Raw genomic sequence first — 288,358 nt, forward strand, 5'->3', positions numbered from 1 at the left:
TCCCCAGGAGGAGACCTGTTCTATCCAGTCTGGCATCTGTATTCTCATGGCTCATGACTGTCCACTTGTGGTAAGATCATTGGTGGGGCTTCTTCTCCTAAGTTACCCCTGAGTACAATGGTGTTTATAGAAACTTCAACTTCCTCTGGCTGTCCCTGTCCTAACGTTTTAAATGATTCCATTGTTACCGATCAAAAGCAACATGCCTCCTGTCAGAGAGATGGACTAGCCTAAAAGCTCCCTAATTAGCTTTGAAAAGCAGAGAATTGAGGGTCAGAGGTGTTGGACCACATTCTTTCAAGGCTTATAAATGGGAGCCAAGTAGGGTCATTTTACTATAGAAGACATCTCTTTTTGAAGTTACAGTTTTAGCTTTAGCATTTTCAAAATCATTTACCAGAAATGATTTTGTTGGACAATTAGTCCCCGAGTCACAGATTTATTTCCATCCTAGGATAATAGTGGAACAGGTACTCGGTTATCTTTAGCTCCGAGTGATCCCCACAGTCTTAATAATGGGCCAGCTTTCTCTCAGTAGCTTCAGGTCCTGTGAGGAAAGCTGCTTCTTCATGGAGAGCTTGGGACTCAGGTGCCCAGCTCTGTCATTTCCCAGCGCAGGCTCTCTCTAGGATGTGGTTGTGCTGGCGAGGACAGTGCGGAGGCATGGTTTGAAACTCGTCCTTGGAGAGAAGCTGCTTGTCAGGTCCAGCTGCCTTTCTATATTGTAACATGACCATTATGGACACGGTAGTCACCGGGTAAGCTAAGCTGCACACGCTGCTTATTAAACCTGGGGATTTGAGCAGAGAGAGGGCTTTAGAAGAGGACTAGGATATCATTAATTTTATGTGCCATGTTCATATAGTGGCATGTAATAAGACGTAGAAAAGAGAATAGAGGTGACACTTCTACCTCACTTTATTTTGGTTGGGAATAATTGATATATTATCATTTTCTTTTTTTCCCTAGGTAAATGACAGATAGTTCATTTGTAGCCCATAAGAGTGTCTATGATTTTGTCTTATATTACTATGAAACTCACTGTTTCTATATGCGTACATTAATTATAAAGATGTAAAACCCACTAAACACTTCCTAGTTTTACAAGCAGTTCCCACCATTTTTATATATGGTGAAATACTATTTAGCTTCCAGGAGAAAAGTCTGCTGTTAATCACTTTGTTCTGTCCTGTGTTGGTAACAATGTATCTTATATTTTCAGGAAGACTACAGCAACTTCCATATGACTTCATTTAACATTTTGTCGGTTGGCCCTAATTAACTTTGCCTATAATGGTTTTATGTCAACTACATATATAAAATGAGGATGTCTCACAAAAGATGATCATTCAGCCTACTAATACATTTCTTCATACCCAAGCCTACCTTAGGTCGCCCATCAAGTGTCCCAGATGCTTCTCTACAGTGTAGAGTCTATGTAACTGTCTTTTGCTACTTTGTGGCTCTGCTTCCTTCTACCCTTCTCTACCCTTCTTCCTCTCTTTCAAGCCCCTAACACTAGATAAGAGAGAATAAAGGAGAGAGAGAGGAAAGGAAAGCAATCCCCGAATAAAGTCAGGGGTCAGAAAGGGAGTGATGTTGCTGTTGGACTACTTCCTGATGATTAGCGAGTGGTGTCGAGTTCCGTGGGGCAAGTTTGAGCTTCGCCATCAGGATATCTTTCTTCTTAAACTGTGACCAACAGCAACTGACAACCCACCCGGCCTCTTGGGGCTCTAGCATTTATACACCCTCTGGGAAGTCCCCTGATCTCCAAACATCACACAATCACAGAAACTATCTGCAGCTGTCAAAAGCACGCCCCTGCTAGAGCACGAGGCAGTTCATAGTCAGCTACTTTGGATGATCAGAAGCAGCCCTCTATCCCACACCTGGGATTAAAATGAAAATATAATATTTCTATGTTTTTCTTAAGAAGCCCAAATCCCCAAATTTTCACTACAGTTCTAAAAGGCAGTTGTAGTTAGTGTTGACTAAGGCCAGTGACTTTTGGAAGTGGCTTCAGGAGAAGGGAAGGACAGCATAGACTGTCCCCTGAAGAACTCTCTGACTTGACTGACTTAAAAGAACTGTTTGGAAACAGGGCTGGGGTGAAGCCGTTAATATTTCTGTATTGGCCAGCTAGTGGTGGCGGGTCCTTGGAGAAGGAACCTGATGTGACTACAGGAAAGGATGTTGGCATGGTTACCTGCTCTCTACTTTCCCAGAAGCCGGGCAAGAAACCTTTTCTAAAACCAAGGGGATCAGGACAGGCCCTCCCACTGCCTTTCATATCCTAGTGACATTTTCAAGCTTTGAAGCTCATAGTTCTTTTATTCAAACAGGGTATTTTCAGATTTATTCATTCAAGATCGCTTGGCTGCCTGGCAAGTCACTCTCTCTGCTGGTGCTCAGAGCAGGCTTACCCAGCACTGCCAAAGACCAAGCATAAGACACTTGCTCTCCTGACTTTGGCAGATTTACAGGGCCCTGGCCTGCACATGGCGTACTTCATCTTCACAATCTGTAAGGATACTGAGTTACCTTACATTTGGCAAATTTCAAGGGAGCCTAAGTTCAGTTCTTAATTAACATACTGTGCCGAGAACACTCTACCAAAGGGTCATTGGTCTACTTGGTTCAAGGGCTGTGAATGGAAGGCCTTGGGTGGCTTGGAGTTTGAGCGAGCATCACTGTATCTTGGAAGATGTCAAAGAAAATATTTTCCCTACTCTGCTTAGTCTACTAAAAGTCAGGCAATTTGTATTTGTGTATGTATAATTCTTTAAAGACAACCCTGTATAACACAGACGTGAGAAACTTGCCCCAGGCCCTGTTTCTCCAGCTGATATCTAGTACATCCTTAACTCATTTACTCCTCTCCACTGAGAATAAACATCACATTTCTTGAAGCATCACTTTTCTTATATACATACTTAAGTATATGCATTGTATTTATAAAAATATTATATTCTATAAATTAGATATGTGTAAAATTTATGATAAATTTTTATTCTCACATGGAAACACAATGAATAAAGTTTGAAGTGGGAAAAAATAGTTCTCTCATAAACATCTGCTATGAGTGTGCAATGGTTTATTATTGCTTTCAATGATTAAGTAAATGTTGACATTTTTTATTTGTTTAATTTCCATTATTGTAACTATTAATGGTGTAGCCACAAATCTGAAATCCTCACCAGGGCGTTCTAAGTCCACAGAGTCTGAGAGCCGCTGGGAAGAGACAAAGCAGCAGTTGTTCTGTATCTAAATTCATCCAGCCTGACCGATGGCAGGCACTTAGAGTGTCTCATTTCAGGTTCATTTTCATTTTTCTCTGCGTTACACAGTGTTTACATGAGACAGAGCATGGGTAAGAACGCTTCTGTCTATAAGGAGGCAACTGGAAGACTTAGGAAATCTCACCACATCTCTTTTAGGCTTCTGAAATAAAAAAAACCAATACTTAATAATAACATATTTTAAGCCTAGGCAAAGTAGAATATTTTGAATATATCAGTGTTTTGTATTCACTTTTTTTACACCATTTAAAATAATTTTGGGTGTGTGTGTGTTTTTTTTTTAAATGCTGGTGATGCATTTTCTGTCCAAACCTTAGGAGAAATGATTCCATTTCTACGATTTGTTTGGCTACTTAGATAGGAGTGGTTTTTAGTATTTTTAAAAGGGAGACGATTATGCCGAAACTACTAAATCTTCTGTTCAAGCTAAGTTTAAAAACAAGAAACACTGCTTCTGAGGGAGAGGAAGAAATGTTTGCTGTCAAGTGTCACTGCTGCTTGGCAGAGTGTGAGATACCACAGATGTCCTAGGTCCGTGCGGACTTCTGTTATTAGCCCTGCACTGATTAAAAACTTGAACTGCAGAAACAGTGATGAACGTTTTCATATCTCACCTAGACTGCCGACCTCTTATCCTTTTCATGAGTCTGAGACTCAGGGGCATCAGGAAAATCTTAGGAGTGAAGTTAGCTTTGAAGAAGGGAAAGGCTTGAGGGGTAGTAGTTTACAGCCATTCAGTGCTACTTGTGACACTGTGAAGTGGTTCCCGGTCATTACAGGTTTAGGTGCTAACCCTCAAATAGATAAGGCAGAAGATCTCCACTCTTGGCCACACGGTTGGTCTCTTCACTGGTTTGCTATTATGACTGAGTACCTAGGCAGTTTTGAGATTTAGATTATATTAACCGTGTATCAAATACTAGTTTGTTTTCCTTAACCTTTTTTAAACAAACTTTATCTTGATATTAACTTAGACTTACAGAAAAGTTGCAAAGATGATATGCAGCGTTCCCATATTCTCGAGCACCCCCATCACGAGCATTGTCCTCTGATTTCCCCGTGGCTCCTTAGCACTTATGATCTCAGCTGAAAGAGTTGGAAGAGACACATCGTTTAGCATAGGCAAGGGGGTTCTTTACAGAGTGAAGCAGGGCACCCTGAAGGGTAAGGGTAGGCAGTGGCCTAGGCACCAGTGTAAATGAAACACTCTCATGGAGTAAGAGTGGACAGCAGTCATAGGAACCATTGTGAAGAAAAAGACACTTATGGGGTAGAAATGGACAGCGACCCCAGAGAACATTGTGCAACTTACAATTTTAGGTAAGCTTTATACTATTTCCCTCCTTCCCTCCCTCCCTTCTCCCCTTCCTCCCTCCCTCTCTCTCTCTTTTATATCTTAACACTTTCTAAAGTTTGTTTGTTCATTCATTCATTCATTCATTCATTCATTCATTCATTCACTTTACATCCTGATTGAAGTTTCAGTACCAACCGCAAACCCCTCCTCCCATTACCTCCTCTCCCCTTCTTCTCAGAGATGGAGAAGTCCCCCAGGCATCAACCTCCTAGCATATCAAGTTGCAGCAGGACTAAGTACATCCTTTCCCACTGTGGCCAGACAAGGCAGCCCAGCTAGGGGAAGGAATTCAAAAACAGGCAGCAGAGTTAGAGACAGGTCCTACTGTAATTGTTAGGTGACCCACATGAAGACCAAGCTGCACATCTGCTACAAATGTGTGAGGGGCCTAGGTCCAGCCCATGCATGCTTTTTGGCTGGTGCTTTAGTTTCTGTGAGCCCCCATCAGTCCAGGTTAGTTGACTCTGTAGGTCTTCTTGTGATGTCCTTGACCCCTCCAGCTCCCTCAATCCTTTCCCCAACTCTTCCACAAGACTCCCCTGAGCTCTGCCTAATGCTTGACTGTGGGCCTCTGCATCTGTTTCCATCAACTGCTGGATGAAGCTTCTTAGAATACAGTTATGTTAAGCTCCTGTCTGCTTGCATAGCTGAGTATCATTAATACTGTCAAGGGTTGGCCTTCTCCCATGGGTCTCAAGTTGGGGCACTCATTGGTTGGCCATTCCCTCAATCTCTACTCCATCTTTACCCCTGCACATCTTGTAGGCTTAGCAAATATTGGATCAAAGGTTTTGTGGGCAGGTTGGTGTCCCCCTCCCTCCACTAGAAGTGCCACCTGGCTATAAGAGGTGTCCACTTCAGTCTCTATATCCCCAGCTGCTAGGAGTCTCAGCTACAGTCACCCCTGTAGACTCCCAGAAAGCCTCTCCAGTCCCAGGTCTCCAGTGCGTCCCAGAGACGCCTTCCCCAGTTTCTCTTCTGTCTCCCAGCCCTCTCCCCCCAGATACACTGGGTTCCCACCCTTATTCCCCTCCCCCCTCCCTCTCCCACCCAGACCTCTCCCTGTATCTAACTCTAATGTCTATTTTATTTTCCCTTCTGAGTAAGATTCAAGCATCCTCCTTAGGTCCTTCCTTGTTACTTAGCTTCTTTGGGTCTGTGGATTGTAGCATGGTTATCCTGTATTTCACAGCTAATATCCACTTACATAAGAGAGCATGTCATACATGTCTTTCTGAGTCTGTGTGACTTCATTCAGGATAATATTTTCTAGTTCTATCCATTTGCCTGCAAATTTAATGAAATAATTGTTTTTAATAGCTGAGTAGCACTTCATGTGTAAATATACCATATTTTCTTTATTGTTCGGTTGAGGACATCTAGGTTGTTTCCAGTTTCTGGCTATTACAAATAAAGTTTCTATGAACATAGTTGAGCGAGTGTCCACATGGTATGGTAGAGCATCTTTGGGTGCATGCCCAGGAATGGTATAGCTGGGTTTTGAGGGAGAACTATTCCCAATTTTCTGAGAAACATCCGGATTGATTTCCAAAGTGGCTGTTCAAGTTTGCACTCCCACTAGCAATGGAGGAGTGTTCCTTTTGCTCCACATCCTGGCCAGCATGTGCTGTCACTTGAGTTTTTGATCTTAGCCATTCTGACAGGTATAAGAAAATCAGAGTAATTTTGACTTGCATTTCCCTAATGACTAAGAACATTGAACATTTATTTCTTTATGTGCTTATTGCCATTAGAGACTCCTCTGTTGAGAATTCACTATTGAGCTCCATACCCCATTTTAAAATTGGGTTACTTTGTTTGTGGGTGGCTAATTTCTTGAGTTCTTTATATAATTTCTATACTAGTCCTCTATCATATGTAGAGTTGGTGAAGATCTTTTCCTATCCTGTAGGTTGCCATTTTGTCTTATTGTGTTCTTGGTCTTACAGAAGTTTCTCACTTGAATGAGGCCGCATTATTAACTGTTGATCTTAGAGCCTGAGTTATGGGTATTCTGTTCAGGAAATTATCTCCTATGCCAGTTGTGTTCAAGACAGTTCCCCCTCTTTCTCATCTGTTATACTTAGTGGATCCAATTGTATGTTGATATCTTTGATCCACTTGGACTTGAGTTTTGTGCAGGGTTATAAATATGAATCTATTTGCATTCTTCTACATGCAGACATCCAGTTAGACCAGCATCATTTGTTGAAGATGCTTTCTTTTTTTCCACTGTATGGTTTTGGCTTCTTTGTTGAATCAAGTGTTCTAGGTATGTGGGTTTATTTTCAGGTCTTCAGTTCTCTGTTCCATTGACCAACCTGTGTGTTTTTATGATAATACCATGCAGTTGTTATTACTATTGCTCTATAGTACACCTTAAGATCAGGAATGGAAATACCTCCAGGAGTTCTTTTATTGTATAGGAATACTTTAGCTATCTTCTTTTTATTTTCCATATGAAGTTGATAATTGCTCTTTCAAAGTCTGAAAGAATTATGTTGGAATTTTGATGGGAATTACACTGAATCTGTAGATTGCTTTTGGTAAGATGGTCATTTTTAATATTACCAACTCATAAGCATGGGAGAGTTTTCCCTCTTCTGATATCTTCCTTAATATCTTTCTTCAAAGGCTTGTAATTACTGGCATCCAGGTCTTTCACTTGCCTAATTAAAGTTACACCAAGATATTTTATATTATTTGTGGCTATGGTAAAGGATGTTTATTTCCATAATGTCTTTATGAGCCCCATTTATCATTTGTATAAAGGGGGGATACTGATTTTTTTCAGTTAAGTTTATATCCAGCCACTTTGCCAAATGTGTTTATCAGCTATAGGTATTCTCTGGTAGAATTTTTGGGGTACTTATGTATGCTGTCATATGATCTCTGAATAGCAATAGTTGGATTTCTTCTTTTCCAATTTTATCCCCCTTGGTCTCCTTTGTTGTCTTACTGCTCTGGCTAGAAGTTCACATACTATACTGAATAGATAGAAGTTCATGTACTATACTGAATAGATAGAAGTTCATGTACTATACTGAATAGATAGAAGTTCACGTACTATACTGAATAGATAGAAGTTCACGTACTATACTGAATAGATAGAAGTTCACGTACTATACTGAATAGATAGGGAGGTAGTGGGAAGCCTTTTCTTGTCCCTGATTTTGTGGGATTGCTTTACACTTCTCTCCATTTAATTTGATGTTGGCCATTGCGGGCTGTGTATTGCCTTTATCATCTTTAATTATGGACTTTGTGTCCCTGATCTCTCCCAGAATTTTAACGTGAAATGGTGTTTGATTTAGTCAAAGATTTTTATTCAGCATCTAATAAGATGGTCATGTGGTATTTTTTAAGTTTGTTTATACAGTGGATTATAGTGATGGATTTTTCTTTTATTAAACCATGCCTGCACAACTCTGGGACGATGATGGTGGATGATGTCTTTGATGTATTCTTGGATTTGGTGAGTATTTTATTTTTGCATCAAAGTTTATAAGGGCAATTGGTTTCTTTCTTTGTTGAGTCTTTGTGTGGTTTAGGTGTCAGGGTGACTGTGGCCTGATAGAATGATTTTGGCAATGTTTCTTCTGTTTTTATTTGGTGGAATAGTTTGAGGAGTATTGGTATTTGCTCTTCTTTGAAAGTCTGGTAGAGTTCTGCACTAAAACCATCTGGTCCTGGGCTTTTTTTTTGGTTGGGAGACTTTTAATGACTGCTTCTATTTCCGTAGGGTTATAGAACAATTTCAATTGTTTACCTTATCTTGATTTAACCCTGAAAAGTATTATCTATCAAGAAAATCTTCCATTTCACCTAGAATTTCCAATTTTGTGGTGTACAGGATTTTGAAGTCAGATCTAATGATTCTTTGGATTTCCTCAGTATCTATTGTTATGTCCTCCTTTTTTATTTCTGATTTTGTTAGTTTGGGTACTCTACCTCTGCTTTTAGTTTGGCTAAGGGCTTGTCCATCTGGATGATTTTCTCAAAACACCAGCTCTTGGTTTGATTCCTTGTATTGTTCTTCTTCTTTCTAATTGATTGATTTCAGCCCTGAGTTTGATTATTTCCTGCTGTCTAGTCCTCTTGGGTGTGCTTGCTCCTTTTTTGTTCTTGAGCCCTCAGGTGTACTTTTGAGTTGCTAGGATGAGATTTCTCTAGTTTTGTTATGAGGGCAGTCAGTGTTTTCAACTTTCCTCTTAGCACTGCTTCATTGTGTCCCGTAAGTTTGGTTATGTAGTGTCTTCATTTTCGTGCAATTCTAGAAAGTCTGTAAGTTCTTTCTTTCTTTCTTCCCTGACACAGTGGTCATTCAATAGAGGGTTGTTCAGTTTGTAGGCCTTCTATTGTTTCTGTTGTTGTTGAATTCAAGCTTTAATCCATGGTGAGCTGACAGGATGCAAGTGTTTATTTCAGTCTTCTTATATCTGTTGAAGTTTGCTTTGTGACCCATGATATGGTCAGGTTTGGAGAAGGTTACCTGGGGTGCTTATATTCTTTTGTGTTTGGATGAAATGTTCTATAGATATCTGTTAGGTCTATTTGATTAGTAACATCTGTTAGTTTCATTATTCTCTGTTTGGTTTCTGTCTTGATGACCTGCCTGTTGGTGAGAGTGGGGTGTTGAAGTCTCCCTTTATTAATGGGTGTGGCTCAACACGTGATGTAAGTTTTAGTAATGTTTCTTTTAAGAATGTAAATGCCCTTGCATTTGGGCCTAGACGTTCAGAATTGAGATGTCATCTTGGTGGATTTTTTCCTTTCAGGAGTATGAAGTGTCCTTCTCTGTCTCTTTTGATTAATTTTAGTTGAAAGCCTTAATTTGGTTTAGAGATTTATTCGTTTTCTTCTTACAGGCCTCTATCATCTCTCATAAGATTGAATTTTAGGCCGTGTTCTTGTGCTTTCACTATGTTAGGACGTCCAGGGCTCAGCGGAGTAGAATAGCCAGGGTCTGGCGGTGCCGTAGTGGCCCGGCTCTTCTTGTGTTCTTATGATGGCCTTTAGCTATCTGGTTGTCCCTGGGGTTGGCAGGACTCCTTGGGGAGGCAGGGAGAGCTGTAGGCCTGACGATGGAGCTCAGGGAGCAAGATGCTTCTCACCTCTGCTTGATTGTGCCCTAGGTGGACCTGAGTGTTCCTGAGGTCCTGCAGACCTCCTTGGGAAGGCAGGCAGACCCATGGGCCAGACGATGGAGGTCAGGGGACAGCCCATGGCTCACTTCTGCTGGCTGTACTATAACAATTTCTAAAAGAGACAGCTTTCTTGAGGAGGTTTTTGCAGTAAGGTGATTTATAGGCCCTCATACTAACTCATAAAGAGAAGGGATCCTGGTGCTGAGTCTTTGTTCTTATCAGAAAGCTCCTAAATAGTCATTTTTTTCATCTTTGGGGCATTTTAGAATGTTGTATTTTCACTTAAGGACAAAGATATAACTCATTATTCTTCTGACTAAAAAGCATATGACAGCAGATTAAAATAAATTTACAAAACAATATATAAATAATATATATACATATACTTATATGTATACATAGGCATATATACATGTATATATGTACATATATACATGTATATATATGTATGTATATATATATATATATATATAGAGAGAGAGAGAGAGACATATATAAATATATACGTACATACACATATGCAGGTTTCCAGGATCTGCCTATCTGCCTTTCTAGCACTGAGATTCCAAACACACTCCACAGTACTCAGCTGTTGTTTTTGTTGTTGTTTTCATGGATGCTGAATGTTGAGGGTCAAACTCAGGTCCTCATGTCTGCAGCAAGTGCTTTACTAACCGAGCCATCTCTCCACCTTCAGAATATTTTCTTGAGAGTATAATTACCACATCCCCTCCCCATCCTTCCTCCTTCCAGTCCTTCCCGTATACCCCTTCCTACTCTTCTCCAAATGCGTGGCCTCTTCTTTCCCTAATTGCTATTGCATGGAGATATGTATGCACATGTGTGTTCCTAGCTATAACCTGTTCATTCTCTACAGGGCTACCTCTGTTTGGCAGTGAACACCCACTTGGTGTGCTCTTTCATCAGAGAGGCCACCTCTCCCATTCCCAGCTTCCCTCAGTTGCCTGTAGTCCTTTGTGCAGGGTTGAGGCTTCATGACTTTCCCCCCTCTATCCAGTTTGCATGTTCACATGCGTCACCCTGATTCAGCTCATGCTAGGGCAGACATGAGGGTGAGGCTTTATAGGTAGAGCTTCTGACATCACTACTAGGGGATGAAATCTCACAGTAGCTTTCTGACCCTTTTTTGGCTCTTGAAATCTTCATCTTTTTTTCCCCAAAATGTTCCCTGATCTTTAGGTATGGGAGGGGTTTGTAGATGTGTCCTTCGTCACTGGGCTCCACAACTCTACCTTTTGATTGGTGTGGTTTTCTGTTGCGGTCCCCATCTGTAGCAAAGGACAGTTTCCCCAATGAATGGTGAAGACTCAGTACATTTACCTGTGTATATAGAGACAAATGGTTATAGATTGTTGTTAGGTATTATGCTCTTAAATTAGTGGCTGTAGATCCCCCCCCCCCCAATAACCATACTTCATTAGCACTGGGCAGTTAGCTTGGTCTCTGGTACCAATCACAAGTTTTCTCTTGTTGAGCCAGGCTGAAGTCTGATCAGAGAGCTGTTGGTTACTGTCAAGACATGTGTGCCACTAGTGTGACCTTAGTGTTCCCTTTCCATGGTGGTCATTGGTGTGGATCATAGCTCGGTAGGACTTTTGGTCGCCTCATTTCTTTTGAAGCTTTCCTGGCACTGTCTGGCACCATGAAAACTATTTCTCAGGAAGGGGCATTGAGGTCATTGAGTAATACACTAAACATTCTGGAGGAAAAGTTGTAATACCTCTCTCTTCTATGACATTATTTTCAGTTTGTAAAACTAGAGTATTATCAGGAATACAGGATCACCCAATCTGGTAAAGGAGGAATCCATCCTCATGAACTTCAAGCCTGCTAATTTCTAACAGTTAGCTAATACATAACAGTGGCTAATATCTAACCTAATATCTATCTAATATTTCTCACTCTTAGCATTAGCATGGATTACTTCTTGGTTTCCTTAACACCAGAAACAAACCTTTCAAGAATCTACTGTTACTTTGTTTCTCATAGGAAGGAACTTGAGCCCCAGGGTAGGAAATAATTGTCCTGTTCATTCAACAAATATCTGAGTGCATAATGTGACACTCGATTTAGAGTAGCCATGGCAATAGATTGTTAAAGTGAGAGACCTGCCTTGTTGTTAAAGTGATACACCTGCTGTGTGGAGTTGTAATAGACAGAAACTGGATGGGCTCTATGGGGAGTTTACATTATGTTGAAATAGGATTTTTGTCACCGACAGCTCTATGGGTTACATTTTCAGTGTGGAGTATCCTCTGTAACTCCTGTCAAGAAGCCAAAGGCATTAAATAACTACCCCACCACTTGAAGAAACTGCTACTATGCCCGAGTTAGTGCCATGAGATGGAGAAGTACCTTCTGTGAAAAATTAGCCACAGAGAAACAAAAGAATAACCAGAGCACTTACAAGCAGAGGAAGCTGAAGAAAGAATGGGAAAGTGAGCTCCGAGTACCAGGGATCCCTGCTGTTCTCTATTTTCACTGTGGCAAAGCAAACCAGGCCCCCATGGACTCTAATACTGAAGAATGAATTATAGTCTTGAATAGTAATGCGGTACTGCTAATGATTTCATCAGTGACCATAGAGTCTCTCTCTCTCTCTCTCTCTCTCTCTCTCTCTCTCTCTCTCTCTTTCTCTCTCTCTGTGTGTGTGTGTGTACACATGAATTTGTCATGTAACTATTGGTTTAAGTATAAATTGTAGGTTTTAAAAGAATAGTTTATTCATCACGAATTCAACAGTTATTCATGCACTTATATTTGTATGTATGTATGTATGTATGTATGTATGTATGTATGTATGTATGCAAGCTTACTGGGTGAATATATGGGCACATTACAGCATTAGCTTTTCAGCTAGTCCCCTGCTATTAGCCTAGTTGTGGTTTTCTTTTTTTTTTTCCTTTTTCTTTTTTTCCGGAGCTGGGGACCGAACCCAGGGCCTTGCGCTTCCTAGGCAAGCGCTCTACCACTGAGCTAAATCCCCAACCCCTTAGTTGTGGTTTTCTATTCGTCTTTAGAACCATCTTCAAATTAATACATCAAAACCGGAAGTTTTTACTTTTCTTCCTAGTTTTTCCATTTTTCTTTTAGCTTGTTTTGTCCATTCTCAATGCATAGTTTTTAATCACCATGTAGATGCAGTCAGACTTCTGTGTGTGTGTGTGTGTGTGTGTGTGTGTGTGTGTGCGCGCATGCGTGTGCGCATGTGTGCCTCACAAATCTAATTTTGTTTTTAAGACTAAGGATGGAACCCTGGGTCTTGAACATGCTAGTCAAGTACTCTATCACCAAGCGATGTCCCTAGTTCTGGTCTTGGACTGTAATTCTGATATATTTAATTACGTGTTTTATAGAAATTATGGTTTCCCGTAAGTTCACAATTATCTTTTGTTAAAGTCCTATAACTTTTAAGGCTAAAGAATATAGTGATGAGTGTTTCCTAGGCTTATAAGTATTTACTTCCAGACTAATGTAAAAGCTTTGATACAGAAGTCAGTGTAGCTTCAGAAGAAATGCTTTACCTGTCCTACTTCCTCACCCTCAATATCCTGATGTGTTTGCATACCTCCCTGCTGCCTTCCTACCTGACTCGTATTGTGTTAGTACGTCACTGGCTTTCCCAAAGTTTGTTCTGCTGGCTTTAGAGTTATCTGATGTTGCTCTGTGGGATCTTTGGGATATTCAAGAATCATTGTTCACCTGGGTGCAGTGGTGTTGCTTGTAATTCCCAAACTAAGAGGCCGAGGGGAGTTGCAGGAAGGTCATGAGTTCAGGACCTCTCTAGGCTACATAGTGAGATTGCCCATAAATAAATGAATAGATAGATAGATAGATAGATAGATAGATAGATAGATAGATAGATAGATAGATAGAATCATTATTCAGCCCATCATTTAGTATATGAAATGGATGCTCATTCAGGGAAGACAAATGAATTATCTCTTTGTTCTAATACAATAATTCATTTCATTTTCTTCCTATTACTGTGTATACCAAGTTATAAACAATCAGACAGCTAGAAGACACCCTCAAAGAATGTCTCTTCTACCTATGGTTATGTCTTTGTCACTGACAGTAAGTAGCAACTTAGAATTGGTTTTGTGCACCCCTACATGAAATGGAGAATTGATAATTCCCTGTGAGTCAGGATTGTTGCCTGGATCACTTGGGACATCAGTCTGTTCTATATCTCCTACTATGGGGTCATGGCCCTTGTGCAAGTGACAGAATTTGCATCCCTGTTAAGCTTGACTTACAAGAAATACCCCCTTTCTTTTTTCTACAGAGGAAGAAATAAAGGTCTCTCACTGAGATTTCCCATTGTCTTTTATGCTGAACGTCTCTTACTGAGCCTAGCTTGCCAATTTCTGTCTGATAATTTTGTCTTTAGAAATCCCTAAAGCTAATAATTCTGTCGCCATCTTCCTTAAGTGCACATGTGCCTTTCAAATATTTGGTTGGAAGCAGAAGATTGTCCCTGTCTTGCTCATCTGGGTAAAACTCATTTACTGTTTTTCCTTTTAAACTGTTAGCTCAAGTGACCTTACACACAAGTCCCAGCTGTGCATTAGCATTGCTTGGGGATGTGTTTGTATCTTTTGTCTAAAAATACCCAGCCGGTAGGATTCATGATCCATGAAAGCTAATTGAAACAATTTCTCTTCAAGTTTTGGCAAGCGAAGCATGCATTATAAGCATTAATATCTATAAATTGAATTGTTAATGAATCTAGACACTAATAATGAATGCAATTTTGCAAGCTTAACTAGAAACACTAAAATTATCAGGATCTGGAGCAGAATTTTCAATCATTTTTGCTTATTAAATAGCAAAGCTATGCTTTTAATAAGCTAATCATTTTTATTTGCCCCCATAGGAGTAGCTCAGTTGATTAGAAACAGGTTTCTAAGTGCAAAGTGATGTTGTTTTTCTCTTACTGCTTTAAGCACCAAAGCACTGAAATTTTAAGATGGCTATTTATCTCACAACCAGTGTCTTTGAAGCACGTCTGTGCATGCCTACTCTCCCTGAAACTTCTACTCATTCCACTTCTCCTCCCTGTAGTGGCTGTCTCATTCATATGTATTCTGTTTACGTCTTTTTAAAACAGTCGTTATCACCATTGGTTTAAGTAAGTGGTCTCATTTCACATGCAGGCCTTCTAGAAGATTGTACATTATCAGAGTGAAAAACAAAATGTGTCTCATGATTACCTTTCTGATTCCTATTAATTTTAGACTCAGTGACTCCTTTGGTGTCTATTTCAATTAGAATACTATCCCCTTGCAAAAACATGGTGGAGTTCCAGTTATAAAGCTCGTAACATCCAGAAAGATACAGTGCCATGATCATTACTCTACTCTATCTTACCATAGCACTGTTGTGTAAAAATACTTTCTTTATAGCTGTAGTTTTGTAAATAGATGTACCAAAATATGTTACTCTGAAAGGGGTCTCATTCCAGGCTTGGCCTGTCCTCTGCTCTTCTGGTCTTCCCCTTCCAAGTGCTGCAATACAGGGTCTCCCACCACACCCAGCTTGAAAAGAACATTTTTAGCGCAAATGTTTTCTACTCGTTATGCCTGTCTTAGGAAGATGACACCTTAAAGATAAAATGAAGAATGATTAAGTCAGACACAAATGTAAGAACAGTTCTTATTGTGGGATTAATTCTTGACCATCCTCTTAAAATACTTACTTCTTTCAGTTAAAGTACTATTGAAGGCTTCACAATCTATTCGATAACTCAGTATGAAATTACAATATTGAGAGGAGAGGAGAGGAAAGGAGAGGAGAGGAGAGGAGAGAAGAGAGAAGAGAGAAGAGAGAAGAGAGAAGAGAAGAGAAGAGAAGAGAAGAGAAGAGAAGAGAAGAGAAGAGAAGAGAAGGAAGAGAAGAGAAGAGAAGGAAGAGATCTGGCATTAAGGTCTTATAGCTTAAGAAGCAGAAACCTCTTTAGCTCTTTAGCCCTGTACTTTTGATAGCATCTTTCTGTGACCTACACAAAACAAGAAATCAGCGAAACATTCACACTGCTTCTTAAACAAGCCCTATCAGAACTGGGCAGTGATGAGATCCCTCTCTGTCCCTCACCACTCACCCCTTCTGCTCTGCAAATGACAAGACTTACTGTTTTTGTTTTGTTTTGTTTTTTCTTTGTTTTTTTTAATCCTTCCAGGGTTTTTTTTTAAGTACATGTAAAACTAATTCAAATATGTATTTTCTGCCCCTCTCTGTTTGAGGACAAATGATGTATTTAGCTGATCTTAGTCACCTCAACGAAGCCAAACGAACAGGGTTGTTCTGACAGGGAGGCAGAGCAGTAGCCTGTTTTGTCTATGTTGTGGTCTGACTGGAGTCCAGGAAAATCTATATAGCGGTAAAACTGTCCATTGTATTTGGCAACTGAGAAAGACTTAGGTATGCTGCAGAAGAGACCTTCGTGACTTCTGTGTGGTACCAAACTACGTAGAAAAGCAGATCAATAGGTGTACAAAGTAGCCACCAGATATCCCTCCATGCTCTATATAACAAATCTGTTCAATGTCACACCAGTCAGAACGAAAAACTCAGGTGACAGCAAATGCTGGTGAGGTTGTGGAGAAAGAGGAACACTCCTCCATTGCTAGTGGGATTGCAAGCTGGTACAACCACTCTGGAAATCAGTCTGGCAGTTCCTCAGAAAACTTGGCATAATATTACCTGAGGACCCAGCTATACCTCTCCTGGGCATACACCCGACAGATGCTCCAACATATAACAAAGGCACTGCTCCACTATGTTCAAAGCAGCCTTATTTATAATAGCCAAAAGCCGGAAACAACCCAGATGTTCCTCAACAGAGGAATGGATACAGAAAAGGTGGTACATCTACACTATGTAATACTACTCAGCCATTAAAAATAATGACTTCAAGAAATTCTTAGGCAAATGGATGGAACTAGAAAATATCATCTTGAGTGAGGTAGCACAATCAGAAAAACACACACAAAATATGCACTCACTGATAAGTGAATTTTAGGCTAAAAGCTCAGAATACCCATGATACAACTTATAGATCATATGAAGGTCAAGAAAAAGGAAGGCCGAAGTGTAGGTGCCACAGTCCTTCTTAGAAGGGGAATAAAATAATCATGGGAACTTGACGGTGGGAGGGACTTGGGCAGAAGACAGGAGAGGGAGAGGAAAAAGGGGGTCATTGCATGATTAGGTGTGGGAGGAGATGAGTGAGATGCACAGAGGGTCAGGAAATTGGACAGAGATGTGTAGCAGTGGGGGATGGGGTACTGGGGGTAGCCACTAGTAAGTCCCAGATGCCAGAAAAGCAAGAGACTCCCAGGACCCAATGAGGTTGACATTAGCTAAAATACCTAACAAAGGGGAGAGAAAACCTGTAGAGACCATATCCAGAGGTTAGACAAGGCCCCCGGTTGAAGGATGGGGTCACCTACCCTTCGCAAAATTTTAACCCAGAATTGCTCCTGTCAAAAGGAAATACAGGGACAAAGAGTGCAGGAAAGACTGAAGGAAAGGCCATCCAGAAACCACCTGGGGATCCATCCCATATGCAGCCACCAAATCCAGTCATTATTTCTGAAGTGCTTGCTGACAGGAGCCTAATACAAATGTCTCCTGTGAGACTCTATAAGAGCCTTCGCCGATACAGATGTGGATGCTTGTAGCCAACCATAGGACTAAGCACAGGAACCCCCAATGGAGGAGTTAGGGGAAGGGATGAAGGGGGCGGAGGGGTTTGCAACCCTATAGGGAGAACAACAATATCAACCAACCAGACATTCCTCGACTCCTCCCAGAGCTCCCAGGGACTAAACCACCAACCAAAGAATACACATAGAGGGACCCATGGCTCCAGCTGCATATGTAGTAGAGCATGGCCTTCTCTGGCATCAGTGGGAGGGGAAGCCCTGGGTCCTGTGAAAGCTTGAGGCCCCAGAGTAGGGAAATGATAGGGCGGTGGGGCAGGAGTGGGTGGGGAAGCACCCTCATGGAGGCAGGGGAAAAGGGGTGGAATGGGGGTTTTTGGAGGGGAAACCAGGAAGGGGATAACATTTGAAATGTAGAATAACAAAATAACCAAAAAAAAAAACACTAAGGTGTTATGTTGCCTCTCCACCATTACCTCTGGCCCAGCCTGGCCCCATGCTGCACTCCTGTGGTCTTCCAGAATCCCCTTCACTCATCTGCCTTCTCCCTTTCTTACTGGCTAGAGTCCATGTAACACACAGGGACTTTAATTAACCATTTTCCTATCTGAAACTCCAGAAGCTTCCAACCAAAATTAGATTAAAACCCAGACACTATACTGAAGCCCATGGTAGTCAGGTGTCTGCTTCAAAGTCTGCTATTCCCAGCTCTTTCTGCTCCTCAACAGAAAGTTTGTTTGCATCACTGTCCTTGTATATTCAGTTCTCCTTTAGAATTGTAATGGCCTAGGTGTGCTTAGTCAGGGGTCTTTAGGGTCACAGAACTTAAGGAATGTCTTGCTATATCAAGAGGGTTTATTGGAATGGCTTACAGGCTGCAGTCCAGCTAACCCAACAGTGGGCAGCTGTGGATGGGAAGTCTGAGAGTCTAGTATTTGCTCAGTCCCACAAGGCTGGGGGTTTCAGCTGGTCTTCTGTTTAAGCTGGAGTTCTGAAGAAGTAGGGTCCAACAGATGTGCTGGCAAGTAAGTGCAAGCAGGGGAAGAAGAAGGCTTTCCTTCTTCCATTGTCCCCGCTGTCTACATGTTAACAGGTTTCAATTTCCTTCACAAAAATGTTACTTAACAAGCTGCTTAAAACCCAGTGACTCATTACTATTCCATAGCTGCACTCAGGATTCTAGAATTCAGGTTAGATTTAGCTCCAGGTGCTGTGGCTCACAGGATACCTCCCTTTCCCTTCCCTATTCCTTTAGTTCTTTTTCCTTTGGAGATTCATCGTCAGCTATCTCTGTAGTGATCCTCCTGCCATAGCTGCCCAATTTCTAGAACCACAGGTGTGTGATGTCATGCCAGGCTGCTGCTTTCGTTGTCAGTTTAAATTTTGTTTTTAATTTTCCATTCCTTTATTATCAGATGAGTACTGAATCACACTATGGCTAAAAGAATAATAATAATAAAAAGGCATTTTAAAGCATTAATCACTTGTGACAATGCCCTAGAGATCAGAGTAAGTCACACAATAAGTCTAGGGATGATGGGATACAAGTTCTGGACAACATGAAAAGCCAATGCTGCTAATATATTCATTGTAATCTTTAAAGAAGGTATCAAGTCAATTGAGTAAAGTCGGAGGGAGGAGGCAATTAACTGTAGATAGCTGAGGAAGGAGTCCAGTGAGACAGGACACGGAGATTCTAGACGAAATATACCTGGCATGTTGCAGAAACAGTGGAATAAGAGAGATCAGAAAAGTCATGGAGGATGTAGGGAAAGGGACTTGTGGGGAATTGTAAAGACGTTTACTTGTCTTAGAATGAGCCACAAGACCCCATATGAGTGTCTTGAGCAGAAACACCAAGAGACCAGAGCCGAGCCTATGGCAACCCTTTGTCCATTGGTTGAATAAATACATGCTCTATTTGTTCTGACCTGCAGACTTCCCAAAATAGTCAATAGATCAATAGGTCAAGATAACCGAAGCTTCATAAGTGATGACTAAGATAATAAAACGAAGATGAATTACAAGGCTAGAGACTGACATGGATGGAGATAGAGTTAGGGGGATCCTTTTAACCGAAAAGAAGGCCCAATGTGTTTGAAATGAAGCGAGTTATGCAGAGTTCAAGACTGAGTTCACTCACCATCCTTTAGAGATCAGAGCAGGTACCTACAGGGCTTATAACGTGGTAGGGAGATGATTTCAGACTAAAGCAATCCATTGCAAATTGCAAAGCATTGTAAGGCCTATGTCTTCATGTTGAACATTTAAATAATACAGAAATTAAAAGACTGTCATTAAGCTGACTAACCTCCAGTCATGAACCGAGCAAATCAGACAAAACTTCGTCGTGCTCTCCTGCTACCCTTGTTACACGAGACTGAACGGCATCACTAATCAGCTCATGAACCACAGGCGTCATAGCTCATCCTGACCAAAGGTCTTCATAGTCATGTCTGAAATGTTTTCTCCTGTCTGTCTTCTGCTAGATAGCATTATTTTCTTTGGTTAGCATTGGAAAGGAAGAGCTTACTAAGGACAGGGAAATAATTTTGCAAAGAATCTTGTCATTATATTTGCATATCCAAAGTAGGCTGCTATGACAAACTTTTTGAACAATATGAAGATTAAAGTTCTTAGTGTCTTTTTAAGATAGTCTAACATTTCACTAATTCTCTGAGGACGTCTTGCAGTGTGTTTTGCTTGCACTCACCCTACTCCTCCCTTCTTTTAAGATTTTTAACAAATCTTCAGCTCATCTGAAAGTCACAACTGCCTTTCCCCGGGCCCTGCATTTTTCTTCTCTTGTTAATGTATTAAAATTGACAGTTGATTAGAAAGGCAAAAATATGACTCAGATCTCTGAGATGTCATTATTGTTCTTTGATCAAGTTATTGACTCTAATTGTAGTTTGAAAGACACCTGTGATTCGTATGCAAACCCACACAGTCTCGGTTCAGAGTCTGAGCTCTTATCCACACACTGAACTGGTTTATCAGAGAAGCTTCAAGCACAAGTCATTGCCACGCTTCTTATATTCACCCAATTACATCATATTATATTTGTATTATAATTAATCAGTAAATGTTCATATTTATTACCGTAGCATGTTAATATCTTTGATACTCGTGGCTTTGTTCACTCTTTCTTGGATTTGATTTTCTTCCTGTTAATGCCTATCCTTATTATTGCTTTCAGTAAAGGCTCTGAGATTCTGTTTTTATGTCTGGAAATAGCTTTTCCCTCCTTATGCAATAAGAATTGTAAATCTAAAAGTTTTTTTTTTCTCTCCGTGTATTTTGGTCAATTTTTTCTGTTATTGAAGAAAAAAAAAAAACCTTTGTGCTCAGTTTTACTCTCTTATACAGATAATGAATTTCCTAGAAAATTTGTTAGTTTGCTTTGTTTTGGGATGGAGCTCTCTATACATTCTAGGAATTGAACTCACGATGTAGGTCTGGCTGGCCTTTAACTTACAATAGTCCTCTTGCCTCATCCTCCAGAAAATTAGAACACAGGTGTGGCCACCACACAGAGCTGAAAGGTATTATTTTTTAATGATTATTTATTTCATCATGCCTTGGATCTAAAATCTCAAAGTATTCCAGAAAGACCTTTATGATTTGACTATTTGTGTGTTTTTTTTTTTAATTTTAATGGTAAATTTTGAGTCATTATCTGCCCAGGTATCACATCCGTGCATCTGTATATATCTTCAGTTTCCCTATTGTCTTCAGGGTTTTCTATTCCTGGCCATCTCTGCTCCTGTCCACTGTGTCTAGCAACTTGTATTTTTGTCTTTGTCTGTTTGCTGCAGTGCCCTGCACCTTTGAACATTTCTTTAACCTTACTTGTAATTTGCTAGTTCTACTACAGAATTACTATTTACAGAACTATTGTCCTGTGTAAATGGAGCTTAGAACATGCATCCCCCAAACCACCCCTTAATATGACACCATGGCATCTCAAAACAACGGATCAGAGACTTCTCCCTGATGATTTGGTCACTACCTCCAGTAGGCAGAATGTGGGGGTAGTTTATCTCTGTCTTTTTGCGGGGGCAATGATTCTGGATCTTGGGAAGGTTTCATCCTTTGGTGCCCTCTTTGGGGACTCTCTTTTATCTAATGGTTAAGTTACAGAAGGATGATTGGTTTGGGTTCTGGTTTTGGGTTATTTGTGCCTTTAGTTAAGAAAAGGCCAATAATTTAGTTCCGTCAGGGGTATTTACTGTCTCCTACTTAAAATCTGATTACAAGACATTTGAAAGGCCGTGTTTTAAGTCTGAAGTGTTCTGTAGTCAGGACTCAGCTCACTACAGAATGGAAGCTGATATTTAACGTGTGTGTGTGTGTGTGTGTGTGTGTGTGTGTGTGTGTGTGTGTGTGTGTGTGTGTAGGGCTTTCCCATTCTTCTACAGGAGCCCATTTCTCTCATTGGAACCTCCACTAGACAGAAATCCCACTTGCAATGTATGCTAACAATATGCCCTAGCAATTGTGACTATGTCCTTCTCGTGAGGCTTCATTGGTCTCCTCTGGGAACTAAGACCCCTGAAAGGCTCCCTCTGACCTTGTTTTTCCTTCCTCCTCTGCTCTTCCCTGTTAACCAGCACAGATATTCCACCCACCGAGCTCCCTTCAGCCCCTTCAGTCCCTTCAGTCCCTTCAGTCTTGGTGTGGCCTCTTGTAATGCAGTTATGTTTGTTTAGATCACGGCAACACATGCAGCTGTCATGTTGTTTCTGCTGCTATAGAACAAGTCCGTTAGGTAAATTAGAATCTGCTGCATTTTTTATTGGTAAAACAATGCCACTAAGAAGATTTTGTATACGCGAGCCTGGATGTACACAATCTATGCTATATTGTGTGGACTACGTTCATGTGGCAGTAGACTTAGGGCATCAAAGAATTCGTGAGCATCTTCACCTTTCCTAGGAAGACCAGATTTGCTGTCCAGTGTAGGTAGAATGCTTTCACTTTCTCTCGCAATATACTTGAATTCCTTTTATTGGACATTCTGATAATACATGTTGGTACTTAAAAATAGCTGTCAATATTGTCTATCTGAAGGGGTATCTTTGACACACAGTTTCTGTGTAGGTTGATGAACATTATTTTTTTTTATCTCCTCCGAAGAGCTTTTCTCCTCTGCCAATTTGTCTGTGTTATTGTTATCAGTTGTGTTGCTTTGTGTGTTTTACTGAAATATCCTGCAGCGGAATAATTTTCTGTGAGAGAGTGTATGTATATATGCATGTGTGTATACATGGGTATATACATTTTTTTAGTATATAATTTATCTTAATTTTTAACATTATGCTTTTATAGATATAGTTCTCCATTTGCATATGAAGCAGCTTAGCAGCCTTCCACTATCCCTGCCTCATGATTCATCTTTGGTTTTGTTTTACTTTTCTTTCCTTTTTTAAAAGATAAGCTCTCCCAGTGTGGATCCGTCTAGTCTTACGGTCTTGAACTCTGTGTAGCTCAGGCTGGCCTCTTGGCTTTGCCTCCAGAGTCTAGGATCATAGGCACGTGCTACCCCACCAGGCTCCATCTTTTTTGTTTTTCATAAAAGGAACACTGCTTTGCTATGATATTATACGGTTTATGTTATAAATCATCATGTAGAATGTCTATAGTTTGTCTATCATATTTAGGACTGAGTCTTCCTGGCAGTGAATTCTCCATATGTGGTATGATAATGTTTAGTGTTTTCTCTTGTTGTAGGTTCTTAAGTTGCTTCCTCAAGTTTTTAAGAGTGTGTGTGTGTGTGTGTGTGTGTGTGTGTGTGTGTGTGTGTGAGCACATGTGCAGTCATTGTTGAAGCTGAAGGTTATTGTTTGCTCCAGGGATGCCACCATGTTTGGCTCTTTAAACAAGACATTATGGTTTCCGGGATTGAAACTCGGGTTCTTATGATTGCAGGGCATGCACTTCAGTAGCTGAGCCAACCCCCAGCACTGCTTCAACTCCTCTTTATAATCCTTGGTATCTGAAAGAGGATTTGGGGTTGTACATTAGACTCATACACACACACACACACACACACACACACACACACACACACACACATCTACTGAGGGGCATCGTTTGTACCAATAAAAAATGCAGCAGATTCTAATTTACCTAATGGGATTGATACATATCCTATAGCAGTGGAAATTAAAATCAGGGAACAGTGCATTCACTGCCATGACAGCCCCAGCACATTACAAGAGAGAGCATTAAGACCTCCATCTTCTCTTCAATAATTGCTGGTATTTGCAGGAGGATTTGGGGCAGGACACATTCCCCAGGGTTAGTCCTTCATGAGCGTACTGGCTGTTCTTCTTCTAGCAAAGCCACACCTCCTAAACAGATGCAGCCACCATGAGGACCTAAGCGCTCAGTTTCCTGAGAGTGTGGCTTCTTATTCAATCCACGTTGTCAAGTTCGAGAGAGGCGCTTGTCATTACATTTTTTAAAATATATAAATGCGAGGGAGAATTACTCTACCTAAAATGTGGAAGCATTCTGTCCTTAGATGTGCATCATACCTTTCCATTCATTTATATTGTTCTTAATGCATTTTAATAAAAGCTTATTTTTCATGGTATTTTTACATTTACTGCATATTCTTTAAAGTAAGAGAGGCTGGGTATGTGGTTCAATGGGGGAGCACTCATCAAGGGTGTGCAATCCCTGGGTTCAACGTCCTAGAGTATTAAAAAGAGAAGAAAAAGGAAGGAAGCTGCTTTGGGTTTTGGCTGACGTTTTATCATTGGTTTCCTATTGTCTTCTATGTGACTACAGCGGGAGTGCAGTGTGAGCTCATCTGTTAAAGTGAGTTGGAACCCAGTGAAGATCTGAGATGCAGTGTAGGAACCGGTACGTGTTCTCTCTCTACTCCGGAGGGCGTGACTTCTGCTCCTGTGTAACTTGCATGAAGTCTAACTGGTTCCGTTCTGCCTATCCATCTGTCTTTCTCATGGTTCTGCCTCATGTCTTCGTCCCTGGCCTGCCAAACTGCAGCTTTGTACCCATTGACTCGCATCTTTTCCTCAGTCCTCATCACCTGTAACCACACTGAGCCGCTCTGTTTCTATGCATTTGAAGTCTGCATATATTTTAGAAGCCACTCAAAAAATGAGATCATATAGTCATAGAATAGTTTTTATTCTGTTTCTGGTTCATTTCATTGGTTAGCTGTCCTAATAGGCTCATCTGTACGATGAATGTGGTATAATTTCTGCAACGAAACCCATTACTTTGTACAATTAACATATGCTGGGATTATTGTTTTAAAGATATGAAGTTGAGAGTGCATAGGGAGGTGGGGGATAGATCTGGGAGAAGTCGGGGGGAGGCGAATATGCAAAGTATCTTGCATGAAATTCTCAAATAATTAAATAAGCATTTAAAAATTCAAATATTTAATAAGGAAACTGTAACACCTCACTGTTCAAGGATAATTGATGTCTTACAATTTCTTTGTTCATCCATCCATTGACACATACTTCATTTGTTTCCATGTCTTAGCCGTTCTGAAGAGCGGAAGTGCTTTTGTAGAATGGTAGTTTATTCGCTTTGGATGTTTTTCAAGTAATGCACCATCACGTCATGTAGGGCTTTGCATCTCTGCTGCTCTCACCTTCATTGTACTTTGGCTTCAGTTTTAGCATAGCCGTCTAATGTTTAAGGAAAGGCAGCCGTGAAAGCAAGAGTGCTCTATATTTCCTCATATTTATCATGTCCAGTTCACTTCCCTCCTCCTGTAGATTTGAATCATCATCTGCTGACAAATTCTCTACATTTCTGTTTGTTGGAATTAAGAAATTCTTAGAAAAATATCTGATCACAGTGCAGATTTTAGACGACACCACAGAAGCCTTCGGATTGGCTTCTGGCTAACTTTTGGGTTAGCATGCAAGGCATGTGGTTTTGTCATGGCATCTTCATGCAAGGTTCCAGATTTATTGGAAAGTGCTTCCCTTGCCCCTCTCTTCTGCTAGTCAAATGATTGATTTGTAAAGTGTAAGATCATTAGCATTCTGTGTTGGTCATTAGCATTCTGTTTGTGAATCAGGTAACCTCCCCAGGTCACTTCACTCACTGCCAATCTCCTCTCACAGTGCTAGGGTCAGGGAACACCAGTTTACATCAGCATTGATGGAAGTGACCTGTGAAAGTCTCCAGTTTCAGGAACTACAGGATTCTGATATGCTCTCTGTTACTTCATTTTGCCTTAGCCCTTTTAAAGAAGAACCTGATGGGGATGCACACAGACTTGTGTATGCTGCCTCAATCTAATTTTGATGTTAAGGTGTGTTTCCTGGATGCAGCAGGGAAATGGAGACTGTATCTATTCTGTTAGTCTCTGTCTTTTTATTGTGACACTGAAACGACTAATGCTGGGAGATACCCATGAGAAGCGTTTGTTGATTCCTCTTATTTTGTTTTGTGGTGCGTGTATCTGTGTGCATTTCAATTCTTTGTAATTGCTGGCCAGAATTCTTTTTTATTCCTTGTGTTTTCTTGGGTGTGGTCAACCTGTTTAGGTTGGAGACTTGCTTCTATATCTTCTGTAGGGTATAAATAAATATTGCTTAAATTTGTTTTTTTATCTTGGAATGCCTTACTTTTCATCTATTGGGATTGAATGTTTTGCTGGGTATAGTAGTCTGTGCTGGCTTTTAGAATCTCCACTGAAGAGCCAAGTCTTATTCTAATCGGTCTCTCTTAATATATTTCTTGGTCTTTTTCCCTTGCGGGTTTTAATATTTTTTATTTGTTCTGTGCTTTCATTGTTTTGGTTATTGTGTGCTAAGAGGACACTCTTTTTTGATCTATTTCAGTGTTTTGGATGCTTCTTGTACCTTGATAGGCATCCCTGTCTTTAGGTTAGGGAATTCTCATCTATAATTTGTTAAAAATATTTTCTGTGCCTTCGACCTGGGTTTCTTTTTCTTTCTCTATTTTTATTATCCTTAGATTTGGTCTTTTCACAGTAGTCTAGATTTCCTGGATTTTTTTTTTTTTTTGCTGTAGCCATCTTGCTGTGCTCAGGGCCCTCTGTGGTAGGAGTGCTGGGCTTTCTAATGGAGACATATTGTCCCAGATGTTAGTGTGTTTTTACAGTGACATTTAGGCATCTATGTTTGGGAAAATTCTAATTCTTGGTGCTGATATCCTCTTTTCTCGTTGGGTAGGTGGGTGTTTTGTTCCTTGGCTTCTGTTGCCTTCTCTGGTTCATAGTAGATAACAGTAGTTGTGTGTTGCCTGGTAGAGAATTCTCCTGGGATCCAGATAGGTGTGGCCACTGGGGAGTTCCAGGTAGAATGTGTTTCTCAGTATTGGGAGACACTAGGGAATGGGGATGGGCTGGGAGGACTGGAGGGGTCCACAGGAGGGAGAAGAGCAGGGGTTGTTCCTGTAAGATCTTCTTAGTCTCCTGGGAGTGGGAACACAGAGTGAGGAGAGGCCAAAGCACGTGGTCTCCGATAGAACTGGGATGAGATTTGGGGACTGGACTTGAGGAATGGAGGGAGAGGTGAAGGTCTCCAGGTAGCCTACTTGCTCCCTTGGCCAGTGTGGCTTGTGGGTTCCAAGGGAGTGCCTGATGGAGTTGGAGGCTGGGGTAAGGCAATGATCGATGATTGGGAAGAAGGAAACTTAGAGGGGAAGATCGGTGTGATTCACAGGAGCAGGGCATGGGGTGGAGGCTGTAGCAGGTGTTTTGCTGCAAGTCTGGAGATGAGACTAGAGGACTGGATTTTGAGGAGCTTAGGGAGAGGTGAAGATCCAAAGTTAGCCTACTTGCTTCCCTAGCTGGGAATATCTGTATTTTTCAAATGAAATGATGGAAATATATAAGTTCATAAGTAAAGATGCAATCATTTTAGTTAAAGCCATCTTCTGCAAACTTGAGTTATTTATCTCTTGTTTCAAGATGTCATATCTGTGTTTATAGTATGTAATAAGATCAGTGATAATAACACCAGGCTCTAGTTCACCATTTAAAATCCTGGAATAGAACATACATTAGATCATGTGACTCAATCTTAGCTCTGTCCCTAGGCATGAAGAATTGACTGCTGATAGAGTGTAGCTACCAATGCTTTCCATCTCTCTCATGCCCAGCATCTTGGGTTTGATGTTTGAATATCTGGTGAACACTTCAGAAGAAAGCTTGTAAATAATATTCATTGAACCTTACAAATGAATACAGCCGAAGTCCTCCAGTCTTGTCCAGAAGACCTAGATTATTCTCTTCTGCTGTCTGGTTCTTAAGGAAGAGGGCAGTATTTCGAATGACTGCCTGCCTAATTGGTCTTTCTCTGCTCTTATAAGTGCTGGCTGCCTTCCTAAGGACTTATACATGAAATAGTGAACAGGTTTATACGCTAGTCTCGATAGCTAACAAAGTAAAATATCAAAGTCTTAGCTTCACAATTAACTAAAAGCCAAAGCATTCATTTCACTGACTCAGTTCACAGGGTGCTTAAGAGGCTTGGGAAACAGTAGCTTATGACTAGGCTCTGGGATTAATAGTCAACCTAGCAGTCTGTACCACAGATTGGTCCACTGAGAAAGAATATCCCTCCAGCCTTTCGATGCCCTTATTTCCACCTGAGAGACCAGCAGATCCTGAGGCCTACCTGGTAAGCTGGACTCTTCAAGATGGTGAATTTCTAGTTCAGTGAGAGACTCTCTCTCAAGACAGTAAGACAGAGAGCAATAGACAAAGGCATTTAAATTCACCCTGTGGCCTCACATACATGTGCAGCCACACACACAGGGGCATGTACTACAAACACGTCTCTCTCTCTCTCTCTCTCTCTCTCTCTCTCTCTCTGTCTCTCTGTGTGTGTGTATGTGTGTGTGAACACATGCACACTCACACTCTCTTGACGAATGATATCAGAAATTGAGCTCATACATGCCTCTCCTCTTCTTTCCCCTCTCCCCCTCTCCATCCCCCTCTGTTTCTCTCATTTCTCTCACACATATACTATAAAACATTATTAAAATTTACATTCAGACTAGATTGAATAAAAGCTTCCTCTTCCCATTGATAATTGTATGACACTGAAAAACAAGTTTTCTTATATACCACAAAAGGTTGTTCTGAGGGTTTCTATTTTTGTCCTGCCTCCTATCCATATCTTCCCTAGTCAGGAACAAGTACTTTCAACCTTAATACTAACTCTTAGAGGACTTAAAAAATATTGAACTCTTGGAATATGTGCTTGCTTGTTTGTCCATTTGTTTTGTTTGTTTGTTTGGTTGGTTGGTTGGTTGATTGGTTGATTTTTGTTTTTGTTTTTTTTTCTGATTTCGCTGATGATGCTTCCCAGTGTGTCCTGTAAACCTGTAGAATATGTGTCCTGTGGGAGACACATTGCATCGGCTGGTTTGGATTCGGAGAATCTGCATATAATTACTGCTAGCCCTTCTTGTGTGGAACACTGCTTTGTGTCCTCCTTGTCTATTTCTGATGTTGGAGGCACGAGATCCTCAGTGTTGTCTGGGTTCCTAAGTTCAGCACTTCTCTGTTCTCTGCTGGAAGGAATCTCCTATGATATTTCTTTCAATGGTAAGACAGTTATTTTTTATCTTTTACCAATCTCAAAGTTGCTCCTTTATGTTAAATAGAAGTGCATAGGGGATAGTCTGTCTGCTTGTTTATTTTGAGACAGTCTCCTGTAGCACAGACCTGCCTTGAATTCTGTATGTAAACTGAAGATCATCTTGAGCTCTGATCCTCTTGTTCTCACTTCCGTGAGTTAGCATTCCAAGAGCAACCGCTACCCTCAGCATTGTGGTTAGTCTTTTGCTGTTGTCCCAGGCTTTGGTGTAGAGGCCCTACATGTTAACATAGTCATAGTCTCTTGACACTGCCTTGCTACCCAGGATGGCTTCCCCTAAACTATATTATTTTCTTGTTTCTTCCCATAACCTCTGATTCTTCAGCTCGTTCGTTTTACTTCCTACTGCATTTATTGAATTGAGACTCCAATTGTTTTTGCCATTTATGCTCTCAGAAGATGGGAAATGGTTCCAGTTTGTGGTCCGCGAATACCTTGTCTTCTCTGTCAAATTAATGCCATTTGACTAATCTTCAAGTATTCCACAATATTTGATCACACTGTGAAGCCTGAGATTGTACTGAAAAATAAAATTTCTAATTGGGCGTGGCTCAGCTTTAGCACTCCTTTAATCCAAACAATGAAGGTAAAATTAGTTTGTAGAAGGAAGTACCCATGTTTAAAAGTGATGTCAAATTGAGAGGCAAAGTGAGGAATCAGAGAAAGACTTAACAGACTAGGACATGCCCAACTCTCATGAGGACAGAGTGGCTACTTAAGGGAGGAGCTCCTAGAGAAAGGAGACAGTTTTACTGGGACAGTTGTACAGAGACAGGTTGAAGAAGACACAGGTGAAGACAGAATGAGCGGGAGAATGAAAAGGAGCTAGAAAAAAACAGGACAGATTGTCAATGTTAGTTTGGGACCAAGCAGAGGAAAGTCAGAGGCTGAAAGAGAAGTCAGATTGAGTCAGCTTGGGGAGGAGTTTGATCCAGAATAGTTGAGTTGAACCAGCCAACAGCGTTCAGAACAAGAAAGGGTGAGGTTTTTCAGTAGTAAGTTGCAAAGGTGGAAACATTCTAGGCCCAGATTAGATTTTAAGGAGGCTAGAAGCTTCTAGGATTAGGCCTAGGTTAGCAGACAGAGGCAATAAGCCTCCAAGGTGACAATTCCTACAGGTGAATAAAAGTTACTTTTACATCCAAGAGATAAATTGGTTCTGGTTCCGTTTTTTAGCACCAGTTTTATGGTCCCATTGATTCCTTCTCCTGTTACTTACAGCAAAGCATTTAAACTGTTGACCTAGACTACAGTTACTATCACCGGGGATATTGTTAGACGTTGGAAGCTGTAGGCCATGCTTACTGAATCTTAATGTCTTGATGTGGACTCTGACCATGGGCATTTCAATAAGTCTACCATGTTATTCTGATGCCCACCAAAGTTTGAGAACTGTGTCCTAGAATGTGTGAAACTTCTTTCTCAACCTTTCCCTCCTACACTGTCCGTGTTAACCCTTTGTTGATTATATGAGTCTCATTAACATTTTTGATTGCTGGCTCCCTTCTCTCTCTCTCTCTCTCTCTCTCTCTCGTATGTGTGTGTTTGGTCATTTTTGGTTCACAGATGGGCATGTGTAGGATTATAAACGCTACAATGATTGATATTAATGTGTAGAAATGGGCGAGTCTATTCTGTTAGGCTTTTAGAATAGTCAGTCCAGTCAGAAAGAACTAAGGTTAGATTTTTTAAAATTTGGCTCCCTTGGGTTTTTCTAGCATTGTCTTGTGTTGAAGGTTAGTGCTGGTTTGCCTGAATGCTTAGTCCATTCATCTGCTTGTTTGTCAATGCTAATATTCTACTCACGCCCAGAGCCTTTCCTGCGTGTCTACACTATAGAGATAACAAAGAATTTCTCTCCACCTCATTCCAATGGCTGATTCATTTGCTGCTTGCTAGTCTGGCAAAGTGTAGAAAGAAGAGTTCAGGGCCCTGGCTCCATTCCTTAGGCGTGTCCTTCTGTCCTAAGATGTGGGGGCATTGGGATGCCCCTGACATCAGAGGACAGTTTGAGGCCTTCTCTGGGTGGCTGATAGCTTCGGTTCTGTGCTTCTGGGTATTTCTGCAGCATGACCACTTGCCTCTTCTAGGCCTGGGTCACAGCAGGAAGCTTTCTCTTTATTTACTCAATAAATATTCACCTGTACACATTTTCTTCAGTCCTTGTCTGTCGGGGTGGATATTTTCAGAACTTTCATTTGGCCTGGGTTGTTTGTTTGCAACAACTTTAACCAGAATCTTCTTGCTCATTTCTTTATGTTCTGTTAGTGTTGAATCCAGGTAAGTCAGTGCTCACACCCTTGTCTTCTTAAAGACATTAGCCTGTCCTTAAATTTCAAGTTAGTTTCCTTTCTTGTATCTTCAGATGTAACAAAGGCAAAGGGGGTAATAATTTACATATCATTTATATTTTTGTTAGTTTGGTAGTAATGCTGCTTTTGACTTTTTCTCTTTTTTATGACCTGGACTCAGGTTGCAGTCTGACCTTAAATTCGTTGTATAGTTGAAGATGACCTTGAACTTTTGATCCACCTATCTCCATGGGGATTACAGGTGTGTACCACCATGTCTGATCACACAAACACACACACACACACACACACACACACACACACACACACACACACACAGAGCCAGCCCTCTACCACATGAGTTACCTCTCTAGCCTTATTTCATAGATCTTTTTATGGTTACTCTTTATGGGGGTAAAGGAATCAGTCTTTGACCATTAGGTAATTGTTGGCTATAAACCATCTCCAAGTTTTTTGTTTGATAAGTAAGGATGTTCATTAGACATTTCATCATTGGTACAAAACACCCGACACAACTCAGCAGGAGGAATTATTTATTTTGGCTGTGTGCATGGTCTGACTTTATTAGTTCTAGATAAACCTGGATGAAGCAAAATATCATGCAGTGGGAATATGTGACAGAAGCTACTTACCTCATGGTGGATGGCAAACAGTAGGTGGAGAGACCCTGGTTATGGTCGTCAAATGTCCATATCCAGTGAGCTACATTCTCTAGCTAAGTTCTAGCACCTCCTAAACTGTGTACCAATGGTTTAAAACCTGAGCTTGAAGGGACATTTCATTTTCATTTTCAAACGATAGCATTCTGCTCTTAGCCCAGAAAAGTTTACGGCCATCTCACAATGCAAACTGTACATAGACTGTCTCCTAGAGTCCTCCAAATATTGACAGTTTCAATGTTGTTCAGAAGTCCAAGTCCAAGGTCTTTTGTGAGACTCGATGCAAATGCTTAGCTGGGAGACCCTGTGAAATGAAAAGATAGTTATATACTTCTGAGATAAAATGACCATGAAATAAATATTCCAATTGGAAATGAGAAAAGCAGAAGAGTAGCAAAAAGGAATCTAATGAAAGCAAGACTGAGGCAGAGGGGTGATCTCTGAATGCTTAGCTCCATGATTTGCATGTTTGTGTGCAACCCCAACTGTCCGGCCTTGCCATTTGAAGCCTGCATGGGCTCTTTTGGGCAATGGCTTCACTCATTGTAATTTCTCATTCTTGGTGTCTTCTCTGTCCAAGCATCTCCATTTCAGCTCCTGCCATGTCCTCAGCTTTACACACTGCCCTCAGCACCCCGCCCAGCAGGGGCTCCAAGTCTACCTACTGCCTCTCCTTTCAGGATTTCTTTTAAAATCTTGGTGAAAAGTGCTTACATTTTGTGTCCACAAGACCAGCATCATACAGACAGAAAAACTCTGCCATCAGCTAGAGCAATTGACAGACCATGGGCCAAGGACACTGAATGCTGGGCAGTTGAGTACAGTGAAAGAAATCCTAGTTAGTCTGTGTAGAAAGGGTGCTCTAGAGGCTCTCTTTTCTCAGGAGAATGTCTGCTAAATTTATCTGCTCTTTCATATCCTTGAGTCTGCCCTGGGAGATATCTGGACAGTTCAAGAAAGACGCACACAGCATCCTTCCTATTGCTTCAATGCATAGTGCTTGGCTGATGTTAATGGTGCTAACCTTTCCAGAGACCATGCCTCCCTTAGCTCCAGCCTTACAGACTTCTGAGATCACCTGAAGGTTTGTCAGGGCTTCCTACTTTGCATTATTTTTCTTCTGTATACACCATAAATCTGACTAATAGCAGCCCTTCATAACTGTGCATGGTCCGAATACTGGAGTGCCTTAAAGAATTCCTCTTCTGGATTAACTAACCCATCATGTTTAAAGTCCCGTAGACTCAGGCACAGTGGAAGTGGGAACAACTCATTACTGGTTTTAGATCTTACAACAATGAGATCTACTCTAACTCCCATGAGTCTTTGTTCCCTCCTGAAACCTCATCAGCACAGGCTGCTGTCCACTCTCTGGTCTTCTAACCCATTAAGTTTTGCTTACAGTAGTTGAGTCTTTCTCTCGCCCACTTCTCCACACTGTGCCTAAACTTTCCCACAGCCTAGCTATAACAGCTCAGTGATCCCACTCCTCTGATACTAGTCTGTGTTGGGTCTTTCAACACCAAGACTTGGGGAAACTGTTTATTTCAAATGGAAATTTCAGAGGTTTCAGTCCACAGTCTTTGACTGAATCGATCCCAGGCTTTCGATTTGAGGGATTAATTATTGATGGCAGCATCAGCACATGGCAGAGATTCGTCCTTTCCTCAGAGTTGACAAGAAGCAATGAGAGACAGGGGTGGTGGTGGTGGGGAGACAACAGGCTTACATAAGAGATACTGTTCAAAGGCATGTACCACGGCACTACTTTTATTCACGTCTGTCTTCTAAAGTTTCTTTTTCTTTTTTTATTAACTTGAGTATTTCTTATATACATTTCAAGTGTTATTCCCTTTCCCGGTTTCCGGGCAAACATCCCCCTCCCCCCTCCCCTTCCTTATGGGTGTTCCCCTCCCAACCCTCCCCCCATTGCCGCCCTCCCCCCATAGTCTAGTTCACTGGGGGTTCAGTCTTAGCAGGACCCAGGGCTTCCCCTTCCACTGGTGCTCTTACTAGGATATTCATTGCTACCTATGGGGTCAGAGTCCAGGGTCAGTCCATGTATAGTCTTTAGGTAGTGGCTTAGTCCCTGGAAGCTCTGGTTGCTTGACATTGTTGTACTTTTGGGGTCTCGAGCCCCTTCAAGCTCTTCCAGTTCTTTCTCTGATTCCTTCAACGGGGGACCTATTCTCAGTTCAGTGGTTTGCTGCTGGCATTCGCCTCTGTATTTGCTGTATTCTGGCTGTGTCTCTCAGGAGCGATCTACATCCGGCTCCTGTCGGTCTGTACTTCTTTGCTTCATCCATCTTGTCTAATTGGGTGGCTCTATATGTATGGGCCACATGTGGGGCAGGCTCTGAATGGGTGTTCCTTCAGTCTCTGTTTTAATCTTTGCCTCTCCCTTCCCTGCCAAGGGTATTCTTTTTCCTCATTTAAAGAAGGAGTGAAGCATTCACATTTTGATCATCCGTCTTGAGTTTCGTTTGTTCTAGGGATCTAGGGTAATTCAAGCATTTGGGCTAATAGCCACTTGTCAATGAGTGCATACCATGTATATCTTTCTGTGATTGGGTTAGCTCACTCAGGATGATATTTTCCAGTTCCAACCATTTGCCTATGAATTTCATAAACTCGTTGTTTTTGATAGCTGAGTAATATTCCATTGTGTAGATGTACCACATTTTCTGTATCCATTCCTCTGTTGAAGGGCATCTGGGTTCTTTCCAGTTTCTGGCTATTATAAATAAGGCTGCGATGAACATAGTGGAGCACGTGTCTCTTTTGTATGTTGAGGAATCTTTTGGGTATATGCCCAAGAGAGGTATAGCTGGATCCTCAGGCAGTTCAATGTCCAATTTTCTGAGGAACCTCCAGACTGATTTCCAGAATGGTTGTACCAGTCTGCAATCCCACCAACAATGGAGGAGTGTTCCTCTTTCTCCACATCCTCGCCAGCATCTGCTGTCACCTGAGTTTTTGATCTTAGCCATTCTCACTGGTGTGAGGTGAAATCTCAGGGTTGTTTTGATTTGCATTTCCCTTATGACTAAAGATGTTGAACATTTCTTTAGGTGTTTCTCAGCCATTCGGCATTCCTCAGCTGTGAATTCTTTGTTTAGCTCTGAACCCCATTTTTAATAGGGTTATTTGTTTCCCTGCGGTCTAACTTCTTGAGTTCTTTGTATATTTTGGATATAAGGCCTCTATCTGTTGTAGGATTGGTAAAGATCTTTTCCCAATCTGTTGGTTGCCGTTTTGTCCTAACCACAGTGTCTTTTGCCTTACAGAAGCTTTGCAGTTTTATGAGATCCCATTTGTTGATTCTTGATCTCAGAGCATAAGCCATTGGTGTTTTGTTCAGGAAATTTTTTCCAGTGCCCATGTGTTCCAGATGCTTCCCTAGTTTTTCTTCTATTAGTTTGAGTGTGTCTGGTTTGATGTGGAGGTCCTTGATCCACTTGGACTTAAGCTTTGTACAGGGTGATAAGGATGGATCGATCTGCATTCTTCTACATGTTGCCCTCCAGTTGAACCAGCACCATTTGCTGAAAATGCTATCTTTCTGGAGCCAAGGGCCCGCTGCTGCTCGCGGGCCGCTCCGCAGGCATGGCTGGACTCCGGTCGCCTCAAACGCCGCGAGCTAATTCCTCACAGTGCAGCAAGGTAGGTCGGCCTGTCTTCTAAAGTTTCTACCACCTCCTAAAGCTATGGGCCCCAGCCAGGGACCAAGTAACTGAAGCATAAACCTGTGGAAGACATTTTATATTTAAACTACAAGAGTGCGTCTCCTTCATTTTCAGTTTTCTGGGCTTTTCATCATGAAAATGTCTTATTTTGATTTTTTTTTCTGTTGTCATTAGTATGATCATGTAGATTTTCTTCTTTAGAGTATTAATTTGGTAGATAACATTACATGGATTTTCAAATATCAAACCAGCTTTGCAGTCTTCCAATAACTGCTACCTTGTCGTATATGCTTCTACATGTGTATAAATACACATATGTACATATACATACAGAATTGAATATGACATGCTAATATCTTGTCAAAGACTTTTAAGTTACTGTTTATGAGATGCCCATATATAAATTTATTATAACTGATTAGTTTTTATAACCTTGGGCTAATGGGCCAGTTGTATTACCTAATATAGCTGTCATCAGGTCACCTAGACCTAGTATAGAATTTATGCTTTGTACCCTGCTCAACAGAGATAGTCTTCCTCATCAGATAGGTCAGAGCTATTTCCCAAGTGTGCATCTGATTGGAAGAGGTGTACAAAACCTTAGAATGTTCAAAATTAGTTTTGAGGTATAATATATATAATATATTGTCTTTCTATTTGGAGCAGATACCCTAGCATATCCTGTGTGACCCTGAAATCTTCATCATGATGTCAGGACTTTGTGTTTATGGGCATTTTATCTTATGTCTTAGAGCAATTTCTCTTATGAAGACTTCTCATTTTATTTAATTAGATTTGGTGAATATAATCAATCCATCAACAGAATGGGCCCGTGTGACGTTATGTGCAATGTACAGTCAGTTCAGCTCTCTGTGACTGTCTTGTGACATAGACCATAATTGACACAGTATGATGAGCACGGCTGTGACTACCATCGCTGTAGCTGTAGCCATTGCAGTCACAGCATGTTTCACAATGGACTGTAGGTCTTCTTGTGGGATTGTATTGAAACACATTGTGTTGGTCACTCAGGGTCATAATAGCTATGATAAACTGTGTGATACCCGCTGTAGCTGTAGCCATTGCAGTCACAGCATGTTTCACAATGGGCTGTAGGTCTTCTTGTGGGATTGTATTGAAACACATTGTGTTGGTCACTCAGGGTCATAATAGCTATGATAAACTGTGTGACACCAAGTCCTCATTGCAGTGTTCCTACATCACAGGAAAGCAATGGTCCGAAAAGATAGAAATTTTACAATTATCTCATTAGCTTGAATTCCTTAACAAAAATCAAATGAAAACAAAACTGCCCTAAAGTAAGTTTGAGAAACCGCTCTTAAATAATCAAGGAAATTAATTTATTGGTAGCAATTTTGTTGCAGTAGATGAAAGAATGTATACTAAGAAAATTAACAACTTAAAGATTATTAGCTTGTCAATTAGGAACATTAAAGAAATCGAGAACAATATAGCAAATTTTAAAATAAGGTTAACTAGAAAAGAAGGAAAAATTATTTCCTTATGTCTTGAGTAGTTTCTCTAAAATATCCATAGGCTCGTTTAAGAAACAGAAGAAAACATTAGTATAACATGAACTGGGACCCATTAAGATGTGGGTTGATGACTAGTGAAATGTGTGGAGCAGAGAAAGCCTTTTCTGGACAAACCTGTGAGAGTCAGCGGTGAAGACTTCCTGGGAGACTTATTAGCAGATGCTTGGTGGAAAATATTTGGGTCTATTATGTGTTTGAATCCAGGACCGTAAACTATTAACTCAATCATTCTTAGGGACTTAAATATCATCAGCCTGTGTGTGTGTGTGTGTGTGTGTGTGTGTGTGTGTGTGTGTGTGTGTGTGTAAGGGGGAGGGACAGACAGACACAGAGAGACAGAGACTGAACCTAAGTATCCCAAATTTCTTTTTACACACAACAGTTTGGTGAATTTGCAGTTGTAAAATTGTGCTTGTGAACTTTTGAGCATAGTATTAAAGTATAAACTTTTCCAATGAGAAGAGCTCACTCAACCACCTTGATTAAGAGAATGGCTTTGAAAATATGTTTAATGCATGGACAGACCCATGGCTCCAGCTGCATATGTAGCAGAGGATGACCTTGTTGGGCACCAATGGGAGGAGAAGCCCTTGATCCTGCCAAGGCTGGACACCTCCCCTCAGTGTAGGGGAATGTCAGGGCAGGGAGGTGGGAAGGGGTAGGTGGTTGGGGAGGAGGAACACCCTCATAGAAGAAGGGGGCGGGGATGGGATAGGGGTTTATGGATAGGAAACCAGAAAAGGGGATACCATTTGAAATGTAAATAAAAAAATATCCAATAAAAAAGGAAGTAGGATACTGAGGTATAATATTATTCAATATGTGTCAATGAAAATTTTAGGGTACTAAAGGATATGTATAGAAAAGTTGAATGAAATATCTTTGTTGTATTATTTGAAACATAAAAACACTATTGTTAGGATATTTGATACATAAAACAAATAATAAAATTTTTAAGAAGTTATGGGTTTGATTAAAAAAAGTGTTTAGTAAAATGGCCATTTTTACTATATTAATCCTGCCAATCCATGAGCATGGGAGATCTTTCCATCTTCTAAGGTCTTCTTCAATTTCTTTCCTCAGTGTCTTGAAGTTCTTATTGTACAGATCTTTTACTTGCTTGGTTAAAGTCACACCGAGGTACTTTATATTATTTGGGTCTATTATGAAGGGTGTCGTTTCCCTAATTTCTTTCTCGGCTTGTTTCTCTTTTGTATAGAGGAAGGCAACTGATTTATTTGACTGAAGGAACACCCATTCAGAGCCTGCCCCACATGTGGCCCATACATATAGAGCCACCCAATTAGATAAGATGGATGAAGCAAAGAAGTGCAGACCGACAGGAGCCGGATGTAGATCGCTCCTGAGAGACACAGCCAGAATACAGAAAATACAGAGGCGAATGCCAGCAGCAAACCACTGAACTGAGAATAGGACCCCCGTTGAAGGAATCAGAGAAAGAACTGGAAGAGCTTGAAGGGGCTCGAGACCCCAAAAGTACAACAATGTCAAGCAACCAGAGCTTCCAGGGACTAAGCCACTACCTAAAGACTATACATGGACTGACCCTGGACTCTGACCCCATAGGTAGCAATGAATATCCTAGTAAGAGCACCAGTGGAAGGGGAAGCCCTGGGTCCTGCTAAGACTGAACCCCCAGTGAACTAGACTATGGGGGGAGGGTGGCAATGGGGGGAGGGTTGGGAGGGGAACACCCATAAGGAAGGGGAGGGGGGAGGGGGATGTTTGCCCGGAAACCGGGAAAGGGAATAACACTTGAAATGTATATAAGAAATACTCAAGTTAATAAAAAAAAAGTGTTTAATGAAGAACACACTATTTAATTAGTTCAATATTAAACCACACTTATGCATGATATGCTAAGTCATTCCAGTATGGCAGTACTTGAACAATACAACTTTTTATACATACTTAACAAGAACTGGACTAGCCGCTGCTACACCGCTGTACTGGTTCTAGGGAAGTTTTTAGACCTTGATTCAAGTACAAAGAAATATTCCATATTTTAAAAGCCATTAACTGTATAATTGAAGAGCTTCTACCTAACTTTCATTTGGAACTGATTAATGGGCAATGTAATGAAGTGCTAAACTGCAATTATCATAAAAATAATTTGCTATAATTCTATAAATGCCTTCCAATTGTTGAATATCAATTAATACCATATGCTCCCGACTAACATCATCAGTATTTGGTAGTTCCTATTTAAAAGAAAATTTCAAAGAGTAAATATGTAAATCTCACCACAGATCAACCTTAACTGGTGTACCTTAAAATTAAATTTAATAATTGACAACACTAACATTGTACCTCCTATTTAAACAAGATGTCATTTCTACAATTTTTCTGTTATTAAGAGGCTTCCGTTTATAAAAGAAACATGTTAAATTACTTTAATGTGCTTTGAATTTCATCAACGAAGAGTTGCAGAAGCTTGCATCTGTTTCGTCAGGTGCTATTGTAATATCCGTCCCTGAAGTTCTCTTCATGCAGACTCTAAGCAGAGAATCCTTTTACAGTTCCTGCTGTGTACTGGTTTTCTGTCCCACCTCACCATCAGCCTTCTACTGGTTCTCTTGGGTCACTACCTACTAAAATGAATGCACTATCTAGGGCTAGAAGTGTAACTTAGCATGCACAAAGCCCTAGTTTTATTCTCCAGTACTGCCTAAGATAGCCATGGTGTAATCCTAGAAGTGGGAAGGATCAGAAGCTCAAAGCCATCCTTAACTACAAAAGGAGTTCTAGGCCAGTCTTGGAACTCGTGAGACTCTTTATTTAAAATGTACAAAAGCAGGTATACATTAATGAAACTTAAATAAGAAAGCAATTTTCAGGTCAGTATACATATCATGTATCAGAAGGCATGTTAAATTTATTAATAAACGCACTCATCTGTTACGATGCTCTTTGGGGCTACAGCTTTGGTTACATTACTGCAATTTTCTAGCTTCTGCCATAACTACTCCATTTGTGTGAGAATCTGACAAATGATGTGATATGTCTACCATCTTGTATTCATTAGTATTCCAAAGAAGCAGAACCAATAAGCCGTTTTTATAGATGGAAAGAGACTTATTTTAAGGAACTGTCTAATGCTTCTGTGGAGGTTTGACCTGTGAGAAGTCTGATGGGGATGCCTAGCAGGCTAGAGACAAAGCAAAGTATTGAAGTTTGAGGCCAGAAACAATCTACTGTAGAATCAGAAGAGTACATGAGAGTGAATGTGGCTGATGGAACCAACAACAATCTGATGGATTCTTTCTTGCTTGGGGAAAATTGAGGAGACAGCTCTTCTATTATATGAAGCCTGTCTACATTACCGAGGTTCCAAGGACCAGCCTTAGCTTGGTCAGGGGTCTTGAGGAAGGGGTGTTTGGAAGTATCAAACAAATGACTCAGAGTCAGTGATGGATGCAAGCTGATAGACAGTTCTGTGTTCTGCCTGAGATACCTCTCTCTCTCTCTCTCTCTCTCTCTCTCTCTCTCTCTCTCTCCAGATAACTTTCTGCTTGAGATAACTCTCTTGCAGACCAAAGCCAAGTCTTATAATTTTCATAAGCTACTTCCTTAGAAATTGCAAATAAGTTCAGTCATTTACCCCAAGTTCCCTTTTGATTATCCCAGAAAGCAGCATTTCTGTTTTCAGAACCTCTTGACTCTAAAGACAGAGTCACACGATAGAAGAGTGCTGCTGCTTGCTAGAGCTGGAACATGGCCCCATTGTTCTCTTTCATTATCAACAGCTTTCTGTTTTCCAACTCTTTTGCTGCCTAAGCTTGGCTATCCTGGAACTTAGTCTGTAGACTGACCTTGAATTTAGAGATCTGCATGGCTCTGTCTTCTGAATGCTGGGTTAAAGGCATGTACAATTTAAGCCCTAAGCCCCTCTTCACCTAGAGCCTACTCTGTCCCAGGCTGGTCTTGAACTCATAAATCTGCTTTCCTGGGATTAAAGGTATGTGCCACCATGCTTGGGCCTAAGCTTTTCATGGCCACTATTCCTCAAGATCTGGATCAAAACACTGTATCTTCTAGCCTCAAGATCTGGATAACAAATGTGCCCTCCACTTCTGGATTGTAGTTCATTCCAGATTAAAAGTCCAAACTATTACTTGTTCAATTGCAAACACAAAGTTGGGATATTGCCTTGAGAATGATTGCCACTTCCTAAATCTCTTTATTTCCTTCCTTAATATCTTTCTGACAAAGCTGGCACATTAGTATAGCTACTTCTGTTCATTCAGGTTCATGAAGCCCCCCACATAGTTCATATTGCACCCTTATATTTTGCACAGTTGAGAAATCTTGTAAAGAATTGGTCTCACATTGATTTATGTGTTCTTGAACTCATGTTTTCAGAGTTCTTTCCAACAGCCTTAAGGGTTGTCCTGAAGGTCTCAGTGTCATGGAGATATAGTCTCACTTCCCAGAATTGTGCTGTTTCTGATTATCATGGAGTCATTAACCTTAGCAGGGAGACCATTCCTTGAAAGAGGAACATGAAATAAAATATATTTTTCTATTTACATTATTACACAAACAAACCTTAGGCCTACAGTAACTTTCAGCATTCGAGAAGTCCCATGTCATACTGGCTCTGCTGCAGGACTGGGAACAGTATCACACCATCTCTTCTGTGGCCATGCCAGACCTGGCACAGAGGGGAAATAAGGGTTAGTAAGAGTCCACAAATTTCAATTGAAATCTCATCTAAAACCACTATCAGAACTATCTAACACTGACCAAAAGCATTATGGTTAAGAAAAGCTGACAAATAAAATTAACCTTCTGTACTCCATTCTTTAACTTCTTAAAAGATCACTCTGAGCTTTGTGTATGCCCTGTAGCTTTACAACACTTTAACTCCTCACTTGCCAGTGGATAAAGTACAGATTATTTATGAATCTTGGTTGTATATGATAACTTCTGTTCCATAGGTCAGGGAACCAATGTGAGAGGTCTTCTAACTGCTAACATACCTGGTTTTATTTCTTTAATAGAAGCAGGGGAGCTATGCCTAGGTTCCTTTGCCTTCTGTTATATGAAGCACTTACATGTGACAACTAAGACATTTTATATGAAATATTTTTATTTATTTGGCTATGAAAATGATTCAAAGATAAGTTTCCTTGAGTTTTACATTTAAAAATCTATTTATCTGGGTATAGTGGCATGCACCTTTAACTCCAGCTCTCAGGAGGTAGAGGCAGGTGGATCTCGGTGAGTTTGAGGACAGCCTGGTCTACAAAGTAAGTCCAGGACAGCCGGGGCTATTTTACAGAGAAACCCTGTCTTGAAAAACATAAAAAGAAAACAAGAACAAATGCATATATCCAAGTACCTGAGTAAGTGTACCACATGTGTACAAGAGTTCTCAGAGGTCAGAATCTGGGTTTATTTCCTGAAACTGGAGTTACAGATGGTTTGAGCTGCCTTACGGGTGCTGGGAACCAAACTTGGATCCTCTGCTAGAGCTTTGAGTGCTCTTAACTGCTAAGTCATCTCTTCATCACCTCATACATTGTTTTGAATTGGTAATTAGTTATCCTAATCCCATCATTCCTCTCTCCATGTTCTCATTAGTTCACATAGCAACCATCCTATTCCATAATATTTCTGTTGGTTTTCATTTGTCTCCTGTCTGAAGCTACGGCACATGCCAAAGAGTGTTTCTTTCTTTCTGTCTTTCTGTCTGCCTGCCTGTCTGTCTTTCTTTCTTTCTTTCTTTCTTTCTTTCTTTCTTTCTTTCTTTCTTTCCTTCCTTCCTTCCTTCTCTCTCTCTCTCTCTCTCTCTCTCTCTCTCTCTCTCTCTCTCTCTCTCTCTCTCTCTGTCTTTTTCAATGTGTGTTCCCTTTTAGTTCCCAAATGAAATCCATAACAGTTGTACCAGAGACCACTGACTTGGGACCATCATTGCCACCTGGCAAGTGATCTATTCTAGACTCTTCCTCCCTTACTGTCTATTACTGTCACAACTCTCAAGTTCAGCCCCTTCAGATCAGTTCAAAATGGGGATTGTTTTTGTGCAATGATTTATTGAGGAAATGCTCACAGAAGACAGGGAAGCAGAAAGGGGTAGGGGAAGGAGCTAAGCCAAGATGTAATTTCGAAGTCCGGAGTCAGATTCATCAAATGAGATGCTCTGAGAGTGAATGATACCCCAGTAATTCTCCTCTTCATATGGAATGACTTGTCTTTTATAACTGCTTGCCATTAAAATGTCATTGGGCACCCACAAGTTGCTCGACTTTTGAATCTCAGGTATTAGAAGGCAGAGAGACTCTCACTGAGAAACTAAATTGGCATTTGCCAATTTCAGTCACGTTTATTGGACTTTTATGTATCACTCAGCTAGGCTCTATTTATCTAGGTCCCTAATTATTAGTCATTCTGGTTGTTTCTGGTTTTTTCTGCTACAAACCATGTGGAGATGACTCTCTCTCTCTCTAAATAATGGACACAAGTACTTTTAAAGCAGTGATAAGATAGTTGGTAAAATGCACACGAGTCCCAGTTTTGTCCATGTTTTATTTTATAGTAGCCACATTCGATGGTGAAAACCAAGATAAGCTTTGACTTAAAAATCGAAATGTGTTAGGCTGCTGCATGCATGTGGAAATGAGAAGTAGAAAATAAATTGAAATAACAACAGCAAAGGAGCTATGCAAGTAGGTATAGATATGATAACCTAAAAATAGAGGGGCTAGTTAAATTTTTGAGGAAATAAATGTAGATTTTGTATTTAGGTGCCCATGTATTTAACCTTTTAACAAATAAAATGAAATATGAGAATTGGCTGAAAAACTAGGTTAAGGGCTCCTTTTATTGACCTAGTGCAATCAGATGTATTTTCCATAATTAGACCATTAATAAGCTCTTAAAATATGTATCTAGCTACAGACGAGGAAAAAGGCAGCTCAGGTTCCTGCTCCACAAGACACATGGTGAGGCTCTGGACTTGAGAGAAGAAACTCTGGTATGTAAGGCTAACACTGGGGATTTAGGTGAGGAGCTTCTGAAGAAAAGAATTTCCAGATCATCAGAAACAGATGGCAAGATGTTCATGCAGAAAGGCAGAAAACACACAGGAAAAAATAATTAACTCACATGAAATGGAAACTAATAAGCAAAAACATCCAAGATATTCGATTTTTAAAGAACTGCTGCTTAGCTGTAGGATTACATGGATAAGTTATAATTTATAAAACTCATACCAACAGGCGCCCCAGTGGGAAAGAGGAAATTTTTTCTTCTTATAAAATGCATGTTATCTTTCCCTTTTATATTTAGTGCGTCTATATTTGTATGTATGTGTGTGGGTACATGCCATGTACATGTAGATACACAGAAACAAGCTGCGGGAATCAATTCTCTCTTTTGCGATATGAATTCTAGGGAGCAAAGTCAGATCATCATGCCTGGTGGTAAGCACATTTACCCATTAAGCCATCTCTCTGGCCCCCAAATATTATATATATATATATATATATATATATATATATTGTTTATATGAACCACTGATCTTGATTCAGCTTACTGATTTCAAATAGTTGAAATGAAAATAGTTTTTCTTGTTTTTTTTTTTTAATTGGAGAAGGGTATCACTGTAAATTGCAATACAAAATTAAAATGGCTCACTGCATAGTAAAATTTGTCCTGATGATTCTTTGACAGTTTTACATCATGGTGTGGTAGAGCAATTATTGAGGGACAGAGGACTGTAATTAAAACCTCTTTCTGTACAACAATAAAGGCAGCTTTACAAATTTTACACTAATATTCAAGAAAGAAATAGCAACTCTGAACTTTACGATTCTACAATTTGCAAGTAAAGGAACGCATTATTTGGCAGACGTGCCATAGTCTTAAGAAAACACGAGGACTACAAACATTAAGCAAGATTGGAATAAAAAAAACCAAACTGTAGAGAAACTTCATTAATGATTTATAAGAGAGGATACACATCATGCTAATTAAATTTACAGACGACGGTAAATTGGATGGTGTTGACAAAACCAGAGAGGGCACATGAAAGAGTCCTAAAGTGGTTAGAAATATGGGCAGGAAATGAAATGGGATTCAACCTGGAAAAATGCAGCTAGTAAGTACATCTGGAGAAAATAAATAGAAACACAGTCATTCAGCTGGCAGCGGATACGGTGCTTGGCAAGTCACGCTGCCAAGGTACTTTATTTGAGATGATAGTGTCAGCAAATTATGTATGGTCTCGTAACACGGTCCTCAGTGAAATCAGTCAATGAGATTTTAGTGTGTACATCTAAGAGGTCCGCACCACGTGGCTGGAAGCTAAGTTATTTTACTAGCACTGCCAAGATCACAATGAGAATACCAGTTTGTGGCGGACATGTGATTCAATTAAGCAAATTACTAATGCTCAAACTAGAAAATAAATGTAGGACAAACCTCAGATTTTAACTTGCAGCAAAAGATTAAAGGGAAACATATTGTTCCCTTCACATTCTGTCCAGTTACAGCATTTCACAAATATTTGAGAGACGTGAACATCATGGAAGTCAAGTCACTTTAAAGGTAGAGTAAGAGGCTTTATGTTTAAGTACTGGGATGAAATTAAGTAACGGAAATTTTAAGACTGAATCCGGGAAATGTTTTCTGACAGTGAAATCTATTAGTCTCTGGAATGGAGTCCCCAGAGAGCTGTGGGACAGTTCCATTCTCTAGTCCTTGGACTGGATCAAGGCTTGAAGGCTTAGACACACACACACACACACACACACACACACACACACACAAAGAAAAAAAGCAAAAAAGACAAAAGAAGAACCAATTTGAACATTTTGTATCAGCAGAGGCGTGCATGCACGCACACTGACACCATGCCATTTTATTGTCTTATCTTTTTTTTTTTTTTTTATTAACTTGAGTATTTCTTATATACATTTCGAGTGTTATTCCCTTTCCCGGTTTCCGGGCAAACATCCCCCTCCCCCCTCCCCTTCCTTATGGGTGTTCCCCTCCCAACCCTCCCCCCATTGCCGCCCTCCCCCCATAGACTAGTTCACTGGGGGTTCAGTCTTAGCAGGACCCAGGGCTTCCCCTTCCACTGGTGCTCTTACTAGGATATTCATTGCTACCTATGAGGTCAGAGTCCACGGTCAGTCCATGTATAGTCTTTAGGTAGTGGCTTAGTCCCTGGAAGCTCTGGTTCCTTGGCATTGTTGTTCATAAGGGGTCTCGAGCCCCTTCAAGCTCTTCCAGTTCTTTCTCTGATTCCTTCAACGGGGGACCTATTCTCAGTTCAGTGGTTTGCTGCTGGCATTCGCCTCTGTGTTTGCTGTATTCTGGCTGTGTCTCTCAGGAGCGATCTACATCCGGCTCCTGTCGGTCTGCACTTTGCTTCATCCATCTTGTTTAATTGGGTGGCTGTATATGTATGGGCCAAATGTGGGGCAGGCTCTGAATGGGTGTTCCTTCAGTCTCTGTTTTAATCTTTGCGTCTCCCTTCCCTGCCAAGGATATTCTTTTTCCTCATTTAAAGAAGGAGTGAAGCATTCACATTTTGATCATCCGTCTTGAGTTTCGTTTGTTCTAGGGATCTAGGGTAATTCAAGCATTTGGGCTAATAGCCACTTATCAATGAGTGCATACCATGTATGTCTTTCTGTGAGTGGGTTAGTTCACTCAGGATGATATTTTCCAGTTCCAACCATTTGCCTACGAATTTCATAAACTCGTTGTTTTTGATAGCTGAGTAGTATTCCATTGTGTAGATGTACCACATTTTCTGTATCCATTCCTCTGTTGAAGGGCATCTGGGTTCTTTCCAGTTTCTGGCTATTATAAATAAGGCTGCGATGAACATAGTGGAGCACGTGTCTCTTTTATATGTTGAGGCATCTTTTGGGTATATGCCCAAGAGAGGTATGGCTGGATCCTCAGGCAGTTCAATGTCCAATTTTCTGAGGAACCTCCAGACTGATTTCCAGAATGGTTTTACCAGTCTGCAATCCCACCAACAATGGAGGAGTGTTCCTCTTTCTCCACAACCTCGCCAGCATCTGCTGTCACCTGAGTTTTTGATCTTAGCCAATCGCACTGGTGTGAGGTGAAATCTCAGGGTTGTTTTGATTTGCATTTCCCTTATGACTAAAGATGTTGAACATTTCTTTAGGTGTTTCTCAGCCATTCGGCATTCCTCAGCTGTGAATTCTTTGTTTAGCTCTGAACCCCATTTTTTAATAGGGTTATTTGTTTCCCTGCGGTCTAACTTCTTGAGTTCTTTGTATATTTTGGATATAAGGCCTCTATCTGTTGTAGGGTTGGTAAAGATCTTTTCCCAATCTGTTGGTTGCCGTTTTGTCCTAACCACAGTGTCCTTTGCCTTACAGAAGCTTTGCAGTTTTATGAGATCCCATTTGTCAATTCTTGATCTTAGAGCATAAGCCATTGGTGTTTTGTTCAGGAAATTTTTTCCAGTGCCCATGTGTTCCAGATGCTTCCCTAGTTTTTCTTCTATTAGTTTGAGTGTGTCTGGTTTGATGTGGAGGTCCTTGATCCACTTCGACTTAAGCTTTGTACAGGGTGATAAGCATGGATCGATCTGCATTCTTCTACATGTTGCCCTCCAGTTGAACCAGCACCATTTGCTGAAAATGCTATCTTTTTTCCATTGGATGGTTTTGGCTCCTTTGTCAAAAATCAAGTGACCATAGGTGTGTGGGTTCATTTCTGGGTCTTCAATTCTATTCCATTGGTCTATCTGTCTGTCTCTGTACCAATACCATGCAGTTTTTATCACTATTGCTCTGTAATACTGCTTGAGTTCAGGGATAGTGATTCCCCCTGAAGTCCTTTTATTGTTGAGGATAGCTTTAGCTATCCTGGGTTTTTTGTTATTCCAGATGAATTTGCAAATTGTTCTGTCTAACTCTTTGAAGAATTGGATTGGTATTTTGATGGGGATTGCATTGAATCTGTAGATTGCTTTTGGTAAAATGGCCATTTTTACTATATTAATCCTGCCAATCCATGAGCATGGGAGATCTTTCCATCTTCTGAGGTCTTCTTCAATTTCTTTCTTCAGTGTCTTGAAGTTCTTATTGTACAGATCTTTTACTTGCTTGGTTAAAGTCACACCGAGGTACTTTATATTATTTGGGTCTATTATGAAGGGTGTCGTTTCCCTAATTTCTTTCTCGGCTTGTTTCTCTTTTGTATAGAGGAAGGCAACTGATTTATTTGAGTTAATTTTATACCCAGCCACTTTGCTGAAGTTGTTTATCAGCTTTAGTAGTTCTCTGGTGGAACTTTTGGGATCACTTAAATATACTATCATATCATCTGCAAATAGTGATATTTTGACCTCTTCTTTTCCGATCTGTATCCCTTTGATCTCCTTTTGTTGTCTGATTGCTCTGGCTAGAACTTCAAGAACTATATTGAATAAGTAGGGAGAGAGTGGGCAGCCTTGTCTAGTCCCTGATTTTAGTGGGATTGCTTCAAGTTTCTCTCCATTTAGTTTAATGTTAGCAACTGGTTTGCTGTATATGGCTTTTACTATGTTTAGGTATGGGCCTTGAATTCCTATTCTTTCCAGGACTTTTATCATGAAGGGGTGTTGAATTTTGTCAAATGCTTTCTCAGCATCTAATGAAATGATCATGTGGTTCTGTTCTTTCAGTTTGTTTATATAATGGATCACGTTGATGGTTTTCCGTATATTAAACCATCCCTGCATGCCTGAGATGAAGCCTACTTGATCATGGTGGATGATTGTTTTGGTGTGCTCTTGAATTCGGTTTGCCAGAATTTTGTTGAGTATTTTTGCGTCGATATTCATAAGGGAAATTGGTCTGAAGTTCTCTTTCTTTGTTGTGTCTTTGTGTGGTTTAGGTATAAGAGTAATTGTAGATTCGTAGAAGGAATTCGGTAGGGCTCCATCTGTTTCAATTTTGTGGAATAGTTTGGATAATATTGGTATGAGGTCTTCTATGAAGGTTTGATAGAATTCTGCACTAAACCCATCTGGACCTGGGCTCTTTTTGGTTGGGAGACCTTTAATGACTGCTTCTATTTCCTTAGGAGTTATGGGGTTGTTTAACTGGTTTATCTGTTCCTGATTTAACTTTGATACCTGGTATCTGTCTAGGAAATTGTCCATTTCCTGAAGATTTTCAAATTTTGTTGAATATAGGTTTTTATAGTAAGATCTGATGATTTTTTGAATTTCCTCTGAATCTGTAGTTATGTCTCCCTTTTCATTTCTGATTTTGTTAATTTGGACGCACTCTCTGTGTCCTCTCGTTAGTCTGGCTAAGGGTTTATCTATCTTGTTGATTTTCTCAAAGAACCAACTTTTGGTCCTGTTGATTCTTTCTATGGTCCTTTTTGTTTCTACTTGGTTGATTTCAGCTCTGAGTTTGATTATTTCCTGCCTTCTACTCCTCCTGGGTGTATTTGCTTCTTTTTGTTCTAGAGCTTTTAGGTGTGCTGTCAAGCTGCTGACATATGCTCTTTCCTGTTTCTTTCTGCAGGCACTCAGCGCTATGAGTTTTCCTCTTAGCACAGCTTTCATTGTGTCCCATAAGTTTGAGTATGTTGTATCTTCATTTTCATTAAATTCTAAAAAGTTTTTAATTTCTTTCTTTATTTCTTCCTTGACCAGGTTATCATTGAGTAGAGCATTGTTCAATTTCCACGTATATGTGGGCATTCTTCCCTTATTGTTATTGAAGACCAGTTTTAGGCCGTGGTGGTCCGATAGCACGCATGGGATTATTTCTATCTTTCTGTACCTGTTGAGGCCCGTTTTTTGACCGATTATATGGTCAATTTTGGAGAAAGTACCATGAGGAGCTGAGAAGAAGGTATATCCTTTTGCTTTAGGATAGAATGTTCTATAAATATCCGTTAAGTCCATTTGGCTCATGACTTCTCTTAGTCTGTCGACATCACTGTTTAATTTCTGTTTCCATGATCTGTCCACTGATGAGAGTGGGGTGTTGAAATCTCCCACTATTATTGTGTGAGGTGCAATGTGTGTTTTGAGCTTTAGTAAGGTTTCTTTTACGTATGTAGGTGCCCTTGTATTTGGGGCATAGATATTTAGGATTGAGAGTTCATCTTGGTGGATTTTTCCTTTGATGAATATGAAGTGTCCTTCCTTATCTTTTTTGATGACTTTTAGTTGGAAATTGATTTTATTTGATATTAGAATGGCTACTCCAGCTTGCTTCTTCTGACCATTTGCTTGGAAAGTTGTTTTCCAGCCTTTCACTCTGAGGTAGTGTCTGTCTTTGTCTCTGAGGTGTGTTTCCTGTAGGCAGCAGAATGCAGGGTCCTCGTTGCGTATCCAGTTTGTTAATCTATGTCTTTTTATTGGGGAGTTGAGGCCATTGATATTGAGAGATATTAAGGAATAGTGATTATTGTTTCCCTTTATATTCATATTTGGATGTGAGGTTATGTTTGTGTGCTTTCATTCTCTTTGTTTTGTTGCCAAGACGATTAGTTTCTTGCTTCTTCTAGGGTATAGCTTGCCTCCTTATGTTGGGCTTTACCATTTATTATCCTTTGTAGTGCTGGATTTGTAGAAAGATATTGTGTAAATTTGGTTTTGTCATGGAATATCTTGGTTTCTCCATCAATGTTAATTGAGAGTTTTGCTGGATACAGTAACCTGGGCTGGCATTTGTGTTCTCTTAGGGTCTGTATGACATCAGTCCAGGATCTTCTGGCCTTCATAGTTTCTGGCGAGAAGTCTGGTGTGATTCTGATAGGTCTCCCTTTATATGTTACTTGACCTTTTTCCCTTACTGCTTTTAATATTCTTTCTTTATTTTGTGCGTTTGGTGTTTTGACAATTATGTGACGGGAGGTGTTTCTTTTCTGGTCCAATCTATTTGGAGTTCTGTAGGCTTCTTGTATGCCTATGGGTATCTCTTTTTTTAGGTTAGGGAAGTTTTCTTCTATGATTTTGTTGAAGATATTTACTGGTCCTTTGAGCTGGGAGTCTTCACTCTCTTCTATACCTATTATCCTTAGGTTTGATCTTCTCATTGAGTCCTGGATTTCCTGTATGTTTTGGACCAGTAGCTTTTTCCGCTTTACATTATCTTTGACAGTTGAGTCAATGATTTCTATGGAATCTTCTGCTCCTGAGATTCTCTCTTCCATCTCTTGTATTCTGTTGGTGAAGCTTGTATCTACAGCTCCTTGTCTCTTCTTTTGGTTTTCTATATCCAGGGTTGTTTCCATGTGTTCTTTCTTGATTGCTTCTATTTCCATTTTTAATTCCTTCATCTGTTTGATTGTGTTTTCCTGGAATTCTTTCAGGGATTTTTGCCATTCCTCTCTGTAGGCTTCTACTTGTTTATTAATGATTTCCTGTGTTTCCCTAAGTGTGTTCATGTCTTTCTTGAAGTCCTCCAGCATCATGATCAAATATGATTTTGAAACTAGATCTTGCTTTTCTGGTGTGTTTGGATATTCCATGTTTGTTTTGGCGGGAGAATTGGGCTCCGAGGATGGCATGCAGTCTTGGTTTCTGTTGCTTGGGTTCCTGCGCTTGCCTCTCGCCATCAGATTATCTCTAGTGTTACTTTGTTCTGCTATTTCTGACAGTGGCTAGACTGACCTATAAGCCTGTGTGTCAGGAGTGCTGTAGACCTGTTTTCCTCTCTTTCAGTCAGTTATGGGGACAGTGTGTTCTGCTTTCGGGCGTGTAGTTTTTCCTCTCTGCAGGTCTTCAGCTGTTCCTGTGGGCCTGTGTCTTGAGTTCACCAGGCAGCTTTCTTGCAGCAGAAAATTTGGTCTTACCTGTGGTCCCGAGGCTCAGGTTCGCTCGTGGGGTGCTGCCCAGGGGCTCTCTGCAGTGGCAGCAACCAGGAAGACCTGTGCCGCCCCTTCCGGGAGCTTCAGTGCACCAGGGTTCCAGATGGTCTTTGGCTTTTTCCTCTGGCGTCCGAGATGTGTGTGCAGGGAGCAGTCTCTTCTGGTTTCCCAGGCTTGTCTGCCTCTCTGAAGGTTTAGCTCTCCCTCCCACGGGATTTGGGTGCAGAGAACTGTTTATCTGGTCTGTTTCTTTCAGGTTCCGGCGGTGTCTCAGGCGCAGAAGTCCTGCCGCTCCTGGGCCCTCCCCCACGGGAGCCCAGAGGCCTTATACAGTTTCCTCTTGGGCCAGGGATGTGGGCAGGGGTGAGCAGTGTTGGTGGTCTCTTCCGCTCTGCAGCCTCAGGAGTGCCCACCTGACCAGGCGGTTGGGTCTCTCTCTCACCGGGTCTGGGAGCAGAGAGCTGCTGCGGGCCGGGATCCGCGGGTCTTATTGTCTTATCTTTAGACATCCCCGGTGGGCGTGGTGGCCTACCATTAAGGATCCTTAGATGTCCCCGATGGGCGTGGCCTATCATTAAGGAACCTTAGACGTCCCCGATGGGCGTGGCCTATCATTAAGGAACCGCCTATCTTTTTCTTTTTCTTTTCTTTTTTTTTTTATTAACTTGAGTATTTCTTATATACATTTCGAGTGTTATTCCCTTTCCCGGTATCCGGGCAAACATCCCCCTCCCCCCTCGGTAGATCGCCTATCTTTTTCTTAATGAATACTTTTGAAAAAATCTAATTCATATTTTCCAGCTCGTAGACTTCAATTTCCTGGATTATTATTTCTTTCTTCCAAGTCATAGGAAAGCTCGAAACGGAAACAGCCCCCCTTCCCCCGTTAAGATATGACCTTAAATATGCCAGACCTCTAGAACGGACCAGATCTCATGAGGTCTCGGAGCTCTGAATTCCCACTTCCATTGTTACATTAGAAACATATTGTCGTTGCATTTTTGCAGCCACAACTATGGAATGAATGAAAATTCCTTCACTTCCTTGTCTGGGTTGGTCCACAGAGAGACCCTCACCAGATGGTGTGCTAGGGGTTGCTACTTACATTTAGCATAGCTATAGAGTAAGGTTTACAAAAACATAAAGCATGGAGTTCATCCAACATAGAACAAAGAATACTTTTATACAAAAAAATTAATTTTAATACAAAGTATGATTTGTCTAAATAAAAACAAACACATTAAAACATATATTAGGTTTTACGCAGGAAGTAAATGTATTTATTCAATATGTACATGTATTATATGTATTAAATATATATATACACACATACATTCAAGTTAATAAAAAAAAGATGGGAAGGTTGGTGGAGGGGTAACGGGGAAGGAGGATATCATTTGAAATGTGAACGAATTAAAGAAAGAAAGAAAGAAAGAAAGAAAGAAAGAAAGAAAGAAAGAAAGAAGAGAAAATAACAGAAATAGCCCATGAAAACTATTCAAATGCAATAAATAGAAAATCTAGGAAAAATAAACTTGACCAAAGAAAGGGCTGTCAGGAACCAGAGGTTATCTCTCTGTCGCTTTATTTCTGAAGCTGGTGAGAGTATGCGTCAGTTAACGCATAGAGAGGCCAAGTTAAAGAGATCGCAGTCTAGGGTGAGAGTTGGGCAGTTGAAATGAGGGAGTGGGGAAATTGTTTTACTTTAGTTGAAAAATAAGATTCCTCTTTTGTGTCACAAAGAAATCACACACGAAAACCATTTTTCCCACTGTACTCCTGAATATGTTAAGGATATTTGATGGCTTTTTGAGACAGGCCTTGGTAGGCAGCCTATACTGACATTGGACCTATGACTCTCCTTCCTTTACCTCCAGAATCGATGGTTCATGGGTATTAGCTGACATGCCCAGGTAAAACTACTTGGAGGCTGGGCACAGTGACATACTCCTATAGTCTTAGAGACTCAGGTCTCTAAGGTAAGAGGAGACTTTGTTGTAGGAATTTACGACCCTCTGAATAACACAGTAGAACCCTATATCCTTAAATACTTGCTTGTTTTGTGCTTTTGCAACACAAGCATTCAGATACCTGCTGAGAGCGGAGGAGGGGGTTGGATCCCTGAGAACTGGAATTGTAGACAGTTGTAAGCCACCATGAAGGAGCTGAAAACCAAGCCCAGGTCCTATGGAAGAACAGTAAATGTTCTTAACTGTTGAGCCACCTCTCCAGCCCACAAATGTACATTTTGAATGAAATAAATGATCAGGTTTATATCCCATGTAATAACAGCTTATCACTTTTAAGTGTTAGTGAGTCATTCAAGAAGCATGTGTGGTTATGTAACTACCTGGGAGTTAACACTACCCACTTTCAATGCAAACGAGTACTTATCAGGCCTGTGTTTCATGGAAAAGTTAAGAGATGCACACATGTATACAGTTTCCTCCACCCTGACCAAGATAGACACCCTGCTCTGTCCCCCTCAGCTGGACGCATCTCACGTTTTCCATATTTTCTTCATTAGTGTAGTGGTAGGCTGCTGTTCAAAGGCTCAGTGTCAGTGAGGGACAGAGCGACCTAGTCCCAGCTCATACAGAACCTGTCTTGTAAACGCACCAATGAATGTAGCTGCTTTTCTCAGCAGGGGCTGGGTTGGAGTGTTAGCACAGTTAGCTCATTGGGAGAACTGGTATCTGCATAATTTTTACTCACTAAGCTCTTTGGATTGCCCTGTTAGCATCTGTAGGCTACATGATTTCCTCCACAGCCAGAGGTGGCTGCTTCCAAGTAAGCAGAGGATTGGAAAACCCTCATGTAATCCAGATATGCCCATGGCCCAGGTCAACTCTACAGCTGACTGGATCAAGGACAGAGATGGAAAATGATCCCCAGAAACCCTCGGTGTTGACTTATGTATCAGCAGTGTTTTAGAGAGAGAGTCGTTGACGAGTGGGAATAATGTGGGAAATGAAAAATAAGTTCCATCCAGAGCACGGTACTAGAGGGGAGGGGAGCCGTCCGCAGAAGTGGGGTGCAGAGCACAGACAGGCGGCTCCCCTTTTTCTTACTCACTGAGAGGAGTTCTTTTGGCCTCACAGAATCAAGGTGCCACCTTGCAAATTCATAGATGTTTATATTGTTAACCTGATCCCAGCAGGTGAACTTAACTTCACATAGACTAGAGGTGAGAGCTTGGCCTTAGAATACTTTTACTCTTAGAAATAATTCGTGCTAAATGTAATTACAGATGCAGGATTCGAATGGACTCACAGTGTGAATGTTCTTGTATTTGGTGACGAAAATTCTGAGTTACCATCAGGAGACAGCCTGCTAGCAGCGAGCGCTTCGACTTGTAGTGCTTGCTTTTATTTTCTTGGATTTTTCTCCACTCCTTAATAGAGTATCCCCTGAAAACGTGTCACGCTTCCTTAACGAGGGAAGCTGATCCAGCGCGCTTCGCGCCAACCGGATAGCCCTGGATCGTGTGTTCTCGGTTGCTCCCAGGAAGCCTTTTCTTCTGTGTATCCCTAAAATTATCTCAGGGATAATTTTATTATACTTTACTGTAGAGTGAAGTCTGTATGCAGGTGAGGGCAGGCACAAGATGAGGCAAGGCCTGTGATTGGGCAGTGAAAAAGTAAGGCAGTGACAGAGTTTTGGAGAGGGGGAAAGAGGAGAAGTGAAGAAGAACCGAGATGGAGGAGGAGAAGGACGACCCAGATCGGTGTGGCCTTAAAGGGACACAGGCAGCTATGACTATTTCAAAAGGGATGGATTTTTATAGGACAGTTTGTCTTATCTAGGTGGGCAGTTTATATATCAATATTAACTGGTTCAGAGTTTATTGTGTGGACATTTTGTGGGGTAAGAATTTACTGATATACATCTGACTGATAAATTACAAGCTTATTGAGTTTTGATTTTAGTTGGTTACTGGGAGTTCTAACTATAACCACAGTGGGTGGATGCTGGGACTGTGAACAGAGTTCACAGCAGAGAGTTGAGGGTGACTGCAGGACCCAGAGAGTAGCAGTGACAGCTTGGGATGGAAATTGGAAACTTAGCAAGTCCGGTTGAGACTTTTGCTGATTGAGATGAAAATACCCTGCAAATGTCCTGTGGCTACCAGAGCCAGCAATCGTGTGGGATAGTGTCCTTTTTGTTTTAATACCTACCGCAAGATTTTGCCATTAAATATATTGAGATATTTTGTTAAAGAAAAAAAAGGGGGGGGCAGGGAATGTCACTCAGTTGATGGAGTACTTGCCTAGCGCTCACCAAAACCCTGGGTATGGCAGACACCCCTGCATTCTCAGCTTGGCAACAGATCAGACTGGCAAGGTTATCCCTGGCTACACAGCAAGTTCACCCTGGGTTTTATGAGACGTTGGGAGAAAGGGAGGGAGGGAGGGAGGGAGGGAGGGAGGGAGGGAGGGAGGGAAGGAGGGAGGAAGAGAGGGAACGAGGGGAGGTTATCTGAAAATAGTGGTAGATACACTCAGGCTAGTGAGTTGGGGATCATCTGAAGTTCAAGACAAGCCTGAGCTATATAGTGTAGGAACCTGTCTCAAACAATACGATAAAGAAAAATTGTGTGTGTGCATATGCGCGCGTGTGTGTGTGTGTGTGTGTGTGTGTGTGTGTAGATGCATATCTTAGCCATTTTATTTTCTACATTAAGGATCCTTTATAGCCATAAAAGTATAACTACACTTTAAAAAACTGTGTTATTGAAATATAATTTGCCTATCATGCAGTCCACCCACTTGAAAGATGCATGTTTTATTATTTTCACATGGCTTTGCATGCATAATCAGTTTTCCTGACTCTAGAACACACTTGATACTTGACACACACCTGCTCTTTCTACTCCTCCCAGCCCTCGAAAGCCTAGGCAGCTACCGATGTGCTTGTCTATATTAGTTTACTTAAGATGTTTCATATTAACAGAATTCCATGTGAGCTGAAGAGATGCTTTAGTAGTTAAATGTGCTCGCTGCCCCTGCAGAGGACACAGGTCTGGTTCCCTGCACCCATGTGACAGCACACAACCACCTATAACACAGTTTCAGAGGTTCCAGTAGCCTCCTCTGGCTGCCTCTGGCCCTAGACATACAAGGGATACACATACATATATGCAGGCAAGATTCCCATAGACAGAAATAAGTATAAATAAATAGAATTACATGATAAGATGTTCTGGCCTCTTAGCATAATGTTTTTGAGATTCATCTATATGCCCTGAATCAGTACTTTTTATATTTTGTAACATTCCCTTGGGTGTATACATTTCATTTCTTTTTATGACTTCACTTGACTATATTGAATTTTTTAGCAACACATTATGCACAAGTCTAGATGATCACCCATATACCAAGGAAAATATTTGCTTCATTCCAGTGTGATTACTGAGAACGTGGAAATATGCCAGTCATTTGAAGATGAAAAATAGCTGTCTTAAGAAAGAGGATGATAACAGAAAAGTATCTGAAAATACTATGCACATAATGTTCAAGAAGTATCAGGAACAGTTATTTCTTAGTAAATATATACATCAGAAGACAATTTAATTGTCCTTCAAGACCAACATCTAAAGTGTAGCCACCAACACTTTAGGTACTTATACCTGATTGTGACTCGTGGCCGTCCTTTTGAACAGCACAGAAAGCAGTTCCAGCATGGCAGAAAGGACTATTGGCCGTCGTTATGTGCCGCATATGAACACAGAACAAGAAATGGAGTGCCAAGGAGTGATTTAGATGGTAAGACATGGGAAATTGGGATCTCTTCATCCTGCAGTAATGGAAGCTCAGAAGATGTGTCTTGTCTTGTCTCGTGGGGCTACTATAGATTGAATAAAGAGTCTCACTCCCCATGAGCTATGTCCCCAGCCCTAAAAGATGCTTCTGGTGTTAGACTTTAGAATGGGGAATACACAGGGAAAGCATCCGTTTACAGCAGTAGAGAATTCACATACATAACCCCACAGTTCAGGGCATCTGAGTATACATTTTGTATAGGACAGAGAAGAGTGAAAACAAAGTATTAAAGTTGAAGACATACCTTATAAGTTTTTTCTTTATATAAAGCATCTTACGTTTCATTGCTTCAACATTGAAAGTCCTGACTTTGAGAAGGGGAAACATGTATTGAGAAGTTTGATAGAATAGTTACAGTGGATAGAAACTGGAAGAAACATTCAGAGTGTGTTACTGCAGGCCAGGATGAAGTTGTCTTCATGGTCAGACACAAATATGCTAATGGTGGGAACCGAAAAGAAAGCTTAAAACTTGTAGAAGTGTCAGACCGTTTAATATTACAACATTTGCCCAGTCCACACACTTGAGAACTACGCAAGTGAAGTACAAAAAAGAAATCACAAAGCATCTTGTAATGTTTTGAGTAATTTTGGGTAATTTAATCTTTGGCTGCAAGAGTCACAGGTTGGGCACGCTCAGAAGAGCCACATGACTAGAATGGGAGACTCTGTGATTCAATGAGAGTTGGATGATCATGAAAGGAGGGATCTGAGAAAAGGCTGAGTCTAGAGCCTGTAAGAATACAGCAGCAATGGGACCAGGTCAGTGTGAAATGCCAGGTGCCATTGTTAGAGAAAGAAAAATAATGAACACTGGGAAGAAGTTACTCTGTTTCAAAGAGAAATGACAACATTCTCCAAAGGGGCAGCTTAACTTTAAGAAAGGGAGTGTCTTTCTCGAATGTCTACCCGGTACCAAGTAGTGTGTGGGCACCTAGTGTGTTTATCCTTCTTAGTATTCATACATTTCTGTGAAAGGTAAGTTCATATTGATTATCCGTGTTGCGTACACAAGGAAAATCAAAGTTCACAGTGCTCAGTGAGAGGAAAGCCACCGTCCACTAAGCGCCTGCCTCTTGCCTCATTACTGGCACAGTCCCAACTGTGGAAAACTTCTTGAAACCTGTTGATTATAACTCTGTAACCAGATTGCTTCCTTTCTTTGAACTGGACAGTGCTGTGTCCTCCTTCCCAGGCCCCCCACCACTGCCAGGCTGTGTGTTTGCTATGCAAAAAAACCACTCTGTCCTGTTACCCCTGTCTTCTGATGGCTGGATATGCTAAGTTCCCCCAGTATCTCTTCACATAATCTGGGTTTTGCGTCATTCAACACCCAGTCTCTGAATTGGATTCAATTAAATTCAGCCTGGACTCCGAATTGTGATGCCCAGGATAGACTTGGGTGTTCGGATGTAGTTTGATCACTATGGGATTTAAATGGTACATCTTTCTGTTAGTAGAAATTTAGAATCTGTGTTCAATTATTCATCCATTTATCTATTATGTATTTCCAATTCTTCATACAGTAGGTAATCTGTAGTTACTGAGAACTGAACAAGTAATAGTAATTGATCTTAGGAGTTAATTTAAAGGACTTTGCATGTATATTTCTAACCGTAAATATGTATTTATGTGAAATATTTTACACACAGAAAACCTTTGTATCAAGTACAGATTTGGATCCAGAAATGTTACTTAGTATCATTCTCTGAGGAAAACAGAAGGATGCTGGGTTTTTAATGATGCAGGAATGCAAGCAAGGAAACTAAAGAATTCAAAGGGGCAACTAAAGAATTCAAAGAGGCAAATATTTAAGTATCTAAAATTCAACAAGGCAAGAACTGTTTAAGAAAAAATTAAACAGCGGTGGTATTCTCCATTATCTTTTAGATTAATGAAAATACAATTAATCTTTCAAGAAATTAAAGTTGTTACATGAAAAGAAGAGAAGTAGGTGAAGAATCCAGGAAGCAGATGTGGTGTTTCCTAGGGTAACTTGAGGGTCAGGAAACATGCCTTTGTTGGTTATAGAAAGCAGTAATTAATAACCAGAACAATTCCTTCAAAGTAGCATGAGGAGAAGAAGCTGCTCCTACTGAAATATTAAAACTTAAGAGTGTATTGATTTAGCGAGTGTGGAGAGAATACTTGACTATGCAGGTTGATGGAATAGAAAATATAAAAGCAGGTTCAAAACTAGAAGAAAAAAGAATATTTATTAAACGTGAGGCTGGAAACTAGTAGTCGTGGGAAAAGTAGATATTCAATAATAAATTATATGTATTCATGAGTTAGTCATCTATATACAAAAATGTTGCATTCTTTCTTGTCCATTTGTTTGTTTTTAGTATTTTGAGATAGGGTCTCAACATGTTGCCTAGGATGACCTGGACTCACTGAGTAGCCCTGGCTTTGTTCAAACTCATAATTCTCTTGCCTCATAACCCTGAGTTCTTGAATTACAGTCTTGTACTAATACAACAAGCCAGACTGCTGTGTTCCCTGTCTTATAATGTACAACCAAAAATTCAAATGAAGCAAAAATAATCTAATCCTGGAAAATAAAAAACAAGAAACTACTAGATGAAACTCTGAAAGGCTTTGTTTGTTTGTTTGCTTCTAAATCAAGACAGAATGTCACTATGAAACATGTTGGGAGCTGGAACTTGTTGTGTAAATTCTCTATCCTGCTGCCTGGCCCTTTGATTTCATGAGTGATAAGAATACACCACTCATGCCCAGCTGAGATGATGATGATGATGATGATGATGATGATGATGATGATGATGATTGCTGCTACTCTGTGAGTAGAGTGTTTCCTTTAAGAATTCAAAACTAAAATGTCATAATAAATAAAACTATAACTGCTGTGGTCAAAATTCTATATTCTATAAGAAAACCATCTATGGAACTACAAAAGCAGCTGACATAACAGATGCATGAAAATCTAGCATATAAACTGCATGAAACATAAAAATCTAGATAAAATGATAAACATTTTATAGGTGATTTTTCAGCAATTGAATCTAAAGATATTGATATGGTTTGAATGCAAAAGAATTTAAAAGTATAATTTTAAAAATGACCAATGAACTCAAAGACAATTATGAATAACCTATGAATGAATTAAAAATGTCACTTTGAGATTTGGGCAAGAAGTTCAAGAACCTGAGTGAGTAACTGAACAACTTAGAATGAAAAAGTCAGCAAAAAGAGAATATGGAGAAAAGACAACTATACAAATAGAAAGTCCAATATATCCCATTAAAACCAAACAGCATTCATTGACTAGACCAGGCAGAATAAAGAGTATCGGAGATTGAGGATTGTTGAGGATCAATGGAATTCAGCAACAGTAGAATATGAAGTAGAGAAGTAGTCTTGACCATAGCATTTTAAGATCCGTGGAATGTGGAGCATACCTACTTTTTCATTTAGAAGAAGAAACTGAAAACAGACCAAAGGCATAGAAAGATACTGCAATGAAAAATTGATTCAGTGAAGCTAAGCCATTCAACTCCCCATCGAATGAAGTAAGTGAATGTTTAATTATAAGAAGCATTTAGAATCCCGGGGCCATGGAAACCAGGCAAGAAATGATCCCAAAAGCTACGAAAGAGAAATGCTAAGTCACTAACAAAGAAAAACCTATCAAAATAAAAGCAGGCATGCCCATAAAAAAATCCTAATAGGAGAGCATATAGTGGTATACATCAGGCTCCCAAAAGAGATGATAAAATGACCATGTTGGCAATATTACCATTTAAATCAAGGAGCAATGAAGGCTTTGAATGATAGGCATTAAATAAAGCAATTCACAACAAGCCAGCATTGGAGAAGATATTTAAGAAGTACTATACACAGAAGAAAAGAGATATATATCAATCATTACAATGATGAAATCATTTCAATATTAAAATAAATAAATGAGAGCATTAACTCCGTGAACCTCTAAGATTTACAAGGCAAAAATTTGGCAGTAACCTGCTGGTTTCTGCCAGCACCCAGAACTGAATTGAACCAGTCACAAAACTACCTGCACCCAAATCCCTGGGGGAGAGAGCTGGACAATCCTGAGAACTCAGAGAAGACAAGTACTTTCTGCCAACATTCCTGACCCAAGATGAAACCACCTAGTGCCATCTGTGTCCAGGAACACTCAGGGGTAGATCCCTTTGGGTTTCTGCCTGCACCTAGAGCTGAAAGCCAGTTGTAAGGAGCACCTACACATCTGAGAGAAAGGGTAAGACGAACTCTGCTGTGCCAAGCAACCTGCCTGGAGGCTTCAGGTCACACAAACCCAGTAGCAGCTCTCTGTTCCCAGATCTGGCTGAAAGAAAACAGGTCTACAGGATGCTGCAACACAGGCCTACAGGAGGGTCAAGTGAGTGTCAGAGACAGCAAGACAAGCTAACACCATAGACAACCTGATGGCAAGAGGCAAGCACTAGAACCTAAGTCACAGAAACCAAGACTACTTGGCATCATCAGAGCCCAGTTCTCCCACCAAAGCAAATATTGAATATCCAAACACACCGGAAAAGCAAGATTTGGATTTAAAAATCACATCTTATGATGATGATAGAGGACTTTAAGATGGACATAAATAACTCCCTTAAAGAAATACAGGACAACAGAAGTAAACAAGTAGAGGCCCTTAAAGAGGAAACACAAAAATCCCTTAAAGAATTACAGGAAAACAACAAAACAGGTAAATGAATTGAACAAAACCATTCAGGATTTAAAAATGGAAATAGAAAAAATAAAGAAAGCACAAAGGGAGACAACCCTGGAGATAGAACCTAGGAAAGAGATCAGGAGACATAGATGCAAGCATCACCAACAGAATACATAAAACAGAAGAGAGAATCTCAGGGGCAGAAGATACCATAGAAAACATTGACACAGGCATCAAAGATGATGTAAAACCCAAAAGTTCCTAGCCCAAAATGTCCAGGAAATCCAGGAAACAATGAGAAGTTCAAATCTAAGGATAATAGGTATAGAAGGAAGTCAAGACTCCCAACTTAAAGGGACAGTAAATATCTTCAACAAAATTATAGAAGAAAACTTCCCTAACCTAAAGAAAGAGATGTCCATAAACATACAAGAAGCCTACAGAACTCCAAATAGATTGAACCAGAAAAGAAATTCCTCCCATCACATAATAGTCAAAACACTAAACACACAAAACAAAGAAAGAATATTAGAAGTGGTAAGGGAAAAAGGTCAAGTAACATATAAAGGCAGACCTCTCAGACTTACATCAGACTTCGCACGAGAGACTCTGAAAGCCAGAAGATCCTGGACAGATGTCATACAGACCCTAAGAGAACACAAATGCCAGCTCAGGCTACTATATCCAGCAAAACTCTCAATTAACATCGATGGAGAAAATGAGATATTCCATGACAAAACCAAATTTACACAATATCTTTCTACAAACCTAGCCCTACAAAGGATAATACATGGAAAACTCCAACACAAAGAGGGAAACTATGCTCTAGAAAAAGCAAGAAAGTAATCTCCTTGCAATGAAACCAAAAGAAGACCGACACACAAACATAATTCCACCTCTTATAACAAAAATAACAGGAGTCAGCAATCACTGGTCCTTAATATCTCGTAACATCAGTGGACTCAACTCCCCAATAAAAAGACGTAGACTAACAGACTGGCTATGTAAAGAGGACCTAGCGTTTTGCTGCATACAGGAAACACGCCTCAGAGACAAAGACAGACACTACCTCAGAATAAAAGGCTGGAAAATAACTTTCCAAGCAAATGGTCCCAAGAAACAAGCTGGAGTAGCCATTCTAATATTGAATAAATTTGACTTTCAACCAAAAGTTATCAAAAAAGATAAGGAAGGACACTTCATATTCATCAAAGGAAAAATCCACCAAGATGAACTCTCAATCCTGAATATCTATGCTCCAAAAACAAGGGCACCTACATTAATAAAAGAAACCTTCCTAAATCTCATAGCATACATTGTATGTAACACAATAATAGCAGGAGACTTCAACACCCCACTCTCAGCAATGGATAGAACATGGAAACAGAAAGTAAACAGAGACAATGCTCTGCTCAATGATAACTTGGTCAAAGAAATAAAGAAAAAAATTAAAGACTTTTTAGAATATAATAAAAATGAAGGCACAACATACCCAAACTTGTGGGACACAATGAAAGCAGTGCTAAGAGGAAAACTCATAGCTTTGAGTGACTCCAAGAAGAAACAGGAGAGAGCATACATTATCAGCTTGACTGCACACCTAAAAGCTCTAGAACAAAAGGAAGCAAATATAACTAAGAGGAGTAGAAGGCAGGAAATAACCAAACGCAGGGCTGAAATCAACCAAGTAGAAACAAAAAGGACTATACAAAGAATCAACAAAACCCGGAACTGGTTCTTTGAGAAATTCAACAAGATAGATAAACCCTTAGCCAGACTAGCCAGAGGGCACAGAGAGTGTATCCAAATTAACAAAATCAGAAATGAAAAGGGAGACATAACAACAGAATCTGAGGAAACTTAAAAAATCATCATATCCAAAGCCCATATTCAACAAAACTGAAATATCTGGAGGAAATGGACAATTTTCTAGACAAATACAAGGTACCAAAGTTAAATCAGGATCAAATAAACCATCTAAACAATCCCATAACTCCTAAAGAAGTAGAAGCAGTTATTAAAAGTCTCCCAACCAAAAAGAGGCCAGGATAAGATGGGTTTAGTGCAGAATTCTATCAGACCTTCATAGAATACCTGATACCAATACTGTCCAAACTATTCCATAAAATAGAAGCAGACAGAGCGCTACCCAATTCCTTCTATGAAGCCACAATTACAGTTATACCTAAACCACACAAAGACCCAACAACGAAAGAGAACTTCAGACCAATTTCCCTTATGAATATCGACACAAAAATATTCAATAAAATTCTTGCAAACTGAATCCAAGAACATTTCAAAATGATCATTCATTTTGATCAAGTAGGATTCATCCCAGGGATGCAGGGATGGTTCAATATACGGAAATCCACCAACACAATCCACTATATAAACAAAGTCAAAGGAAAAAAACCACATCATCATCTCATTAGATTCTGAGAAAGCATTTGACAAAATTCAACATCCCTTCATGATAAAAGTCCTGGAAAGATCAGGAATTCAAGGCCCATACCTGAACATGGTAAAAGCAATATACAGCAAACCAGTAGCCAACATCAAACTAAATGGAGAGAAACTTGAAGTAATCCCACTAAAATCAGGGACTAGCCAAGGCTGCCCACTCTCTTCTTACTTATTCAATATATTACTCAAAGCCACAGTCAGAGCAATCACACAACAAAAGGAGGTCAAAGGGATACAAATTGGAAAGGAAGAAGTCAAAATATCACTATTAGCAGATGATATGATAGTATGTTTAAGTGACCCCAAAAATTCCACCGGAGAACTACTAAGCCTGATAAACAACTTCAGCAAAGTGGCTGGGTATAAAATTAACTGAAACTAATCAGTAGCCTTCTTCTACTCCAAGGACAAACAGGCCGAGAAAAAAATTAGGGAAATGACACCCTTCACAATAGTCCCAAATAACATAAAATACCTCAGTGTGACTCTAACCAAGAAAATGAAAGATCTTTATGACAAGAACTTCAGATCTCTGAAGAAAGAAATTGAAGAAGATTTCAGAAGATGGAAAGATCTCCCATGCGCATGGATTGGCAGCATTAATATAGTAAAAAATGGCCATTTTGCCAAAAGCAATCTACAGATTCAATGCAATCCCCATCAAAATTCCAACACAATTCTTCATAGAGTTAGGAAGAGCAATTTGCAAATTCAGTTATAATAACAAAAAACTCAGGATAGCAAAAACTATCCTCAATAATAAAAGAACTTCTGGGAGCACCATCCCTGACCTCAAGCAGTATTACAGAGAAATAGTGATAAAAACTGTATGGTATTGGTACAGAGACAGGCAGTTAGATCAGTGGAACAGAATCAAAGACCCAAAAATGAACCCACATACCTATGGTCACTTGATCTTTGACAAAGGATCTAAAACCATCCAGTGGAAAAAAGATAGCATTTTCAACAAATGGTGCTGGTTCAACTGGAGGTCAGCATGTAGAAGAATGCAAATCAATCCATTCTTATCACCCTGTACAAAGCTCAAGTCCAAGTGGATCAAGGACCTCCACATCAAACCAGATACACTCAAACTAACAGAAGAAAAAATGGGGGAAAACCTTGAACACATGGGCACGCAGGAAATTTTCCTGAACAAAACACCAATGGCTTATGCTCTAAGATCAAGAATTGATAAATGGGACCTCATAAAACTGAAAAGCTTCTGTAAGGCAAAGGACACTGTCATTAGGATAAAACAACAACCAACAGATTGGGAAAAGATCTTTACCAATCCTACATCTGATAGAGGGCTAATATCCAAAATATACAAAGAATTCAAGAAGTTAGACTCCAGAGAGCCAAATAACCCTATTAAAAATGGGGTACAGAGCTAAATGAAGAATTCTTAGCGAAGTGATATTGAATGGCTGAGAAGCACCTAAAGAAATGCTCAACATCCTTAGTCATCAGGGAAATGCAAATCAAAACAACCCTGAGATTCCACTTCACACCAATCAAAATGACTAAGATAAAACTCAGGTGACAACAGATGCTAACAAGAATGTGGGGAAAGAGGAACATTCCTCCATTTTTGGTGGGATTGCAAACTGGTATAACTACTCTGTAAATCAGTTGGAGGTTCCTCAGAAAAGTGGACATTGCACTACCTGAGGACCCAGCTATACCACTCCTGGGCATATATACCCAAAAGATGCTCCAACATACAACAAAGACACGTGCTCCACTATGTTCATAGCAGTCTTATTTATAATAGCCAGAAGCTGGAAAGAACACAGATGCCCTTCAACAGAGTAATGGATACAGAACATGTGGTACATGTTGATATCATCCTGAATGAGGTAACCCAATCACAGAAAAACACACATAGTATGCACTCACTGATAAATGGCTATTAATCCAAAAGTTCGAATTAACCAAGATACAATCCACATGAAACTCAAGAAGGACAACCAAGGTGTGGATGCTTCATTCCTTCTTAAAAGGGGGAACAAAAATATTCATAAGAGGGACTATGGAGGCAAAGTTTGGAGCAGAGACGGAAGGAACAGCCATTCAGAGCCTGCCCCACATGAGTATACAGCCCATAAATATACAGTCACCAAAACTAAATAAGATTGATGAAGCTAAGAAGTGCATGCTGTCAGGAGCCTGATATAGCTGTCTCCAGAGAAGCATAGCCAGAGCATGTCAAATACAGAGGTGAATGCTAGCAGCAAACCATTAAACTAAGAATGGGATTCCTGTTGGAGGAATTAAAGAAAAGTTTGAAGGAACTGAATGGCCTTGCAACCCCATAAGAACAACAATGCCAACCAGCCAGCACTCATAGGTACTGAACGACTTTCCAGACTATACATGGACTGACCCAGGGCTCCAGCTGCACATGTAGCAGAGGATAGCCTTGTTGGGCGCCAATGGAAGTGGAAGCCCTTGGTCCTGCCAAGGCTGGACCCTCCAGTGTAGGGGAATGTGGGAGTAGGTGCGAAGGGGGGTGGATGGGGAGGGGAAACATTTTATAGAAGAAGGGGAAGGGGACAGGATAGGGGCTTATGTCCAGGAAACTGGGAAAGGGAATAATATCGGAAATGTAAATTTTAAAAAATCCAATAAAAAAATAGAAGGTAAAAATTTAATTACCTTCTAATAAAAATTCTAAAAAGTCTAACTATGCTATTTAAAAGTTGAGCTGTATGGATTGAAAACAACATCCAACTGTTTGCTGTCTTCAAGAAACACACTCAGTGCCAGAGATGTAGAAACATAATGAAAGGACACAAAACGATGTTTCAATAAACAACCTCCAAGCAGGCAGTGACAGCAGTACTAATATCTGAGCAACAAAATAATCAGAAGTGAAGGGATTCACCACATATCAGAGAAAGAAACAATCTATCAAGACAATATAATTATTGTAAATGTTCACATATCACATGTTGGCAAACCCCGCCTCATAAAATAAACTGTACTAGGCATAAAGAGACAAGTAAGTCTGGAATAGTGGGTGACTTTAATAGATCACTGCCTTCAATAGATAGATATGGCAAAGGCAAAAAAATCAACACATTTCATAGTTAAGCTGCATCATAGCTGAGACAGACATAATGGACATCTCTATAATAGTTCATCCAATATTTGTAGAATATACATTCTCTTCCACAAACTGGTCTTCAAAACACATTATATTTTAGGCTATAAAGCAAGTCCTAACAAATAAAAGTAATGATTTATTATAACTTACCAAACTACAATAGAGTAAAACTAACATATATACATTCATACATACATACATGCATACATAAGCTATATCAATACACAGAGACTGAACACACACTTTGGAACAGTCAGTGATTCATGGAAGAAATCAAGAAGAAACTCAAGTAAAAAGTAGATGAAAATTAAAAGACTCCAGAAACCTTTCAACACAACAGAGGTGGTTCTGTAGTTTATAGCTTTGAGTGCCTACCTTAAAAAACAGCTAAAAAGATCTGCAACCCAGTGATGCACTTTAAATTAATATCCAAGCCCCAATTTAGTAGATGTTGGCATATATTTTTCTCAACTTACTTTACAAGGGTTCAATGTCCCCTCTAACCACCCCCCACCAGAGGTAGTGGAAATGCAAGGTTATTAGGATATGGGGGAAATGGACCTGATTAGAAATAGTTCTTTGGGGCAATTCCAATCTTCTCATTTCAGTCCACTAGCAAACACTAAACATGAATCAGCACTTTGCAGACACCACACATGAACTATCATCTGCAGTTCAATCCAGAAGAAACTGCCATGCTGACTGGTCTGTCTGCAGAAGTGGCAAGAAGCCTCAGGAGACATTCTTTAGGGCATTTCCCTCTACAATGTCTCCACAAGTGCAGCTCAAAAATGCAATGTAAGGTGAACCAATTCATGCCTGTGGTCAGCCAAGACCAACAAGCCAGAGCAATGCTAACCAATGTTTGAGCTCCCACTGTGTGGGGGTCATGTTTATATTCTTTCTAAACACCATGGATCCATTCACGTGTTTGCTACAGCAAAACATCCTTTCACCTGTCTACTTCAGCAAAACATCATTTGACATAGCTGACTTTCCAAAGAAACCGGAAGTTTCCACTTCAAGTAGATGTAAAGAAGTAATAAAGATCATGGTGGAAATGAATGTCTCGGAAACTGTAAAACAATGGAATGAATACTACCAAGTGTTAAAGGTAAACAAGACCGGAAAACCTTAGGTGAAGTAACCAAAGGGGAGAAGGAGAGACATCTAAATTAATGAAATTAGACATAAAATGGAGATATGACAGTTACCTCCGAAATGTGATAGAGCACTAGAAGGTTTTTTGAAAATCAAAAAAAAAAAAAAAAAAAAAAAACCTTGGAGAAAATGGATAAATTTCTAAATACACATGTCCTAACAAAATTTAACTAGAAGGATATAAACAACCTAAAATCTGCAATAGAAATGATATTAAAGCAACAATAAATCATTGTTTATCATAGAAAATACCAGGACCGGCAAGATTCAATGCTGCTAGGTCTTTGAAGATCCTGAAACTATAAAAAGAAAATCTAGAAATGCCTATCAATTTATTCTATAATGCCATTATTAATCTTCTATAAAATTTTTTCTATTATGCCATTCATTATTAATCTTACATAAGGTTCATTCTATAATGCCATCATTAATCTTACATAAGAAACAATATAAATTTCCCTGATGAAAATAAGCCAGAAAAGTACCTTAATAAAACACTAACTTATTTCAACAACACATTATGACAGTGATGTGCCTGGTACATGACTTTAATGCCAGCATTCAAGTTACTGAGGCAGGAGAGTCATTACAAGTTGAAGGCCAGCCTGGTCTTCATCGTGAGTTCTAGGCTAGTCAGAGCTGCATAATCAGGTTTATTCTAGGTGTGGAAGGACAGGTCAAATTAATCCATGAGAGTAAAGAGTAAAGTACATAAATCGAATAAAAAAAAGTGGCATGATTATTGTGGTATCAGTAACTGCAGGAAATGTCTTTGAGAGAATTCAGTATCTATTCATGATATACCCCAAAGAAACCAATAATAGAAGGAATAACATAATTAAAGTCATATGCCAACATTGTACTAAATACCGAAGAAAAGAAAGCATTTCCTTTAAAATTAGGAATGTGATAATGATTTTTTTTCACCACTATTAACCAATATAATGCTTGAACTCTTAGCTAGAAAAATAAAGCTAGAGAAATAAAACTGGGTTCAAACAAGAAGGAAGAAGTCAAATATATCACAGATGTTGTTATGATCATCTTAGTACTCGATCCTGCAGATTCCGCAAGGAAATTCTTAGATCTAGTAAACTGAAAGTACTAGGTTAACATTAAAAACAACCTAGTTTTTCAGTATATCACGATGTACCTGCTGAACAAGTAATCCTTTACAATCGCCTGAATGAAAGAAATTCTAACAAGAAATCTAACCAAGGATTGAGAGACTTCTTCACTGAAAGCTGTGAGCACGAGGGAAGATGCTAGAAAATTAAAGACTTCTCATGTTGATGGATCAACAAATTAGTAATATTTTTCAAGGTATCTGTCTTACTAAAAGCAATCTACAAACTCAACATAATCCCTACCAAAATTTTATTGACATTTTTCACAAAATTAGGAAAAATAATCCTACAATTCTTTTAGAAGTGTGCATGTGAGTGAGTGTGCACTCGCATGCACAGGCATGCACTCACATGCACACACATAAAGAAACAGTGTTGCAGGTACTAGAACATTGATTTTGAGTTATGCTACAGAGTCATCAGAACAAAAAACAGACTGGCATTGATACAAGAACAAAAATATAAATCAATGGGGTAGAACATAGCACCAAGATTGTTGGCAAAAAAAATACTAAATACAGCCTGTGTTGCCTTCCTGCAGTTTTGTTGTTTCTGGTTTCACATTTACATCTCTGATCCATTAGTTTTTGTGCGAGGTAACAGTTATGGATCAAATTTCATTCTTCTACTCACTGACATCCAGTTTTCCCAGCATTATTTGTTGAAGATGCTTTTTCTCTTTCTTTAGCTTATGTTTTTGACATCTTCATCAAATATTAAGTAAGAGCAGTGGTCCACAAACCTTGGCAGTAACCAACAGTTCTCGAATTGGATTTAAGTCATACTCAACAAGAGAGAAACTATGCTAGGTACTAGAAACCTAAGTACCCAGAGCTTGTGAAGACAAGGATCTTGTAGAAGAACCTACAATCACCATTTTACCAAACCAGCACAATCAGACAAGCAATGTGTGTAACGATTCTGGATGGAACGATTAATTTTTTCGAAGGAATAAAAGATATAAATTTACACATCAGATGGACATATTTTGACAGTGCTGTTAGTATGAATAGAAAGTAACTCCTTTACATTGCTATGTGGGAGCTAAAATTGGGAAACCCCCAAGAAAGCAATTTGTTTGTAGTAATATTCTCTTTACATATGTGCATGTTCTCCCCTACCCCGTATATACATGCATGGTTTTGTATATATGTTGAGATTGGAAGTCAACTTTGGGTTTCACTCATGAGAAAGCATACATTTTACCTCTTGAAACAGTCTCTAACTTGACTTGTAACTCCCCGATTAGTGTAGGTTTGGTGGCCAGTGAGCCTGTGGGACTCTCCTCTATCTGTCCCCAGGGTTGGGATTACAAGCACAAGCTACCATGTCTGGCTTTATTCTGTCTTCAGAGTACTTAACTCAGGCCTTCATACTTGTATGTCAAGCATTGTACCAATTGCAATATATCACTAGCCCCTGTCGTTTGATTTTCTGCCCCCCACAAAGATTCTGTTTTTATTAATATATCCCAAAGATAGACCATCCATATGCAAAGTTGTCTATGCAAGAATAGTTCTGGCAACATTGCTGAAAATATAGAAAGAGTGTAAATGAGGACTATTTAAAGAAACCGTAATATAATTCTATGCATAATTCATGAGTAGAAAGTTTTGTCATTATAACACAGAAGTCATGGAAATTCCAGTATCTGATTTTCCTCAACATGTTAATATTTTCCATCAACTAACAGTGATTTCAAGTGCTTCTTATTCTGTGATCTCCCTCTGAAGATGATTACATTTTTTCAACACTGCTGGGAGTCTCCCACCATATTTAGTTAACATCTGTTCCACATGCTGGAAGGTGAGAATTTATTTACCGCAGTTAGCTCCCACAGAACAATGATCTGTGGCTTGATACCAATCAAATGGTAGAAGCATGCAGGAGAAAGACAAGCAGGCCGTGGAAGGTGGCCTCGTGGGCAACGTGCTTGCTATGAGAGAATGAGATCCTGAGCCTGAGTCCCTAGCAAGATAGGGTGGCACATGTCTCTCACCTCCGAGCTGAGGGCAGGGAGGTCAGTGGATCCTAGGGGCTTCTGGCCAGCCAGTCTAGTCAAAGTGGCCAACTCAAAGTTTAACAAGACAGACTCTTTCAAAAAAATATGATACATAATGATCCAGGAAGACAGCACTAGCCTTCCTTCATGCACAAGCGAAGAAACTGACACATATACCATACACCAGCACACAGCACACACCCTAAACAAACAAACCACAACTGCAACAGCAAGAGAGAGGAACGAATGGGTGACTGGTAGAGGGCGACCGTTCCCAACCTACCTAAGCCCTCAACTCAAGCAGAAACAGGAGGGTGAATGTGAGCAGAGGCAGGGGGATAGCATTCACTTCTGTGAGCTTCAGGAGAAGACGGAGTCTGCTCTTACCTCTAAGGCTCAACTTCAAAACCAAGAGCCACAGGGGAAGGGCAGCCACCCCCAAAGTTAGAAGCTCCATTTTTCTCAACAGTCTGATTTTAGAGAAACTGAGAATTATTTTTAGTTCTGTCCTCACAAAATATCTGCATTTATAGATTTCCTGGCTAATTAAAACAGATAGCTTCTTAGTTCATACAGAAATGTCTATATTGTTTAGCTGTAAAAACAAAACAGATTTTAAACTGGTCATCTCTGTATAAACTATTAGCTTTGGTAAAACAAACTCATTTGGTAAAACAAACAAGTGCACCATGGAGTAAAACAGTGTCAAAATATGTAAGGTGTGGTTATTCTCCAGAGCTCTACGTGGTCTTCCACAATGCTGAGTTTGTGCTAAGTCAGAAACAGGCTTTCTAAACTCACGTGGATCATTAGTGTGTGTGTGTGTGTGTGTGTGTGTGTGTGTGTGTGTGTGTGTGTGTGAGAGAGAGAGAGTGTGTGTGTGTGTGTGTGTGAGAGAGAGAGATGTTTATACGTATGTGTGTCTAGTAGCTTCTGCATAAGTAAATGCTGAGAAGTTACTCATTACTATTAGCTAATTAGAGAAAACCACAGTGATGTTTCATTCCTATTATATACGATGGTTAAAAAAAATCTAAGTATTGACCAGGGTATAGACTAATTAGAGACCTCATACATCACTATTGGGAATGTAAAATGGTATAGACACTTTGGAAAGCAGTTTGGAAAATGATCATTTGTCTCTCTCTCTCTCTCTCTCTCTCTCTCTCTCTCTCTCTCTCTCTCTCTCTCTTTTTTTTAAACAGGCACTCATAGAAAAGCTGAGGCTGGCCCCAAGCTTGCTATGTAGCTGAGGCTGACCTTGAAGTCCTGAGTATCCCACTTCTGTGGTGTGTGCCACAATGCCCAGGGGATGGAAATATATATATATATATGTATATGTATATGTATATGTATATGTATATGTATATGTATATGTATATGTATATGTATGTGTATGTGTATGTGTATGTGTATGTGTATGTGTATGTGTATGTGTATGTGTATGTGTATGTATATGTATATGTATATGTATATGTATATGTATATGTATATGTATACACACAAATATATACACACTCATATATATACATACATACACACACACACATACACACACACACACATATGTATACATATATTCTTCTGAGTCCAAGCGTCACAAACAGGCACAGCAGCATTCCCAATAGAAGTTTTCAAAGTGGCGAAAAGGGAGGTAGAGCATGAAACAAGCCTAAGTGGATATTGGGATGCTTCTCGGCATTCGCCTAGAACTGGCAGAACCAGTTATTATTTCAGGGTTGACTCTGGGTAGTGGACAATGTAATGAGAACCACTGGAGGCAGTCCAAAGGGAAACCTCGTTTCTGCCAACAATAACACTTGAGAAGATTTGAACTTTTTTCCCAGATTGTGCACTTAAGGGAATGTCTTCTTGTCCTATGAATGATTGGCCTCTTTGCTATGCTTTTAAGAAGACTTATTACCTTTATTTATTTACTTATTTTTCAGGAGCTGTGACACAAGCCACAGTGTGCATATAGAGGTCAAAAGACAACTTGTAGGAGTCCTTCTCCCCCTATGAGGGCCCTAGAGATTGCAGAGCTTGGTGACAAGAGTCTTTGCCGGTCAAACGTCTTACTGTTCCCACTTCCACTACTGTTTTTACACACGCACGCACACACACACACACACACACACATACACACACACCCACACACACAGAGAGAGAAAGAGAGAGAGAGAGAGATGAGAGAGATGAAATAATATCTGAAAAGGCCTCAGTTTAAGGCTAATTTCCAATCTATTTAGTCTCGGTAGTTCTGGATTACTAACTTCTACTACTCACAAGCTCAGCAAGAGCAACGTTCTGTCTCCCACAGACATATAACCACACGTATCCCAGATGACGTAAATATATTGTTGAATGACTAATCCATGTAAAGACACAAACAAGATAAGCCCTGGAAAGTCAAAACATACATCACCATTTGATCAATTATATATAAAACTCAAGAACCTAAATATTTAGTGAAACAGCTCAAAAGGCGTATGAATGGGCCTTTTAGTTGTTTAGTAGAAGTTGGGCTGCAGTAAGGCATGAAGCCTGTGCTCCCATGCATGGCAGACAGATAGATCTGCCACTGAGCTGTAATCTGAGGCCTTCCTCCTCTATCCCCCACCTCTGTGTGGGGTGTGTGTGTGTGTGTGTGTGTGTGTGTGTGTGTGTGTGTGTGTGTGTGTGTGTGTGAGAGAGAGAGAGAGAGAGAGAGAGAGAGAGAGAGAGAGAGAGAGAGAGAGATTTATACGTATTGTGTCTGTGTGTGCACCTGCAGAGGTCAGAAGAGGAAGTCAGGTTTCTTCATGTGTCAGTTTCCACCTTAAATTTTGGCAGACTTTCTCACCAGACCTAGAGCTCAGTGACTTAGGAAGACTAGCTGCCCGGTAACCTCTTGCAGTATGTGTCCCCCACACTGCCACCCCCATATGTCTTAGGCATATACAGCTGTGCCTGGCCTTTACTTGGATGCTAGGATCAGAACTCAGCTCTCTTCCCACTGATCGGTCTTCCCAGCCCCGCACAACACTTTAAACACAGGGGAAAGAATGAAAGATGAAGGAAAAGAAAGTCACACTTTAAGAAAATCAGTTGGTAAACAATTTTCAGTAAGTATTGAAAAAAATTACAAGAAACTTCAGAAGTTTTATGACTAAGAATTATTTTAGCTAGAATAACAAAGTATCTTAGTTACCTTTTAAATATTTTCTAAATTAACGAGCTCATTGCATGTGATTCTATTCAAGACAAGGAGCCTTTTTTGCTGAAAGCATTTAATAGCTTTCTGTCGTCCTTTTTCAGGCTCTCCCGATTAATTTTCACCTCAGACTGTAAACATTAACTGTTAAGGCTCTTTTTTTTTCCTGGAGATATTAAAGCCATGCGCTTATTTTAAATCTTACTATTAAAATGAGAATAGATTTTCCCCCTTCATTTTCAACAACTACAAAATCATAGTTGTTTTGCCATTTTCATAGGCGCCACCAGTGCTACTTGCCAAGTCCTTCCATTGTTGTTCTTAGGTGAAATCCTCGAGAATTCTCTTACTTAATACTTCTAGTAAAGTATTTTATCTTTTTAAAAAGTGAAAAAACAAAACACTCAAAGTTTCATCAACTGATCATTGACCAATAGTCAAGTAAGATGCAACCAAAGAGTAAATTAGTATCTTCCCATAAAAGGACTGGAATAGTAGTATTACTGCGAGTTAGACAGGTTCAGAGGGCAGGATGCCGAAGAAAGAAAGAAAGATCACCACCAGGGGCACACATGCCATGGGATCCGTTCATAGGAAAGGGTCAGAAGAGGCAAAACAATAAGAACTTAAAATGTTTCCTGCTACGGCTCATGTTTTTCCCCACCAGCCCTACTGATTGTTGATTTACTAGTTTGTTTATATAACTCTCTCTCTTTAAACCCCAGCACATTCTGATTCCTGATAATGTGTGCTCATAGTATATAAATTTTATTTAAATCATTTGAGCAAACCCTTTCATATCCTGAAACGTAATATGGTGAGCTTTTCTTGTCTCTGTTAATAAGCATAACACCAAGCTGGAAACTATTGGGCTCTCTGTCACTTTCTAGTTCTTTAACTAATCTCCCACGCTGCTGACAAACCCAGAGGGCCTGAAACTTTCAAGCAGCCACTTGGACTCATTCAGAGTCTGCCTACCACGTGAGACCTGTTTGTCTCCCCTGGTAAGAGTGTGTGTGTGGGGGGACTGGAGTAAATAAATGCTCATTGAAGACGTGGGGTCTTCGATCGTCTTTGGCTCGCCATATTTCTTTAAGGAGCGGGCTAGTGATGCGTAATCTGGATCGCTTCCAATACCCAGGTGATGCTTTACATTTTCTGAAAAGTCAAACCATAGAGCGGTAATAGTTGTGGATTTCTATGCTTCCCTGTAATCTAAAAAAAAAAAATCTCATTTTGTGTTTCACTTTCTGCCCACGGCTCTGCTCTTAAAAACTGTAAGACGTCACTCATTAAAAGGTTAGGAAAGAAGCTACCAATTTCTGTGGCTTGCTGGTATAATCGCATCTCTTTCTCTTTTGTAATGCTTTCCTTAAAGCATCCGGCTTTGTGGCAAGAGGCTGTGGCATCGTAAATATTAAACCTGTGTCGTTTGTATCCGTGATAAGAGGGATAGCTGTGAGGGGTCAGAGGGCAGACCTGCCACGTGCTCACCCCCATATACACTACCCATGTGAAAAGGGAAACTGGGAGGATTTCTCTTAGAAACATCAAGTGTTAAAGTTCATAAGGTTAGAGATGATTTTATTCTGACTCAAAACTCATAGGTAATTTTTTAAAATGTTTTTAATTACAGTTGTCATTGCTATGGTTTCTAATGAGTGAACAGTAGAGAGAGAACCCCTGAATGCTCCCCTTGCCCTTGGATAAACGTTATGTTCTTGAAACAGCGACCTTATTTGGTGACAGTAGTGGGAAGGTCAGAAAGCATCTGACTTTCAAAGTGTTTCAGTTCATGCATAGTAAGTTTCACTTTTTTAAATTTTATAGCATCCTGAAGTGAATCCTTCTGCTTTTAGTAGGGATATAATGCTAGCGTGAGTAATATTTGCCCTCAATGTGTTGACTTAAAAGCAGAAACGTAATAGCCAGGAGTGGTGGCACACTCCTTTGATCCCACCACTCAGGAGGTAGAGGTTAGGAGGATCTCTTTGATATTGAGACCAGCCTGGTCTACAGAGCTAGTTCTAGGACAGAGAAACCCTGTCTCAAAACAACAGCAACAACCACAAAGTAGAAATGCCCTTTTTTGGAGACTTTGCTGTTCCATTTCTGTATTAAAATATGTTTCGAACATCTCAAAGCAAGGAGACTACTACGAACAATATGCATGTGCTATTGCATAGGTTAACACATTACCAGTTTGGCACAACTACTGCGTATTTTAAATAATAATGGTGATAAACATAACTTTCTTTTTATTGGATATTTTTATTTACATTGCAAACGTTATCCCCTTTCCCCCACCCAACCACCCACCCCTTCCCGCCTCCCCACCCTGACGTTCCCCTACATTAGGGAGGTCCAGCCTTGCCAGGACCAAAGGCTCCTCCTCCCTTTGGTGCCACAAAAGATCATCCTCTACTACATATGCAGTTGGAGCCCAGGGTCAGTCCATGCATAGTCTTTGGGTAGTGGTTTAGTCCCTGGAAGCTCTGGTTGGTTGGCATTGTTGTTCGTATGGGGTCTCAAGCCCCTTCAGCTCTTTCAATCCTTTCTCTTAATTCCTTCAATGTGGGTCCCATTCTCAGTTCAATAGTTGGCTGCAAGCATTTGCCTCTGTATTTGTCAAGCTCTGGTAGAGCCTGTCGGGAGACAGCTATATCAGGCTCCTGTCAGCATGTACTTCTTGGCATCCATAATATCATTTGGGTTTGGTGGCTGTGTGTATATGGACTGGATCCCCAGGTGGGGCAGACTCTGAATAGCCATTCCTTCAGTCTCTGCTCCATATCCCCTCCTATGAATATTTTTGTTCCCCCTTTTAAGAAGCAGTGAAGCATCCGTACTTTGGTCGTCCTCTTCTTGAGCTTCATAAAGTCTGTGAATTGTAATTTGAGCTTTCGGGCTAATATCCACTTACTGTGTGTGGGGTTTTGTGTGTGTGTGTGTGTGTGTGTGTGTGTGTGTGTGTGTGTGTGTGTGTGTGTGATTGGGTTACCTCACTCAGGATGATATTTTCTAGTTCTAGCCATTTGCCTATGAATTTCATGAAGTTATAGTTTTTGATAGCTGAGTAATACTCCATTGTGTAGATGTACCACATTTTCTGTATCCATTCCTCTGTTGAAGGGCATCTGGGTTCTTTCCAGCTTCTGGCTATTATGAATAAGGCTGCAATGAACATAGTGGAGCATGTGTCTTTGTTGTATGTTAGAGTATCATTTGGGTATATGCCCAAGAGAGGTATAGCTGTCCAATTTTCTGAGGAACCTCTGGACTGATTTCCAGAATGGTTGTACCAGTCTGCAATCCCACCAACAATGGAGGAGTGTTCCTCTTTCTCCACATCCTCCCCAGCATCTGTTGTCACCGGAGTTTTTGATCTTAGCCATTCTGACTGGTGTGAGGTTGAATCTCAGGGTTGTTTTGATTTGCATTTCCCTGTTGACTAAGGATGTTGAACATTTCTTTAGGTACTTCTCAGCTATTCGAAATTCCTCAGCTGAGGATTCTTTGTTTATCTATGTACCCCATTTTTAATAGGGTTATTTGATTCTCTGGAGTCTACCTTCTTGAGTTCTTTGTATATATTGGATATTAGCCCTCTATCGGATGTAGGATTGGTAAAGATCTTTTCCCAATCTGTTGGTTGCCGTTTTGTCCTAACCACAGTGTCCTTTGTCTTACAGAAGCTTTGCAGTTTTATGAGGTCCTATTTGTTTATTCTTGCTCTTAGAGCATAAGCCATTGGTGTTCTGTTCAGGAAATTTTCCCCAGTGCCCTTGTGTTTGAGGCTCTTCCCCACTTTTTCTTCTATTACTTTGAGAGATACATAACTTTCATGTCATCATATTCTATTACCTCTCTTACTGTAACACTTTGGCTTTTGATTCCCTAGACCGCATGTATCCAAGCAGTACATATGAGTGGTAAGTCATATAATACCATGTATGTGGTCCTGTAGTTTATTTTTTCCTCAACTTGCTTATGGGATTTTTTTTTTGGTTTGTTTTTGTTTGTTTTGTTTTGTTTTAGTACTTGGGATGGCACCTACACATGCTAGGCAAGCACTCCACTTTTGAGCTGTTTCTCTGGCTCTCCGCATTCTTTCTATTGATGTGTCCCGTGGTATTTCATTTATAAGATGCTCTAACTTACTTACACACTTAGTTCTTCATAGACGGATTGTTTCAATTCCTCCACTATTAAAAGTAATAGCACAGTGTGCATTCTTGTGCCTGTCTCTTTGTGCACATGTGTGAGTTTTGTCTGGTTAAATACCTGTGAGTGGAACTGCCCAGCCTGTGCCTGGATCAGCTATGCTAAATGTTGCCAAATTGATCTTTGAAGCGTCTGTGGCTGTTTACGTACCAATCCCTAGCCATTTTAAGCTTTATGGAGAAATAATTCATAGGCCATAAATATACATCACTTGTAATGATATTTGGTAGGGTTTAGCATATTTATAGAAGTCTACAGCAGTTACCTAAATATGACCTTACAACAGTTCAATTACATCACACACCCCAAGCAAAAACATCAGACCTCCTGGGGTGTACTCAAGAAAAATACAAACATCTACAAAGATAATATTATTCACACTAGGCAGAAAGTAGCAGTGACTAAAACGTCCATCAAATGACGAGTGGATAAACACCATGTAGTGACTTCATTCATCAAGAGAACCGAGAAAGGGAGGAAGTACTAGCTGGAGATGCAGTGTGTATGAAACGCAAAGCATCATGGTAAGTGAAACCAGACAGATACGAAAGACTAAATATAATAACGCGTATACAGAGTTCAGGATGGGCAAAGGCATGGAGACAGGAAGCAGAATCATTGTCAGATTTGATGAGAAATAAAGGAAAAAACCTGGAGCCATGACCTCCGTTACACGGTGGCTTTCACGCAGTAGTTTGTTTATTGGTTTTATGGTTTATTTGGTCTTGTATTTCATTTTTTGAGGTTTTCAAAGAATGTAGGTGCCAGTCCGCTGTCTTCCACAGAGTTTGCTAAGAATTTTGCCCCAGTCTTGAAGTGGCCTCTTTGCTCTGTTCCTTTCCTGTGCAGAAGACGTGTAGTCTCCTAGATTGTTTTTGCCACATTGGGTGGGCAGACAGTTACTTCTTTTCTTTGTGTTTTGCCTTTATTTTCATTTAGCAAAGATTTACCTGGTTCTGTAGGTGTCCCTTCCTTTCAGCTTGTTTTACTAAATCCCAAGCAGATATAAAGGAGCCCTGCCATGGTCTGAACACCATTTTAATGACTGCTGGGCATCTTTTCACGTGGTTTAATCCTTTCCTTTTTTTCTCTTCTTTTTAAAATTTTTTTATTACTTTTTTAGAGATGGATGTTAAAACAGGGTCTTACTATGTAGATAGCCCCGACTAACCTGGATGATGCTAGGTAGACCAGCCTGGCCTTGAATTCACAGGGATCCACCCACCTCTCCCGAGTACTAGAATTAAAAGTATCTGTTACCATGCTCAGCTTATTTCTGTATTTTCTTTGGGAAAAAAAGAATCTATATTCTTTAGCAATTTTAAAATTGGACTTTAGTCTTCTTTTTCTTACTGGGCTGCATGTGTCCTTTTCCCACCATGAATACAAGTTTCATACTAGATACATCACCTGGGGACAGTTCACCTCTCCGTTATCATGGTATCTTCTCGATATTCTCCAAAGAACAAAAGGTTGTTTTGGTTATGGTTTTGGTTTCATTTCAGCCTAGCATGGTAATGCTCGTTTACATCTAATCCCAGCATGGAGAGGCCACGCCAGGAGGATGCCAAATGAAGTATGGCTTATGGTACAGAATGAGGCTCTGTCTCAGTCTAAGAAGAGATGGCGTCTAGGACATCCATCTTTTCCATCATAGCTCAGCATGTCCAAGGAGTCATACCTGAGGCAGAGCCGAGAGTATCCCTCCTCTGGTTTTCCCTTTGCTTTTAGCCCTTACTTTAAATCTTTGCTCTGTTGCCGTGGAATTGCACATACATTGGGAGGGGAGACTGCTTCGTTGTTTTGCATTGGGATATGTCTTTTTTCACAGTTCCTTTTTTTAAAAAAAAAACCTCTTCAGCCTTGCTGAAAGTCAGCTGAGAAGTATAAGAGTGTATTTTAAAATCTTAATTCTCTTTCCATTTACTGAGGAGTTTAACATTTTTAATTTCCTCTGTCCAACAATATTCTCTTAATTTTTAGTTATAAATTTGCACTTCTGTTGTTATATTTATTCACAGGTGGTTTTTCTATATTGATGCTATCATAAATGGAATTATTCCCTTAATTTACTTTTAAATTATATTGATATATTGGTAGGATAGAGAGAAGCGGGTGAATCCAGATGTTGGTATCTTAGTCTGAACTCCTGATGAACTCATTTAACAGATTTAATAGCTTTTTAAATCTCTTCCTCAGGTTTGTGTGTAGAAGACACAGAACAAGCTCTATCCATGCTATCCATGAGTCTTTAACTTCAGTGACTGTGAGTTTTAATTTTTCTCATATCTGCCTGTTCTTATTCTGTTCTGCCCCTTTATGATTTCTTTGTACCAGAAATGATTTCATCACTTTTGACTTCAGAGATCTTAAAGGTACTTCCCTTAATGTCGTTGCCAGATGGTTTCAGTAAAACTAGTTTTGTGTGGAATGCATTAGCTTTCTGACAGTTGGCTTGTTGCTTGTTTTGAATACCTTTGTTAGTCTCCCATTCATGTGGCTCATTCCTTGCCGTGGTAGTCTTTCCGTGGTCTGTGTCTGGCTTCCTTCAGGAAAACTTCAGGTCTAGCATTTGGGTATTCAGTTCAGAGTAATATCAAGACCTTGGCAAATTCAAGCTTGGCCACATTCTTTAAGTAAGGAGCCCACGCCAGGTCCCAACATCAATTGCAGTGTTACCCCACCACTCCATTTCGATGAGATCCATTTAATCTCCTTTTTAATTTATTTATTCTTTTATGTTATGAATACATTGTAGTTGTTTTCAGACACACCAGAAGAGGGCATCAGATCCCATTGCAGATGGTTGTAAGCCACCATTTGGGTGCTGGGAATTGAACTCATGACCTTTGCAAGGCTCGTCAGTGTTCTTAACCGCTGAGCCATTTCTCCAGCCTTCTATTTAATCTTTCTCACTACACCTAACTGCTGGTTTCCTCTAGAGTTCAGCATGTAGCAGCTTAGTCCTGCACGATGTGTATTTCTGGTTCTGAAGTATTTATGCCTGTAATGTCAGTCACTTTTCTCCAGACTGTAAAAACATATCTGATAAAAGCAGCTCAAGGCAGGACGGGTATATTCTGGCTCAGGGTTTCAGAGTACAGGATATCCTGATGCACACAGAATGGCAGCAGGAGCGTGAGGCAGCTGGTCACACTGCATTCACAGCCAGGAAGCAGAGAGAACTGAGTGCTGGTGCTCAGATTACTTTTCTCTTTTTACGCAGTCCAGGATGTGAGCCCCTGGGTTAGTACTGCCCACATTTGCAAGTGATTCTCAGTTAAAGTTCTCTGGGGCCACTCTTACGGACACACTCCTAAGTGTGTCTCCTAGGTGGCTCTAAATCCACAGGGAGCAGCAACATCACTGATGTCTGCCTGATTTGAAAAGCCTCTGCTTTCATTTTGAAAATGCTTTCCTATTTTCATTGTTAACAATCTTTCTATTTTCTTAACCAATTTGAGAAACTAGTATAGTCTTAACAGTGTTTAAGCAGTGAATAATAAGAAGAAGAGACTAAATGGTCTTGATATTTCTTCAGAGCTCCGGTCGTTGCTTATTGTAGTGCAAGTCTTCAGAGCGTATTTCAAGATCATTCCCTGATGCGGCGGAATCGTCCCTGGTAAACTCTATGGTTTGTTGACATTTCTTTACCACGTTTTCATTTCCTTACTCTAATTCTATAAGGTTACTTTCACAGGCTTATATTTATGAGCAGACAGCTTGGAGAACTTCTTATTTAGTTAGTTATTTTTTAAACTTAAAATATAGTTACATCATCCCCCTTGTCTTTCCTTGCTTCCAACCACTCCCTGTATCCCTCTTGCTCTCTCTCAAGTACATGGTCTTTACTGTTCCTTTAACTGTTACATTTCTTTAACTGTTGTGATATGCATATATGTCTATACATCTCTAAATATACAAATGCCATCTTCTCAGTCTCCATAGTGTTGCCTGTATGTACATGTGATTTCAGGGATGACCACTTAGTATTAGATCACTGATCTGTAGTTTCTCCCCTAAAGAAGGCTGTTTCTCCATTTCTCATCATCCCTTAGTTAACTATAGTTCTTTGACTATGGTGGAGGCCCACTGAGATGTCTCCCTCCATGGTAGCATGTCCTGTAGATCTTTGGCTATGGTGGAGGCCCACTGAGTTGTCTCCCTCCATGGTGGCAGGTCCTGTAGATCTTTGACTATGGTGGAGGCCCACTGAGATGTCTCCCTCCGTGGTGGCACGTCTATTGCTGTCGCCCTGTTTGGAGCTTCTGTAGGTATTGTGCTGATGAGATCCCTGGATCTGTCTTCTCTGACATTCCCAGTAGTAAGATCTTACCACCATCTGACTCCTAAGTCATCTTTTCTCTCCTCTTTCACGGGCCATCCTGACCAGGCACTGTGTTGCAGACGGATCAGTTGGGACTGGGTTGCACATGCTCCCTTGTTCTCTGCATTTTGTTTAGTTGTGACTGTCCTGCAGTTGTGTCTGACTATTGCAAGGAAATGGTTCTATGATGAGAGACGAGACTGATATGTGGACAAAAGGATAAATATTTAGGATGGAGTTATTGACTGTGCTGGTTTAATAGAGTGGTGGGTTCTCGGGTCTCCCTCCAGATCAATGACTTCACTAGCCTCGGGTTGTTGACTAGGTTTCCAGGCATGGTTTTCTTCTTGTTGAGACAGCCTTAAGTCCAGTCAAACAGCTTTTAGTTATCACCGAGTTTGAGTGTTACTCCAGAGGCAAATAGCAGGGTAGGACAATTAGTTGCTTAGAAACTTGCACAGTGCCTTCTGGTACCATGAAAGCTAGTCCTCGGGGATAAATTGGACAAGTTTTTAAAAAAGTAAAATGTGCTATTATAATTGTATGTTCTGAAGGGAAATATATTTTGTTCCTCAAACACTGGAATAAGCCTAGTTCTAGAAAATTAAGTGTTGACATTAATTGATGGTTTGACATCTTCTTAACACTTTGAAAGTAGGATTTCCATAATAGACATCTGAAAACAACAGTTCTTCTCCAGTAAGCATTTCCTTTTTGGATGGTTAGACCCAAGAGAAAAATAAGAAGTAGAAGTTTTCAACCCATTATAAAAACTTGAACTTACGGATAAATGAGTAATCATGGCTGGGGGAGAGTACCAAAGAGATTTGAATCTGTCGGAAATCAAGGATGAAGATAGCAGAGAGCAGGATTAAGGTGTGCATGGAGTGCTCCAGTAGGTGACCCTAAGAACCTGGGTGCTCATCTGGGAGGACCCCCTGCCGCAGCCGGATTCTGGCAGTGCTGCATTAAGGAGGAAAGAAGAAAGTAGTTAGTTCTCAGTGCCCTGCAACCATCTAATGACACACACCGCCATGGCCTTCTTGTAATTGTAGGAGATGCTTTATTGGAAATCTCAAGTTCGAACGACTCAGACTCTGTCTGTCTCCTGTCCCTCTAGGGCCAGCTCAGCCCTTCATCCTGTCAGAGTGCATAAAACAGAACAGCTTACAATCTGCTATGAGGGGGTCTTAGGGATGAAGCATTTTAATGTCCGTAAAGAGGAGACAGGATCTTCATGTTTAAAGACTCCCATGAAACGTTTCAAATCACATGGATGTGTCTTGGTGCCCTTTGCCAAAATTAATAGATTTCGGCCGTGAGTTAGAAGGTATCATCCAATAACATTTACTGTTTCTATCTTATTATAGCTCATCTACTCTTAAACTGAGAATATATTAAGTCAGAAAGGCTACTAATTTTAGACTCTTGTAGGTTAACACATGGGGCAATTTAGATGTATAGTGATATTCTAGAAATAAATATCACCCGCAATGATCTAGAGACTACACCAGGTTGATCGTACATGGCTGTTTTTACTTGCTTGCTTGTTTTTAATTTTGACTATTTATCAGTCTGAGGTTGACCCGCCTTTCTGGTTTCAAATAGCTCATTCCAAGAGCCTGATAAAGAACGGCACCGAGGGACTATGGTGTAATAAAACACCGAGTGAACTACTTTGAATTCCTCTCATGTTCTGAGAACAAGGATGTCTTAAGCTTTGATAGAACGGTGCAATTTTATATTTTCCGTTTGACTACTTTAAAAGGTTCATTGTCTTTTAATTAAACTACGGGGGGCTGGGGGAGAGAGCGGAGATTAAAAGCTGCAGTGCTGTAAACGGGGTGGCTTTTAGCGACTAGTATCTGAGTGAAGCCACCACCCAAAGCGAGATGAACTGCAGCAACAAGTTCTGTTTCTGGAAGCTTCTCCTTGTCTGACTGTGGCAGTAACTTGGAGTTAATTTGCGCGGTTTCTCAGCAAAAGACTGGGTTCTATACTGTTTGACTCTTCCTAGCATCCCTTCCCAGCTGGTCTTTTGGTCCGGCGCTGGACTTACTCGGAATTCCTGCCACAGGTGAAGGCGGAGTAAACAGGTTAGGTGGGAATCTTGAACCTGGCTCAGGGCTCGCCACGTGCTGTTTACTCTCCACAGAAAGACTACATGGAGCAGCCGCCGCCTCCATTCTCCCACTTCCTGCCTTCACCCACAAATGGAGGCCCACTCTCCTCCAGGCAAGTCGCACCGATAGGTTGGCCGAATGTTTGACTTTCCCTGGGAATTTTATTGCCTGGCACATTGTCTTGTTTTCCTTTGTCTGCATGAACACTTTTTTTTTCTTTGTGTCTGTTTTTCTCCCTTTGCTTTCTACTCCCCACTTGTCCCCAAATCCTGTAAGCCAATGAGGCTGTGGTGACACCTTCTGGGCAGTGCCGGGAGTGAATTACAGCCATGAGTAAAGCTTCAGGATGGTGTGAGCTCACCCAAGATGCGGTGAATAAGAGGACGTGTGGTTTGCTTCATCAGAGGACTTGGTACTGCATTCTACTTTACCTTGGGGTTTTCTGGCACTGCTGAATACCAATGCCACTTCTTGCAAATGAGCAGAGATTCACAGTTAGTGAAATAAAGAACCGAGCGCCTCTCTGCTTACTTTAATCATGGTGCTTCTGAGTCAGGCTTGAAATGAACGGCAACAAAATAAAGGGGAACAATTCTGTGTCCTAGAATAGCAACATCGACACTGCTGCAGTGCGTTTGCAAGGATATGCGTGTGCATGCGTGTGGTGAGACACGGTAGTATCCTGTTCCATGCCTCCAGCAGCAAGAAGGTGTCCCATAAACAGTGTCGGTGAAGGCAGTGTCATGTCTCGGCCGCACGACGATGCCGGGTCTGTGCACCCATGTCGCACAGCAGGTCTCACAGACAGGTTTACAGATGTACGCTGTGTAGCCTCGATTGGACTCTTGCTCTTTTCTGAACAGACGCCATCATCCCCACCTCTACTTCAATGCTGATTTAATTCTTCTATTTAAATTTTTAAATGATTTCTTTTTTTTTTCACACAGCATGGAAATGATACAAGTTTACAGATACCAATTTCTTCTTCCTTCTTTATTTCTTTCCTTTTCCCTTTTCTTATTTTTTTCTATCACTATTGACTTACACTTGAACCCTGAAGAGACTCAAAGGTACAGCTAGGAAAACCACATGGCTGTTCTAGCAAAGTTGATTTTACCATCTCATCAGGAGAACATTAAAAGAGTCTGTTGAATAATCTCTACCCTTTTCATAATCCTCTGCCATCGTCACTGACTGAATAGCAACTATAGAGGTACCAGACAACAGAGGTGCCACGGGCCGCCATTGCAGCTGTACAACTGCCCGTCTTTGCAGTAACTGCTCACCTTAGGACGCCGTCACGTGGGAGAGCACAGAACAGCAAGTCTGGCTGTATGGATGACTGGAGCAGTTGCGTTTGCAACCTTTAAAGGGTCACCACACGCCTCAGCTTCGCTTTCTACACCGTTCTTCAGCGAAGCCTTGCTTACCGGGTGTACAACATAAGCACATGTGTGGTACAGAACCCGATATTTTTTACGACTACTAAATAATGAAATCAAAACATAGCCCCATTACTTTCTAATTTTGATTTGCAAACAGATGGTAGTCCGCTAGAAAGAAAAAAAAAAGAGTGAACAATAATGAAAATGGGGAAAGGCCTTCCTGAAATGAAAAGAGAGCTGAAAATACCAAGGGCGTGAATAAGTAACAAAGTGACGTGCAGTAACTGCGGGGATGATGGTTTTATTTGAAGTAGTGGGAGGAAGGTAGAGCTAGAAGGAGGCAAAAACACAATTTGGTCTAAAATTGAATTTCTCTGATAAGGCATTTCAGAAGCGGCTTGTCTTATTCACTCAGCGGCAAAATAATCATATGCGCTTTAATAATCTTTATTTTACAGGAGTGTGTTGCCAGGGTAACCGAGTATAAGCAGGAGAACAGCACCTTGCAGATCACAAAGGCAAATCTGTGGAAAATTTCTCTCCGTTTCTCTTTCCCTTACCACGGTAATAAAGACTCTTATTTTTTTTTCCTGTACTATTTAATAATCGCCCATAAACATCCTCTTTCCTCCCCCATTTCTATATCTGCTAAAACATGGGCAGTGGCAGAAATCTAGAACTGCCGAGCTCAGTGGGCTAAGCAAGAAACAGATGTGATATCTTTAGCATTTTTATACAATTATTTCTATTACTGTTTTACCCCATCTTCATTCCCTCCCTCTGACCTTATTCTTCTTTCCTTCTCTCTGTAACCAGCCTGATGGTAACATACCAAGGAAAGGGGGCTCGAGGAGGGAGTCTGTATTCAGCTACATTAATCAAAATTTATTAGCCAAGCTTGCCTGCATGGAGATTTGAAGGAAGGAAGGATTGCAACTGAAGAGGATAAATTGAATTATAGCAAATGGAGTGACAAGCATTCAGGCCTAAAGCTACGAAAATAATCATTTCTTCATACTTGTGAACATAGAGGGTGGGTTAGGGGGAGAAGGAGATAAGCAGATAGAGGCAGAGAGAAGGAGAGACAGAGGCAGAGAGACAGCGAGACACAGAGACACAGAGATACATACTCATGAACATAGAGAGTGGGTAAGGGGGGAAGAGATGAATAGAGACAGAGAGAAGGAGAGAGAGACAGAAACAAAGACAGAGAGGAGAAAGGGAGAGACAGAGAGAGAGAGAGAGAGAGAGAGAGAGAGAGAGAGAGAGAGAAGAATACTTTTAGGGTCTTTCAGATTTCCATGGGCCCTGCTTCTAGGAAATCAGCAGATTTGAACAAAGTGAGAGGTCCGATGCTTTTCCAGAAGACACGATCAAAACTGGCAGTGAGAATGTACCTACTGGTCATTTGATTAGGTTCAACCCATGACAAATCTGTGCTTTTCAGTGATTACCCATCATTTTAGCCAGGGCTCTAGCCTTCAAGGGTAAATTTCATGGGGTAGAGGTGCTTCTTGAAATGAGATAGAAAAATATTCCAAATAGTCCATGTTCACATGACTGTTGAAGGTTTGACTGTGGTAAAGAATTTCATGTTAAGGACATGTTAATACCACTGGTAACAGGATTTTTAAAAATGAATTCAACCTATTTGTTGTGGCGGAGGCCTTAAGACAAAGGACGTCAAGGTGAGATATGAAGACACACGCTGGTGTAAGAGAAAACACACCAAACCAAACCATAAAGGACTGAGAGAGTGGACCATAAAGGAAGGGCAGTTTTAAGGAGCTTTTGCTTTGCTTACTCTCCTGTCACCTCTGTAAAGGGAAGGAAGGAGGTGCATTTCCCGCCACCTGAATACAAGCTTTAAGGAGATCGCCCGAACCGTTTAATAGATGACCCATGAGTTAGGACCAACTCTCAAATGCCTGAGTGTAAGCCTAATTGATCAGCCTGGTTGAGGTGAGATGCCCAAGAGCGAGTGGCTTCCTTCTCAGAGTTAGTTGGAACAAGTGTTGCACTGTATCCATCTGGAATCAGAAGATGGGCCGTGGGAATAAGAAATACGATACAAAGTTGTCTTAGCCCCATGGGCCTCCGGGAGTGTTCCTGGGATAGTCACATCAAGTGAGCCAGGCTCTCAAGTACTACAACACACAGAGAGAGATGGTACTGCCAATTAAATGAAAAGTCTGAAACCCAGAGTCAGGAACATTCTACAAAAGCCAGCCCCTTGCAGCAGGGATCTGGGAAGGGAAAGTCCCTGTAACTTTGGAACTCGAAGTCATTCAACTGACGTCACACATAGATTTTAATAGACAGAAAGGGTGGTTAGAGATGAGCTGCACACATCAACAAAGAAATGGAATTTCTCACATTGGGCACCTTTCTTTTGATCCCTTATTTATTTTCCCTGTCCATTCTGCTCATCCCAACCATACATGAGTTCACATGAAGGTACTCTAAAGCCACACAAAAATTGTATTGCTTGGGAAGGTTTGAACACGTTTCTTTTTCAACGCCGTGATGTTACCGCCCCGGCTCCCCCAACCTCTCCAATCTGCCTACTGATCTCCCTGCTTTAGGACATGGTAACTTTGTTTTCTTTCCTCAGACTTCAAGCTCGTGTATTTAAGTCAAGAGGCCTTAATCAGAAACTCGATCACATATTGCAAAACGCATGAAAGCTAATGGTAGTATTTGTAAAATGTTCAAATTAACTTCTTAATGCAGTTAAAAAATACAACGAGGCATTGTATGATAATGCTATGTTTCTGAAGGCTAAAATGCCAGTCTTTCGTGACTTTTAAATATATAAAAAGAGCCTCTTAAACGTCTTTCAAATCTATATTATTATCATTTTTGCTTTTTTTTTCTGGGAATACTCTGAAGTTTGGCAGGGCCAGCCTGGGCTGTAGTTATTCTCCCACTTTATAAAAATGTCTCTACCAGGTTTGGCTCCCTTAGACTGTTCACAAAGTATAATAAGGGAGAAAGGGTAAAGAGTGAGATGCTAGCCTAGAGGATGACACATACCTGTATCCCACAACAAGCAAGGGGATTCCATGTTCAAAATCAACCTGGTTTTCAGTGGAATCCCAGGCCAGCCAGGACTAATTTCAAGGTCTGGGGGTGTGGGGGCAGGGGAGGAAGATCTCAAAGGAAAAAAGAAATGCTATGATAGTAGCCACAATATAAAAACAATAGAACCTACCGGAAATTTTATGGAAGAGAAGCAGCCGTGAATGTGGGTGTCCTGTGCATGACCAGAAATGATGATATGAATGTTACCCTGTGTAAATTTACTCTCACCTAATACTCCACGATTCAATAAGCCAGGAGTGGTGGAGTACATCTTTAATCTCAGCACTTGAGAGGCAGAGGCACAGGTAGGTGGGTCTCGGTGAGTTCAAGGCCAGCCTGGTCTACAAAGGGAGTTCCAGACCAGCTAGAGCCACCCAGTTCCACCCTGTCACTAAAAACCAAGCCAAGCTAAACAAACAGAAACCTCAATAAGATACCAGGACACTTTCTACAGAAAACTACTCTTTTCCTTGGCCTTAACTTAGATTATATATTATAATTCACATTCAAAAGCCAAAATACCTTCTAAAGTAACACATATAGAAAGAAGAGCTAGAATTGATTTTATGCATGTATACTAACACTCTTTATTAGTGGAAGAAGATTCTGTCTGTAGTTTACAAATTGACTCATGTTGCAGTCTATGGAAGTGGCCCATGATATTTTTTTTATTCTGAAATTCAGGTTTTATACAAGAGCAGAATTATACTTACTACAAAGGTTAGTCGGTAGAGACATTAATAAAAGTTGTATTGAAACCTGTAACCATGGACGCCAACTCTTCATCGGGGATTTGTAGCTAGGTTTGTGTTTTTTGGCAGCGCAATGCATAAAGAAATAATGCCCGTTTTGTTCAGGTCTTGGCTCTGCCACTTGGCTCTTCTGGGTATCTTCCTTATCTATAAACAGTAATAGTGTTTCTTGTTTAAAGGTTGAAGTGATTGTAAAGATCAAGGGGAAATAAATCCATCGATGTAGACACACGCACATCTCCATGTTGCTGTAAAATTATAAAAAAAAAAAAATGAAACTGTCTTTTACCCCCACTAGGTCTGGCACCACAGTGCCCCAAGATATCTGGCAGACATCTTCATCTCAGTCAGCAAAGCGTCTCACCCGCTTTGCTCCATCCCATAACACACTGCCGATGGCCTCTCTCTGAGCCTGGCAACAGTCTCTCTACCCATCCAGTTCCCAGAAATATACATCTCAGTTCCGTGGCGGCCCAGTGTCCCAGCCGCCACACACTCTCTTAAACTTAATTCGCCACAAGAAAGAGCACACAACACAATAACCTCTGATCCAATTGATAATATACAATTGCCCACCTAAACATACAAAGCCCTATACAATCCATCCCTTAAGACTATTCATAACAACCTGTAAATACACAGTGGAATCTTAATGGCAGCCTCCATGTTCTTGCTACGGCTTCTCCCTCCTTGGTCTCAGTCTCCTCTTCCCTCAAACTTTTCTCCCTCCCATCCTTCCTTCTCGTCCAATGACAGGCCTCGTTCTCTCTTGTACCTGCCTCCACCTGCGTAATGACGTCATCCCACATCTCCACCATTATGGCATTCCCTTGTAAAGAGGGCTATATAAAATATGAAAGTACATTGATATGTAGCTATCTATAAAGCATGCCACATTACATTACAAAGAGTCTTTCATAGTTTTCATATAGTTTTCAAATTACAAAGGTATCCAGTGCTGCTTGCTGAGTCTTATCTGTTGAACGAAAGTGTAATGTATTTTCAGGCAACAGGAAGACTCGTTTGGGTCTAAACAACTAAAGACAATTGATGGACCTGAGGGCAAAGTGAGAATTTTAGTCGTTCTCGTTCGTTCGATACACAGTTATTAGGTCATGGGAAAGAGTGGTCTTACTCAGAAGAAAGCTGAGAGAACTAACAGGAACCTTATGAACATTCCACTCACATCGTTTACTTTGCATTTCTGCCTCTCGGAGATAGATATTATTATCTCAGTGGTAAATAAAGCAAAATGCCTAAACAAGGGGCGCTCATTCTGTTCACCTCTGTTAAAATAAAGAGTGTATAGCGTCCGTGCGAGAACAGTGTGTTCCCCACAGACAGAATATGCAAATTCTTTTTTTTTTTTATTATTAACTTGAGTATTTCTTATATACATTTCGAGTGTTATTCCCTTTCCCAGTTTCCGGGCAAACATCCCCCTCCCCCCTCCCCTTTCTTAACGGTGTTCCCCTCCCCACCCTCCCCCCATTGTCCCCCTCACCCCAACAGTCTAGTTCACTGGGGGTTCAGTCTTAGCAGGACCCAGGGCTTCCCCTTCCACTGGTGCTCTTACTAGGATATTCATTGCTACCTATGAGGTCAGAGTCCAGGGTCAGTCCATGTATAGTCTTTAGGTAGTGGTTTAGTCCCTGGAAGCTCTGGTTGCTTGGCATTGTTGTACATATGGGGTCTCGAGCCCCTTCAAGCTCTTCCAGTTCTTTCTCTGATTCCTTCAGCGGGGGTCCTATTCTCAGTTCAGTGGTTTGCTGCTGGTATTCGCCTCTGTATTTGCTGTAGAATATGCAAATTCTTAAAAGGCGAGCTAGGCTCCAGGGCTAAGCTTTGTTTACTTACTCCGCAGTGGAAATAAATTTCCAGTGTAATATTATTGATCCTCGATCTCCCTGTTCCCACATCTTCCTCTCTCTTTCCCGCACAACTGGGTCATAAGCAATTGAACACATTTGAATATTTTGGTATTAGAAAAGGCAGTTTCCACACTAACGTCCACCTTGACTATGGTATAAACGTAGCCAAGTAGCCCAAGTCAGAAATATTTTCTGCCTAAACAGAAGAGATTTTCTGAATCAAAAGTAAATGTTGGTGAATCAATTCTCGTAATTTTTAAGAACAAGTGAGGTGAAGCTAGAAAGCCAAGGGCCTTTTACATGTTATTCTTGCTCATAAACTTCTTTCCACAAAACATGTCACGTGCTTTCTTCCTTTGGAGAACGCTCGTTTAACATTACTTCCCCTGTAGAGCCTCTGCTTACCCAGCCACATGTAGGGCTCCTGAGGAAGGCAGACTAAGAGCCTTCTCTTGGTCTGCCATTGTGATAACATAGAAGACATTTTTTTTCAAACAGTAAGATAAATATGTTTTCAGTTTGTGACTTAGGAAAATATTTCCGTGTTTCGTCTGAGTGAGTGAAAGAAGTCCCCTTCTTGAATGTCTTTACCTTGAATTGACAACGTTCAGCCTCTATTTTGCACTCAGAGTCTATATAATGGGTCGAGATAAATAAAAATTCTGTTTTCCTGTTAATATGCTTATGTTCGATGATATGAACCATCTGTTTATTTTAAAAACTGAGTTATTAGTAGGACTAACAAGAAATCTGGATTTCAGCTTTGGCTTCCTGATTCTCCATATGCTAGAGATACACTTGTAACAATCAGAAAGGTGCGTGGCTACTGTGTTTGGAATGTTTGCTGACTTGTACAGGACCTTGAGTAATTCCAGGGTGGATTTGGCATGACCCACTTCACTGGGATTCCTATTAGTGACTCCATTGAAGCGTTAAATAAGTCCTCTCGAATTTTTTCTGTAGGTAATCTTAACTGAACTATATTATGAAAATAGAAGTACCTCTCTAAGGAGAGGTGTGTGTGTGTGTGTGTGTGTGTGTGTGTGTGTGTGTGTGTGAGAGAGAGAGAGAGAGAGAGAGAGAGAGAGAGAGAGAGGGAAGGAGGGAGAGGGAAAGAACGTTCCTCTCATCATTCTAAAGAGCACACACAGATGTGTTGGGCTTCCTTTTGTCGCCAAGAATGTTATTTAAAGCTGCAATTGACATTTTCCTCCATCATGCAAGGATTTATGACAAAGCCTTTTCATTCCAAGGCATGTATATAAGACTCAAATATAATCACGAGACTTAAAATAAATGATCCCTTTTCTTACACTAAAACAGAGTAACAACACATCTTTATCCACCACCAAGTACCATGGTGAGAGCAACTTTATCCAACTGTGATAAATCTTGTCAGTAATGAAATAGATTATCCCTAAATATTAAGTATATTTACGTCTAAAATATCAGATAGTGATATCGACTGCTAATATAAGAGGCTGACTAATGTCCTCCCATGAAACTAACGACAACTGTGAGTCTGTGTTCATTACCAGCCACTAAACTCAAGGATGCTCTGTACATGTTAGAACTAAGAAAGGGTATGAAGCACAGAACGACTGTGCAGAGGAAATGGAGTCTTTCGAGCGTTATAGCCAAGCTTGACTGCCTTCCATCTCCTCCGTCCCACCGCCTCCCCCACTACCTCTGCAGCTTCCCATTTCTAGGGAAGGAGTGGGTATCTGGACGGCTTTCATTTTCTAATCAGGAAGCATTGTCTCCTAAACAAGGAGCAAGGTGATAACCCAGGTGCCCCAATTCCATCATGTGTGGGTCTGAGCCTTGCTGCCTGTTGAGGGTCTGCTCTCTCCTTTCACAATCCTGTTAGCCGAGAAGGAAGGCAACCAGCTAACATACATCCAAGGTACACCAGATGTACCTTCCTTTTCACTAGGAATGGTAGACATTGTTTTTATTTAAAGAAATCTGGTCATTTCCAACAGCTAAAATTAGATGATTTACGTCTCCCAATCATACTTCTGCAGATTATCCCTCCTTTTGAAATGGAAACTGTTCTAACCCTATAACCTCAACATCACTGCAAGTAAAACTCTTTCTAATTATGTGACTGTGTGGTGGGCTCATTAGCATTGCTAATCAGCTGACTGTGGAGGGCTCCTGTCTTCAGGTTTAATGTTCAGACATTCTCATTGACATAATTGCAGCTCTTTATAAGGACTTAGATGCTACTGTATTTAAAATAAAAAAATATGAATTTTTCAGTACATACCACCAAAATTTCGAGGGGAAAACATACATAATTTTACTAACAAGTCTTCATATAACTTTATGTCACTAAATTGAGTTTCCACACAGCACTATTTGTCTAAAATGTTCGTGGTACCTAATACTATATGACTCTAGAGCTTTACCTACAAAATGAGAAAAGGCTTCCTCTTTGGTTTTGCTTTATTTTCATTTCTTCTGTGACTGAAAGGCAGCCATTTCCAGGGGAAGGTTTTTTAAAATCTGTGGAAAAGAATAGCTGATGATTTCTGAAAATCACCTTCAAAAGCCCTGTGTGAGATCACCATGATTGCCACAAATGAATATTTATTAAATGTCCACTGGGCTCTTGACATTATACTGGTTTTTTTTTTTTCAGGATTTTGCTGAAGGCAGACAATAAAAAGAGAGAAGCTTCATAGGAGTATAATTGTATATACACATGAATAAGAAAATTATTGCATAAATGGATTATATAGTGCAGTAAACACATGGACGTTCCTAATGCATGTGAACATGGTAGAAAAATTATATATGAAGTGATGGATATCTGAAGCACTTTCCGTATTTTCTTATACTTATGTAAATCTTCAGGTTAATAGGTTATCAAAAAGGAAGCAAACTGTAACAGCAGCAGCAACTGACTAGGAAGAACCTTATAGGTGGATGCCATTCCACACTTAGTAGAACATGCAATAGAGCTTGATGTAGATCTACTCAAAGAACAAAGGAGTGTAACGAGGAGATGAGTCAAAAGAAGACCTTTGGAAATCCTTTGGCAGTAAAAGGACAGAGCAGAGATGTCATGGTGAAGATGTGTGATGGATAAACAAAGAACAAAGAGAAAGATCTGGATGCAGTGCATAGTCTAGGAGTCAGTGTGAGAGGATCATGCTCGTCTAAATGAAGTACATAAAATATGAACCCCACAGATTTATAATGAATGGCCTGTGGAATGAAAGCTTGAGAAGATTGGAGGGAGGAAGGAAAAGAAGTGTAATGTATTCAACCAGTCGCTCATCACATCCATTAAACATTTTGTTCTGACAGGTGCGCTAGGGGCTATGCAAAGAATAAAAGTTTTGCAAGAAAATGCGTGGGTAGAGGACTTAGTGTTAACTTGAAAAGTCTCCCACTGTTCAACATATAGAAACCCAGGCCAACTGAAATGTTACTGTTTCAGGTGTATACCCATGCTTCTGAGAAACTAGGGGAAAATTTCAATACCTAAAAGAATGGAAAGGTATTTTCGAGTAGAGTGGTAGTATGGTGGTCAAGTGGACTAGCTTGGGAAGGAAGGCAAAGGAGAGGTGTTCTGGCCCCGTGGGCATAAACTGAATCTCCAGCTAAGACTGAGACTCAAGATTTGGAGCCTCCATGATCAGAAGAATTGCAACTGAATCCGTAACATTAAGCAGCAGCTCATGGAGGGTCACGTAATGACGAGGATTTTTAGAGTCTGCTCTTTAGCAATCACAAACTGAAGGGATGATTTGATTTTTTGTTTGTTTGTTTTGTTTTGTTTTCCTCAGCCTGGGCTCTGTGACTAAATAGGAAGAGAGACAGCTTCCTCCAAGAATTTCTAATCATCGTAGGCATGCCATTTTTAGAGATTTGAGGTTTATAGGTGAGCTCCTCCCTGGCGTATCTCCTGGCAGATAACAAGAAGGGAGTCACAGAGAGAGCACTAGTGTTCCTCACGTTCAGAACTAAGCTGGAAACTGTTGTAAAGCATGTGCCCTTACCTCAGGCTACACCACACCCCTTCAGAAAATACACCACTTAGCATGGCTCTAGTTTCTACAAGTCAGAAAACAGTGAAGGAAAGAGCTAAAGCGGGCACGAGGTAGCACGCCCTAGTGTACACCAGGAGCCTCTGATAAAGACAACTAAAGGCAACACAAGCAGGAAAGTATGAAAATGCTTCCTAAACATTAAAAGTTAGAGAATAGCTTACGCTAAAAAAAATAGAGCAGCAGTGAGCAAATGAACATCTGGAATATAGAGCTAAGGAACTTATCCAGAAGGCAGTACCGAATTCTAGAGAAATAGAGTATGCAACTGGGTGTGACGCCTGTGAGAGAGGCTCCAGAAGGAAACCATGGATGAAGGAGATCGTTTAAGGATAAGTGCCTTACAAGCAACCAGAGCTTCCAGGGACTAAGCCACTACCCAAAGACTATACATGGACTGACCCTGGACTCTGACCTCATAGGTAGCAATGAATATCCTAGTAAGAGCACCAGTGGAAGGGGAAGCCCTTGGTCCTGCTAAGACTGAACCCCCAGTGAACTAGACTGTTGGGGGGAGGGCGGCAATGGGGGGAGGATGGGGAGGGGAACACCAATAAAGAAGGGGAGGGGGGAGGGGTATGTTTGCCCGGAAACCGAGAAAGGGAATAACACTCGAAATGTATATAAGAAATGCTTAAGTTAATTAAAAAAAAAATGATAAGTGCCTCAGAGTTCCCTGACAGTTCTTCTTGGCCTGGCTTGGCTTGGGTGGCCATCTTGTTTTATTCTTCTCCTTTGCGTCCATGTGTGTCTTTGTTGGCCCTCTGCACCCATTCTTCTGTGTGGATGCCCTTGAACATGTGCATGCCTGCATGTGGAAGCGAGAGGTTGACATCCAGTTCCACAGTTAGGCCTCTTACTGAACCCAGAGCCAATCGACTTAGGTGGCCAATACCCAGGGGTCTGCCTGCCTCAATGCTAACCTCACCCCAAGAATGTCAAACACATTCCACCATGCCCGACTTTATACGTGCATGCTGAGTATCTAAGCATCGGTGTTTATTTTTACCTTGACACACTAAGCCATCTTCCGAGCCCCCCAAAATTTGTAAATACCTAAAATTTTAGAGTAAATTATTTTTAATTTTAACAGTCCCTGGCTGATACGTGCTTCTGCCTAACCTATTACTCAAGAACGGAGCTGTTGTGAAGACATTTTCATAACAAATTTATTTATAGTCTGTGAGAGAATAACTGGAAAATATACTCCAAATGCCAGAAATAAAAACATTATGCTAAGGTGGGGAAAACCAGCAGCAGAACGCCACGTGAAGGCTCCGTGCAGCAGCCTCTGAATGACAGAATCCCAGTAAACACAAGTGACTGCCGGGAAGTGAGGATGGTGAAGGGAGGGAAAGGAAAGCTGGGCTGAGTGTTACTCAACACTGTTAGAAGGAATTGGTCATGATGAGACATTTTGTGTCTTAATTGCAGTGGAGTTTCTGATAAACTCCATGGAATGTGTGATCAAACGGTATGTATTCAGAAAGCCCAATGGGATTTCTCAGAGGATTGTTTTAAATTTGATAAACTAAATTTTACATCAACTGAAAGGAAGAGGGGAGTATAAGCTAAAGCCACCAGCGGCACCAGTCCTCGTTTTAACTCGGAAGACAAAAGCATTTCTAAGCATATGTAATAAGAGGCTATAAAAATGAAGGAAAGCTTGGCGGAACTGTAGGGAGAGAAAAACAAATCAGCCACCTTATTTGGAATTTATTTAGCATATCTTGGTGAGTTTTGGGGAAGGAGGGGAAGTATGCTGGGGAGGCGGGGGGGGGAGCGAGAGATGGAGATGACTGAGAGACAATGGCTATGTATATGAAAATTTCTAAAAATGAAAAAAAAAAGGTAGCAAAAAAATCCCAAGAAACTAAAAAGGACTGTTGGTCTATCAGAAGAAGGAGTACTGTGAGCGGGATGTCTGTGTTCCCGTGCCTAGGGATGAAGCAAAGATAATTCAAGAAATAGAGAGTACTTCCTCTATTTCCAAAGTTTGACCTTTCCATAAAATATAGATGGAAAACAGTAAAAATTATATCAAGAATGGATTAATTAAATGATATGTAAATGTTATATGTTATGTAATATATATTATGAATATACACATACATAATACTCTAATTTTACCAGGTTAAAAAATATTAGTTTAAGAAAATATCCAAATTTTACTTATAAGGGGTATGTGCTTCTAATTACTAGCATGCAGAGAGATTTAGAAATTAAAAGAGTTTGAGGCAAATGCTAATAATAAGATTAATATATGTTGATATTAAATCTAATATTGTTGAAGACAAAAGCTTTATTAAAGAAATGCAAGACTGCTTTATAAAATGGAAATTTCTAAAAGTTATACACAAGAAAATATGCATGTACTTGTTAACAATGATGAGACATTCTGTGTTAACAAAGCCAAAAACTAACAATGCAAAAATTGACAGCATTTGGTGAGTAAATGACAAATCTGCTCTCCTAATAAGGAAATTAAACCCTCACCTAAAGAACTGTTCAAGAAACAGATCATTAGACAAGTGAAAGGATTTGAACAACACACTTTTTACCATGTGATCTTACAGATAGATGTGGCATGGTGAATCCCATGGTTAATGGATGTGCTTTTCAAATAAATGGATAGTATTTACAAGAACACGGTATGTGCCAGGTCACAAAGAGGATCTCAACAAATGTTGTGAAAGGGGCATTTTCATACTAACTTCCAACCATAATACAGTAAAATCAGCAATCAAAACAAAAGATGACCCCAGACATCTTTAGGCATGGGAATTTTCAAAATACTCTTCTAAATTCACAAGATAGGAATAAAATTATAATAGAGTTTGAAAATAATACTTAAAATAGAACAAAGTTAATATATAATTCCAAAGCTTGTGAAGTGAAGAAGCTATTGTGGGGTTTAGAGGAAATTCTACAGCTAAATGTCAGGAGGGGGAAAAAAACTAAAGAAAATCAAAACAAATAAAGGACACAAAGTGTCGGATTAAAGTGTCGATTAGGCTACTCTTTAAACCATTAACGCAATTGACAAACATGAAACAAAAGTGGTAGAAAGAAATCCACAAACAGTTATGATAAAGGAGAAGGGGGGCAATTAGTAATGACTTGACAATAGAATATAATTCACCTAGCTCAGCGTTCCCAGGAACCCGTTGTCTGAGTGTGAATTATGTTTACAAAAGCACCATTGCTATGTCATCAGTGACATTTTTGAGTAAATTACATTCAGCTTGAAGACTAGAAATTATAGTGTAAACTTCCCAAAGAGCAATGACCAGAAGCTACGCACGCAGAGTTAGCCCAGGATGTATCAGTGGCTTCTGCACACCTCCAGGGGGATTCTGTTCCCTCACATCTGAGATTAGCCCGTAGCAGTTAAGATCAGATGACCTCCATCAAATGACTTTTGATACTCAGGAGAAATGCCTGCACTTGCTATGTCAGTGTGTGTCCTGACCTTTATTACTACGTATGCCTGTAATAGTTACATGGATGTAAGTCTTGAGATGAAAAGCATCCTTAGTGGGCATAATGACTTTATGCCAATAAGTTGAAGATCTCAGCTGTGAAAAATAAAAGTTTGCCTAGAAAAATAAAAGTTCTTCAAACGTATTCAAGAGTAACTAGGAAACCAAGCCAACCGGGGCTACTTAAGAGCTTGTCTCAAACAAGCAAACACACACATCCACAAAAACACAAGCCGAACCACAACTCTACTCATGTGCCTGTACATTTTAAATTAATTTATTTCATTGGAAGACAAAATTGTTTTTGCTACTTGTCTTCTTGCTATAACAAAACAAAATAAAAAATCAAACAATGATAAAGAAGAAAGGGTTTATTTTGCCTCACACTTCCAAAGGGTGCTGTCAGTCATGGTGCGGAAGGTACAGCCACAGGCGCTGGAGGTGGGTGGTCCCATTGTGTTTCAAGTTGGAGGTAGAGAGCCCTGGTGCTCAGGATCAGCGCATTTTCTCCTCATTCAGTCCAGGACCCCAGCCCAGGGAATGGCCCCACCAACATCAAATGGGTCTTTCTACTACAATGAACCTAGTCTAGAGAATTCTCACTGACATGCCCAGAGACTCACTGGTTTGGAGGTTCTGGATCTAGTCAGGTTGACAACATTAGCCATCACAGCGTAAATACTAAAAATATAGTCAGAGACTGAGACGTCATTTCAGTGCCACATATTGAGGGCACAAATGTTCATACTCTACAATGGAGTGAACACATTGTTAGCCATTATACTCATGAAATCCTTATAGATGTGTGCAGAGACACGTGGGCGAGTTAGGTGTGTTGAAGGAATTCGTGATCGGAAACATATACTCATGAAAAAGAGAATTGACAAATATCTTGAAAACAGTACCAGAGGATATCAGAGAGTTGGTTAATAAGTGAACTACGTTTCACATCAACATGACCATATCATAAGCAATGAAGAGCAAAGCAAACAAAATATATTGACAAAATATAGCAATAGGGAAGTGTGGAGTCGTTAATGTTAAATTATGAATGCATTATGTGATGACATATAAATATATCTGTCATGTGTAGATTAGCGGCTCCTTGTGCTGGGGGAAGGGGTCAGGTTGCAGAAGATGATTACATTTCCACAATGTCTTTAGTGTTTAAGGCTAGTTAACTTTTTTGAATCACAGACTATTTTATTTAAGGAAAAGTACATAAGGTATTATATCACTTTTAAAGTGCTTACATTCCAGTAAGGGACCCATGATAACCAATCATTGTAATAGATATACAACCTATTCACTGTAGGAGTAGAGAGAAAGTACTGTACAATTTCAGGCAGGGGCAGGACACGTTCTCTGCCATGGAGGTAGTTATTTTTTTTTCTGAATGACTACAGTGTTCTTTCTCCCTCGTCCTGTCCTTAGTGAAATCCCCATGGCATATCTTTAAAGAGCTACAGTTAGGAAGGCTCATAGTGAGCCTTAAGGCAGACCAAGTAGGTTGACTTGAGCAATGGATTTGCGAAGCAAATATGAGAGAGAATATACAGGAAACAGGTTGTAATAGGTCTGAAGTATCAGGTGTAGCAGATTCACTGTAGTCTTAAGGTTGCTCTCTCCCTATTTTTTTTTTTGATTGAAAACATTTATATTATGACTGGGGATTGTCACAAAAGGTCATAATGCCTTTGACAACCATTGTTCAAGGAAAACGGAGAGCAGCTGTCTGAGTGTAAGTGTGCGACTGTGTGTCCTGTGTGTCAGAAGTGATGATGTGTACAGATAGTCCCAGCAACTTGAGCTGGAGGCAAGAGGATTGTGAGTACAAGACAAGACCAAGCAGCAGAGATCCTGTCTCAAAAAGAAGAGTGTACATATAAATTAGCTTTTCAAATCAAATATGAAAATATATCTGAAAAGATTGCTGATATAAGAGGACCCAGGGTAAAACCACACATTAGGCTAGTCATAAAAATCTTAGCTCAGTGGTAGAGCGCTTGCCTGGCAAGCGCAAGGCCCTGGGTTCAGTCCCCAGCTCCAAAAAAAAAAAAAATCTTAGCTATACCACGCACTTAAAAGAGAATTATGGAGGGGAAACTTTTGGATTCAGAAAGCCAGGATTGCCAAGAAGTGGAAACTCCAACAAAGTAGGAAATATTGCATCTGGGACTCATCTTGAAGTACCTGGATTCTCACAATGCATTGTGAAGGGATGGATTGTGAACCAGATTTGAAGCTAATGTTGGAATTTATTTTATGACAATTTACAAATAATCACTGACAAGATCAAAATGATTCCTAAGGTGCTAGAAATATGATACTCTTGTAACTCAGAGCAAGCAATCTGTAAATTAGTGGCATCATGGAAATCAGCAGTCACACCAGAAGTACAGAGACACCCATGCTTACTAGCTAAGAACACCTAAAGAGTGAGAGGGCCCAGGGTAAAACCGCACAGGAGATGAGACAGACATGGTTCTAGAGAAGCCCAGAGTTCTCTGTCTTGCTCCACAGGTAGCAGAAGGGGACTTTCTTTTGTAGACAGCCAGGAGGAGACTCTCTACTTCTACACTGTGCAGAACTTGAACTTACATATGAGACCTCAAAGCCCAACTACACAATGACAGACTTCCTCAGCAAGGCCACACCTACTCCAAGGACATGCCTACGAGTACCACTCCCTAAAGGTCAAGCATTTAAACACATGAATCTGTGGGTGGCCAAACCTATTCAACACCGCATTCCACTCCCTACCCCCCGCCATGGACTTGTAGCCATAAGATAATTTGCAAATGATCGTTTCACTTAACTGCTTATGAATAAATATATTTCCCTTTGATACTGGAGCAGAGGACTGAAATTATAGCCACATCGTTCCAGTTTTGGCCTGTGTCCCTCACATCAAATGTCTCTTTGTATCTCTAATGAGGACACTTGTATCCTGATTTATGGCACACTTAGATAACCCAGCACAATCTTTTAATCTCAAGGCTCTTGACTATGTATGCAAAGAACTATTTTTCTAATAAAGTAGCATCCATAGGTTCTAGAAAATAGGACTTGAAAGTATGTCTTTGGGGGCTACTATTTAACTACACTACTGTAAATTCTTCCATGTTTAAAAATCTGTATTTTGTTGCAGTAAATGCTCTGGTTGAATTTCATGTTTTCATGAAATGCTTTCTTTCTTTGTAAAGATAATATTAGTCTTCTCTCTCTCTCTTTCTCTCTCTCTCTCTCTCTCTCATTCTTTTTAAAGAAAATGTTGGTCTTCCTTTTCAAAATGATACTTTACTGGTGATATGTGGTCAGTCCAGTTTCTGTGTGTCCCAAGTAGAATTTGGGGGATTTTTCACGTTAAGAATTATGATAGGTGTCTAGTGATGTCTTGCTGTGGTTTTAGCATGCATTTCCCAAGGAGCTTTGAATGAGAGGCCAACCATCTTGTGTGCCTATCCGCTGTCTGAGTATCTTCTTTGGCACAATGTATGCATCTGTAGTTCACGTTCAACCTCACTGTTGCCCGTCAGTTATGCAAAGTCCACACAGTAGCTCTGTATCAGTCTCGCTTACATTTTCAGTTCCTTGGCCTGGTTACTGTCAAATTGAAAACTTTTATTTTTGAAATGACCTAGGATAACATTTTTCCCTTTTCATATGTGATATCCTCAAGTCTAAGGACGCTTTGCCTAGCCCTACCTCTGGAAGGGGACACATTTAGCCCCGATGTTTATAACTTGTTACTAACTTTTGTATAAGGTCTGACATGTAGATCATGCTTCCTCATTTTTGCATTTGGATGTCTAATTTGTCCAGCATCCTCTGCTGAGAAGCCATCGTTTCTTCAAGTGCCGAGTCAGATCTTAGAAGGAGCACACTGAGCCTGTGACAGTGTAGCATTAGCTGTACCTGTAACAGACGCTCCTGATCAAGTTGAGGAAGCTGTCCTTTGTTCCCGTGAGGCCTTTGTCACGGGTGCTTAGTGACCTTCTGATGCTTTCTTTGTATCGTTGATAAGATCAGAGGACCCAGCTCTTTAATAATAGTGAAAATACTGATCAATCTGATCGATTTTCTGATGTTTAATAAACTTTGCATCTCTGCAGCAAGTCCGACTCTGTTCTCTGCATAGACTCCTTCTATGCTGTTGACTGACATTTGCTAATTTGTCATTTGCTTTACCTCTGCTTTTAAACGGAACCTTGGCCTGTAATTTTCTTCCCTCCCTTTATTGTGTCATCTTCTTCCTTTAAATTGTTGTTGTTGGGTTTACTGACAACATGCTGCTGGGTTCAGAGAGAACCAAGAAGTGTGTCTTCTTCTGCATTCTGAAATAATGGGGGTTGATATCAATTTCATTTAAACTTTGGGTAAAATTCTCCAATAAAATAGTCTAGCCTGGTGATTCCTTCTGTGGTAGTTTTCAATCATGGATCCAATTGCTTTTCTGTGTCCAGAGCTAGTCGCATGACCTGTGTCCTACTGAGTGAGTGATACTTTGGGATTTTGATTGTAAGAACTGGTCTTTTTGTCTAAGTCATCAGACTTGCACGTGGAGGGTTATTTGTAACCCTTTTCCATTGTTCTTTTGATTTATACATGGATAAAGCAATATTTCTGTTTCATTACTGACATCATTAATTGCTACAGATGTGTCAATTTATTAATGTTCTCTAAAAAAGGAAGGAAGGAAGGAAGGAAGGAAGAAAGAAAGAAAGAAAGAAAGAAAGAAAGAAAGAAAGAAAGAGAATGAAGGAAGGAAGTTCTTTGCTAGAGAGTTGGTGTTGGCCTCCAGTCCCACCTGCTAAAGGGCTGAGGTAGGAGAACCCCAAGTTCAAGACCAGCTTAGGCAATGTAGGGAGACACCATGTCCAGAAAACAAACCAGGTTTTCATCGAACTGTTTTCTGTCAACTCTTTCACTATTTTCAACTTCAACAAATCCTGTCCCTCTCTAGCCTTTCTCCGAGTCTGCTTGCCTCCGATTTGTTTGCTCTTCTCTTTCAAAGTTCCCGAACGTCCAACTTAGATTACTGACTCAAGTCCTTCTTTCTAATGCACACAATTAGCGCTATAAATCGATTATCTGCCAGGTATCGCCATGGAAGAAAATGAAGGTTCGAAAAGTTCCAGTTATGACAATAAAGACTGTCAATCAATAGGAATAAATCAATAGGGGGAAATACATAATCTTTACAGAGTAAATGATGAGCCTTAGTGAAAGCTGGGAAAGATCTGGATAAATAGACAGGAGAGCTTTGTTCACAGGAAGACCCAGGATCATGAAGGCTGTGCTGTCCCTAAAACCAGCTCTAACTCTGTGGTGAGTGAGAGTCAAGTACCATGGATTTTACAACTTGGGCTGGGGAAATGGCTCCACAGATGAGGGCACTTGTCACCAAGCCTGGGCACCAGACACTGGTCCTCAGGGCTCACCGTATAGAAGAGAACCAACTCCTGCAGGTTTTCTTCTGACCTCTACATGCCAGCCATGGCACATGTGTACACACACACACACACACACACACACACACACACACACACACCTACCTCATAAATAAATGTTTAAATAATAAAGATTTATTGCAGATACCATTTCACTCTCATCCACTAACACAAATTGATTGGAAAATATCAACCCAGACACAAGAAAATAACCTAACCTCAAAATCAGGAAACGCAAAAGCAATGCAAGGACTTCTCACAAAGATCAGATTTAACTGTGACACCCTACTCCTTAGAAGTTTATCTGACAGATTTTTAAAAAGTGCTGTGCCTTTCCATGCCAACAGGATGAACCAATAGAGAAAATTTTAAGTCAGGAATTATCATACTTAATTAAACCCTTCTAGATGATTTTCTCACCAGAAGGTGAGTTTTTCAGGAGACATAAGTACTGTAGACACAGATAAGGCGAAGGGCTCCAAGAAGGCCTAGGTTCCAACAGATTTGCTCTTTTACAATGTGTGAGCAGAATAAGTTTGTTTCTGGGAAAAGACTAATTTATTTGGAAGGGGGAAGCTATTAAAAGAACCCAAAGGAAGGTTTTTTGTTTGTTTGTTTTTTGTTTCTTTTTTCTTTTTTCTTTTTTTCGGAGCTGGGACCAAACCCAGGGCCTTGTGCTTGCTAGGCAAGCGCTCTACCACTGAGCCAAATCCCCAACCCCAAAAGAATGTTTAAGGAAGGATAGGGGCAAGGACACCAGGAGACTGAAGTAGTGTGTAAAGGAGGGAAGAAATAGAAGGGAGAGAAAGGAAAGGGTAGGTGTGAAGAGAGTTTAAACCAGGTAGGGCTGAGTATCCACTCTGACTTTGAATGAGATAGGATGCTTCTAAATGGTTTTGATCAGAAGAGGGATCTAATCTTACTAATGTTTTAAAAGAACCACTTTGACTGCAGAGAAGCAATATGCCACTAGCCATGCCTTCCTTACAATCTGGAGACTGTAAAAGAAAAATAAGAACTATGGACTGATTATTCATATGATTTTTTTTATGATGTTGATGTGTTGGTTCTCACAGAACACAGTTAAATACGATCGCACCTCCAGTTTTACCAACGAAGAAAAGTAAAACAAGAAAAGCAAAGGAAACTAACTGCCCAAGGTCACATAGGCATGTATCTGAGAGATCCTGAGTTCAAATCCAAGCAGCGTAACTTTTGTACATCTATTCATGTTCTGCTGCCTCCTGCACTGCGAGTGATATTTTGAAAGCTGTGTGGAAGGCAATCTGAGTGTGTGCATCTTTAAAGTATGAAACTATATTAGGTGCAGAAAACCACTGCTGAACCACTGCAAAGAACAGAGTTGCATTGGAAATAAGTTATATGAGTCACTTTAGCGGTAATGATACAACCCATGGTCGATTGTTGACTTTAGAAGCAAAAGTGACTGGGAAAAGATGTCTGAAGAGATTGTTTGTTTGTTTGTTTGTTTTTGTTTTTTAAATCAAAGGAACCTTAAATGTTCAAAGACACAAAAGAGTTAACAGCCACATGCCAGCATGTAGGCTGGGTGAGACATGATTGTTCCCAGGTAAAATTAGATGTAAATATAGTCAGGCATCAGAAAGAATTTCAAAGAGTTTGTTTGGTTTTGAGTTTTGTTGTTATTTTTTGTTTTGTTTTGTTTTTGTTTTCGCTGCCTGCTGACCTGTCTCAATGTCTACCTGAGTCCCTCTTAGCCAGTTTGCTGAACTGGGTTTCACATATCAGTTCCAATGGGAAGGAAGGCCTTTCTGCTTATGATTTGAGACCCCTCCTTCTCTGTTCAGCCTTTACAGTGAGTCCCCCAATTTGGAATTTCCAGGTCACATTTTCTGACTTCCATTCCTCCCAAGAAGCAGTAGCCAGGAGAGACACAGTGATGAACATTAGTGGCAGAGCGTGTGGTTTCAAAAATCAATAAGCCACGGGATGCTTCGGATTCTTAAACAGTTTTTGAAAGTGTGAGGACAGTCGGTGGAATCCACAGAAGAGTGATTATCTGAAACTGGCACTCAGAAGGCAAGGCCTCGGCTAGTAATTAGAGCCCCTTGTTCTCTGAGGACCTCCTTTTCACATGCATCTTGAAAAAAATACCCATAACCTTGACTGGATCTTATTGTTTCACAAAATGAATGCTTTTCCAAACAATGTTGCAGCTTTGTAAAGAAACAAATATTGTCTCTTATGTAAATTATAATTGCAACAATGCTAAACAGCCTTGTGTACAGGTTAAGGGAAGCCTCCAGGCTTAGGTTTGAAGACTTTAAACCAGTTCTCCTATCTCCAGCCTCTCGTGATGACATAAAGTATCACAACCTCCAGAACTGTTTAGGGTGTGTAGTTTGAATTTTTATTAAAGTTCTTTCTTGCCCCTGGCTTGTTTTCCCCCCAGTTCATTTTAATATCTTCCATATTTCATTGCATAACTCCAAGTGATACACATTTATGGAGTGTCAGCCCTTTAACTGACCTTTAATTGAACAGATATGGCCTGTATTCCGTGAACTCTAGATTGACTAAACCAAAGAGAAACCTGGGGAATCCTGACAGTGTGCATGCCCCCTGTATGTATTACTTCCATTCAGTTTTTATCTACGCACAGCTGACGGAGGTAGCCAAGATAGACACTTAGAATAGAAGCCAGCATTCACAAACAAAACTGGGCACCGGAGAGCTTCTCCTTTGTCTTAGGAACGAGGTACGGAACATAAGACACACAGAAAGCATGAAACAGCAAACTGAGCCAAAGACACCAGCTTTAGGGTGTTGAGGAGAGCAGAATTGGAGAGACTGTAAATAAAATAATGAGAAAAAAAACCTGGAAGTATAGCTGGGTGTACCTTCCCTACGTTTGAAATGAGCAGCCCTCTAGCTTCCTACACACACTAATGCTGAGTACTGGAGGGAGACCCCAAAGGGCCTTCGTTTTACCAACTGTCTTAGTTTTCACAGCTGGGAGGGGTCATTATCATATTCCCTCCATTTTCGAGAGAAGCAACTGAGGCCCAGAGAATTGAAATCAGCTAACCACATTGATTTGCGTGTACTTGTGACCAATCTCAGATTCGGTGCAGAGCCGGAACACCGTGCCTCCTGTCACTAGGATAAAGCAGGTCTTAACATAGCAGTCCCCTGTTTCAGTGTCCTATAGAACATTCCAAAGCGTTTCGCATCCGTCTTTTGAAATGTTAGTGTCTATTCTCTTCATTGGAGGCCTTTCCAGGCCATGCCCACTCGAGGAGATGAGAGAACGTCTTAGCAGAGTACACGAAGGTGAACCACGTGGACGGAACGCAGGCCCGCAGGTGTGCTCGGCAAGCATCTTTACCCACTACGCCATCTTGCTCACTCCCTGTACTCATCTCAGAGGACTCCTTAAAGGAGAAGATATGACATGATATGGGACTATCAGCCATGCAACATTAGCATTCTAAGTGGGGATCCATATGGGATTCACCAAGACAAAAGAATAAAATCTCATTTCACACATTCAAATAAATTTCCTAATTACTGTACTTTACAGTTTTAAAGATAAAAACTGGAGAAACTGTTTTCAAAATTTATCTCTTTACAAAGTTTGGGAAAAGCCGAGATGAAAATCGAAAGTGGTATGCAGGCAAAATTAATAATTCCAACTATGGAGTTATTTTACTATAGAGAAAATGTAAGAATGTAACATTTTGAGGATTGCCTGCAACAGATTTAAATGCTAGCAATGGTTGTCTTTGTGGGACTGAGTTATTTTCTACCTTCTGCTTTTCTTTATTTCCAACTTTCCCCTGCTCACTTGTTTCCCCCATTACAATAGAAGTCATTTTTAAAGCTTCACGAACTTGAATGAAAGAATTTAATTAAAGATGAATCCCAAAGTTGATTTATAATTTTTAAAAGGGAGTGCTTATCTTACTGGATTATAAATCCATCCAGGGCAGAGAATATATCTTCTGCTTCTTTATCATCTCCTAAAATACTTATTCCTGCAGATGGTAGTAAGCTAATATGCTGTTACTAACAAAAGCCCTTAGTGTAGACGGTTAAATCCAACGTCCTGAAAGTGAAGTTAAACAGAAAATTTAGAAGAATTTTCCAAAGGCTGTGTAGAGAAGGGCATGCTGGGAAATAGTGAGCCATGAAACTTCTGGAAGGGGAATGTAGGAAATGCCGGTCTCAGAGCTCTCCTCCATTATTACTGCACTGCAGCTGTCTGTGGAGAGCAAGTCCAGAGCTTCCCACAGGGCTTTCAAGAAGTATAAACAAGACGATTAAACCAAACCGGGACACTGTCAGAGCAAAAAGCTGCAAACTAGTCTTTCTCATAATCATTCTATTTTTAAAAAATCAAAACAAAGTTTCGGTAAATCAAGTCTATTAATATATAGAAATTCTCACAAATGATGATTGGGTGTGACATTCTAGAAATGCCTGAGTGGCTCAACATTCCCAAGTCAATGTAATGTATCATGTCAGCCAAAGGAGAGACAGGAATCACATGATCGTCTTGCTGGATTTTTTTCCCTCCAAATTTTCAATAAACCTTAATACAAATTCCTAATAAAAACCAGGGATAGAAAGGAATTTTTGCTTGATTAAGAGTATCTGCCCAATTATGTAGCCGAATTAAAAGCAAGCTTAGGGTGAATAGTCTTCTCCAGGGATGAGCCTTCTAACTGATTATCCAATACCCAGTGGTTACCCCAAAATCATATACATATGCACAACACTAAGTGAACCCAATATATTATATGCACACACATACACAAACACACACACACACACACACACACACACACAGATACTCAAACACATTCACACACACGCATACTCACATACAGAGGCACAGAGACACAGAAATATTCATGAACATACATACACACAGACACATGCATGCACATGCGTGCTCACATCACACAGACACATACACACATCACACACACATGCATGCACATGCACACGCACATCACACACACATGCATGCATATCACACAGACACATGCATGCACACGCACACACACATCACACAGACGCATGCATGTGCACACACACATCACACAGACACATACACACATCACACAGACACATGCAGACACAGACACACCCCTCCACACACACACACACACATCACACAGACACATGCATGCACATGCACACACACATCACACAGACACATGCATGCATGTGCACACACACATCACACAGATACATGCAGGCTCAGACACACTCACCCTCTACACATACACATACACACAGACGCATGCATAAACACACGTGGGGTTTGGGGTTGAACTTTGTACCCACAGATCAGAGCAGTGCTCAAGCATCATCGGAGAAGTTACTTCCTGAAGTACATGGTAACCAAAGCAGAAAGCCATTACTGGTCAGCATGCAAAGAACAAGACACTGAAATGCTGAGTCCTGAGTGAGATATCTGCATCACACCAATCCCTGAAGACTCAGAGATCTCTGTGGAAGAAGGTCAGAAGGCCTGTAAGAATCAACCGTGTTGAACAGCTTCAGGCCATGGCATTTTCTGCACACAACCAGATAGACGCACACAGGAACTCTCCAAGACTGTGACAGCCCGCACAAACCTTGCACAAGCTCAAGCCAAACAGAATCCCAGCATGCAGGAGGATGTCTGCTCTTAGTACACCCAGGGAAGATGCAAATCACCTGGACTACCAAAAACAACTAGAGCTGACCAGAGCTGCAGCTCGGGTTACTGTACACTGCTGATGGGAGTGTGAATCGATTCTGTGGAGCTCATAGAAAACGGTTTGGTAGTAAATACAAAGAGTTATATATGTGTGTGTGTGTATAAACATATATATATATATATATGTTTACAAAAGACACATTCTAGAATGTTTATGCCCTATTTCTTTTAACAACCCAAATGTCTTTTGACAGTGGATGGGTAATAAATTGTGTGCAGTCGCACAGTGGAATACTTGAAGGCGTGAGTGGACACTTTCTCTGGAAATGGCCAGACTGCCAATGTGCTAGTCTTTGTGATCTGACTTTCTGTCCCAGCTGTTCATTTCCTGCTGTTATAGCATGCAAGCAGCCCTGGGCAGTATTTAGAGAGCAGCTTGGCATTGCTACCCTCCCCCACACATTCTATTTCCAACCATTCAAGTTTGATTTTTTTAAAGTAATTTTCACATGTAGCAAAATATTATTTTGATGTTTATTTTTAAAAAAACGATTTTAAAACAGAAATATCTTACTCCGCTCACAGGACGTACAAAAACAAAGGACCAGACTTGATGCTTTGGCCATAGTTTGCTGATCCTTGCTCTGTGTGTGTGAAAATGAATAAATCATAACTGGATACATCAACATGCATTAGTCTTACATAACTTTGAATAGAAGAAGATAGACACACAGTGTGCATATTGGATTATCCCATTTCTGTGAAGGTCAGAGGATTAGTCTATGATGTCGGAACAGGAAGATACAGAGCCACCCTTATAGAGTCGGAAATGATGGAGGAGTACGGGGCTTCTGGGACACGGATGAACACTGGCTCTGGATGCTGTCTATGCAAATGTTTGTACCTAGTGAAAACCAATAGCATACATTTATTGCTTCACCTTTCAGTGTGTTATCTGAATAAATCTCTATTAAAGGGGTTGGGGATTTAGCTCAGTGGTAGAGCGCTTGCCTAGGAAGCACAAGGCCCTGGGTTCGGTCCCCAGCTCCGAAAAAAAAAAAAAAGAACCAAAATCTCTATTAAAATAGAGGTATTGCTTATGTAGAGTGGAAGAGAAATGGGAAGGGGCAGTAGGAAAACACGATTATTTTTAACTTTTAAAAAGGGAGACAGAAAAAAAAAGAAAAGAAAAGTTCTAAAACTTTGGGGGTTGGGGATTTAGCTCAGTGGTAGAGCGCTTGCCTAGCAAGCACAAGGCCCTGGGTTTGGTCCCCAGCTCCGGAAAAAAAAAAAGGGGGGGGGAGACAGAAAAAAGAGAGTTGAAAAAAAATCAATGGTAGATAATTCTGAAAGATTACTAAAAACATTTTAGATAATTTTGTCCAAATATAATGGGGCTAAAAAGATGGCTCAGTGGTTAAGAGCACTGGCTGCTCGACCTAGGTTTGATACCCAGCGTCCACATGGTGGCTCACAACTGTATGCAGTTGTAGTTGCAGGGGCTCCTCTGCCTCTTCTGGACTCCATGGGCACTGGACACACAATGGACATGGACATACATGCTGGCAAAACACTCATACATTAAAAAAAAACCTTAAAAACAAAAGATAAACAGACCCCCAAAACCAAGATAGTCTCTGAAGACTGACTATAGTACTTTCATGGAGTGACTAGAATTTTTAACTCTTTTAATAACCTACAAGTTAATTCCTCTGTCTCTTAAAAATAATGAGGTAGGTGGGCCTTGCTGCTGAGGAAGTGCCCGGGTTAGTGGTTGCCTCGCTAAGACCTGGCATCTTCTAGCATCTCCATGCCACATGCAGGCAGCCTTGAGAAAATCGGTCTTTTTGCTGTTAGCTATGAGTATGCACCTCTGTTTTCACCTCTAAACCCAAAGATTCCAAAAACATTTTGTTAAAAAGCTCGTACTCACGTGTGTTGTGAGTTAAGGTCCTAGGGGCTGGTACTCATGTTACTGTGGTACCCATAGGGTGTGGGTGCGAGCTTACTATGATTTCTGCTTCTGCAACCAAGGGTGCTCTATGAAATTTCACAGTGACTTTTAAATGGAAAAAATATATAGAAGGTCAAACAAGCTATCTCAGAGCTAGAACCTGATGGGAATTTTCTCTTCGATGAATGTCATTAAGGATTAGAATAAGAGAAATGTAATCTTCATGAACGCTGACATATTTGCAAAATACAACACAGTTGTTTCTGATTGCTTTTCGTAATTCACTCTTACTGTGGCGATCCTGGGGACTCTTTTAACCGGTACCCTTTGTTTGAAACCTCCCCTGTACATACATGTCTCACCATCTGGAATTACCATTTCCTTTCATTCCCCAGCACGTAAGGACCGTTCCGAGCTGATTTCTAGAATTTTTTTGATACTAAACGCAAGTATTACCACAGCTGCGCTAGCTTTGATACCTGGTGTTATTTATGGGTTTTCATAAAGGGGAGGGGTGAAAAGGAAAAATATTCTACTGTCTGGCCTCTCTCTACCTTCTCCTTCTCTACCCCCACACCCCTCCACAGCGGAGTTTAATTTTAAATGATAAATGTGGAAATTAGAGACCATCGAGAAAATCCAATTTGGTGAGGAGTTTTAAAAATCCCATAATAAACGCGGAGTGAAATGTATGATTTAATGCAGGGCGCCAATGGCTGCTATTATGGGCTATTAGCAAATCGGAGCTGAGAGTGAATCTTTATCACTTGGTGAGTGCGGGCTGCTCCTGCCTTTCCCTCTGCTACTGATTTGTAGCCGCTTGTCATAATGACACCGGGAAGCAATGAATGGAAGATGTCCTTTTGATAGGATTCAGGGGGGTCCTGGAAGGGGGGTAGAAAATTCAGCAAGTTTTCTATCTCTTCTGCCTGATTAGATTTTTTTCTTCTTTTAAGAGCTTTCACATTCCAATAAAAATGCTAAATCAGCTCTGTGCCAGAATTGTTAGGGTGTAAATAGCTGGTCACAGTTAACGAAGGAAAAGATACAATGCCACCCACCCAGGCTGGGTGGACAGATCTCAATAGAAATGGAGTCGCACGTGTACGCAGGCGTTCCCAGAAGACTGAAGTATGAAGAAATGTGAGGGCAGGATGCAGGAGCGCAGTCCCTACCTAAAAGTGCTCCTGCGTTGCATACGGTATGCGTGCACGTGTATCCGGGAGCTTCCGGACACCACACCGTGGAAGGCAATCTAACTTCCCATCCATGTGTCCATCTGGTGAAAAGGATCCTTCCCGCTTTTGTTCGTGTGTCTCTGGATAAAGGGCGTGTAGAGGAGGTTCACTCATGTCGATGATAAAGTAAATGAAATCCCACAAACTGATTACTTATAGCCGATGTTTGCTGAAAATGCCCAGCAGTGGGAAAGCGTACTGCGTGGAGACAAAGGCACTCAGGAGGTAATCCCATTGGGAACGGAGAAGATTTCTGTAAGGAAAGTGTACATTAAAATCTTGCAGAATGAACTGTCTTTGGTTATTCAGGAACAGTTGGTTGCAGTCTCAACGTGTACACCTATCTTCTTCCGTGTTTCAGGGCAAGCAGTAGTTCTCCTCCATGGTTCTCTATTCTGAGAAAATATGCAAAGTGTCCTCGTCTTTGCATGCAAAAATGCACGCATGTAGAGCACTTGATGTCACAGCTACAGATGCAGTCGTTGCAGGCATGGAGAGAGGAATAGAGTCAGTGGACAAGGAACACTGTTTTGTTCTCTCAAGTGATAAACCTGCCTTCTCAGTGTGCCTCCTTCCTCCGGCAACTGCGAAGGAGACTCAACAAAAAGAGCACAGTATTGTGAGGAAAGCAGACTACCACTGTTTAAGACTTGCTCAAGGCATGTGATGGAAGGGTCTCTTTACCAGCTAAGGAAGACTGGGGAAAATACAAAAATACTGTCAGAAGAAATCAGCTGGAGAAACAGATATCACCAGCGTCTTTATAACAAATTTAAGCTCCTTCCTCTGCTGCGGCGGTTCTCAAACTTGCTAATGCTCCCGCCTTTGAATACAGCTCTTCATCATATAGCCAAACCCCAATCATAAAATTAACTTCATCGCTACTTCATAACTGTAAATTTGCTCATTATGGTTTTTAATGTAAAGATTGGCTGTGCAGGATACGATATGATATCTGTGGAAGAGTTGCGTAACCTCCCCCTCCCCCCAGGAGGCCATGTCCCACAGGCTGAGAATCGCCGCTGTACTGAAATATACTATGAAAATGCCCACAGGCTGTTTGATAGAATTTAGCATCACGGAACCAAATAACACCCTTCTTAAAAACCCTCAAACCTAACTGGACCTAGTGATGCAGACCTGTCCTCATGCTCTTCTGAGGGCGAGGGCAGAAGGCTCACAAGTTCAAGATCTGTTCCAGAGTTGGCTGGAAGGCCAGCCTAGCCAACTTCCTAAGACCCCATGTCAATTTAAACAGTAAACAGAAGTGTGTGGGAAATGGCGCCAGGGTAGAACCCTGGACCTGGTGTACTCCAGAGCTGTCTCATCCCTAGCATTGCAAGAGGAACTATAAGAAGGGAATAGGGGGGGGTTTTAAATGTCAGGGGACTTGTCACATATTACATCAAAAAGAGCTGTGCTGGGTGCTAGGTGTTAATTGGGGAGGGGAGAGAGAACGGAGACTGTTAACATGTGTTGTAAAGAACCTGCAGGCCCTTAGTCATGGCCACCTGGAAGGACCCTAGGAAAACACGCACACTTCCGGACTTCAAGCACATTACCCTTCAACAGAAAGCGTCACGGGTTCTACAGACAACTGCCACAGTTCCTACATCCCTGCCCCCCATTCAAGGACTGCGTCTAAACTGTGATTAATTAGAATGTTGCCATTTATTATGTACCCTTTATTAAAAACTAATTAGAGGCAGAAAGAGGCCTTTCTCCATTTTTCAGTGGGGGATTTGCTTTATCCCATGGAATAAGTGATTATTGTTTGGTCTATACGTGGCTGTTTCATACCACAATGAATTACCTGTATTGAAGTAATAATACCATATGTTTGCATCGCCTTTGTTCTAATGTAAAAGCATAATTAATCATTCCAGGAGTACAATGAGGCAGTAGTTTCCATATCGTATATATATTAAGTGATTTCCACTGTTATTCAACCAGAAGTAGCTTTGTTGGTTCATTATACAGCATGATATGTCTCCTTTTAAAGTGGCTGGATGAAATTTTTCCCACTGTTGAAAAGTTTACCTGCTTAGAGCTTGTCAAATAAGATACATAAGTCCAACAACATCCAGACAGGCAGTGGAAGGAAAGCAAAAGAATTTTGCATACAAATATAGTGAGGAACTCAAGACAAAGATGAGTCCTTGTTTCATGCAAACAAAAACAGAAATGCAAGGAGAATTAGATGATAGAAGAAGGATTCAAAATACCTAAGCAGAGAAGAGTGAGTACAGCGATAAACGTGTGTAGCGGAAACCACCGAGGTGACTGGACATGCAAACGCCAAGTCGAATTTAACCCTCCACTGTGTACATCATGTGCTCCTTAAGCTTTTGTGGGGGAGCAGAAGGGCTACCTTTCCAGAAGTGGCCACAGTACCATTATACGACTATAGGCTTTGCACACCATCACATGAACTCTTCCGCTATGGACACACTGTCCTTATGCAACCAAGAAGCAGAATCATGGGAGCCAGAGTCGGTCTTGCGTTGGGGAGACTCAGAGACAGAGGGGTTTGCTCTCTGTGATATTGTCCGCTGGTTACCAGGATTCCAAGAACTGTTCTTGTGCCAGTTTCTCCATCTATAATCCTGGGTTTACTGGAGCCCTATCTGAATTTATAAACCAAGGTTTTGATAGCACATGTAACTAGAAAAGCTGTGCTTCACCGCTCAACAGCACCCAAGTCTAGAAGCTTTAGAACGCACGCCACCCTTTATTTATAAACTTTGTGTTCTGGATTGATGTTTTTGAATGTGCTCTTTTGAATCACCTGTTTCTCTTGGATTGTGCACATTAGGCTACCATACCCTTCTTCCTCCAAAAAATACAAACAAGGCAGGAACAAATCTAATAAATGAATAAGTTCTAATCCTTCCTCCATCATTACCATGGTCTTACTATCAATGTATGTTTCAGACATTCTGTATTTACCCATGATTTGGGACAAAGTGTTTAATTGATGACTTCAGTTGTTAAATTAAATGATATTATTGTATGAACAATCCATACATAATATATAGCATAGTTATACATTCATTAGCAGGCTTATTCAACTTTTTGAGAATTTAGATTTTCTAGTCTGGTTCTTACTTTGCAGTTCATTGTATGTAAGCTCTTCCAACAAGGTACACACCTCAAATTCAGCACCCTAGAGGTGGAAGCTGGCAGATCTCTGTGAGTTCAAAACCAGCCTGGTCTACATGAAGAGTTGCAGGCCAACTAGGGTGGGGGTGGCATGGGCAGCAACGCGTTATTCTAACTTTGAGAGCATGTGAATATAATCCAAGATACTTGGAAGGCCAAGAAAAAAGGATGATTGAAGCCAGACAGTTGTCGGCTAGTCTGGGCCACATTGTAATCCCCCATCTCTCAAAACTAAAACCCATGGAAAAGACACTTATTCTCAAGATGAAGTGGACATTGACAGAGATACCGTTCTCGTAGTTGAGATTCTTCAGTGTCTATTAGACGGTGAGGACACTGGTTCCCTTCACTCCTTTAAACATCCCTGTGCTGAAGTCTACAGTGTCTAAGGAGCATATCACCCTCACTCAGTACTGTCTGTCAAGAAACCTGTTTTCTTCCTTCCTAGAGTCTGAAGGCACACTCACCAATAATTGTCAACCTACACATCTTTTTAAATATTTGGATTCTGACACCCTAAGTGATAAGTGGCCAGAGACTGAGAAATCAAGAAAGGCACATCACTGTTGACTTTTCTTTTGAGGCTGTGTAACAAGGGCTGACAACCAAGCTAGCAATCCTCCTGTAGCCGGCCAGTACTGGATTACTACTGAGCACCAATGCACTCAGGTTGTACTCTTTCCTCAAAAATAAAGTCATGTTTTCCCAATTACTGTGGAATATATTGATACTTTATACAAATTCTTTTCTCTACAACCCAGTCTCTGAATAACAGATACAGTTTTAAATTATCTTTAAAAAGAAAAAAAAAAAACTCTTCCAGCTAATATGCTGTCGTTTTGCTTAGCTGGCATTTTCAACTGCTAGTCATCCTAAACTTTGGAACGATTATTACTTTAGAATCTTAAATAGTGCTTATCCTTCTCTGTGGGCGACTCTGCCAAAGACAGCCTGAGGGTCGGTATAAGCAGAACAACCCACAGAGAAAAGGATGAGTCTGTGCCCACACACGGACAGCCAGGACCAGAGGGAGTTCTGTTTGCAGATTGCAGGGCAGGGTGTTTTCCAACACAAAACCTGCCTTTGAGATGGAGATACAGTCTGAGGAACCACAGGGAAAGTTAAGTGTCCTGTGCCCTTTGATAAGCTCTACTCTTCTACAAAGGGACGGGGGGGGGGGGGGGGGGGGGGGGGGGGGGAGACAACGGGAAAATGTGAATGTCCACAGTACCATGTCTCTCAAAACAGTCTCCGAGTCTCCACAAAGCATGCATTTCCCGGAGACTGTGGCTTCTTTCTTCCATGCCTTGCTCCTGTTCATGTTGGTTAAGGACGACATCTATTGCTCCACTCTGTTTTGAGGTAAATAGTCAAGGATTGTGTTCCCCCTGTTTACTTTTAAACTAATATTCTGTTTGACACACAAAACTGACAAGGCTGCCCACCCTCTCCCTATTTATTCAATATAGTTCTTGAAGTTCTAGCCAGAGCAATCAGACAACAAAAGGAGGTCAAGGGGATACAGATCGGAAAAGAAGAAGTCAAAATATCACTATTTGCAGATGATATGATAGTATATTTAAGTGATCCAAAAAGTTCCACCAGAGAACTACTAAACCTGATAAAAACCTTCAGCAAAGTGGCTGGGTATAAAATTAACTCAAATAAATCGGTAGCCTTCTTCTAGTCAAAGGATAAACAGGCTGAGAAAGAAATTAGGGAAGCAACATCCTTCATAATAGTCCCAAATAATATAAAATACCTCGGTGTGACTTTAACCAAGCAAGTGAAAGATCTGTATGATAAGAACTTCAAGCCTCTGAAGAAAGAAATTGAAGAAGATCTCAGAAGATGAAAAGATCTCCCATGCTCATGGATTGGCAGGATTAATATAGTAAAAATGGCCATTTTACCAAAAGCGATCTACAGATTCAATGCAATCCCCATCAAAATACCAATCCAATTCTTCAAAGAGTTAGACAGAACAATTTGCAAATTCGTCTGGAATTACAAAAAAAACAGTAAAAGGACTTCTGGGGGAATCACTATCCCTGAACTCAAGCAGTATTACAGAGCAATAGTGGTAAAAAAAAAAAAACTGCATGGTATTGGTACAGAGACAGACAGATAGACCAGTGGAATAGAATTGAAGACCCAGAAATGAACCCACATACCTATGGTCACTTGATTTTTGACAAAGGAGCCAAAATCATCCAATGGAAAAAAGACAGCATTTTCAGCAAATGGTGCTGGTTCAACTGGAGGTCAGCATGTAGAAGAATGCAGATCGATCCATGCTTATCACCCTGTACAAAACTTAAGTCCAAGTAGATCAAGGACCTCCACATCAAACCAGATACACTCAAACTAATAGAAGAAAAAGTGGGCACACATGGGCACTGGAGAAAATTTCCTGAACAAAACACCAATGGCTTATGCTCTAAGATCAAGAATCAACAAATGGGATCTCATAAAACTACAAAGCTTCTATCAGGCAAAGGACACTGTTGTTAGGACAAAACAGCAACCAACAGATTGGGAAAAGATCTTTACCAATCTTACAACTGATAGAGAGTTCATATCCAAAATATACAAAGAACTCACTAAGTTTGATGGCAGGGAGACAAATAACCCGATTAAAAATGGGGTTCAGAGCTAAACAAAGAATTCACAGCTGAAGAATGTTGTATGGCTGAGAAGCACCTAAAGAAATGTTCAACATCTTTTGTCATAAGGGAAATGCAAATCAAAACAACCCTGAGATTCAACCTCACACCAGTCAGAATGGCTAAAATCAAAAACTCCAGTGACAGCAGATGCTGGCGAGGATTTGGAGAAAGAGGAACACTCTTCCATTGTTGGTGGGATTGCAGACTGGTACAACCATTCTTGAAATCAGTCTGGAGATTCCTCAGAAAATTGGACATTGCACTACCTGAGGACTATACCTCTCTTGGGTATATACCCAAAAGATGCCCCAACATATAACAAAGATACATGCTCCACTATGTTTATAGCAGCCTTATTTATAATAGCCAGAAGCTGGAAAGAACCCAGATGCCCTTCAACAGAGGAATGGATACAGAAAATGTGGTACATCTACACAGTGGAATACTACTCTGCTATCAAAAATAATGACTTTATGAAATTCATAGGCAAATGGATGGAACTGGAAAATATCATCCTGAGTGAGGTAACCCAATCACTGAAAAACACACATGGTATGCACTCATTGATAAGTGGATATTAGCTCAAATGCTCGACTTACCCTAGATGCACAGAACACACAAGAAGGGTGACCAAAATGCGAATGTGAATGCGAATGCGAATGCTTCTTTAAAAGGGGAACAAGAATACCCTTGGCAGGGAATAGGGAGGCAAAGTTTAGAACTGAGGCTGAAGGAACACGCATTGAGAGCCTGCCCCACATGTGGCCCATACATATACAGCCACCAAACTAAATAAGATGGATGAAGCAAAGAAGTGCAGGCTGACAGGAACCAGATGTAGATCTCTCCTGAGAGACACAGCCAGAATATAGCAAATATATAGGCAAATTCCAGTAGCAAGCCACTGAACTGAGAACGGGACTCCCATTGAAGGAATCAGAGAAAGGACTGAAAGAGCTTGAAGGAGCTCGAGACCCCATATGAACAACAATGCCAACCAACCAGAGCTTCCAGGGACTAAGTCACTACCCAAAGAATATACATGGACTGACCCTCGGCTCCAACTGCATAGGTAGCAATGAATAGCCTAGTAAGGGCACCAGTGGAAGGGGAAGCCCTTGGTCCTGACAAGACTGAACCCCTAGTGAATGGGATTGTTGTGGGGAGGGCGGTAATGGGAGGAGGATGGGGAGGGGATCACCCATATAGAAGGGGAGTGGGAGAGGTTAGGGGGATGTTTGCCTGGAAACCGGGAAAGGTAATAACAATTGTAATGTAAATAAGATATACCCAATTTAATAATGATGGAGAAAAAAACTGCAATCGCTTTTGATGTTTCATTTTTAAAAAGCATATATTCCCGGTCATTTCATTAACTTGAAAAAGTTTAAATTAAATAAACATTTTGTCCTCTCCAATAAACATTTTCCCCTTTTTTGCCACTCTAGGTGAATTTTTTTTTCAATCCAGGTCATGGTAAGCTTCTTTGCATTCTGTTCCGTTCTCCATGCCCTTCACTTTACCTTAGTCCCAAGGGGGACATGGTCTCCAATTCATATATTTACAATCTTTTGCCACTTTTTCTCCTGTTTTCTCTTTCATTTTCATTTCCATTTCTTAGCAGACTATGATAAAAGGCTGTAGAAACACATACTCTAAAGATCGCTCATTTTTTTCTAACATACCGAATCTGTATAGACAACCGACAACTGGCATTGAAATGCCCGCGTACCCACAGATCATCAACCTGAAACACTTAGAGCTGAGAAGCAAGGTACAGCAATTTAGAGTACAGGCTTCCAAGTTAGAGCAACTTGCCTTCCCATTGACTATGCTAAGGTGAATAGTTCTGTAAGCCTCAGCTTTTCAACTCATAGAACAAGATGACTAATGATACATGTTAACTCAGAATAGAGATACAACATTGCCATATGTGTATCCACAGTAAACACTAGATAGTGATAAAATGTTAACTCAGCATAGAGATGCAACATTTCCATATTGTATCCACAGTAAACACAGAAGCCTGGGTGCTGTTCCTCATCATTTGGATGTGGTCAAGATTTTTGATTATTAATAGTAATCTACTTAAAATTGAGTATTTTATTTTTGTTATGTTGTGAGTAACAACTAAACAGTAAAATCAGAAGTAGCAGCGCTTTGACCCTGAAGAACTTTGGGAGTAAGATGAGACTTGGGAGGACTTAGGAAGACATTAGCTAGAAACAGTCTGCCCCTTTCAGCTTGCCTTTCACTGCCATGATTGGAAACAGTTTCTCCTTAAATTGGGCAACATAGGCATTTCTCTTCCTCTGAACTGCTGGTAATCAGGAGGTATACCTCTGTTTGGAAAGAAAGTTGATTTTTTGGGTTCTCTTGTCAGTTTGTATATCTATATCTGACCATTCCTGTTTCTCGCCACTCCTTCAGTTAAAACTGGATACACTTCCTCTCATTACTGCTCTCGTTTTTGAAGCTTACACTCTCATAAAGCCAGTGTGTTTGCTTTGTTTGACTCCACTGTCACAACTCACCACGCAGTAATTATATGCATACAGAACAAGCATAAAGGGAAAAGTATGACCATGAGGTTTCTTAATTAGATAACCATGCCCAATGCCATGCTCTCTCCATACGCTACTGGAAATGTGTGGCATTGTCTTGGGCTCACATTGCCATCAAAACACGTTAGCTGCTGTCCACAGCTAGCCTTAGGTTCAAACTCTTCATCTTTTCAAAGGCTTAGTGTCTTCATAAATAACACGAACCCAGTGACAGAACCTATCCATGGAGTGATTACCATAGTGAATTAAGGGGAAGCTGCCATTGTCATCTGTGGTCAGAAGGCTCCTGAGAATTTGGCAAACTGTGGGCTTGGTTCCAAAAGGCCTTGATATTACACCTTTCTTTCAACCCAGAGCTTCTTGGCCATTAGACAAATGCTATGTCACTGACCTATAACATTAACCCTTAAATTTTTTTATTGAAAATGGATTTTTTTATAAACTATATTCTTCTTATGACTTTAACTCCTCCAAAATCCTCCTCATTTGTTCCACATGCTTTATTTCTTTCTTCCAGTAGAATACAAAGAGATATCTTAACAGTAATAATAAGACAAAACTAAAGGACAAACTAATCAGTATAGAACAAAACAGACCAACAAAAACGGGAAAACACTGTGAACAGATACAATCTAAGGTAGACAAGGGTTATTTTGTCATGGGAGCTATGACCCATCATGGCAGGAAGGCAGGGCCACATGTGACAGTGGGAGAGTGTCTCAGCTACTTGTTTACAATTAGCAGGACCAAGCTAGAGGCCTCAAGACTTCCCCAAGCAGCCAAGTTCTCCATCTAGGCCCTACCTCTGAACAGTTCCATAACCTTCCCCAAGTGGTACAGAGATCTGGGAACCTAGTGTTTGAACACCTGAGCCTGTAGGAGAAAGTTTTACACCTGAGTCCTAACAGTTATTTGGGTGGGAGTGGGAGGAAAGGTTATTCGGTATAGGAGAAAATGCTTGTCTACAGATGACGTTTATTTGGGGTATGGCTGGAGTGATAAGGGGAAGTATGTTATGTAATGAGTGAGGTTGGAGCATTGAAGTCCAGATCACACGTGCTAGAGGTGGCAGAGATTCCTCTTAGGAGAAATAGGACGCCTTAAAGTGTTTCGTGAGCAGGAGGCAAGGTATCACACTTCTAAACTATCACCTTGGTTTTGGTGTGGAAAAAAATCAGATGAAAGAATGCATGCCGGGAAAATAAAAGACCCCTGCTCTTTGGGGCTGGTAAAAGATGACAGTGATTTGGACTATGAGGTTAGAATGGCCACATACAGAAGTGATTGGGTGTGTAAGGAACCTAGTAACGTATCTGAAGAGCAAAATTGGTAGGACTTGATAAAGTGAGGATGGGAGGGAGATTGCCAATATTGACTCTTGATAGCAACTGTCCTTCTAATTCTAGATCTAGGACTCCCTGAAGCATGTCTTGTGTGGCCGGCCAGTCTAGTAGGGACATCTTCCTTTACAGTTGACTTCCATGTGAGAAACTTTGTTCCTCATCCGTTTCTGCAGGAAAGTTTCACCCAACGTCATATTCTTGACTAGAAGTATGGTTTGTAGGTTGTTGGTTTTTGGATGTTCGTTTGGTTTTGTGTTTTGTTTTGTTTCAGCACTTGGGAAGCATTGTATCGCCTCATTCCCTCCTGGCCCTTCTGCTCTCTGCTGAGAAATAAGTTGTTAGTCTATGGCAGTTCCTTTATAGGGTTTGCGTGCCCCATTCTTAGTTTGAAAAGTATGCTTTTCACTTTTGACAGTTTGAGATAGTGTGTCCCATATCGTGTTGGGTTGAGTCTGTTTGGAGGCTGTCTTAGTTAGGGTTTTACTATTGTGAACAGACACCAGGGCCAAGGCAACTCGTATAAGGACATTTAATTGGGGCTGGCTTTCAGGTTCAGAGGTTCAGTCCATTATCAAGGTGGGAGCATGGCAGCATGCAAACAGGCATGGTGGAGGAGGAGCAGGGAGTTCTACATCTTCTAACAGAATACTCACTGCCAGGCAGCTAGGACAAGGGTCTTAAAGCCCATGCCCACAGTGTCACACCTACTCAAACAAGGCCACAACATCTAAATAGTGCCAGTCCCTAGGCCAAGCACATACAAACCATCACAGAGTGCTGTAAACTTTCTGGATCTTCCAAGGGTTGCTGAGTTTTCTCCCTCATCAGTTAAGCTGCTCTTCTGTGTCCTGTCCTATCTCTCCACCATAACTCCTTCCTGTGAAACAAACATTTGCTCACTTACTCCTGTCCTCAACGTTTCAAAGGCTTTCTTCTTGGCTCTTTGTAAATCAAACTGCTTCTGTAGTGCTTTCCCATACTGTGGGTAAAATGGCAAAGAATTCTCTCAAGATTAGACCTGGTGATACACAATTATAATCTCAACTCTTAGGAAGCTGACACAGGAGGATCACTGTGAGTTCAGGGATAACCTGGGCTACACAGCCCTGACCCTCCCCCCTCCAAAAAAAAAAACAGAAGAAGAAGTTCTGTCAGCTTTTTTTAAAAAAATCATTTTCCCTTACATAACATTCTAGGTCAGTGGCTTTTTTTGGTACATTAAATAGGTCAAATATTGTATTCCACCCTATGTCATTTTGGATAAATAGTCCACTGTGATTTTGATTTTAGCTTTCTCTGTAATAATTTTATTCTCTTCTGTCTTATTCATGTTTCTCAGCTGTCCAAATATGTTGTCCTTATGAGCATGTTTATATACTTTGTCCTACCTTGAGTTCTGCTTTGTTTGAATGAGAATGGTCCCCATAGGTTCGTATGTTTGAATACTTGATCCCTAATTGGTGGAATTGCTTGGGAAGGATTAGGAGGTGTGGCCTTGCTAGAGAAGGTGTGTTGCTCAGGGTAGGCTTTGAGGTTCCCAAGTATGTATGCCATTCCCAGTATTCTCTCTCTGCCTCCCGCCTACAGATCAAGATCTGAGCTCTCAGGGGTTCCTAGCACCACACCTTTGATCTGCCATCATGGATCTAGCACTCTGATACCATAAGTCTAATTAAATACTTTCTTTATAAGTTATGTTGGTCATGGTGTTTTCTCACAGGAACAGAAAAGCAACTGAGACATGTTCCCTTCAGTCTGTGCTTCTTGGTCTTATTTGTGTAAAGCACCTTTCTACCTTGGTACTTGTTCCTCCTTCTTTTCTCCTCCTTGGACTAGGGCAGTTATGCATGAATTAGCCTGCTGGAGGCTGTGTCAAAGTGTGCGATGTCCTGTCAGGTTTGCACGCCCACTCTGGTTGCCCTCCGCTTTCCACTCCACAGAGTTTCTAATGCCTTATCTTGTGGTTCACGGATGGCTTTTGCCTCATGTGTGTGCTGCCTCTTGATAAGCTCTGTTGATTTCTACATTTGTGGAACATTTTTCCTAGCATACCCAAGGAATTCTGAACATCTCCATCACCTCTTAATCTAGTTCGGTTAGAGGATTTCCTCCCCAAAAAGCTTTCCCCTGGAATTTAAATGTTTTGCAGTTTATTGACTTACAGACATTGCATGTAGTGCGGTAGAGAGTAATAAATCATCTGACGTCACTTCTACCTGCCTCAAAGGACTGAACTCTCCACTGTGTGTGATACAGGAAGAGTCTCTTTGTTTCTACCTCTTCTCTAGAAACAACCCCCCCTCCCCCGCCGCCGCCCAATCATAAGGGAGAGTTTCTTGCCCTGCTACAAGATTTTTATCAGGTCCTAAGAAAAGGACCTGAGAAATAACTGATTTCAAACCTCCAGAGACCTGGGGTAGGGGAGGCTGCCTGGAATCAGTATGGAGGGCCTTAGCCAAGATCCTAACAGTGGTAACATGGAACCAGAAGAGTCCACCTCCTGTAGCCAGGCAGGACCCCCAGTGGAAAATAGGGACAGCAACCTACCCACAAAACTTTTGACCCAAAATTTGTCCTGTCTAAAAGAATTGCAGAGATGGACCAAAGATATAAGGAAAGGCTAACTAATATCCAGCCCAACTCGAAACCCATCCCATGGGCAAGCATCAATCCCTGACATTATCAATGGCATTCTATTATGCTTACAGACAGGAGGCTAGCATAACTGTCCTCTGAGAGGCTCTACCCAGCAGCAAACCATGCATAGCCAAACATTAGACAACAGTCTGGAACACTTACAGAAGAACTGGGGAAAGGAACAAAGGCCCTAAAGTAGATGAGAACCCCACAGGAAAACAACAGAGTCAACCAACCTGGACTGACTGCGAGTTCTCAGAGACCAAGCTATCAACCAAAGAACATTTGCGGGCTGGAACGTGTCCCACCTCACACACCCATCCCCGCCAGCATATATGTGCAGACACTCAGCTCAGTCTTCATGGCTGCCCTGTCTGGCCTCAGTGGGACAGGATGTACCTAATCTGGCAGAGACTTGATGTGCCAGGGTAGAGGTATACCAGGGCCATGGGGGTTCCTACCCTCTCATAGGAGAAGGGAAGGGGAATGAGGGGAGGAACTCAGTGAGAGAGAGGCTGGGAGAGGGAAAGCATTTAAGAGGTAAGTAATTAGTTAACTAATTAAAATATTAAAAACAATAGTAGCTTTTGTGTTCTGCTGTACTTCCCTTTGTACGGTAAGCACATCGTGGAAGCCTGTGACAGAGAACTTACTAGCAAGTGTAGAAACTATTTGTATCAGACACTCCAAGATTGCAGTGTTGTACTAACATATGCTCTGCCGTTAAGAGTTTGGTAAAATTGTACTTGTTTTGCTTTGACATAATCTAGCACAGGTTCTATTTTCTTCTCTCTGACGAGCCAGAAACAATTGTACATCCCTTAGCTCCAAGGGAGTTTATCACTCTGAAATTAGCTTTCCCTTAAACCCAACTTTCTGCATGTTCAAAAAAGTTGTGATTCCTCAGACTGGCTTTTCCTTTTACATCGTTAGGGTGGAGCAATATATCTTTGGTTGCATTTACCTTTTCTCTTAAGCATAACAGGTCTTCATGCTGCCTACTCCTTCCAGAGATTTTCCTTTCCTGGCTTTTTTTTCCCTTCTCAGCTTTCTTGTATAGTTCTTTTCATACCTGAGTATCCTTAAACTGCTCATCTGGTAAACTTCCACCTATGGGGGTCTTGGTTACTGGGGATAAAGGGAGGAGAAAAAGAAGAAAATAGAAGTCAGATACATTAATGTTTGTCTTTAAAATTACTTGATGATACAGTGAAGGAATGGGACAATTAACTATGATATGGTTGGAGCTTTTTCTAAGAAAAACCTGTCAAAGGTAAGTATTTCTCAAGGTGTTGCTTAGCACAGAAAAAATGTATAAGATTTTGTACTGAAATTTTGTGATATTCTAAAGAGCTTTAAGGGGAAACCATAGGGTAACTATGACTTCATAGAAGGAATTAGGTAGTGTTCCTTCTGTTTCTATTTTGTGAAATAGTTCGAAGAGTATTGGTATTAGGTCTTCTTTGAAGGTCTGATAGAATTGTGCACTAAACCCATCTGGTTCTGGGCCTCTTTTGGTTGGGAGACTTTCAATAACTGCTCTATTTCTTTAGTGGTTATGGGACTGTTTGGGTAGTTTATCTGATCCTGATTTAACTTTGGAACCTGGTATCTGTGTAGAAAATCACCCATTTCATCCATATTTTCCAGTGTTGTTGAGTATAGGCTTTTGTAGTAGGATCTGATTTTTTGTTTAATTTCTTCCGTTTCTCTTGTTACATCTCCCTTTTCATTTCTAATTTTCTCAATTTGGATACTGTCTCTGTGGCCTCTGGTCAGTCTGGCTAAGGGTTTATCTATCTTGCTGGTTTTCTCAAAGAACCAGCTCCTGGTTTTGTTGATTCTTTGTATAGTTCTCTTTGTTTCAACTTGGTTGATTTCAACCCTGAGTTTGATTATTTCCTGCCGTCTACCCCTCTAGGGTATATTTGCTTCTTTTTGTTCTAGAGCTTAAAGATATGCTGTTAAGCTGCTAGTGTATGCTCTCTCCAGTTTCTTTTGAAGGAACTCAGAGCTAACGATTAACCTTTTGAGTGTAGAGTCACATTTTTTATTTTTTATTTTTTTGCCTTTTTGCATGTCTTGTTTGTCTGGGGTAATTTTTTTCTATTGGATGCTGGACAATATGAGCTTTAAGTTGTTGATTCTAGATGTTCTTGTCTTCCCTCTTTAGGGATGTATATAAAATAGGAAAACTTTCTTCTGGGTCTGTTTGGTTTTGAGGTATGAGTACCCGCCTTGTCAATCTAGAATAATCTTTACTCACAAATTTATGTAGAGTTATTTACAGCCAAGCTTGGCACCTGTCGGGGTTCTACTGAATGTTCTAAACATAATGCACACTCCTTTTCATGTTATGTTGCTTAGACACAGACTGTATTCTAGCCTGGTGTGCTCGATATATTGCTCATTTTACAATTCCATGGGTGCTTTTACTCTACTCTGTGTAATTTCACCCTGTATATATGTAGGTTAGTGTTTTTCCAAAGACTTAGGGCTAATACAAGCTTAAAGAAATGATACAACTTTGTAGTAACACCAGGACTATGTTTTTAAGGCTGTTAAGATGTTATTTTTCTGGCCATTTTACCAAAAGCAATCTACAGATTCAATGCAATCCCCATCAAAATACCAATCCAATTCTTCAAAGAGTTAGACAGAACAATTTGCAAATTCATCTGGAATAACAAAAAACCCAGGATAGCTAAAGCTATCCTCAACAATGAAAGGACTTCAGGGGGAATCACTATCCCTGAACTCAAGCAGTATTACAGAGCAATAGTGATAAAAACTGCATGGTATTGGTACAGAGACAGACAGATAGACCAATGGAATAGAATTGAAGACCCCGAAATGAATGCACACACCTATGGTCACTTGATTTTTGACAAAGGAGCCAAAACCATCCAATGGAAAAAAGATAGCATTTTCAGCAAATGGTGCTGGTTCAACTGGAGGTCAACATGTAGAAGAATGCAGATCGATCCATGCTTATCACCCTGTACAAAGCTTAAGTCCAAGTGGATCAAGGACCTCCACATCAAAGCAGACACACTCAAACTAATAGAAGAAAAACTAGGGAAGCATCTGGAACACATGGGCACTGGAAAAAATTTCCTGAACAAAACACCAATGGCTTACGCTCTAAGATCAAGAATTGACAAATGGGATCTCATAAAACTGCAAAGCTTCTGTAAGGCAAAGGACACTGTGGTTAGGACAAAACGGCAACCAACAGATTGGGAAAAGATCTTTACCAATCCTACAACAGATAGAGGCCTTATATCCAAAATATACAAAGAACTCAAGAAGTTAGACCACAGGGAAACAAATAACCCTATTAAAAAATGGGGCTCAGAGCTAAACAAAGAATTCACAGCTGAGGAATGCCGAATGGCGGAGAAACACCTAAAGAAATGTTCAACATCTTTAGTCATAAGGGAAATGCAAATCAAAACAACCCTGAGATTTCACCTCACACCAGTGAGAATGGCTAAGATCAAAAACTCAGGGGACAACAGATGCTGGCGAGGATGTGGAGAAAGAGGAACACTCCTCCATTGTTGGTGGGATTGCAAACTGGTACAACCATTCTGGAAATCAGTCTGGAGGATCCTCAGAAAATTGGACATTGAACTGCCTGAGGATCCAGCTATACCTCTCTTGGGCATATACCCAAAAGATGCCCCAACATATAAAAAAGACACGTGCTCCACTATGTTCATTGCAGCCTTATTTATAATAGCCAGAAGCTGGAAAGAACCCAGATGCCCTTCAACAGAGGAATGGATACAGAAAATGTGGTACATCTACACAATGGAATATTACTCAACTATCAAAAACAACGACTTTATGAAATTCGTAGGCAAATGGCTGGAACTGGAAAATATCATCCTGAGTGAGCTAACCCAAACACAGAAAGACATACATGGTATGCACTCACTGATAAGTGGCTATTAGCCCAAATGCTTGAATTACCCTAAATGCCTAGAACAAATGAAACTCAAGACAGATGATCAAAATGTGAATGGTTCACTCCTTCTTTAAAAGGGGAACAAGAATACCCTTGGCAGGGAAGAGAGAGGCAAAGATTAAAACAGAGACTGAAGGAACACCCATTCAGAGTCTGCCCCACATGTGGCCCATGCATATACAGCCATCCAATTAGACAAGATGGATGAAGCAAAGAAGTGCAGACCGACAGGAGCCGGATGTAGATCGCTCCTGAGAGACACAGCCAGAATACAGCAAATACAGAGGCGAATACCAGCAGCAAACCACTGAACTGAGAATAGGACCCCCGTTGAAGGAATCAGAGAAAGAACTGGAAGAGCTTGAAGGGGCTCGAGACCCCATATGTACAACAATGCCAAGCAACCAGAGCTTCCAGGGACTAAGCCACTACCTAAAGACTATACATGGACTGACCCTGGACTCTAACCTCATAGGTAGCAATGAATATCCTAGTAAGAGCACCAGTGGAAGGGGAAGCCCTGGGTCCTGCTAAGACTGAACCCCCAGTGAACTAGACTGTTGGGGGGAGGGGGACAATGGGGGGAGGGTGGGGAGGGGAACACCAATAAGAAAGGGGAGGGGGGAGGGGGATGTTTGCCCGGAAACTGGGAAAGGGAATAACACTCGAAATGTATATAAGAAATACTCAAGTTAATAATAAAAAAAAAAGATGTTATTTTTCTTGCTACGTTCATTCTTTTAGAAGTGTGTACAGTATAGTTTTCTTTTTTTAACTTTTTGTTTTTTTAGATGATTTATTTATTTTTATTTAATGTGCATCTAGTGTTTTGCCCACATGTATGTCTGTGTGAGTGTCAGGTCCCAGTATTGGGAGTTACACAGTTATGAGCTGCCATTTGGGTACTGGGAATTGAACCCATGTCCTCTGGAAAAGCAATAAGTTCTCTTATCCGCTAAACCATCTCCTCAGACCCCAGTATAGTTTTCTAGAAGCTCTGTAGCATATGAGATCACAACAAAACTGAGTCCCTAAACAAAGAAAATAGAGATATTTTCTATTATGTTAGAAAATGTAGGAATTGCCCAAAGAAGTAAAATAACACTACTAGTCTTATCAATATTACTATTTTATATAATGTGCTTATTTTTGCACACTATATGGCAGTTTCCCCTTGTGCTCAGAGCTGAAAGAAAGCCAGTCTCCAAGAGTGTTGACACACCTGAGAGCAGAGGTAAGACCACCACTTCTGCTTCCAGGAACCCACATGGAGCCCTCAGGACAAAGGAACTCAGGAGCAGTCTGAGAGAGGATTTCCGGTCCCACAGCTGACCTGGTCCTGGAGCTGACCCAGTCCCATAGTTCTCAGTACCCATATCCAGTGGGGGAGAGAGCTGGATTCTCAGAAGTGGAGATAATCCTGAAAGCACAGGTGAGACCACCACTTCTGCTCTAGAACCCTCTGGACATAGGAACCGAGGAGCAGTCTGGCACAAGATCCTTCCAGTTTCTGCCTGGGCCTGAAGCTGACCCTGTAAAACAGCTCTCTGTACCCAGGTCCTGCTGGGAGCAAGCTGGTTTCCAGGAGTGCTAAGACACAGGCTTACAGTACAGTCAAGCCATTGTAAGAGACAGCAAGACCATCTAACACCAAAGATAACCAGATGGCGAGAGGCAAGCGCTGGAACCTAAGCAACAGAAACCAAGAGTACTTGGCATCATCAGAGCCCAGTTCTCCCACCAAAGCAAATACTGGATATCCAAATACATCGGGAAAGCAGGATTTGGATTTAACATCACATCTCATGATGATGATAGAGGACATAAATAACTCCCTTAAAGAAATACAGGACAAGGGGTTGGGGATTTAGCTCAGTGGTAGAGCCCTTGCCTAGCAAGCGCAAGGCCCTAGGTTCGGTCCCCAGATCTGAAAAAAAGAAAAGAAAAAAAAAAAAGAAATACAGGACAACACAGGTAAACAAGTAGAAGCCCTTAAAGAATAAACACAAGAACACCTTAAATAATTACAGGAAAACACAACCAAACAGGGGAAAGATTAAACAAAACCATCCAGGATCTAAAATAGAAATAGAAACAATAAAGAAATCACAAAGGGAAACAACCCTGGAGATAGAAAACCTAGGAAAGAGATCAGGAGTCATAGACACAAGCATCACCAACAGAATACAAAAGATAGGAGAGAGAATCTCAGAGGCAGAAGATAACATAGAAAACATTGACACAACCATCAAAGAAAATATAAAATGCAAAAAGCTCCTAACCCATAACATCCAGGAAATCCAAGACACAATGAGAAGATCAAACCTAAGGATTATAAGTATAAAAGAGAGGGAAGATTCCCAACATAAAGGGCCAGTAAATATCTTCAACAAAATTATAGAAGAAAACCTCCATAACCTAAAGAAAGATATGCCCATAAACATACAGAAAGCCTACAGAACTTCAAATAGATTGGACCAGAAGAAAAATACTTCCCGTCTCATAATAGTCAAAACACCAAATACACAAAACAAAGAATGAATATTAAAAGCAATAAGGGGGAAAGGCCAAGTAATGTGTAAAGGCAGACCTATCAGAATTACACCAGACTTATCACCAGAGACTCTGAAAGCCAGAAGATCCTGGGCAAATGTCATACAGACCCTAAGAGAACACAAATGGCAGCCCAGGTTACTGTATCCAGCAAAACTCTCAATTAACATCGATGGAGAAACCAAGATACTTATGACAAACCAAATTTACAGAATATCTTTCCACAAATCCAGCCCTACAAAGGATAATAGATGGAAAACTCTAACACAGGAGGGAAACTACACCCTAGAAAAAGAAAGTAATCCTCTTGCAACAAACCCAAAAGAAGAGAGACACACAAACATAATTCTATCTCTAACAACAAAAATAACAGTAAACAACAATCACTATTCTTTAATATCTCTTAACATCAGTGGACTCAATTCCCCAATAAAAAAACATAGACTGACAGACTGGATATGTAAAAAGGACCCAGGATTTTGCTGCATACAGGAAACACACCTCAGTGACAAAGACAGACACTACCTCAGAGTAAAAGACTGGAAAACAACTTTCCAAGCAAATGGTCCCAAGAAACAAGCTGGAGTAGCCTTTCTAATACCGAATAAAATTGATTTTCAATCAAAAGTTATCAAAAAAGATAAGGAAGGACACTTCATATTCATCAAAGGAATAGTTCAGCGAGATGAACTCTCAATCGAGAATATCTATGCTCCAAATGCAAGGATACCTACATTCATAAAAGAAACCTTCCTAAATCTCAAATCACACATTGCACCTCACACAATAATAGTGGGAGATTTCAACACCCTACTCTCAGCAATAGACAGAACATTGAAACAAAAACTAAACAGAGACACAGTGAAACTAACAGAGGTTATGAACCAAATGGATTTAACAGATATCTTTAGAATATTTCATCCTCAAACAAAAGAATATACCTTCTCAGCACCTCATAGTACCTTCTACAAAATTGACCATATAATTGGTCACAAAACAGGCTTCAACAGATACAAGTAGATTAAAATAATCCCATGCATCCTATCAGATCACTCAGACTGAGGCTAGTCTTCAGTAACAAAAACAGAAATCCCACATATACATGGAAGTTGAACAGTGTTCTATTCAATGACAACTTGGTCATGGAAGAAATAAAAAAGTAAAGACTTTTTAGAATTCATTGAAAATGAAGGCACAACATACCCAAACTTATGGGACACAATGAAAGCAGTGATAAGAGGAAAACTCATAGCTCTGAGTACCTCCAAAAAGAAACTGGTGAGAGCATACATTAGCAGCTTGACAGTACACCGAAAGGCTCTAGAACACAAAGAAGCAAATACACCCAAGAGGAGTAGACAGCAGGAAATAATCAAACTTAGGGTTGAAATCAACCAAGTACAAACACAAAGAACTATACAAAGAATCAACAAAATCAGGAGCTGGTTCTTTGAGAAAATCAACAATATAGATCAACCCTTAGCCAGACTAACCAGAGGGCACAGAGACAGTATCCAAATTAACAAAATCAGAAATGAAAAGGGAGACATAACAACAGAATCTGAGGAAATTAAAAAAAAATCATCATCTCCCACTACAAAAGCCTACCCTCAACAAATCTGGAAATCAGGATGAAATGGACAATTTTCTAGACAGATATCAGGTACCAAAGTTAAATCAGGATCAGATAAACTATCTAAACAATCCCATAACTCCTAATGAAATAGAAGCAATTATTAAAAGTTCCCAACCGGGTTGGTGTTTTAGCTCAGTGGGAGAATACTTGCCTAGCAAGCGCAAGGCCCTGGGTTCAGTCCCCAGCTCCGGAAAAAAAAAAAGAAAGAAAGAAAGAAAAAAAAAGAAAGAAAAAAAAAGAAAGAAAAAAATTCCCAACCAAAAAAAGCCCAGGAAGGTAGGTTTAGTGCAGAATTCTATCAGACCTTCATAGAAGACCTAATACCAATACTGTCCAAACTAATCCATAAAATAGAAACAGAAGGAATACTACTCAATTCCTTTTATGAAGCCACAATTACGCTTTTACCTAAACCACACAAAGACCCAACAAAGAAAGAGAACTTCAGACCAATTTCCCTTATGAATATTCATGCAAAAATGCTCAATAAAATTCTCACAAACCAAATCCAGGCACACATCAAAACAACCATCCATCATGATCAAGTAGGCTTTATTCCAGGGATGCAGGGATGGTTTAATATATGGAAATCTATAGACATAATCCACTATATTAACAAACTCAAAGTAAAAAACCATATGATCATCTCATTAGATGCTGAGAAAGCATTTAACAAAATTCAACACCCCTTCATAATAAAAGTCCTGGAAAGATCAGGAATTCAAGGCCCATACCTAGACATAGTAAAAGCAATATACAGCAAACCAGTAGCAAACATCAAACTAAATGGAGAGAAACTTGAAGCAATTCCACTAAAATCAGGGATTAGACCACACGGAGCTCAAGAAGAAGGAAGTCCAAAGTGTGGATGCTTCAGTTCTTCTTAAAAGGGGGAGCAAAAATATTCATAGGAGGAGAGACTGACGGATTGGCCATTCAGAGCCTACTCCACCTCAGAATCTAGCCTATATACACATACAGCTGTCAAACCCAGACAATATTGCTGATGCCAAGAAGTGCACGCTGACAGGAGTTTGTTATAGCTGTCTCCTGAAAGGCTCTGCCAGAACATGACAAATACAAAGAGGTGGATGCTTGCAGCCAATCATAGAACTGAGAACCGGGTTCCCATTGGAGGAGTTAGAAAAAGGATTGAGGGCTGGAGAGATGGCTCAGCGGTTAAGAGCACTGGCTGCTCTTCCAGAGGTCCTGAGTTCAATTCCCAGCGACTACATAGTGGCTCACAACCATCTGTAATGGGATTCCATGCCCCTCTTCTGGTATGTCTGAAGACAGCTACAATGTATCCTATACCAGAAAAAGGATTGAAGGAGCTGAAGAGGTTTGCAACAATACCAACCAGAGCTCCCAGGGACTAAACCACTATCCAAAGAGTACACATGGACAGACCCATGGCTCCAGCTGCATATGTAGCAGGGGATGGCCATATTGGGCACCAATGGTAGGAGAAGCCCTTGTTCCTGCCAAGGCTGGACCCCCCCCCCAGTGTAGGGGGAATGTCAGGGCAGGGAGGTGCAAAGGGATGGGTGGATGGGTGTGGAACACCCTCATAGAAGAAGGGGGAGGGGGAGATGGGATAGGGGTCTTATGGATGGGAAACTGGGAAAGTGGATAACATTTGAAATGTAAATAAAGAACTCCCAGTTTTAATTTATAATATTGATAGCTGAACTCTGTCTTAATACTATCTCCTTGGAGTTCTCAGTTTTTAAGAATGTAAATAATAATGCCAGAAAGTTAGGGAATTACCACTTGGAAATCCCTAGCCCGCTTTGTGGATTTCTTCCTCATTGACCTCCCTGTGAGCTTGTCCCTGCCTCTGCCACTGTGTTAAATCACTACGGTCTGCTTGGTTCTCCCTGCCTTGGTGTGATCTGGACAGGGCCTCTGCATAGAGATAGGTGGTATTGGGACAGCCTTGTTGATTTACTTCTGGTAAGGACCATAAGCCCTGTGCCCTTGTCACAATCTAGATATTTGGTATATTTTGTCCATTTCTTCCCAAAACAAAAATAAAACAAGTAAACAAACAAAGAAAAAACTCAGCTTTCTGTACAGTGACTTTCTGGATCACTAAGAAAGATAATTAACAGAATATAAACATAAGGTAAAACCTGATACCAGTCCCTCTATTGGTTCTTCAGATGTTTGTGGAATTCCTTCCAATGAAGCCTCTAATCTAATTCTCCGAGAAACACATGGGAACTATAATTTTCTCCCATCTTACTAGAAAACAAACTGAAATTTTAGAAAGGTAGCCTACATTTAAACCTGACTCTAAACCCAGTAGTGTTACTTCTGAGATTTAAAGTTGAAACCAGGGCATTATCTCTTGAACAGTGTTTCCCAAGAGCATACTCTATTCCAGGCCCAGCTCTGAGTATCGGACTATACGGCAATAAACAAAATGGCCAAAGTCTCTACCGGGTGGGCATTATCCAAAACAGTAAGGAGTAATTACTGAAGTAAGTCATAGTCCGGCTAGCAAAGTATTCTGGACAAAAAGAAATCAGCAAGAGTTAAAAACACTTCCAAAGTGGGGATATTATCAGGAAAAGCAACACTGGAAGGGTTAAGGAAATGAAGTACAATTAGGCTGTCTAGTGGGACAACAGAAAGAAAGTAGGGCATAAAAACACTCCAGCTCCTAGGGAGGTTGTGCATGGAAAGCCCAAGAAGGCCAGCATGTAGGAGTTGAGCATGCAAAAGAGAGAACAGTGGAAAGGGAGATAGGAGGCCTGATCAGGGTCACTCAGAGTGTGGGAGACTGACGAAGTTAAATAGTAGCATTTTTATGAGATGAATGCTAAATAGATACATTATGTGTGTGTAGATGATTTAGATAGACACATAGATACATACATAGATGATATAGATAGACAAATAGATACATGCATGGATGGATGATGTAGATAGACACATAGATACATGGATGGATGGATGATGGATGGATGGATAGATGGATGGATGGACAGACAGATGGATAGATGGGGAAAGAAATAGATGCACACACAGTGAGTAGTCTGGGGCAGATAAAATGGGGAGACTAGTTAGACAACTACTGCAAGAACATGGAAAACCCTCACAGTAGCATAAGAGAAACTGAAGAATGTCTGGGTTTCTTCTCAGAAAAAGAAAACACTTCTAGTTACGTCATGTATTTTGAGCATCATTTGTACTAAATTTCTTAAATTATACTCTCCTCATCATCTATCACCTGTGAGTAATTCAGATAATGTTTGAAATACCCTAGGTAACACTTATTTTCCTGTTTGTTAATATTTTATAGATTAAATGTATTTGAAAAATGAACAGTCACATCTGAAACGCTCTCTTCCACCATCTTCTATGAGCAGTTATTCACGTGCTGGTATTCATGTCATACATAAGCCATTTTGGCTGATGCACTCACCCCACGGAACCCGTTGTTCATCGTCTGCAAACACTGCCTGAGGATCCGTATCTTTTTCTGAAGATTAACTCTGTGGAGCACAGCTTGTCTCATCTTACCGTGTATACATGGGAATTATGTGCCTTAAAGCAGTAACTCTCTCTAAGCCCCTATGGGGAGTGAGACACCCCATCCCAGCCCTGCTCAGCACTGCTGGTCATTCTTCAGAAACAATTGCTCTCTCCTGATATCTAATTTTTCCTAGGGACAAACAGCCTTTCCTTAAAGGGCAAAATGGAGAAAACAAATGGAAAAAAAAGGAAAAAAACCATGGCCTTCAGTTAGCCCTGGACTTTTGGCTTTTCCAGTTGTTAACAACTGGTTTTGAGAGTTTATAATAACAGCTCCTAGAATTACAGTTCGGTCTGCGCTTTTCTTCTTCGCAGAAGTGAATTCGTCTTTGTCGTATTGGGTTGAAAATTCTGAGGACGCAGCAATTGGTACTGTCTTCATTAACTGTCTTTCATGACTGCTCTTTGCAAAGAGCTGGTTTTCAGTCCTGACACTGATTAGTTTATCTGAGGGAACTTCACAAAGATGAGCATCTGTTGTAGCTATGGTTTGGAAGTGTGAAATACAGAAACCAGGTCCTCATCAGGCCTTCAGAATGATACAAAACAGCAAGAACATTTGGCTGTTTCTCAATAATTTAACTTAGTTATTCTGTTGGCAAAGGTCTAGGCACTGTTGGTTTGCTGTTAGGTCAGTAAGCACCCATGATCTCAGATTTTGACTTGTTTAATGGTGCTCCATTTTTTCCCAGATGCATTTTAATAAAAGTCAATAATGGACTTAATATTGCTTGCATTCTTCTCTGAAAGTTAAGGAAGACTGCAAGATAACATTTTAATGACATATGGGAGTTCCACAGAAAATACCCAATTATTCTAACATTATTGTCTTCTTTTCTACCAATCAAAGCACATCCTACCTTCCCTATGATACATCTGAATCTAGCATCCATCCATTTGTCCTGATTTTTTTAAAGCTTACTTCTTTTTTTATTTGTGAAATAATAATTTCTGCAATGTCGTTATATCAAATAATCTTGTTTTATTGTATTTAATCATATTCAGCCCATTTTGCCACCCTCAAGCTCTGAGAAAGACCCCACCTCTGTGATTAAATAAGTCAGTTTACCCATGAAAACTCTCCATCAATCTTGCCTTTTTAGACTGATGTGGCCCTGGTCATTTCAATTGTCGTCTCTGTATGCTGCCATCCCAAATTTTAGTGGCCTTTAATAGATTAATACTTTTAAGGTTCTAGGTCAGATCTGCTCATAAATTTTAACCATCATAGTCCATCCAATAAGTTTCTTTCTAAGTTCATTCTTACACAGCATGTTTTCTCCCTTGGTGCCAGGATTTTGATATTTAATTATAATTGTGGCTGTTGTGTTCTTCAGGAAACAGCAGTCCTCGAGAAGAAAATAACCTCCATTAACTTCATAAAACCTTGCCTCTGTTTTGTTTTTATTCCAGTTACCATCTTTCTTCACTTTGCTGCATTCACTTTGTCTCTGTTAGTGGTAGAAGTTGGTAGAGAAAGAAGCTAACACCAGGTTAAAGTACAAGCTTCACTAGGACGAAGGGAGCCAACATGGGAGCCATGATGGGCTTTGGAGGGAGAGCATTGGAAAGGGACAGAACATTACAGTAGATACAGGAGCTGGGGCTTAAAGGGAAGACAACGCTTCTGTTAGGACCCTTGACTGAAGCTTCCCTGAAGGGAATAGCTCAAATTAAGAGGAAGAGGGAGATAGCCACCATGGGCAGGCGATAGAGAAGGACTGTGAGAACTCCCACATACAACAGAAAATATCCGATTTTATAACCTTGCAAGGGATGGCAGGAGTTCCACACCTCAGGACTCATCTCAAAGTAGCTTATATAACAAAGAGCATGGGAGAGCCAGGTAGGACCATAAAACCACAGAACAGCATATTAATGAGAGGCAGGATGGAGGGAGGGAAGGAAGACAGACAGACAGACAGACAGACAGACAGAGGCCGTGGGATCTGGCATTTTATAATTACCAATGCCTTAAAGGGTCAGGCCCAGGATCTAACAGTCACTTCAGCTAAGAAAGTTTAGCTTTGAACTTTCCTTTTTCTCCCTTATCTAATCATTTCAACTAAGTGGGCAGATGAAGCAGACTCCTGGTATTCACCAACCCAAGACAACAACAAGGACAAATTACAGAACACTAAGAAGGGACGTGGCAGCTCTTGCTCTTCCTCTCTCTTCTCTGCTCTCTCACCCCCTTCCCTTCTCTCCCCGTCTCAGCGCCCCTTCCCTCCATGTATTCATGGCCTGCCTTGACTTACCCCCTTTCTACTCTTCTCTCATTAAACCTTTCCCTGTGGGGGAAAAAGGGAGGGGAGGTAGCAGCAAAGTAGACTAGGCCGTATCCATCCATAATCACTTTGGGTCAAGAAATTTACTGAATGGGTGGGAAAAAAATCTAACTATAGGCTACCAACAATCAACTTCCCATCCACATGGGCTTGTAACTGACCCTCCCCAGGCCTGCTGTGGAAAGCAGGACTTTTCTTCCCCAAGGTGAGGCAAAGAAACTCTAAGTTGCCCTTGTCCTTTATATTGCAGTTCGCCCTGAAGAAGAGCTGTGACCAAGCCTTGTATGGTCAACTGTCCTCATTCCTAAGGGGCATACCCCGTGGAAGTAATGCTACACAGCAGAGACCCTCCGGTCTGATCAGTGACATCATCTCCATATGAAACCTCAAGGCCCTGCATTGGGAAAGCTCCCAGACAGCTGAACTCGGGAAAGTTCCTGCAGGGCGGGGCACCTGAAGAGCCCACGCAAACTCTACACCCGGTCCATGTAAGTACGAGCTTCCCTGAATTCTCGGGGGTCCCTCAAGCAAATTAGTCAAAGCCAAAGGGCTTATGAGAACCATGATTTATAGCCAGTCAGAAACACTGATGCACCAGCCGAGGGCTTATGGTTAGCATCTGCGGTGGGAGGGGCTGAGCCTTCCATCTGTGGCATGGCGTCCTCTTTCCAGGCCAATAGGATTAGAACTGAACTGAGTCAGAGGACACTTCGCCAGGCCGTTGCTTGCTACCACTGGTGCTTTCTGAAGGGGAAGGGGAGAGGTACCCACACCTTCTGAGGTCACAGAAGTCTTCTGTGTGGTTGTGGTTGTGGTGGGGAAGCAGGGGGAGGGAAGAGGAAGCAGGAAAAGGCAGTCGGTTTTGTTTATATGATATGTAGGTGGAAGGTGTGCACGCTGGGTGTTTATATGACATGTAGGTGGAAGGTGTGCACACTGGGTGTTTATATGACATGTAGGTGGAAGGTGTGCACACTGGGTGTGTTTATGTGACATGTAGGTGGAAGGTGTGCACACTGGGTGTGTTTATATGATATGTAGGTGGAAGGTGTGCACACTGGGTGTTTATGTGACATGTAGGTGGAAGGTGTGCACGCTGGGTGTTTATATGACATGTAGGTGGAAGGTGTGCACGCTGGGTGTTTATATGATATGTAGGTGGAAGGTGTGCACGCTGGGTGTTTATATGACATGTAGGTGGAAGGTGTGCACACTGGGTGTGTTTATATGATACGTAGGTGGAAGGTGTGCACACTGGGTGTGTTTATATGATATGTAGGTGGAAGGTGTGCACACTGGGTGTTTATATGATATGTAGGTGGAAGGTGTGCACACTGGGTGTGTTTATATGATATGTAGGTGGAAGGTGTGCACACTGGGTGTTTATGTGACATGTAGGTGGAAGGTGTGCACACTGGGTGTGTTTATATGATATGTAGGTGGAAGGTGTGCACACTGGGTGTTTATGTGACATGTAGGTGGAAGGTGTGCACACTGGGTGTTTATATGATATGTAGATGGAAGGTGTGCACACTGGGTATTTATATGATATGTAGGTGGAAGGTGTGCACGCTGGGTGTTTATATGATATGTAGGTGGAAGGTGTGCACACTGGGTGTGTTTATATGATATGTAGGTGGAAGGTGTGCACACTGGGTGTTTATATGACATGTAGGTGGAAGGTGTGCACACTGGGTGTTTATATGATATGTAGGTGGAAGGTGTGCACACTGGGTGTGTTTATATGATATGTAGGTGGAAGGTGTGCACACTGGGTGTTTATATGATATGTAGGTGGAAGGTGTGCACACTGGGTGTTTATATGATATGTAGGTGGAAGGTGTGCACACTGGGTGTGTTTATATGATATGTAGGTGGAAAGTGTGCACACTGGGTGTTTATGTGACATGTAGGTGGAAGGTGTGCACACTGGGTGTTTATATGATATGTAGGTGGAAGGTGTGCACACTGGGTGTTTATATGATATGTAGGTGGAAGGTGTGCACACTGGGTGTGTTTATATGATATGTAGGTGGAAAGTGTGCACACTGGGTGTTTATGTGACATGTAGGTGGAAGGTGTGCACACTGGGTGTTTATATGACATGTAGATGGAAGGTGTGCACACTGGGTGTGTTTATATGATATGTAGGTGGAAGGTGTGCACACTGGGTGTGTTTATATGATATGTAGGTGGAAGGTGTGCACACTGGGTGTTTATATGATATGTAGGTGGAAGGTGTGCACACTGGGTGTTTATATGACATGTAGGTGGAAGGTGTGCACGCTGGGTGTTTATGTGACATGTAGGTGGAAGGTGTGCACACTGGGTGTTTATATGACATGTAGATGGAAGGTGTGCACACTGGGTATTTATATGACATGTAGGTGGAAGGTGTGCACACTGGGTGTTTATATGATATGTAGGTGGAAGGTGTGCACACTGGGTGTTTATATGATATGTAGGTGGAAGGTGTGCACACTGGGTGTTTATATGATATGTAGGTGGAAGGTGTGCACACTGGGTGTTTATATGATATGTAGGTGGAAGGTGTGCACACTGGGTGTTTATATGATATGTAGGTGGAAGGTGTGCACACTGGGTGTGTTTATATGACATGTAGGTGGAAGGTGTGCACACTGGGTGTTTATATGATATGTAGGTGGAAGGTGTGCACACTGGGTGTGTTTATATGATATGTAGGTGGAAGGTGTGCACACTGGGTGTTTATATGATATGTAGGTGGAAGGTGTGCACACTGGGTGTGTTTATATGATATGTAGGTGGAAGGTGTGCACACTGGGTGTTTATGTGACATGTAGGTAGAAGGTGTGCACACTGGGTGTTTATATGACATGTAGGTGGAAGGTGTGCACGCTGGGTGTTTATGTGACATGTAGGTGGAAGGTGTGCACACTGGGTGTTTATATGATATGTAGGTGGAAGGTGTGCACACTGGGTGTGTTTATATGATATGTAGGTGGAAGGTGTGCACACTGGGTGTTTATATGATATGTAGGTGGAAGGTGTGCACGCTGGGTGTTTATGTGACATGTAGGTGGAAGGTGTGCACACTGGGTGTTTATATGACATGTAGGTGGAAGGTGTGCACACTGGGTGTTTATATGATATGTAGGTGGAAGGTGTGCACGCTGGGTGTTTATATGATATGTAGGTGGAAGGTGTGCACGCTGGATGTTTATATGATATGTAGGTGGAAGGTGTGCACGCTGGATGTTTATATGACATGTAGGTGTACACTGTGAACTATAAAAACACTGAGGAGAGCCATTGTGCTAGAACAAATTAGTGGAAGCATGGGCCATGGGCGCAGTCTGGAAAAACTAAAACTATTACAGTTTGGATCTTGAATTTCCCACAGAGGCCTGTGTGTCAAAGGCTTGGATTTCAGCGTGTTACTGGGATGTGGCTGAAGCTTCAAGAAGTGAGGCCTTATGGGAGAAAGACCCTTGAAAGGAATTCTACGGACACTGGTTCCTTTTCTGTTGTTTTGCTGTTTGGCTCATGGCATGAGCAGTTTTACTCTGCCACATATTCCCACCATGACGTGCTGATTAGTACAGGCCCAAAGCAACAGAGCCAATAGATATTAGATTGGCACATTAAAAACAAGGAGCCTGAATATAATTCTCCACAACTCATTCATCTTGGACATGTCATTATTGCAGAAAATATGTACACACTACTCACAGGCAATCTGAAAGTTGGATGCAACCCCTATAAAAATTTAACAGCATTTTCTCACATCGCTAGAACAGTCAACCCCCAAATTCATATGGAAGGCCTGTATAGTAAAAATCAACCTTGGACAAAAAGAGTAGAACTAAATTTAAAAGTTGTATACTCACTGAGTCCAAATTATATCACGAAACGTATCTAAGTGGAATCGAATGGAGAACCCAGGAGTAAAGCTGTAACTGGCTCGACAGCTCATTTTCAGCAGGGGTGCATGGTCTGGAAAGGATGGCGCTTCAGTTTCTAGCACAGCAGCACAGAATATACACATGCAAAAGCCAAACATGAGTGCTCCTACCACACACGAAACTCAGCATGAATTACAAACTTAAACACAAGACACGAAACCATGGCACTCCAAGGAAATTTGTATAAAACTCATTGTCTTTCGTTGGTTGCAACTTAAGGAACTTATATACTTGAAAGGGAGGGAGAGAGAGAGGAAGAGAAAAAGAGAGGGAGGGAGGGAGAGAGGGAGGGAGGGAGGGAGGGAGGGAGGGAGAGAGGGAGAGAGGGGCAAGAGAGCTGCCTTGGAAAATCAACTAACTAATCAACTAATCAACCAAGTAACTAAATAAACATTTCCTTGAAGAAAATATACAAAAGCTGCTAGACATGTATTCATATTTGAAGTTAATAATCTTCAGATGGCTGCTAACCAAAATGTAATGAAATAGCGTCTCGCACCTTTGAGGAAGACTGTAATTTGAAAGATAGAGGCACGTGTTTGGCAGGGATGTGGGAGAGGGGAGCTGTGTCGGTGTGAATTGTGGCTGGTCTTATGGACAATAATACCAAAAGTTTAAAGGCAGTGCACCATGTGGTGATCTAAATTTAGGGCGTATGTGGAAAGGTTGTGGAAGAGATGTTTGTACTTCCGTTTTCATTTAACTCTAGCCCCAGTAGCCAAGACATGGAAACAATCTAATTATTCCTCAAAGGGATAAAGATATTGCGATATATCCATACACTGGGATATTAATCAGTTTTGAAATTTTTCCCACTTATGGCAACATGAACAGACACAGAGTTCTTGAGGCTAAATGACACAACCCAGATACAGAAAGATAAACACCATGTTGTCTGACATGTATCCTCTAAGAAAACATAACCCAACTCATAGGAGTAGAAACTAGAACGGTAGCCGCCATAGGAGGGAGAAGTGGGATATTTAAAGGTGCAGGGCGTCGGTTACATTGAGTAAAGAAGCCTGAGTGATTTACCATTCTACACAGTCCTATAGCTCACGGCATCAGCTACTTATAATGAGCCATACAAGGTTTCTTACTATAGACATACGACATACAACAAAGCAAAGGAAACTTTGGAGCATAAATATGTTTGTGGTCTCCACAATGGAGTATTTCTCAGGTGTGCACGTGAACTCACTGAGAGCTGTCTATTAGAATAATTATTGCAGATTCAAATACAAAATAGTATTGCAAAGCTGCAGCGCCTGGAGTTTTTCTAGACAAGCCAGTGTGTGAACAATTGTATAGGCACCAAGGGTTTGATCCAGTGTTCTTGGTGTGAGGAACCCAAATGGCTGAATGTGAAGCCATGGAAAAGAAAGAGTCTACACTACATGTACAGAACATGCAGAAGCTCATGACTTTCACAAAGCAGAGGAACTCTCTGGCACTTAAAATTATAAAGAGCGGGGTTGGGGATTTAGCTCAGTGGTAGAGCGCTTGCCTAGGAAGCACAAGGCCCTCGGTTCGGTCCCCAGCTCCAAAAAAAAGAACCAAAAAAAAAATTATAAAGAGCTTTAGATCCCCAACAGTCATGCTCACAAAGGCAAGAACAACCCTCTTCCTGTGTATTCATCCATGGAAAAAAGACCCTATCGTTAGTCCCCTCAAGAGAAGGCCAGCGTTTCTCTAGCAGCGTCCTGTTTGCTCCAGCTGTTGGACAACCCGAGAGGCAGGCTGTGTCCCGTGTTTCAGAGACGGTCCACACATGTGTCTTCCTTAAAGCCCTTTTCCCCATAAAACTCTCATCCAAGCATGGCTGAATTGCAGTCTTGTTTGAGAAAGAGCATCTGTCTCTACTTGGGTTCCGAGCATTCCACCCCAGGTTCTCACGCCTCAGTGTTGACCACTATTTCCTGGGTGATCTCCCCGCTCCTTGCGCTCACTAACGTTAACATGAGATATTTTATGGATAGTAGGAAAGAATTCTACTTTTAAAGGGGGTTGAGGAAAGGTGATACTGTGGAAAGAATGGGGCTTTAATTCGTAAGAGACGCAGATTTTAGCTTCCCTTCCGTTATTAACTGGCCATGTGACCTTGCATGGGTCACGTTGCCCCTTTAAATATCAAACGATTCTTCTTTAAAGTCAAAGAATTAGGCTCGGCTATCTGATCTCTCTGTCAGTTCTGCGAAGAAGGGAGAAGTTGCTCTGTTTCATGTATTAAATGGGCATCTAGATTAATATTTATTAGCTTGGAAAGGGCTGTCCATAAAGCCTTTGCAGTTTGCTGAGCCTTGCAGCCCTTTCTCCCTTTTGCACGGACTCACAGGATCAAAGAATCGCTTTGGGTTCACGGAAGGCTTTTGGCACATAGATCAGCACAAAAATGGTGTGCCAACTGCGCCCTGTTCTGCGAGACCGGAAATACACAGCGAACGTGGGGATTTTATGAAGCTTCTGCACTGGCCGCTGCTGATCAATCACTGACACGCTCATTGTTTTAGAATGTACTTCTCGGCAATCTGTTTGCGGCGCATCGCCTGCCTTCCTTTACAATGCATAAATATTTAATTCTCTAATAAACTGCTTCTGTGTAATATAAAATGATGGACGCTCTACTCCCCCTCTTTAATACTGCTACTATTTGCAAAAACAATTCTTATTTCTTTCTAAGCAGCGGCGTGCTTCATTATCGTCTGACTCTTCTTTTCTTAAGCAGCAGTGTATTCTGGGATGTAGAGGAAGTGCCAGGCGGAAACACAGACCCTGCCTCTAGGGAGCGCAGTTTAACTCTTCCCTTTGTCCACACCCTTTCCAAGCGGCAAGCCAATGGGTAAAGGAGATAGACTTTGGAATTAGGTGAGACAACAGTTACCTCTCTAGCGACCAGCATCAAAAGCCGTTCAAATCTCTACCCAAAGTGAGTATTTACAAGAGTAAGCACGATCCCCTCCATGTTCTGACGCTCTTTTTCATGTATAAATGACAGCCAGGAACAATGTCCCAACACCACAGTGTTCCTCTCTCTTTTATAGCTCTACACTGTAATATTGAACATTAGCCGATTTGCTTTCTGTGGCACGGTTTTCAATATTTAAAAACTCAAGTTTCAAAACCAGGTCAGTTGGGCATTTACTGGGTACAGTTTGTATGCCCTGAAGAGTTGTCAGGATTTCACAAGGGACTTTGCGAGGATGTTTCAATGTAGTTTGTGGAGCCACAAATCATGAACTGCTCTAGAGGAGGGCAGGAAGGCTGGAGTGGGAAGGCCAGAACAAACAGCTTTCCAGTGTCAGATGTATTTGGAAGGAAAGCATTTTTATAATCTTGATTCATATGCTGCGTGTATCTTGAACTGGCTCTCACTTCATGCTTTTAGCCTGCCTTTTCTCAACTGTTATGTTAGCAAACCAGATCTCGCCATTTACACAGACATCAGCATACAATAGGCCCTCAAAATACCATCAACGCCCTGCCCATGCGTCCACTGTAAAGAACATTGAGACAAAATAAAAATGGCTGGACACGATCTGCAAAGACGCCTTCTGTCGTATGTAAGTAGGCATGCAACAGTGGCGGCACGCCGCTTTAAGCAATACACACTTTAAATGTGAGGCCTCCTGTCTAACTGACGTCATATTTCTATGAGGAGTCTCATCAGTATCTTTCCTCGTAAGTTGCACTCTTGGTCTTAACTGAGCTGATTTTCTTGTATCAGTCTCACGGTCCTTGTACCCTGCCCACTCGTATATGACACCACTGCTTAATTCACAAATGGTTCCAATCTTTCCTTCATCCCCCAGTCATATCATAGATCTTCTTCCACTGTGTTCTTCCTAAAGCATGATTTCCGGAGACACCACAGAACAGCTTTCTACACTGAGCACAGGAACTGGAAAAGGAGTTGAGTGGTAAGCCCAGGTATTCCTGGCTGCTGCGTTTCCTGTGGTTACACTGCCTAGCTTACCTCTGAAGCCAACTTCTTGCTCTCTTCCTAACTTAATCTGTAACATTGGGCCAGCCTTCATCTCTTACTTAATTCTTATTTTTTATACTGAATTTTGCTAAGATGTCGTTAATGAAAATAGCAGATAACTTTACTAATAAGAACTTTATTATATTGTTACTGAGTTCATACTAATTCTGAATATTGCCTTGAGATTCTTAACTTTTTCCTCTCTTAATCTAGCACTGAGGGGCCAGAATTTCTAATTGAAGAGGAAGAAAATGAAGCATATACAAGTTAAGTTGCTTGTCTTATCTCCAAAGTCACCATATAAATGATACCGGAACTCCAACCAAACTCCTACTATTCCACAGTCTATAGTTGGCCATGTTGGATAGAGGGAGGGAGGGAGGGAAGGAGAGAGGGAGGGAGGGATGGAGGGAGGGAAGGGAGGGAGGGAGGGATGCCGGAGTCGGGCAGAAAGGAGAGAACTTCATGTTAAAATTATAAAATGATAGTCATTATTTCTTTGTTCATTTAAAAAGTAGCACTGTTACAGCCTACAGGATGGGAAAAGATTCTTAGCAACTACACATGCAATAGAGGGCTAATATCCAAAATATATAAAGAACTCAAAAACTGAATATCAAGAAAACAAATAACTCAGTTGAAAATGGGACACAGATCTACACAAAGAATTCTCAAAAGAGGAAACACAAATGGCTGGCAAACACTTAAAGGTTCGACATCCTTAGTCATCAGGGAAACGCAAAGCAAAGCTATTCTGAGATCTCATCTTACACCCATCAGAATGTCTGAGATCAATAAAGGCCATGGAGAATATGGAGTAATTGCTGGTTGCAGTGCAAATTTGTACAGCCACTGTGGAGATCAGTGAGTTGGTTCCTTAGGAAATGGGAATAGATCTACCTCGAGACCTGGCTATACCACCCTTGGGCATATACCCAGAGGACACTTCAGCCTATCACAGAGACACTTGCTCAATCATGATCATCTATTCATAATAGCCAGAACTTAGAAACAACCTCCATGTCCCTCAACAGAAAAATACATTTTAAAAAAACGGTACATTTACACAATGGAGTATTACTTAGCTATCTAAATAGAGGAAATCGTGGAAACCACAAGTAAATGGGTGGAACTAGAAAAAAAATCATCCTGAGTGAGGAAACTCAGTCCCAGAAAGACAAATATGGTGTGTATTTACTTACATGTATACATCAGCTACTACCTCAATGATAAGCTACTATCCATAGAGTCACAGAGATCAGATATAATATGAGGGACAGGTGTGTCCCCAGGAAGAGGAAGTAGACTAGATAATTATGGATGGGCAAGGTGGAGAACTGGGAAGGAGAGACAAGAGGGGAACATAGGAGGGAATACGGGGAGAGATAGCTAAAACTGAGGGCCATTGGAGGGGCAATATGGAAACCTAGTAGCTGTAGAAGCTTCCTAGAATGCATACAGATATAAAGGTGATCTAAATGAAATCACAAATAGTGAGAGAGACAGACCCCCAACTAGAAATCTCTTGTCACCAAAAGAAGTGTCCAGTACTGGGACTGGATTACATCTAACTTAGTTGTTGGCTAAAGATGAACCACGGGAACCCCCAAACAACCCAGGCTATTGTGAAGGCTCCAGGCTGCTCTCCGCAAACTGAAAGCAAGGTCCTATTGCTGAAGACCTATACAACTTACTAAGCACAGGGAAGTCAGGCTGCTGCCTACAGAGAGACTTCACCACTACAGGCCTTTGTTTTGACACAGGAGGATTTCTCTGCATGCCACCAAATGAGAAATGTGAACACCAACAGCAGAGCTCCAAAGCCCTTGATCTACAATGGTGACCTACGTTCGAGAGAGGCTAGGGCAATGGGGACACAAAGCTATGGGAATAACCGACCAATACCTGATTTGACTTAAAGGCCACTCCATGAGATGGAGTTCATACCCTAAACTGCTTTGGTGACCACAAACCTGCCTAGATAGTCCAGGGTGCTAGGGTAAAACCAAACACTACTGTTCTTTAAAAAAAAAAAAAAACAAAGTAAGTAACTATAAAACGACTCCTGATGCCATTCTGCTGTACTCAGAGATCTGTCCCTGGCTCAGCCATCGTCAGAGAAGCTTCCTCATGCAGCAGATGGGAAACAAACACAGACAACCACAGGCAGACACTGCAGAGAGTGAGCGACCTCTCTTGGATTAGAGTACATAAACTTAAGTTTTAATTGAATGATACTAAGTAACCACTCCTTGTAGAACAATGAAAGGGAAATTATTTCAAATAGTTCGTGCTTTCCAAACTTAATAACATAAATTTGATTATTTTCTCGATTTCTCCCTAGAATAAAATCTCCTACCCACACCCCTGGTCAGGGCTAAGGTTCTAAGAACATTTTTGTCATATTCTTGTGTGTTTTCATCCTGTGGGTCTGCTCCCCATCAGACTAGCAGTTGATTCTTTAAGTCTCCGGGTTTTCAGAGTATAACCTATTCATATTGTATAACCTATTCATATTGTATAACCTATTCATATTGGCATAATCGACTATAGTCAACAGTCCATATGCACATCCCCCTGGTTAGAAAAATGATCTCCTAAGGAGCACACATGGATTTTCTACATCAAAAATGTATCAGACGTAACAAATGATAACCCCACAGTTCAAATTTATTGATAAATAAAAATAAAAAGAGCCACCCGAAAACATGCATATAACAACAGTAGCCGTGTTCCTGCGGGAAAACAACTTGATGTTGGTTCATGGTCTTGGGACGCCTGTCTCGGAAAAATATCTGTGCAAATGCTTTGTACAGTGGGAGTCTTAGGCGAATATAAATTGTAACTATAATTGTGGTAAGGAATTTGAAGCACCTTTATTGTGACCCTGCTAATTGTTACGGAGTTTAAATCCTGCATACGAGTATGTCGTGCCAATTTAAAAATTACTATTTTAAATGCACAAAGGTATTGTTATCCTAGGTAAGGCTTGTAACAAGGCAGAGCATTGATTTGTAATATGACTCATTCCCTAATTGTGGTTCAAGTCTTTATTTTTTATCATTAGACCTTTTCAAAGGAATGCATTCTTAAATAATGCTGACTGATACCTCTAATTGCGTGAAACATTTTTTTTTAAAGTCATCACGGAAAAAACTCCTAAGTTATTTTCGAGACTTGAAACCATCATTATTAGAGCTATACAGCACAGAATCTCTGTGTCATTGTTAATTTAAAGCCTGGAGTATTTTCCCTTTACACTGATGAAAATGGACAACCAGACAGTTCATTAGAAAAAAATGTGTCCATCTGCAAATCATTTCCCCTATTCATGCAGTCACAAAACACACTAATTTTACAGTATTCAAGTTTGGAAGCTCTTGGGGACATCTATGTTACCTAATATTCTTCATTTCCTCTTATTTATTGTCAAATAAGGTAACATCTGATTCCATTAAAATATTATTTTCTGTCTTCTTTACAGAGAACAATGGAAACTTTGAGATATTCTTTGGCAGTCAATTCTTAACACAGAATATTCTTCAGATTATGGATTCCTTACATATTCTTTAAGCCTAAGCCTATGAACCCTTTGTTTTAACTTTCTGGAAATCATTGCTTCATACAAAGTTTGAAATGTAGCATGCATGTGTCTGTCTGTAGACAGAAGCACACATAAGCATTGTGACAGTTAATTTGAAAAAATGTTTTCTTTTATCCCAAAGTTGGCTATTGATTGCTTTCTCTTCTATAGATTATATGCTTGACTGGGAAATAACATTCATTAGTGACTATGTAATAGCAATAAGGGGCAGAATTCATATAAATAAATATTGGAAAGCAACTGAGTAACCATTAAAATAAGGGTCATAAGAAGTTGCTTTAAATAGACAGTCAATAATTTGCTAGGCCAAAGAAATGATACAGTCAGCTTCTAGGACTCTGAGTTCTACATGCATGGATTTAAACAACGAAAGTTAAAAATATGGAGAAATTTGTGACTTCACTAAGCATGTACAGGATTATGTCTTGTCATTCCTTATTCAATATAGTTTAACATGACCAACCTATAGTCAATATTATATTAAAGAGGAAAAACTTACAGCAATTCCTATAGAATTGATATGATAAAGATATTCTGTTGCCACACTGTTTTAGTACAGTATTTGAAGTCTTAGCCAGAGCAATAAGCCAAGAAAATGTAATAAAAGAAGTACACATAGGTTAAGCATAAAGTAAAATTATTCTTATTTCCAGATAATATGATCCTATACTTAAATACCCAGATTCTACTACCAAACCTTAGATCTGGTTACACATTTAATAAAGTAGCAAATCACAAAAGCAACATAAATGCAGTAGTTTTCCAACATACCAAACATAAATAAGTTTGAAAAAGAATTAACTTAAAAAAATGCAAAGCAGGAGGCAGGGCCTAAGTAGGTAAAAGACTTTGACAATGAAGACTTTAAAATACAAAATCCGAGAGGAGTCTACAAGATAGACAAACCTCCCGTACTCATGGGTCAGAAAAGGAAAAGATTGTGGAAAACGATTGCCAAAAAAAAAAAAAATAGCATAGACTTTGTGCCGTTCCCATTAAAATTCAAACATTCTCTCAGAACTAGAAAAAAATAATTCTAAAATTTATATAAAGTCACAAAATATCCTAAATAGCCAAAATAATCCTAAGCAATAAGTAAATAAAAAGTGACACTTAAGGTATTATGAGACACAGTTTCACATTATACCAGAGACTCATAGTAACAAATCAGCACGATACTAGCATGAAGTGAACGTATGTACCAAGGGAATGTGGCGGAGGACCTAGTGCTAGACTTGCATAGCGCAGCTGTCTAATTTTTTGAAAAGTGTGCTGAAAACATATATTGGAGAAACAGACATCTTTTTTATCAAGTGATTCTGGGAAAACTGCATGGAGACTCTGGCAACTAGACTCCAGTCACTCACCCTGTATACAAATCAAAATATTTCGAAGACTTTAAAGAGATCCCGGAAACTTCCAAACTACTGGAGAAAAGTACAGGGAAAACATTTCAAGACACAAGCATAGTGACTATCTTTTCTAATACCATAAGGTGCTGGGCAGGGTGCTCTAAGGAGGAAGAGGCTATCAGTGATCTTACCCAACTTGGGCCCTGCATGCTATAACAACATGCCGGCAAGTTGTGCTCATGAATTTATAGTTCAATAGAGTCGGGAGTAACTGACTGTATTCTGACTGGGTTTAAAGCCTCCCCCACAGGACAGACTTCATTCCTAAAACTATAGCCAAAACCCCAAGGCTAAGGAGGTTATGGGCCAAAAAACGAACCTGCTTTTATTGTTTTGCTAAATGGTAATATTGCCAAACTGCCTTCTAAATATTTATGATTATACCCATTAAGTTAGGACTATTCTTATTTATTTATTTATTTATTTATTTATTTATTTATTTATTTACTTAGTGTATATGAGTACACTGTAGCTGTCTTCAGACACACCAGAAGAGGGCATCGGACCCCATTACAGATGGTTGTGAGCCACCATGTGGTTGCTGGGAATTGAACTCAGGACCTCTGGAAGAGCAGTCAGTGCTCTTTTTTTTTTTTTTTTTGGTTTTTTTTTTTTTTTCGGAGCTGGGGACCGAACCCAGGGCCTTGCGCTTCCTAGGCAAGCGCTCTAAGTTAGGACTATTCTTAATCTTCGTCAGTGGAACTTCCGTTTGCAGTGGGCGGCAGTTAGTGAAGAGAGTCATAACTGGTCAAAGAGCCAAGAAATAAAAATTGACTCATTCCTGAATGGGATATCTATATTAACCTCCCACCCAGGGCTCAGGAAATACCACAAAAGATGGGGAAGAGAATAAGAGAGAGAGGATGGGAAGGAGTGCCACGAGAAGCTGTCTTCTGCAGCCAGCATAGCACTACACTCGGGGACTCATCAAGCTAGTCCACTTTCCACCCTGGATGGAGGAGGTGTCACAAGACCCCGCACTACCTAAAGAGCTAATGCCAGTTGGTGACTGCTAGGCAAAGGAGAACCAGTTTTCTCTGGAAGTGTAATGCATTGTAGGCTGTCCATGCTTTAATGGAAGCCCCACATCCCTGTCATGTTGGCAGTACTAAAGGACTCCATGAGTTATACTAACAACAAAGGACAAGAAGGTGGGAGGGGAGACATGTTGAGAGGGGTCAGGGAAGGGTGAGTGAGAATGGATACAATCAAGATACACTATGTACAATACACCAGTGGGAAACTGCCAAAAGAATAAATAAAAGTATCCAACACTTACAGACATAGGCAAGGACTTCAAAAAACAAGATTCCGGTAGTTCAAGAAATAGTTACAAGTATTGTCAACTAAGCCTATAGAAATTAAGACTTCTGCACACCAATGGGGGAGCGGATAGCAACAGAATGGAGAGACGGCCTACAGAATGGCAGAACAGCATTACCTGTTACTCATCTGATAGGAAGGTAACACTACAAATACATACAGAGCTAAAAGAATTAAACACCATAGCGGGGAAATACTCAGAACACAGTTCTCAAAAAAAGTGCAATAAATACAAGGAAAATTTTCAGCATGTGTAGCAAAGGGAGAATGAAAACCAAAGGTTACCGAGGTCCCATTTCACTCACGGCATGATGGGCTTTATCAAGAAAGTGAGTAACACCCAAACACTGGTACAGATGAGCGTGTCAAAGCAACACCAGCCTCTATACCACTGACAGAACTGTAAATTCATCCAACCACTTTGTAAATCAATAAGGGAATTCCAAAGAAGCAAAAGGTAAAACTAGAGCTACTGTATGATCCAAATTTAGCACTCCAGAGTACATGCCCAGAGTAATCAAAGTCAGCATGTAATTAAAATGCAGCACTCCCATAACTATCATTGTTCTGGATAATGAAGGTGTGGAATCAACTAAAGTGCATTACAGCAGATGAACTTTAAAATGCAGCATGTACACACATACACATGCGTGCATGCACATGCGTGCACACATATGCACATGCATACACAAAGCATCATTTACCACGAAGAAGAATAAAATCACTTTATCTGTAGGAACAATGATGGTATTAGACATCATCACTCTAAACAAAATCAGCCGGACACAGAGAGACAAGCATCACATGTTTTTGATAGTGTGTTGAATGCAAAGATAAAAAGATGTGAAAGTAGACATAGGAAGAAGGGCAGGGAGTGGAGCAGGATATTGTTACTATAGTATAGGCACAACAATGTCATAATTAATCTCATCATTTTATTCAATTAACATGCTTTGAAAGGGATGAAGGAAAGGAGGGAGGGATAGAGGGATGGAGTGAAAGAAGAATGGGGTCAGGGAGGGATGGAGGAAGGAAAATGATGCAAGACAGGAAGCCAGAAGGTGGGAAGCCGGCTGGCGGCTAACCATATGCTTGAGTTACTAGATAAGGTCTTTTAAATGGCACCAGAATGACATTTTGAAAAACACAAGAATATATCTTCAAGATGAGAGAGAATATGGTTATGAAAAGTTAGATGGATATTCTAGAATCGAAAACTACAGTAACATAAACAGAATCACTGGAAATAGATAAAGAAAGGATCACTGAACTATTCACAGAGCAATAAAAATAAACCAAGCCAAAGCATGAGTAATGGAAGGATGCATAACAAAAAAGCCCAAGTACACATTGCAAAGTGCCCAACACGTGTGTATTTGGAATCTTACGAGTAAAAATGAGACTTCTGTAGAGTCCATATTCACACTGATAATGATAAACAATCATACAGTGGAGGAAAGATATTTATCTGCAAAAATTCCATGTGCAATAAACGAACCAAAGCACAACTGGTTACATCAATAAAACTACCGAAGATAAACTACCAAAGATAAACAATGAAGAGAAAAGTCTTAAGTGAAGGGTAAGAACCCAAAGGCAACAATGTGACCGACAGCCTACTTCTACAAAGCAACAATGTGTCTGAAAGACAATGGAAAACCGTCTTTTAACGGGCTGAAGGAGAATAGTTACCACTGTAGAACTCAGTACTCTTGGAAAACATCCTTCAGAACTGAAGATGGGACAGCTGTATAGACAAACAGAAGGTTGGGCAACTTACCAAAATATATATCTGACTTAAATACAATTATGAGTTGTTAGGTAGAAAAGGCAATCTTGGAAAGAAACATGAGTATAGAGCAAGAAGCAAAACACACTTGTGTTGGCGAGACTCAGTTAATGTTGGTGGCATGATGGAAAACCATTGTCTCTTACGAAGTTAAAAAAATAGGAGACATAAAATGCTTGTCAGTAATAACACAAAAAGTGAGAAAAGGGGAACAGGACACTGCCTAAGGGTCTATTGTTTTCTGGTATGTTGTGGAAGTTCAAGTTGACAACTGGCTGCAATAAATGATGCATGCTACATATAGGGTGACATTTAATATGTTACAGTCACACTGGGAAAAAAATTTAAAAATTCACATTCTCCTTCCCTCTTTCTATTTGGTATTGAGGATCAAAACTAATACCTCCCCTAGTACTACATAAACTGGTCCTGGTGGCACACTCCTCTAATCCCAACCATGCTGAGAGTTCAAGGCCAACCTCTCCATTATGAGACTCTATATTGTTTCCTTTTTTAAACAAACAGAATCTGACATATGCTAGATGATCCTAATGTCAATGTACCACACCCCTAGACTTTGAAAAAGAAATATTGATCCTAAGTAATGCAAAAACCCATGAAAAGACATAGATATGGTAGAGTAAATAGAAGAAATGGTAAGCTAATTTGTATTAAATACAATTGGACACAGTGTACCAATCAAAATATGTAATTGTCTGACTGGATACAAGATCCATTTAGGACAAAGTATAACTAAATGAAATAGAAAAAAAGCCCAGCTATACCAGAATATAAAACAGCTATATTAACCTTTAAAAATAGACTTTAAGACAAGAAATAATAACAGATAGTATAATTAACACTGTTAATCCAAGAAAGGAAATAATCATTTGCAATTTATGGGCATTTTTTAAAAATAGCATTAAAATACATAAAACAAAATTGAAAACTAAAAAAAAATAAACATCATACACAAGTGCACGTTGTATTGAGAGCCTTAAGCAAACCTTTCAGTAGCCAAAAAAAAAAAAAAAATCACTAACATAGGTGAGCTGGACAACATAGATGCTGATTGTCAACTGTCTATAACCCAGCAATCACAGGATAAAGTCTTCCCACTAGGGATTTACCATGACACGAGTGTCAAGATTAATGAAAGGATTGAAATTGTCCAGGGAATATTGTGACCACAAAGATCCGGAAAGTTATTTTTAAACACCAGAAATGAATGAATAGGCAAAGGAGTCAACCAACTCCTACACACTAATCCCTGAGTCCACACAGGTTCCATGTCAGGAACACATCACAAACATACACCACACACACACACACACACACACACACACACACATACACACACACTACCACCACTACCACCACCCACCACCACCACCAAACACACAAATACATCTAAAAACTATTTTTTAAATATATGAGACACAAATAAAGCAGATATTGGAGAGAAGTGGATAGCTTTTTACATCTATGCTAGAAAAGAACCATAACTAATATTGCTATCTAATACTGTACCTTGTAAACATAGGAAAAGGAGAGGAGTAATAGAAGTCCAAAGAAAATCATTAGCAAAAGTTGACTCTATGAAAAAACTAGTGTGATTGTATTTTTTTAAAATAAATAGATTAATAATGAAAAGGAGAAAACAAATCATGAATATAGCAAATGAAAGAATAACATCTCTGAAGTTTTCATGGATTAAAAAAATTGGATAACATGACATTATGATAAACTTTATCCCAATTGACTTGATGACTAAGATAAAATAACCAATTGGGGTGGGAGTCCATAGCTCATCAAAATTGACAAAAGAAATTATATATATCTATATATTTTAAATCATGAGTTTCCTAGATTTTTTTTTAAAGAATGAATTAGTAATTAAGATTGTCTAGGCCTAATAGTTCCAATGGTGAATTGCATCCAATATTTAAGGAAAACTAATGACAATCTTACACAAAGTTTCAGAATATACTGGAGAAGGGATACACACCACCCCATTCTAGGAAGTCAGCAATACCCTGGCAACAATACCAACATCATTACAAGAAAACTAAATCAATATCTCCCATTCACATTGACTTAAAAATCCTTAACAAAGTGTTAACAAGCCATGCATCATAATATGTAAAAGATAAGTATGTCATGGTAAAGTGACATTTGTCCTAGGATTGCAAGGCTCGTTCAACAGGAAAATCAGTCATTATAACTCACTGTGCTAACAGCTTTGTTTAAGCTGTTACTTGTTTCCGTAGAAGCAAGATCATTTTACAGCGCTTAACAACCACTCATGATTTAAAAAAGAAGAGACTCCCAGTGACTAGAAATACAAGGAAACCCAACATCGAGCCTGTATCTTAGTGATGAGAAATGAAAGCCTACTGTAAGTCATCAAACAGGCAGTGGTATCACCTAACACCAGAAACAAAGCCAGGGCTTCTCTCCCCCCATCCACCGTCTCTACAGAGTTGAGTTACGTATCCTGACCAATGAGGTAAGATAAATGAGAAAGAACAAATGTGTGCAATTGCTAGTAATGAAGATAACAGCCGTGCAGAGATGGATGGATTGTGTTTACAGGAAATTATAAGGAATCTGTAAAAACTATAATTTGCATTTTTAAAAGTATGCTAATATATTAAAATCTGGGCAAGCAATTACCATCTGGAAAGCTGAACCGGAAGTCAGCGGCAGTCATTACAGATATGTGAATGAGGCTTATGAACTCGTAACCAGAAAATCGGGGATGAAAGATACTTTTCCTCTATGAACTATTTAAGTTATTGATAACGAACATAGTTAATTTTCTTACTATTTTCAGTAATTTTTTTTTAAAGACCAAATTGGTCAGCGCTTCATCAATGGGGTCAAATGGTGAACACTTCTCAGTCCTGTACCCTTCTCACATCAGAACTCTTTATCAAGAACAGATGTCACCAACATGACTGTCACTCTGGAGTTACATTCATTTGAGAGATGTAAGGTAAATAACACAGGCAATGTGCAGTCAGAAGTCAGACTGAAGCTCATATTCATGTGCCCATGGCAGTGTTTTACTCTGTGTGCCTAGCTAGTCTTTCTCTCTATACTGTGGACTGGTATAGCTGGGAAGGAAATAGTTCCTTTTCTTTAACTCCCTCAAATACTAAACAATACACCAAAGTAGTAACAATAGCAAAAATAAAATTTAGCGTGTATTTAAGGCTTGCAATTTACAGATTCTGCACCAAATTCTTTACTTGTAGTATTTCAAAATCTAATATACATAATTCTGACAACAGAGAAATCAGAGGATGGAAGCTAGAATAATTAAGAATAAATAGAAATTCTCTGAAGAGCCTTAATTCTCCATCCTTTGTAGTTTGGTATACTGTAACAACACTTACGTATCATGATAGCTGAAGTGTGTGTGTGTGTGTGTGTGTGTGTGTGTGTGTGTGTGTGTGTGTAAAATGGAAATTATGGAGATTGTAGGTGAAAATCAGAATTTCTAACATACTTAGAATCAGACCTGTTCTAGGCCAGCCTTAAGTAAAAAGTTGTGCAGATACACAGATCAAATTTAGACTACCTTCAGATAATTTAAACAAAAAAATATACATTTAACCCGTTTATCAAAGTACTTTGGACTATCTACCTGGCCAAGAAAATCAACAAAATCTCCCAACATCTTGCTTTACCCTCTGCTACTCCTTTGAAACCTGAGAAGTGGCACAGATACGTTACAGGTTAGGAATCCACCCAACAGATCCATTCACCGCCTTGTCTATCTCTGTCTATTGCAAGCATGCACTAAATTGATACTCATAACGTCAGCACTCCAAAATGTTCGCGAAGCCCAGCAATCATTATTACCCTGAGAACCAACCGGCACAGCAATTATCAGGCCTCCTTAAGCAGCGGATGATCCCTTCTGCTCTTTAGCGACATACTCTGCGAGAGCGCCAAGAAATTCCTTCTTCCACAAATGCCTGGACCAGGAGGCATTCTACTGCAACCCAGAATAGTAGCTGTGCTTTTGGCTTCTGAGCTGAAGACCACTGAGGGGGTAAAGGGTGGGCACCAAGCCGCCGCCGCTGCTTTCCTCTGCCTCAGACCTACAAGGGCCCTGCTCAGTGTTCATCGTGGTGAACCTGATGGCTCTCTGGACCAGGAGCCCACACCTGGGGCCAGTGCCGCAAAGATGGCTTCTGACAGCTTCCTTTGCTACAAAAAGCCTCGCACTGGCTGAGTAGCCTCCTCTTCGTGGGTTCTCTCTTCTCCCCTCCCTTCCACATCCTTGCCCCTGTTTAGTCCCAGATTCCATTAGAAATGCTATTTGGGCAGCAAATTTCACAGATTAGATCCGTCTCAATGCTGCCAAGCAAAGGAAGCACATCTGTCTGACTCTTCGTTTAAAATAAGGGAGAAATCGAAATACCAAAATGCCGTAGTCGCTCAGAGCTGTCTCCTAATGAACCTGTTTGCCCCATGAGCTGTGGTGAGGGGCCTGTCCTCCGTAAGAATTCTTTGTGCATATTAATATTATGCGTGTTTTCCATGTGACTCCTCACTTGCCCTCACCCCATCCTTTGAATTCATTTAAATAAAAATAATTTATGTGGACATTCCTTCAGTCAGGATTTTCTCTTTCTCTTTCTTAAAGACATCCATAACATTCAGTTGATGCTTTGCGTCCAAACCAAGTCGTTATGCCTTTGCATGTCATTAGAGCTTTATAAAGAACAACAGCGACATCTGCATGTGCCGCGGTGCCAGGAGATAGGGGAAAAAAAATACCAAAAACAAAACTCCACACTGGCTTGGAGGCTGTCTGGCTCGTTCTCCCCAGCAGCGCCTGCCACCACCATGGATAGGAGTAATTGTACAGTGTAATCACATCACGCCTCATCTGAATATTCATAGCCGAGACAAAGCTTTGAAGGAGAAGGGAGGAGTGGAGATCATTTAAATATAAGCCAGCATCTCATTTCCAAATCAAGTTGTGCGGCTACACTGTGCACCAGGATGCAATATTACACCAACACCACCTCGCAGTGCAAAAATGGGACGTGAGGAAGACGGTAGGGGCAGGGCAAAGAAAGGGCGGTATCGCATCCTTGGCTACGGAAAAACAAAACATGGGCAGCAACAGAATAAAAATCATTAAAGGGTTGTTGGAAGAGTCGCCGACGGTGGCTAAGCAGCTGCTGTGTTACCAAGAATGAAATAGCCTATGGAGGGAACTTTAAAAGCCCACAATTAATATGTGGAGCATGTATAAGATCTACAAAGAACTCACTGTATTGCCCACTTCCCCCAGACAATCCCCAGTCCTCACATCTCCCCGAACCACCCCATTCTGTTCTGTCAGGTGTGGGGTCAGGGGAGGGATCAGAGCTACACAATAGCTGATTAACCACCTCAAGAGTGACAACACCCGTCTTCACAATTAAGGAATAAAAACAAACACACATTTAAAAAGGTGACTTCATTAATGAGGGGATAAGTTACCAATGACTTCTTCACTCTCTTTAGCTCATTACCCCCCAAATGAAACAAATATAATCCACAAGTTAACATCTCTTGTCTTCTTCCTTTGTTTTTTGTTTTTTGTTTTGGTTTTTTTTTTTTTTGGTTTTTTTTTTGTTTGTTTTTTTGGTATGGCGATCTTTATTATTTTTTTAAGTGTTGGTATTTGTAGAAGCCTCTGCCACTGTGTTCCCCAAAGAGCTACTAGAGTTTATATTCCTTTAATTGTCTAGTGCGGGGACATTGCTGCCGATCTTAAAAATACACCGCTCTGCAGGAATTAGAAGAATCCAAGGTTGTATCCGACTTCAAAGGTTTCCAAGTCATAATGATTTTAGAAAAAGCAGAAGACACATCATGGAGCAAGCCCCCGTTTGAAGATAAGTATCCTAGGGAATCTCCTTCTCCTTTCCTGTCGTCCCAACTTTGTGCTTCTCTTGGCTCTGAGTGCCCCCTCGCTAACATGGTTTAATGATATGCAAATGAAATATGCATAAAACCATTCTACTGTATGATGATTAAACACGGGAGACATTAACAGCGGAGGCTTTACTCTGTATAATAATCCTTCCCGACCATCCACTTCGATTGCAGAGTTATGGAAACCCATAGCAGTTGGCAGAGAGAGGGAGAGAAGAGAGATGCAGGGGTACCTCGCCCACTCGGTGCTTCTCCCACTCCCGAGGAGCTCCCCCAACCTTTGTACTGCACTCTAGTGCTGTCTTTTGTAATCCATCCATGCGGTCGTACCAGAGCGATTAACGGGGGGGAAAAAAACCTCTTTTCTCTTAATGTTTCAAAGCTCATTAGCCAAACGATTATTCCTCATTAACAGCGAAGGCTCATTCATTAAAAGGAAGGATATGCCCAAAAGATGCCAGCGCGGTTAATCCTGAGTCCCGTAACTGGACGGTAAATCCCAGACTACTTGTATATTCCTTGCGAAGGGGGCACGCGCCAATCCATAATTTAAAAAAAAAAAAAGAACAAAAATGCAAACAGTTTGTGTGTTTTGTAAAATCCACAAGAGCAGCAATTAATATTCCCATTGAATGACTTTATTTTTTTTTTGTCTCCCTTTTGTTTCCAGCGCCTGCCCCTGGCTCAGCGCCCGGTGCCAACAGAACACCTTCAGGATTCACAGAAATGCAGAAACCGTGAGTACCAGCTGTTTCCCTCAGACCCTTTTGCAGGATGTCTTTTTTTTTTTTTTTTAAGCACCCAAAACATAGAGACAAGGCTCTTCCCCCTTCTTCTCCTCAGCATCATGCCACCAGGGTTTGCTCAGTAGCCCCTTCCAAATCCCTCTGCCTTCAAGTTTGTGCATGTCTGTGTGGCATCCCTCCTCCTCCTCCTCCTCCTCCTCCTCCTCCTCCTCCTCCTCCTCCTCCTCCTCCTCCTCCTCCTCCTCTCCCATAGTGGATCTTGTAAAAGGGCTTCAGATCGGCCCCATTCATCTCCCCGGTGATAGCAATGAATGTAGATAAATCTTGAGCTGCCTGCTTGCTGCTCCAATATGCTTTTTATTTTGTGTGTACCTGGGTTAGAGTGGGATGCACACACACACACACACACACACACACACACACACAAGCACATACACAGATCTCCTACCCTTTCCTCTGCCATCCTCTCCTAGTTCTCAGACATGCATACATCCCACGCGTGTGTATATGCAAACCATATACACATATATACGTACCCACACCTATAGCATGAAAATATATACATTCATTAATATGCATAATAAATATATGCATTCAGTCTGTCAGAGAGTATGTGTATTCACATACACAATATAGCCTTACACACATTTCTATATGTAATCGATGGTTGCCTGTTTTCACATCTACCATCTATATAGCTCCTCTTAAATCTTCCCTCTTTTCTCTCAGCAGAGGCTGTGTGCAATTTCCATCCAGGGTGGTAAAAGCAGTATTCCTTCCTTATCATTTCTGTTTGTAGACCTTTATGCTTCCTTCTCTGCCTTCTTCGGAGCTGTAAAATTGGCATCTTTCCCTGAGGTTTTCCGAATGGCAAGTGGCACCGGCTGTGGCATGTATTCATGCCGCTTCCTGTGGCATTTCTCTTCCGATGTCTGCTTTTCCTCTTTGTTGTTGACTAGGCTGAATGGTGTGTTGTTTTGGTTTTTTTTTTTAAGTTAATTATAAACGAAGTTGAATAGCAAATAAGCCAGTAGCTTGCTCCCTCAAAAAAAAAAATTTAATGAAAAAACAAAAATAGACCATACAAGTGCCTTCTGCTGCAACAGATGCCCACGTCACCCTTGGCATGGGCAAACGGACAAACAGTTTTGGTGGTTGATAATTTTCTCTGATTGTCGCTGTCTCTGTTGTTTGTTTTCCTTGATTCTTTTTGATTTTTCAAGATGTCCAGGATCCCGGCCTCTGCTTGGAACAGAACAGTGTCATGGCGGAGACAACGGCCTTTGTCTTGCTGGGTGTGAAAACATCCGCCGTGCTTGGCTCCACTGCGGCAGAATCAAGTTTAAATGAAAAAAAGTGATTAAAGTCAGCTTTGTGCTTCTTTGGTGTGGAAGACCCCAAAACCCCAAGTAGCCGACTCCCAGGGTCCAAGGAAGGGTTCATAGTTGGAGCAGCCTGGGCTGTAATCCTAGCACTTGCGCCTTGCGTTGCTGCTTGCTGTTGGCTCCTGGGGGTCTGGATAATCTCCCTTGGCTTTACCGCACTGTCTGGCCCGCATACAGGGCCCGGTAACATATACCCGCTGCTGCTATCACACGAAACTGTGGCGTTGCCCCTGAATGGATGGCACCGTGCCAACTCTTCTGCCATCCGCCCTTGCAGCTTTTTTCTTTCCTCCCGCCCTCCCCTTCTTCTCCTCCTCCCGTCGACTTGACGTTAATTAACACACGGGTTAATTGATTTTAAAAGCCGAAGAATTACAGTTAACTTTTCCCACAGGGTACAGACGCCAGCCGCTTGGCACACTCTGCCTTCCGCACTGGTGCAGGGGGGCAGGGAAAGCCCGCAGCAAAACTAGCAACTGCTCAGGGAACGTTGGCTGCTTATTGGAGTAGAGCGGTTAGAAGTCAGCGTGGCACTGCCTCATCCTGTACAGTCTATGGAGCCATTATAGATTTTGTCAAATAACCAAACACAACCCTGTCTCTCCTCTTCCAAACTAGAAAGCCCCTTCACAAGTTCTTCTAGAGATGCGATAAGCCCCTCCCAAGACCGCTGCTATCCTCCCTAAAATGTTTCTTTTCTAGGAATAAGACAATGATGGTGCCTTAGAGTCTTTTTTTTGAATTGCTGTTTCAGTTTCACGAAGGGAGGGGTACCTCGACCCTAAACAGCACCAATATAAGTTCTGCAAAGTTTTTCTCAGTGTCTGTTTTACTTTGTTTCCATTCCTCTGGGCCAGATGAGGTTATTTTGGGTAATGGATTTCAGTGAGAAAGTACATAGAAGAATTAAGAACAAAACTCCTAGCCAAGCTCTTTGTTACTTTGTAAACGTATGTATCTTTGTTGCCACCCCTTTCCCAGACCCCTCTGTCCAAAATAAAAGCAGTTCACTCTTGCGGTTGGGAAGGAGTCAGGCAGGAGTGGGAACTGGTGTTCTCACCTTTTCCTGCTTTCCTTCTATTTCATTTTGTTTTTTAAAAGCACACAGCAAGTGAAGCGACAAGAGGAATCCATTATGCAAATCATGTCACTTTGCATAATGTCTCATGACTGGAATATGCAAATGAGCTGTATAATTTATGAGTGGCAGTGTCTGTCTAAAAGTGTTTCACATAATTTACAAAGTGAGCTTGAGACAGAGTGGACGCAGCTCGTCCAAGTCCATTGCCAGGAAAACTGTGTTTTCCTGTAAATGCCATTCATGCTTTCGGCAGGAGCTCTGTAAGAGAATCCAAGTATTCAAGAAAGGCAAGATACTCTCCCCGCTTAAAAGTTTGTCCTTCAACTCTAGTGGCACAGTTCTTAGATTCTGGCACAATCTAGATTCCATCCGGGAAATAAACTGGTAAAGCCAATGAGGCATTGGTATGTAGGTTTTCTTTTGGGGATTAAGAAATATCCGAGGGGCGTGCATACCTCCTACTCTGTGTCTCCTGACGAAGGCAGGAGAGTGGGAGTTTGCATTCTACTTGTGCCCTTGTTCTAGGCAGCATTTTATGAATTTTAGGCTCTTAACATTGGACATTGATACAAAAGGCCTAGAATGCAGTTGTCTTATGAAGCTAGAAGGTAATTTTAAAGGTGCCTTCGAAGGAGAAATACTACTTGCTTAAAAACTAGGATTGAGTAGTCACATTAGGTAATCACTCTACATCAGTCTTATTAAAAAGTATTCTTTAGAGAAGTCATAATGCCTTTAATAATCTGATATAATCTGGCCTTATGTTTTCATTATTATTACAAAGTCATAGAAAAGAGATACCAAGCACTCGTGGCAGTGCATATCTGAGGACTTGATCTTTGGCGGGCATGCCAAAAAGATTTCCTGATGAAGATGAGTCCAGTCAGCTCTGAAAGTTGAAGAGAAATCAAACAGAAACAACAAGGAAGTGTTTTTCACAGAGAAGCTTTGATCAGTGAACATCGACATCCATTGGCTAGTGTCTGGTCTTTTAGGTCACCACCGTATGTATTTTATACCATTTAGCCCATAATGACAACTACGATCACCTAATACTAAAACACTTTCTATATAAGATCTTGAATCACTCAAAACTCATACACTGAATCATCAAAATTCTGGATGTGGTCCTATGTGATACACTTCTTCTTTTAATAATCATTTAAGTAAATCACTGAGAGTCTGGAGAGGGGAAGAAAAACTGTGGTTAGGTTGTAACATATGAGAGAAGAATAAAAGAAAGAAAGAAAAGAAAGGAGGAAGGAAAGAGAAAAGAAAGGAAGAAAGAAAGAAAGATAAATAGATAGATAGATAGAAAGAAAATAACTATAGGAAAAATGATACACCCAACAAGAACAGAGTGCCAAGTCTTTACTAATATAATGAACATTAAGATGTATTGTCCTGTGGTCTAAAAAAAAGAATGAAATCTAGAAATATTCAAGCGGGAAAAAGTAAATTATCTGGTTCCCACCCCACCCCACCCCCAAAAAACTAGCTGGACTACAAAGCTGTAACAATGCTTTCTGGAAGACCTTTGCAGAATCAAATGTGTCTACAGGATGTGCATTCGTGAGGCAGTGGGAAATTAGGAAGTGTGAATGGAATGCAAATGAACACACATTAAAAATGTCTAAGACGCAGTTGAGATGTGCTTGGAGGGAAAAATTGCTTTCGTAATTTACTTTAGAAGCCAAGAAAGTTTGGGGTCATGACGTACCCACTTGAGAGGAAAGAAACCCGAACCAAACATGAGAAAGAAAAGTCAGACTTCATCAAATCTGAAAACATTTGCTACTTGAATTGAACAAAATAATGAAAAAAAATCACAGACTGGAGAAAATATTTGCCACCAAAGATAAAGATTTTGTTGTTGTTGTTGTTGTTGTTGTTGTTGTTGTTGTTGTTTAAGCCACAAAAACTAATCAACCTAAACCAGACTGAAAAATGACACAGGAGAAATCTCTTGACAGTAAAAAGAGAAACGTAGACTTCAGAATGGGTAGAAGCAGAATGAACTGTCAGTAAAAGACATATACTGTAAGTAATGTTAAAGAAAGCTCTCCAAACAAGCAGGAAACTATACCATGTGAATAAAAAGCATTGGAAATGATAATTGTCATTGCCAGGTTGTAAAACTTTTGTTACTTAAATGTTTTTAAAGATAATTTAGTCTAAAGCAAAAATAATAATCATTATTTTTATAACAAATGTGACTTGTAACAAAAGTTATCGAAAAGAAAAATGGAAGAATTCTGACATAAAGTTCTTCTATATGTGGACTCTAATGAGTTATAGTTACATATCCTAAAAAATAGAAAGCTAAAGTAACAGCCATGGTTAATAAGCTAAAAGTTTAAAAAAGGAAAAGGTCACTAAACATACCCATTTAATGAAGGACAAGTTAATAGACTTAATCTTCATTAATTACATTAAATATAAATGGCCTAAATATTCTAAAGAACAAGATGTGGCAGATTGCATAGAAAACCAATATAATCCAAATAAACGTATCTGTTTTTACATTCTACCTCCCCCTCTCCCAAACATACTCTGCTAGTTCCTACAGAACACTTGAGGCAGATGCTGCCATAAACTCTGGGCATCAATATCCCTACCTTATTAACAGGCTCAAGATTTCCCCGTGGGACTATGTAAGGTTTAGCAGTAGTTGTTCTGATGGTGAACAGGTGAAATGATTTAGGTTCTGAAAACAGAAAGCATTTTGTAAAGGCATCAGCCTCCCTTGAAGCATTTGTATGGTCAGAGGCATGGCACAGTCCCTATCTCCTAAGGAGGAGGAATGGTCCTTCTCGTAGACCAAAAGACTCAAAATAATCCCTTTCAAACTTAGGGTAGCAAAAATGGCTACAATGAAAGGTCAGTCTTCTCATAAAGTCTGCTGCTCTTACGAGTCTTCAACCATGTACATATAACTATGTCAAATGACTTTTATTCTTTTCTGTAGGTTGTTGCTTAATCAACCAAACCCATCATTCTCTTTCTTCATTAAATAATTGTTGCTCACTAGCAAGGGCCCTAGCACTCTCTTCATCATAGCTCTGAGAAGCCAGAGACATTACACAGCAAATTCCCTTTCTCCATCTATGTTATAACCGCACTCACCATCTGACTGTGATGGTCAATCAAGCATCCAGCAGTTTTTCCAAACTATGCCTCCAGTGATCCTAATGAAAACTACCCTAGGTATAAACTACTCTAGGTATACTTTAACTAAAAACAGAGACCAAACTTGGTTTTTACAACTGATGTAAGTAAGGCATTGTTCTGTCTCTAGGAGATTTCTGTAAGGAAGGACATGGAATGGGGCGAGACAAAAGCTTTGCAAATATATAGATGATGATAGAAATCTAACCTCATCTTAAGCTTGTAGAGCATTCTGGAGAATTCGTTGTTTACCAAAAAGCAGCTGGCCTGTTGTACCCCAACTTTATTCAGCCACTGACTTTGGGCTTCCGCTGGTGAGGCTGTACATCACAGACATGCCAAACAAAATGGCCTCCTTAGGGTAGTGTGGTTTTGATCAGCCAACCACAGTCTTCTAAGAGCCAAGCATAGATATTACTATTACTCAGCAGTCGAAGGATATAGTTTGTCCTGCTGAAGACCTAGATAGAGCCATGGCAGCTACAATAGCCAAGAAGCTAGTAAATATGAAAGTATTTCCTATTAATTCTAAAATTAAGTAATTAATTCTAAAATTAAAATGCACCAAGATGTTTTCAGTGTGTACTTGGAAAGAAAATAATACACTTAGCAATTAAGTGTAGGACTCTAAAAGGTCTAGTAGACGACTCAACTTCTGCATGTTTTCCAATTCTGTCCATTACTGAGAAAAGGTGCTAAAGTCTTAAATTATAAATAGAAACTTTCTCATCTGTCTTGATTCCTGTTTCACGTATTTCAAGGTTTTGTTATTAGGTGCATATGCTTAGAGCTGCAGTGCATTATTAAAAAAAATGAGCCTGACTCACTGAAATACATTTCATCATCTCTAGTAATCCTTGTTTTAAAGTTTACTTTGTATAATAGTAATAGACTAATTAGATAAATCATTTTCCTATCTTTCCCCTGTAAAGTCCAATATTTTAATGGCAAACTAAGAAGTAGCAAGTAGGTAACCTAAAAACGGAAGGTACAAGAAAGGTCGTAGCTGGAACATGAGGTTTACCTTTCTGTCCTAAGAAAGATATTTTTGCATGTGGATGATCGCAACACAGTTGTCTGCCTGCTTTATTGATTCATGTTTTCATAGAGGCTTTATAATTCATAATGGAAAAGCCTTAAGTAAAAAAGCGTTCATCATAACATGCATTCAAACTTTTTTATAAAAAGTTAACCACATATGTTGTTGAAAAGAAAATCTCAGATAACCAAAAGGTAATAATTGTTCTACTTGCATTTTTTTTCAGCAACACATAATCATATTAGAAATCAACTATAAAAAAGTATTTTTACATCTCATGGGAATAAAGTATAATCAAATAAAACTGTAGAATCAAATGAGTACCTGTCAATCTTCGCTGACATGAAAACTTAAATAGGTAGATGCAAGCAAAAAGGCACCTCTTCACAGTAAAATTCTAATGAGCAAATGTTGAAAGATAATAAAAGATTAGAAAATCGCTTGGTAAACATCAGAAGAGTAACCGCAGTTGGTAACCATAAATTAATCCTAAATTTAGTAAATTCTTTTATACCACCTCAAGGTACCTTTCTTTGGAAATGGGGAAGAAGAAAGCTACCTAATTGGGGATGTAGAGAAGAAGAAAGTGAGAGGGTTAAATAACAGTACAGATGTCTGAAAACGTTGTAAGGAATCAGACTATTAGCTACCTACTTAAAACTACCTACTTAGGGTTGGGGATTTAGCTCAGTGGTAGAGCGCTTGCCTAGCAAGCTCAAGGCCCTGGGTTTGGTCCTCAGCTCCAGAAAAAAAAAGGAAAGAAAGAAAGAAAGAAAGAAAGAAAGAAAGAAAGAAAGGAAGGAAGGAAGAAAGAAGGAAAGAAAGACAAAAAAGTTTAAAAAAAAAAACTACCTACCTATGGTATGCATAAGCCAGTGTATATATACTTTAACTGAAATGTTAACATCTGAGCTGACAAAGCTCCTCTCAAGACCCATAAACCATCGAACAAAAAATTCCAATGCCAGGCATGAGAAGCTCTTTCTTGAGTTGTTTGTCAGGGATGCCCAAGAGGCTCCCAAAATATTGTCAGCCATTAACGTTCCCTTTTTGTTGCCCACCAGAGGTGGCAAGTAAGTCCCTATTGCTCTACACACCATGCATGCACTTTAGACACAAGGCTCGGTCTCTCAAGCTAAATCTAGCCTGAAAGCCTCCACCCTGAGCAATAGTTTTCATGGTACCAGGAGGTACCCAAAGGAGGAAAGCAACCAACAGCCCTGCCCAGCTGTCACATCTGTGAGCCACAACAGTGACAGCCATGACATGAAAATCCTAAGGATTCAGCAGTAGCACACATGCCTTGGCATTAACCAACAGCTCTGTAATTGAACTTAAGAGGCGCTGAGCAACGAGAAAGGTCATGTCTGGTCCCAGAAACCTAGCCAACTACCTGGGGCTTGTGAAATCATGGATCGTGGAGAAAACCCTACCATTGCCAACTTTACTAAACCAGCACTATTGCTAACTACATTTTAGATGTTTGTCCTTCTAGCCACAGGCTAGTATAGTGCTCACCAAGGAAATTTATCTTTGCCACAGACAAAGACCATTCCATAAAACCAGAAGCCATCAAAATGCAGTTGTAGAGCTCAGTCCTAACCGGTGCATCTGCCACATGGTTTCCTGCCTCAGAGGCTTGGGGATCCTAGTGGAAGGGTGGGTGGAAAGATCGTAAGAGTCAGAGAAACGCCAAAGCTACATCCACAAAGGCTCCTCACCGTGGGTGCCTGAACAAAGATGATACCAATAGAAACGCTAACATGGACAGGGAAGTCTCATGAGGTCGCAACCTGAGGCAGAGAGCTACAAGCAACTAGCCTTTCCCTGGAAAACCTGGTGATCCAATACCAAATGATCAGCCCTGAAAACAAATACATACAAGTAACATTATGTGGGCTGAACTACTAGTTGTAGTTATGTATTTAGGGATACATACATACATACATACATACATACATACATACATACATACATACAGGTATCTAGTGACAAAGCAAGAGACCATGAATTTGAAAGAGAGAAGGGGGTTGTGTGGGAGGGTTTTGAGAGAGGAAAAGGGAGGGGTGATATATTTATAGTTTCAAAGTATTTTTTAAATATCTCCGGTAAGATGTAGGTTAATTACAGAGAAAAAAAATAGTAGCTTTAGCATGTAAACCTGGGTAAATGATTTAACTCTGTGTTCTGCTGCTGGGATATGAGAGATGTCAAGATAGTTCACATTCTCACCTGTCATCCTGAGCTCAACATCACTTGGCAAAATGCATAATCTTCCCACCATGGGAAAAAAAATCTCAAACTATACTAGGAGACACTGTGTGTACAAAATAATAACTTTCCAGTGTTCTTCGGAACTGTGAAGGTCACGGCAAACAAAGAAAGACTGGGACATATGGATCGGGAGGTTAAGGCAGACATTGCGACTAGAGCAGTCCCCAACCCCTTTACACATGGCTCAAGTAAGGGCTCGTTCCCGCACGGAAACCAAAACTGCTTCTTAAATCTAATAGAAGATGCGTATGAAGGTGCTCATGGCTGCTCATGCTGGTGCCCAACACTGTAGCACAAACTTCTCTGCCGCTGGCTGTTCATAAATCTTAGTCTGCTGCCATGTTTTCTCCACTTACTCAGATGGCTCCTGGCTGGAGAAACAACAGAACTACAACAAAGCTATAAGAGATGTGGCTTCCACCTAACCCCAACCAACCTAGTTTACGTGAAGATGAGCAAACACAGATCACATGTGAAAGAGAAAGATCTACAAAATGAACAAGAATCAATGAGAAAAATGAGTTACTGACTCCAGAAATAAAGATGTTCAAAAAAGATGACGATAAAAACTTTTAGAGACAGAGAGACTGAAGCAGGGGGATCGTAGTAATGTCAGGGGCACTCAGAGTGCCTCGCAAACCCAGTGAGACCCTGGCCCAAAGAAACAGTAACACAAACCATGGAAAAAAGCAAACAGCAGAAATCCTTAAAGGTTAAAACATGAGCTGAAGACATGGCTTAGTCAAATAGAGCACTTACCTCACAAACACGAGAACCTGAGTTCAGGTTTCTGGACCTATGTGGAAAATCTAGTCATGGCGGCAGGTGCTTATAGTTCCAGCCATGCCAAGATAGGAGACAGAGACACAGATCTACAGGAGCCACCAGGCTGGCTAACCTGTGTGGAGAAGCCCTACATCAGTGAGAGGTCTGGTCTCCAAGAAAGAATGACCACACAGGAGCAGTGGCACTGGAAGGTGTCTTCTGACCTTCACAAGTATGCTGTGCACTCAAGTGCACACACAAGCGTGGGTTCACACACATGCATGCACTCACAAAAAAGTTAAATGATAGTTAAAACACAAAAACATGGCATGGCATCAACTGAATCCCTTGAAAGGAAATTCCTTATGGGTGCAAAAAAACATTAAAAAGACCAACGGAGGAGCTGGGATGGGGTGACTGACGCTAATTGCATTGCGGGCTTCCTTTTATTTTAAAGCTCTTAGGCTTCCGAAATCACTCTACTTTGAAAGGTGTTTTCCTTTGCTGTTTCTCCCACTTCCTTCACAGGTCATGAGAGCCCGTGAATGTTAATGATACCCAAATTCTTTAAGCCCTAATATAAAGTGGCTTTCCTGTGGCCCAAGATTTCTCTGGGTTGTGCCATTGGGATTTCCCAGGTTAAATGTTACTTACTTAGAAAAGAACAAATTATCTTAAGAGAATGGGTCCTAAAGAGAATATATATGGCCCACTCCTCTCTACCTACCTGCTAATCTCCAGGGGAAACTGTTGATGACAACTCACTGATGCTGCGCAGGCGCAGTTACACCTGCGAGATGCTCAACGTGGCTAGGATCCATTACTTTTACACTCTTGTCTTTTTTTAACTCAATAATAAGACTATAGGAATCTTTTTGTGACTACACCTATGTATGTGCCTCCCTTTTAACCATTTTGTGGAATTTCATACTGTGAACACTTCATAGCGGGAGCGTCCTCCATGAAGCTGTTTTCACTGTGTCAATCACAAGCATGGTGCTAGGACTAGCAAGACTTCCTTCACATCAGCTGCACCCACACCCCACCCCCTGGCCTGCTAACCTCCACTGTTTTCTTTTGGTTTGCTTTTCCTTGGTGTGCTCATTCTCCTCTTCAGAGTGCTCAGGACATAATTTCTTCTGCGCGTTATCTTCCTCGGTTCACCCTAATTCTCAATGCTTAACTTTAAATCTAGGTACAAGTAGAAATCTACAGATTCTAACAAATGGCTGGTGTTCTCAGCACCTGTGGTCCAACAGTGTTTAAGAATGGTAGGGAAACCTGGCATCCAGAGCCTCGGCGTTCTGAGGGAGCCTCAAGATTGACAAGAGTAGCCAACCAATGACTGGCCCAACCTGAGACCCACCCAATGGGACAGTCAGCACCTGACAACATTAATGATCCTCTGCTATGCTTCAGACAGGAGTTTAACATACCTGTTGTCTGAGAGGCTTCGTCCAGTATCTGACGGAAACATGCAGGGACCCACAGCCAAACATCAGGCAGAGCTCAGGGTGGACTGAGGAACCCAGAGGGGACAAGGACACCTAAGAGCAGAGCCAACTAATGTGAGCCCCATGGGGGCTCTCAGAGACTGAACCACCAACCAAAGAGCATGCATGGGCTGGACCGAGGTCCTCTACACATTTGTAGCAGATGTGCAGCTTGCTCTTCATAAGGGTCCCCTGATATTTGGAATGGGAGTTGTGTCTGACTCTGTTGCCTGCCTTTGGATCCCTTTGTCTGGCCTTGATGGGAGAGGATTGCTTAGTTTTGATGAGACTTAACATGCCAGGGCAGGTTGGTACCTATGGGGGGCTTCTCTGAGGAGAATTGGAGGGGGGTAGGGGAGAGGGATATATGAGGGTGGAACTGGGAGGAGGGGAGGGACAGGGGCTATGATTGGAATGCAAAGTAAATTAATTAATTAATGAAAAAAAGATTAGCAGAATACTATCTCTCTAAAATCATATACCTAGGACTTGTAAATGGTTCATTACCTTTAAAAGTCGGTTATAACCAGGACAAGCAAAATGCCAGTCTTAAGCTTTTTCTTTCTTTGGAACACAAAACTGCGTTCATTCACCCGTCTTTAGCTATAAAGGTGCTAACATTTTCTTTCCAAAACCAGCTAATTAAGGGGTATTCTGAATTCTCTCTCTCTCTCTCTCTCTCTCTCTCTCTCTCTCTCTCTCTCTCTCACACACACACACACACACACACACACACACACACACACAAATCACACTAAATGCATGGTTGTGTGGTTTTCCGTTCTGATTCCTTTGGTGGTTAAAAAGAAAAGAAAAGCTGATCTGAATGATTTGAATGAAAACTGCCTCCCCATATTTACTGTGGCTCTCTCACCCTTTCCTGGGTCCCATGCACAGAGATCAAGCTGTTGATGGTCACTGAATGATCCCAGCCCAGTCTGGAAGGTTCTGGTTCTCCTCTCGAAGGTATCTTCTCCTTGTATGTGACTCTGTAACACACGCGTGAGGCATAGATAGCACTGAAGACATAAAAGGAGCAAACTGATCTTTGATACTGCTTACCTAGAAGACAGACCAGGCCATACTGAAGAACACATTAGCAATGAGCTCTCAGCTGGATGGATATCAGCTGCATCTCTAAAGAGAGCGCGAAGAGCCCACTGAACCACCTAAGTGGAACCAGCCAAGTTAATTTCTACTGTGTGTTACCATTCAAGGAGTCCGGCAGGCTGAACTAGCAGCTAGGGGCCAAGTGAGGTCAAGGAGAAGTCTGTGTGGCTCTGCTTGCTTGGCCAACACTGCTTATTTTAAAGTGTGAACTTCTTACTTAACGCACTTAGTTTTTATCGTTATGATATTAGCAAGAAAATTCATTTTCTTCACCAGTATCTATTTCCGTTATTGGGACATGGTGGTTAAGGCTGAATTTAATAGTGTAAACCTGCCCTTGGTTTATGCGCATGAATAACTGGTGATATATTACTTGCCTAAAACTAAGCAGGCATTTTATTCTCCCTTCAAACAATAAATACAACTTACCTGAAACAGATCTTAAATCTATTTGTATTTCCAAAGTATTTTTGAGGATTCCATTTGGCAGCAAAACTTAAGCCAAGAAATAAATTTACACTGCCTTTTCTTAGTACGGTAAATCAGCTCTAAGCTCCCCCTTCAGTGGTCATGGGACATTGCAGTAAAACGCTGAGATCATTTCTCCAAACACCCAGCTTCCTGGCCTTGCACGCTGCCTAAGGGTTCAATAAGTAGGTTAATGCTTCCTTCAGGGTTGGCCTGAGGGTTAAAGTTCCCGAGGAGCCAACTGGAGCTTGCAAGAATGAAGAGGGCACACGGTTACAGCGTGCATGAATGACTGGGGGACAGAACGACCGTCGACAGGCAACCACCTCCACACAGGTGACCAGCAGGCTGCGTCATCATTGCGACTGCGTCCATATGCAAATCAGGCTTTGTTTTTAATTATGTTTCAGCCCAATTATTATAGTGCTCTTTCAGCATCGATGCTCGATTATTATAAAAACATCTTCCAATATTTTCATTCCGTTGTTTCAGTGGGAATTTTTAGACCGTCTTCCTCTACACGTTTTCATTTACTCAAAACCCAATTCCTCTTTTACCTGCTCATGAATAAGCACAATGAGGGGTGGGGGGAGGGACTCATGATAATATCAAAAAGCTTATATTTACCTGATTAAATATGTTTCTGTGACATCTGTAAAGACAGGGAAGATGAGCCCTATATCTAATGAGTCCTTATGGATTCTACATTAACAGTTATCCCCTGCTGAAAACTCACTTTACATTTTACCAAGGAGATAAAAACAGGCTGGATTTAAGTAACTTGACCAATGTCCAGCAGCTAGTGAGCAGTAGAGGGGATTAAAATAAAGAGAGGGACTCGCACCCGAGTTTCTTCCTACCCCAGGCCACACCCGGGGGTCCAGGAAAGTTGGAAACTCTCTAGACATCCTCTTGTGATAAGTATTGTTCCACGAATGCTTCCTGTGTGTTCATTATGCATTGGATATGGTCCTGGGCACTTGGGATTGCTTTGCAGGGTTGTAATGCTGCTGCTCTAGTGAGCCTTCACACTTGTGGAAATTGGAGAGAGGCGGTGCACGATATATCTATTAGGAAGTGTTCTGTCCCTGGCAGGTGGGGAATGGCAGCAGGATGACCAGCAGTTCAAGAACAACATGGATGTCCCCCACACCCTGTCTCAAAAGCGGAAGTGATGGGTAGCATTAAAACGGTTTTGCAGTCTCGTCTCTTTGATCTCGTTTAACACGATATTGTGAATTATTATAGGGCCCTCTTAGAACAAACGCTGACTCGTGACTTAAGAGCAATGCTTTGCTTTTTTTTTCTTATACTTGCTAACGAGTGCAAACAAAAAGAAAAGATGCAGTTTTAAACTTAAAAGCCAAGGTGATTCAGAATGGATTAACTCAGAACATAGCGTTGGTTAACAAAGGCACTGCACACGACATTGATGTGTGCGCCTCCTTCGATCTGAAATAGTCAACCCGATCTGAAGAGCCCCGCCTGTGTATTCACCTATGTGTTTCTTTGAAAGAGTTCCCAGCAGGCTTTGTGGTCTCCTCCTACTCAGGCTCCGCCCAGTGCAATGATGAGGTCCTCCTTCTGGCCGCCTTCAGAGTCTCTCCTGGTTACCTTAGGATCAAGATGTAGAACTCTCAGACCCTCCAGCACCATGTCTGCCTGCACACTGCCCTGCTTCCGGCCATGATGGTAATGGTCTGAACCTCTGAAACGGTAAGCCATCCCCCAATTAAATGTTGTCCTTTATTAAAGTTGCCTTGGTCATGGTGTCTGTTCACAGCAGTAAAACCCGAAGACACTCTCAAATAGCTAATAAAAACATGTTTAAGATAGACCCTCAAGCCAGATGCGGTTCGGGACTCACAGCATTCAAGGGCTGAGTCAAGAAGAGTAGTGGGGATTTTGGTTTCTTTAAAAACATGGAAACCCAAGAATGTTTTTGTTTTAATCCCAGTGTGGGAATGAGGCTGCTTCAGACTGTGCACAGCAGCTGATTATGATATGCCTCATGCTCTAGTAGAGCCATGGTATTGCCAGCTGCAGATCTTTTCTACTGCTATGTGACGTTTGGAATTCTGGGAACCCGTCAAAGGGTACACAAATGCTAGAGCCCCAATAGAAGAAGCAGTTTGGCCATTTGGTGGTTGGATTCAGTTGGTTGTGGGGTTTTTTGGGTTGGGTTGGTTTTTGGGGGTTTTGTTTGTTTGTTTGTTTGTTTTTTGAGGTTTGTTAAGTACTCAATACACCAAGACACAAGAGGAAACTAGATATCCTGACAGCAAAGATCAGATTTGCCCCAAGAACTTAACACCCCTAACTAGAAGGACGGTGTCTAACGATAACATCGCCCCCCTCCCCTTCCGTCCTTTTTTCCTCTCAGACCTAGTGTTAGGAGATTGAAAGGGTAGAAGAATGAAAGAACCCACAAAATCACCAAAAGTCTGTTTGCAAAGAAGCATAATAATTTGAAAGCCAACCTGTGCTACATAGCAATACCCCATCCATCAATGAATAAGCAACCAAATACTCAAGGAGTATCTCCAAGAAAGACGTTATAAAGCATATGTTTGATTACACTGTGGTGGCAAACAATTCTTATGCATTAGTAAAACTTTTATTTTCATTTTTTTTTTTAGAAAAGGTAGCTTATTTTGGACACTATAAGGAGAGCATTAGGAGTGGCAGCAACAGCCAGTCCACCAGACTTAAATTTTTATTACAATCATTTATGTTTGTATATGTGTGCATTCACACACACACACACACACACACACACACACACACTGCACATATGGAGTACAACTTTTTGAATGGGTTCTTTCTAGCATGTGGGCTCTTTGGATTGAACCCAGGTGGTCTGGTTTTGTAGAAAGTACCTACTGAGCCATCCTCCCTGTCTAATGTTTAAATTTAACTTAAATATAGCCAGAAATGACTCATTTTGTACAGCATGCTCATAAAGGGGTGGTGTTTCTATGAGTGGTATTAGTATTTAAAATTAGAAACATTTAAGTCTGAAACCCAGTCTGAAGAAACATCATCCAACATTAAACCCAACAGCAATGACAGTAAATGAAATAATTTAATATAATAAATGTAGGAGGAATGGCGTGGCCCTCTACGAGGAGCTTGCTGCCATGTTTCTCACCTGCTCCTGGAGTCTGTGCTGTTGATTCTGCACCCCCTCACCTCCAACTCCCAAAGACAAGTAAGGTCAGACAGCGGGCAGTCCAGGACACAGGCAACAGATGAAGTGTTCTAACATGCCCATTCATGCCTTTTTTCTTTTACCTTAGAGTATTTTGTTTAAAGACTGCTTGATCTGTTCCATTGTTTTGCTGGCTGAGGGCCTTACTGTATAGCCTTAGCAGACCAGGTAGGCCTTAAACTCAGGAAGACCCACCCGTCTCCAGTGCTGGGATTTGAAGGTGTGCACTGCTGTGCCTGCTTCTCTTGTTAGGTTTTAACTGTCTTTGTTTTACAAGAACATAAAAATAATGCTTAATGCCTAATTCTGTGAGCTTGTGTTCACACATGTTTAGGTAATATAGAATTAAGATTCTGTGGATTTCCTTTTAGGATCTATATATTTCTTGTATTTCAGACGTTCTATGGTGCAAAGTATGTTCTGTTTCTAAGCAGAAATTCATTTGATAAACAGTTCTATTCAAATACCTCTAAGGCAGCAGCCATCGCTCCTATTAGATTACTAAGTTGCCATCTGGTAAAGTGCCTTCTATAGGAAATATAATCTCCATCCGTTCAACCCCACCGTATACTGTCAAATTATGTTCAAATCGTGTCAATAGTTTAGGTGGGAATATTTGTCAGATTTAGTTTTCTTGTGCTGCCCTTATCACAGAAAGTCTTGCCAGTCTATGCTTTGGTCTGTCTTGTGCTACTATTATTATCATCCTAAATCCCCAGTTTTTTAATAGAAATTTTTGATCGAAGCTGTCTTAGTTGACCTCACCTGAGGCTGGGCTGAGAGGTGAATCGAGGCACTTGGACACCGCATGGGATTCAGAACAATTTCTGTATCAGCTGTCTCCGTTCTTTAAGTGTCATAGGCAGTGCTCATAAGAGTAATACTAAAACTGATGAATTGTATGTATGATTTATAGTAAAGCGTGTTGGTGAACTATAGCTGTGCAAAGCCCTTGTTTCAGAAGTCGGAGCCTTGCTGGACTCCATTTACCATCTACCCACTGTAATGTATAATTTCCCTCTGTATTAGAAGCATTAGCTCTACCTCACTATTACTGTATTTATTTCTGTTAATTTTTCACACTCTGAGACAGTAAGAAAGGGGAAAGCAGTCCTTTATACTTGACGAGGTAGTTGCCATTTCAAATTTTCTTCACTCTGCCTATGTGAATCCCCAGCCTAATTCCGTCTGCCTGGGTGACTGCCTGCATGTTTCCTTAGCTGGTTATGTAGTTCAAATGTTATAGTTTTACTTCCTTTAACAGTTATAGAATACCACATCCATTCTTTCCCCATTATTCCTGACAAAAAAAAAAGGTAATAAATTCCCATTGTTCCCCTGTTTTTAATGGGATTTTATTCTCTCTGCCTGTTTGAAGATACTCCCAGGTGTAGTTTTCTTCATAGCTATCTTGAGCACATCAATCTTTGGAGGTTTCAAATTTTGTTTTTCAACAATTTAGGGAAAAGTTGACTTCCCCCTTTAATAATATTTGCTTTTGTTCTTTGAAGTTCTCGTATGTAAATGCAATGTATCTGGATCTCAGCCACCCCTTTCAGAAGGAAGTCATAGCGCGCAATGCCATATCCTCAGAACTCTGGGTAGTATGAGCCTCTGCCTCAACCACTAACAACTACAAGAGAAAAGAAAAAAGCCGTTTTTTTAGATTGAGAGCGGCATAAATCTGTATATAAACAAGTATTTTGATAGTTTAAAAACCCTACTGTACAGCAGACCTCAAAACAGATGAGAAAGTTGTTGGTTACTCTCAAACCATTGTGCCACTATTGTACTAGCACAACTTGCCTGGCAAGTCAGTACTGTAGCACGCAGGGTCCAGGGCTAGGTCGGAGTCATGAGGCCTTTTATCCCTGAGAACCATGAATAACATGAGCACTGGCTCCGCCCTGTGAGTGCTGACTCCGCCCTGTGAGTGCTGACTCCGCCCTGTGAGCGCCGCCCCCCCCCCAGAGTTTCCTCTTGATCACTGTTTTCTTACACGCTCTTTCTGCCAATTTTCTCCTTCCCAAAAATAAAATTAAATATAAACTAGTTAACTATTACTTCAGATATCTTTTTCTTTATGCCTTTTTGTTATCATTTTTCCCTCACCTCTTCTGACTCAGTATTTTCTACTATTTATCTTCCCATTCAGTGCTCCCTTTCTTTGTCTATCTGTTGCTTACCCTTGTCCCCAACAACTATTTTTTTATATTTAATAAACTCTTTATTCAAGTTTTACCAACTAATATACTAATATACAACAAAAAAGCCTGGGAGGTTTATTATACTATTTCTGAGGGGAAACTTGAAACATCTCAGATACAGCAGTAACACAGCACAGCACTTTACAATCCACCAAGAGCTTTCCACATACATCAGCTCATGGAATCCTCACAACAACCCTGTGAGGTAGGTGTTTCTGCTAATCACAAATGAGGTAAAGGAGGCTCACAGGTTCCAGGACCTTTAAAGAGATCCATGTAAATCATTACTTGTAGAGACTGTAATACTGAGTCAACTTTATTTTTCAATGCAAAATACCATACAACATTAAAAATGAGCAGTCTTATCACAACTGACCCCAGTGTTCAAAAGCGAATTTTTAGAAGATATTTTGATGTATCTAAAAAATCTTTGACTTGACTCATTCGTTTTGAAATCTGTTGGCTTGCCTTGAGCTCATTAGGAAGAATTGACCAGTTCAAGTTAAATAGCTTCCTACTTTAGGGTGAAGGCAGCTCTTACACAGGTTTGTGTTAGCTTTCTAAAGCTGCAATCCCACTGGATGTAAAGGAACCACACTAAGGTCACAGAAGAACAGAGGCGAACACACAGACCTTGTGCTCCGTCCTGCTTCACAACTCTGGAACAAGGGAGAGGCATCACGCTACACCTCCACTGAGCGGAGCTCAGGTGCCCCTAACTGACAGGTAGGCATGCTGTGTTCGACACGAACAGAAAGCGTTCTCTGGCACTAGCACAAAACACGAGCAGAAACAGAGCCTCGCTGAGGTCTCTTCTGACAGTTCTCACACAGGCAGTCCTCATCACAGAACAACTGAGCTTTAGCTTGACACGGGAGGAAGGAAATGCACTACCGGAGCAACCGTGGTAAAACAACTAACTATGGAGGATTACAAAGTGAACAGGGCGGGGTAATCTCCTGATGAGAGCCAGGGTGGCAAGGCTACCTGTCAGGCACTAAGAAACAACTAAGGCTGGTAGGCTGGTCTGGCAGGAAACCAAGCAGGGTGCTCTTTCTCAGTCAGGCTTTGTACTACTGGAGCATCTAAGAGGTAGCATCACGTCAGCAACAGCTCATAACAAAATAGTCATGGTGAAATTGAAGTATGCTAACATCAGAACCAACACACGTGCCCATTAGCATTTATCCACATGTATACATACAGCATATCACACATAGGTGCTTAGTCTACGTCAGGTATATGAAGCTAACAGAAGAAGTAGAGCAGTTCCAAACATTTTGCTAGCACATCCCAACAAATATTTTTAACATGTTGGATAAATATTATTGTTTAATATCTATATAATTTTAGATATTTTAGATATTGTCATCAAAATCGTTTTTATTCTAGTGAGCAACTCAAATGGCTGAAGGCAGCTCTTCCCTGAGTAGAAACCTTCAAATGTTGCTTCCTGTCAGTTTCTCCAGTCAGAGCTAGCTGAGCATTCTTGGGAATGTGTGTGCATATCTTGCTCCTTTAGACACTTAGTTGTCTCCATTTTGAAATTTTTCTAATCTTTTTCTACACATTCCACAAATCTCAAACCTTTCTTTCTAAATCTCTAATTACTTGAGACTGAGTTTTTTCTGCATGGGTTCCACACACACCATACTGTGAAGACTTGGAGAGCCTTTTCATGAAAAGCCACATAAATGCCTACTCTGTGCCCTGGAATGTAATTTTTATCTTTATTTCTATTTTTTTTTTTTGGTTCTTTTTTTCGGAGCTGGGGACCGAACCCAGGGCCTTGCGCTTCCTAGGCAAGCGCTCTACCACTGAGCTAAATCCCCAACCCCTTTTATTTCTATTTTTAAAATTATCTTTAATCTTTTTTTTTCTTACAGTCCAATCATTATCCCCTTCCGGTCTACCCTCCAACAGTTCCTCGTCCCAGTCCTCTTCCTTCCTCCCCCTAAGCCCCCACCCCCTGACCCCAACAGGCCTCCCCTCCCTGGAGCCTCAAGTCTCTCAAGGGTTAGGCATCTTCCCTCACTGAGGCCAGACCAGAATGCAATCTTTAAACAAAGGTTGACTGAGCCATTGGAAAGAGTGAATATTCTGTATCTATACAAAAATCTATTAAAACAGAATCCCCCTTCCAAAAAGGCCCCTTTGTTTGTAAAACTGGTAACTCTGAAACAGGAAAACATGAACCAAATAGTTAAAGATAGTGGTATAGACAAGAACTTCGTGAAAGGAAATCAGTACCACAGGAAGTTATCCTAAGACTTGATTGATGGGTCAAGCTTCTAGACAGCAAAGAATATAAGGAATACTATGAAACGGGAGAGATCTTTGTCAACTATATATGTAACTGAGGATTAATATCTAGAATCTACAAAGAATTCCAAAAATCAAACAATGAACCATCCAATCAATAAGTAAATAAACTGAACAGACAGTTCCCTGAGGGGAAAAATACAAATGGCCAATATATTTGAAAACAAAAAAAAAAGTGTTCAATAGTTTTAGCTGTCAGTGAAATGCTAAAACTCCATGAGATTCCCTTCCACTCCAGTCTGAATGGCTATCATCAAGGAGAAAACAAAAACAAAAAAACACCAAATGAGAATATGCAAAAAGAGGAGCTCTCATGTTATGTAACCACTGTGGAAACGAGTATGGGGGTTTCACACACACACACACACACACACACACACACACACACACACCCTACCATGCGCCCTAACCGTGGCAATCCTGGGTATTCCAGAGGATGTTTAGGCGCCCTTACTTGAACCACAACCTCTGGGTGTTTTGTTTTTGAACTTTAAGAAGAGTACCTATGCACAGGATACTTTGTTCTTCAATTTTTAGACAGAGTCTTCATAACTAGCCCAGGCTAACCTGGAACTTACACTTTTCCTGCCTGTATCAGAGCTGGGGTTTCAGTCACATAGCACTAGGCATTTGCTAGCATGTTCTTCCTTTATAACCTTTTATCTTGCTTATGAATACAGTGATGATGTTTCCTAATTTATCAAAAAATACTAAGTATATGTCTTACAAGGTTATTTTCTGCTCTTTCTCTTTTCCTTAATGATCTGGATTTTAAAAGTTGCTTTCAACGTATCAAGAGAGAGACCTTAATTAAATACCCAATTCTTTGCTCTCTCTCCATATCAGTGTGTAGGACACTAACAGATAACAAAGCTATCTTGAATACGAACACAAACTGTATCTGTTGCTGCCAACGTGCCTCAAAATGATTATTGTGCATCTCCAAATGTTAGTATGCATATAACTTATAATATTTGGTTTCTCAAGGACAGGATTTTATAAGCCTTACATGCATGAGCTTGACCGCAGTCAGTGGGGGCTGAAGTTGATACGCTCGCCCTTTCTATAGTTTTTCTCTGTCTGGTTTTAAAATGAAGATGCAGACCTGATGTTTCAGTTCAGAGCCCCACTTAATCTTGTGCCTTATAAAGTGATTCTTTAATCTCTGTGAATAAGGGAGAAGGCAGCCCTTCAACTCTGTGGTTGGTTTGTAAAGACGTTAGACTGTCCCCCAACGTTTGCCATCTGCCTTTGCTGTACCTCCCCTCTCAGAAGGCCCAGCACTGATAACGTCAATTCCTTATGTGATGCTATGGTACAAAATTGAGCTGTCTGAGTTTTCCTCTCCTCCTTTAAATAAAGTGTTTGCTTAAAAGCTTCAAACATGTTCCCTGCTTTTTAGCTCTTAAAGTTGAATCTCTCCTCATCTTTCTTATCCTTAGACTTGTGAGATGTGTGTCTTTTTTAATCATTCCAGCATCATTTTGGTTTATTTTTCCAGAGAAGTGATGTTTGCCTATTTACACTATTGTTCTGTCAGCCCGCCTTCACTGCCTGCTGCTATCGTTCTAAGTTCTCTTGCTATTTTCTCTTTTCTCCAGTTCGTTTGGACATCTTCTTTCCCCATGGCCAGCCTGGCTGGGTCTCCTAATTTCTAGTGCACAAAAGAACCACATTCATCTTTAAAGGAGCATATCTCTCACTCGGTATATGGAGTTTGTTTTCTTGAGCACTGTGTAAATGTTTTGTTATCTGTGATCAATAAACTCTATTGTCTGCAATGGGCAGACTTAGATGAGCCCAAAAATGGCCAGAGACAATACACATCACACAACACACACACACACACACACACACACACACACACACACGCACACACACGCACGCACACACATATATACACATATGTATATAATATGTCCCTCCCCTGTTGCAAATCAATTTTTGGAGACACAGTGTACCATAGCCCATGCTGATCTTGAACTCCCTACGTAGTCAAAGACGACCAGATTAGAGGCACGTGCCATCAGTTCTATGCAGTGTTAAGGATCATGCCCAGGGCTTTGTGTGTGCTACATAAGCTCTGTCAGCTGAACTGCGTCTGAAGCCTAAGCCGAGAAGACTGTCATAAGGACAGACTTGGCAAACTATGGCAAAGTGTCGAGGACAGGAGCGTTAAGTCTTTTAGTGTTAAGCCAGTTAGAATCGATTTGCTGCTTGTGATATTTCAAGTCTTTACCTGCATAGACTACCATTACAAATGAAGTTATGTTTGTCTCAGAAATTTCAGGCCACTTTTCAAGTAAGTAACTGCCTTATGTAACACAAAGGTTAATGTTGCGGTTCGGAATTCCCAAGAAATCATTGTGGTTGTTATTTCCGGAATGTTCCTTTTTGTTACATCCCACATCTCCAGCATCTGGCTGTGTAGGCTTAGTCAGTCAGGACTGACGGGAGGCTGCAAAGCACATTTTGTTGTTACAGATCTTTTACTGAGCATGGGCAAAGGATACTGACTTTAGTGATGTAGTTAAACAAACGACAGTGTGTCTGCATTGCTAGTGATTACATGGATGTACTTGTACTGTGGAAAGCAAAAGAGGAGAAATGGCTCGCCTGGCCCCTGAGACTCCCTGGGTTACATAATAAGCCCATGTTCTCTCTTGAAAGCATTGCTACTTTTCCTGGGTCAGAAAACGATACTAAGTATTTTGAATCAAGAAGGGATTCTTTTGGCTTTGGGCAGATAAGCCTAAGCCACCAGAACAGGAGGCATTTATCAGGAACTCTATTGCTGAATCCAGAAATCACTGCTTGTTACTGCTAGGTAAGCAAACAGAGAGCATTAGTATATGTGTGCATAGACTCGAATATTGAGCCTACTCCACACCACGTAGTCGTTGTGAGAAGCAGTACAGACAGGCACAGCTGAGCTTCTGCCATGCATGGGGTGGAATTACGGGCTCATACCTGAGTAGGCAAACCCTGGGCAGAGTCCTCTGTTTTTCAGAGAAGGGTCATGCCTGATTTATGATGGCTTACCCAGCAATGAAGAAGAAATGGAAGCCATAGTACTTCAATAGTGACGCAAAGACTGCTGGGACTGCTGGGCTGTCTTTGTTCCAATGAGTGTATCTTGTACCAATGAAATTAGTAACAGCTGAAAGGATCGGTCCTTGGTTGACCGATCATGGGTGGTTACTGTATCTGACTTCCAAATCTGAATACAAACCATAGGTACCTTGGCACCATCAACAAAGCGGGGATCCTTGATAGTGGCATCTAATTTGGAAATTAAACAGAATGCACCATTATTTTGTGTCCTACGTTGAAGACCAGGGATGTGTGCATATACATATAACCATCCCGTATGAAATGGGAGTATTCTAAAGTAGCAGTCTATCCATTTTTTTTCACACCTAAAAATTCTAAGGGAAGCACACAGACATTAAACAAAGGTTATATTTTATTCATGCACAGGAAGGACCCGTGAAGTTAAATGCAGAGGGCCGTTCTGAAGCAGGTAAAAACTGAGCCTCTAAAGATGGAAAAGGTAAACAAATAAAGCAAGATTCAGAGCAACCAAATCAAGACAGCAACAAACACTCTTGAATTTCTTCCCTGTGTGACAGGTCAGATCATCGTCATGAGAAATCCCCCCTCCTGCCTTTCATGACCTCTCACCCCGATTGGACAATGTCGTGTGTACCTTTGGCAGAGCAAAGGGAAAAAAAAATACCTGAGGAGAGCAAATGTAGCAGTGTAGCTGAGAGAGAATATTTTCAAATTATAATTTTATTTGCGTGTGGAAGGGGGCGGATTATGAATGTTGAGTACAAGTGCCCTCAGAGGCCAGTAGTGAGCTGTTGATCCCCTGAAGCTGGATTTCCAGGTGATTTCGAGTTGCTGAGGTGGGTGCTGGAAACTGTAGTAGAGTCCTCTGTGGGAGCAGCGAGCCCTCTTACCCACTGAGCCATCCCTCCAGCTGCAACCAGACTACTTTTATAGAAGTGAAAGTTTCCCTAAAAGACACTAGCCCTGTGAGCTTTGAGTAATGAACTTATTTATAGTCAGTCGCTGTGAGGACTTGAGCTAAAGAATAATTAATGTTGGATAAATATTCCCCCGATGTGGTTTTATTGGAAACGTCAAATAAAGAGAATTCCTAGCAAGCCATTCCAACCATCTGCTAATTAAGGGCAAAGGGTTTAAGACTGAAGTATGGGTACAGTGAGACAGTGGTGCAGATGAAAAATTATTCCAAATTATTAGGAAGGAAGGGTTGGCAGAATTTCTCATCACAGGGAAAAAAAACAATAACAAGGTTATGCATCTAGGATGTCCATGGTGTTACTGACTTTTAACAGAAAATTAGTGAACATGACTATGTGGAGAGAGAGAGTCCTTTATCAATATCAGTCCAGGGGCAGCTGTGGTATTTAAAGCACAATATTCTCTGGGTGCTAGTAGATATAGAACCAGAGAAAGAAGTGGGGAGTAGAGGAGGGTGGTGATAAGTTTAACTGTGGACTAGTGATGATAACCTCAGTGGTGCCCCAAAGCAGAAGATTCATCTAGAAACCTTGGAAAGGGTAATTCAGGAGAGCAGGACTCGTTTCAGAATGCCCGGAGTCAAGGAAAATGAACTAGTGAGGGGCAATCAGAGTTAGAAGAAATTGTTTGGTCATCCTGGTTGAATAACCCCTGACACCATGAATTGACCTCTAGAAGTACAAAAGTGGTCCTCCAGGCCGTGCCTAGCATGCTTCGGATGTGGGCAGGTTTTCACCAAACAGCAGCCACCATCTTTCAAGTTGCACGTCACTGCAGGACAGTCCAGAGCTTTCACAGGCAGGCTCTTCACGGAGGGCAGGACTCAGTGGAGTGACCGTTACTGGCCCCTCTGTATCAAGAGGGAACTGAAAGTTTCCAGAAGGCAGAGTGTAAAAAGATGTGGATTTTAGACAATGGAATCATTGGAAAGAACACTGATTTTCTCATCACATACCGTGACTGGAAAGGAAGCTATTTCTGTATATGCCTTTTTTTAAAAGATGGGACCCTCTGCTCTCTTGGTCCTCACTGATGCTAGAAAGCTGTCACTCCCCATGACGCAGCATCATCATCTGAGCAGTGATAACCAAGGCATCCGCTGTTAGACTCTGCTGTGTTTACAAATGAGTTCACCGGTTCAGAGCTGAAGAAGCTTCTATGCTGCCTTGATGCTTTATTCAAGGGGTGTGTGGGTGTATGTGCACATTTGTGTGTGCATGTGTGTATGCATGTGCATGCGGTGTGTGTGTATGTGTGTGTGCATGTGTGTATGCATGTGCATGTGGGGTGTGTGTGTGTGTGTGTGTGTGTGTGTGTGTGTGTGTGTGCATGCATGTGCATGTGGGGTGTGGTCCAGACAATTCCCTTCCCATTGAAACTGTAGATAAGGGACTTCCCATTGAAACTGTAGATAAGGGACTATTTGTAGAAAATATAGGAAAGAAAAAACAAACAGAATTAGGAAGGTATAATTATCTATATTTTATATTTAAAGAAGCTCATAATCTCTTGTCCTGCTTTTTATGCCCTCTTAATGGGTTCTCCTACATCGGTACTCTTCTTTCCTACGTCACAGGACCCCCTCCAATCTTCCTCTTCCTTCAACTTCCTCTCTCATTAATTCATTTAAGTCTTCCCAGGATGGTCCACTGTTCTTAGCCATGTCCTCTGCAGTAGCTTCCGAAGTGCAAAGATGAGTTGTAGACCGGATGGGTTTATTTTCTAAGCTGAATGTTTCTTTCTGCACACCTAACAGATTAAGGATACTGTTTCATGACTCTGTGTGTGTGTGTGTGTGTGTGTGTGTGTGTGTGTGCGCGCGCGCATGTGTGTGTTCACGTGCGCATTTTGTAAGATGTTTAACCTATACTTTGCACTTTAATTTCTAGACATACTCACTACTGATCTGTCCCCCAATTCTATGTAACCTTTATACCTTTTAAAATTTACCAGTTTGCAGATGTCCTATGGTGGAATGACTCTTAAACAGTATCTCAAAATATTAAGAAAATGAAGTCCATCCATATTTCCACTAGCTATGGTTTGCTCTTTCTGTGTCTGAAAGATTATAGTCCCATGGATCCTAAACCATGCACCCCTGTAGCACTGCAGAACATGTTAAATTTCTGAGAGAAACACAGCGACATCTGTTGGGCAGGACCTAAACTACAGCTGTCAGAAAAGGCTTTCAGCCCACAAGAGCCATAAGAAGTGCAAGACCCTGGGGCAAGCTGTGGACAGACTATCTCCCCTAGACACTGAAACATCTTTTTGTATCAAGGTATTGTGTTGATCAAGTTCAGCACATCAACGTTTGATAAGGAATTATTAAATAAAATAAATCGGTGTGAAACACATCTTTTAATGAGATACAAGTTTTTCATAATTGATGCCTCTGTATGTGAATTTTCCTGAACCGAATTGATTTTATTTGCTTATCTTCCTGTTTAAATGTTTCTTTCCCATTGGTCGATTGCTTCGTTTTTGTTTTTGAGAAGAATTTCACTACACAGAACAGGTTTGCTTGGAACCCAAGTTAACCTTGAACTCATGATGCTCTTGCCTCAGTTCCCCAAATGCCAGGATTATAGGAATCCACCACTTCAACCAATGGGAAGTGTGTGTGTGTGTGTGTGTGTGTGTGTGTGTGTGTGCGTGTGCGTGCGTGTGTGTGTGTGTGTGTGCATGCTTACTGATATAATTGCTGAAACCCGTCAGTAAACCATGTGCATAGATAGAAATAAAAGATTTATTAAAAGCATTATCATAATTCTTTAAGTTCCCTTTTGAATTATACACCAAAGACATAGGCAAAGAACTATAAAACTGCTTTTCTTATAGGATTTATTGTCTAGACCTGTGTGCCTGTCGGTAGTCATTAGTCACATGTAGCTATTGAAACTTAACTGAATTAAAATGAAATAAAGCATAAAAGTCCATTCCTTCCTACTATTAGCTGTGTTTGGCTAATGGCTACGATGTTGAAATGTTGAGTGCAGATAGACACATCCGTCTTTGCGGGAGGTTCTAGCAGACAATGTTGATCATCTGTATGTTAAAGTCGTTTTCTTTGGCTATTACTATTTTAGGTACCGCAGAGTACTAAATAGGTACTATTTTCTATGCCGGGGTGTTTTTAATTCTCTCTCTCGCTCTCTCTCTCTCTCTCGCTCTCTCGCTCTCTCGCTCTCTCGCTCTTGCTCTCTCTCGCTCTCTCTTGCTCACTCTCTCTCGCTCTTTTTTGCTCTCTCTCACTCTCTCATGCTCACTCTCGCTCTCTCTTGCTCTCTCTCTCTCTCGCTCTTTTTTGCTCTCTCTCACTCTCTCATGCTCGCACTCACTTTTGCTCGCTCTCCCCCTCCCCATCCTTCTGTGTATACACGTGTGAATCCCTGTATCTGAGTGTGATTGTGCACACGCCATGGCATGAATGCGGAGGTCAGACAGCAAGCTCGGGTGTCAATGCTCACCCGTCACCTTGTTTGAGACAGGGTCTTCTGGTGGTCGCTGACTGCTAGCCTGTGGTTTCTGGTGATTCTCCCATCTCTCTGCCAGGGTGCAAGGATTACAGTCAGATAGGACTAGGGCTGACTATTTGTAGGTTCCGGAGATCTGAACCAAGTCCTGACATTTATACAGGTGATCTACCCACTGATCTCATCCGAAGACCTTTTTTTTTTTTCATCTTAATAGACATGTCATCATACTTGACCATTCAGTTGCTTGCCTGTTTTCGCTCACCTTTATGTTTTAAATTTTACTTACTGGATCCTGTAGCTTTGTTCATTTTACTCTGGAATGGATACCCTCTGTACAAATACAGTTTTCTCACAGGGAAAGATTCTTCCATTGTTGTTTTTGCAGTAATGATGCCCTGAAATCCCTGCTGTTACCTCCCCAACCCTGCGTGCAAATGTCTGTAGGCTATAAACCCAACTCTCGAGTGTCTGGGCTCTAATATATTTCCATCTTCAATTCAGTAGATGTCAAATTGTGTTTAAAAGTGACTAGACACTCAGTTGTCCATATTTAAGAGTTGTGAGTTGATTGTGTATTATTTTTAATAAGGTTGGCTACACTCAGCAGAAACAAAAGTATAGTAATAGCTCACAAAAGAAATACTTTCTACGTAGTTAAAATTTAGAGGTAAGAGAGCCAGGGTAGTGTGAAGGGTCTGGGGGTTGGGGGAGATCTTGACTCTTGCTTGGTTTCTCGCACATGCTCAATGGCGGTCGATCGCTTCATAGTCTAGGGAGGCTGTTTGGCTTCCAGCCCTTGTGTTTGCATTTAGTCACTGAGAGGGAGGAAGTGAGAAACAGTCTTATAATCCTTCTCCCTGACAATAAGGACATTTCCTAGAACTTGAGAATTGATTTATGCTTGTAATCTGCTAGCTAGACCTTCATCAAATGGTCACAGCTTCAAGAGCAGTTCAAACAGTTACCTGTCTGCCCGGGGAATGTTCAGTGCTGTTGGTTGTTGGGGTTTTGTTTGTTTGTTTGTTTGTTTTTGTTTTGTTTTGCTTTGTTTTATTGCAAAAGATAAGAAAGACTAGGGAACAGTAAACATACCCCTTCCCTTTCCTCCCTTTTCCCTGCCTGATTTTCTTCTTATGTGACCTGCTTTTTTGTATTCATGGTAGACATGGGTCTGGGGGGTCATGAAGCTGACATTGCAGTCCTTCTCAGCAGAAGGCCCCTGGTAATGTTTAATTCCTCACATGGGTACTATGCTAGGTCTAGCATCTGCTAGGATCTCACCAGAGGCTAAGTTACTGTTTTTCTATCAATAGGCACTGTGGGGAGTAGATGGTCTGAGGCTTTCTCGCCAACTTCGCCAACTTCGGTTTGTTTTGGCAACCGTAAATGACAAGCCTATTATTTGCTACTCAATAATTTATTGTTAAAGATCTTTCATACCCCCTTCTGCTTGTTTATGTATGTTTGTAAATGCTAATTTTATTTTTTTATTCTTCTCTATTAAATGTGTTTATTCACTTTACATTTTATACATTTTAATCTTTTAATATCACTTTTTGATGCACAAATGGCCCCACATCTTTCAAGGGGGTTCCCTTTAGCTGTGTCTTTTGATACAAACCAGCATGTTTTAAGCATTTCCTTAGCTGCTGAAGCAAGAAATTCATCAATTGAGGGGGACAGGCAGGTGGACCTCTGTGAGTTCAAGGTCAGCCTGGTCTATGTAGTGAGACTCTGCCTGAAACAAGGAGGGGCGAGAAGGGAATTAATTAATTAATCTATCTCTAAGTTGATCTTATACCTTCTTAAACAAGCCTAAAATTAGCTTTTACTCCATGGAATGTAATTGCTTACAGCAGACAGAGGGGTTTTGAAACCAAACTCTGCATGCATGGTGTTGCTGTAGCATTGAGTCTGACTCATTTTGGTATTTCTAAACATATTTGCATATATATTAATATATGTATTAATCCAACTATCAAGAGTGTGCTGACCATAACTTCACTGCCACTTTGTTGTCAGAGGTTAAACTCTAGTTTCCTTCTTCCCGGTATACAAACCCTTTCCTCTCACACTGAGCCAAGTACCACCTGTATTCTTAGTACATTTGCCATTTCATCAACTCTGGAATTTGTAGTTTCAAATTACTAAGCCATATTGTGGCCCCAAAATGCCTACTAACTAGAATTTGAAACACTGTAACTGTTTTATAAACAGTTGTTGTCCTTCCTCATGAATGACCATTCCGTCTATTAACTGGTCAGATACTGTCTTTCCTGCTTGGTGTTTCACAGATCTGCCTGATAGAGTGTACGTGTGTTTAGTTTTATTTCTGCTATGTCATATCCTGACCCTAAGGGCTCACTTGTACATTTGTAGATATTGATCACTAATTACTTCCCGAGTATTGCCTTTGATTTTCTTTATTATCACTTCTGATACTATAAGTCTACATATATGAGACCCCATCCTCTCCTTCACATATCAATTTATTTCTGTATTTTCACTAGTTATGCTTTTCCATGCTTCGTTCTGAATGATCTCCTTTCCGTTTTATCTCCCAGTCATCAATTCTTGCTTCATCTGTGTCAAGTCTGATGTTGTACCTGACTCTTAAACTTTATATTTAATGTTTAATGTTTTATTTACAACTGATATGTATATGTTTGTGTATGTCTCATGTATTTGTCAATGTGGACCCACTTTACCAATTTGCACATCCAAATGCCTTTACCTGCTAAGTCATCTCACTAGACCCCAGGTTTTAGTTCTAATTATATTGATTTATATTGGTTGGTACCTAACAGCACAAAGGTTATACACAGTAATGGCCAGCTCTTATGCTTTGACTGTGAGGTTAAACATATCACCTTAATCACATTTTTTTTGTAGTAAAAACACTTGAATGCCTTCCTTTTAGCTTTTCCAAATATATAGCCCAGGGTGCTATCTTTGCTAGCCCTACATCCAGAGCACACTAGGACTTCTTAGACTTGCCCAACCATATCTCATTACCCATGGATTGACCCCTGTCCCTCATCTAAATCGCAATTTTAATTATTATCTTTAAAAGTCAGAGGTTGTGTTTCTGTCGTCTACTATTTCTGGCTTGGCTTCTATGTCTTTATTTCTTTCTTTAGGCATATTAAATATATTTATATTTTAATATTTATGATTCGACTCTTGCAATGCTGTAATTTCTGTCATGCTTTTTTCTGTTAGTTCTGCTATTCCTCATCATAGTATGTTTTTCCCCCTGTGAATTTTGTGACACTTAAATTTGTTTCTGCCATCATAAGTGAACTGGGAAGGCTGAGCAGATTGAATGAGATCATAGCTGAGGACACATTGTCCTAAAATTCACTTGAATTTTCTTCCTCTGGGTGCTTGAAAAGAACTCTTGACCAAAGATTGTTTCTCGCTTGTATCTTTTCAGCCTCAACAGGCATTCTCCACCCCCTTGTGCTAGCTAAGCTGTGGTTACAAGTTACAATACAATGCTCACCTATCCTGGTTACAAGTTACAATGCTCATACATCCGGTTTGCCTAAGACTGTCATAATTTTAACGCCTCTTGTTCTGACATTGTTCTTAATAAAAATCCTTCCCCATAATCCCTGTTTGGATTATAAATTACACATCACCCCACCGACCCTGGTAAGAGACTTTTTGTCCATTCTAACCTCTGTCAGGATAACCAGACGTTTTATTATTTCTCCATTGGCAACGCAGAATTTGTAGTCTATTCTTTCACTAAAGGTGGGTCTCCCAGAATCCTGATTTCAACTTAGGGATTCCATTCCAACTTCTTAAGTAAGATGCTTTCGGTTTCTGGGGATTGGCAGTTGCCCTCAGGGCGCCTGCTGGCTGTAGCATGTTTACCTCCCTGGTTCATGCTTTCCTTAGTTCTCTGCCTCTGAGGATTTTCTTCACTTTATTGTGAACTCAGCTATATGTTTAAAAGGATGTTGTAAATCTTTTATCCCGAATATTTAGTTGTTTGGTTGCAGGAATACCTTCCCTTCGAACAAAATCCCTAGGCTCCTCATAAGCACTAAGTTAACTGCACGTGACATTGGAAGAGTCAAGTGTCCTGGCGCTGACACCGGTCAGACACTTCAAAGCACAGACTTCCTACTTGAGAGCTTTCATCTGTCCCCCACTTTGGTGAAACTAGGAGACAATTTAGTTGAAGAGAAAAGTTAATTACCTTTTAATGGTAATTATTCTCCAGATAGGAAGTGAAAACACAAAGAATAGTCAGGTTTTGTTTTGGTTTTTGTTGAGGTTTTTTTTTCCTATGGTTTTTTGTTTTTCTGTTTGTTTCTTTCAAAGGAAATGGACAAGTACCAGCACAGAGCATGGACGATGGTATGACGCACAGCTCATAGACAAGGAGCTGATCCCTGAAGGGCAGCATCTTATTGTTGGGAAGTGATAGGGCTAGTGCTTCAATCTGTGGTATGTTGTCTCAGATACTCGTGTTCTGTATTATTATTATTATTATTATTATTATTATCATTAATTTTAGTCTTCTCTTATATATTATACCCAAACTCAGTTTCCCCTCCCTCCTCACCTCCCAGTCCCTCCGCCCCCATCCATTCCCCCTTTTTTCTTTTCCCTTGGAAAAAGGGCAGGCCTCCCATGGATATCAACCAGACATACCCTGTGGAGTTGCAGTAAAACTAGATCCCCCTCCCCTCATATTAAGGCTGGACAAGACAACCCAGTAGGGGGAAAGGGGTCGAAAATGCAGGCAAAAGGGTCAGAGATGGTCCCCGCTTCCACTGTTCATGGCACAAGATCAAGCTACACAATTATGTAGAGGACCTGGGTCAGACCCATGAGGCTCCCTGACTGTCCATTGGTCTCTATGCGCCCCGATGAGCCTAGCTCGGTTGGTTCGGTGGGTTATCTTCTGTCAGTGTCCTCGACCCCTCTGCTTCCTACAATCCTTTCTCCCCATCTTCCTCAGTATTCCCTAAGTTCCACCTAATGTTTGGCTGTGGGTCTCTGCATCTGTTTCCATCAGTTGCTAGACAAAGTCTCTCTGACAATGATGCTAGGCTCCTGTCTATGGATACATGTTCTTAATACATACTCCATATGTCTCTTGATCTAATTATGCATATTCCTGCATCCCATTTGTACAGGTCTACCCTCATGGGAAGCACAGGTCTATCCTCATGGGAGGCACAGGTCTACCCTCATGGGAAGCACAGGTCTACCCTCATGGGATGTACAGGTCTATCCTCATGGGATGTACAGGTCTACCCTCATGGGAGGCACAGGTCTATTCTCATGGGAAGCAGTAATGTACTGCTATCTGTTATGGTCTTCCTAGTATTTGGGGGTCTTACGAAATATTTAAAAGCCACTCAGTAAAGGGTGCAAAGAATACAGGAGGATTTTTTAATTAAAATACTATCAATTTTTATTGAATATTGCTATGAAGAGACACTAAAGTCCTTGGACGCCCCTAAATGCTTCTCATTTAGTTTCTCATTCTGTCCCATTTCCATGGGGTGGCCTTTATTGGTTTAGCTGAAAATTCTTTGCTTAGCCTCTTAACTCAGCTCAAATGTTGAGGACCTCACCCTGAATCCCATCTTCCTCGTTGATTTGTTCCAACAGAATGAATGAGTCACTCACTTGTGTTCTCACAACAGTTTTTTAAAACTTTATGATTATATAGTTTATAATTAAAACTTAATATATTTTGTTAATCACCATTTTAGAGTTAAAACATTTGAATATCAATTTTTCTTTTGTTTCTATTTAAATTTATATATACTATATAATATGTAGAGTCAGGGGCCATGTGTTCTTTATCTTTCTGTCCTTAGTTTAGTAAAATGACAGCGATGTCTATTCTCATTAAGAAAAACCTAACCTCAGTCCCTTTGCAGCTCTCCAGATCTATGGCTCCCACGCCTGTCCCGTGGAACTGACCTTCTAAACACCAAATAGCCTCACTCTCCTAAACCAAACCTTGTCCTGCACGGGCTGCATTTCCTTGTATCAGGAGCATTCTGTGACTCTCTGTTTACTTATGGTGCTTAGAGATAAGCTCTGTATTCCTGGTACTGCAGAACCAGAGAAGAGGAGAACAGACCCATTCTATCTTTCAACTCTGTGTATCATTTGATAGCAAATTGGTCATGGCAGGGTAATGATGTATAAAGTCACTTCCTGTAGTTTAAAACTAGAATCTAAGCCCAAGCTTGGGGAACACGGTGTTAGGACAATCTATGCACGTGGATTTTTAAGCACAGCTGTCATCAAAACTACTTATGGTGATTTTAAAAATAAAAAGGCTTGCACCCTACACAAGACGTGCAGCAGTTTAAAGCGTGGGACTTTTGAGAAGATTTTGGAAAGCACTATCAAGTGGTAGTAACGATATCTAGAGGCATACTGCCTGGATTCAAACTCAGACTCATGTAATCTTACAAATCATCTAAACTCTCTATTCTCCTATCCAAAAAATAGCATGGCCTCGGTGGGGTATCATTTAAATGATGAATAAGTTGATGGGGTTATTAAATCCGTATCAGAAGTGAAGAAGCTGGGAAACAGTACGTGCTAAGTGAATGTAGTCTTATGATCTGTGTTGCATCTCTGCTACTGGCTCTAACTTAGAGGCTGAGAAAGCCGTGTTACCATGCAGTGATGGCATAACATAGTCACCTCTAAGCCGAATGCAGAACAAATGACCCCACACCTTTCCTGGGCAAGAGTTCTCTGTCTGCTGGCCACTACAGTGAACCACACAGGCTTCCCGACACAAGGCACCATTGACTATGACCTCTAGTGAGCAATCAGTACCCTTCTCTCCCCCCTCAGACTCATTGAGGGTTCTGGGTCACACTCGTGCCTTTGAATCTTCCAAGATACTTTTAAAGTGGGCTTATCAACAGAGACTTGTCAAACTTTTATACTACCAAACAAGAGTATTTAAAAAATCACAATGATGTTTACTTTCATTAAAAAGCATTGTAACATTAAATAAGTATAAAATGATAAGCTCAGGATAAATAATATGCCTAATAATACTCACAAAGCCTATAACCTCTCTGTGTCTTATGACAATGCTTAATTGCACGTTTATTAATTATAGATACAGGGGTTTTATAATAGCAAACACCATCACTTTTTACCTGGTCCTTTACTTGCCACTGTAATTATGCCTACGCATGGATAGCCTCTAAATTTGGTAAAAACTGTCTGAATAAGAAAGAAGATACTACTCTTGGTTTACAGTTAAATTTTAGTGCATCGTGTTTCTGAGGCTTTTATTTACCAAGTTGAGTTTGGTTTCTGATAGTCTAGGATAATTTACAGAATAAAATATCTATATTTTAGAATAAAATACAATGTATTTCCCTACATAATTTTTCTTTTACTTCAGCTAATGAAAAGTCTGCTGATTAGACACTGGGGGACTATCTATCCGTAGTTAATGCTAATAAAAGACACTAGAGCCTTCTCTCCACTATTAATCTATGGGTAATTGAAGGACCATTTCTTAAGTACACACAGAAGAAAGAATAGAAAAAATACTGGCTATGACACCAAATGGATTGCTTTTCTCCCACACTGCTGTGCCCTTGTAACCTAGGGCATGTAGGGCAGGCTGGCACCCTTCGCATTACAGATTTAAAAGTGCTGGGATCTCTCAGTCCTGTAGCAGGTTGCCTGATGGATTGGCGAGTAATGTACTTGAAGAGTGCATTACTGAGCTCTAGACTAATGGCCACCTCTTGCCCATGGCCTTTATGGTAGATCATTCATTGTGCTGCCTCATCAGCTTCCTGCCAGTCTGTATCTGGCATGAGCACCGCCTGTTCCAAAGCAGATTAATACCGCGGGAGCACATCCCACTACAGGTTTCCCCGTGGATAACACAAACCGGGGAATGTTCCAGTGCTGTGGATACAACACGATTTCTCTTTCATCAATAAAACCGAAAACAAAATCCTTAGCTGTCAAAATAAAGAACTGTGTGAATTGTAAATGGCTACATTGTTTTTAATTATAATTGGCATGTTGAAGGAAAAGTAACACACGTTAGATATCTCTTAGTATCCTGTTTCTCCAAGCTCTCTTTTTTTTTTCTTTTTTAGAAATTGAGTATGTGAAATAAGGCAAAAGAAACAAGCAAAAATAATGGCGATCGCATGCAACTTTCGACCAAGGGAAGATGGTTGGAGAACTGGGGGAGTCTGTAAACTTAATGAGCACTGGAGAAACAAGACACATATAGAAGAAATGCAAGTTCTGTCAATCCTGGAAAGCTGAGATCCGGGCAGATGTGTAAGGCGAGTATGGCAGGTCAGCATAAAGGAAAGCATCCGTGCCCTGGGAAGCATGGTTTGTTGATGGATGATAAGGAAGGCAACCTGAGGAGTGTTGTGGGTATGAATTGGACGATGCAGGCTCAGGTGCTGGCTGTGAGGAGTTCTGCTTCCGGCCATGTGAGAGGCTAGACCATCTCCGCTTCCAGCCATGTGAGAGGCTGGACCATCTCCGCTTCTGGCCATGTGAGAGGCTAGACCATCTTAGATTGGATTAGTATTTTGAAAGGAAAATAAGTGCTATGTGAGGACTTAGTAGGTTGGCCACTTGCAAACTGAGAAGAGATCTCGGATCGCCGATCTCTGGAAGGGTGAGAAATGTTTGCTGTTTAGTCCCCCACACTTTGACATATGTCATAGATGCCTCGGACAGTGATTATCAGGGTTGTCATATCTTCGACCACGATTTTTCTTTCACCCAATTCATCTCGGATCCTACCCACCAACTTCTTTTTCTATTACTCCTGTTTCAAAAACAAACAAACAAACAGAAATCCAAGAAACAAAAATAAAAGATATAAAACTATTTTTCTCTTTGGGAGCAGTTATTCATTGGAGCTGGGTTCTGGGTTAGGGATGGCGCTGTGGGACCTCATCTGGCTTAGATCTGTGCAGGCCCCTGTGTGTGCTGCCACCCTCTGAGTCCATGGGTGCATCAGTCCTGTCGTATTTAGAAGGCTTTCCTTCCTTAACCCCACTCTTAAAATTTGTCCACCCCTCCTCCCCAGAACGCCCTGAGCCCTGAGGGGGAGGGATTTGATGGAGACAACCCACGGAGGACAGAACATTCCAAGGTTCATTGTGGGTCTCTGTGTCTGTTCTTGTCCACTGCGGGAGGAAGCCTCTCTGATGATGGCTGAGCAGGGCATTGATATAAGAATATAGAAGAACATCATTAGGAATCAGCCATGACCATGTTCCTTTAGGAGAACAGTAGCATTTGTTTTTCCCCTGGGTCCACAGCCTATGTGGTCTCAGGCTTTTGGCCACTGCTCAGTCTCTGGCATGGGTTCTGTCTTCCAGAGTGGCCTTAAATCCAGTCAGTGGTTGGTTACTACGGCAACTTGTAGGCCACTGTTGTACCAGTGTACTTTGCAGGCAGGTCACCATTGTAGACTGAAGTGACTGCAGCTGCTTTGGTGTTTGCCTCTCTCCTTTGGTAGCTCCCAAATACCTCCCAGTACCACAGACCCTGGTCAGCAGGGGCGAAGGTTCCAGTTAGTCTCAACCTCCATGGTCAATAAATTACCTAAGTGTCACCTTCAGCAGCAGAGCTTTACAGTAAGTTTGTACAGAGCGACCAGTAGCTTTGACGAGAGTATGGATTGCATGGCGGCTTCTATGGGGCCCTGTGGCCAACAACTCAATTAGACATAGCTCGTTCCTGACACTGGAGGTTCCCCTGGGTGGGGACATATGGCTAGTTATAGCTTTGTCTCCCCCATTGTTTGGTGATTTCATTCATATATGTGTGTGGGTGTGGGAACTAGATATATTCTTAACATACACTGTATATTATAATAATGTAAACTGTAGTGGGTTTCCATATAACTCAAATGACCCTTAGTTTTAGCTGTCCCTCCTATATTCCTTCCCTTACCCTGTTTGACCCTTCTATTCCAGTCTCCTCCCTAAAGCCATCCATTAGTAACCATTCCATTTCCCTTTCCTGGGAAGACCCATCCTTCACCCCTAGATCCTGACTCTAGACCTAACCTCTGTGTTATGTGGGTTGTAGCATGCCTATAAAACACTTAACAGCTAACATCCGACTATAAGTGACTATATACCATATTTGTCTTTAGGGGTCTGGGTTATCTTGCCCAGGAAGCGCCATCCATCTACCTATGAATTTTTTTCAGCAGCTGAGTAATATTCTGTTGTGTAAATGTGCTATATTTTCTTCATTCGTTTACCCATCAGTGGGCATGTAAGCTATTTCCAGCTTCTGGTTATTGTGAATAGAACAGCTATGAACATAAGGTTGAGCAGGTGTCTCTGGAGCAGGATGTGGCATCTCTTGAGAATGTTCCCAAGAGTAGTTCAGTTGGAACTTGGGGTAGAGCGATTCCCAGCTTCCTGGGGAATCACCACATTAATTTCCAGAGTGACCGTACACTCCTGCCAGCAATGGATGGGTGTTCCCCTTACCTCACATCCCACAGAGACTCACTGGGCGTACAAAGCACGCTCAAGGGCAGACCCCATGCACAGTAGTGGATACGCAAAACAAAACCAACTCAAAACAAACTCAGTGGGATTTTTGAAAAGTTTATTTGTATGTTTTTGTCTCATAATACTTTGCCTGGGCTTCCCCCCACCAACACACACACACACACACACACACACACACACACACACACACACACACACGTACACACATACGTCTTTTGCTTATACATTATGGTCTCCGATTTTGTGTCTTTATGGGGATTTCTGTGCATTTGAATATGTGTGTCTCTGTATCCATGTCTCTAGTACTTTTTCTTTGGCTCTCTTTCTGTTCATTTGTTTGTTTTTCTATTCTGGTTTGTTCATTTCTATTTTCTTACTTTTTTTCCCTTTTTTTGTTAAATGTCTGTTTTCTGGTAAGAGAGCACAAAAGTTATGTATTCATGTGGGTGGGAGGATGGGGAGGAGTTGGGGGAGAAGAAGCCATAACCAAAATTACTGTATGGAAAAATCTAATTTCAGTTAAAAATAAAAAAAACCACAAAAATGAAAATCAAAACAAAGAGGCAGAAGACCAATAAGAAAAAAAAAACTAAAAGCAAAGAAAAATGAAATAAAATTAAAAAAAAATACCACTGAGTTCCGTTTCTATGGCCAGCTACTCCTGAGCATGGGGCCTTTCCTGAAGTGTAGTTGTTATATCCACTGAGAGTCTATTGGAGAAACAGATTTCCCTTTGCCAGAGGTATCTGTCCTAGATAAGGTTTTTAGTGCTGTGACAAAACGACATGATCAAAAAACAAATTGTGGAGAAAAGGGTTTATTTGGCTTAAACTTCCATATTGCTGTTTGTCACTGAAAAAAGTCAGGACAGGAACTCAAACAGGGCAGGATCTTAGAGGCAGGGGCTGATGCAGAGGCCATGGAGGGGTGCTGCATACTGGCTCGCTTCCCCCTGGCTTGCTCAGCCTGCTTTCTTAGAACCCAGGACCACCAGCCCAGGGATGGCACCACCCACCATGGGCTGGGCCCTCCCCCATTGACCACTGATTGAGAAATTGCCTTAGAGTGGAGCTCAGGGAGATCTTTTCTCAACTGAGGCTCCTTCCTCTCTGATGACTCTAGCTTGTGTCAAGCAGACACACAAAACTAGCTAGCACAGTATCGGTTACAGATAGCTTCTTAACTAAGGCATAGGACCTCATGTCCACTACCCTTCAGTTCTGGGACCCTGCCTGTCTTGAACCTGTGACAGACTTATGAGTGCTGCCACAGTCTCTGTGAGTTCACATGAGCATCAGTCCTATTGCGTCTGGAAGACAGTGTTTCTCTGATGTCATCCATCACCTCTGGTTCTTCAATCTGTCTGCCTCTTCTTCCACATAGATCCCTGAGCCTTGAGGGGAGGGACTTGACGAAAATATCCCTTCATGATGGTTTGAATATGCTTGATCCAGGGAGTGGGTCTATTAGTGGGTGTGGCCTTGTTAGAGTAGGTGTGGCCTTGTTGAAGTAGGTGTGGCCTTGCTGGAAGAAGTGTGTCATTGTGAGCTTTAAAACCCTCGTCCTACTGGAAGAGCTTGAAGGGGCTTGAGACCCCATATGAACGACAATGCCAACCAACCAGAAATGGCTAGCTCGGTTAAAGAAACTGTTAAGTCTTTAAAAAAAAAATGACAAGCACAAAAACATTCAGGAAATCTGGGACACTTCGAAAAAGATCAAACCTACAAATAATGGGGATAGAGAAAGGAGAAAAGCAAGCAAGTAAGCAACACACACACACACACACACACACACACCACATACACACATAACACACATAACACACACATCATCATCATCACATACCACCACCACACAACACACACAAACACACACAAAACACACACAAAACACACACACAGCATACACACACAATACACACACAAAACATACACACACATACACAACACATACACACACCAGAGAGAGAGAGAGAGAGAGAGAGAGAGAGAGAGAGAGAGAGAGAGAGAGAGAATAAACAAATAACCCAATTTTAAAAAACGGAGCACATGTATGTGGGCTATGCTCTTCTAGCTGGGCTGCCTTTCTGGCCTCAGTGGGTGAGGAAGCACCTAGCCTCCCAGAGACTGGGAGTGTGTGTGTGATACCCAGGGACTCCCCAAGGGCTCTAAGGAGAAGGGGATGGGGGAGGGGGGTGGGGGAAGGATTGTAGGAGGGGGAGATGATGAGGAGAGGGGCAGTAAGTGAGTGAATAAGTAAGAAATGAATAGTGATAATAAGAGCAGGGAGGCACAGAACTAAGAGAGTTCTCAAAAGAGGAAATGCCAACACCTGGGAAATACTTAAAGAAATGTTGAACACGCTTCATCGTCAGGAAAATGCAAACTATAAATTACTTTGAGATTTCATCTTATACCAGTCAGCTTGGCCATGATCAATAAAACAAATGACAGCTTATGCTGCTGAAGATGTGGAGTAAGAGGAGCACTCCTCCAGTGCTCACAGGAGTGCCAACTTGTACAGCCACCATGGAATTCAGTGCGGAAGTTCCTCAGGAAGCGGGAAATAGAGCTACCTCAAAATCCACCTGTACTATTGAGCACCTACCCAAAGGGCTCCATCATGCCACAAAGTCACTTGGCCATCTGTGCTCACGGCTGTTCTAGTCAGAGTGGCCAGATATTGGAAACAGCTTTGGGGGCCATCAACTGATGAATAGATCAGGAAAATGTGTTACATCTGCACAATGAAATATTAATTAGCTGTTAAAAAAATGAAACTGTGAAATTTGTAGGTCAATGGATGGACCTACACATCTTATATCACCAACTAAAGCCTCCAGTGCCAGGAATGGGTTATATATGGGGACACTCATACCACAGGGTATGGCTAAAGTTATTAGTTTCTTTCCACAACATTATAGTAAGGCCTTATTACCAAAGCCAATACTTTTAATTGTCACTAAACAAGGGTCACTGGGCCGGTGCCTAACTAGAAGTCTCACGCCCTACTGACTAGCGCGCACAGTACTGGAAGGTACCCTGCAAACTACTGCAGGAGAAAAGCAATCATCAAACTCATCCAACTGCAAACCCTGTGACCCACGACAGTGATTGCCTGTGAGATATTCTGCTGCAATAGTGGTACAAGTGTTACATGAGAAACCAACTAATTTATGATTGGGTTTAAGGCTCACTCCATGAGATAAAACTCATAGCTGACACTGCTAAGGAAGCCAAGAGTCTTAGGCTAAATAGGTCATGAGCCTAGGAAAAAAAACCTACCACTATTGTTCTGCTAAATTAAAAATGGCAATAAAATGACTGTTCACGACATTCTGCTATACCCAAAGGTCAGGACCTTGCTCGACTCACATCAAAAAAGCTTCTTCTTGCAGATGATGGAAATTAACACAGAGACCCACAACAAGGCAACATGTAGAGTGAGATACTATGGAGCATTTAGGATTTAGATGGTGTCTTTGTTAGGGTTCTACTGCTGGGAACAAGTACCACAACCAAGGCAACTCTTATAAGGACAACATTTAATTGGGGCTGGTTTACAGGTTCAGAGGTTCAGTTCATTATCATCAAGATGGGAACATGGCAGTGTCTAGGCAGGCATGGTGCAGGAGGAGCTAAGAGTTCTACATCTTCATCTGAAGGCTGCTAGGAGAAGACTGGCTTCCAGGGAGTTAGGAGGAGTTTTTTTTTTTTTTAACATTTTTTTTCTTTATTAACTTGAGTATTTCTTATTTACATTTCGAATGTTATTCCCTTTCCCAGTTTCCGGGCCAACATCCCCCTAACCCCTCCCCCTCCCCTTCTATATGGGTGTTACCCTCCCCATCCTCCCCTCATTACCGCCCTCCCCCCAACAATCACGTTCACTGGGGGTTCAGTCTTAGCAGGACCCAGGGCTTCCCCTTCCACTGGTGCTCTTACTAGGCTATTCATTGCTACCTATGAGGTCAGAGTCCAGGGTCAGTCCATGTATAGTCTTTGGGTAGTGGCTTAGTCCCTGGAAGCTCTGGTTGCTTGGCATTGTTGTTCATATGGGGTCTCGAGCCCCTTCAAGCTCTTCCAGTTCTTTCTCTGATTCCTTCAACAGGGGTCCTATTCTCAGTTCAGTGGTTTGCTGCTGGCATTCGCCTATGTATTTGCTGTATTCTGGCTGTGTCTCTCAGGAGAGATCTACATCCGGTTCCTGTCGGCCTGCAATTCTTTGCTTCATCCATCTTATCTAATTGGGTGGCTATATATGTATGGGCCACATGTGGGACGTTGTTCCTTCTGAATGGGTGTTCCTTCTGCCTCTGTTTTAATCTTTGCCTCTCTATTCCCTGCCAAGGGTATTCTTGTTCCCCTTTTAAAGAAGGAGTGAAGCATTCGCATTTTGATCATCCATCTTGAGTTTCATGTGTTCTGTGCATCTAGAGTAATTCAAGCATTTGGGCTAATAGCCACTTATCAATGAGTGCATACTGTTGTTGTATAAATATAAAAAATAAAAAAGTATGGTTGTCTTTTGCCCCACTCAGTCCACGCCGCAGTGCCCAGATATCTGCTAGATATCTAGGCAGAAACACAGCCCAGCCGCACACTTTCCTACACTCAAACCCTCACATAAAAGAACACACAACATAATACTCTTAGATCCAATTGGTAAGATATAATTGCCCACTTAAACATACAATGCCCGGTACTATCCATCCCTTGAGAACATTAATAACAACCTGTAAATACACAGAGCAGAATCTTAACATCACCTGCCATCTTGTCCTGCCACGGCTTCTCCCCCCTCTCTCCCTCCTGTCTCTTCTTCTCTCCCTTAGTCTCCTCCTCTTCCTTCAAACTTCTCTCCCGCCCATCCTTTCTTCTCCTCCAATGACAGGCCTCCTTCTATCCTGTACCTGCCCCTCACCAGTACTTTACAAATTCAATGGAGAGGTGGTTCTGGTGAAGTCACCTGAGTTCTGAGTCCTTCACTAGGCAGCTGTCCTTGGGGCAGTGGAATTAGCATCAAAATATAGTAACTTAAGGGCAAACCACAACAGCATACCATGTGTGTTTTTCTGTGATTGCATTACCTCACTCACTCAGGATGATATTTTCCAGTTCCATCCATTTGCCTATGAATTTCATAAAGTCATTGTTTTTGATAGCTGAGTAATATTCCATTGTGTAGATGTACCACATTTTCTGTATCCATTCCTCTGTTGAAGGGCATCTGGGTTCTTTCCAACTTCTGGCTATTATAAATAAGGCTGCTATGAACATAGTGGAGCACGTGTCTTTTTTATATGTTGAGGCATCTTTTGGGTATATGCCCAAGAGAGTTATAGCTGGGTCCTCAGGTAGTTCAATGTCCAATTTTCTGAGGAACCTCCAGACTGATTTCCAGAATGGTTGTACCAGTCTGCAATCCCACCAACAATGGAGGAGTGTTCCTCTTTCTCCACATCCTCGCCAGCATTTGCTGTCACCTGAGTTTTTGATCTTAGCCATTCTCACTGGTGTGAGGTAAAATCTCAGGGTTGTTTTGATTTGCATTTCCCTTATGACTAAAGATGTTGAACATTTCTTTAGGTGTTTCTCAGTCATTCAGCATTCCTCAGCTGTGAATTCTTTGTTTAGCTCTGAACCCTATTTTTTAAAGGGGTTATTTGTCTCCCTGCGGTCTAACTTCTTGAGTTCTTTGTATATTTTGGATATAAGCCCTCTATCTGTTGTAGGATTGGTAAAGATCTTTACCCAATCTGTTGGTTGCCGTTTTGTCCTAATCTTAATACTTTAGCTAAATTGTGCTTCTCAGGGACTGTTGCTGGCTCCTGGAGGAGGTGCACACTGTCTTGGCTGTTCATATTTGTGGTTTTGTGCTGGGATCCTAGGCATCTTGAATCCTGATGGTTGAGTTGTTTCTTGGTGTCAATATCTGGTCTTGTCTTTGTTGGGTGGGTGTTTCATTCTTTGGCTGTTGTTGCCCACTCTGGATCCTGGGCAACGTGGTGGTTGCAAGGTCTCTGAGGGTCAGTGGGTAACTCAAAGGAGTGGAGGTGGACCAGAAGTAAAGGTTGAGAAAGGCATTGAGGGAAATTCTAGGAGGACCAGCGTCCACACCACAGGCAAAATCCCCAGGGAATTGATGTGAGATGGAAGGAGGCTCCTGATAGCAGGGCTAAGGATAAATGTGGAGAGATTGAAGAGGAGGACTGGAAGGATGACGAAAATCGCCTACCTGTGCCCCAGCTCTCTGTGGTTATGGAGGGTCTGTGCTGGAAAGTGTTTCTCCATTCAAGGGGCCCACTCTAAGGAACCTGAGAGAGGTTCCTACAGAGGCTTCATAAGGCAGATGGGGCAGCAGAGGATGAGCCTGCAGGGCAAGCAGCATCTCCAGAACAACTAAAGAAAGGAGGCTCTCACAGAAAGATGATTTTAAACAGTGCTTTGACGGAATTGCAGGGGGAAAAAGGATAGAACTGAGCAACCAATAAGGCCAGCTCTCAGGCTGCAGGGAGGCTCAAGCCACCACCCCCTGCTAGTCCTGTTGCGGGAGGAGTGTGGGCTCCAGGAATTGCCTGCAGGCTGCAAACAAGATGGCCTGGAATGCCAGCGGGGAACAAAATGGTGTGCAGAGGCCTGGAGCTCACAGGTGTCCTGCTCCCTGATCACGCCAACTCTGGGCAACATCAGGATATCCCAGATGAGTCTAAACAATATTCCAGTATTTATGATGCTTCAGAAACCTTGAACCAGACCAATGACTCTTTGTATTTGCATATAAAGCTATTTTAGCAAAATAATATACTGTGTGACACACAGCAGATTACAACACCACTTTATTTGTTTGAGGCAGGGTTTCTCTTGTTGAGCCCCGGCTATCCTAGAACTTGCTCTATAGACCGAGCTGGCCTTGAGCTGCCTTTGCCTCCTGAGTGATGGGATTAAAGGTGTTCGCCACCACCGCCTGGCAACCGCCGATTTAATTAAATGAATTTGCGATAGTGAGATGGGAAAGAAAACGGACTCAGGGTAGAGAGGCAGAACTAGAGATGCAGTGGCAGTGCACAAAGAAGCATGTTGTTGCCCACTGATCCCCGGCCACCAATGGGCCCACCTCACCTCACCCGACACTCAACGAGTGTGGCGTGCTGTGCTGCTGTTGCCAACTGTGATACTTGCCCTGCTTGGGAAAGGAGAACACGGTGCCACAGCATCGCCCTCAGGCTGCAAATGTAATGATCGTGCCTGGTGGACTGGTAGAGTGGCCCGAGCCAAGGGCAGGGTGGTATACAGCAGTCTTACAGTGATCCCACCCCTCCTTCCGCCCCTGACAAACTGCCCAACTGCAAGATCACCCTGTCTCTGAACAACCGCAAGATATCTCTGGGTTAAGTCTCCTCAAAAGACTTCCGAGATCCTTGCTGCCACTGGAGGACTTGCTGATGTCCATGTTCTGTGCCCCTGCAGGAGATCATGTTGATGCCCGCAATCCCTGCTGCCACCGGAAACCACGCAGAAGGAAGTCCATGATCCGCGCAGCTGCTGGCTTCTCTGGGCAGATGAGCTTCTTTTACTATGGTATCGATGGCCGCTGAGATTGAGAGACATTGAAGGTTTCTGTGACAACCCCTCTCGATTCGGAACAAAAGCGGGGGGTGGGGGGGGACAGTTCAGATGGGAAGCTAAAAAAGTGAAAGTCTTAATTTTTTAAATTAAAAATCTTAGAAAGCTAAAAATCCTTTAAAAATTGTGATAAAGATGTTCTGACATCGGGCCTAGGGATGGGGAAGGACTGGTTTTCTTGAAGGGCTGGCCACTGGGAGTTTGACCATGCTCCAATGAGTATATGGGCAATGCAAATTGGACTTGGTTTGTTTATTAGGAAAGCCAAGGGTAGGTGAGTGGACCTGGGAAGATGGGAGGCAAGTGTGATCAGGGGGCATTGTATGAGATGCCCAGATAATTAATGAAACTGTTATATTGGGGGGGGGGGAGAAAAACCAATCTATATACTAAATACGGGGAGAGATGTTATAGATAGTGTTGCTGAGATGTTGTGTAATTCTGTGATTGAAATGAAGATTGAACAATGGAGAAAGAGATACGAACCAACCCTTTACCAGACTGGCCGTCCTGTCTGCTGTGCCACTGTGCGTGCCTGCACTTGCTCTTATCTCCTGCCAATCGAGATGACCTTGAAGACGTGGCTTTCCTTTCCAACGTCGATAGACGTTTCTCTTTAAACAACTTTAATTACCTGTCAAGCGAGCTCTTTTTCCTACATAAGCTCCTACCCCATCTTATATCCCTTCAGTCCTAAGACGACAAACAAAGTCCTTTCTTCTCTACAGAAAAAAATAAAGAATAAAGAAGGCCAGAAAGTATCCTTGGATCGGTTTCCTTGGACCGAAGGGAAGGGTCCTGTCGCAGCTTCTTAATGAGTCCATTTTCAGCATCTGAAATGGCTTTTTAAATCCCTGTTGATCTTATTAATTCTAAAAAACAGTTCAGCTACTCTGATCTTTATAATGGCTGTTAGCATAGTATATTTTTTCTATTCTTGAATTGAAATTTTAAAAAAACTTTATGTGTCTGGGTGATTTTGCCTGTACCTATGTCTGTGTACCCTCAAAAGCAAGAAGAGAACCTGGATACCCTAGAACTAGAGTTATAGGCTATCGTGAACCACTGCATGGATGGTGAGATTCGAACCCAGGTCTTCCAGAAGAGCAGCCAGTACTCTCAACCTCTGAGTCATCTCTCACACTCCGCCATTTTCCAGCCCCTACTGTATTTTTTAACTGGTTCATCTTTCATCTCACAGAGCAGGAAGTTGGGACTTACTTAAGGCAATGTTATAATCTCTGCCACTTAATTGGGATGATATATATACACATATATACATATATAATTATTGGTGGCTAACCTTGTGTACCTCTTTCTTCCTTTCTGTTTCTTTATAATGCTCTATGTTCCATTTTTCTATTATTTCTTCTAAATTGAGCATTGTTTGTTACAGTTCAAGGTCCATACCACATCGTGGCTGTCTCAGTTTTTGTTCCGCTGGGCTGATGATTAGACTGGAAGTCTCAAGTACATGCACGGCAAGTGGTCGGCCACTAAGCTATGTTCTTAGTCCTGATATTCTCTTTATTTTCACTTAATCAACTAAATATAGGCATGAATTCATATCATACCACCTAGGGAGAAAATTATAAAAGTTTGGTAATTACAACATATTTATTGTCTTCACCTACAGGTCTAATATATGGCTACTAGAGGTCTACTGTAACACATTTTCATGAGATGAGGAGTAGTGAGCTTTAAGAACCCAGCCATGTTTAGTCTGACAAAAACTGCTTAAAATTGAAACTAAAAATGATTTGTGGAGTTTGTCCTCAATAATGAGACAGGTTATCCAAATGTGTTGACTACTGAATAGGGTGCCACTATATATACTTTGGGAATTCAAGCACATTATAATACACATCTCGGAGGTCAGTTGAAGTTTTTACATCTGTGGAAAAGTAACTGCCTTTTGGAAGCTTCTCATAAAGAGAGCAATTTGACACCGCCGGAACCTGAAAGAAACAGACCGGATAAACAGTTCTCTGCACCCAAATCCCGTGGGATGGAGAGCTAAACCTTCAGAGAGGCAGACAAGCCTGGGAAACCAGAAGAGACTGCTCCCTGCACACACATCTCGGACGCCAGAGGAAAAAGCCAAAGACCATCTGGAACCCTAGTGCACTGAAGCTCCCGGAAGGGGCGGCACAGGTCTTCCTGGTTGCTGCCGCTGCAGAGAGCCCCTGGGCAGCACCCCACGAGCAAACCTGAGCCTCGGGACCACAGGTAAGACCAAAATTTCTGCTGCAAGAAAGCTGCCTGGTGAGCTTGGGACACACGGAAGCAGAATTTCTCTAGAACCGGGCACGTTCTGTGTTTACCGGAAGTCCCACACCCGCGGATCCCGGCCCGCAGCAGCTCTCTGCTCCCAGACCCGGTGAGAGAGAGACCCAATCACCTGGTCAGGTGGGCACTCCTGAGGCTGCAGAGCGGAAGAGACCACCAACACTGCTCACCCCTGCCCACATCCCTGGCCCAAGAGGAAACTGTATAAGGCCTCTGGGCTCCCGTGGGGGAGGGCCCAGGAGCGGCAGGACCCCTGCGCCTGAGACACCGCCGGAACCTGAAAGAAACAGACCGGATAAACAGTTCTCTGCACCCAAATCCCGTGGGATGGAGAGCTAAACCTTCAGAGAGGCAGACAAGTCTGGGAAACCAGAAGAGACTGCTCCCTGCACACACATCTCGGACGCCAGAGGAAAAAGCCAAAGACCATCTGGAACCCTGGTGCACTGAAGCTCCCGGAAGGGGCGGCACAGGTCTTCCTGATTGCTGCCGCTGCAGAGAGCCCGTGGGCAGCACCCCATGAGCGAACTTGAGCCTCAGGACCACAGGTAAGACCAAATTTTCGGCTGCAAGAAAGCTGCCTGGTGAACTCAAGACACAGGCCCACAGGAACAGCTGAAGACCTGTAGAGAGGAAAAACTACACGCCCGAAAGCAGAACACTCTGTCCCCATAACTGACTGAAAGAGAGGAAAACAGGTCTACAGCACTCCTGACACACAGGCTTATAGGACAGTCTAGCCACTGTCAGAAATAGCAGAACAAAGTAACACTAGAGATAATCTGATGGCGAGAGGCAAGCGCAGGAACCCAAGCAACAGAAACCAAGACTACATGGCATCATCGGAGCCCAATTCTCCCACCAAAGCAAACACGGAATATCCAAACACACCAGAAAAGCAAGATCTAGTTTCAAAATCATATTTGATCATGATGCTGGAGGACTTCAAGAAAGACATGAACACACTTAGGGAAGCACAGGAAAACATTAATAAACAAGTAAAAGCCTACAGAGAGGAATCGCAAAAATCCCTGAAAGAATTCCAGGAAAACACAAACAAACAGTTGAAGGAATTAAAAATGGAAATAGAAGCAATCAAGAAAGAACACATGGAAACAACCCTGGATATAGAAAACCAAAAGAAGAGACAAGGAGCTGTAGATACAAGCTTCACCAACAGAATACAAGAGATGGAAGAGAGAATCTCAGGAGCAGAAGATTCCATAGAAATCATTGACTCAACTGTCAAAGATAATGTAAAGCGGAAAAAGCTACTGGTCCAAAACATACAGGAAATCCAGGACTCAATGAGAAGATCAAACCTAAGGATAATAGGTATAGAAGAGAGTGAAGACTCCCAGCTCAAAGGACCAGTAAATATCTTCAACAAAATCATAGAAGAAAACTTCCCTAACCTAAAAAAAGAGATACCCATAGGCATACAAGAAGCCTACAGAACTCCAAATAGATTGGACCAGAAAAGAAACACCTCCCGTCACATAATTGTCAAAACACCAAACGCACAAAATAAAGAAAGAATATTAAAAGCAGTAAGGGAAAAAGGTCAAGTAACATATAAAGGGAGACCTATCAGAATCACACCAGACTTCTCGCCAGAAACTATGAAGGCCAGAAGATCCTGGACTGATGTTATACAGACCCTAAGAGAACACAAATGCCAGCCCAGGTTACTATATCCAGCAAAACTCTCAATTAACATTGATGGAGAAACCAAGATATTCCATGACAAAACCAAATTTACACAATATCTTTCTACAAATCCAGCACTACAAAGGATAATAAATGGTAAAGCCCAACATAAGGAGGCAAGCTATACCCTAGAAGAAGCAAGAAACTAATCGTCTTGGCAACAAAACAAAGAGAATGAAAGCACACAAACATAACCTCACATCCAAATATGAATATAAAGGGAAACAATAATCACTATTCCTTAATATCTCTCAATATCAATGGCCTCAACTCCCCAATAAAAAGACATAGATTAACAAACTGGATACGCAACGAGGACCCTGCATTCTGCTGCCTACAGGAAACACACCTCAGAGACAAAGACAGACACTACCTCAGAGTGAAAGGCTGGAAAACAACTTTCCAAGCAAATGGTCAGAAGAAGCAAGCTGGAGTAGCCATTCTAATATCAAATAAAATCAATTTCCAACTAAAAGTCATCAAAAAAGATAAGGAAGGACACTTCATATTCATCAAAGGAAAAATCCACCAAGATGAACTCTCAATCCTCAATATCTATGCCCCAAATACAAGGGCACCTACATACGTAAAAGAAACCTTACTAAAGCTCAAAACACACATTGCACCTCACACAATAATAGTGGGAGATTTCAACACCCCACTCTCATCAATGGACAGATCATGGAAACAGAAATTAAACAGTGATGTCGACAGACTAAGAGAAGTCATGAGCCAAATGGACTTAACGGATATTTATAGAACATTCTATCCTAAAGCAAAAGGATATACCTTCTTCTCAGCTCCTCATGGTACTTTCTCCAAAATTGACCATATAATTGGTCAAAAAACGGGCCTCAACAGGTACAGAAAGATAGAAATAATCCCATGCGTGCTATCGGACCACCACGGCCTAAAACTGGTCTTCAATAACAATAAGGGAAGAATGCCCACATATACGTGGAAATTGAACAATGCTCTACTCAATGATAACCTGGTCAAGGAAGAAATAAAGAAAGAAATTAAAAACTTTTTAGAATTTAATGAAAATGAAGATACAACATACTCAAACTTATGGGACACAATGAAAGCTGTGCTAAGAGGAAAACTCATAGCGCTGAGTGCCTGCAGAAAGAAACAGGAAAGAGCATATGTCAGCAGCTTGACAGCACACCTAAAAGCTCTAGAACAAAAAGAAGCAAATACACCCAGGAGGAGTAGAAGGCAGGAAATAATCAAACTCAGAGCTGAAATCAACCAAGTAGAAACAAAAAGGACCATAGAAAGAATCAACAGAACCAAAAGTTGGTTCTTTGAGAAAATCAACAAGATAGATAAACCCTTAGCCAGACTAACGAGAGGACACAGAGAGTGCGTCCAAATTAACAAAATCAGAAATGAAAAGGGAGACATAACTACAGATTCAGAGGAAATTCAAAAATCATCAGATCTTACTATAAAAACCTATATTCAACAAAATTTGAAAATCTTCAGGAAATGGACAATTTCCTAGACAGATACCAGGTATCGAAGTTAAATCAGGAACAGATAAACCAGTTAAACAACCCCATAACTCCTAAGGAAATAGAAGCAGTCATTAAAGGTCTCCCAACCAAAAAGAGCCCAGGTCCAGACGGGTTTAGTGCAGAATTCTATCAAACCTTCATAGAAGACCTCATACCAATATTATCCAAACTGTTCCACAAAATTGAAACAGATGGAGCCCTACCAAATTCCTTCTACGAAGCCACAATTACTCTTATACCTAAACCACACAAAGACACAACAAAGAAAGAGAACTTCAGACCAATTTCCCTTATGAATATCGACGCAAAAATACTCAATAAAATTCTGGCAAACCGAATTCAAGAGCACATCAAAACAATCATCCACCATGATCAAGTAGGCTTCATCCCAGGCATGCAGGGATGGTTTAATATACGGAAAACCATCAACGTGATCCATTATATAAACAAACTGAAAGAACAGAACCACATGATCATTTCATTAGATGCTGAGAAAGCATTTGACAAAATTCAACACCCCTTCATGATAAAAGTCCTGGAAAGAATAGGAATTCAAGGCCCATACCTAAACATAGTAAAAGCCATATACAGCAAACCAGTTGCTAACATTAAACTAAATGGAGAGAAACTTGAAGCAATCACACTAAAATCAGGGACTAGACAAGGCTGCCCACTCTCTCCCTACTTATTCAATATAGTTCTTGAAGTTCTAGCCAGAGCAATCAGACAACAAAAGGAGATCAAGGGGATACAGATCGGAAAAGAAGAGGTCAAAATATCACTATTTGCAGATGACATGATAGTATATTTAAGTGATCCCAAAAGTTCCACCAGAGAACTACTAAAGCTGATAAACAACTTCAGCAAAGTGGCTGGGTATAAAATTAACTCAAATAAATCAGTTGCCTTCCTCTATACAAAAGAGATACAAGCCGAGAGAGAAATTAGGGAAACGACACCCTTCATAATAGACCCAAATAATATAAAGTACCTCGGTGTGACTTTAACCAAGCAAGTAAAAGATCTGTACAATAAGAACTTCAAGACACTGAGGAAAGAAATTGAAGAAGACCTCAGAAGATGGAAAGATCTCCCATGCTCATGGATTGGCAGGATTAATATAGTAAAAAGGGCCATTTTACCAAAAGCAATCTACAGATTCAATGCAATCCCCATCAAAATACCAATCCAATTCTTCAAAGAGTTAGACAGAACAATTTGCAAATTCATCTGGAATAACAAAAAACCCAGGATAGCTAAAGCTATCCTCAACAATAAAAGGACTTCAGGGGGAATCACTATCCCTGAACTCAAGCAGTATTACAGAGCAATAGTGATAAAAACTGCATGGTATTGGTACAGAGACAGACAGATAGACCAATGGAATAGAATTGAAGACCCAGAAATGAACCCACACACCTATGGTCACTTGATTTTTGACAAAGGAGCCAAAACCATCCAATGGAAAAAAGATAGCATTTTCAGCAAATGGTGCTGGTTCAACTGGAGGGCAACATGTAGAAGAATGCAGATCGATCCATGCTTATCACCCTGTACAAAGCTTAAGTCCAAGTGGATCAAGGACCTCCACATCAAACCAGACACACTCAAACTAATAGAAGAAAAACTAGGGAAGCATCTGGAACACATGGGCACTGGAAAAAATTTCCTGAACAAAACACCAATGGCTTATGCTCTAAGATCAAGAATCGACAAATGGGATCTCATAAAACTGCAAAGCTTCTGTAAGGCAAAGGACACTGTGGTTAGGACAAAACGGCAACCAACAGATTGGGAAAAGATCTTTACCAATCCTACAACAGATAGAGGCCTTATATCCAAAATATACAAAGAACTCAAGAAGTTAGACCGCAGGGAAACAAATAACCCTATTAAAAAATGGGGTTCAGAGCTAAACAAAGAATTCACAGCTGAGGAATGCCGAATGGCTGAGAAACACCTAAAGAAATGTTCAACATCTTTAGTCATAAGGGAAATGCAAATCAAAACAACCCTGAGATTTCACCTCACACCAGTGAGAATGGCTAAGATCAAAAACTCAGGTGACAGCAGATGCTGGCGAGGATGTGGAGAAAGAGGAACACTCCTCCATTGTTGGTGGGATTGCAGACTGGTAAAACCATTCTGGAAATCAGTCTGGAGGTTCCTCAGAAAATTGGACATTGAACTGCCTGAGGATCCAGCTATACCTCTCTTGGGCATATACCCAAAAGATGCCTCAACATATAAAAGAGACACGTGCTCCACTATGTTCATCGCAGCCTTATTTATAATAGCCAGAAACTGGAAAGAACCCAGATGCCCTTCAACAGAGGAATGGATACAGAAAATGTGGTACATCTACACAATGGAATATTACTCAGCTATCAAAAACAACGAGTTTATGAAATTCGTAGGCAAATGGTTGGAACTGGAAAATATCATCCTGAGTGAGCTAACCCAATCACAGAAAGACATACATGGTATGCACTCATTGATAAGTGGCTATTAGCCCAAATGCTTGAATTACCCTAGATCCCTAGAACAAACGAAACTCAAAACGGATGATCAAAATGTGAATGCTTCACTCCTTCTTTAAATGAGGAAAAAGAATACCCTTGGCAGGGAAGGGAGAGGCAAAGATTAAAACAGAGACTGAAGGAACACCCATTCAGAGCCTGCCCCACATGTGGCCCATACATATACAGCCACCCAATTAGACAAGATGGATGAAGCAAAGAAGTGCAGACCGACAGGAGCCGGATGTAGATCTCTCCTGAGAGACACAGCCAGAATACAGCAAATACAGAGGTGAATGCCAGCAGCAAACCACTGAACTGAGAATAGGTCCCCTATTGAAGGAATCAGAGAAAGAACTGGAAGAGCTTGAAGGGGCTCGAGACCCCAAAAGTACAACAATACCAAGCAATCAGAGCTTCCAGGGACTAAGCCACTACCTAAAGACTATACATGGACTGACCCTGGACTCTGACCCCATAGGTAGCAATGAATATCCTAGTAAGAGCACCAGTGGAAGGGGAAGCCCTGGGTCCTGCTAAGACTGAACCCCCAGTGAACTAGTCTATGGGGGGAGGGCGGCAATCGGGGGAGGGTTGGGAGGGGAACACCCATAAGGAAGGGGAGGGGGGAGGGGGATGTCTGCCCGGAAACCGGGAAAGGGAATAACACTCGAAATGTATATAAGAAATACTCAAGTTAATAAAAAAAAAAAATAAAAAAAAAATAAAAATAAAAAAAAGAGAGCAATTTGAAAACAGATACATTATTTCTTTTATGAGACAGTTTTTGACAGCTGTACAGTCAATAAGTAGGGGAAATGGCCTTAGGTCACAGGGGTCATGTTAGTTTACAACATTGCATTGTACTTCATACAATGCAAATATATTATGTCACCAAGTAAGAGCATCTAAATACAAAGAGGTAGCCACGCATCACATACACCTGGGGACACTGCTCTGGAAGAACGTGGTATTGAGCACGGTCTCTCCTTAGATTTGTCTCCGTCATCCAGTTTGAGCAACTGTCCCTTTTAAACCCAGTGTACAGCCTGGATGGTGAATAAAGACTTGAAAGGAATCTCGAGAGATAGAGATATGATGTCTTGCCATGCAGTTTGAAGGCTTCAGGAAAATGTCATAGCAGAGGCAGTGTCTTACATAGTGAAAGGCTTTCTGATGTGCAAGTGCCCTTAACTACTGAGCAGCCATTCCCCCACCCTTCTTCTCTCTGAACATCTCAGGGCCTAGAGGAGCGCCCCTTGCTTTTGTTGCTGATGTCAACAATTTGTGTCGCCTCAGTTTTTCTCAGTTACACTTGCTGGAATGTATCCGTTTCGTTGGTTTTGTAAGTAAACAATTGCTGACTTTGTTGCTGTTCCTATCGGACCTTGTTTTCCCTTCCACTGATTTCTACTCCTCCTAATTTCCCTCCGTTCTCCTCACTTGGCTTCTTGTGGAAGAAATTGAAATCACTGATTTGTTTTCTAACGTAATCATTAAACCTGTGCCTTTCTTGGTAAAAGCCAGTGCTGGTGTCTCTCTCTATTCCTAACATGGACTTTCTATGCCCATCACTACTTGAACTTTCCCCTGGTTCCCATTGCAGTATCTTCTGTGATCCAGATGTCAGCTGTAAGTCACTTGTTTATACTTCCAGATGTTTGATGGGGAAGGGAGGTGCTGTTGACTTTTAATTTAATTTTATTTTGATCTTAGAATGTTCTGCGTTATTTTAATCTTCTGACTTTTATTGAGACATTATATGGCTCACCATAAAACTATATTGAAGCAAATGTTTCATGTGAGCCTGAAAACTATGTATATATTTAAAACATCTGCAGCTGGAGAGATGGTTCAGCGGTTAAGAGCATTGACTGCTCTTCCAGAGGCCCCGAGTTCAAATCCCAGCAACCACATGGTGGCTCACAGCCATCTGTAATGAGATCTGGTGCCCTCTTCTGGCCTGCATGCACATATGCAGGCAGAATTCTGTATAGATAATAAATAAATCCTTACAAATAAATAAATAAAACAACTTCAGTTTTCTCACTTTCTATCATGTACTTTGATAGCCTCTCATAAGCATGTATACATTTAGCATCATTTCTTCATGAAATGGCCTGTTATCAAGTGTACTTTTCTATATGGCCATATTACTTGCTTTGGAGTTCTTTTTTCTTATATTAATAGTCAGGATTAACTCCTAATGACTGATTTTTTATACTATGTCTTTTCATGCCCTATCTTCAGCACATCTTTGTCCTTGCATTCATGAACACCTCTTACAGACACTACGCAGTTGGAGTTTTATACTAATTTTGTATTTTCTCTACCTCTTCAATATGAAGCCTATCCCCTTTACACTTAATGTGAATGCTGGTGTGGCTGAATTTGTTTCACCCAAGTTGCTATTTGTTTTCTATTCCACCTGTTCTTTGTTTCTTTGGGCGTCCTTTTCTACCTCATGTTTTGAGGTAAGTTTGTTTAAATATTCCAGGTTTTATTTTCAATTTGCTTTTTTAACTGTATTGCTCTTCCCCCTACCCCACTGATCTTTCTATGGGCACTGCCTTCCTTTTTAAATGTGTACTTATTTGTTGTTTGTGTATTTCATATATGTAATGTATATAATGTGTCTTGATCGAGTCTATCCCCCCAACTCCCTAACCTCTAACTTCCCCCACCCCGCACCACCACATCCCCTTTCCAAATTCTCGTACTTTTTCTTCAACCTATTGAATGCACCTGGTGCTGCCAGTACGCACATAGGCACAGGGCAAGTCTCTGCATAAGCAACCCTCTAAGGCCCTATCTCCAGAAAGAACTGACCCTCCCTTCCCTAGTAGATCAACTGCCGTTAGTTCCTCAGCCAGGGGTGGGGCTTCATGGGCCCCTCCCTGTCCTGTGCGCACGCGCACTGCATTCTCAGCGCAGCCTCTACTATTTCACATATAAACTAGATGTTTCGATATTAAAACCACATTTATTACTTCCATCGTTTAAACTTATCATGTACTTTGTAAACACTGAAACATTGTTTTCAACAATCGTCTGTTAAAGAAATTATGAAAAAAATTTCCCCACTCCTATTTTCTGAGCTTCTCTTTTTAATATCTGCAGTATCTCTATTTCACACCATTTTCTTTCAATCTGAAGAACTTACTTTAGCGTTTCTCATAGTTTAGCTTTGCAGCTAGCAGATTATCTCTTTTTTTTACTGCAAATATATTTATTTCGGCTCCATTTTGAAAGATCTTATCACTGTGAAACTCTGCACTGACAATTTCCTTCCTTACATACTTCAAAACAATTCTATTTTCTCCAATTACCTTTTCGTTAGACATCGGTAGTAATTATGATTACTGTCTTCCTTCTGAGTTCTGGGACTTGAGTGACATACATGTTAGGCTGCTTGTGGCTGTTACATAAATCACCAATAGTCTGTTCAGTTTCTTTGACTTCCTTTTCAAATGCATTTAGGTCATTTTTTCATAGCAAATATTCCATTTTATATAGAATGTTCAGAGGTTTTTTTTTTTTTAAGTTTTTTTCTCTGTTGAAACTAATCTTTTGCTCACCAATTCTGCCGATCTTGTTCCCTAAACTTTTGAGTTTTCATGTTTGTTTTAAAGTACTGGTCTGCTAATTCCACTGATTTGCTTATGAAGGCTTTCTCTCTTTACTGTATATCACATTTTCTTGCATCTTTGTATATCTGCCATAATTTTCACAGATGCTAGTCATTGTGTATGGAAAAATAAACTACATTTTATGTTTCACTGGGGATTTTTACAGAGCATAAACACTTTTCTATGCCTGGCATCTAAAATAATTCAACTTTCATGAGAGGTCATGTTTATCTCTGACTAAGAAGCATCTTTACGAATTGTTGATCTCACCTCTGATAGCCTACCCCATAATTTCCCAGAGAAATAAATCCCTTCAGATTTTAACATGTAAACTTAGCTCATTGTTTCGGCTGTTTCCCGTCCTTTATATTTAGCTATACTAGGGCTCTAGTTCCAGAGGCCACCGGGTATTTTTAATAAACGAAGAAACACCAGCAAAACTATTCAAAGTTTATGTTCTTTTAAGCCTGTTTTGCCTAATGCTGTCTCAGCGAAATTGGGAGTGGAGGGAAAATTATTGTGCTAAGTGCATTACTTGGTGGGCGTGTGCATGTGTGTGTGTGTGTGTGTGTGTGTGTGTGTCAGATTTCAGTTCCACTTTCAGTGTTTTAAGATAGAGTCTCATGCAGTTCAGGCTGGCTTCAAACTCCTGCATTTCCTGCCTCCTCCTCCCACGTGGTAGGGTGGTAGGCATGTGCCCCATCCCCAGTTCCTTAGCACTTTTGAAAGGCACCTTTGTTTTTCTAGAACTTTGTCAAAACTACTATACACCCACTACCCTTTATTAGTCTCATCTAGCAAAATATTTTTATTATTATTTCTTCTTTTTCTTCTACTTCTTCCTCCTCCCCCTCCTCCTCCCCCTCCTCCTCTCCTCCTCCTCCTCTTCTCCTTCTCCTTCTCCTCCTCCTCCTCTTCCTCCCCCTCCTCCTCCCCTCCTCCTCCTCTTCTTCTTCTCCTTCTTCTCCTTCCTCCTCCTCCTCCTCCTTCTTCTTGCTATTGTTATCATAGGGCAAAACCTACCTATGACCTTTTGCCTTCTAGATGAAGGACTGTAGATGCTCACTCTTGCATGCATTTTATGACTATCCTCGAGATCTCAAAAAGAGCTAGGAAAGGAGTAGGAAGGGGGAGAATGAGAAAGAGGGGAAGTGCTTAAGAAAAATAAGGTGTGATGCTACTGAAGTCCTTTGGGCAGAGGAAAGACGAAAGGGTACCGGAGTGAAAGCCGTAGTCTGTGGTTAACATGGTAACTGGAACCAGACCTACAGACAGGAGAGTAGAAGAGAAAACCAACCAGACACATCAAGGACAACAGTATCCTGGCAACAGACTGGTTACTGTTAATGGGAATAAGAATACAAGACTCTCCAGGGCAAATATATTAACCTGGCAGAGGAGTTATTTTAAAGTGTGGTATGTTTTGAGGATTTTTTCTTGAGTGTAGTATTTTGGAGGTAGTGTTTAAAGAACATTGATCTAGAAATGATGAGGGAAATAGATTGGAAAGCAAGTTGGGAAAGATGTTGGCCTGAATGCATAGGACTCATGAAAGCTCCAGAGGAGAGTGGGGTAGCAGGTGACACAGAACTGACAGGAACTAATAGTCTCCATTGGTGCTTCCTCTCTGTGTTGTGTAGAAACATCATTCTCAGCCAAAGGATAGTTGCCAGTCTGTGTCAGGCTTTGTCATATTCAAAGTCATGTACTGTGTGCCTCTCCCATCAACACTGAGCTTCCAAGTAACCACTCGGTGTGCAATAGGAGAACAAGAAGGAGGTCAACCAGCCACGCTCAGTAACGAAGAGCTTGAAAGCTCTGGCTACAACTAGAACCCAAGTCAATGGCAAAAATCATCATGACGACTGAAAAGTATCCCTTACTACCAATAGTGCTTTGAGTGGGAATGGAATTACAGTTTCAATGATGTAAAAAGAATAGTACAATTAAATAAGTATATAATTATGACATGCAGTGGAGTCTACTATCTGCTGAAAGACTTTTCAACACCCGGTATGTGTACTTTTCTACAGAAATGCAAACCTTTCTGTAGAGGCTTGAGTTGTCTTAGAGTGTAAACCAAAGTGCCTTGCACCCTCAAATAATAAGATCTCTTCTCCTCCTCTTCCTCCTCCCCTTCCTCCTCTTCCTCTTCCTCTTCCTCTTCCTCTCCTTCCTCCTCTTCTTCCTCCTCCTTCTCCTCTCTACAGAAGAGTTTGGTAAACATTTGAGTGCAGAACCAAATAATAAAGCTTAAGCTTCATAGACCATACAGTATCTGGCATTCCTCAGCTCTGTCACCAGAGAAATAGCCATGGATGAGGTAAGGCATGAACACGGCTCCAATGGTTCTAAAGAAACCGTATTTACAAAAACAGGTGGCTGGTCAGACTTGGCTCATAGATGGTTGAGTACCAACCCCATTCTACAGAGTATTCAGATGGCAAAATCCTAGAGATTTAGCTCTTCCATGGTGTCCGAGTCAAGCTCTCCTAAGAATATGAGGATTGTCATTTGAGCCTCACAGAAATCTTAGATTTTCTGATGGCTGCATTTTGAAAGTAAAATTGATTTTGCATGTTTCAAACTTACTGTTTCTGTAGGTATGTGAGATGTGGGGGTAGGGAGTTTGCATGGGGGGGGTGTCACAGAGTGGGCATGGAGGTCAGAGGACAGCTTTATGGAGTTGCTTCTCTCCTTCAACCTTTGCAAGGGTTCCAGGGATCAAACTTAGGTCACTGGGCTGAGAAACAAGTGCTTTTGTCCCCCTCACCATCTCACCAACACAGAAATCAATTTTACTGGAATATTTTATTTAACTCAATATATCTAGAATCATCTCAATATTCTTAGCCTTAGAATTTTACTAAGTTGATTTTTGCATACTTCCTCTTTTGCTGTTCTAAGTGTACAGAGACTGGTGTATATTGTATTCTTATATCTCGGTTTAGACCAGCCACATTCACATTGTTTTATAGAAATACATGGCTCCTGCAGCTCTGGGTACCCCAGAGTTACCCCAGAACTAAAAAAGTGCCCCTCCATACTGGAATCACTCACTGGTCAGACCGTTTCTTACCCAGAAAGGTTTTTCCACAAGAAAAAAAAAATCCCTTTCTACCCTTAATTTTATCAACTTCACTATTAGAAAGTACAACCACCAATGCTTTCATATACACAAGACTTGGCTTGGAAGTGTGTTTAAAATTCGTCTTTGAATTTGGTAGTTATAAAACAGAACCCGGGACCTTTTATATTTAACAAGTTTCTGAGCGATCGGTCCAATGGCCACAGTCTAAGAAGCAAGGGGTTGACAAGACCACTCCAAAGAGTTTGGATCTAGCTGGAACAGATGCCCTACCTTCTAGTAAGCTATCTGGTCTAATTCCGGCCCGTAGCCATTCCCCTTCAGCCTCCACCAGAAGCAAGAGCTTTGGAAGTACTGAGTAGCATCCAGCATAGCAAGAATCATGCAAACAGCCCAGGGGTCTCTCTGAGCTTAAGTAGCCTTTAAAGAGGGAAGTCAGGGATGGAGATGAGCTCAGTGGTGATGTAAATGCTCCCATGCAGCAAGGCTTACAGTTTGATCCCTAGGACATGATAAAAACTCAGTCACTGGGGGCAGGGTCTGTCTCTGACTCTGTCGCCTGCCTTGGGGACCCTTTCCTCCTACTAGGCTGCCTCTTGTAGCCTTAATAGGAGAGGGCACGCCTAGTGTCACTGCAGGTTGATGTGCTATGCTATGGTTTGTTGACATCCATGGGAGCCCTGCCCTTTTCTGAAAAGAAATGGAGGAGGAGAGGATGGGTGGTTTGGAGTAGATGGACTAGGAGGAGAGGAGGGAGGGGAAATGGTAGTGGGGATGTAATTAATAATATAAATAAATAAATGTATTTATTTAAATGAAGACATTTTGCATGCCTTTCCTCACAGAACTCAGGAGGCAGAAGCAAATGGATCTCTGTGAGATGCAGGCTAGCCAGGACTACATTTAAAAATAAAGTCAATTTTAATAGCTTCTTTCAGTTGAATATCTAAAGAAAATACTACCCCCGCCTTCCAAGTCAATGCAAAAATCCTGAGCCATCTTCTGATTTCCTTAGTCAACCATCCAGTCGTGCCCTTGCTGTTTTCCCCGATAAACTTACTAACGCCCCAAGCTTAGCCGCAGTTTGTCCTCACCCCCGCACCAGGAACTACCAGCATGTGGACTCGTCTCATTTACAGTGTTTTAGATCTTAAGCAGTCCTAGGATTTCACATCTTTAGACGATAACTTCATGTCTCATCTCCCTGGGAAATGCGAAGCTGACAGCAGAGAACTGGCTCTTCCTACAGGCAAATCTCCAGCACTAAGCCACCACCTCCCGTCCCTGATCCTGCTGAAGGCAGACGCCTGGATTTGAGAATCGGGTCCCGTCTTCCCTTGCCTCAAAGCCTTTGTTCTTAAACCACACACCCTGGCTCACCTGCTTGTGTTTTCTTTTCTAATAGAATCATTCTCCTGTATACCATTCTAAATTTTTTATTGAAAATGTATCTTTCCTTTCGGTATGCTCTGATCCTGGTTTCCCCTCCCCCAAGACCTCCCAGGTCCACCCCACCTCCCCTCCTAGTGACTGATGAGCATTCTGCAGGAGACCTTTCCCTCACCTCAGAAGAAGCACCTGCTTTCTACTTCTCTTCCTGAGAAGACTTTCCAGTAGGCTGTGAAGCTTGCCAACCTTCCCTCTCCCACTCCATCTCTTTGCCACCAATCAAATCTTTGTCACTGTGTCTCCACTGGAAGAATCCTCTTGCCGAGGTACCCGGTGCCTTCCACCCTACCAACGTTCCTGATTCTCAGTTCCTGTTTTATAAAGTTGACTACAATCTCCTTTTGCGAACGGTAGGGCATAGGGTAATTCCTAGCACTGGTCATTCCTTCCCAGTGTCCTTTGCTGTGCCCCCACCCCCATTTCTCCCCCTTCTCCATAGTGTCCTCAAAGCCTTGGGCCTAGTCCTTGGGCCATTTAAACTCATTCTGACGTCTCATCTACGTCCTGGCTTGGAAAGCTGTGTGAAAGGTAATTATTACAGTACCCTTGTTATTCCATAGTTTAACTATAATCTCCTAAATTATCCAGTTGAATTATTTAATGGTCATCTCCAATTTAACTAGTTAAAATTGTCTTTAATTTTATCTTCAGTCAACTTCACATCCGGTCTTCTAGCATTCAGTTAGAAGCAGCATTTATCCTTCATCTGCCTCAGAAAGTTCTTACCTCTGTCTCTAAACCCATTCTGAAACCCCTACCACTAAGTTCCCACACTGCTGTCCCCTTCCCCTGTCCCCATGTAGTCTAAGATACCACACCCATCTCCTGGTTAATCTCCTGCGGTAACCTGCCTGGTGTCCTTGTTTCTGTGCCTAAATCTCCATGTATGTTAGTCGTCTTTCTGTTGAAATGACAAAATACCTGATAGAAAAAAATGTGGAGGAGGAGCAGTTTAGTTTGTCTCTCAGTTTCAAGGGGTACAGTTCATGGTTACTTAGCTCCATTTCCTTCCGGTTGTGGGTGAGGCAGGACATTGTGTTGCTGGACAGGCCCCCTTGCATCATGGAGGCCAGGAATCGAAAAGAGAATTAGGGAAAGGAACTGGGGTTGAGAGATGCTTGTCATGGAAACAACCTCATAGCGACCTACTTCCTCCTGTGCCTCCAGAGCTGGTTGTAAATTCAAAGGCGGATTGACCCACAGGTGGGTTAGGGCCCTCAGGGTTCAGTCACCCTCTAACAAACCACTTCTGAACACTGCTGAGTTAGAGGATGCAGATTTTAACCTTTATGTTTTGGGGAAATGTTTTAGATCCAAGCCATAATACCACCCTTTAGTCCGTTCATTACAGAGTACCAAGAGTGCTCTTAAAGTACCTTTGATTGTATTGTTAGTGAGTAGAATAAAATTACAAATACCTTGTCTTGTCCTTAGCTGTCTGCATCTACTCCTGGTTGCTACCCATTCCTCCTGATGTTCTCCTCGGGCTACTGCACTCAGGCACCTCGTTCTCAGTGTGTCTGGCTTATGCTACTCTTGTGGGCTTTGCCTTCTATCTAGAACTCATCTCCGAGATCACCACAGGCCTTGCGTGCTCTGCCAACTTCAGGGAAGACTGATATCCCCCATTTCAAACATTGCTTCTTAAAAATGCCTTTTTTTTTTTAATGGCCTAGCTTGCCTTCCGTAGACAGCCACCTGAAGTTATATTTTTAATTATCAGTTACAGTTTTTCTCTTCACTTCCACACTAGAAGTCAGGTTCCATGATGAAAGGGACATTTCCCTAGTGCTGGGCCACAAAGCACACTGAGCGAATGAGTCTCCAAGACCTCAGGAGGTTAGATGACTCACCAAAATCTGAACATTGTCTTCAAGTGCTGACCTGCGCTAAATCGAACCAAAGGCCTTCCAAGAATAATAGACTTTGGTACAAAGTAATTCCTGCGGTGTAGTTCATACCAGGGACCTCTTCCAATGCTTGTTAGGGATTGGTTACAGAAACTCTCAACGATCCCTGTTAATCAGTTAATTTGCCTGTTTCCATCAATAGTTACAGGCTATTAGTTTCTCTTCCTAGTCTCCGTCTCACGAGGCTTACAAGAGCTTGCTTTTAAACCAAATTTTCCTTTGCTGGCTTCGCCATCTCCTTGCCTGGCTTTTCTTTCTTTAACAAGCCCAACAGCATGCTGCTGCGTCTTCAAAGAGTAAATTAATTCCGTCCGCAAAAGGGTCAAGTGCTAGAAAGTGCATAGCCGTGCAGTTTGCATGGTAGGATACAGAAGATATGATGCTAATAAGATTCTAAGATGAGAACAGCAGACTGTCTCTCGGGATTCAGATGAAGGGGGTCTGTAAATTTTAAAAGAAATGGTCTCCGAAAACTAATGATGTCTGCTTTCCAACTCATTAATAATGTGGAGCGGGGAGATGGGAGTTAGATCCAGGCCATGCTTTGAAATATCAAAATGTAACGAGGAAGAAAACAGTCAGAGGGATCTCGATGGGGTCATAAAGCTGGGAGAAGGAGGCACACGGTAAGCGGTGCTGCTCTGCGGAGGGGAGGGAATCTGTCATGTGTGTATATTTATGTGCACGTAGTGCCTTTATCTATACGAAGGAAGAAGAAGAAAAAACCCACTGCAACATTGATAAGGCTTTTGCAATTTTCATACTTAAGGCAACTCAGAAAGAATATTTCGAGCATTATAAAAACTCATCGGAGCCGTGTGCCTCCCCCTGTTTACAAACCCTGCCCTTCACCTCTTTGCGTCACATACAAGGGACCTCAACCTTGTTTGCAGTTAATAGTGGAAGGAAAGGAAGAGAGAGAAAAAACCCCGAGGCAAAGCCTAATGAACCAAGAGCAATTCTGAGCTCTCTTCTGTAATATCTGCAGAGGCGGTGTCTTTCCAAGGGCTGCCTGGACATATCGTGTGACCTTGCCTCTTTACATCATTAAAATTTCCCATTACCAGGATAGCGTTTGCATGGAGGGGCTGTTGTGCAGATATGACGGCTGGGTTTCTCCCTGCTGCATTCCGAGTTCGCCCTAATAGAAAATGCCTCTCTGCTTGAACAGTTCCCTTGAGCTAGGAGGTGCGCAGCAGCGGGAGAGTTTAGCTTTGGCTCTTACTCTGACAAAGCTATTACGTTTTGCAGATTGAGGTTATGGTCTTTCCTCCTATCTCTGTATTTTATCTGCATGATATTTTCTGATCTCCCTTTTAAACCCCCATTAGTTACGACTGAGGCTCCAGGGCGGCAGCCTGCCTTGGAGCTCTGATATCTTCAGCTTTTCTTACAAGCCTCTAAATAGACTAACTGATTCAGTGGCGCTCAGTCACGTGGAACCTTTCCAAGGGGCCCGGCCTCAGAAAGGAGGCCCCGTGTGCCAGGCAGGGCTATGAGGGAGGGTTTGAGCAGTGACCACATCCCTGTCAGTGTTAAAAACAAAAGTACCACCTCATCCTCCGAGGCCTGCTTCAACAGGAAACTGCTGGTTGGGAAAGTTGGTGTTACATCCAAGCCCAGCCTCCCCCCAGTGTCCCCCAACACCCTACACCCCCCCATCTTACTGCCCCTTCTAGGACGCTGCTGTCCCCCCTTCAAGTTTCACCCCATTCACAGGTTGCATTTCTCCAAACCTTAGGGTTTTAGCAGAGAGCTTCACAATGGTGAATGCTTTCACTTAGAGGGGGTGGAAATATTTCAAAGTACTGATTAGTTTACTGCAAACTGTTTAAAATATATGTGGAGATTCATTGGCCAGCACTCTGCAAGTCTTGGCAAACCATAGCTGAGTGAAGAGAGGTTTTGAACCCAAAGCGACTGCTCTCTGGTGTCTAAAGTGTAAGTGTGAGCTCTACCTTCTCCAAGGCTTGTGAGACTGGGTTCTCCCTGACAACCTGAAGCCGGGAGGGGCAGCATGGCCAGGTGCCTCTCACACTCGACTCTTTTCACCTTCTCTTGAATATGTGGGTCTTCGTGGCAGTCTAGAGTAGGGGCTGCCACAGGGAGGGGGTTGTAGAGGTGAGGAATTTATTTCCCCAGGAAATCTCATTAGCAATGCAGTGCCTGTTTTTCATGGAGGTTTCTTTCCTTGGCTTTGTTTTCAGCTGAGTAATGGAGCCTGAAAGCCTTCTGGTGACTCACAAAAGGTCACACTGAGAGTCGGGGGCATGGACCAGAGCAGGCTGCCTACCAGTGATTGATGTGTATTAAAGCTGTCTTGAGCCACTCATAAACACAGCAAGAGCCCTGTTCTCTCTTTATCAGTACTCTTGACCAAGGCTTGATTTACTGTTTTGAAATCAGCTGCTCCCTCAGTCCTCCACAATAGCTTCTTTAATAGCTTGTCATAACAGTTGATTACAATTTGGAAAAAAGCATATATATATATATATATATATATATATATGTAATATTTTAAATTGACTTTGCACTATTCTAGGTACTAAGGCTTTATAAGCAGTCTAATTGTTCCCCGAGTGTCTGCTGACCTAAAGGGAAGTGTTCCTGAATAAGAAGGCCCTTCTTTTCTATCTAGAAGGGTATTGAGATGTGTATTCAATATCGTAGCAAATCACTACTGAAAATTGGTTTCATGTCCCCGAGGCTACTTCCCTCCAAAGGTGAAACAGCAGGAACGCCTGCTAGGAAGACAGACCTGCCCTGCTACTTCTTGATGAGATTGCTTTGAAGTTTGGGTGGAGACGTAAGTTCTGAGTGACAGCACGGTCCCCGTGGTCATCATTTGTGCCCGCTGAGCAGGTCTGTCCGTCTGATGATCATGCCTGTGTGGCAATGGAGTTCGCCACTGATACTGGACTCCAGGTGTGGCTCGGTGGTAGGGCACTTGCCTGGCACCCACAGGGAACCCTGGGTGGTTTGATCCTCAGCACGATGAAAAATCAAGGAAACAGAGCCCAGCCCCCACCCAATATCTGTGTGCCTGAGGCATCTCACTGTATTAGAATGTATAGAACTCATCTGCGATGGAATGCTAATTTGAGAATGCGAATTTATTTTGTGCTCAATATATTTGTCACTTTTGGAGGACCTGGGTGAGCTCCCCAACCTCTCAATAACCATCTGTGTCCAGGAATGCGCTCTGGGGTGACCTTAGAGTACTTAACAACCCACATGACAGCTAGAGCAACCACTGAGAATAGATTCGCAGGGAGCCGGGGCCAAGTACAGCAGCCTGGTGCCTCGGGGGCCAGAACGTCCAACTGAGCGTCATCTCTGCTAGCTCTGCTCCACACGTGCGAGTCTTACCCGCCCCTCAAGGCCTGGCTAACGCTTTGCTTCTTTTCCAAAGCCTTTCTTGTTCTGTACAGTCTACTCCTTGGTTCTGAATTCACATGACACTCTTACCACCGTACCTTCCAGTTATCCCAATGTCAGCTGATATTGGGCTTTTAAAATATTCCCTATAGCACAGGGCTGTGCAATATAAGCGTTATGAAAGTATTGTCGAAAATGGCCTCCTCTGGTGGAAATTCTCACATGATTCTTTTGAAAACGCTGCGGCTGATATAATGCTAATTTGAATTTCCTTTGGGGCTTTGAGTTCAGTAGCCAAATATCCCATTTTCTTTTAGGAGAGCCGGCTGGGGGGTGGGGGTTGGGGGAAACCACCAACTTCTATTTCAGCAAAGACCTGTCACACTGTCACATAGCCACTGTCACCTTTCCCCACCCCACCTCGGCGAGTGAGCTTTCTTCACGAGCTCTGCATGGTCTTCAAATGAGGAGCAGCATTGCTAATCTTGCATTTGGAGAGGAACCTCGGGTGAGGCTTGCAGAAGTTAAGTTTTCTCAAGGTCCTTCGGAGAAGCATCACCTTAGGTTTCAAAACACCTGACTGAAAACGACCCCGGGCGGGGGAGGGGTTTAGTTCCGCTTACACTTCCAGGTAACAGTTCTTCACTGAGGGAAGTCAGGGTGGGAAACTCAAAGCAGGAAGGAAAGCAGAGCCCTGGAGAAGTGCTACGCTCCAGCTACCTCATCTTGCCTTACTCAGTCCATTGACTTAAAGCATCCAAGATCAGTGGCCCAGGGGTGGCCCCACCCACAACGAGCTGGCCCCACCCACATCCAACCATCAATCATGGAAATGCCACAGGTTTGCCCGCAGGCCAATTGGGGGGGCGGGGTAGCAGTTTCTTAGTGGAGGGTTCTTTTTCTCAAATGATTCTAGTTTGTGTCAAGTTGACTGACAGGTGGCCATATTGCTGTTGTCTTTGTATGCATTAGGTCATTATTTCAGATTTAAGCAGCAGAGATAATTTTCCCTTTAAAACAGAACAAAAAGCTTACTGGAAGTCTTCAGTATTTGGCATTTCGTTATTTGAAACGAAGATTACGGATTTGTTTTTCCTTCTTACCAATGATCTCAATGAAGTGTTTCAAGTCAGTCCGACAGTGAGTCATTGTGTCAGCCTCCAGCGAGGTGTGGGTTATAGAAAAGAAAGAGGAGGTGAATCTGTGAGGAAGGCTGAGAGAGAAAGCATCAGGAGGTCAGGTATTATTCCTGAGGCGTGGTTAATGAAGATTGATTGAGAGAGAGAGAGAGACAGAGAGACAGAGAGAGAGAGTGTTTGTGTGTGTAAAATGTATCATTATATAATACATATGATATGTAGATACATATGTAGACATGCCATATACATTGCAAATATATAAACACATATTATGTAATATATGTATATATGTGTGTGAAATGTATTATATGTATCATTATATAATACATGTGATATATACATGCATAGGCATGTCAGACATATACAAATACACACATATATAATATAACATAATATATATAATTATAGTGTACATATATTATACACTATTATATAATATATGTGTGTGTCATACTACAGAAGGGTATGGGAGTAGGGTTGCAGGCTGTGTGTGAGTGAGTAAGTTAGGAATTACTAGTTGCTTCAACCAGAATAAACCAACTAATGCAGTCAAAGCTCAGAACATACCGAGGAGGGCAGCTCTGCCTCAGACTCTGCCGAAGGCCGTCAGCACACCATGATTGCATCTCTCCTGACCAGATTCTATCCTCCTTCATTTTCATGTTTTTTCATTGCCAAACAGGCAGGCTTACCGAGCAGCGACTCTTCCAGGTGGAGCCTCCTGTGATGGTTGTGCTTCTCACAAGGCCATCTCTGCACAAACCTGCACCCTCCCTGCCGCCTCACCTTGCCTCCTTGCATCTTCGCATGTTCACGCTGTTGTGCTGGATCCGTTCAGCCAGCAGAAGCAAGATGGAGAGAGGACGAACACTTAGGCGCCAACCACACACCACACTCTGTGCCGTATTTACTATAAAAATGCGTGCATTTATTCTGTTCTCTGAATCTGGAAGCCCTTGGAGAGCAAACGTGATGAGCTCTCCCGTTCATTCCTAGATTTTAAAGCCCCAAACATTCAGAAAATCTTTAATGTAATGGTATTAAAATAGAGTGTTCTTTCAACATTTCCGAATGCATAGCAGAATCCTGGTATTTGACTACATGCCTGTTATTAGTTATGTGTTTTAGTGGATGCTATTGTAGCAAACCAACGCTAATTGTTTATATGACACTGTCCATTAAAGACACCTGTGAATAAATTAATTTGGTCCCTAATATTTATGATTTAGTAATGAGCTGAGAAGCCTATCTAATATAGGCCTATACCTGCCTCCCCGCTCCCCACATGTGTGTGGTGGGTATTTTCCCCTATAGAAACACAGATAGCATCATTGTCTCAAGTTGGGAGGTGTGCCATTCTGTCTCTGTTTACCAAGTCTGGACTTTAGCTCGAATACTAACTTTGTTCTGTTTCTATTTTATCAGATAAGAGTATCCCACATAGGCCTTTAAGGATGGTAGAATAACTTTCAGTCTTGTGCTTCCTTGAGTGACTTAGGGTTTATCTGTCATATCATGGAACGTAGGAAGAGATGTGAGTTACGTGTTTAAGAGACTGCCCTCTGAGCCACCCACAGCCCCATAGCAGGAGAGGATAGAATCTGGCCATCTGCCACGCTGTCATGATTCCCTGCCTCCCTTTCAGGAGGATGTGTGCAGGAATGATGCGCGCCACTTCTAGGCTGAGTTCTTCTTTTAATTGAATTTTTTTTCATGCGATATATTTTAATCATGTTTTGCCCTCCCACAATTTCTCCCACATCCTCCCCACCCACCCATCCACTCAATTCTATGTTTCTGTTCTGCCTTTAAAACAAACAACACACACACGGCGGGGGGGGTGGGGGGAGGATCGACAAGACTAAAAGAATTTAAAAAGAGGAAACGAAGCAAAATGAGGCGAAATTACCATTTAGTTCTTTTGTGTTGGCAGCTATTCCTGGGCTTGAGGCCTGCCTCGCTCCGATATACCCAATGAGACTCCACCAGAGGAAACGGACTTATACCTGGCCAGCGGGAATCAATTGCAGATAGCCTCTTGGTTAGGGATGGGGACCCCATGTCTACTACTGCTCTCAGTGCTAAACTTGACCCTGTACTGTTCTGTGTGTGCCACGGTCTCTGTGAGTTCATATGTGAATCAGCCTCCTTATGTCTAAAAGAAAAGACACTGCTTCCTTGGAGTCATCAGCCATCAATGGCTCTTACGGTCTTTCTGCCTCCTCTTCTGTATAAACCATCTTCACTTATGAATCCCCAGGTTTGATGAGGAAGACATCCAACTTCAGATGAAGTGTCCCAAGCTCTCTCACTCTACTCTATCTACTGCAAGAACTGTATCCAATGAAGCCTGAATAAGGCACTTGCTCTATGGAGATAGCAGTCATTCGGAGACATTGTACTGCTGTGTTCCCTTAGCAGAATACGAGCAGTAGGTTTTCATCTAGGCACAAGACCCGTCCCGTCCTAGGTTCTTGTCCACTTAAGCAGTGTCTAATATGGGTTCCATGTCACAGAGTGGGCCTTAAATCCAATGACAAGATTGCTGGTTACTTCTGCCGCCTTTGTGCCTTTACTGCATACAGCTGTGGGTCACAGGGTTTGTAACTGAGTAACTTACAGAGTACCATCCAGCTCCATGAACATTAGCCAGGAGGGGTAAACCACACTTATATATAAAATGTGTATGTGTCTGTTCATTAGCAATGGGGCACCTATGGCCAATGACACAGTAAGATGTAACCCATCCCCGACACTGGAGGTTTTACCTGGTGACATAAGATATGTAGTTGGAGCACTGTCTCCCCTCTTGTTAGGAGACTCCATTTAGATTCCTTTCATATGTGTATACAGTTTAGGAAGTGTCTACAGTACTAGCTTTCCATATAGCTTTCCAAATGCCCTTTAGTGTTAGCTGTACCTGCCCATAGCTCCACCCTTACCCTCTCCCCATCACCCACCCCAGTAATCCTCTTTTACTTTCCTCTTTGTCACTCTAAAACAACATATACTATTTCCCCTTTCTTGGAAGAGTGTCTCTTCCCCACTAACCCTTTACTAGGTACCTAACTTCTATTGTTATCCAGATTTTAGCCCACATATTGATGCTTAATAGTTACCATGCACTTATGAGAGGAAATGAACCATATTCGTCTTTGGAGGTCTGGGTTACCTGACTCAAGATGATTTTTTTTTCTAGCTCCATCCATTTACCCACAAGCAGCATTGTTTTATTTTTAGGTAATATTCCGTTGTATAACTATATCACAATTTCACTATCCATTCATTGGCTGATGGACATCTAGGCAGTTTCTAATTCTGGTTATTGTGAATAGACCTGGGTTGAACCTTTTTAAGGAAGTAAACAAGCCTTTCCTCCTTTTTTGCCTTCTGTTGTTTGGAGAGAGAAAGTGTTTGTGTTTCTCTGCCTTTTCGAGCATTAACAAGGTCTGTCTTAGTTTACCTCTACAGGAATTCTTATCTCTGGAGCACATGCGTACTAAGCTCTGTGACTATGTGGGAAACTGAGTGTTTGGCAACCAGCCACTAATGTTGCAAGTGAACGGGAGAAAAAGGATGAGGACGAGCAACCAGGCGACGGGATTCTAAATGGATGATACATTTATCACAATATCATGCATTGGGCTCACAACATCATACAAACCACAGTGGGTGACAACAGTGTAAGCCACTTTAATATCTGTATTGTTTTAAAAGAAAACAGTCTTTCTCTAAATGATACAAGTGACAAAATGCTGATTTCAATTTGTCTTAGGAATGCAAGGATGGTTTAACATTAGGATAGCTGCAGTTTCGATCCATTGCATCACCAGATTAAAAGGGACATCCCTAAAGTCACCTTATGGGCATGTGTAGGGTGGGAGGGGGAAAGTCTTCAGTTCATTTATTTGACCATTTTTTAAAAAAAAATTATAAACTTCATTTTAAAGGAAAATTTGCAAATAAAGATATCACCTATCAAAGTTAACTTAATACAGTCATTTTAAGAGATAGCAAAGAATTAACTGGTGAAACTCAACTCCAGCTAACTACAGTTTAAAATACTTAAGTAAAAAACAAATTCCTTAATGTAATAAAGACATATATTAGATAATCTGCAATAAATGTCATAGAGGTGAATCATATCTTTTCTTGTAGTCATATAAACTAGTTTTGGGTTTTTGTTTGTTTTGGGGTTTTTGTTTTGTTTTGTTTTGTTTTGTTGTTTTATGCTAGGCTTGTGGCTGCCTTAAAGAAAATTACCATTCCTGGTAACTAGGTTTATCCATGTATCTGGGCTGGTTTCTGGTCAATGCGATATAAACAAAGGGACCAAGAACAACTTTAGAGAACTGGCCTGGGCCAAGTGCAGTGGTGCACACCCAGATCCCTGTGCGTGGGGGACAGAGACAGGAGCTTAGACACGGGTTTGAAGCCAGCCTAGGCCACATAGTACTGGGCCAGCTAGGCTACATGGGAAGAGATATGTCAAAGGGAGGGAGGGAGGGAGGGAGGGAGGGAGGGAGGGAGGAAGAGAGGGAGGGAGGAAGGAAGGGAAAAAACTGTTGAAAAAGAAAATTTCAAAAGTCCATGATTTCAAGATACACAGGGTTACATATACAGCTATGTGAAAGTCCAAGGAACACATATTAATAAATATAGCTCAGAGATATGCATAAAAACATAAAAACATGCATGAAATGAAACATCCACTGTCGGAATGAGTTGAGAGGGAGGGGTGTGCTTTGGCTGCGTTTGGAAGAGTGAACTCATGTTACGTCCTTAAACTAACAAAAACAGTAATAAAAGAATCTTGAATCGGATACAGCAAACAGTTAATAGCTATTGAACCTGGGTCACACTAAATGACCCATCTATAAATTTTGATCGAGTTATTTTATGCATTTTACTATATGTATAAAATATTGCATAATACAAGAGTCTTTAGTTATATGAAAATAAAGGCTCGGAGCAAAGGGAAATCAAAATAAAACATCAGAGGTGAATACACAGAGAGAGAAGGAATTCCAACCACATGGCTTTGTTCTCCTTGGGTTCCAGCATGATTGAACATAGATGAGCCCCAGGGCTTGGCCTAATTGCCTTCCCCCCCCAGTAAATAAATGTCCCAAAGCAAAGGCTAAAGGGTAGTCACTTTGATGTGTCATGTCTTAGAGATCATTCTGATGAGGGAATCAATTCAGATGTGCCATTACTGGAAATAGATCATTAAAGGACTGCGTTCACACAAAGCAAATCTGCTGTTAGACCTTTAGTCACTGCAAGGATTGGGTGGATTTTTGTTGTGTTGTTTTATTTTTATCTATTTATTTTTATTTATTTATTTATTTATTTATTTATTTATTTATTTATTTGGTTTGTTTGCTGAGTTTGGTGAACCTAGGCAATAGGAAATAAAATGTAATATTTCACACTTATAAACAGGGACACAAAGTACTAAATGCCAGAGAACAAAGAGAGATAGGCAAAAAGTGCTTGGAAGAAGATGTTGAGAATGTTACTGGAAATTATGAATGGAAATCTAAATAACTGAAAAGGTATTCTCTAGATAAGGAACTTAGTGTGCTGCAGATATCCATTTTTCCATACTCGTTGATACATTTTAACGAAATACTAATGAAGTGAGCTTGGGAAACTAATTCCCTAGGAAGATCCGAGGCGATCTCTAGGACTGTATTTAAAAAAAAAAATGAGGGAAGATTACCCATATCAGATGTCTAAATATATTATAAAACCTTAATAACTGAAACAGTGTGGTATTGGCAGAATGAAATAAAATATAATGGGGGGGCCAGAAAGAGATTGATATATAACCTAATAAATTAACCACATTTCAAATCAATAAATTGGAATAAATCCCTCTAGCACATAGATCAGGTTTCCAAATGCCCCCGATACACTAAAGAACTAAACATAGTGACTAACAAAATGATAAAGAGGTCATAAAAAGCTCTCTATGTTATGCTAACGGTAGAACGTTTTAGTTTAGAAATGATATTTAATGGTTACAGAGGAAGAAGTGTACAGATTGTACTGCATAAATGCCAACCTGGTAGGAAATGTGTGTGGCATGCGCAGTGGGGACAGAGCCATGTTCTTCTGCTCAGGTATAGCCCTTAGCTTGTTCACTCCACCATGAGTTGGAGGAGGGGAAGTAGAGGTCGAGGTGAGTTCTTTTGAATGAGTAGCATTTGCTGTCTCTTGTGATGAAAACATAAACTGGTACAATTTTCAGGATATCCTGTGCTTTTAAATGAGCTGTATGTACTCATGGACAATACTTCTGGTATTAGGTGGGAAAAGAGCAAGACCACAAGAACTACCTAAAACATACATGCAGATTTTTACATATGAGCACCTGTGTGTATATAAGCAGATCTGTATGTGAATTAAAATACAAACGTTAAAAAAAAAGACACAAGCGTAGCACAACACATTGTTACTATTGTTAATTGTTTAATATTGCTGCTAACTCACAGACCTCTCTGTGGAGGCAGGAGCTAGGGTAGGCCAGAGCTGGCTCTATGTTCCCATTTGGTCTCCCCCCTTTAAAATGGGAATATATTCATGCATTACGTTTTTAATTAAAAAACAGAATGTCTCCAAGGTTCTTTGCTGCAGTGTGGGTCTCACTCATTTGTATCCTGAAATGCTCTCTTGGGTGGTAGAATGAGATGAAAGTAATGGCCAGTGTGCTGGGAATTGCATTCAGAGGCGCGCAGGGCTAGGGAACATTAGTCAGCCACGTGCGCCCCCACAGAGGAAAAGGTTGAGAGCCACGTTCATCGGCCATTGTTCCATCTCCTCCCGCAGCACCCAGAAACAAAAGATGCTTCCTCTTACCTCCACCGTGGTCACTGTGTGTCAGAAGTGCAGGAGGGGTATTTTTGCTCCACAGACACATTTCATTCCCGCAGAATAGCTCTTTGTGCTATTCTGAGCAATTTTAAATAAATAATTGTGCTTCCCTGCCAGCATCAAGCACAGTGAAATAATTTGTAGGGTTTGGGGTGTATGGAGGAGCAGGAAGACAGCCCTTCTTTCCCTACGATGTTTGGAACAGAAAGAAAACATGCTACTATGTGGCTTTCTGACCTCACCTTTGCGGGTTTAGCCAGCTCCTACGTGCATTTATTCTAAGTTGTACTGCTTCTTTCCTGTTCGTACACAATCCTGTTTGTGCTAACACCTTTGTAAACACACATGCACCATGCGTTTGCATGCACGCACGCGCATGCGCACGCACGCACGCACGTACGCACAGATTCCCCCACACGCCTGTCTGAATCCCTGGGCATTCAGGATAAGCACCACTTGACCTTGCATCCGTTTGCCTTCCATAGCATTTTAATGACTACCCCGGGTTACAACTCACTGACCCATGGGTTAGCGACCACCTTTGGGGGCAGCACTGTTTAAATCAAATTCCCTTCTTTTCTTTCTTAATTTGACAGAGTACAGTTGCGTTGACAGCGTAAGAGAAGGAGGGGAGTGGTTCCCAAGGCCCTGCATCAACGGTAGTAATGAGCAAGGCTATACAGCCCTTACCGTTTGTCAAGCAACACCCTAGACATTTGATGCTCGTTTTACTTCACACACCTTACTCCTTACTAGAAATTATTATTCCTGTGCCTTAACAAATGAGGAAAATAAGTTACGGAGAGATTAATAACTTACTCAAGTGTCAAACAGAACAGGATCTGAATATTGAAAGGAGCGCAATGGTAATCAAAGATGTGTGTGAATCTGTTGTGCTTTTTAATATTTCTAATCCATTTGCTGTCTTTAAATTATTTAAACAATACCTGATGACTACAAGCGAAAGCTACTAACCGGTTGTATCTAAGGCTGATTGCCCACGTTCCTTCGTGTAAGCCGGCAATCTCCCCATATCCATCTCCTTGAGAAATCAGTACAACATGCCTTTCTCTAATCCACAGTGGCACTGCATGTGGGTCTGAATGTGAGCACAGGGTGAAGTCCATGCATGTGTTCTGTGAGGCTGCGAAAGGGGGGTTGTGTGCACATATGGAGGGGGTTGTACATGTGCAGAAGGGGGCTTGTTTTCAAGAACTTGATTGGGAAGATTACCATAGTATAATTTTTATTTCCCTGGAGATATAAAACACCCTTCCAATTATAGAGACTTATTCAGTCCAATCCTACAGATACAACATATACATTATATTATATGTTAATTATATATTACATATTTTATATGTTATATATCCCTGTGCCATTCTTTGTACTTTTATTGTTAATTATTTCATAGTGTCTATTCACCACTGTGAACAAAATACTGTTATTAACCCATTTCATTTCGGGATGTGTATTGCTAGAATATAGCAAGTGTTACTTTTTAGCATCAATGTTTTATCTAGCCCCATCAGCATAGTGTCCTTGCTGTCAGGATTTTCTCAGAGAAGTAGATGAGCCAGCACTGTCAAATATGGTTTAATTACAGGAAAAGGAAAACTTTATGTATTGGGAGTGTTGCTTGGAGGGGAGGGGTCTATGCACAGTTAGAAGTCACGTGAGTCCTCTTAAAGATACACAAATGGAAGTCTAGAGAGTAGGACACAACCAGGTGCCAGAGAGGAGACAAGAATGGGCAGCTGGGTCCTATGGCATAACTTCCTTGTGGAGTTGTCCTGGAGCTAGTTTTGGTGAGCAGATCTAACAGCTAGGTAGTTGAACATGGAGTAGAAGAGACCAATGGCATCTTGAATTCTCTAGGCACATCTGCCTCTGACCTAGAAGCTCATCGATAACAGCTTTTCCCCTACTTATACATTTATCCAGCTCTTGCACGAAGTCCTAAGATCTCGGTCGTATTGCATTTGTAACGTAGTACAGGATTTTGTTGTTACATTACAACTCTTGCCTACACACTTATAAATGAGATCGCTCTTTTGAAAGCACCGTGTGGATTATAGAGTGTTTTTCTGTCATGCGGCACACAGAGGAGTCAGCCATTTGAATGGAACACTTGCGTCATTCGCGGGTGACCCACAGGATCTGGGGAGAAGAGTACATTCAGTGCTCATTCTCACAGCGGCTCTCCTATTGGCTGACCTTTGGGTCCTGAGACAAATTACTCACTGCCCAGCTGATGTGCACCCCTCATGTCTCTCTCCTCAGCATGTCTGTTATTTCATTACATACTCATTAATGGGAAGGGCCATCTGCCTCGATGTTTTCCTATAAGAGATTTAATTAGCCGTTCATTTGGTGCCGAGAATACAGAGGAAGGTATTCAACATCAAATACTCCTGTAAACACTTTCTCCGAATCCAGGAGGAAATCAACACTATTTGAGGCCATCTTTAACAAAATTAATATTTATACGACGTTATAAGCAATCCAGGGTTGGCTTTTTTTTTCCATACGTCCACCACAGTGATTTTTATAATTTAATAAGTTCACAACAAATTCACTCTGTGTGTCTGGTGTCATTTTTAAAAATCAAATCTTCTAATTCTCATTGTCCCCTAGATATGCAGATTTCATATCTGAAAATGGGCAGGGATCTGTAAACATATAATCTGTACAGACTCTCTGCCATCAGGGAGAACAAGAGGGTCGCCTCAGTTCTTGTCGCTTGCCTTTGTTGAGGGCAAGTAGACACAGGCTCCCCGACTGAAAAGCTGAGAGGCAGAGCAAGGACTTTTAGGGGTCAAGGAATCCATAAAGGTAAATTGGTCTGTGCCTGCCTCAAGCTGTGGTGTTAATATTAGACGGCAAGATGCTGTTGAAATGTGAGGAGAGGAACTATAAAAAGTGATATTTAAATTACCACGAAGCTCGAATTGAGCCCTTTCCCATTATTTCAGGATCCTTACTAATATGAGGGATGTGGAGAGAAACCAAAACCCCGATAGAAAGCTGTAGGAAGTTAAAGAACACACAGAAACCCCAGCTGGCAAATAGACACGGTCACGTGGGTAAGACTGCGTGAGTGAAAATCTTTTAAGCATGCATCCGCTGCAGGGGTTGGATACTGGGAAGTACCAGATTAAGGTGGTACTGGGCATAGCCAGGGAAGGAGCACTGAGCTCACCGGCCTGTGCTTTTCCAGGTCACCTGTCATGAGGCTGATAAGCCAGCGCTGACGCTGATGTCATCTCTGCCACAATGGATATATCAGAAAGCCCAGTGGAGATGGGAGGGCTCGATCCTTCAAGTCCCGTGATGTCCAAAAGGAGATATCCCATAGCTTTGTTGCTTCGTCACTAGAGTTGTAGCAAATCTAAGTGCTGTATTCTTTTGGCTATATTGTCCTCCATGCCAGGCTGGCAACACTCTAAAGATAATAGTGGAGGAAGAACATGTAACAAGTAAGTGTTGGTCACCTACCATGTGCAGAACCACAGAGACCGATCAGACATGGCTTGGGATGGCCAGGAGTAAAAGTTCACGTTCAGTGAGCAGAATAGATAGAGCCAATACCAGATGGTTGGGAGTAACACGAACAGTGCAGGAGAGGAATGGTTCTGCTAAGGCGGTAGGGGTAGGGGTGGGAGTGGGGGATGGGAGATGGGGTTGGGGTGGGAGTGGGAAATGGGGGTGGGGTGGGAGATGGGGTTGAGAGTGGGAAATGGGGGTGGGGAGTGGAGGTAGGGGTGCGGGCTAGGAGTGAGGGATGGGGGATGGGGTGGGGGCTGGGAGTGAGGGATGGGGGGATGGGGTGGGGGTGAGGAAGAAGGGAAGGAAGACAGCAGCTGAGAAAAGATGATGTATGTGGCACTGCAGCATGGCCTGGGAACTCTCATCGTTGCTTCAGCACTGACAAACTGCGTGACCGCCAGCTGGTCTCCAGGCCTTCTGTAAAATGAAGGCATTGTTCTCTAACGGTCTCTTAGAACAGTCTCTACTGTGTTAGTGCCCTATTCACAGAACAAAGGGGCAAGCATAAACTGTGGCCCTCAGGAGCAGGAAGATCGAGACCAGCCTGGGCTTCATATACAGCAGGAGCTGGACTGGCCTTTAGAATCTAAATACGTAAATAAGGTTTCAAAGGTTTAAAAGATTTGCTCTGCAGTTTCCTGTTTCTTCAGGGGGAACACGTTTCAAAGTGGCATTTACGACTTGGGAGAATAAGTATTAAAATATAGAGATACATAAAGAAAAATAGAGTAGCCATTCATATTCTAAGTTTTAAAAAATAAAACTTTATGGACAATGCTAAACTCTTACATTCACCATCCTCTGCCCAAGTCTCCTTTTTTACTCCCTAGAGATAACAGCTAGAATTTGTTGAAAATCTATGCTTCAGATGTGGACATGGTGGCACACACCTTTACTCCCAGCACTTGGGAGGCAGAGGCAGGTGGATCTCTGGGTTTGAGTCCAGCCTGGTCTACAGAATGAGTTCCAGAAAAGCCAAACCTACATAATCAGAATCTCTCTTTAAAAAAACAATAAAAAATATTTTTAAAAAATCTATGATTCAAATTCATTTTCATCTTCAACATACATGCATTTCATTTCAACATACATTTATATTCATATATGCATACCAATACATAGAGTATTTGGTATTGTTTTAAAACCGTGCACTTGGAAAACTGTTCCTTGATTTTGTCTGCATCTGGTAGTTTTTTCTTTTACATAGCAACATAATACGTCACCACGTCGTTTTTCCACTTTGACATGTTTATGTTTATTTGTGCGTGTGTGCATGTGTGTGCATGTGTGTGTGAGCGTATGTGTGCATGCATGCCTCTGTGTGTGTGCGTGTGTGTGTGTCTGTCTGTCTGTCTGTCTTTGCATGCAGCAGTCCAAAGTTGATGTGGGCGACTCAACCACTGTCTACTTCATTTGCTGAGAGAGGGTCTCTTGTTGAGCCCACCACCTTGCTCTGAGACTCGTTCCTCTGCCTCTCAAGTGCTGAGATCACAGGCAGACCAACACCTGCCTGGCTTTCTTACATAGATGCTGGGGAATCCAAATTCATACTTGTGATGCAAGTGCCTTTGTTCACTGAACCATTTTCTCGGCCCCATTTTTCACTTTTCATGGATTTAAAAAAAATTTCAGAATAGTTTCAAGTAGTTACAATATTATACAGTAGTAACCATTGCTACACATGAGTACACATGTATATACACACACCATTCTGCACATACGTGGGAGTTTATCTTATCCTGAAAGAGAGTTGCCCATGTGAACGTAAATGTTTCCAGATTTGATTAGCTGTAGCCTTCTATGTTACAAAGCTGGGCAGCGAGTCCTGGGAACTTGGACTAGTCTGAAGGGAAAGGTCCCACTGCCATTTTTCCAAGTTCAGTGGGAGTATTGCTCCTCAGGGTTAGGGCCCCAGTTCTCTGTGTTTCTTTGTGCTGGTGCACAAACGATGTTAGTTTTAGATGTCATAGTTTGATCTTAAGAAGTTTTCATGTACCTTGAAGAACTCTTAAGAGTCTGAGTTCAAGGGGTTGGGGATTTAGCTCAGTGGTAGAGCGCTTGCCTAGGAAGCGCAAGGCCCTGGGTTCGGTCCCCAGCTCCGAAAAAAAGAACCAAAAAAAAAAAAAAAAAAGAGTCTGAGTTCATGGTCCCTTTAGGTTGTTGGTCCATTTGGGAAACATTCTGCATGGGTGACAAGATAAGAACTCTATTTCTAATTTTCCATGTAATAATGTTCAAAGGCACATATTAAATGCGCTGCTCTTTGGCTCGGAGATGTGCAAAGAAACCTCTTTCAATGGCAGGTTCTCACACACCCTGTGTCTGTACTAGATGCTGCACGACTCTTTATTTATACTGATCCTTGACTCCATTGACCATTGTCAAGTTCTTTATTCCTGAGGCCATCAGCCACGTTGAACAAGCAAACTAGTTCAATGGGGGCGTCCACTTCTAGTATCTTGAGCCAAGGACTTTCCTCTGCTGCCCTTTTGGGTGGTTAATGTGAGCTAGAGCCACTGTGGGTAGAGGTCCACATGGAGCCTGCCAGAGAGGGCAGAGTGCGGGGCTCCTTTCAAGGTGGCTCAGGTAGCCTGTTTGCAAGTTGTAGCTGAGGAGTGGCCAGCCCTGCAATTTAAGGTCCTTCTGTACTGAGCCTCTGTGGGGTAGACACTCCTGCTGCCTTTCCAGGCTCTCTGCCCACTCAGTAGTTCTGTCTCAGGGACCACGGCCCCCATCTGCAGCAGTCTTCCCTTGTAACACACCCCGCCCCCTTTCTAAAGGTTCTGTTTTCTCCTCTCCTTCAACACTAGTCAATTCATACAGTCAGAAAGAGAAATAGAGCCCCCAAACCGTCGATCGATACTGGTTTCTTTTCCTCAGTCAAGAAAGACCTTTCTAGGAACAAACTTTCTGGATGCTGTTTCCTAGACAACAAAGATAATGTCCTGGTCCTTGATGCTCTGGGTAAGTTCACAAAGAGAAAACCAAACCTAAGTTCCATTGGGTCTCTCTGACCAAAAATGCTAACAGGAAAGGTCGCCCATCGTTTCCCAAAGGGGTTCATTTCTACACACACTGAAACCAAAGCCTTCCTAACTCATGGGTCTCACTCATACTTCTAACGGTGAAAAGGACCTGTCACCTTCAAGAAATGTCTAATTTAGCCTTCAAAAGGGTGAACACGGGAAACCCCCTAGCAGTTGTCAGATGGTTGGAGAACAGAATCCTCAAACACGTATTACATTAGGTCTGACCCCCCACAGCGACTTTGAGAGTCCTGTGGAAGATTCGTGCCTGCTCCCCAGTGTTAAAGAGCTGGGCTGAAGGGCTGGAACATGCTTTTGACTTCCTGAAAAATAGTCACAATTAAAAATTCAAGTACTATTATTAACTTCCCAGCCTGAATTATTTAACATGTGCTGTATTAGAATGTACTCATTAATTTTTGTTTCCACAAATTTACCAGTTCTACACTGCATGGAGATGTTTGATTTGCCAGTCTTAGATTTTTCTTTACTAATTACAAGGCTGTAGAATAATATTTTCCCTTTTTAAAGTTAGAAATTGGGTAGAGTATATTCAATATATGTTTGTTAGCTGGGCATCAAGTTTTCATTTGCCAGAGAAAGAAAACATTAAAAAAAATCATAAATATTCACGCTTGTTGATTTAAGTTCATTTACACTCAGCAGTTGCTAGTAAAAATAACACCCAGGGGTGAGGGCTGTAGCCTTGTGTGTAGGATGCTTGCCTCCCCCGCATAAGGCAGTGGGTTCCATCCTGAGGGGACAAAAGGGCAGCAACAGGAGAGCTGTGAAGACAGAGACATTCAAACAAAAATGGGCCAGATTTTTTCTTTTTTCTTTTTGTCAAGATGGCAGCCATGTACTGAGCTCAATGCTGGACAGGCTTCCCAACCTTTGGCCCCTCAGAGTTCAGGTTCTTCTGTAGGTTCTCTGCATCAAAGTCTCTCCTCAAAAGCTTCCTTTGTCCTTGGTTCCCACATATCTCTTTTGAGAAGGAAACCTGGAAACTTCTGGAGAAAGCAGAATATCCATGTAGGCTGGTTGCCCCGGCAACCACAACTATAATCAGCTAGACAGTAGACTGGGATGATATAGATTAGAAACAATAAAGACTCCAGGCATGCCTGCCCAGTTAGACGGTGGCATTAAAGGTTACATCATGCCAGCATTAGGAGCCTGAAGCTCTGGGGACAGTTTACACCCATACAGATGTCATCTTCTAAGACCGAAGGGTTCTGAACGTCTGTCGTAGCATAAGTTGACCCTAGCCATCCCAAAGGCCAAGGATCTGGATCTCCCCAATGATCACATTTCCTAAGTGCAGTCCCCTAATGTAACTTCAGTGGCCTGTGGCACTGTGAGTGCTGTTCTGCCAGCCCAATCCACCTAGGCCTTAGTGACTCTTGCTATCACTTCACTTTATGTTATGCGTCTGGTTTGTTTTACCAGTACTTCTCTCTATGTACCCCATGCATGCAGTCCCCACAAAGGCCAGAGGAGGGCTTCAGGGCCCCCGGAACCAGACTCTGAAGCTGTTGTGAGTTGTGGGGGGCTGGGATTTGAACCTGGGTCTTCTAGAAGAGCAGCCAGCACTCTTAGCCACCAAGCATGGTCTCCAGCCCCACAAATTTCATTCTTAACATCTTCTTTTTATTAATATTGATAAAAATTTTAACATTGCAATCTTGCTATTGGTTTTCTATCTTTAAGTTATTTTGAATTATAACTTTATATTGTTTTTCATTTTATCTTCTATCAACAATGGCCCTTCGCATGTTAGTTTCAGTTTAATCTCACTGTTATACAATTCATACTCTATATATAGTGATTGTTCAAAGGCAGTGTGCTAAGCGTTTTAAAAAACAACATATAGCGTTCCTTTGAAACTTTATGATGTAGTGTATATCTCACCCATAAGTTAAAAAATCTGAATAATTTAAAATCAAGTTATAGTCAAAGAGATGAAATTTCTGGGTGAGGAAAACGAACATTGAGAGATATGTATTATACCCAAAGATCTCTCCATGAGCGGTTCAAGGGCTTCCAGAAGCAAGATACAGTGAATAGGAGAATAAGGGAGTTGTGAAATCACATGAATAGACTTGCGAACCAACAATTATTCAGCCATAAGTGTAGGTTCTTTCTTGGGTGGAAAGAAATTAGTAATAATTCTATGAGAATAAAGGTTTTTTTTTACCATCTCTCACAAATCTACCAATATCGGGGACAAAAAAAAATAAGTAGAAATAGAGAGATTTGAACAAGCTTGATGCGATAGAAGTTTCAAGCTGGGAGCTATGCTGCTTCTAGTCACTACTGGAACAAAATACCAAGGAGCTTTAGAAGAGATACCCCACACCCACCCTGGGATAGATCAGTTAACTGCTGCATTTGACCAGCTGCAGAGGAGTTTCGGCTCTGCCAGACTTACTCTGAAGCAGACAAAAGCAGATGAAAAAACCATGTACTTATCGACTCTAGGGAAAATAAGAATTTGGAGAACAAAGAAGTATAACCATAGAACACTTCATGACTCAGCTGTCAATAACGATCCCATAGTGGCAATAATGTATGTCCTGAATAATGTTTTCATAAGAAAATGTTCCATAACCGTATTGGAAGGATGGCTCAAGGAGATGTGTGTGCATAATAGCATGTAAAGTTGTAAGATTTAAGGGAAGTTTAAGAGAGCTAAATCCTTATTTTCCCCTCGATGAAGGCAGGAAGGCATGCCTCAGAAAAACATCACAATGTCAAAATACTTGTGTGCTTTTTGGAAAGATGGAGGAGGCAGAAGAAACAGCTGTGTTGCTTAATTTTTGTCAACAAACTAGAGTTACCAGAGGAAAAAGAACCTCAAATGAGGAACTGCCTTGACCAGACTGTCCTGTATGTGTGCCTGTGAGGTATTTTATTCATTGCTAATTGATAGAGGAGAGTCAGCCCACTGTGGGCAGTACCATCCCCTAGGCAGGTGGGCCTGAGCTTACTAAGGAAAGTAACTGAGCAAAGCAGAGGAGGTAAGCCAGTCAGCTGTGGTCCTCCACAGTCCCTACATCCAATCCTGTCTCCAGGGCCCTGTCTTGTTCTAGAAGATGGACTGTGAGCTGTAAACAGAAATAAAACTTTTCTCCAAGTTGCTTTTGCTCAGTGTTTTATCACAGCAATAGAAAGAAAATTAGAACAATAGCTAAAAATATACTAAGTAATTAACAGTAGCGAGTCGGATTTGAACATAGGGAGTGTGGAATAGGAGTTGTTGTTGCCATAGTAACAGAGTACTTGGACTTTCCAGACCTACCCACATTAAAATGAGCAGAAAAGTTCATCAAGAACAATAAACAGATCATCAAACTTGCATTGAATTTGCAAATACAACAGACCAACACCTCGTCATCAGAGGAAGTGATCTATAACTGAAGGGAAAGACAAAGGACTCAGCCAACTAGTATTAGTATCTACTGAGCCATGATGCAGTGGGGCCAGTCCCCGTGGTATGTTAAACATCATCTTATGAATTTAAAAGTGTGTGAGGTAGCAATAGGGACATCCTCTGTATGCTTTGTGATCATTTTCAACTCCTCTACATCTTGGTTTATTAGAAAAATGAGGATAGTCTATGTTTCACCCAGGTCATTGTGATGGTTAAATAGACTGATCTAACCTGATGCCTAGAAAATGCTTGGAGATTAACTTACATAATAACATCACGATGTTATTAGACTCGTCACCACCAAGTGTTTTTCTGTTTCTCAACAGCTGAAAATGACTTTTGAGATTTATGTTCAGTCTCTTCGGACAGTGTCTGCACTGTTACTTGGGTTCGTCTGCAGGTGTTAATCCTGAGAGTAGGACTCAATCATTTCGAATGATGTTGACACCAAAGTAGTAATTCCATGGTTTTGGTGTTAGGTCTGACACTGACAGCCTATTGTTAGGGATACTGAACTGTTGAGTTTAGCCTGTGCAAATGATAATGCCTATTTCCCTTCTGTATAGGGGGTCTCTTCTCTATATGTTTTTTGAAGTTCTATAGATTAAGGCAAAGATCTGACAGCAACAGGTGCTATAATATACATTCACAGTGACATTTCCATAAAGGATTCTGTCAGCCAAAAAGAAATCACCATGAAGGTCAAAGTGTAACCCAGGTGGTGGGACTCCTATTCAGATTTTAGCAACATCCTGTATGTGCGACGCAGGCCTTGTGCCAGCATCAGCAATGACAGCAGAAGAGAGAAGTAAGGGTCTTGCCGAGTACTGGATATTGGCACTTAGAGGTAGCAACCCTGAGGACAGCTTTGTGAACAAGGCCACTTGGAGGTCTTAGGGGTCCTAGCGTTAGCAGAAATATGAGTATATGAGTTGAGTTCAAGATTAATGCTTTTCTATTCATTCTGCTCTGTCTATCTCCCGCTTAGAATGACTCTGATGAATGTAGTTTCTGAGAGCATCATTTCTATATGTTGTCTCCTATAACGAATAAGCTCATCAGATTTTCTCCGATATAAACACCATTTCCTACTTGAAGAATTAGCCACTTTCCTTGGTGACGGTCTGGACTCAGCCACATTTTTCTATAAAGAAAAAGTCTTTATTGTAACCACTCACTTTTGATAAACATATGCATCCGATATGTAAATGAATGTGTTGACCATGGCTATGTTCCAATAAAACTCTACGGAGACAGGAAACAGCCATATTTGGTGTGGCCTGCAAGCAGTGGTTTGGCGCCATTTAAAGACAGTCATTTTTAAAACATCACAGTCTATTTAGTTTCAGAGCTTTCTGTTTTCTACAACTTGCAAAGTCTTAACTAAAGATCCAAAGTGGATCTCCTGGTGCCTCTTACTGTGGAAGCCCTCTTGTCTTATTATAGGTCAGCCCTGATGGGAACACATAGGGAAAAGACACAAGCCTGGGCCCATCACAGTGAGATGTGTGTCATTAGAAGAATATTTTATAAAGGGCCTTCGAGGAGTCAGAGTTGATGCCCCACTGTGTATATCAGAGTGAGCTCCATGATAGGAAATCTCATATAGAGGGTGGACTCTAATTTCACAGGATAAGCACCTGGCCTCCCATGGAGGTCTTAGTTGGAAATATCGACTGCGTGGTAGAAAAAGATAAGATTGACAGCACCTGAACCACCAGGATCTAGGTTGTGTGAGGAGAATTTGTGCCACTTGAGGCATCGATAAACCTAGCCTTGCTAGCAGGCACCTTAGTTTTAACATCCCATCCCAACTCTGCTGAATTATTCATGTTAGCCTGATTCCCCTACTCTTTCCCTCTTTTCTGACAGTGTGTGTGTGTGTGTGTGTGTGTGTGTGTGTGTGTGTGTGTGTGTGTGTGTGTGTGTGACAGCTTTAGAGGTATACAGCCACCGTCTGACTTGTCCAAATGAGGGGGGTAGTCAGGCTATGGTTAGAATCTTAACAACCTGTCGGAGCCAGAACATCTTTAAATCCTGTTCCCGCCACTCTCTCTCTTTCCTTCCCACGGAACACAGGTAGCCGGGAAGATAAGTGGGGATGGCCCTTTGGTATTTCTCCTTGTCCGTGTGGCCCTGCAGATTTTGATGACCTGGCCTTTGCAAGTTACATTGAAATTGTCCGAACCAGCTTCAGCTGGGGTCTGACTTGTTTAATGATTTGGCAAGAATCCAAGACATTGGAAATCAAAACAAAACAAAAGGAACTCCCTGGATCAGATCAGCGTACGTTATAACGGCGTGATCATTCCCCCATCTCATGTACTCGCTTATTACAGTCTGGACGGTGATTGGAAGGGAAGTCATTCACTCTGGCAATTCTGGGTCATTGTTAGACCATGCCTCTTCTATGAAAGAAATCTCAAACTGTGGAGACTCAGAGATCTCATAATTTCATTCTCCCAAGGCACTCCCCACCACCTACCTTCCTGGTTCTACCTCCTATCTTAAACGTTTTCTTAGAATGTGAGCTTCGTTATCCTTGTTCAGATTTAGCGAGCCTTACTTGTCTAGAGAGATTACCATCGAGAAATACAGTGATGTGAAATGAAGCTACTTCTGACATTTTTATGGCACATGATATACAATTCGGCATGATACATTAAGATCTTTGTAATAATTTTTTATTTTTGAAATAGCTGATTCTTTGGGGACCATTTAAAACATAATTCCGCAGATTTTAGTGGTATCAGGTATCTCTCGAGCATCATTTTAATTGATCTCTGGTGGAGTTTTTTTTTTTTTTTTTTTTTGTCCCCATCAACTGTGAATCAAACAGGAGTCTATCAAATTCTACCAGGTGACAAATCACAGAAAACTGTCTCACAAGTCATGACTGTCTCACAAGTCATGCCCGATGACAAAGAAGATTAAATCCTCGACTTCAAGTCTAATTATGTGGTTTAATGAGTAGAGGTTTATAAGTGTGCATCAAAAAATAAAAGTAAAATTCTATGGGTATAATTAAGAGGGGTTACGTCAGAAACGTTAAAAAGAGTAAGTAATAATGATTACTGTTTATAGCAAGCATGTTTACTGAGCTAAGCACCACCCTCACCCTTACACATTTTTTAAATCTACACAATATTTTGTATAGATGAAGAAAAGAGGCCCAGAGAAGTTAAATAAGTTGGTCCAGGGTAACACATCTCAGATGGCAGACTAAGGGTCTAATAAACAAGATCGTGGGAGCCCGAGAGCACATCTCAATGCTGGGAAGATCGGGCCGGTGAGATTTATACAGAGTTGAAACCATGGATAGACTCCTTTAAGAAATGGACCGGCGCAGTGACATAGAGATGGGAAAGGGTGAAGGAGAATGGGGGGAGGGGGATAGTTCTATGGAAGAAAAAAATCACAACTGGGAGTTGGTAACTTACTTGATAATATGGGTTCATATCAATATGGGGAGGTCATGCACAGAGGTGTATAGTCTTTGAGCTCAAATGAGAAGAGGGTAGTCTTAACAGATTACCCACCCTTCTTAGGCACTCACAGTGGCTTTTTCCCAATCTCTGTCCTCGGCTCTCCCCAGACTGCATCTGTAACCATCTGTCTATGGATTTCCTTCTCCCATGAATTCTCAGCTCCTAACCCTGGTGATGCCTAGTGGCTGGGGTAGTATTCCAGGGAGAGTTAAACCCTCCATAACCATCCCTTTGAAATAGAATTCAAACATTAACACCGATCTGCCCACTGAACAGCTAAATATGAATCTTGGGGAAACTGGGAGTAACCAGGGAGCATTTTGGGATGCTCTCGGGTTGCAGAAGCAGATTTTAGTTATCAGAAGGGGTCAATGCTCAAAATTCCCAAAACATTGCTGTTCTGAATGAGAACATAAGGAAGAGTAGGTAAAACTAAGATCTAAGGAAACACTAAAGAACGAAAGAAAGGTTTAGAAAGAGATTTTCATTTACAGAAATGGCTGGCCGATAATGTCATGTTTTAAATATTGGGAGATTTTCTGATCGTCTTTTAAAAACTCAGAAAATGTGTGTCTCTGACTACTAATTTTATAACTGTGAAATACGATATTTGGAGAGGTGCAGATGCTACATTCATTAGCAAGGTTATTAGACATCAGCCTTTGTTTCCTTTTAATAAATGAGTGTGTGCCCCTCAGGGGAAAACAAAACATTTCCATGGCTAATCAGTTCAGAGGAAGATAAGGAACATTAAAATGCCTGACTTTCCAAACACCCTCATGTCATCAGCCAATAAGGGATAAAACTTCCTGAGATGTACTTCGAACTCACTATGCTTAGCTACCAGTGCCTTACAACATCAGATATTCCCATCAGAGACCTCAGTTCCTAAGCTCTCGGCATTGCCCCGACATCTTCCCCTTCAGACAAAAGCACGCCATATTTTGTAGAGGTCCAGAGTTGTTTGTTCAGGATGGATTTGGGGGGGAGGGGTGCCTATTTAAGCTCTCTTATGTGCATCTGAGATATTTTAAATGGCCTCATTATCCAGCTGACCTTAATGCATTGAATTATGGGAACTGACTCCAAGTTCCCCTGTGTATATTACTTAGAAAATACAATTGCTTCGTTGTTGTACTTTTTGATCAATTACAAAAGGCCTGGCCTCCTTAGAAAGCTATGAACTTAGACCAGAAAGAAAAGTAACCAAGGTTATTAGCATTATAACTATGTTATTCTTACATTATATCACAGTAGTAAACAGCAGAGTACTTTATTAGGTAAGATAATGCCATAGCCACCCAGTTGTCTTATTACATAATTGATACATTTTGACAAATGTCCTGTTCTCGTGCATTCCGGACTACACATTTAACCTCAACTCAGAACAGTAACCCTACGATTATCATTTTTAAAAATCTATTCTGCGTAGGAATTAGAATAGCATATTAGTGTTTATCTACATAACATTTACAACTTCAACAGTTGGGTTAAAATCCAGCTTATGGACAAGCAAAGAATTGGTGGACGTGAAAGACAATAACAAGAAATTCCCAGAAAGATGAAGGAATAACATTTATGACACTAAGTTACCATACAAAGCTTGTATCATGAAACTCCGGGCCACATGTCAAAAGTAGACTCATAAGAAAGCAAATAGCGAAAATCAATGAAAAGCAAGGATGCACAATTATCAGAATTTGAAAACTAGCAGTCTTCCCTTTTAAATTATACCTAGGATAAATAAATAGAAAAGGTAAACGTTGAGTCATAGCCGGTCCCAATCAGGAAGTCTCGAGAAGAGAGACGATAGAGAATAATCTTAAAGGCTACCCCACCAAAAAATAGATTATCAGAAAAGAAAGGCCGTCTGTCCTCCAAGGAGTCTTCCATAGAAACAGTGAATGCCAGAACACAATGGTGTGTGGGAGAAATAACTGCTAATTTAGATTTTTTTTTTTTTTTGGTTTTTTTCGGGAGCTGGGGACCGAACCCGGGGCCTTGCGCTTCCTAGGCAAGCGCTCTACCACTGAGCTAAATCCCCAACCCCTAATTTAGAATTTTAAACTCATTTATACTAGCATTAAAGAAAGCCAAGCTAATCAAAAACAACGACTTTATGAAATTCGTAGGCAAATGGTTGGAACTGGAAAATATCATCCTGAGTGAGCTAACCCAATCACAGAAAGACATACATGGTATGCACTCATTGATAAGTGGCTATTAGCCCAAATGCTTGAATTACCCTAGATGCCTAGAACAAATGAAACTCAAGACGGATGATCAAAATGTGAATGCTTCACTCCTTCTTTAAAAGGGGAACAAGAATACCCTTGGCAGGGAATAGAGAGGCAAAGATTAAAACAGAGACTGAAGGAACACCCATTCAGAGCCTGCCCCACATGTGGCCCATACATATACAGCCACCCAATTAGACAAGATGGATGAAGCAAAGAAGTGCAGGCCGACAGGAGCCGGATGTAGATCGCTCCTGAGAGACACAGCCAGAATACAGCAAATACAGAGGCGAATGCCAGCAGCAAACCACTGAACTGAGAATAGGACCCCCGTTGAAGGAATCAGAGAAAGAACTGGAAGAGCTTGAAGGGGCTCGAGACCCCATATGTACAACAATGCCAAGCAACCAGAGCTTTCAGGGACTAAGCCACTACCTAAAGACTATACATGGACTGACCCTGGACTCTGACCTCATAGGTAGCAATGAATATCCTAGTAAGAGCACCAGTGGAAGGGGAAGCCCTGGGTCCTGCTAAGACTGAACCCCCAGTGAACTAGACTGGTGGGGGGAGGGCGGCAATGGGGGGAGGGTTGGGAGGGGAACACCCATAAGGAAGGGGAGGGGGGAGGGGGATGTTTGCCCGGATACCGGGAAAGGGAATAACACTCAAAATGTATATAAGAAATACTCAAGTTAATAAAAAAAAAGAAAGAAAGAAAAAAAAAAAAAGAAGCCAAGTGGACACAAGAGGCAATTCCAAGAGAAATGCTTGCTTGACTCAGAGGCAATCACAGTAGAAAAGAACCAACTCTTGCTTGAGAAAGGGCTCCTGGGAAAGGGTCCACAGGAAGTCCATTCAGGAATATCCATCACGTGCTTCAGGAAGCTATGTGGAGGATGTGGGAACGACAGGACCATGGTCCAAAGAATCCATCGGAGTACTCCATGGCAGAGGGCCAGCCTTTGAACATTTTTGTTATGGCACTGGAATATGTATGACAGACATGATAGGATTTTCTACTACCTACCGCCATGCGAACCTTGCAGAAGCTAAAGTAGTCCAGAGCACATACAGGGAAAGAGCAGCGAAGAGGGAGAGAGTGACAACCCAAGACCACGTCTTCACTGCCCGTTCCCATGTCTTGCTTGGGTAGGTCTGTAGAAGGGACAGTGAGAGTAGAAGACATAAATGGGTGGGAGATGGATGTTTGGATTTAGAATGGATCATCATTCTTAATTCTGATCTTGTTTGATATCCGAGCATGATACAGTTGTAAGTGGGGTCTATGGGAAAGCAGCCCAGGACCCGAGGGAGATCTGTAGGAAGAAAATAGCTATTTCTGTAATACACACTCTTTTCAGCAAATCCATTGTCTTCTTATTCTTTTAATTATCAATTCATCTGGACTCATATCTGAATAACTATTTTCTGTCTTTGCTTTGTTATCTTCATATTATTTTTAATGTTTCCCTCTAGTCCCCCTTTAAAGACAATTTCAAGATTAAAAACTACAAATTACTGTACTAACTAATAAATAAAATTTCCTAAGCTTTCCAGTTTAATGTTTCATGTATATTTTGGCATTCAAAAAAAATTATGGTGGGTCATCTTGCTAATTTTGAACTGTTTTGAATTAGCTTTTTTCCCCTCTGAAACACTAAAAGGGTGTCTGTAACTGGTGACCAACCAGTCTTGAATATGGCAGGCCTTCCACGTATTCTGGGTCTCCCTCGGGTTATTTCCCATGTATTTTAATCCTGTGTTGGTTGTTGTGGAGTGAGGGCCTGTAGCTTGGCTTTCTTTTTTTTTTTTTTTTTTTTTTTTACATTTTATTTATTTTTTTTTTATTAACTTGAGTATTTCTTATATACATTTTGAGTGTTATTCCCTTTCCCGGTATCCGGGCAAACATCCCCCTCCCCCCTCCCCTTCCTTATGGGTGTTCCCCTCCCAACCCTCCCCCCATTGCCATCCTCCCCCCACCAGTCTAGTTCACTGGGGGTTCAGTCTTAGCAGGACCCAGGGCTTCCCCTTCCACTGGTGCTCTTACTAGGATATTCATTGCTACCTATGAGGTCAGAGTCCAGGGTCAGTCCATGTATAGTCTTTAGGTAGTGGCTTAGTCTCTGGAAGCTCTGGTTGCTTGACATTGTTGTACATATGGGGTCTCGAGCCCCTTCAAGCTCTTCCAGTTCTTTCTCTGATTCCTTCAACGGGGATCCTATTCTCAGTTCAGTGGTTTGCTGCTGGCATTCGCCTCTGTATTTGCTGTATTCTGGCTGTGTCTCTCAGGAGCGATCTACATCCGGCTCCTGTCGGCCTGCACTTCTTTGCTTCATCCATCTTATCTAATTGGGTGGCTGTATATGTATGGGCCACATGTGGGGCAGGCTCTGAATGGGTGTTCCTTCAGTCTCTGTTTTAATCTTTGCCTCTCTATTCCCTGCCAAGGGTATTCTTGTTCCCCTTTTAAAGAAGGAGTGAAGCATTCACATTTTGATCATCCGTCTTGAGTTTCATTTGTTCTAGGCATCTTCCACTTGGCTTCTTTAAAATCCCCCTGGCTACCCTCAGCGGAGCAGTGCCTTGACCGTGAAACCTTCTTTCTTCTCTTTGTTAAGAAGGCCGATTCTTCCTGTAAACTCATCTGGTTCAAGGGACTTCCAGGTGCCCAGTGTCTCGGCCCTCCCAGTCACAAGTCTTTAGTCAGATTCTCTGAAGGCTTCTTTCTCGTTTGTCTCTGTGGCAGGGTAGATAGCCTCCAGTCCGTAGTGTCTCCACTGGAGACTCCAGACTTCTCTGGCAAACGTTGTACTCTTGCCCTCCCTTGGCTGTGGGCACTGGGGGGGCAAGGCGCGGCACTCCTGCCAGGCCAAATACTGTCGTTTATGGCATCTTTCGGTGCTCAGTTCTCTCTCCCTCCCTTCTGCTTGACTGTTCTTTCTTCTTACTTCTCCCTCTGCCGTCTCCCCTTCTTTCTTCCTCTTCTGTTTGTTTGCTCGATCTCACTCTCGATCTCACTCCCTCTCCCTCCCCTCCCCCTCCCTCTTCCTCTCCCCTCCCCTCTCCCCTTCCTTCTCCCCTTCTCTCTCCCCTCTCCCTCCCTCCCCTTCCCTCTCCTTCTACTTCTCCCTCTCCCTCTCCCTCCCTCCCCCTTCCCTCCCCTCCCCCTTTCACCTTCTCACCCCTCCCTTTTTCAAGATTAAAAGAAAAATAAGCAGGGATGTACAGCCATTAATCCCAGCACTTGGGATGCTTAGGCAGGAGGATGACTGAATTTGAGGCCAGCCTGGTCTACAGAGAGCTCCAGGTCAGCCCGGGACCTACACAGAGAAACCCTCTCTCAAAAACAAAACAAAACACAAAGTATAGATAAATGAACAAAGCAATATGTGGAACACAGACATTTCGGTAACGGCTGTAGGACTACTTTTCGTTTGTTTTCTGTTTCCGGTGAGGCACTGGGTACTGGGGTGGGGATATGCACGGTGCCTGCGGGCGGTAGTGGGGGAGGGTTGTGTGAGTGTGTGTATACACATACATGCAGTGTGTGTGTGTGTGTGTCTGTATGTGCAAACGGTTTTACCTTCTCCACATCAATCCTGCAGCTGAGTCTAGCTCCTTTCTTCATTCTGTGAGAACTCTTCCTACTGCCCCTGCCTAGAGCTGAGCCCAAATGTCTGTCGGTTACTGTCTCATTATAGATGCAAGTGAATTAATTCATACTTATGAGGTGACCAGATTAGATAAGAAAACCTTGCCACTTCTGAAAATCTCAGGACATGCTATATAAAAAATGCGAAGACTCGGTCGAGACTAAAACGTTGAAGAGGGGATGAGAATTTATCAGGAAAATGCTAAAACCTGGTTTTATAGTATTAAAGATGAAAGGCCTGAAGAAGGACAAAGTATGATAATATAGCACTCAGAAAGATATGACAATCATGAACTCAAAGTATGTAAAATATATAGATACTAGGGAGAAATTGGCAAAACTATAGAAATAATGAGATATGTTTAAATTTTTAAAATACATTTCTAATTAAAATAGAATTATATCACCTTCCTTTATCCCTTCCTTCCCTCCCACTTATTTTCCTCCAACCCTCCCAACCCCTAACTCTCAAATTTATTGATTTTTTTGATTGTTGCACACACACACATAGACATACACACATATGTAGTATGTATATGTGTATGCATGCATGCACGTATGTGTGTATGTATGTGTGTTTACAAACATAAATGCAATCTGTTGAATGTGTTGTTTGTGTAGTTATGCTTTCAGGGTTAACCACTCTGCATTGGACAAGCAATAAGGAGGAGAGGCTATTTCTCCTCCTCCCCGTCGTCAAGAGTTGCCTATGGTTCTCTGTCTATGGGTGGCACATATGAAAATTTCCCCCTTCCACATTAATATGTCTACTGGCATTGCCAACGTTCTGGTCTTGAACAGAACAGCCATTCCTGGGACAGACTTTCACAGCACTCTTCCTGCTATTCTGACCCTCACAATCCTTCTGTCCCCTCTTCGAGGGTGTTCCCTGTGTTGTAGCTGCAGGAGCCCTGATACAGATATAACCATTATGGCTGGGTTTCCCACCATCCACTCATCTTTGCACTGCGTCCTGCTGCAGTTCCCCATGGTGACCTCCACTTGCTGTACCAGCAGCTCCTTCGATGAGTGGTGGTAGCCACACTTACCTGTGGGTATAAGGGTAAGACTGAGAATGTACTACGGAATTCTGCTGCTGGTCGAGCAAAGTGGAGGTAGGAGATTCTTTTCTAAAGTCTGTTCCCCTCACTAACCCTGGGAAGTAGGCTAAGTTTCCAGTTCCAGGTATGATTTCCCTCCTGCTGAGCGGGCCTACATCATGTTAGCTGTTGGTTAGCACCAACACGAGTGCCCCGTATTACCATGTGATTATTGTTGTGGTTCCCAGGTTTTAAGGACGTGCTTAATTGCTTCCCTGCCTTGGAAGCTTCTGGAAACATGGAGGCTAGACTGCAAGAAACAGGCTTTCAGGCCCTATCCAGCCAGAATCACCAGAGTCTTAGGTCTTAACTGTGCTGTGTCTCCCCTCAACTCCTGAGAGCTGACCGAGGGTTGTATCAATAGTCTGCATCATTTGGAGAGTAGTTGGGCATACTGACCAAGCATTGGCAAGAAGGTTTCTCACACCTTGTGCTGTGACAGTCTACTCCGTGGATGTTTGCTTAGCCATGTTCATGCCCTTCCTAGTCACAAAAGCCAGGAGACAGAAACGACCTAATGTCCTTCAGCTAATGAACAGATAATGAAATTACAGTGCATACATACTGTGGAATACCATTCAAACTGAAAAGGAAAACGCAATCATGACATTTGCAGGTAAATGGATGGGCCAGAAAAGAGCACATTGAATAAGGTAAACCAGACAACCTAGAAAGACAAATGCTGATTGTTCTCTCCCTTCTGTGCTCCCCAGCTCGAATCCTCAGACATAAGCACTCAGCATGGAGTAAACACAGAAACCAGGAGAGCATGAAGGGACCATAGGCTGGGCTGGAAGGGGGAATAGTAGGATACAGGTGATAGGAAGTGGGACATGGAAAAATGGAGTCGTGGTTTCTATTCCTGCACAAACATCATGACCAAGAAGCAAGTTGGGGAGGAAAGGGTTTATTCAGCTTACACTTCCACACTGCTGTTCATCACCAAAGGAAGTCAGGACTGGAACTCAAGCAGGTCAGGAAGCAGGAGCTGATGCAGAGGCCATGGAGGGATGTTACTTACTGGCTTGCTTCCCCTGGCTTGCTCTCTTATAGAACCCAATACTACCAGCCCAGGGACAGCACCACCCACAATGGGCTGGGTCCTCCCCACCTTGATCACTAGTTGTAAATGCCTTACAGCTGGGTCTCATGGAGACGTTTCCTCAACTGAGGCTCCTTTCTTTTTGATAACTCCAGCTTGTGTCAAATTGACACATAAAACCAACCTTCAACTGGGGAGGGAGGAGGGAGCACAATACAAGTAGAGAAGGATGGCGTCTTAGTTAGAGTTACTGTTGCTGTGCTGAAGCACAAAGACCAAGAGGAGCTTAGGGAGGAAGGCTTACATATCCCAAATCACAGTCCACAGAGGGAGACCAAGACAGGAAGTCAAATCAGACAGGAACCTGGAGACTGGAGCTAATGAAGAGGCCGTGAGTGAGTGTTGCTTATTGGCTTGCTCGTCATGACTGGCACAGCCTGATTTCTTTCAAAACCCAGGACCATCAGCCTAGGGATGGCAGTTCCCACAATAAGCTGGACCCTTGCACGTCAATCGCTAAGAAAATGTCCTACAACCTTGCCTGCAGCCCAGACTTATGGAGGCATATTCTCTATTGAGTTTCCCAACTCTCAAATGACTCTAGATTGTGTCAAGTTGATATAAAAATCTAGCCAGGACAGAGGGACAAGGGACAAATGGCACCAAGGTTGTTTGATGAAGCCTCATGTGAGCATACTTTATATTTAGCTGAAGTTATGCTTAACACATATAATTGTGTTTCCCCACCCCCACACACACACAGCTTTAAGGAAGTTAAGTCACTTGGGCAAACCACACTTCCCACAAGAACCATAATAAGAAATTTTAACATAATCTAACACAACAGAGAAAGGACATAGATAGAAATGATGTAAGAAATTTAAACCACAAAATTAATAACCTTGATCTATTTAGTCTACATCTGTATTTCCATAAAGAGAGTATGTATCCCACTTAGCTCCACAGAGAATTTAAATTATGCCTTTCTTTCTTCCATTCTTCTTTCCTTTTTCATGGGGGTAGTGGGCTTTAAAAAATTTTTTTTCAAACTTAAGTTGAACTTGCTGCCCTCCTGCCTTGGCCTCTTGTGTGTAAATGAATGATTTTTTTTAATGATCATGTATTAAGTACAAAGTACACCTCAAAAAATTGCACTTAGTTTTATCTTGTCAATAAGGAAATTAAAGTATGAATCGACCATTACAAATATCAAAAAGTCACAATGGAAAAAAAGGAAGTCTCTTCAACAAATGGTGCTGGTCTAACTGGACGTCTGCATGTAGAAGAATGCAAATAGACCCTTATTTATCCCCCTGCCCAAAACTCAAGTCCAAATGGACCAAAGATCTCAGCATAAAAGCAGGCATACCAAACCTGATAGAAGGGAAAGCAGGGACTAGGGCTGAACTCATTGACACAGAAGTCAAGATCCTGAACAGAACACCAGTAGAACACAGAACCCAGGCACTAAGATCACCAATCAATGGGACCTCGTGAAACTGAAAAGCTTCTGTAAGGCAAAGGGCACCATCAATAGGAGGAAACTGCAGCCTACAGAATGGGAAAAGATCTTCACCAACTCCACATCCACTAGAGGGATAATATCCAAAATATATAAAGAGCTCAAGAAACTAGACATCAACAAACCCAACAGTCCAATTAAAGGTGGAGTACAGATCGAAACAGATAACTCCCCACAGATGAACCACAAAGGGCTGAGAAGCAGAGAAAGGCTCAGCATCCTTAGCCATCAAGGAAATGCAAATCACAATAACTTACACCTGTTAAAATGGCTAAGAGCAGAAACACAAGTGACAGCTCATGCTGGGGAGGATGCAGAGCAAGGGGCACACTCCACTGCTGGTGGGAGTGCCAACTTGAACAGCCACTTCGGAAATCAATACAATCAACGTGGTTTCTCAGAAAATTGGGAATCAATCTACTTCAAGACCCAGCTATACCACTCCTGGGAATATACCCAAAAGATGCTCTATCCTACCATGAGGACACTTGCCCAACAATAATATAGCAGCTTTATTCATAATAGCCAGAAACTGGAACCAACATAGATGTCCTTCAGCTGAAGAGTGGATAAAGAAAATGTAGTATATCTACACAATGGAATATTGCTCAGCTATTCTAAAAATGGCAATATGAAATTTGCAGGTAAATGGATGAAATTAGAAAAAAATCATCCTGAGTACGGTAACCCAGACCCAGAAACACAAACATGATATGTATTCACTTATAAGTGTATCCACTTATAAGTAGCTGTTAGCTGTTAGGTAAGTAATAATCATACTTCAACCCACAGACCCAGAAAAGCTAAGTAACAGAGAGAGGGCTCTAAGGGGGACACATGGATCTCTGTGGGAAGGGGATTTTATGGGTGGACTGGGTGCAGCTGGAAATGGGAATAGGAGGGATCTGGTAGGGAGGAGGGATGGAGGGAGAAAGCACCGGGAGAGTAGAGTGGAACTAAAGGGTGTTTGGGGAGCAATGCAGAAACAGAGCAGTAGAAACTCCCAGGATTTTATGAGGGCGGGCCTGGTGAAGACTCCTAGTTAGGAAGAATATGGAGACTGGAACTAGACAACTTCCAGCAGCGAGTCTGGGACGCCAATCCAGTCACAAAACCATTAACCTACAATCTACCCCTCCTGCAAGATGTGCTGGAGCAACAGAGGTGCAGAAATTGTGGAAGTGACCAACCACTGACTGGTCTAACTTAAGGGCCATTCCACAAAACGGAGTCCATGCCCGACACTGCCTGGATGGCCAGGAACTGGAGGCTGAATAACCCAGAGACCTAGGATAGAAAAAAATCAGTGAAATGATTCCTAACGATATTCTGCTATACTCTTAGATTAGCACCTCACCATCAGAAAGGCTTCTTTAGGCAGCCAATGGGAACAGATGAGGAGACCCACCGCCAAACATTAGGTGGAGAGAGTGCCAAAATTGGAGATCTTCATGGGGCCCACCCCTTCGGAGCTCAGGGAACCCCTTGGATGATGAGGAGGAAGAATTCTAGGATCTGGAGGCCTTAAAGACATCAGGGAAACACAGCCCCCAGAATCCACTAAGCAAGGCTCAAAGGGGCTCACAGAGACTGAAGGCACACATGGAGCCTGCATGGGTCTGCTCTAGGTCCTCTGCATGCATGTTACGATTGTATAGCTTAGTGTTTTTGTGGGACTCCTAAGAGTAGGGGTGTCTCTGACTCTTTTGCCTGCTCTTGGGACCCTTTTTCTCCTACTGGGTTGCCTCACCTAGCCCTGAGATGAGGGCTTGTGCCTAGTCCCATTGTAACTGTGTTCTGTTGTCCCTGGGAGGCCTGGAAGGGAAACAGGAGTAGATCTGGGGGAGAGGAGAGGTGGGGGTAGGGAAATGTGAGGGGTAAACAGTAGGGGGAAACCGGGATGGGGGTGTATTGTATAAAAGGAGAATTTTAAAAAAGAATACCAAAAGTGGCATATATGTGGTAAAACCTGAATATTCCTTGATAATTTATGATTAAAAGTAAAATATTTCTACTGCACCAAGTCCCTCTGCTCACTGCTTAAATCTAGTACTGAGGCTGGAGAGGGTGCTCAGTGGTTGAGGTCACTGCCTGCTCTTGCAGAGGATCCACGTTCAATACCCCACACCCATATGGCAGCTCGAAGCTGTCCATAACTCCGGTTCTAGGTGATCCAACACCCTCTTCAGACCACCATGGGCACTCAGCATGCATGCTGTGCACAGACAAGCATACAGAGAAGACACCTATGCACATCATTTCTTTTTTTTTTTAAGTTAAAGCAATTAAAAGCCAGTATTAAAGAGACAAAGCCAAGGAATCCAAGGTTAGACAATGGCTGGCATCCTAGGAAGGTGGGAAGGGAGCTATTTCTCATCAAAGACCATGTTTAGGAACTCGGGTGTGCAACAGAACTTTCGCATGCTGAGAAACCTGAGAGGACACAGTCGGTAGGGACTGTGCCGAGCCCAGCTGGCATCAGACTGTGTGTCTCCTTTTTCTACCCAGCTGGCCAAACCATTGAATTCCTGTGGCCAGTTACCATAACTTTTAGAAAGCGTTACTTTTTTACAAGTTAACGATCACACCCGTTTCCCTGTTTCAGAGTAGCACTAAAGAATAAAGAGACACATTATATGGTCTGATGCTATTTAAAGGTCACTAGACACTCCAGGCTCTAGAAGTCTAAAGAACTGTTATTTACCAGTAGACATTTTAATTGTCTCAAGCTTTCATTGTCTTGAATGTTGGTCAAAGGAAGTAACCACAAAGTAGGATTCCAAAAGGAGCCAGGTTACAGTACCACAGGAGAAACTTTTAAAAAGATTTAAATAAACATGAAATTTTAAAGTGCTGTCTAATAAAGTTCATGAGCAACAACAAAGTGACTTTAAACGTAAAGCTTTAAATGTATTTGTGGTGTTAACTGGAAACAAGACCAACCTGGTGGGAATTAAGCATACATGAGGCTGAAAGGGATTACAATGTAAGTTCAAAGTTGCTAACAATTTGAAAATGGCAGCTGTCCGGGGCTGTAGCGATGGGTCAGCAGCCAAGAGCATGGGCTGCGCTTGGGGAAGACCCAGGTTCAGTTCTCTGCACCCACAGGGCAGTTCACAGCCGTCCCATGGGCTCTAGCCATACACACTGTATACACACACACACACACACACACACACACACACACACACAAGCACGCATACACATAATTTTTTTAATTCTTTTCTTTTAAAATGGCAGCTGGACTTATAACTTTAAAACACCAGGGAGGTTGGAAACTACATCACTTGTTAGAATTATGATTGGTTCTAACAGCAGTTATTTTGAAAAAGGAAGATTGGGTACACTGTGAGCCTAGGGCTAATTTAGGGGGAGAGCCCCCTTTGTAGGTCAGTGGAAGTTAACCTTTCAGAGGTCAACAGGGAAGAGAAAGGTGACTTCTGCAGCCCAGTTCAAAGGTTGGACCAGACTCCAAGGTCTGAGTAACAGTGACCTCCAATACCACTGTGAGCACTTTGAACTGTGTCAAGCTTATGAAGCTAGAATAAGCTCGAGACCACCTGTAACTCCACTTCTAGGGCATCCAATGACCTTTATAAAGTCGCCCCTCAACCAGATACCAGGCACACATACATGTAATATTTTAAACAATTCTATATGGACAGATAAATATAGATATAGGGTCAACATATGTGTGTGCATTTACACAGTCATCTTTACACAATTGTTGGTGTGTATTTGTGAAATAGACTGGAAAGAAAGTGGAGTGACAAAAACAGAAATTAATAAAACTAAAAGTAATTAAATAATAGAGGTCAATTAACTAAAACATTGCCTTTGAATAGCCCACCAAAAAGCCGTGACAAATATAAAAACATAGATTCATAACTATGGGGTCAATATAGAAATACAAGTTATACAGAATAATTTTGTCATTCATAAATACCATAAAGAATTCATGCCAGTGAATTTAACAACATTTCTACTGTACTTTTCCCAGGAACATATAAACAAGAAAATGATTCAGACATAGGCTGTCAGTCGATGGTAGAGCACTTGTCTAGCATGTGTAAGATCAGCAACTGAATTCCTAGTCACGCCATAAAAACAAAGGAATCCACAGCAGGCCGTATACTGCAGTTATCAGAATGGCGCTGTGTAAGTCTTCTGTCTCCTTTCTGGGGTTTTCGGAATGCAGAAGGAATGGTATATCAAATGTTACCGAACACACTCATGCCACACCCTCTGACATAAACTTGATTGGAGCTCAGCATATTTTATGTATTTTATTTCCTTCTGCCTGACCTCTTTGTCTCTCTCCGCTGAGCCAGAACGAGGTTGGAGAGAAGACGGATGTCCTCTGCGGTCTGCCTCAGACCAGTGTGATCACAGATGTGTGTTGGATTGTTTCCTACAGTTTACTAATGAAACGTACTTTAAGAAAACATATTTCAAGGTTATAAGTAAATGGGGTGTGTGTGTGTGTGTGCATGTGTGTGTGATGTACATGTGTGTGTGATGTACATGTGTGTGTGTGTGCGCGCGATATGTGTAGTGTATGTGTGTGATGTGTGTGTGTGTGTGTGTGATGTGTGTGTGTGTGTAGGGGAGGTTCCAACTTCTTACTGTTGACAATTGAATCTGCTACAATCAATGGGCAAACACATTCATGGGGGAAAGCCATATGAACTATGAAGATGGCTAAAGCTGAAATGTGATCTTCATGTGGGAAAGGAACATGGAAGGCAGTAGGTAATCTATTTTAGAGGGAAATGAAGTAAGTTGCAGGGAGAGGGGAAGCCTGGAAAACAGATGGTAGCCCGGGACAGAATTCTTCATCTTTATTAGATGAAATTAAAAAAAAAAAACAATTGAGAGCAATTGATTCCCTCTGTGGTGGATCCAGGTCTAGGGGCATGAGGGATCTTCTCTGCATTGGCTGCTCCACGGGGCTCTCTATGTAAATCCAGACAGTGTAAGATTTTATATGGGGCTTGCAGAGCTAGCTCGGTGGTAGGAGCACTGACTGCTCCTGCAGAGGTCCTGCATTCGTTCCCAGCACCTATGTGGCGACTCACGACCACCTGTAACTTCACCCAATGACCTCTACTGCAGCCGACTCTCAGGCACCAGGCACACATACATGTAATTTTTAAAACTATTCTGGATAAATATAGGTTCAGTATGTGTGCGTGCATTTACACAGTTATCTTCACACAATTGATGGTGTGTATTTGTGCATGATTTCATACATCTTTATATAGCTGAGTTTGGGGAAGTCACATTTCAGTGGGAGAATTATAGATCTCTCACAACTACTAGAAAGTTACAAACTGGGCGGTACTGGAGTGGGAGGCACTGAAGCAGGAGGAACTGGAGTGGGGAGTACTGGTTCAACAAGAACAACTTAAAGCAGTCAGAAACGTTATGCCAGGTAAATAACATTTTCCTTTTCTATGTATTTTTGGCGTTCCATTTTTTTAGAGAATCAATATGTATTCTTCACATGAAATGAGTGGTCCCATCACGACATTATTATGGCATTGTTCTGTTATCCTCATCAATAATATAAAAAATGTTTCGAGTCAACATGGAACATCTTTGTACCTTTTCTGTTGGATGAAGTGCATGAAGTTGGGAAATAGCATCTGTAGATATGTGTGTATGCACATATGTGTACATATATGTGTGTATGCATATATGTGTGTATATTATATATATATATGCTTTTGTTTAAATGTCAGAATCTCACAATCTGAGGGATTAGCATCCCCCTTAAATTTGACCGAGCTCGTGATTCCTTCCCATCTAACTCCTCTTTAACTATCCAACTATACTGTTGTCCTTCTGACCATTTTTTTTCCGTACTTTCCGTAAAAGAGTTTGGCCAATGGAAAGGGAAAAGCTGAGGTAAACTTAGAAGGTTTAATCAAAGCTTTTTCTGGACAGCATGAGCAATCAGCAGACGTTGAGCTAGACCAAATGAAATGTCGTTCAGATGGAAACAGCCAGAGCTTGCAGCTTTCCCTACAGACAGCGTGACTCCAAAACGCACCCCCCCCTCCTCCTCGGCACAGGCTTCCCCAGCACTGAATGTGAACGAAGTCCGGGTTGTTGGCAGAAGCAGAGTCATGAGGGACGGGTGCTGAGCAGGGAAGAGTCGTACTACAGTTTGTCCTGGTTGTGCACAGAATGTGAGTCATAGAGAAGGCCGGGGGCCTATTTGACTGTGTGGAGGAGCTGTTCCCAGATCTCTCTTCTTACTTCTTCTTCTTTGGTAACAGTCTTCAGGCCTTAGAAAGTGTCTCATGCCTCAGTCCATGGACACGTCCTAATGTGTTGTGTTAAACCCCTGGGGAAGAACGTAATGTAAAACGGTGCCCATATCAGAAGGCTCCATTTAAAAAAAGTATGGCCCAATTTCTTCCCACCAGATATAGTGTGTGTTCTCAGTGCTGAGGGTTTATTAGTTATGACTGGAGGATAGGAAATTTATTAATTAAAAATGCCAAAACATGATTAATTAAACTAGATCAGTTACATTGCTTTTAGAATTAACTGTTTTCAAATAGCTCTCCAAATTTTACAGCCAGAGGATAGAAATGGAGCAATCCAAAAGTAATCCAACAATTCTCTTTTTAGACTAAATTTAAGTAGATTAATCTGTATCCTTCCTCATAGACTCTGCTGTCCAGTTGGTCATTAAAACAGAAAAAAAAATTTTACTCCTCAAAGAAAAAGTGTAACAATGTGGTTTTGAGTAGTTCTTAAATGTTGTCAAATCCACACTTTCTTATTTTGATATGCTGCCACCTCGCCATTTTGCTAACAAATGTCAGGAGATGTCTACCCAAAAGCAAGGCAAGGAGCAGCTCCACATATGTCTAGGGATAAGCAGACTTAGCGGAGTGAGAGGGAAGGTGAACTATCCAGAGACTGGTAATGGAAAAGCTGTTGTCACTTCTTTCTGAGCCGTAAGGACCAAAGAGAGCAGAGCCACTAATAAGAACGTAACCACGGACAGTCCAGCCTGTGCCATGAGACCAGAACATCGGTAAAACAGGATCTAATGTGAGGAGGAGACACTTACATCTCCCTCCTGCCTGCTGGCACCTCGGTGTGTAAGGAGATGCCCCTGAAGCATCCAGTAGAGGTCAGCTTCCCAGACAGATGGGGAGGCAAGAACAGATCCCAGAGTAAATACCAGCACACGGCCCATGTGCGTGCGGTTCTGCCCAGCTACCTATCCGTTCAAAGCAGCACTTATGACTACACACAGGAACCAAGGAGAGCGAAGAGCCAATATTGTTGATGTCCTGCTTGCAGTCATAAGTAAAGTGAACATCCCAGAGTTCAGAAACTGACACGGATACTCAAATTAGTGAGAGGTGAGGATTGAAACCATGATTCTGGAAGCAGTGGGTGTGGAAGGCCATCTCCTATGGTGACAGGGCAGAGTAAGGTTGGGAGTGGGGGACGGGCCCTAAAGACAGGGAAAATTTTAAATTGCTGTTCCTTGGGGAATGGGAAAACAGCATTAAATAGCCAGGGGTTGATTCTGTTTATCCTTTATCCATGTCTGTGCTCACATTTTTTTCTTATTCATTGTCCTGTGTTCAGCATAGAACCCTGTCACAAACCACTCCTTAGGACCTCTCTTGAAGCAAAGTACAGACTTTAATCCAGCCCTGAGTTCATATCTCTGCACTGACTGTGTGGTCTTGGGCGAGGTACTAAATCGAATGAGCCAGTTTCTGTCTCTGTCTCTCACTCTGTCTCTGTCTCTCACTCTGTCTCTGTCTCTCACTCTGTCTCTGTCTCTCACTCTGTCTCTGTCTCTGTGTCTCTGTCTTTCACTCTGTCTCTGTCTCACTCTGTCTGTCTGTCTCTGTCTCTCTGTGTCTCTGTCTGTCTCTGTCTCTGTCTCTCTCTCTCTAGTGTGTGTGTGTGTGTGTGTGTGTGTGTGTGTATGTGTTGTGTCTTTTGGGGAGAGAGCATTGGATGATTCTCATGTAGCCCAGGCTAGCTGGCTAGCTTCAAACTCGATATGTGGCAGAAGACGACCCTAAAGCCCAGCTTTCTCTCTCTCTACCCCTGAGGCACTGAGGTCACAGAGCTGCAGCACCACAGCCAGCAGGGATTAGTTTTCCTAATGACAAGTGGGGACGGCATAGCATCCGTCACGGCTCCTGCCCACTGACCCACGGTGGGTGGGTTTCTGTGAGAGCATCACATCTTAAAAATCTCATCAGCAGTCAGTTTATCGGCTTTCAGAGAGGATATGGTATTTTTTAATACATAGAAATCCATTCACGGGGAAGTCTCTCCACGTGGTCAGGAATGGAGCTGAGTAATTTTGGAATTTTAAAATGGAGTGTTAGGGGGCTTGGTTTTATGCATCTCTTAGGGACTGATGCGAAGAGCAATTCTCTAAGAGAAATTTCAGAAATAAAAACCAAAAGCTTTGTCAGGAACTGGTGCTGGGTGAGTGAGTGTATCCTCTCCCGAGGTGACAGCTTCATGTGTGAATTCCAATTTCTCTGTGCAAATTGTATGTTCTCCAGCATTCGGAGCCTTATAAGCATATACACGTGCATTTCTGTACTTTCCCAGATATTTTTCCTAATGGGTTTGTGTTTGAGGTTGCCCACCCATACCCAGAAAAGCCACTATCGCAGCAAACCCAGGAGACAGTAGAGAATGGCTTTGTGCTCCTAGATGCGGATTCCAAGTGTGGGTGCAGGAAGGGGGAGGTCAGAAAATAGGTTGTTATTTCCATTGCTGGCAATTTAGATTCCGAGGCATTTCATCTGCAGTTCCCTCAAGTGTTGAATTGAATAAAAGTAGTAGCAGCAACGGAGGGAAGGGTGGCTGGGGGAGGGGCTGCCAACCCTTGCAGCTAAATGCAAAGAGACAGACAGCTTGCAAGCATGCATCCTTAGCTCGGAAGAAAAGCCACAAGAAGCCCGAGAGCCAGCTTTTACTGAAACAAGACATCGCCACAGTGAAACAAAACACTGACCAAAATCCATCCACACTGGCAGCACAGTGCAATTGCTGTGGGTCTGAGCAGGGCGGGCTGGGTGGATGGCAGCGTGGGGGACAGGAAGGAATAGGACTTTGCCGCATTTACAGCCACCCATCTTGAGTGGCTGAGGACCAGGCATACTTCACGTGCGCCTGCCCTAAGAATGACTATGTCTGGGAAGATTTACTCCTCCCTTTACATTCGGTTCCACCAGCACTGGAATTTGCATTGCGCCAGGCACTGTGAAATACTGATTGTGTATGGGGGAAACCTATTGTTTACAAAGATACAATATTCCAGATTCCTTTTAGAAGACATTTTGAGCCAGTCTTCCTTTGAAATATTGTCACACATAGTGGTAAACATGAGTTCGCCCTTAAAGCTCTTTCTTTCTTTCTTTCTTTCTTTCTTTCTTTCTTTCTTTTTTTTTTTCTTCTCTAAACAAATAGTGTGCCTGGTGGGTAAAGCAAACACAGGGGAAATGAATCAGAAACGGTGCTGGAGGAATACCAGAAATCTAAACAGGGAGAAATAGTTGGATACCCATTTATCTTATTTGCTTAGGATCTTGAGAAAATGGCCTAATTAGAAAATCAAGGAAGGATGAAGATGTAAATTTGGGAGGAACGTTTCCCCTGTGCTTCTAGGATCGCAGCATTTCAACCCATTCATTGTTTATCATGGCCGATTTCCATAAGACTGCAACTTTCCTCTTGTCCAGATCCCAGCATTCCCTAATAGACCCTGATTGAGCTCATTACTAACAGAAGGTGCCGTGTTACGTGTTCTAACAGCCGGGAGCCGGAGAGATGGCTCAGCAGTGCAAAGCGCTTGCTGCTGTTACAGATGGCCTGGGTTCGAGTCCTACCACCCTCATGGAGGACCACAGCCATTTGTAACTCTAGTGCCAGGGGAACTGACTCCCTTTTCTGGTCTTCACAGGCAGCAGAAACATCCATGGAACATACACATCCATGTAGGAAAAACACCCATGGAAACAAGTGACTCTTCTTTAAAAAAGAAAAGGAATTAAATTTTCACTGTCCAAGCCAAGGGGTCCTTCATTAAAACACAGAGTTTAGACAGGGAGGTGAGCTATTCCTAAAGCAAATGCATTCTCCCAGTGCAACAAGAACGACTAACACAGGAGTCTGGAAATAGAAAGGAGACAGTGTGGCCTTCGCCTCACATGGGTCTTGGCTTATAATGAGCCATGCCATCTACCAGAGAAATAACCTGATTTCTTAATTTCCTGAAGCTTTTTTAAATGGGAGTATCAATACCTGCCGTGTGAGCACATGTGAAAATGAAATTAGAAAACACAAGTCTTTTTTTTTTTCGGAGCTGGGGACCGAACCCAGGGCCTTGCGCTTCCTAGGTAAGCGCTCTACCACTGAGCTAAATCCCCAGCCCGAAAACACAAGTCTTTAAAAGGCCTATATGGTATGTGCCTAACTGGGTAGCGTTTACCCTTCCCTGCTGGTCAACTAGAAGAGGGAAAAGGCTCCCTCTATATGGCCAGTGAGTGGAAGGCAGGGAGCATGTAGGGTACTTAGTCCATAATAAGAGTAAGGTTCATTTGGTTCTGAATTTATTTTATTTTTAACCGTCCATTGGCTAGACTCCCTTCTGATAACTGGGGCATCCTTTGTTTATCTCTTATAGGAAATGCCGAATGGTCATTCGTATACTTCCAGGGAGATCTGAAAGATCAGCCATTTGTAATTATGAAAAGTATTCTTTTTCTTCTGTTGGGGTTGAATTTGGTAACACAACTCCGGCAGCTGAGGCAGCCGGGCATGGTCCCACATACCTTTAATCCCGTACAGAGGAGGCAGAAGCAGGTGGATCTCTGTGAATTTGAGACCAACCTGGTCTACATAGTGAGTTCCAGGACACCAGTGCTACAATACTGAAAACTGTCTCAAAAAAACCCAGACAGACAAGCTGAGGTTCTGAAGATACTTACACTGTTCCTGTCTCCTTGCACACTGGTTCTCTGGCCACTGTCTCTATTTGTTGTGTATTTCAAATCTTTCTTGTGGCTGCTCTTGAGTTCCAGGTATTATTTTTTAAATATTTATTTCTTGACATACTATCTTTCAAAGTTTTGGGTTTTTTTTCTTTTTTTTCTTTTCTTTTTTTTGGACCTGGGGACCGAACCCAGGGCCTTGCGCTTGCTAGGCAAGCGCTCTACCACTGAGCTAAATCCCCAACCCCTTGGTTTTTTTTTTTTTTTTTTAAGTTGTGAAAACATCTTGTCATCCTCTCCTTCTGCTGCTATCTATAGTTTTTTTTTCTCATTTGTCATCATTCATAACTTTTTTCAGATCTTGCACCTTCTGGCCACAGAGTGATTCTGAGTCTAAAGACTCAACATCAAATACGGTCTTTACAGTATGACCAGACAGCCACAAAGGAGCTGCACAGACTGAGTAAACAGATAGAGAAGGAAGGGTAGCCCCAGTATATAAGTAACCTTTCTCATCCTGTGACAGCTGACAGAAGGAAGCAAGGACGTATCTGGACCACAGTTTGAGGAGTTATGGTCCACCACTGTAGGGGAGGATTGGAGGCGGGGATGGAAGGCAGGCTGGTGACATCTCCACACTGTGGAGGCAAACAAAGAACATAATCTATCCGCAACCATTAGACCTCAAGACTCACCCCTAGTGGCCCACTTCCTCCGGGAAGATTCTACCTCCGCGGGCTCCACAACCTGCCAGAACGGCACCACCAGCTGGGGTCTATGTGTGTAGACACATGAGCCTGTGGAGATATGGAGACACTTCACCTTCAAATCGCAAAACACAGGTCATCCGGAGGTCTTCTCTGGAGGACAGTAACCTGAGCACGCAGACCCGTCATGGCGCTCACACAGTATCCCAGGCACGCAGACCCGTCATGGCGCTCACACAGTCTCCCAGGCACGCAGACCCGTCATGGCGCTCACACAGTATCCCAGGCACACAGACCCGTCATGGCGCTCACACAGTATCCCAGGCACGCAGACCCGTCATGGCGCTCACACAGTCTCCCAGGCACACAGACCCGTCATGGCGCTCACACAGTATCCCAGGCACGCAGACCCGTCATGGCGCTCACACAGTATCCCAGGCACGCAGACCCGTCATGGCGCTCACACAGTATCCCAGGCACGCAGACCCGTCATGGCGCTCACACAGTATCCCAGGCACGCAGACCCGTCATGGCGCTCACACAGTATCCCAGGCACACAGACCCGTCATGGCGCTCACACAGTATCCCAGGCACGCAGACCTGTCATGGCGCTCCTTCACTCTTCAGTTGTCTTTACTTTTTCTTGGCCACGTTATTTTTTCATATCTGTCATCATTCAAAACAATTAACTTGAGTAACTTTTCTTGGGATATGTGGCTGACAAGCATATCCTACATAAACGTGGAATGTTTACATTTCCAACAATAGATTAATTCTACAGTCATATTTCATCGATATAAGTATTTTCTCACTAAAACCCCTGAAGGTCCTATGTCCAATGTTGCCAGTAAGAGGCATGGCACCCCATCTACCTCTACCGTGTTAAGGAAAGAGCCTTTTCCCCATTTCCAAAAGCCTTCAGAATGTACATTCTACAAGAAGTTACATGGTGTGAGTGTCCATTCATTACCTGTCCCTGCCAGTCCAAAGTTGTATGTCTTCCATTATTCTCAGAGGTTATTCTCTTATGCCTCATTATTTTCACAGTGTTTGTTACTATTGTATTTACTTTCTTCTTTGGGAGCTTCTATTAACATTTTCTGTGCCCCCTTTCCTATTATTAATGCTTATATTTAAATGTTTGAATCATGTAGCTATTATAAAATGTTATATACTTTTAATTTCTTAGTTCCTCTAGTAATTATATATTTAATGTTACTGTAATCATTTCAGTTGCCTCGAGTTTGTTCTTGAGGGATTCCTTTAAAAGAGTTCATAGGGAACAGTTCCTTTGCTTTTTACGTGTTACGTTTATCCCTCTTTGTAGTTGAAGGGCAGTTTTGCTGGACATAAAATCCTTGGTTTAATGTGTCCTTTTCTTAAATATCTTTGAGTATCAAGTATGTTACTCTCTTCTGGAATGTACACTATAATTTAAAGTCTGGTAGCTGTTCCATAGTCCATTTATTTCCACTTCCTTTTGATTTTCAAAATTTACCTCGTTTACATGTAGGCGCTTAAAGTGGGTCAAGCTTTAAAAGAGAAATAGAAGATACTTCTCTGTCCTGATGATTCTTTTTAATATCTTCATCCTTTTAAACAGTTTCTCCTCCCAATTCTAAAAGGCTTTGGGTTTTTTATGCCCTTCTGACCTTATCGTCTGCCGTCCACTTTGGCCTTTTCTCCTTTTAGCTGTTTGCTCCCCATGTCCCTGCACCCGATGGTCCTGTGGAGGAATCTGCACATTTGGTTTTCTCTGAGTCCAGTCTGTTCTTTGCCTATCCAACAGCTGTTTAACCATTTTCTCTATGATATCTCCCCTGGCTGCCTTCCTAAAACAATGAGATATGCCCATCTCATTTAACCCTTGTCAAAAACACAGTTTAATTAAAAGATATTTATAATACAAATGATAAATTAGGTTATTCAGATGTTAGTAATGTAAAATTTCAAAGTGGGGGGAGAAATGAAAAGCTTAGAGATTGGGCTGGAAGGATAATATTTTGCTAGGTAATATTTTGATAGGTAAGGACCTATTAAGTAAACCTATCTATTGAGCAAGAACATGTAACTGCTTCAAGCTACTTGTGAAAGTAACATGATTACTCATGAAAAATTTTGCCTTGTTTTGAGACTTTTATTTTTGAGATTATAATATAATTACATCATTTCTCACTTCCCTCTCCGTCCTCTAAGCCCTAGGAAGAATAAATAAAAGAATGAACATAAAACACTTTGCAAATCTCATAAAAAGAGAACAATAAATGTGAGCTTTGCAAATCACCCTCACAAAGTCCTCACCACAGGCACAGACTGGGGATGCAGGGGGTGGGGGACCTCAGGACAGAACACAGGGTTGATAGAGTAGCCTGTGAGGAGACATAAGGCGGTGAAAGTTAGAGGGCGAATTATGATTCAACAGGATTCACTGCACACTTTGCTAGAGAAAAAGAGGGCAAAGGAGGGTTTGGGGCCATTGTAGTGACTCTTTATTGCAGACGACTACATTTAAAATCACACCAGAGATACACCGCTGTGTGTCTCCCTGAGTATTATTCCAGAGAGGTTTGAGTGGGACTTAGAGACTCATCCTGGACTTGGGTGGCACTGATTCATGGGTTAGGACCCAGGGTGAATGAAGAGAAGAGAAGAGAAAACAAGCTGAGCATTCCCCGTCCTGTTCCCTGCTGGGCCCTGCGCCATCAGGACACAGTGGACTGTATCCTTCTGAAGATTAACCCCTCATCACTCAAATCACTTTTGTCATGTGTCCAATCGCTACAACTAGAAATATGACTAACTCATGAACTAAAGATGGTACTGAAGGGGCAAAGATTGTCTCTTGCCCTGACTCCAGAGATTATAAAAAAAAAAAAAAAAGAGTAGGCACACTCTGAAGACTGAACCACAGAATCTATCCTTGTCACCTCCTCAGCAAAGTAGACCTGGTCCTCAAACAGTTATAAGTGTCCATTAAAGTAGAGGAGGGACAAAGGAGACGGTAAGCTCCCAATGCCTCTCTGTTGGCTGCATGTGCATCAGGCCTACAGAAGTGCATTTCTAAAGGACCAGAGAGAAGCCCATGGGGTGTGTGGAAGCTGGTACAGTAGAAAACAATGCTTTCCATCCTCAGAATAGGTGAGCTGCAGATTGAGAAGTCTGAAGGAAGGAGATTATAGAAGAGAGGGAAGTCTAGAAAATGAAGGAAGATCACAATGGTAGAGTGACTTCTAATGCACCTTAATTGAAGACATTTGCACAATACACTGGATGGATGGTTTGCTCAGACTCTTGGTGTAGCAGTGAGAACCACCCCTGGTTAGATACAGACCAGACAGAAGGCCCAGGTGAAAAGAAGTTCCGTTCTAGTGGTTTCAAGTGCGTAATAGGAACTGGATTTCAAGCCACTCCTACCGAGGCATTTGCAGATTTGCAGGTGTCTGAGAGTGGACATTGCTTAAAGATTAGAGAGCACTAATCAATCACTTGAAACAAATGACTTCAAAAGGAAATTTCAGGTGCAAGGTGACCTGCATCTGATATCCTGCTGTCTAATTCTGGTCCAAAATCACCTTTTCCAAAAAATGACCCCAGATCATTCCCTACTCTCAGACATAGGCGCACTGCACTTCCGAGGTGGTCTCCCCAGTACCTCATCGAGCCTTTATCTGAGCTGTGATTGTTTATTTTCTGCCTCCCCACCACCACCACCACCCCCAAACACCGTTCCAGGCTAGCATCCCGGCACGATAGGGTAAGCGCGGCCGAGTCAGACATCTTGTGAGGAGACACTGGGCATTCAGAGAGGGATCAAAACTGGAATGCAAGCCCAAGTCAGGCTAAGAACCAGAATGCACAAAACAAACAAAAGCATCAGAGCGATAGTGGAGAATGCAGATTCGCCATGGCTCCACAGTCACGTGTGTGTGTCCCCAGCCCTCTGAAACAACTTGCTGTTTCCTTACTCTCACCGGCACTTGCTAAAAACCTCAGAGAATGATTTTTCAAAAATTTGAAAATCATAGCAGTTAGGGGAAAAAAAAAACATCTCAAGTCGTTTCTCTGAAAAAGCTGTACCAGAAAGAGATGATATGCATTTCACGCCTGTAGCTTTAACAGCTATACAGTGCACAAAAGGAAAACGGGGTGGTTCTCACACAAAGCCACGGCTGGCGCCTGCTTTGTGTCCATGATGTAGCAGCAGGGAGGGAGGCCCACCCTCGGTACTCTCTTTCATCGAAGAAAGAACCAATTAATCCAAATAATAATAATATTTAAAGTTTGACAGGCCTCGGGAGGCCGGAATGAACACCTAAATCTGCCTCTCGGAAGCACAGAGCCTGTGTTCTGTGTGTGACCAAGGACTCACCACAGCCCACGGCAGAGCGTGGGGCTGGCTCCTGGACACAGAATTAATTACAGAGAGAGATCGAATTTTCTGCATTGAGGATCACTCATTACATTTGTTGATGCAAGTTAAAATACCTCTTCACGCCGGTGTCATATGAGAACAAAAAACAGAATCACCTAGGATTCTGTAAAGAGCGGAGAATACTCAATGTGTCCTTGTAGCCGTCTACACAAAGCAAAATGGATCTGAGAGGTGTTTTTTTTTTAAACACGTGAAGTGTTTGCACGGAGACCTGGGATTTCTGTGACTGTACACAGAAGGACTAGACAAACCAAACAATGGAAGCAGTTTAGGGAATCTGTGTGTTTTGTTGCTGTGGCTTCTCTTGTATCCTTTTTCCATTTTTTTTTAAACTGTAGCTATTTCTCCGTATAACATATTTGTAAGAAAATAAAGATGTTGAATCTTTTCCAAAAGCATGACTTTGATGTGAGCTGCCACGTTGCTTTTGCGGCCATTGCCAGAGACTGGTGTCTTCACCTACTGTCACAGACAGCTCTGTGTATATGTAATCCTTAAGGGTGGAGGGGCGTGTGGGTCATTTCCCACATGGCTATCTTCTGCGTGCTAGCACAGCCATTTGCAAAAGTTTGTGCGTGCCTGTGCAGAAGACAGACGCCCACATACCATTATTCCAAACAATTAAACCCCAACATTACAAGAACGAGGGGGCCCTGGCTCTCTCTTTGCTGTGATTGCCTCGGCAATCACCTTTGATCAGGGAAGAGCAGGAGAAGAGAGTCCTGCAAGTGACAGCCCTCATATAAATATATACATTTACATACGCCGGGCAGCGGCGGCTCTGCGGCGTTCTCCTGGCGTCTTATGACCTGAAACCATTGTAACTCCACTGACACCTCATTTAATTGAATCCTTCCCTGGCAGCGCAGAAGCTGGAGGACTTGAAAGGGGGAGGGACGCGGAAGGATGGGTAATCAAGGCAGTCTCTTCTGCCCGAATGTCTAGAAATGGCAGGGAAGTAATTGCTTTTGAAAAGCAAAAATAGAAATAGGGCAGATTTGTTCTATTTAGCAAGATTTAAAAAGAGAGAGAGAGAGAGAGAGAGAGAGAATAAATATACAACCCCTGCAACTTTCCAAAATACCTACCCCGAGAATAAAACTGATTTGAATTTCTGTGCAAATAGGAATACAATGGATTTTTATTAGAGAAGAAGAAAGGGAGAAGGAGGGAAAAAAAATTCCTAACATCCAGAGGCTTTTCTAGTTCAAAATGGCCAGAGACAATAGAAAGATATTCTGAGCCCAGAGCCACAGCCCGGCCCCTTTTGTCAGCTTCAAATCAGCCAGCCAGAGGGTCGAGTCAGTTTAACCTGCCTCTGTGACACATCGCCCGCCCGCCTGACCCGAGATCAGCCTCATTTTTATGGATGCAGAGGCTCATGGCGTGATTCATTCCCGGGCACACCCCGCTCATTCAGCTGCCTGCCTCTGCCACAAAGGTACAGGGCTCGTCTCTGCCTGCTAAGCTGATGAGATTTCACCCTGCTTCCCGGGTAATGCAGCAGTCATCCCGCCTTACAGCAGAAGAGTAATGGCCCTCACGCTGCATCCGTACAGGGAGGCTAGATCACGTATGCAAATTAGCGCACCTCCGCAGACTTCAGGAAATGAACCTGGCGCTGGAAGAACCATCAGGTGCGGGGGAAAATAAAATCCAAGGGGGATTTAATAACCCCCACCTCCTTTGTCATCACAGTTCTGTTTTTGCTTTTTTTGATTATGTGTCCACGAGAACATGGAGATGGGTGTGCGGTCAGCAGCCGTATTGCCCTGTGATTTAGTACACGGTAAAAACTGGGAAGAAAAATAGCATGCGAGTAACTCATGACTAGGAAACGCTATCTTCACAGAGCATTCTCCCACACGGCACTAATATATTTATACTTCTCTACGACCACATATAGTGACATCCATAGCCACTTTATGATCCTTTATGTAGACCAGGAAACTGAAGCTCATAGATTTAAGAGCTCCGCACTGGCAACAGCAGAACAGAGTCAGGAGGAAGAACCACAGGGGCCCCGTTCCCTAAGACTCTATCTTAGAAAGCAGTGTCCCAGCCCCACCTCTCTTTCCCACTGTATACGGAGTCCATTGGATCAAGAAAGGCAGGGTGTCCCCTCATTGCCTACAACCCTCTTCACTTCCAAACCACATTTCACTCTCCAGGACTCTTGACTTTCAAGCTCGCCCTCAGGGCCTGTACCGGAGTCTTCTCTGAGACCACCCTTTTGGTCTACATCAGAAAACTGGACTAGTAGCCAAGGGGGACAAGGTAATACCTATGTACAGACGTGGGGATGGATGTTAGATGTGTAGGCAGTGTCCTTGATATGTGTGCAAAAGCATTCACAGCAAGAGATAAGACTGGGTTAAGGAAAAGGGAAGACTTATACTCCAGGACCTGTTAACTACCCCTCTGGGCCTCTTCAAGTCTACAGTCTCAAGGCTTCTGACTAGAATGTGGACTTCAGGCTGTTAGGAAGACCCATGTTTACCAGAGTTTGAAGACAGAATGTGCCTCACCCGACCATTTCAGTTTTAATTTTTTAAATATCTAGATACCCGATATGCAGAGCAGCTTCTGAACTCTTACCTCTGAGCTGCAAATGTTACTGGCCAGCCAGCCAAGGCAGTGCTAGCGTACATGGTAGAGATGAATGAAAATGTGCATGGTCAGCACCTTACCAACTGAGCTGGCCCCACAGCCCACGAAGGAAAGTTTAAAAGAAATTATATAAAGGTGGCGGATGTAAATTTCCTTTAGCTCTCCTTAAAGGATCGAACGAGATGTTGGCTTTCAAAATCACAGCAATTTTTCTAGCAAGTTCACTAAAGACAAAGAAAAAATATCTCTGCTAGTCAAGGTCTGAAGGATGGGGCTGATTTCCAAGTAATGAGGACTTCCTGTCTGTGAGTGAATTCGTTGATTTGCTGATGGGTATATCCTTTCCCAGTTCCTGAGGAATAGTATATTGCCCACACACACAAAAAAAATGTATATTTCTTCTAGGAAGTTATGAGCAAGTTTAGGCTTAAGACCTTGTCCCAGATTCATGATTCGGTTGGTCCTTTATTCATTTTCGGCAGGGCAGTAATTTTGAAGACGAGGCAGTCCAAAGTAGAAGATACATGAAGAGCCCTCACTTTGGCATCTCACCGCCTGGCCTTCAAATGCCTCCTGCCCACTTGGAAGCATGCTTGGCCCCAAGCCTTTGGGGGAAGCTCCCTGGGAACACTGACCTTCTACAGAGCTGTGTATCTCTGCCGGGCAAGTGTTGAGTCCTCCGTTCCTCACCATTTCTGCATCTCTTGATTGTTTGAATATCTCTGGAGGTCTGGAGTCCTGCAGCTTCCACTTTCGAATCACCAGCCCTGCCTAAGAGCACAAAGTAGGCCAGAGTGCAGCGAATGGGTGAACAGATGGTTCTAGTCCTCGTCATTAGTCTTTCTCACACTCCCTTGGTTTTGATTGGGTTTTAGGTCTTATAGGTTTGGGAGATTTCTGTTTAGATTTTAATTAGGTTTTTTGTTTTGGTTTGTTTTTTATTTTGGTCGGTCAGTTGGTTGGTTTTGGTTTTGCTATCTTTACTCTGGACTGCTGAAGTCACCCCGGGGATGTCTCCACAGTATTTTACCAACTCCTAACAAGGTTGTCCAACTTTTTGACAGGGTGACACAACACTAAAATACTTGGTGCTGAAGAATTGACATACTCAGGTTGAGAAAAGGAGCCAGTCTCAGGATGTTTTGAGTAATCGAGTTAAGTAAGTGCTCAGCCAGGGATGAATCACCTGTATTAATCTCTCCCCAGACGAAGCTCAGGGAACATGGCAGAAGAGTGGGCGGGAAGAATGTAAGAACTGGCGGATGAGGAGGAGGACTGTGTAAAATGCTAACTTCTGGGCATGACGTGGTTGTTACACAGTCGGCTCGTCACAACTGCGGTTACCTGCCCAACGTCAAATCAGTCAGAGTTTGCAGTTTTGTCCTCTGACGTATGTGGTGAAGTCTGAAGGATAGCCCCAGAAACGTAAGCAAGATTTTCCTTTAGTTTTGACTGTACCCATGAGCTGAAGACAGTCCTGTGTTTGGGCAGAATAATTATGTGGTTTTTGTTTCAGGAACTAAATATCTGTGAACCTTTGCCACAAACTCATAGATTGAAACCTTAATCTCTGTGTGTTGGTAATTTGAAGATGGGGTCTCTAGAAGGAAGTAGTGTTTGGAGAAGGTTGTGGCAGCATGCTGGGATTAGTGTCCTTACAAAAAGAAAGTCAGGAGGTTGGCTTATTCTCAGCAAATAATGATGATGAACTCAAAACTTTCTTACCCTCCCATTTTGTCACCTCTGCTGTGTTGATTCCTGTCCTCCTTCTTGTCATTTTACAAGTGGCATCTAGAATTCCACTGTGTGGTACAGGTGTGGAAAGAGGAGGCAAGAGGATTCTGGGGGCCTGTGTATTAGAAAAATATCCAATTAGGAAAAGAGACAAGATAAAATGGTCGTAGTCTCCTTATAAGAAAGTAAACTTTTCTCCAGTCGCCCCTTGGTAAACGTACTCATAAATAGCATTGACAGGGCCTATGTCACATGGCCACTTTTGCTCCAAGCTCAACAGCAAACAAAGGGGAATGAGCTCACCAGATGGGTTTAGAACAATCATGGTCCATCCCCTTAGGCAGCCATATTACCACTTAAACAAAATAAGGTTCAACAGCTCTAACAACCGTTGGGTAGCCATAGAAATGTACCTGCCTCATCTCTGTTTCTTAGCTGCTACAGTATCCATAGATGCCTTCATCCATGTGTAGTCCATTTGGGTTACAAAGACAAATTATTATAAACCAAGTAGCTTACGAGCAACAGGAATTTACTTCTCATAGTTGCAGAGGTTGAGGAACCTAAGACCAATGCACCAGCAGACTCAGTCTGTCCATAGATGATGCCTTCTCCCTGAACCCCCACATGGATTAGCAGGCAGAAGAGGACACTCCTTGAGGGCCTCTTTTATTAGGACACCAAGCCCTCTCCTGACCTGGTCATGACTAGTCACTTCCCTGGGAACACTAATACCATCACACTGGTGTTTGGTTTCAACCTGTGAATTTAGTGGTGCAAATGTCCAGTCTACAGCACTTCCCTGTCTATCCCAAGATACTCTAAGTAGAAAGTGGACCCTGTACCATAACTAAAACCTTATATGGTGATTGATGTGATACCTATCACCCCATTATACCTGAAACACACAGACTCAGCAAGGGGAAAAGCCACTAGAAAGGTTACTTAGACGTTTAGCAGTCATGATGGGGCCTGAAAAATCTTACCCCGTGGTTCTATACATTAAAATAATGCAGGTATTTTAGAAGACATTTTTAAAAATTATGTATAAATGTGTTGGAGAGATTACACATGTGAGTGCAGTGTCCACGGAAACCAGAAGAGGGAAATGGGTTCCCGAGAGTTAAAGGCAGTTGTGAGCTATCTGATGTGGATTCTGGAACCACAAACTCTGGTTCTATGAAAGCACAGATCATGCTATTGACCATTGAGCCATCTCTCCAATCCCAATATAGGATTGCCTAAAAAATACTATTGTTTGAAACCAGACTAGCTCAATCAGAATCTTTGAGTGGGGATATAATTCTAAACATGGACCCAGGGGTGGGAACAACTGTAAGAAGGATTATATATGAAACAAAGATGCTACCCTTTACCCTCCTGGAATCCCTTCTGAGACTCGTGAGACCTTTTTTTCAATGTTACTTATATTTAAGTTTTCCCTTTAATATATTACTTATGTGTGCACTATGCACATGTAGCTCTGTGAGAAAGGCTGTGGATGCGTGTTTAGAGATGTTTTAAGCAGCTTCCACCTGAAGAACACTCATGCTCTTTGGAGTAAAATCAGTAAAGTATTTGAATACTAGATGAGAGACGAGGGATGCCAAAAAGGCATGGAACAGGGTGGTCAGTAAAGTAAGTGTCAGGAAAGTTTGAGTAGACAACTGTGAGGGAGACGTTGCAACACTGGCATGTTTGGGCTGTGCCGAAGTTAATTGGTTCTCATGGGGAGCAGAAAATAAGGCTAGAAACGGTGAAGGAACATCACCACAGCTGAGAGGATGCCGTAGTGAATGCAGGCCTATGATTATAGGTTTGCAGGAGAAATCAGGAAAAGCCTCAGCTGGGGCTGGGGAATAAACAGTTGGAAATATTCAGTAAGTAGTCATGAATATAGGAGTATGCACAGGACAGAGCTGTGTTTGAGGCAACGTTGGTTGTAGACTCTGGGAAGATGGACACCGGTAGAAAACTGGAAGCCAGTCATTTACACATGCCCTTGGCAGCCATCATTGTGCCGTGTATCTGCTGGAACGTAAGCCCTTGACACAAGCCCTCATAAGGAGCAAATATTTATCCATCACCTGGTAGGGACCAAGTGCAGTAACAAACACAGTAGCAGACGGACAGGAGCTAAATCCAGAGGAGACCATGAACATAAAGAGACCATTTCGGGGGGCTGGGGATTTAGCTCAGTGGTAGAGCGCTTACCTAGGAAGCGCAAGGCCCTGGGTTCGGTCCCCAGCTCCGAAAAAAAGAACCAAAAAAAAAAAAAAAAAAAAGAGAGAGACCATTTCGGGATGACAACGGGATAGAAGACAAGGTTCATATAAGGTTCATATGTGTAGGGTTAGTTGGGTTTCTTTTGGCTAAGGAGGAGGCTAAGAAGGGTTTCCGCATAAGGAGGAGGTGGTAGCTTTTGGGGAATGAACATTCTAATCAAAGCATCAGCAAAGGCAGACCCTGAGAAAAGAATGAGTCGGTGATTCAGAGTGGAGTAGAGTTTAGAGATGGATGTGGGCTTTCTGGACCTCTCCTGTCACGTGTTTGATCTCCTTGCAAATTAAAAAAGAAAGGATTTCTATGAAGGAAAGTCCATACTGTCTCTACAGTGTCATAGTTTACCATCGTGTGGACACACCATTACTTACTTAGCTGGTCTCCTACCGTGGACCTTTCAGTACCTTCTGCTCCTCTGTGATTACGAGGCTGCAATGCAGAGCCATTGGCATGTGCCATTTCACAGAACTGGACTCACTAGGTCAAAGGGCATCTAGATGTTATTTTCGTGAGTCTTGGAAGCGTTGTATCCATTAGAGTTTATGCTGGGTTTTATTTCAACCAGCAATTCATAAACACCCATACACACAGACACACACACAGACACACACACACACACACACACACACACACACATTAACAAGATCATTGTTTCATCACTAATTTGGTTACTTGTTACTACACTAAATATAACATAGTATCTCAGTGCAGAGTCTCTTTGTTTCAACAAACCAGTATTGTTTCTTTTAAAGATATTTTTGTCTGTTTCTGACACCTTGTCTGTGTCTGCTTAGCTTAGGGAACTTTCATGCATTGACTTAGAGAAGCTTATACATTACAGGAATTGACTATTATACGAATTACGATATTCAGTCTATTGTCTCGTTTTGCTTTGCTCCTAATAATTTTGCCGTATGGAACGTGTTTTGTCTTTATTATTGTTAATTTACAAATCCTCGTAATGCCGAGGTTCTGTATCATATTTAGAAAGGACTGCACTCTCTTCAAGCTCACTCTTCGAGCTTTCTGCAACTTCTAACAACTTCCTGGCTTTCCTGGCGCCTTGCAGTTCGCCTGAATTTATTTCGGTACGTTTGCTATGTTGTTTGCTATTGCTCCAGGACCATCTCCCCTCACTAAATAAATGTCATTTGTGTTTATTCCTCCAAAACAGCTGAAATCAAAATAGTGCTTTGAATTGCCAGATGAAATAACAGTCACTGGATACCTGTCGAGGGCAGGCACAGTTGTCGTAATGTCTCTAAACTTTTCTTCAGGAAGAAGTGGAGACAGATACTCTAGTGGGAAAAACATCTTTAACAATAGAACCTCTGGATATTAGTAAAACCTGCATCATCCAGGAAATGATGAGACAAAAAAAGCAGAGTGAAACTCACCCATAGCTGGGATGTAGCTCAGGTAGTCCGGTGGTTTTCAACCCTCCTAACACAGAGACCATTTAATACAGTTCCTCATGGCACAACCCACAGACTGAGAATTGCTACACTAGAACATTTGTCTAGCACGCACGAAGCCCCTGGTTTCTGCTCTTCTTGCACTGGGGAGGCAGAGCAGGAGGCTTAGAAGTTCATGTTTGCTGGATGCGGTGGGCACGCCTTGAATCCCAGTTCTCAGAAGGCAAAGGCAGGTGGATTCCTGTGATCTCCAGGCCAGCCGAGTCTACATCATGACTCTCCTCAGCCACACAGTGTGACCCCTGTCTCCAAGCAAACAAACCAAAACAGAAATTTGTTTGTCATTACCTCTGTAGCGAGTTTGAGGGTAGTCTTAGCTAAATTCGAGCCTGGATCAAAGACAAAAATACACAAATTATCCACTGTGAGTTCCCTTTAACCCCAGCAGGAAATGATGCTGATGGCAAGAGACATCATCACAGACCACAACTATTAGCACAAAAATAATCTCTGGAAGTGAGACCTGTGAAGTTTCACTCACAGTTGGGACTGAGAGATTCTAAAACTAAGCATTATCATCCGTAGGAGAAGGGAAAGGAACACCAGGAAGATCCCAAGAATGAAGATTGTGGGAAGCAACCCTAGCTGTCTAGTTACTAACAGGAAGCCTATGAATTACAGCCTTTGATGACTGTTGCCCTCAGCCTGCTTTCACGGCAGCCTGGAATCACTGGCCAGTACCCATAATAACACTTGTAGACAGGACCGAGCCAAGATTTGGATCATCGTTACATCCACATCCTAGAAACGTTGCTAATGAAAAGCCCGAGTTGCATTCTGTCTGGTGCACATTGATAACACACAGGCGGGCGTGTCATTCATCCACAGGGGCTGTC

General features: G+C 41.5%; 3 long non-coding RNA genes across 3 annotated transcripts; 1 reads left to right on the forward strand and 2 right to left on the reverse strand.

Moving 5' to 3' along the window:
• Positions 1-31,955: 31,955 nt before the first annotated feature.
• On the reverse strand, positions 31,956-162,755 carry LOC120098483 (uncharacterized). The gene is made up of 3 exons (XR_005496694.2): positions 161,674-162,755; positions 41,910-42,015; positions 31,956-32,402 (listed from the first exon to the last, which is right to left on the reverse strand). It is a non-coding gene; the product is annotated as an uncharacterized LOC120098483 (long non-coding RNA).
• A 1,250-nt stretch (positions 162,756-164,005) lies between these two features.
• On the forward strand, positions 164,006-201,395 carry LOC134483641 (uncharacterized). The gene is made up of 4 exons (XR_010060474.1): positions 164,006-164,241; positions 164,420-164,486; positions 178,831-178,994; positions 200,680-201,395. It is a non-coding gene; the product is annotated as an uncharacterized LOC134483641 (long non-coding RNA).
• Positions 201,396-269,187: 67,792 nt separating this feature from the next.
• On the reverse strand, positions 269,188-275,192 carry LOC134483642 (uncharacterized). Its single transcript, XR_010060475.1, has 2 exons — positions 274,977-275,192; positions 269,188-272,763 (listed from the first exon to the last, which is right to left on the reverse strand). It is a non-coding gene; the product is annotated as an uncharacterized LOC134483642 (long non-coding RNA).
• Positions 275,193-288,358: the final 13,166 nt, after the last annotated feature.

Source organism: Rattus norvegicus, chromosome 19, assembly GCF_036323735.1.
Source record: "Rattus norvegicus strain BN/NHsdMcwi chromosome 19, GRCr8, whole genome shotgun sequence".
NCBI lineage: Eukaryota > Metazoa > Chordata > Mammalia > Rodentia > Muridae > Rattus > Rattus norvegicus.